The sequence below is a fragment of the Giraffa tippelskirchi genome, chromosome 10 (assembly GCF_054371585.1).
Source record: "Giraffa tippelskirchi isolate mGirTip1 chromosome 10, T2T-mGirTip1v1.2.pri, whole genome shotgun sequence".
Taxonomy (NCBI): domain Eukaryota; kingdom Metazoa; phylum Chordata; class Mammalia; order Artiodactyla; family Giraffidae; genus Giraffa; species Giraffa tippelskirchi.
The window spans coordinates 64,415,511-64,703,868 of NC_137284.1; the positions used below are offsets into that span (position 1 = coordinate 64,415,511).

At 36.6% G+C, this 288,358-nt stretch overlaps 1 pseudogene; it reads left to right on the forward strand.

The window, feature by feature from the left end:
• The first annotated feature begins 10,311 nt into the window (after nucleotides 1–10,311).
• Nucleotides 10,312–186,989, forward strand: LOC145522458 (large ribosomal subunit protein uL6 pseudogene; annotated as a pseudogene).
• Nucleotides 186,990–288,358: the final 101,369 nt, after the last annotated feature.

Here is a 288,358-nt window from a genome sequence, read left to right on the forward strand (position 1 = left end):
CTGGAGAAATCAAGAAGGGCCAATGCTGGGTGGGCATGTGTCATGAGAAAGTTAATTGAGATCCTGCAAAGCAGATATTGACGTAGTAATAGAAAAATAACTATAAGCAATTAAATAAGCTAGATATTTATTACATCAAATCTCAAATTTCTTCCCCAAAATGTTTCATCTAAACTAATCTAAACAAATATATATGAGAATTACTTCTTAAACATCAATGCTACATAGTCATTGTTTCAAATACATGCTCAGACTCTAAGCAATGGAAACAGTATGTTTCATGGACATTTCTCTTGTAAATATGTAAAAAAGCAGTTTTTTGCTTCATCTCAACTGAAATGTAGGCTCCAGATCTCCTTTTGTTGTTCAGTCACTAAGTCATGTCCAACTCTTTGCGATCCCGTGGGCAGCAGCATACCAGGCTTCCCTGTCCTTCACCATCTCCCGGAGTTTGTTCAAACTCGTCCATTGAGTCGATGATGCCATCCAACCATCTCATCCTCTGTCGCCCTCTTCTCCTCCTGCCCTCTGTCTTTTCCAGCATCAAAGTCTTTTCCAATGAATCAGCTCTTCGCATCAGGTGACCAAAGTGTTGGAGCTTCAGCTTCAGCATCAGTCTTTCCAATGAATATTCAGGATTGATGTCCTTTAGGATTGACAGGTTTGATCTCCTTGCTGTCCAAGCAACTCTCAAGAGTCTTCTCCAGCACCACAGAGCAAAACCATCAGGTCTCTGAACAACAGTAAATACTATCACATCTCTTAAACAGCAGGCTGTAAATGTGAACATATAGTGCTGGAAGACAACCTAGTCCCATATAGATGATTTAACCTTGAAACTAATACTCTGATTATTTTTAAAATGTCAGTAAAGTTTAAAAAAATGAAGACTATATTACTTAGGGATGATAGCTAACTTGAGCATCCATGCGCAGTCAGAGACTGAAAATATACTCAGTATGTGGACAGCAACTTTAAGTGAAATAGGTTTTTTGAACCAAAGGATGTGACTCTGAGCACATACACAGATAATGTCATTTGAGCCAAAACAAGCTTTAATACCAAGTCTGTATGTGTGAGAGCAAATACAATGGAATAGAGTGTATTCCATTTGTATGTAAACATTTTGTGAGTATTACAAATGGCATGTCTAAGGCTCAGTGGTAAAAACCCACCTGCCAATGCAGGAGACTCAGGTTCCATCCCTGGGTTGGGAAGATCTCCTGCAGAAGGAAATGGCAACCTGCTCCAGTATCTTGCCTGGGAAATCCCATGGAAAGAGGAACCTGGTGGGCTACAATCCATGGGGTCTCAAAGAGTCGGTTATGACTTAGCAATTGAGCAAGAGCGTGAAGGCCTCTGTAGGGGTTCTCCATCAATATTTGACTCATTTTATTTTAGCTGCCAGGGCATGTCTTGTACCAGTCACTATAATGCTACTACTTTCTCATCCTTTAGACTTTTTTTAGGAAATCTGTGCAGGATGGAGAAGAATTTAGAATAATTACTAATTTCTTGATTTTGACTTCCAAGCTCAAGATCTGAAAATCTGCATTTGTAATTGATTTAACTTCTTAATTCCCATTCTATTTTTTCCTGATTTCAAGATGTTCATTCTCATTGCAGAATTGTAGTCTCTGGATTTGTATATGCACTTGTGCCCCACTGAAGTTTTTCGTTATATATACTAAGATATATATATGGAACCTTTAAAGATCTGGCATATACCAATGCATTTGCTGTCTCTATTTACTTGAATAATCATTAACTGCATTCTAGTAGTCCACTACAATATGGACTGCTGACTTTAGTGGTTCACCAATTCTATGATTTATATTTGTAAAATTTGGCACATATTGTGTAGAAAATGTACTCTATTGTACTCTTAAATTTTCTTGGACTTTTAAAGTGATATGATTTTTTAAATCTTTATTAACTTGATGAGAATTAAGTATACTATTTTTATTCTTATGATTATAATATTCCTTTTGAAATAAAATTGTGACAGACATATCTCATTTATATGAGGCAGCAGAGTGAGGAACGCTCCCCCACCCTGCAAAATTGAGTTTATATAAATCACCTGTGCTTGCCGCTCTCAAAAAAAAGACCTTTGAACTGAAGTGGCATCTGAGTGTTGAGTAGCAAGAAACCAATTATTAAAATTATAGTATTTCCATACTATGGAATACAGCCCATATATTGTAAATGTTGGGAAATATTTAATAATTGTGGTTGTCAGATGTTTCCTTTTAAATGAATGCAAAGAGGATACACATACATTAAAATCAAATAGATTAAAACCAGTAATCAAGACAAAATGTTAAAAAGCAAAGGAGAAAAAGATACACCACAAAGGAATAAGTATAAGAGAAATTAAATATTTTTTGATCAGAAACTATGTAAGACCTAAGGCAATCAAATAACAAACATCTTTACAATCTTCAAAGGAAAAAAAATAACTGTCAACTTAGAATTTCATCAAAAATATCTCAAAAATAAAGAATAAATAATGACTTTTAAAAAATCTTTTAAAAAATGAAGACCTTATTTTTTAAAGAAGTTTTAGAGTCACAGCAAGATTAATGGGAGATAGAGGTTTCCCATACATTCTCACCCCTTCTCCCCAGCCTCCCCATTCCCAACATCCCCCACCAGAGTAGTACATTTGTTACAAATGATGAACCTACATTTCCCCTACTATGGCTTACTTTCAATGTTGTATAGTTTATGAGTTTGGACAAACATATAATAACATGTATCTATCATTATGGTATCATACAGAGTATTTTCAACATTCTAAAATTCCACTTTGTTTTTCCTGTTCATCCCTCCCTCCACCTCAGCCTCTGGCAGGAAGTATCTTTTCATGTTTCTGTAGTTTTTTCCCCCCTTTCTAGAATGTTATATAGTTGGTAGCATACTATATATAACCTCTTCAGATTTGTTTCTTTCATTTAGTAATATGCATTTAAGATTCATCCATGTCTTTTCATGGATTGGTCACTCATTTATTTTTAGTGCTGAATAATATTCCATTGTCTGTTAAAGTCTTTGACCTATTTTTTAATCGGGTTGTTTTAATAGTGTTGAGTTTTAAGTGTTCTTTGTATATTTTGGTTAACAGTCCTTTATCACTTAAGCTTTTTGCAAATATTTTCTTTTTAATAATAATTAGCATATTTTATTCTCAACATTATTACCCTTTATATACTTTTATAAATTATTTTGTCTTGATAAATAGAAAAAAGTAAAATAGAAAATAAACATTTTCTATTTGGGGTTTTCAGGGTTGAAATATGCACATTAGATTTTGACCTATTAGGTTTATCAACCTATCAAGCTATTTCCTCTGGCCTTTTATACAGACTGCATTCTTCCCTGGTGACTCAGATGGTAAAGAATCTGCCTGCAGGGCAAGAGACCCGGGTTCAATCCCTGGGTTGGGAAGATCCCCTGGAGGAGGGAATGGCTATCCAGTCCAGTATTCTTACCAGAAAAATTGCATGAAGAGAGGAGTCTGGTGGGCTACAGTCCATGGAGTCGCAAAGAGTTGGACCCAACTGAGAACCTAACACTTTAAAAAGACATCACGATCATTTACAAAAATCAAACTTCATTCCCTTAGCCCTAACCAATCTGTTAAAACATCAACTTTTGTAATGTCTAAATGACAGCATGAGTTTTCAATTGAAATATAAATAAGCCTTGATTTAACAAAATGATAGTGTTTCGCAAAACCTTACATTTATATATCCTAAATCCAGTATCTAGTGTTTGCAGAAAACCATCTATAGAAGAACATATTTTATTTCATTTCACACTGTGTTAATTGTGTAATACACTGTAACCATTACCTTTTACCAACTACAATTACTCTTCTAATGAAAACTGATGAATTTAACAAGAAATTATTAGATCTGTTTGATCTAAGCATGAACAAGTGGTTGATGGGAAATGATTCTTAATGAATATTTCATTCTCTTTACCACTCTCTCCTTCAATTTTGTAATTGAATTACATGCCTCAATTTAGTTAAATAAAGAAATAATCATTTAAGACACTTAGTGTACAGAATACCATAATACATAACATCAGCTATAAGGAATTTTCTGTTTCAGACCAGAAAATGTATTGCCTGCCATTTGCTTTTTTTTACATCTAGTATATGAAACCAAATCTAGTTTTTCTCATAAAATTTTTTCCTAAGTTTTCTGCCTTCTAAATATCTTCAAAATAACATATTCATATGTTCTCTTCTCTCTTTGTTGCTGTCAGCAAAAACCACCATTATTTCTGGCATCCCAATTTGCTGCTTCTCCTTTTCTCTCTCCCATTTTTTTCTTCCAATTTCCTATCAGAAACTTCTTTTACAGATGCTTAAATCTTGACTTAAATCTTTCAGAGGTCTCCCATTGCCTTTAGAATAAGGTGCTAATGCCTGAATAGTATAAGAATTCCTGTGGGGTTTGTCTCCGATCTACTTCTCAGTGTCATCTTGCACATGGCCCGCAGTGTTCTAGTCATATTGGACAGTTTGCTGATCTTCAAACATTTTATGATATGTTTGTAGGCTCACCTCTTAATATTTAATTTTCTCTGCTTGAATTGTTGTCCTCAGGCTTTCTCTGCCCACCCATCTCAACACCGTTTAGTAAATTTCCATTCATCATTCAAGAAGCAAATTTAAACTTTTTCTCTCAGTAGAAGGGCAAGATGTTAAAGTGTGTCATAAGCATAAACTTTATCCTACTGCTGCTGCTGCTGCTAAGTCGCTTCAGTCGTGTCCGACTCTGTGCGACCCCACAGACGGCAGCCCACCAGGCTCCTTCGTTTCTGGGATTCTCCAGGCAAGAATATTGGAGTGGGTTGTCATTTCCTTCTCCAGTGCATGAAAGTGAAAAGTGAAAGTGAAGTCGCTCAGTCGTGTCTGACTCTTCGCGACCCCATGGGCTGCAGCCTACCAGGCTCTTCCGTCCGTAGGGTTTCCCAGGCAAGAGTACTGGAGTGGGGTGCCATTGCCTTCTCCGAACTTTATCCTAAGAATACTGTAAAATAATCTACACTTTGAACCCGTCCTCCATATCAATTTCTCATTTTATTTCTACCATGTTTACAAACAGAGCCTTCAAAATACTTGTAATGAAGAGGACTACAGATCAGTACTCCACCCATATCCTCTCTGCCTGATTTCTTCACTGGATACCAGAAATTCAGAAAATTAATAAAACTCTAGGAGCAGCCCTCTCAACCTGTTATGGAGGAAATTTGATGTGTAAATGTTACAGTTCCTTTCTCCTAGGTTGGGGTCTGGATGAAGTAGTCCTCAAAGGAGTTAAGATCCTATAACTCACAGCAGTAACTTGCCAGATAATTCATCCTTTATGGGTTCTTTCCTTCCCTCTTAAATTTGCCTTAATTAATTTCTTGGGAACATATCCAAAATAAGCTACTTGTACTAAAATCTTTGTTCAACAGTCTACTCCTGGGAGAAAACATATTGAGAAAGACATTGGTAAATACCATTTACTCATTGAATTGTTTTTGCATGTTGTAATGTATTAATGTTAGGCTTACATAATCAGAATGTTTTAGGAGTTTCAAAGTAAAAATTATAGCTTCTATGTGAGTATACCAACTTATGTATAGTTCATATATAATGATACAAATTTAGAGCATGTTTTGCATTGGTCAAATGTTTGTTGTGGTTTTTCCATAAGATCTTAAACAAGAATGAACTCTTCACCCAGCCCAGTAAATTCCATTCAAGCTCAACTGAGGGCAGTTTGAAAACTAAATGATAGAACAAAATAAATCAAGGATGATGATATAAAATCCATCACAATCTATGGGAGTCTGGCATTATCTGATGTATGGGATTTCTTTTTTAGCACTGGAAAAAAATTCCTGAGTCAATTTTAGCACCAAAATATTACTTAGACCTCCATGTATTCTTTCAATCTTACAACACAATGTTAGGCTTTGGCTAAATTTTAGATCTGATTTTCTTATTTCTGTCATTGTATTTGAAGACAAAATTATTATAAATTAATATAGCAAATCAAAATAAAAAAGACAATAAAAATTGTACTGCTCATCATTTTTCCCAAAAAGATATCGCTAGTAAAAGTATGGCATAGCTTTTTATTCAAATTTCCATATGTATAGGATTATATAAATGTAGGCTAACACTGTTCATATCATTTTGTGAACTTCTTTTCTCAGTAAATAGTCTGAATTTTTCAGTGCTATTAAATATTTTTCTACAAAATTATTTTTTCTGGCTATAGGAGATTTAACTTAAGGTGCTTAATTTTTGGTTTGATTGGCTATTTAAGTGACACATTTATAAATCCTTAAAGTCAAATTTTGTAAACTGATACTTGTTACAGGGTCTACCGATAGTAGTCACATCCTGGCTCATAGAATCTTGGGAAATTTTATCATCTGGCATCAGAGAATAAAGTAATTCAATTTTTAAAACTACTTCAAATGTCTCTGCTTAAGTTTGGTTATTAGAGACACCTCTAATATATAAGACTCTTATATTAGAACTAACCCATACCTCTTACTCTTCTTCTTCTTCTTTTCCCATAACACGTATTACTACCTAACTTATTAGATAATTGATCATTTTTAATGTTTGTTGTGTATCTCTTCAATAGATTTTAAGAACTATGAATGTGAGGGTAGTGTCTCACACATGGTGGGTATTTAATAAACTTTTGAGAAATAAGCACAACTTGAAAAAGGCCTTTTCTACATTGCATAATATCTAATTCTAGTAATTGCAAGTCATTATGATAAGAACCAACATCCCCAAATAATCTTTAGATTATATCATTTCTTCACTTTGTCCACAGGTTGCTCAGTTGTTAATTTTCTTGTGGATTCTTGAGCTATTTTGATGTATGTTACCTGTTCATCTGGACTAGAAAAATTTCAGAATTAAACTGGATGCTTTGAACACAAAGGAGGAAAGGACTGACCTCCAAATGTGGGTATAAAATCCAAAATCTACATGAGCTATATCAAAATGCAGCATCAAAGTTAGATTGTATCAATACAAGTAGCTAGTATGACTATTACCACAGTAAATGTAAATTATCACTTGATAGGTATCTAAAAATCTATTATATGTTGAAAGTCTATACTAAAGTCATATTTTCCCATGGGATAACTTTCTAGTAGAAATAAATGCATGAACATTTTAAGGCTGTTGCATGTTTCTTTTCAGTTAGATTTTGGCATGTTAAAGATGTTCATATGACTTAAATTAGGTGAGTAAAATAAATTTTCATTTACTTATATTTTGTCTCCTCTTCTAAAGTTTTATTTTCCCTTGCCTGCTTCTTGAAACAATGCTAGGTGTTTGGGGAGGTGGAATTTTCCCTCCTCCCTGCTGAGCTCATGCAGAAGAGGTACCACAAGGCAGGGAATTCCATAGTGATGCTGCTGCTTATCAGCTCAGGTTGTATCATATGAGATTTGATTATTATCTTAACTCAACAATTGAAACTTTGTTATTTACCAAGAAATTATTCATCTCTCTTTAGAACCAGCTTTGGTAGTTGACTCCACAATCTCTAGAGTTGAGTCAGTGCACCAGGTAGATTTATTATATTCTACAGAAAAAGGAAGAAGTCCCTAGATTATAATTAGTTTGTTATAATGCAACCAAATCCCTTTCTTGCCCCAGAAAATATAATTTTCAAAAGTTATATAATGTTCAGAAATAAAAATAAAACACATATTTAGGTTACAAAAACTGAGAGAAATACTTTGTTACACTGTGAAAATGATTTTTTAGCACCTTTGTGATGCCAGCACAACTCAAACTCTACACACATACTTCTCTACACTGGTACTTGGAGGACTGATGACTCAGATTACCCAACCTCAATAAACACAAAACAACAAACAAAAAACAAAGAAGAACACTGATATTTTGTTTTATTATAAATTGAGTAATTTACATTCAAGCCAAAAAAAAAGCACATATGCAAACTTCAAAGATAAGCTAGAGGGCAGAAATTTGCAATGCATGGGACCCCCAAAACACCAATGCCTAGGATATATAATGCTTCTTACATTCAGCAGAAGACAATCCCCAAGAAAACTGGGCAAAAGATATAAAGACACAATCTGAAGGAAAAGAAATCCAAATGTCCAATGAACATACGGAAAAGCATGTATTTTTAATTGTAAACAGAAAAGTGAAAATAAGACATTAATGAGATACTATTTCAACTCCAATAAAAGTATGAGAGCTGCATAGCTTTCATATATGATGTCAGTACAAATTGGTATAACCTCCTAAAAAGCAGTTTGGCAATATCTAATAAAATTGAGGGTGCAGATACATGCAGTCCAGTAATCTACTCCTAACCATATATTCAGAAAACTAAGATCATGGCATCTGGTCCCATGACTTCATGGCAAATAGATGGGGAAACAATGGAAACATTGACAGACTTTATTTTTGGGGATTCCAAAATCAGTGCAGATGATGACTGCAGCCACGAAATTAAAAGACGCTTTCTTCTTGGAAGAAAAGCTATGATCAACCTAGACAGCATATTAAAAAGCAGAGACATTACTTTACCAACAAAGGTCCATTTAGTCAAAGCTATGGTTTTTCCAGTAGTCATGTATGGATGTGAGAGTTGGACTATAAAGAAAGCTGAGCACTGAAGAACTGATGCTTTGGAACTGTGGTGTTGGAGAAGACTCTTGAGGGTCCCTTGAATAGCGAAAAGATCCAACCAGTCCATCCTAAAGGAAATCAGTCCTGAATGTTCACTGGAAGGACTGATGCTAAAGCTGAAACTCCAATACTTAGGCCACCTGATGCGAAGAACTGACTCATTTGAAAAGACCCTGATGCTGGAAAAGATTGAAGGCAGGAGGAGAAGGGAACAACAGAGGATGAGATGGTTGGATGGCGTCACTGACTCAATGGACATGAGTTTGAATAAACTCCGGGAGTTGGTGATGGACAGGGAGGCCTGGCGTGCTGCAGTCCATGGGGTTGTAAAGAGTTGGACATGACTGAGCAACTGAACTGGACTGAACTGAACCATATATTCTAGAGAAAATCTTTCAAAAACAGCCTGCCAACCACCAACACAAGGGTAGGTCTGACCTATGAGTCCATTTGTATCTGTCTGATATCTGAGTACAGTTATCACACAAATCAACCCAGACCAGAAGAACTGTGAGAATAAATAAGTATGATTTCAAGTCACTAAAGTACGGAGAAATTTGTCTCACAAAAAAAGCTATCATATCTACTCATGTCTATGCTGTATATAAATATAAATACAAATACAGTGAAAACAAAAATGGGATTATATTATCATTTTGAACCAACATAGAATAATATTTTTCCTATATGGAGCAAGATTGTTGTTGCTGATTTCTCCATAGCTCTAGAAAATCAAAAAAATAAGTAGAGAGCAGTATATTTCCCTTATCATTCGAAAATAGTAGCCAGAGTTTCTGTGTGCTGAATGTGGGCTCCCTTGCATCACATGATCTTTGTGGACTTTGGTACTTTGCAATCACAATGAGAATTTGCTTTGTTTTCATGCACTGGGAGGGGCTAGTGCTTTGAGTTGCAGTGGCTGTGTCCCAAATGTAGAGGGAAAAGGAAATTGTGTTCATTTAGTTTGTCCCGGAAGCAGACACTGAGAAAGGAATTTGAGTGCCAGAGGTACAGTTGGGAAGAGCAGAAAATAATAACAAGAGAGAGAAAAGGTGATACAGGGAAGGGAAGGAGAAAAAAGCTACATTATTCAGCTTACTCTCCCACAAAGCCAACTGGAGCTCAGTCCTGTAAGGAAACTATAAACTGATGTCAACACCTGACTCAACTTTACCTCTGCAACAGTGCTCATCTACCACATAAGGATGAGAGAGCTGGGGCATTAACACCTAACCTTCAGTGAGTTCCTTGGTCAGAGGAGCCTGGCAGGCTACCGTGCATGGGATCGTGAAAAGTCAGACACAACTGAGTGACTAACACATCAGCTTCATGAGTTGAGGCCTGATCCAGTGGAAGAGTGGTGTTAACGCCTTTGAATTTCCAGACTGCTGTGTGGAAGGAAGGCTTTTCTTGGCTCAGGGGGAAAAAAATATTCTCAGACACAGGTAAGTTCATCAGAGAACAATGAAAGGTCTAAGACGTAGCAGTAGGGCCTGATGGTGTCTGTTCCAGGGATGTATCCCATAACTGGGCAAAGGAGAAACTTGGTTTGAAAACTTCAGAGACTGGCCTACTTGCTCAGAGATGGGAAAGTAGGGACTTGAATGACTCCAGTTGCCATGGTTACTAGGAATGGAGACCTTGAAGATGAAGTACAGGTTGACTCCGGATTTGCTCTGCTGGTGCCCCAGACCACCAGGCTTCCAAGGGCCCACATGCTTCAGGGAGCAGGCTCTAAGGTAGCCAGGTATTGCAGAAGGAGAGCTGAAATTTCAACCTCAAAGCCCTTGGAGATGTGTGTATTGTAGAGAGTGGGGATGCCCTACCTAAAGTTGTTATGTATCACCGATAAGTGGGGCATTAGCCTGGGTGATTTAGGAAGAAAATCCATCTAAGGTTTCCTGCACTGATAGTGTTATGGAACAAATTATAACCAGTCTTCTCTTGTTAGACATCAATCAATATATTCTGAGTAAAATCAAGATGATTAATGTTTTTTTTATTTTTTAAAAAATTTTACCTATGTGAAGCTGTTTGAGAATTTTCTCAGGAGAAATCCCTAACTGTAGAAATATGAATGAAAAATTTGGGTTTTAAGATATACCGCAAAATTGTCTTTGAAAATGGATATATTGATTTATACATAGTTCTACCAATGTATTTGGAGTTTTGATGGTTAAGTGGCATTTAAAAACATGTCTTATAACTGCATACAGCTATTCCTAGCTTCCATGTCTTAATTTTCTCTTATTTCATAAAACAGCAGAAAGTCATGAGTTATCAACACAAGGATGTCAAAAGGTGCCAAGATGTTCTTAATTAGGCCAGTTGATTTTGTTCCTATTTTTGAGTTATTCCTGAAAACTTTGAAAGAGATTTTTTCAAGTTATCCAAACTTATTTGCTAAGTTTGCTTGCTTTTGAGTGTGAAATTGGAAAGTGAAAGTCGTTCGGTGGTGTCCGACTCTTTGTAACCCCATGGACTGTAGCCTGCCAGGTTCCTCTGTCCTTGGAATTCTTCAGTCAAGAATATTGGAGTGGGTTGCCATTCCCTTCTCCAGGGGATCTTCCTAACTCAGGGATCGAACCCAGGTCTCCTGCATTGCAGGCGAATTCTTTCCCATCTGAGCTGTCAGGGAAGCCCTTACTTGTTTTTGTGTAATATTAAATTCATATTTCATTTAATGTCAGTGAGTTACTAGAATTCTAGTTCTGTGACTCATTTTCTCCTGTTCTGTTCTTCATTACTTTATTATTTAGCATGTATACTAGAGAACTGATAAACAGAATTCCATGTATATCATAAGTATCACTTGGTTGACTTACAATACTTAAAATTCGCAATAAGTAAAAGGAAAATGAAATTTCATCTTTGATAAGGTTAGATGCTTATCAAGAGGTAATACTGAAATTTTCTTTCTGAATATAATCAACCATTTGTCCAATTATCTTTAATTGATCTGCTATAAAAATGAGAGTGCAAATTGTAGATGGAATTGCAATGCTTTACAAATCAAAGAAGAGGATAAAATAAAGCAGTAAAATAGGATGGAGATTTTTTTTCATTTGGGCACTCATGGGCTACTTACTGTTTTTTCAATATTGCTAGTGAGGGGAAAAATTTCAATAGCTTAAAACCAACCTTGTCTTTGAAATAAAAAAGTTTTCATAATTTTGGCTACTTTTCATTCAAAAGGGAGTTCTATGACAGGTTGCTTATTACTGCCTTGTCTGACAGCCTAGAGAAACTACTCAAGCAGGCAGCATGAGTGAAGGGCTAATTATGGCAAGGAGGGAAGAGAGGGGATAGAAATTCCTGAGCTTGAATTTCTCCAGTGCTGTTTCTCCCTTTCTCCAGCTTAAGATTAAGGCCTGTAAAGATGCCCAGTTCTTTTTTGATCAGAAGTGCTCAGAGAAATGGATAAAACCATGGACTTGGGCATTGCAGTGACTGAAACTCATCTGTCTCTTACTAGCTAAATTTAAGTTTTGTTTTTTTTTTTTCTCAGTTGCTTCAGTTGTGTCCAACTCTTTGTGACCCACTGTTGCCCACCAGGATCTTCTGTCCATGGAATTCTCCAGGCAAGAATACTGGAGTGGATTGTCATTTCCTTCTCCAGGGGATCTTTTTGACCCAGGGATCAAACCAGTGTCTTTTATGTCTCCTGCATTGGCAGGCAGGTTCTGTACCACTAGTGCCACCAGGGAAGCCTTTTTTTTTTTTATTGAAGTATAATTTATCTACAGTGTTAGTTTCAGATGTACAGCACAGTGATTCAGTATTTTTATCTGTTTTACTCCATTTATAGTTATTACAATATAATGGCTATAATCCTGTATTGTGTCCTCATTGCTTATCAGTTTCATATATAGTAGTTTGTATCTCTCAATCCCTAGCTTGCCTCTTCTCACCATCCCTCTCTTGTTATCTGCTGTTTCATTTTCTATATCTGTGAGTTTTTCTGTTTTACTATATACATTAGCTTGTTTTATTTTTTAGATTCCACATTAAGTTGATAACAGCATATCATATTTGTCTTTCTCTGAATTATTTCACTAAGCATTTTACTTTCTAGGTCCATCCATATTGCTGTGGATGGAGGAATTTTATTCTTTTATTTCTGAGTAATACTCTAGTATGTGTGCGTGTGTCTGTGTGTATATCACATCTTTATCCACTCATCTCTTGATAGACACTTGGGTTGTTTCCATATCCTGGATATTGTAAGTAGTGCTATTGTGAACATTGGAGTGCATGCATCTTTTCAGATCAGTGTTTTTGGGGTTTTTGGGATATATACTCCAAAAAATGTAGAAAGGGAATCACTAAATCACACGCTAGTTCTATTTTCAGATTTTTAAGGAAACTCATACTGTTTTCCATACAGACTACATCAATTTACATCAATTTTCTACCAGCAGTGTAAAAAGGTTCCCTTTTCTTCACATATTCACCAATATTTTTCATTTGTAGACTTTTGATGATGGCCATTCTAACAGTTATGAAGTGATGTTTCATTATTTTGATTTTTATTTGTCTAATAATTAGTGGGTGAGCATCTTTCCATTAACCTCGTATTGGTCATAGCACTTGTAAAAAAAAAACAAAAAACTCCCATTCCATATGTTGTCTTTTGGCTTTGTTGATGGTTTCCTTTAGTGTGTGAAAGCTTTTAAGTTTGTTAGGTCTCATTTGCTAATTTTTGCTATTTCCTTTTCCTTAGCAGATAGATCCAAACAATGTTGCTATGCTTTATTTCAGAGTGTTCTGCCTACAGTCTCTTATAGGAGTTTTATGGTTTCAGTCCTTACATTTAGTTCTGTAATCCATTTTGAATTTATTTATATTTGATATTGGGCGTCCCCTGTTGCTTAGATGGTAACAAATCTGCCAGTACTGCAGGAGATCTGGGTTTGAACTCTGGAGAAGGGAATGGCAATCCACTCCAGTATTCTTGCCTGTAGAAATTCATGGACAAAGGAGCTTGGTGGGCTACAGTCCATGGGGTCGCAAAGAGTCAGACATGACTGAGCAACTAACACACATATATGATATTAGACAATGTTCTGATTTTTTTCTTTTGCACATAGCTCTTCAGTTTTCCCAACGTGACTTCTTGAAGAGACTATCTTTTCTCCATGATCATCTCAATAGTTGCAGAAAAAACAGTTGACAAAATTCAACATCCAGTCATATAAAAACTCATAACTGTTGGTATAAAGGCAACATATCTCAACATAATAAAAGTCATTTATGACAAATGCACAGATAACATACTCAGTGGTGAAAAGGTGAAAATTAAGAATAAGACAAAGATGTCCACTCTTGCCACTTACATTTAACATAGTAATAGAAGTCCTAGCTACAGCAATCACACAAGAAAAAGAATTAAGAGGCATCCAAATTGGAAGGAAAATAATAAACCTATCACTATTCGCAGATGATGTGATAGGAAACCTTAAAGTCTCCACAAAAACTCTTAATACTAACAAATTCAGTCAAGTTGCAGGATACAAGACTAATATACAGAAATCTGTTCCTTTTGTATACATCAATAATGAACTATCAGAAAGAGAAAAAAAAAAACCTGTTTAAATTACATCAGAAAGAATAAGGTGTAAATTCTTTAATCTCCTTGGGTCTCTGTTTCTTTGTCTATAAAATGGGAAAAATAATAATGGTCTCACTGGATAATTGTGAAGTTGAAGCAAGACAAAATTGTGTGCTTGTCTATGTTTGTATGTGTCATGTATTAAGTCTTGAAGAATAGCAATATTATTTTAATTTGCTGTTTTTGATACTATTCTTACTACTGTTTATTGAATTGCTTTACTTTGATGGGAGATTAAATAGTTCACTGGAAGTGAAGGGAACATTCCATAGGGTTTGTATCTCCTAACAATCTCACTTAAAAGATGAATCCCAAATTATTATTTTTTGATTAGTGTCAGTAGAATGGGCTTTCTCTTAGGTCTGTAGAAGGAAGATTCTTATTAAGAATTTTTGCTAAGTTTCATATAAGTCTATGTCATTGCTCAGACAATTATTTCACAAATGTAAGTATATAATTCATTCTTGAGAAAAGCCATAATATAAAATAGTTCAGTAGCTATTATTAAAACTGGATGATAATCAAAATTACTGAGAGCATTTTAAGATATACAGAATCTGAGGTCTCACCCTGGTCTTTCTCAATTAGACTTCTGAGGTGAGCTAACTCTTATGATAGGGAGCACTTCTGTTGGTCAGACCAATGTGGCAAGTGCTACTGTTGTGTTGTTGTTGTTCAGTCGCTAAGTCATGTCCATCTCTTTTGCGACCCTGGGGACCCACCAGGCTCCTCTGTTCATCGGACTTCCTAGGCAAGAAAACCAGAGTGGGTTGCCATTTGCTTCTCCAGGGGATCTTCCTGACCCAAGGGATCAAACGCGCATCTCCTGCATTGGCAGGTGGATTCTTTACCACCGAGCCACCAGGGAAGCCTCAACTGCCACTGTATTTGAAGATTAAATTTTAGAAAAGTTATGTCTTTAGTAGAATGGGGGTAAATGTCCCCTTTCTTGTTGCAGTTAACATTATGCTTGTGGATTAATTTTCAAAATGATGTAAGAGTAAATGTTTTCTCTGCTTTCCCTTTTACTTTTCTAACAGTGTAGAGTTTTGAACTATTCTAATTCCCTCCATATGCAAAGATTCTGGCAAAACTGACTTACTTGGCAAACAGAGTATATATCTCTCCATGAATACTTCTCATCTAGTTCACTGAAATCTTTCTTCTGAGAGCTAAAAGACACCATTTTGTAACATTCATAAAAATTTGTGGGAGATAACCCTCTGATTTATTTCTCTGTTTACATTTTTAGGATTATCTACTATTTAAAGAATCAACAATATATGTAAAGTGCTGGGGAATAAATGCAGCTGTGGTTTGTGGGAAAGAGATGTGAGAAAATTTCAGTGATTTTTCTAACCATTGGGTTTTCTTTCTTTTTTTTAATTAATTATTTTATTGAAGGATAATTGCTTTATAGAATTTTGTTGTTTTCTGTCAAACCTCAGCATGAATCAGCCATAGGTATACATACAGTCCTTCCCTTTTGAACCTGCCTCCCATCTTTTTCCCCATCACACCCCTCTTGGTTGATACAGAGCCCCTGTTTGAGTTTCCTAAGCCATATAACAAATTCCCATTGGCTATCTATTTTACATATGGTAATGTAATCTTCCATGTTACTCTTTCCATACATCTCACCCTCTTCTCCCCTCTCCCCATGTCCATAAGTCTATTCTCCATGTCTGTTTCTCCATTGCTGCTCTGTAAATAAGTTCTTCAGTACCATTTTTCTAGACTCCATATATATGTGTTAGAATATGATATTTATCTTTCTCTTTCTAACTTACTTCATTCTGTATAATAGGTTCTAGGTTCACCCACCTCATTAGAACTGACTCAAAGGCATTTCTTTTTGTGACTGAGTAATATTCCATACTATATGTCAAGGCTGTATATTGTCACCCTGCTTATTTAACTTATATGCAGAGTACATCATGAGAAACACTGGGCTGGAGGAAGCACAAGCTGGAATCAAGATTGCTGGGAGAAATATCAATAACCTCAGATATGCAGATGACACCACCCTTATGGCAGAAAGTGAAGAAGAATAAAAAGCCTCTTGATGAAAGTGAAAGTGGTGAGTGAAAAAGTTGGCTTAAAGCTTAACATTCAGAAAACTAAGATCATGGCATCTGATCCCATCACTTCATGACAAATAGATGGGGAAATAGTGGAAACATTGACAGACTTCATTTTGGGGGGCTCCAAAATCACTGCACATGGTGACTTCAGCCATGAAATTGAAAGATGCTTACTCCTTGGAAGAAAAGTTACGACCAACTTAGATAGCATATTAAAAAGCAGAGACATTCCTTTGCCAACAAAAGTCCATCTAGTCAAGGCTATGATTTTTCCAGTAGCCATGTATATATTGGACTATAAAGAAATCTGAGTGCCATAAAATTGATACTTTTGAACTGTGGTGTTGGAGAAGACTCTTGAGAGTCCCTTGGACTGCAAGGAGATCCAACCAGTCCATCCTAAAGGAAATCAGTCCTGAATATTCTTTGGAAGGACTGATGCTGAAGCTGAAACTCCAATAGTTAGGCCACCTGATGCAAAGAACTGACTCATTTGAAAAGGCCCTGATGCTAGGAAAGATTGAAGGCAGGAGAAGAAGGGGACAATGGAGAATGAGATGGTTGGATGGCATCACTAACTCAATGGACATGAGTTTGAATAATCTCTGGGAGTTGGTGATGGACAGGGAGGCCTGGTATGCTGCTGTCCATGGGGTCACAAAGCGTCGGACATGACTTAGTGACTGAATTGAACTGAACTGAATATTCCATTGTGTATATCTACCACAACTTTTTCATCCATTCATCTGTTGATGGACTTCTAGGTTGCTTCCATGTTCTAGCTATTGTAAAGAGAGCTGCATTGAACAATGGGATACATGTGTCTTTTACAATTTTGGTTTTCTCAGGGTATATGCCTAGGACTTGGATTGCTGGGTCATATGGTGGTTTTATTTCTAGTTTTTTGATGAATCTCCATATTGTCTTCCATAGTGGCTATATCAATTTTCATTCCCACCAACAGTGCAAGAGCATTCCCTTTTCTCCACACTCTCTCCAGCTCTTATTGTTTGTAGACTTTTTGATGATGGCCGTTCTGACTGGTGTGAGGTGATATCTCACTGTAGTTTTGATTTGCATTTCTCTACTAATGAGCAATATTGAGCATCTTTTCATGTTGTTGTTAGCCATCTGTATGTCTCCTTTGGAAAAAATGTCTGTATAGGTCTTTTTCCCACTTTTCGATTGGGTTGTTTGTTTTTCTGGTATTGAGTTGTATGAGCTGCTTGTATATTTTGAAAATTGATCCTTTGTTGTTTCATTTGCTGTTATTCTCTCCCATTCTGAGGGTTGTCTTGTCACCTTGCTTATAGTTTCCTTTGCTGTGCAAAATCTTTTAAGCTTAGTCAGGTCCCACTTGTTTACTTTCGTTTTTATTTCCATTACTCTAGGAGGTGGGTCATAGAGGATCTTGCTTTGATTTATGTCATTGAGTGTTCTGCCTATGTTTTCCTCTAACAGTTTTATAGTTTCTGGTCTTACATTTAGGTCTTTATCCATTTTGAGTTTATCTTTTTGTATGTTGTTAGGAAGTGTTTTAATTTCATTCTTTTGCATGTAACTGTCCAGTTTTTCCCAGCACCATTTATTGAAGAGGCTGTCTTTGCCCCATTATATATTCTTGTCTCCTTTGTCAAAAGAGAAGCTAACCATAGGTGCATGAATTTATTTCTGAGCTATCTATCTTGTTTCACTGGTCTGTATTTCTGTTTTTGTGCCAGTACCATACTGTCTTGATGACTGTAACTTTGTAGTATAATCTGACATCAGGAAGTTTGATTCCTCCAGCTTCATTCGTCATTCTCAAGACTGCTTTGACTATTCGGGGTCTTTTGTGTTTCCATATGAATTGTGAAATTTTTTGTTCTAGTTCTGTGAAAAATGCCATTGGTAATTTGATAAGATTAGCATTGAATCTGTAGATTATGCTTGGAAGTATAGTCATTTTCACAATATTAATTCTTCCTACCCAGGAACTTGGAATATATCTCCTTCTGTTTATGCCATCTTTGATTTCTTTAATTAGTGTCTTATAATTTTCTGTGTACAGTTTTTTGTCTCCTTAGGTACGTTTATTCCTAGATATTTAATTCTTTTTGTTGCAATGGTGAATGGGATTGATTCCTTAATTTCTCTTTCTGATTTTTTATTTTTAGTGTATAGAAATGCAAATGATTTCTGTGTATTGATTTTGTATCCTATACCTTTGCTAAATTCACTGATTATCTCTAGTAGTTTTCTGATGCTATCTTTAGGGTTTTCTATGTACAGTAGCATGTCATCTGCAAACAGTGAGAGCGTCACTTCTTCTTTTCTGATCTGGATTCCTTTTCTTTCTTTTTCTTCTCTGATTGCTGTAGTTAGGACTTTCAGATCTATGTTGAATAATGGTGGTGAAAGGGAACACTCTTGTCTTGTTCCTAATCTTAGGGGGAATGCTTTCAGTTCTTCACCACTGAGAATAATGTTTGCTGTAGGTTTATCATATATAGCCTTTACTAGGCCAAGGTAGGTTCCTTCTATGCCCATTTTTTGAAATTTTAATCATAAATAGGTGCTGAATTTTGTCAAAGGCTTTTTCTGTATCTATTGAGATTATCATATGGTTTTTACCTTTCAATTTGTTAATATGGTGTATCACATTAATTGATTTGTGTTTATTGAAGAATCCTTGCATCCCTGGAATAAACTCAACTTGATCATGGTGTATGAGCTTTTTGATGTGTTCCTGAATTCTGTTTGCTAACATTTTGTTGAGTATTTTTGCATGTATGTTCATTAGTGATATTGGCCTGTATGTAGTTTTCTTTTTTTGTGTTGTCTTTGTCTCGTTTTGGTATCAGGGTGATGGTGGCCTAGTAGAATGTGTTTGGAAGCGTTCCTTCCTCTGCAACTTTTTGGAAGAGTTTTAGAAAGATAGGCATTAGCTCTTCTCTAAATGTTTGACAGAATTCTCCTGTGAAGCCATCTGTTTCTGGGCTTTTGTCTTTTGGGATATTTTTGATCACAGCATCAATTTCAGTGCTTGTAATTGGGTTCTTCATAATTCCTATTTCTTCCTGGTTCAGTCTTGGAAGATTGAACTTTTCTAAGAATCTGTTCATTTCATCCAGGCTATCCATTTTATTGCCATATAGTTGTTCATAATAGTCTCTTATAATCCTTTGTACTTCTGCATTGTCTGTTGTAACCTCTCCTTTTTCATTTCTAATTTTGTTGATTTGTTTCTTCTCTCTTTTTTTCTTGATGAGTCTGGCTAAAGGTTTGTCAATTTTGTTTATCTTCTCAAAGAATGAGCTTTTCATTATATTAATCTTTACTATTATTTCTTTCATTTCTTTTTCATTTATTTCTGCTCAGATCTTTATGATTTCTTTCCTTCTGCTAATTTTTTTTTCTTCTTTGTCCAATTGTTTTAAGTGTAAAGTTAGGTTGCCTATTCGATGTTTTTCTTGTTTCTTGAGATAGGATTGTATTGCTATAAACTTCCCTCTTAAAATTGCTTTTGCTGCATTCCATAGGTTTTGAGTTGTCATGGTTTCATCGTTATTTCTTTCTAGAAATTTTTTGATTTCCTTTTGATTTCTTCAGTAACCTGTTGGTTATTTAGAAACGTGTTGCTTAATCTCCATGTGTTTGTGTTTCTTACAGTTTTTTTCTTGTAATTGATATCTAGTCTCATAGCATTGTGTTTGGAGAAGATGCTTCATATGATGTCAATTTTCTTAAATTTCCTGAGGTTTGATTTGTGACCCAAGATGTGGTCTATCTTGGAGAATATTCCATGTGCACTTGAGAAGAAGGTGTATTCTTCTGCATTTGGATGGAATGTCCTGACAATATCAATGAGATTCATCTCATCTAATGTATCATTTAAGATTTATATTTCCTTATTAATTTTCTGTTTTGATGATCTGACCATTGGTGTTAGTGGAGTGTTAAAGTCTCCAACTGTTATTGTGTTACTGTCAGTCTCTCCTTTTATGTCTGTTAGTGTTTGTCATATATATTGAGGTGATCCTATGTTGGGTGCATAGATATTTACAGTTGTTATGTCTTCCTCTTGGATTGATCCCTTAATCATTATGTAGTGTCTTTCCTTATCTCTTGTAATCTTTATTTTAAGGTCTGTTTTGTCTGATATGGGGATTTCTACTCCAGCTTTCTTTTGGTTCCCATTTGCATGGAATATATTTTTCCATCTTCTCACTTTCAATCATATGTGTCTTTAGGTCTGAAGTGAGTTTCTTGTAGACAGCATATATATGGGTCTTGTTTTTATATCCATTCAGCCATTCTGTGTCTTTTGGATGGAGCATTTAATCCATTTTCACTGAAAGAAGTTATTGGTATATATGTTCCTATTGCCATTTTCTTGTTTGGTGTTGATTTTGTAGATCTTTCTTCTTCTCTTATATTTCTTGACTATATAAGTCCGTTTACCATTAGTTGTAAAGCTAGTTTGGTGGTACTGAATTCTCTTAGCTGTTTGGTTGTCTGAAAAGCTTTTGATTTCTCCATCAATTTTGAATGAGATCCTTGCCAGGTACAGTAATCTTGGTTCTAGATTTTTCCTTTTCGGTACTTAAATATATCCTGCGATTCCCTTCTGGCCTGCAGAATTTCTGCTGAAAGATCAGCTGTTAAGCATATGGGGTTTCCCTTGTATGTTACTTGTTGCTTTTCCCTTGCTGCTTTTAATATTCTTTCCTTGTGTTTAGTCTTTGTTAGTTTGATTAGTATATGTCTTGGTGTGTTTCTCTGTGGGTTTTTCCTGTATGGGACTCTGTGCCTCTTGGACTTGATTGACTATTTCCTTTTCTTTGTTGGGGAAATTTTCAACTATAATCTCTTCAAAAATTTTCTCATACCCTTTCTTTTTTTCCTTATGGGACCCCTATAATTTGAATGTTGGTGCATTTGATATTGTCCCAGAGGTCTCTGAGACTATCCTCAGTTCTTTTCATTCTTTTTACTTTATTCTGCTCTTCAGAATTATTTCCAACTTTTTATCTTCCTGCTCACTGATTCATTCTTCTTCTTCAGATATTCTGCAATTGATTCCTTTTAGAGTATTTTTAATTTCAGTAATTGTGTTGTTTGTCTCCGTATGATTATTGTTTAATTCTTCTCGATCTATGTTAATTGATTCTTGGATTTTCTCCATTTTGTTTTCAAGGTTTTGGGTCATCTTTACTATCATTATTCTGAATTCTTTTTCAGGTAGTTTGCCTATTTCCTCATTTATTTCAACCTCTGTGTTTCTAGTTTGTTCCTTCATTTGTGTAGTATTCCTTTGCCTTTTCATTATTGTTATTTTTTTAACTTATTGTGTTTGAGGTCTTCTTTTCTCAGGCTTCAAGGTTGAATTCTTTCTTCCTTTTGGTTTCTGCCTTCCTAAGGTTTGTCCAGTGGTTTGTGTAAGCTTCATATAGGGTGACATTTGGGCTGAATTTTTTTGTTTGTTTGTTTTTCCTCTGTTGGACAAGGCTGAGTGGGGTGGTAATCCTGTCTGCTGATGACTGGGTTTGTACTTTTGTTTTGTTTGTTGTTTAGTTGAGATGTCCTGCACAGGGTGTTTCTGGTGATTGGGTGATTCTGGGTCTTGTATTCAAGTGGCTTCCTTTGTGTGAGTTCTCACTCTTTGATATTCTCTAGGGTTAGTTTGCTAGTAGTCTAGGGTGTTGGAGTTAGTGCTCCCACTTCAAAGGCTCAGGGCTTGATCTCTGATAGGGAGTGAAGATTTCACAAGTGGTTTGTTATGGCACTAAGTGAAATTAAAACAAATACCCAAAACCAAGAAACCAAAGAGGAACCTCAGACAAATGGCAGTTACAAAACAGGCAAATAATAAAACTTTGGAATATATACATATACATATATACCCATAAGCAAAGTCAAGACAGTCCAACAAAAATAAAGTACAGTAGATTGACCTGGCAAACAAAGGCAACCAAAAACTAAATTTACCAGTTAAGAACAAAACTAACTAAAGCACAAACTGGAAACCAAAACTAAAGCAAAGTGCCAAGTGGGGAATAAAGCAGTGAAAACAAAACTAATATATATATTGAGAGGAAAGGAAAGAAAGAAAGAATAGATAGGAAAGTTAAATGGAGGTAGATGAAGAAGATTTATATGCATTAAAGATTAACTGCAAGGGGAAAAGAACAGCAGGAATGGCAAACAAAGGAATAAATGTAGAAAAAATATATTGTTAAAAAATTAAAATTATGAAAAAAAGAAAAGAAAAAATAAAGGAAGAAGAAAGAAAAAAAGAAAAAAAAAAGGAAAACTCCATAGAACTGCAAAAGCCCAATGTACAGGCAGAGGTTTATAACAATAAAAAGTGTGACTGAATACAAACATATACATCCATATACAAAATCAAATCAGTCCAACAAAAATAAAGTACAATAGATTGATGCAGCAAACAAAGAAAAACCAAAAATTACATCTACCAGCTAAGAACAAAATTAACTAAAGCACAAACTGGATAACAAAACTAAAGGTGCCAATTGGGGAATAAAGCAATGAAAAGAAAACTAACAAATATGTTGAGAGGAAAGGAAAGAAAGAAAACAAAAAGAAATAATAGATATGCAAAGTTAAGTAGAGGTAGATAAAGATTTATATACATTAAAGATTAACTGCAAGGGGAAAAGAACAGTAGGAAAAGCAAACAAAGGAATAAATGTTAAAAAGTTAAAAATTAAAATTAAAAAAAAGAGGAAAAAAATAAAAGGAAAATTCCACAGAACTGCAAAATCCCAATGTAGAGGCAGAGGTTTATAACAACAATAAAAATATGCGACTGAGGAAAAAAAAAACACCTCAAAAGCTAATTAGATTTCAAAGTGGCAATAAAATCAACAACTACAACAGAGGGGGGAAAAAAAGGACAAAAAAAAATCCAAAAGAATCTACAGAACAAGTCAAAATATAAGAATAACAAATATTTTTCTTGAGTCACTGCTGTCAGAGTTCTTTCCCCAGCTGGGAGTCACAGTCCACCTCACCTCCCTAGGATGCCCTTGAACACTGCTGATCTCTGGACCTGCTGTGGGGGCAGCTCAGATTCTAATCTGGTCCTACTCCTGTGTGTGCTTGCCTCCAATGTCCACAGCTATCAGAACTAGTGAGCTTTCTTTTGTGGGAGCTCTCAGTGTCCTTTTATATATTCCACAGACACAGAATCTGCCTAGTGATTGTGTGGATTTAATCTGTTGCTTGTACAGCTGGTGGGAAGGTTTTGGGTCTTCTTCTTTAGCTACACTGCCCTTGGGTTTCAACTGTGTTTTTATTTCTACCTCTGCATGTGGGTCTTCTCTGGGGTTTGCTCCTGAGGCTGCCCTGGAGGACTTGGGTTTGCCCCTGTGAGGGCCAGGTGTGGAGGTGGTGCAGCTGTTTGTGTCGCAGGGGTTCTGGCAGCACCAGGTACTCAGGAGAGTTGGCGGCTAGGGCAGCAGGAAATATAGTGCTTTAGAAGGGTATGGCAACCAGTATTGGCCAATATGCTCCAGTATTCTTGCCTGGAGAGCCCCCTTCCCTGACAGGGAAGTCTGGCAGGCCACAGTCTACAGGGTCGCATAGAGCTGGACAGCCCAACGAAGTGACCCTGCATTAATGGATGCAAGACTTTTCTTGCCTCTTGCAGCTCTGCCCCCGTGAAAGTTGAGTATGAAGGTGGCTCAGCTGCTTAGCTTGCGGTGACCCTAGTGGTGCCAATTGTGCAGGGACACGACCGTCTCCGCCACAGGAGTTACAGCCTTATCAGAGTCTTTTTTCAAGCCTCTTGTAGCTGGCGATCAGAAGGCCTCTTTGGCCAGTCTTCTCCACAGCTTGCCCATTCGGGCACTTAGAGGCTCCCTCACCTGGAGTCCTTCTCTGTTGTTCAGTGCATCAGGCACATAGAGGGGTCCCCCTGGCTGGGGTCCTACTCTGTAGATGGACGCGTCAGGGCTTAAAGGCAGCCTCTCTATTGTTCAGCTGCGCGATGCTGGTGGTGGGGAAAGAGAGGGTATGGCGATGGCTCCACCCCCTATGAATGACTCAGCAGTATCCCTTTGCTTTCATGCCTGCCCGGCTTTCCTCCACGGGCATTTTCCCACCACAATCTCCTAGCTCACATCCCTCAATCTGTCTCTCCACAGTCAACAGCAGCCCTCAACCTGGGATTGCTCCACAATCCCTAAACTCCAGCTCTCAGCTGCTGCACCTTCCAGGGAACCTGTATCCCTGTCTGGGGTTTGTATGGCTGCAGCAAGGACTCTCTGATTCTCACTCCATTTAGGCTGCCACAGATCAGCTCTTTCCCTCTCAGCCTTAAATGTTTCTCCTCTGATTCAGACAATTGCCCAGATGTGAGATCAGACCCCTGCTTCAGTTCCCCCACCCACAGAGGGCAGGTCCAGTTCTACTAACACCCCTGTGTTTCCCCCTGGTTCCTTCATCCTACAGAGTTTTGCGTGGTTCTATATATTCTTTTCTGCTGGTCAGGTACTCCTCTCTGCTCTCAGCTGGTGTTCTGCATACACTTCTACGTCTGGAGGTGTACTCCTGTTGTATCTGTGGAGAGAGATGTACTCCATGCCCACCTACTCCTCCGCCATCTTGTTCTCTCCCAATAGGAGAGATTGGATTTTGTTAATCCAAACCTTCATAGCTTTTCTTCAAGTCAGGATTGCAAAATTAAATGCCTGCTAGCATATTTGAGCAAAGTACCTAGGTACCCTTGCAAAATGGTATCCATAACTGACTGAGAAGTTTTTTTCTGTCTCATTTTATTTGCAGGTTATATATGTAGTGCTAGTCTTTACTCCTGAGAAGCGTATATGTATTTTTCCAGTATTCTTGAATGCCGTGGTCCTCTTCGCAATATTATATTTTATTTTAAAATTTTGATAGAAAGATGAGTCTGACAAATATTTAATTTTTAACTCTGTTTTAAGAAAACTGTGCAGATGTGATAAGTGGAAGCTTGTAATTGCAGTGTAGAGGTACAAAGACTCAGTGTTCCAGGTCTAATAGATTTTTTCCCAAGAGGGCTCCATATTCTTAAGAGGTGGAAATACATTTATAAGAGAAACTAAAAACATTTTTAAGAGGTGGAAATTACTTTTACAAATTGAAACTATACTGTTTGTCTACACAGTTTGGGCCAATCAAAACACATCTATGGGATAAAATGTGGCTCATCTTGTACCTTCCGGTATTCTCCATTCAAGACTTTTACTTCAAACATACTAAATAATCATGGATACTGGCATTAACTCATAGCGATGATGTGCTCCTTTCATTACTCTTAATTTTTCTCTTGGAATTTCTGAAGAATGACCTTGTCTTGAGTCTTGTTTTGGTATCTTTACTTTGCCTTTCCCAGCACGTTTATAATAACTAGCATATTCTAGATTATTTTCCAATAGAATTTGATCTTCTAATTCAACCATATTTGGGAAATAGCTGATGATAATGCAGCTACTTAATTTCTGTTCAGAATCTGCTATTTCTTGGTGCTGAAAGATGCAGCCCAAATCCCATTTCCAGCGTTTATTACTTCTCAGAATCTGTGAGCAAGCATCTCTCCTGGTCTTTTACTTGTCTGTCTTGTCTATTGGCTATTCATTTTCCATTGTTGTCCCAGCTTGGCTGCCAGTGGTACATTTCTCAGCCACTTAATAACTTCACTTAGACAGATTTATAAGAATCCAAGTGCTGTCAAGTCCCTGAGATGTATAGATTGAAGCTTTCTTCCTCTCTTCCACCCCTTCCAACTTTACAGTATAAGTCTGTCTCCTTAATAAGACTTTGGTCTTAATAGAGTGTGTCTCTCAGGGTCCAGCATCAGCTCTATTGTTGCAGCATGGCTTATGCTCATCTTTTCTGTGGTGGACTGCAGTTAAATAGGAGCAATTTATTTCTGCTGTTGTCAATATCACATTTCATGAACCTGAACCTCATTACTTTTTTTTTTTCTTTCAAATTTCCTTTCTCCACTTTGTAAGGGCATTTTGTATTTGCCACAGATCATTCCTTTAGATTTGGAAAGAAGTGAAACTTTATTACACTTCTGATTGGTGTAATAGGGTGTCATTTAGGTTAAGGTTGGTCAGGAGAAGAAAAGCACACCTTTTAACAATAGAAACTGCACTTGCTATACTAAATCACGAAGACAGTGGTTTTGGAGCTTTAGCTCACTATGCAAAGGAAGGAAAAGAAAAAGTTCTCACATAATGATATATTACTATAAACTTAAAGACTGGAAATACTTTTTCTAAAGAAATTTAATAATCCTATCTGAGGGGCAGTTATGACAATGTTAAGGACAATGTCTCAGTGGACCTTGCAATACAAGACTCAGTTAAAATAGTTGCTTTTTCTTCTATGCACATTTTGTATTGCAATTAGATCCTCTGCCAATCTCTGTTCTAAAGCACAGTGCTAGGTAACCAGGCATATTTTTTCTTTTCTTCTCCATACTGCTACTTGGAGGAAACACTGATACAAGAGCTGCAAAGTCAGGGTTGGGCTGGCTCTCTGCCCAGATGGAGTTGTGTAAATGAAATGATGTAAGAATGCAACAAATTTCCTCTGCTCACCAATATCTCAATCAGTTTCTGGTCAAGATTCAACTCTTCTGTTGACTGGAGTCATTCCTTGAGTTCAAGGATCCCAAGGTGATGTGGAGGGTCATTATTCATAGAAGACTATAGAAAAAGTTGTACTAAGGAAAAAGTCCTAATTTGAGGCTCAAGAAGCCTGGGATCTAGTTAGCATCTACCAATGAAAGACTTCAGCTACGTGCACTTGAGTGAGGTGTTTGAGCTTTTTGCAGTTTTCTCATCTGCATGGATGATGAACATCTGTTTTAACTTGTTAGTCCCCATTCTTGTATTTTCCAATAATGAGAGGGAGGTCTAGTGCATTATTTGGACACTCCCCATTACTGTGATTGGATTTCCTACTGAAATGAATTGTTATTATGGGAAAAGTAGTTCTTTTATCCCTTAGTGCACATTAATCACTATCCTATCCCCAACACCTAGCACAAAGGGGCTGCTTAATCATCAGTTTTGAATTAATGGATAACTGAATGCATGAGTGAAATAATCTAATCATAACATACTTAGTCTATCTTTTTAAAAATGGATTCTATCTTTGCGATTTGTCTTCTTACTTATTTATGACTTCATCTTAACACTTACAAACTGGGAATGAGCACACCCTTTTGCCAGCCTTCTTACAACCATGGCAGAGTCTCAGACAGCTTTATATAGGCTTTTCTTACCAGAACAAACAAATCAGTCAATTCATCTGGTACACTAGACCCTTGGCAGACTAAATTTAGACCCGGACAGGCTGATTTCCATGAGTGGAAGCTAAAAACCTTAGGGGACTGAAAAGTAGCCATAGAATGCTAATTTTGGGGATTAACCCAACAATTAGACAACTGTCAATAATGAACTTTTATATGTCTCAAAATTTCCTGGAACCAGTGTTTCATGAGATGTCAAAATAGTGATGAGTGTATGTTGGTTTTGTAGGTTTTTGTGTTTGGAAGCCCCTGTAGCTGTAGCTTTTTGTACTTTCAAAGAGCTCCTTATTTTTAAACAGTAGATAACCATACCTAAGGGAGCAAAATACATAGTCTTTGTCATTAAGAAGTCCATAATTTTGTTTTAAAACTTAAGAAATTGGAAGTACTTAGAAATGGACTTTGCAAACTTTCCCATGTTTGCCTTGGGAAAGGAGCTAGTGTAAAGGAGTCTTTTTTTATTAAAGTTGTTTTTTTTTTTTTGTCACTTCTGTGGAGTATTATCTTTAAACATCAGTTTTCTATGATCTAGAGGGATAGAAAAAGTTATTAATATATGTTGATCTAAGGAGAAGGAAATGGCAACCCACTCCAGTATCCTTGCTTGGAGAATCCCAGGGACGGAGGAGCCTGGTGGGCTGCTGTCTATGGGGTCGCACGGAGTCGGACACGACTGAAGCGACTTAGCAGCAGCAGCAGCAGCAGCAAGAATCACTGAATCATGAGAATTTACTAAAGATGCTTCCTGGCCAAGCAAATGTAACATCTCATAAATACAGTGAAGTAAACACAAATATTTGCAAGGATACGCCTATTTACCCTCACTATCCTATGATTTGGCTTCCCCAATGGCTTACTGGGTAAAGAATTCACCTGCAATGGAGGAGACACAGGAGATGTGGGTTTGATCCCTGGGTTGGGCAGATCCCCTGGAGAAGGAAATGACAACCCACTCCAGTATTCTTGCCTGGAGAGTCCCATGGACAGAGGAGCCTGGCAGGCTACAGTCCACGGAGTCACAGAATTGGACACGACTGTGCACATGACACGACTACCAAACACTACCACCCTACGGTTTAAAAGGCAATGCTTATGAGAAGATGGCAGTTATTACAAGAGTAGAATGGGAAAAAATACAAAACAAAAACAAAATTTAAAAAACTTGTAATTATTGTCTTTTAAGCTGAATATCAACATGATCTATATGTGTATCATACTACAAAATGTCAAAAATTATTATCAATTACTGATCAGAATAAATAGCCAATTATTATTTTCTTATCATTGTGTACCTACAGTGTAAAATTCAATCACTGTAAAGCTGAAGGACAACTTTGGGTTTCCCTGTGACTAGCAATCCAGTTTCTAGGATGCATTTGGAAGGGTTGAAGTGAGGATAAAAAGGGAAAAAGAGTATCTCATCCAGGTGGCTATTTCTTTATCTACTCTGGTTTTTTATACCCAAATTGAAATAGGTCAATATGTACCTTCCTATCTTGTAAAAGCCAAGATAGGAAGACCTAGTTGCTTTTCTAAGTCAACCTTTGTTAGGTATCATTTTAAAGACTTCTATTGGAGAAATTTCTTAGCTTTCTCCATAACATTTCTGTGTCAGCAGTCTTTAAGTAACTTTTTCTCTTTCTGCATTTAAGGGTTCTTGTTCCTTACCTAATTCAAGTTTATAGCAAATGTGGAATGAAATAGTATGATGTCATCTTTGGACTTGATATTGTGTTGATATTAACATAATTATGTTTCTTTTTTTTTATAATTTTTTTTATAATTATGTTTCTTATGGGCACATTGATACCATAGTGAGTGGTATATGAAAGACCTTGCCAAAGAACAGCAGATTACAAAAATGGCTACTATTTATTGAGAACTTCAATATACCAGCAATAGTTCTAATGATTTATAAAGTATGATATTTATTTTCAAACGAATCCTGTGGAATAGTTACTCATAATGTCTTACATTTGCAGCTGCCAAGACTGAGCACTTAGGCAACTTACCAAAAGTAACAGAATTTGAACCCAGGTAGTCTGATATCAATGCCTATGTACCACCTACTTAGTTTCTTTTTAGATTATATTTCTGAGCTTACTGTATTTGTCACAAAAGTGATATTGCTTATTAAATTCAACTTCCATAGTCACATTTTCCAAACTCTGCCCCCTGGAATAAAATTTCCATGTGGTACTAATTCATGGGGTAGTGGTGGAAGCACTGGGGGGCAGGGGAGGGAGGTCCTTGCCTGAATATGTTTGGAAAGTTGTGAGTTAATGAATCAAATGGGTTTCTTTTCCTAGGCCCTCTCATGTTAATATACCTTGTAGTGCCCCTAAAACTAGGAGAGCATGCAGTCTTTTCTGTTCTTGGTCACACTTTGGGAAAGAATTATTTTGCTACTGATTAGAGTCGGTAGACCCGCATTGTGTAATATGATAGCCACTAGCCAAATGTGGCTATTAAAATGAAAGTTAGTTCAGTTAAAAATTCAATTAGTTGCATTACTCACATGTTAAGCGTTTAATAATCACATGTGGCTAATGGCTACTACCTTACACAGTGCAGACTGGAAACATTTCCACCTTCACAGACATTTCTGTTGGCATTGCTATTGACTCCCACGCCCGCATTTGGACCTAGAGAGAAATGATGCTTTGTAGCTGACGGAACTATATGGATAGACAACTGTGACACTGAAGGTGACTCTTGAGATAGAAACAGTGCCTTTTCACTGATTCCATTTAGTTTTTCCTGCTAAAATGAATCTTTTGATTAAAATATAATTGTATTTATCAATCACTAATTCCTTATATCTATGGCAAAACTGTAAAGATTTATAGGACTTGGAGTTCAGTATTTAAATAGATGTAAACCATAAAATAGAGGAAAGCAAGCATGAAGAAAGGATAGCTTAGTAATTGATCTTGAGAGCAAGAAGCCAGATGCAGGGATTCCCCTTTCTGTGTGCTGGATATATAAATAAAATATAAGTGTACGATGCAACTGGCATAGTCATGCTCTCTACTCCAGAGAAACAACAGTTGCGATACCTAGCTTGAAAAAGCTATTGATTTAAAAACAGACTCTCCCTTCAAATGGCATTAATGGGGGAAACGTATTGAAAGACTAGACCTAAGGCTACTTTTTGATACTTAGCTAGGAATTCTAAGAGCAATGACCTTTAGGAATCAGGCAGGTTGAGGTTAATACATAAATAAAGAGGGCAGTGGTGGTTGAGTAGGGCAGGGACTGACAGGGAGAGTATGACACAAGTAGGGACTTTTCCCCAAATTAAAACTTCTGATGCTGTTTGCCAATATGGGACATCTGAATCCTAATTGTTTTAGAATAAATGGAAATCGAAGTCCCACATTCATTAAAGTAAATAGGGAAATGATTTTAAATCAGGGAACAAAGAATATATTAATATTGGCATGCCTTGGAGAACTAAAAAGCAAGACATCCCCACCATCGGGAGGTGTCTGCTCTGAATTGCAGGTACACCATCTCAGAGGTAGACTCAGTTTGGGAACTTCCTTAATTGAATATCTGGAATCATCTCTCATGTTTCATGTTAAACATTATTCACACTAATGAGACTCTAAATTGTTGTGAAGACTGAGATTGCAGAGGTGTTTATAAAATTGTAGTCAACTTGAAAGTAGAGACAATGCCTTATTTTAAAATTATCATTTGTATTAAAGTAATACATGTATATTTTATATCTATAAATACACACATATAGATACATATGCCTATTTTCCTTTACAGGACAATATATTATTTGATCCAGTCATCAATATTTCTAAGACCCCCTTCCCAAATTTGCAACTTCCTGTGGCTAAGTAATATGCTTCTACTGATACTATTTATGCATCAGTTTTATTTGCAAAATTGACTTCCTGTTAGAGAAGGTAAGATAACCCTCTTGCATCCAGTTATTTAAATCAGTATTCAGCATTCACATCATATAGCTGTATAAGTATGATTCCTGCCCAAATATTAATACATATCAAGTGCATTTCTGGTTTTTTGTTCTTTTCCTGTAATGCTTGCTGTTTCTCTTTGCTCAGGTTTGTATACCATCATCACTTATTTTTACCACATTTTCAATCCACATTGTAAATATTTTATGTAAATCCACATGTATTAAAATCCTGCCCCCTCCCTTCCCCCGTACCCACTTCCTTGGAGACATCTCCGTGGAATCCCCCATTTATCTACTCCAACCTGGACTGGATGTTCTCTCGTTGTCATTCTGAGATTTCTTTATTCTGCTTCCCCGGTCGGAGCGTGTGTGTTCTGTGTCTGGTATTCAGTTTTCTTCCTTGCTGCTATATGCCCTCATTCTGCACAAGCTGCTCATCTTTCTATAGTTTTTAGAGAAAGAGGAGATGGAATTTTGTGTGTGCATGTATATGTGCTCAGTTGCTTCAGTCGTGTCTGACTCTCTGTGGCCCCAGGGACCATAGCCCTCCAGGCTCTATCCATGGGATTTCCCAGGCAGGAATACTGGAGTGTGTTGGCACGCTCTCCTTCAGGGGATCTTTCTGACTAGGGATCGAACCTGAGTCCTGCATCTCCTGCATTGCAGGCAGATTCTTTACTACTGAGCCACAGGGAAAGCCCTTAAAAATCTATATTACCCCATTTATTGAGAATTTTAGTTTTTCATTAATGTTTCACAATTTTACTCAAATCTTGCACATTCTTTATCACATATATTGCTTTGTTTTTAACGATATATTTTAAGTGGTATGTTAATTGAATTTTATTTTTCTAAATATTGCTTGACAGTACTTAGAAATACTGTTGACTTTTTAAAAACTGAATCTGAATTCAGTGGCTTTTTAAAATTTATTATTAATACTAATAATTCAACTAGAGCTTTTGAGGGGATTTAAAATGTAGTTTATATTGCCTGCAGATAACAGTAATTTTACTTCTTCCTTTCCAATTCTGTAAACGTTTTCTTTTCACTTGCTATACTATATATTTCAGTTACAAATCAATCCTCTCATTTTTAATTCTACACCTCACCCATCTACTGATCTTTTAGTGTTTCCAACATAAATTAACTGCCTTTTACAGTGGGGGTATGGAAAAATAGATAATATTGAATAAAACTGATGATAGTGGAATGAAATGGGATGTATAAAACAGATAAATTAATGTATTTAATAAAACAAATTTCACTGGAATTCAACTGTGTCTTTGTTATTTTTGTGTTTTCACTACCTAACCCAGTGCTTGTTATCAATCAGATAATTATTTTGTTGAATAAATAGTTCTTAAAAATAACTCCTTGAACTAGTTATTTAAAAATTTTTTGAATATTTTAAATATGAATAAAATTAATTAAACTTACGTATTTGAATAAGTGCTTGTAATTATCCTACATTACAGATATTGTAAGGTTAACTTTAGGGACTATTTAAGTTATAACTATTTCACTGGGTACATTATATTTTCACTACCATGAACAGAATTTCATTGAGAAAGAATTCTGGACTCTGAAAAAATGAATGCAGGCAAATCCTGGAAAGTATTGATGTAGGCAGATATTTGGCATTTTAATGAAGCAAAAATACATTCTACCGACAGTCATGTGAGCCCTACATAGTAGAGTTGCAGAGGGACTACATAAAGAGAAAGTAGAGCCAGAAATATAAAAAAGTTAGAATTCTTAACAGCGAACAGGATAACCTCAATATAACCTCACAGTCCAAGAACAAAGCTCATCAAGATTTCATGTTTTAGTTTATTTGCTATAAAATTTGTAACTGAGGCTATTTACATCACTCTTTTAATGTAATTGTTTCCTTAGATGTCATTGAAATAAGGATATTAAAATACCCTCAGTCCTGGAATAGGGTAACATTCTGTCTACTTCGTGATCCCCATGGACTATACGGTCCATGCAATTCTCCAAGCCAGAATAATGGAGTGGGTAGCCTTTCCCTTCTCCAGGGTACCTTTCCAACCCAGGGATTGAACCCAGGTCTTCCGCGTTGCAGGCAGATTCTTTACATGCTGAGCCATTGGGGAATTCCATAGTAAAAGATAGCAGCCATGATTTTAACTGGCTGCCTGCTTTTCACTTGAGCTTTCTTTCTTACCTTTAGTTTACCTCTAACATACTCTTCTGCCATACAGAGTTCTAAAATTCCATCAATATTCCAGGTATTTTTTCAACTATGGGTAGCTTTTGCCTTCCTGTGCATTTAACCATAACTGGCTTTTTCCTGATATTTCTCTCTTTTCTGTTTTTTTGATGGAGAGACAATATATTATGTTCTTGGATTGGAAGAATCAATATTGTAATTCTTCCTTTTTTTCACTTTTTATAGTTCACCAATTGGAAGTTTGTAAACAGAATAAAGTCAGCTCTTGCTTCCTCAACATAATTAGAAAATCTCTGCTTTTTAATTGGAGGATTTAGAACATTAAATATAATGTAATTGTTCATGTGATTTGGCTTAAATCTATTATATATTTGCATTTAAAAATTGTTTTTCCATTTAATTTTTATTTTAGTTTTATTTTCTTTAACTTTTTATTTTGTCCTGGGATATAGTTGATTAACAAAAAATGTTGTGTGATAATTTCAGGTCAACAGTGAAAGGATTCAACTATAGATACACATATATACATTCATTGGATAAATCCTATTATTTCTTGATATCTCCATTTAGATACTACTTTTTCTGAGAGTTTTCCCTAAACCTCCAGGTTTGATTTGGTGTTTCTTCTCTGTAAGTTCTCACAGAACTAAATTGATGTTTGTTTATCATACTACATTAAAACATTACTGTCCTTCTTGCTACCCTGTAAAAGGGTGGAGATTACATTTCTTTTAGTAAGTCCTCACTGCCTATTACTAAGAGGAGACTTAAACTTATCGAGTAGATGACTGTTCACTGATTGTTCATCCATAAACTTGATACTGTTGTAGCCACGCGTTCTGGGAAACAAACTCACTCAGAAGGATAATGCAGATAGTGGAGTGCAGTTGATTACACCGGCGGGCCCCAGGCAGTCTCCTGTTAGCCAAGGTCTGCCTGCAACGCGGAAGACCTGGGTTCAATCCCTGGGTTGGAAAGGTACCCTGGAGAAGGGAAAGACTACCCACTCCATTATTCTGGCCTGGAGAATTGCATGGACCGTATAGTCCATGGGGATCACAAAGTAGACAGAATGCTACCCTATTCCAGAACTGAGGGTGTTTTAATACCCGACCAGTTTTTGTGAAAACCTTATATACCCTAAGTGTACTTGCTCAAATCCACCTCCTCAAATTCCTTGAATCTAGTCTGGACAAAGTAAAAGAGAGATACAATCAAAATTAACCCATGATTCATGTGTCATAAGCCTAGATAGTTAAACAGTGGACATTTGTCAATAGGCCTGTGGTCATATCCTGATAAACATAATGTAATTTATGACTTTGTTCTGTTACAGAGATAATTAGCATATTCTTTTAGGCAAGGGAGAGTCCAAGTCCAAGTCCTGAGGCTCTTTTATCTGGGGGGGGTGGTGGTGAGGGGGCCTGGGGTCTGGTTTTCCATTGGTATGCCATTTCTATAGACACCGGGCACAAAGTTCAGAGTCCATTGGGAGGGTGACCATGAGTATAGCCTAATGTTCACAGCCTGGCCTAAGATGGAGTCCAGCTCTGCCTGTTTCCTCCTTCAATACAATTTAGGAGTTCAAGTTCAATTTTGGTTTCCTGGATGTAGTATTTCAGAGTTGGAAAGCTACATTATACAAGAAATTACATAAGGGATCATTGAATTATAATTTTTATTGGTGCTACAAGGGAAAATGACAGGAGTAGACACTTAAAACAGGGAATCTTGGCCAAATTATGATTGGTAAATTGTCCATCTGTGATGGCTAATCCTACCTGTTCACTTGGCTGGGCCATAGTACCCAGTTATTTGATCAAACACTAATCTATATGTTGCTTTGAAGGTATTGTTTGGATAAGATTAACATTTATTTCAGTAGATTTGAGTAAAGCAGATTACCTTTCACATAAGAGTGGGGCCCATCTAGTCAGTTGAAAGTGTCAACTAAAAAAAGATGTACAACTTGAGAATTGTGAGTTAAATTTTATTTGGGGCAAAATGAGGACTGCAGCCTGGGAGGCAGCATCTCAGATAGCTCTGAGAGACTTCTCCAAAGCAACAGTGGGGGAAAGTCAATATATAAGGTTTTGGTGAAGGGGGAGTTCAACATCATGAAGCACTCATTTTACAAAAGGGTTTTTGTTAGTCATGAGGTTCTGATGTCACCATGAAGGGATTTAGTACTTCTCTAGATATGAGGAGATGCAAGGATTGAAATAATAAAATCTGTTCCTAAAAACATTGAACTATCTAAAGACCTGTCCCACCAGATTCCCTGGAGCACAGAGTGCCTCATTCCACTGTGAACTGCCTCAGGGGTTGTTGAAGGTGAACAGCTATATGGGGTTCAATGTCCATGAGGCAGATGGCAAATGCCTTTGTTGTTCAGTCATTGGCAATGGTCTTGATAAGTACCAATTTGTTGTTGACAAAAGCTTTCAAAGGAAAATCCTGGGGACCCCAAGTGAAAGTCGCTCAGTTGTGTCCGATTCTTTGCAACCCCATGGACTATACAGCCCATGGAATTTTCCAGGACAGAATACTGGAGTGGGTATCTGCTCCTTTCTCCAGGGGATCTTCCTAACCCAGGGATTGAACCCAGGTCTCCTGCATTGCAGGCAGATTCCTTACCATCCAAGCCACTAGGGAAGCCCTGGGGACCCCAAGGAAGAGAGAATTCGGCTTCCAGGTTGCCTTTGAACCCAACATCACAACATCGCCACTTCTTCGGGTCTCTAGCCTGCTGGCTTGTCTTGCAAATTTTGGCATAGGCATCCCCCACTATTGTTCGATCCAATTCCTTAAAATAAATCTTTCTTTATTGACATTGGTTCTGCTTCTCTGCACAACCTGATATACAGCTGGAGAAATAACACTGATATACAACATTGAGAAAGTGATGTTTTGGTTGGAGTTTTGAAAGAGGAGAAGGGATTAATATGTGAAAGGAGAGAGAGTAGAAAACATTCTGGCAGAAGTAAAGACATGCCCCAGGGCCTTCGGGTGGGAAGACACACAGTATCTTTAAAGAATGCAGAGGGAAGTGAGGGGAGTGCCTTGAAGTGGGTTGGGTAAGGCAAGTAAGATCAGATCATGCAGAACCTGGTCATTTCACTGGAAGAAAATTCATGGAAAACCATCTTTATTTATGTTTGACTATAATTATTGAACTACTTTATAAAATTAGATCTACACAGCACTGGGATTAGCCATAATTTAAATCATCTGTGCCCTTCTCTTCTCTCCTTTAATGAGATGATCAAGAGGGAATACCTGCTTTTTTTACTACCCGAACACAAGCATATTCTGGAAAAAGTAATGAACACAAGTCCCATGTGGCTGAAATAGATGTTTGAAACTGTAAGAAAAGATCAAATATCAGCTACATTGAATCAAAACATCAGTAAAACATTAGTAGAGCTTGAGTGAACCTGACAAAAGTTCACAAAACAATTCACTTCAGATAATGAGAAAGAAGTTCAAGTGTGAGGGAAGCAGAACGCGATTCAGATTATTTAATATTCCTTAGTTATTGTATTTAAAAAATACAATTTGGCCTTCTCCTAAAATGTCAGTGCACATCTATTCATTACATAGCTTCTCTAAACCTTTTAATGCTATTGTGCCTGTTCTCAGGATTTTCAGATATTTCTGAAGCTGCAAATGTAGTGGTGTTAAAGAATTAGGAAAAAGCAAAAGTGTAAAAAAGAAAATGAAATAGTTTTATTATAGTTACTTTGGGCTTCCCTGGTGGCTCAGTCAGTCAAGAATCTGCTTGCAATGCAGGAGAACTGGGTTTGATCCCTGGGTTGGGAAGATCCCCTGAAAAAGGAAATGGCAACCCACTCTAGTATTCGTGCTTGGGAAATCTCATGCACAGAGGAGCCCGGCAGACTATAGTCCATGGGGTCACATGAATTGGACATGACTTAGCGACTAAACCACCACCATAGATATTTTTACAATAATCAAAGATTTAAAAATGATAATATGTTTTAAAGGAAGGAATATAACAAATGAACACATGAGGTGTTTCCTACTCTTAAGTCAGTGTTTCATAAGAAGCTGGATGTGATGGTGGGAGAATGAATTTTTATGATATAAGGAGAACATAAGCTACTTGTAAAGTAAGAACTTAGTGAATAACCTCACAGGGAGTGCATTAACTTATGTGCATTGTAGAGAGGCCTGAACAAGCTGGGGTGACAGCAGTGAAGACAAGATGATAATGGCAAGGACCCACCTTTGATCAAGTAGCCAATGCCTAGGGAACAGGTTATTGTTGTTCTTGTTCAGTCACTAAGTCAGGTCCTACTCTTTGTGGTCCCATAGACTGTAGCCTGCAAGGCTCCTCAGTCCATGAGATTTCCCAGAAAAGAATACTGGAGTAGGTTGCCATTTCCTTCTCCAGGGAATCTTCTTAGTCCAGGGACTAAACCCGAGTCTCCTGTTTTGGCATATGAATTCATTACCAATGAGCCAAATGTAGCTGACCAAATCTGAGTGACAAATGAATTGAATCCGTTACAAATGGAATATCAATTTTCACTCAGTTGTATATTAAGCCATGGAGTTAATTTAATTATAATATAATATCCATTTTTTTTCTCCAGATTTATCGAGGTGCAATTGACAGACAATATTCTGTAAGTTTAAAATGTAAAACTCAAAGACTATATATAAATGATTACCACAGTAAAGTTAGTTACCACATCCATCACCCCATAGTTACTTTATTTTTGCTATAAGGATACTTAAATTCTATTCTCTTAGCAAATTTCAAGTATACAATAAAGTATACATAATTATAATCACCATACTGTACATTACATATCCAGACTTTATTAAACTTGTAATTGAAAGTTTGTAAGTTTTGACTCACATCTCCCCATTTTCCTTACCCTACAGCCCCTGAAAATGACCAGTCTATTCTTTGCTCTTATGAGTTCAACTTTTAAAATTTACACGAGTGAAATTATACAATATTTGTATCTTATGTCTGATTTATTTTGGTTACAATAATGTTCTCACATTCATCCATGTTATTGCAAATGGCAAGATTTCCTTACTTATCATGGCTAAAAAATATTCTATTGTATATATCTTTATCTATGTCTGTGTCTATATATCATATTATTTTTATATGTTCATCTCTCCATGGATATTTAGATAGTTTCTATGTCTTGGCTATTGTGAATAGTCCTGCAATGAATGTAGGGGTGCAGATATCTCTTTAAGATGGTTATTTTGTCTCCTTTGAATATATACCCAGAAGTGGAATTGCTGAATCATATGGTAATTCTAGTACTTTTAATTTTCTGAGGAACTTCTATATTATTTGCTATAGTGGCTATACCAATTTATATTTCCACCAATAGTACACAAGGCTTCTCTTTTTTTCTATAGAACCAACATTTTAAAAGAGGTAAGGTGATATCTATTGTGATTTTGATCTGAATTTTCCTGATGCTTAGAGATATTGAGCACCTTTTCATGTACTTGTTAGCCATTTCTGTGTCTTTTGAAAAATGTCTATTCATGTTATTAGTCTGTTTTTCTTTTTTTTTTTTTCTGTTTATGTTGCTTTTTTTTTTTTCTTTTTGCTATTGAGTTGTATGAGTTCCTTATATATTTTGGATTTGACTTCCACATCAGATATATGGTTTTCAAGCATTCTCTCTCATTCCATAGGTTACTATTTTATTTTGTTGCCTATTTCTTTTGCTGAGCAGAAGCTTTTTAGTTTGATGTAGCCTTTCTTGATTTTGCTTTTATAATTTGTGCTTTTGGTGTTGTATATAAATCAACATTGTGAAGACTGATGTTAGAGATTTTCCCCTATATTTTCTTTTAAGAGTTTTACAGTTTTAGGTCTTACATTCCATTTCAAGTTTATCCCATTTTGAGGTTTTTTTCTGAGTGGTGTAAGATAGGGTTTGATTTCATTCTTTTGCAAACTGTGACTATCCAATTCTCCCAGCATGATTTTTTGAAGAGACCATCATTTCCCCATTGTGTATTCTTGGCTGCATTGTTAAGAAAAGGGGCTGAACACATATGCATGGGCTTATTTCTAGGCTCCTTATTCTCTTCCATTTGTCTGTGTCTGTTTTTATGCCAGCACTATACTGTCTTGATTATTATAGCTTTGTAGTTTAGTTTGAAAGCAGGGAGTGTTATGCCTCCAAATTTGTTTTTTTTTTTTTATGATTGCTTTGAGAATTCAAAGATTTTATAGATCCATATGTATTTCATGATAGTTTGTTAGTGAAAAATGTCATTGAAAATTTAATAAGAGATTCAATTGTATCTATAGATTGCTTTAGGTACAATGAACATTTTAATGATATTCAGATCCTGAACATGGAATTTCTTTCCATTTATTTGTGTTTTCTTCAATTTCTTACATAAATGCCTTATAGTTTTCAGTGTGCTGATCTTTAATGTCTTTGGTTAAATTTATTTTTAAATATTGTATTGTATTGCTGTTGTAAGTGAAATTAGTTTTTCTTTTTCAGATGGTTTCTTGTCAGTGTTCAGAAATGCAACTGATTTCTGTGTGTTGATTTTGCATCCTGCAACTTTACCAAATTTGTTTATCAGTTCCAACAGTTTATTGGTGATCTATATTATACACAGAAAACACTAAAGACCACCAGTAAACTGTGATTTTTTATCCTCCTTTCTATTAGCATGTATCACATTTTGATTTGCATACATTGAACTATTTTTATATCCCAGGCATAAATCCCACTTGGTCATAATATATGATGTTTTTAATGTGCTATTGAATTCAGTTTGCTAGTATCAAGAATTTTTTGCATCTATGTTCATCACAGAAATTTGCCTTAGTCCTCTTAAGCTGTTTTTTATCTGTCTTTGTTATCAGGGTGATGCTGGCCTTGCAAAATAAATTTGAGAACATTTTTTCCTTCTTTCTGAAAGAGTTTGAGAAAGATTGGTATTAATTCTTCTTTAAATATTTGGTAGAATTTACCAATGAAGTCATATTGTCTTGAGTTTTTCTTAGTTGAAATATTTTTGATTACTTATTCAATCTCCTTATTCATTAATGATCTGTTCAGATTTTCTCTTTCCTCATGATTCAATATTCATAGGTTTCTTTTACACTGTACACTTTATTAGCATATCATTGCTTATAGTAAACTTTTATGATCCTTTGTACTTTTGTGGCATCAGCAATATCTTCTGTTTAATTTATAATTTTATTTATTTGAATGTTTTTTCCTTCGTTAGTCTAGCTAAAAGGTTGTTGGTTTTGTTTATCTTTTCAATAAACCAACTCTTAGTTTTATTGATTCTTCTTTTCTGGTCTATATTTCATTTATTTCTGCTTTAATATTTATTTCTTCCCTTCTGCTAACTTTGTACTTAGTTTGTTCTTTTCTAGTTCTTTGAGGTGTTAAAGTTAGGTTGTTTATATAAGAAATTCCTCTTTACTATGCATTCTGGAGCTAAACCATCTGAAAGATTTCAGAAAAAGTTGCATAAGAACGCAGTGGTTAGTGTTGGAGACTTACTTAATAAAATTGAGAGTAGGCTTACCCTTGTTACTGTGCTACTGTAGTGCTCCCCATCTTTTAGGGTGGGAAATCATAGTTTTTCTCATGATAACTACTGTTTTATTAAAAACTAAGATTCTAGGGAATATTAAAATTAAAAAGAAATTAAAAGATGCTTGCTCCTTGGAATAAAAGTTATGACCAAACTAGACAGCATATTAAAAAGCAGAGACATTACTTCACCAACAAAGATCTGTTTAATCAAAGCTATGGTTTTTCCAGTAGTTATGTATGGATGTGAGAGTTGGACGGTGAAGAAAGCTGAGCATCAAAGAAATGATGCTTTTGAACTGTGGTGTTGCAGAAGACTCTTGAGCGTCCCTTGGACAACAAGGAGATCCAACCAGTCCATCCTAAAGGAAATCAGTCCTGAATATTCATTAGAAGGACTGATGAGGCAACTGAAACTCCAACACTTTGGCCACCTGATGCAAAGAACTGACTCATTTGAAAAGACCCTGATGCTGGGAAAGGTTGAGGGCAGGAGGAGAAGGGGATGACAGAGGATGGGATGGTTGGATGGCGTCACTGACTCAATGTACATGAGTTTGAGTAAACGCCAGGAGTTGGCAATGGACAGGGAGGTCTGGCATGCTGCAGTCCATGGGGTCACAAAGAGTTGGACATGACTGAGCAGCTGAAATGAACTGAACTGAACTGCGGGAATATCCGCATGCAAATACAAATACTGCTATTCTTGGCACTATAACTTTGATATTCATTTTAAATTGTGGAAGCAGAATGTAGATTATCAAGCAAGTGCTCAATACTTAATACAAGTTATCTCGTTTAATCCTTACAAACAACTTTGTGAAGTGTACAATAAATACATCCTTTAATAAAGCTAAATAAAACAGGAGGGAAAATTTGTTTGAGAGGATGGACACAAAGGAGAAGGACATGAATTCAAACTCAGTCTGTTCACCCCTCAAAGTTGCTTACTTTCCAGTACAGTCACTTGAGGTAAAATAACAGGAGGATAATACCTAGCCCAAAAGTATCCCATTGCTAGTGTTCTACTCCAGAAGAAATCCAAATTAATATATAAATGTTACATATTCTGACAAACTGAAAATAATGCTTATTCTTCTGACACCAAATTTCCTTTGGAAATTCAGCTTTACCTTGATGATCTTTGTCATGTTCTTCTCTGGGTCACTGACTAGTTTAGTCTTGCATGCGTGTGTGCTCAGTTGCTTCAGTCGTGTTCGACCCTTTGTGACCCCATGGACTGTAGCCCATCAGGTTCTTCTGTCCATGGGATTCTCCAGGCAAAAATACTGGAATGGGTTGCCATGCTCTCCTCCAGGGGATCTTCCCAACCTGCGGATTGAACTGGCGTTTGCCTGCATCTCCTGCATTGCAGGCAGATTCTTAACCCATTAAGCCACTGCTAAATTCCCACATTTTCATGTTCTCAAATGACTATGTGTCTTTTAAAGTCAGTTAATATTGTGATAATCAATTGTCTTTTTATCTTCTTCTTTTTTTTTTTAAGTTAGTTTGTTGTTGCTCTAGATGATTAAGAAGAGGATAGATAAGATGAATTAGGAGATGCTGAATGTCCACACTACTGTAGTTAATTGTCACATCTTTAAATTCCTATTTGCAGCCACTGCAACATGGTTCACTGGAATGAACAAGGTCCTCTGAAGCCTTGGCTTTCAACATCTGGCTTCTTTCTGCCAGGAGAATATAAGAACAACTCAATGGCTTCTTGTTCTCATAGTATTGCTGTGACGTTAATCAGACATTAACTTTAAGCTCAGTTATCAGATGATTTATAAGTTACAGTGTACAAGTTTTATCAGAAGCACTGACAATGACCAAAATATCACTTACAGAAATGAAAGTAATGTAATTTCTGGGCTGGTGATTAGCAATATTTTTCAAAGTCAAGGAATTGGATTACTTCAGTAAGCAATGGTTGTTCTGGAGTCCCTTATATTTAATATTGTTCACTGATCCTTTATTTCCATATCTACTTCCAGGTTGCATTGCAGAAGTTCATTTATTAGAATGCCTACTCACAGGTATTAAGGAAATGTGAAATTAGATCACCAATGATATGACTAAATTAAATGTTAGGACAAGTTCCCAGAGTTAAAGACTTATATCCTTAGGAAATAAGTCTTTGTTTCTTCAACCCTGAAACCACTTCTGGGTTTTGGTATATTTTAGTCAAACACTGTATACCCCCTCATCACCAATTGTGTGTTAACTGTATAGTAACCACATATATAATTTCAAGTAAAGCCAAGATTCTTAGCTTTCAACCTGGTTTTCTTGTTATTTTTAAGTACTGTTTCTCCTCAGGAGGCGAAAGCAAAGGTATAAGGAACAATTTGAGTAAAACTCACCAAGATAAACCATCATCATTTTTCATCCTCTTGTGCTGTATACCCAAGGGCTTGGGAAGTGAGCAACATGAGCTTTAGGGGTGGATTTTCTTGCCAGAGGTATTTGCCATGCAACTATCAATAGATATAAATACTGAACTCTTGTTTTCTTACTAAATTTTCCTTTCTTCATTGAGAAATGGATAAGCCTCATCTATTGATTAAATGTACTATAAACCAAACAGTTACTGAGATGCAATTTGATTTTTAAAATTAAGCTATAAGGTGAGAGTGGGGCTTTGATTAAACCTCATGAAGCAATGAATGAGCTACAATGTTGAAAGGGAACAGGGATAATTTTTGCTTTTCTTGGACCACCAGCTTTTGCTATTGAATATAAGATATCATACCCACAGGAGATTAGTGAATGGCAATTTTAAAATTATAGTAGTGCTTTGCTGCATGATCAGCTTTTAAAAATGTGTTTTGTTCAAATAGCCTTGCTTCCTGAAAATGACAAAAATGAAAAAAAGTAGCTCTCCTTTAATTTCAAGCAGTGTTATCTCAAGCAACAATAGTTCAATGATTTTGTTCTTCTTTCTAATGACCTAAGCCCAGAGTAAATGATTGATAATGTTTGCTTCACAGTTTCACCAGTAAAGTCTTATTGTGAAATGATCTCTTCATTTTTCATGATAGATTACTTTGAATAAAATCATATTTAGGCAATAGCCAATATTTACTAGCATTTTCCAGATATATCTAAATCACAACAAAGAGGAGGCATCTCTAGCTGCAAATTGGTATATTTCCATGACAGAAATTTGTTTTCCTTCTTTCTTGTAGCCCTTATTCAAGTTAGGAATAGTGAAGTTAGTGTAAAATTATGTGGATTAGTTGTGCAAGTGTGTGTGCTAAGTCTCTTCAGTTGTATCTGACTTTTTGCAACCCCATGGACTGTAGCCTGTCAGTCTCTGTCCATGGGATTCTTCAGGCAAGAATACTGGAATGGATTGCCAAGCACCCTTCAGGGGATCTTCCCTACCCAGGGGTCGAACCCATGTCTCCTATGTCTCCTGCAATGGCAAGCAGTTTCTGTATCACTAGTGAAACTTGGGAAGCCTAGATTTTGCATAAATGTAACCAGTCTTTAGGGACTTCCCTGGTGGCTCAGAGGGTAAAGAATCTGCCTGCAATGCAGGAGACCTGGGTTTGATCCGTGTTGGGAAGATTTCCCTAAAGAAGGGAACATCTACCCAATCCAATATCCTTGCCTGGAAAATTCCATGAACAGAAACTATAGTCTATAGGGTTGCAAAGAGACATGACTGAGCAACTAACACACTTTCAAACAATCTTTGGAAAGCAGATATGAAATAGACTTTTGCTATAAGAATTCATAATGACTTTATTATATTGAGCCAGTTATATACATTTACATGTGCATGTTTATTGTACAGAAGTGTATACAGTTGAAAGTGATTTTGAAGCCCTAAAACAAACCAAACTGATCACTTGGATCATAGCCTGGTCTAACTCAATGAAACTATGAGCCATGTCATGAAGGGCCATCCAAGATGGATTGGTCATAGTGGAGATTTCTGATAAAATGTGGTCCACTGGAGAAGGGAATGGAAAACCACTTCAGCATTCCTGCCTTGAGAACCCCATGAACAGTATGAGAAGGCAAAAAGACATGACACTGAAAGATGAACTCACCAGGTTGGCAGGTGCCCAATAAGCTACTGGAGAAGAATGGAGAAATAATTCCAGGAAGAATGAAGAGGCTGAGCCAAAGCTAAAACAATGCGCAGGTGTAGGTGTGACTGGTGACAGAAGTAAAATCTGATGCTGTAAAGAACAATATTGCATAGGAACCTGGAACGTTAGGTCCATGAATCAAGATAAATTGGAAGTGGCCAAACAGGGTATGGCAAGGATGAATATTGACATTTTAGGAATCAGTGAACTAAAATGGACTGGAATGAGTGAATTTAATTTAGACATCCATGATATCTACTACTGTGGGCAAGAACCCCTTAGAAGAAATGGAGTAGCCCTCTTGGTCAATAAAAGAATTCAAAATGCAGTACTTGGGTGCAATCTCAAAAACAACAGAATGATCTTGTTTGTTTCCAAGGAAAACTATTCAATATTACAGTAATCCAAGCCGATGCTCCAACCACTAATGCTGAAGAAGTTTAAGTTGAACAGTTCTGTGAAGACCTACAAGACCTTATAGAACTAACACCAAAAAAGGATATCCTTTTCATCATAGTGTACTGGAATGCAAAAGTAGGAAGTCAAGAGATACCTGGAGTAACAGGCAAGTTTGGCCTTGGCATACAAAATGAAGCAGGGCAAAGGCTAAGCGAGTTTTGGCAAGAGAACTCACTGGTCATAGCAATGACACCAGAAACGACTTTACACATGGACATCACTGGATGGTCAATACTGAAATCAGATTGATTATATTCTTTGCAGCCAAAGATGGAGAAGCTCTATACAGTCAGCAAAAACAAGACCAGGAGCTGACTGTGGCTCAGATCATGAATTCCTTATTGCTAAGTTCAGACTGAAATTGAAGAAAGTAGGGAAAACCAAGAGGCCATTCAGGTGTGAGCTAAATCAAATCACTTACGAATATACACTGGAAGTGGCAAACAGATTCAAGAGATTAGATCTGATAGACAGAGAACCTGAAGAACTATGGGCAGAGTTTTGTAACATTTTACAGGAAGTGGTGATCAAAACCATTTCCAAGAAGAAGAAATGCAAAAAGGCAAAATGGTTGTCTGAGGAGGTCTTACAAATAGCTGAGAAAAGAAGAGACATGAAAGGCAAAAGAGCAAAGGAGAGCTAAATCTATCTGATTACAGAGTTCCAAATAATAGCAAGGACAGATAGGAAAGCCTTCCTAAGTGACCAAGGCAAAGAAATAGAGTAAAACAATAGGATGGGAAAGACTAGAGATCTTCTCAAGAAACTTAGAGATACCAAGGGAACATTTCATGCAAAGATGGGCACAATAGAGGACAGAAATGATATAGACCTAACAGAAGCAGAAGATTTTAAGAAGAGGTGACAGGAGTACATAGAAGAACTATACAAAAAAGATCTTAATGACCCAGATAATCACGATGGTGTGATCACTCTCCTAGAATCAGACATCCTGGAATATGAAGTGAAGTGGGCCTTAGGAAGCTTCACTATGAACTAAATAAGCTAGTGGAGGTGATGGAATTCCAGCTGAGCTATTACAAATCCTAAATGATGATGCTGTGAAAGTGCTGTTCTCAATTTAAAAAAAAAACTTTTCACAGCAAATGTGCAAAACTCAAAAGTGACCACAGGACAGGAAAAATCAGTCTTCATTTCAATCCCAAAGAAAGGCTATGCCAAAGAATGTTCAAACTACCGCATAATTGCACTCATCTCACACGCTAGCAAATTACTGCTCAAAATTCTCCAAGTTACATTTCAACAGTATATGAACTCAGAATTTCCAGATGTACAAGCTGGATTGAGAAAAGGCAGAGGAAGCAGAGATCAAATTGCCAACGTCTGATGGATCATAGAAAAAGCAAGAGAATTCCAGAAAAATATCTACTTCTGCTTCACTGACTACACTAAAGCCTTTGACTGTGTGGATCACAACAAAATGTGGAAAATTATTAAAGACAGAGGACTAGCAGACCACCTTACCGGCCTCCTGAGAAATTTGTAGGTAGGTCAAGAAACAGCAGTTAGAACCGGACATATAATAGTGGACTGATTCCAAATTGAGAAAGGAGTACATCAAGGCTGTATATTGTCACCTTGCTTATGTAATTTATATACAGAGTACATCATGTGAAATACTGGACTGGATGAAGCACAAGCTGGAATTAAGATTGCAGGGAGAATTATCAATAACCTCAGATATGCAGATCACACCACCCTTATGGCAGAAAGCAATGAGAAACTAAAGAGCCTTTTGATGAAAGTGAAAGAGGAGAGTGAAAAAGCTGGCTTCAAACTCAACATTCAAAAAACTAAGATCATGGCATCCAGTCTCATTACTTCAATGCAAATAGATGGGGAAACAATGAGTGACTATTTTCTTGGGCTCCAAAATCACTGCAGATGGTGACTGCAGCCATGAAATTAAAAGACACTTGTACCTTGGAAGAAAAGCTATGACAAAGCTAGACAGCATATTAAAAAGAAGAGACATTACTTTGCAGACAAAGGTCTGTGTTGTCAAAGCTATGGTTTTTCCCGTAGTCAATTATAGATGCGAGAGTTGGACCATAAAGGAAGCTGAGTGCCAAAGAATTGATGCTTTTGAACTGTGGTGTTGGAGAGACTCTTGAGACTCCCTTGGACTGCAAGGAGATCAAATAGTTAATCCTAAAGGAAACCAGTCCTGAATATTCATTGGAAAGACTGATGCTGAAGCTGAAGCTCCAATACTTTGGCCACCTGATGCAAAGAACTGAGTCATTAGAAAAGACCCTGATGCTGGGAAAGATTGAAGGCAGAAGGAGAAAAGGATGACAGAGGATGAAATTGTTGGGTGGCAACACCTACGCGATGGACATGAGTTTGAGCAAGCTCTGGGTGTTGGTGATGGACAGGGAGGCCTGGCGTGCTGCACTCCATGGGGTTGCAAAGAGATGGACATGACTGAGCAACTGAATGGAACTGATTTATTTTATAGGCCTTGAGTGCTGTAGTTTCGTTCTATATTTAAACTTTAAATATAACTTTATTAATTAAAACAAAATAACATTTTATTTGGAGGCTTCCTATCTGAAATATGAAATTCATTTATTCTATTGTATAGCTTGAAAACTTTGAACTCTAATATGTTAACATAAATTAATACCAACTTAACTTTAAATAAGTTTTCTGTTCTATTATTTGTAAATCACTGTCAAAGATTTACAATGTATAAAATAAGATTTTTGAAGATTAAGCATCTGTTAAATTTCCTTAAAGTGATTTTTGAGAAACTTTGTTAAAGTTGCAATTCATTTATTATAAAATAATGGGTTCATTGTTTTAAGGGATTTTATTTTTGGTATTCATATTCTATAAATAAGTTTCATGGAAACAGGACTTTGTTTCATTTTGGAAGACGTATCACTTTGGGCGCTTTACCAAAGCTAGCAGCATTGACTCATTGATTGCTTGGTATAATACATTTAGCCAAAGAACCGATTTATATCAGATACAGATTTTTAATTACATATAACATCACTTTGAAATACTTTTTAAGTGGGAAATAAAATTGTTTTCTATTAAAAAAGATAGTAGAAAACTAAAGAGAGCCTAATAAATAAGTTCTGAGAAGACATTAAAAACAATTGAGATCATAAGGTCAAGATCCTCAGTCAGTCTTGGTTCCACTTAGACTGATATGTGATAGGAGAGCATTATTATTACTCTGCAATTATACTTTGCACCTGAGAACCTCTAAACCCCTCAAAATTGTGAGGTGTTTTGCATGATGTACATACTAGCCAATGATATGGGATGAGGAGGGCAGGGTCATCTACACATAAATGTCAGGGCATTTATTTTGACACAAACATGCCTATTTTTCATTTCTTTGAGCTAATTTCTTTTTAGAGAGGTGTCATCAAGCATGGAATGAAAAGAAGGGGAAGTGAAAAAAATGTAGCTAGAGCAAATATGAATAAACAAATTGAATTAATTAGCAAAAATCCAAACTTTATCCCTTGCTCTAGGGTTTAATATGACTTTGAGAGTACATAACCTCTGTAAGAACAATTTGGAAAATAAAAGAATGGTATTCTAGTCTGAATGTATGAAAAAGATTTTAAGTGTTCTAAAAATAATAATAAACTCAGAAAAATAATGAAATTCACTCTAATGTTAATATGCAAGCACCAGGGGGGCTCTAGGAAAAGTATAACAATAAAATCAAGTTTCACATTAATTATGCCATTTGACAAACTGAACATTGAGTCACTTATGTCCAACAGCCCTTATATAGGTGCGATCACAGACATAGTCTGAGATGTTAAAATGCTGGAAATCCGTCTTCCCAGGAGGATTTTTGCCAATTAGTTTGAGACTAAAGAATTCTGCCAGGCTTGAGGCTGCCCAGCAAGGTAGAGGATCAGAAACAGGAAAAAAGAAACATTTTATAAGAGACAGCTCAAAAATCAGTGACTCAGCTGGCAGCACAAAACTATGCTTGAAAGCAACTTTAGGATTTGGAAACTTTCACAGTGAATTGCATTATAATTTTAGAGGTCCGTCTGGGGAGATTTGTTATATTTTTGGCATTAGAAAATTGTGTAAATATTGTATGATGTGCCTACTCATTGTGGTAGCCTACACTTAGTGCAGAATTTTATCTTATGCATTTATTTCAGATCAACTGATGGGACTCTGATGGACAAGTTTCATAACTTTAAAATCTGAAAAATATTCCTGGGTATTTAGACATCTGTAATAACTGATTAGCTGAATCTTTATTTTCTGTCTTTACTTGGAGGTGAAGCATCAAGATAGGTGGGAGAAAAAAATCTCTGCCCAGTAAAGTCAAAGCCTAAAAAGTAAACTTTAAATAACTGAGCAGCTCTCACACATGAACTGGGGTACACACTTTATTCATAAGATCTGAGTTAGCTGTACAACTCCTAAGGGAAAAAAATAATAAAAATAAGGGGAATACATTTTCTTCTCACTTTTTTCATCTTATTTCTAAACTCTTTAGACACAGTTTTCTTCCCTGAGATATCAGAAGCCCATGGTTGTTGGGTAGAGATGACAGTCTAGCAACTCTTCAAAAACCTGCAAGGGTTTACTTACCTTCATTGGATCTTCTGTCAATTTCCAACTTGTATATCATACAATTAAAATTATTGATGGCAGGAGGGGTAATTGAATGACAAAGCTAGGAGAATTTAGGAATCATGAATTCACTCTGTAATCATAAATGAACTGAATTTCCACTGATACTTTCCCCTCTTTTCTTACTAAAATGTTTTAATCCCTTGGCTTAAGTGATACTACATTCTTCTAGTTTTTCTATTTCCTTTTGGATAAAAAACAGATAAGATCTTCAGTGTATTCCACAAACATCCAGGATACTGCTGAAGATCCTGTAAAGACACAAGTAACATCTTTTGGGTGATTAGCATACTGTAGAGAAAAAAAAAAAGTGAAAGTTGCTCAGTCTTGTCTGACTCTTTGTGACGCCATGGACTATATAGTCCATGGAATTCTCAAGGCCAGAATATTGGATTGGGTAGCTGTTCCCCTCTCCAGGGGATCTTATCAACCCAGGGATCAAATCTAGGTCTCTGCATGGCAAGCGGATTCTTTAGCAGCCACCAAGCCCAAGAATACTGGAGTGGGATACTGGATAGCCCAAGAAGCTTGTCCCTTCTCCAGAGGATATTCCCATCCCAGGAATTGAATTGGGGTCTCCTGCATTGCAGGTGGATTCTTTACCAGCTGATCTACCAGTGAAGCTCCCCATACTGTAGAGAGATGGCCAGTAACTGGGACTCGAAAATGTTGACCAAGCAAGGAACCACCTTTTTCTCCTTTAAAAAAAAAAATTGGAGGATAATTGCTTTACAAAGTTGTGCTGGTTTCTGCCATACATATATATGAATCGGCCACAGGTATACGTATGTCCCCTCCCTCTTAAACCTCCCTCCCACCTAGGCTGGGACAGAGCCCAACCCCTCTGTTTGTCACGGAGCACTGGGTTGAGCTCCCTGTGTCACATAACAAGTTCTTACTGGCTATCTATTTTACATATGGTCGAATTTTTTCCTAGTACAAAAATTAGCTTTATGAAACAAAAGCCCAGATCATTTAAATGTTTGGGTATGTGTTAGTTGGAGTCCAAGCAGAGAAACAGAATCACTAGATGATACATATTAATTTATTTCAAAGATCTGCCTTACAGAATTGTGAGTACTAACTATGCCAGCCCAAAATTCATGGGGTGGGTTGTTAGGAAGGGCAAGCTGGAGCACTAAAGCATGGGCTAAACCTCCTGTCCACAGTTAGAATTCCTACTTCTTCAGGAAAACCTCAGCTCTGCTTTTATTGTATTTCACCGTTTTGAATCAGGCTGACAAAAATGATCTGGATAATCTCCCTTACTTAAAGTCAACTAGTTATAGGTCTGAATAGTATCTGTAAAATATGTTCAAAACAACACCTAGGTTAGAGATTGGTTGAACAACTGGGGACTGTAACCTGGGTATACTGACATGTGAAATGGACCAACAGGTAACTCTCAGGAGGACTTTCTGGCATAGAAAAAGAGGAAACCATTGGATTTGGTAAGATTTGGGCATTAACTCAAACTTTATTTATTATCCATGGGATCCCGAGTAAATTACAAAACCTTTCTGTGCTACTTTATTTCTAAGATTTGACATGTCCTTGTTAAAGAATTTTGTCATTACCAAAATAGAGATAGTATTGGTTTAATACCCTTCCTGGCACATGTACTCAATGGGTGTTAACCTCCAACCCTTAGAAATCACATCTTGTGGTGAGTACATTGTTGTTTCTAAATACCAGTGCTTTGTACAATTTTACACAAGAATTCAAAAAAAGAGTGGCACAAGCAATGACAGAGTTGGTAAAATATATTAAATTTGCTGTAAAATATATTCTCAAGGTTGTTAGTGAGAGATAAAATTGAATGTTATCTTAGTGAACAGTTTTGACACCTTGCCATATTGTTTAATTATTTTTAGCCTCAGCTTATTCACCTACAAAATGGGAAAATAAATGCTTGCTCTACTTACTTTATTTGAATATACATTTTTTATTGAAGTATAGTTGACTTACAATGTTTCAGTTGCACAGCAAGGTGATTCAGTTATACAAATACACATGTATTATTTTTGAAATTGTTTTCTGTCATATGCTTAGTCATTCAGTTGTGTTCAACTCTTGCAACCCCATGGAGTATAAACCACCAGACATCTCTGTCCATGGAGATTCTCCAGACAAGAATACCGGAGTGGGTTGCCATTTCCTTCTCCAATTTTCCATCATAGGTTATTACAAGATATTGACTGCAGTTTCCTGTGCTATACAGTAAACCTTTGTTTCTTGTTGCATATTTATTTTTTATTGGGAATATAGCATTCTATTCATACTAAGTCAAACAAGTGGAATCAAAATATCTTAATTTTTTTAGTTAAGCAAAAATTCATAAATTTTCAAATATATATATTATACATATATTATATATATATATATGTAAACATGAAAGCTTTCTACTACTCTTGATAAAGACTTGAGAAACACTCTCAAAAAAAAAGAGATGAAGAAACTGGAGAAAATAAACTAAATGGAAAGGGAGCACTAAATATGAAATAGAAAAAGTGAAACAAACGAGATAAAAATAAAAGATCATCATAAATAATATAGTTGTTTCTAAACCTGACTGCTCAGTAGAAACACATCTGGAGCTCTGGAGAAAAAAGCAACACCTGAGCATTTGTATTTTTCAAAAAATTTCAAGATAATTCTGATATACATCTGTATTTTAAAGAGTGATTGCAAGTTTTTCTATTTGATCCTAGTTTTGGTGATATAGAGTTCTATTATTTTTGTGTTGACCAATCATGATATGATGGTATCAAGTAACATAATCACAATAGTAAAAGATGTTTATCAGTTTTCAAAGTCAATAGCCAGACAAAAAAGAAAAGATCATTACAATTGCAAGCCAAAATAATTACATACAATTTGAGGGAGTCAACCAGAGTGTTGTGGCAAGTGGAAGTGCACATATGCACATGTTTTAATCCACCTAGCCAGTCTATATCTTTTGGTTGGTGCATTTAATCCATTTACATTTAAGGTAATTATCAATATGTATGATCCTATTAGTGTTTTCTTAATTGTTTGGGTTTATTTTCTGTAGGTCTTTTTTTTCTCTTGTGTTTCCTGCCTAGATAAGTTCCTTTAGCATTTGTTGTAAAGCTGGTTTCAGGCGTGCTAAATTCTCTTAACTTTTGCTTGTCTGAAAGGTTTTTGATTCCTCCATTGAATCTGAAGGAGAGTCTTGCTGGGTAGAACATTCTTGGTTGTAGTATCTTCTCTTTCATCACTTTAAATATATCATGCCATTCCCTTCAGGCTTGTAGAGTTTCTGTTGAGAAATCACCTGATAGCCTTGTATGTTATTTGTAATTTTTCCCTTGTTGCTTTTAATATTTTATCTCTGTCTTTACTTTTTGTCAGTTTGATTACTATGAGTCTCGGTGTGTACCTCCTTGGGTTTATCCTGCCTGGGATTCTCAGTGTTCCCTGGACTTGGTTGACTATTTCCTTTCCCATATTAGGGAAGTTTTCAGCTAGTGTCTCTTCAAATATTTTTTCAGGTCCTTTCTCTCTCTCTTCTCTTTCTGGGACCTCTACAACACGAATGTTGATGCATTTAATGTTGTCCCAGAGGTCTCTTAGGCTGTCTTCATTTCTTTACTTTCTAATTTGTAATTTCTTTCTTTACTCTGTTCTGCACCAGTGATTTCCACCATTTTGTCTTCCAGGTCATTTATCCATGCTTCTGCCTCAGTTATTCTGCTATTGATTCCTTCTAGTGTATTATTCATCTCTGTTTGTTTGTTCTTTAGTTCTTCTAGATCTTTAGTAAATATTTCTTTTCAATCTTGGCACCCATTCCTTTTCCGAGATCCTGAATCATCTTCATTTCTTCCTTATCACTATTCTGAATTGTTTTTCTGGGTGGTTGCCTGTCTCCACTTCATTTAGTTGTTTTTCTGGGGGTTTTATCTTGTCCCTTCATCTGGGACACGACTTTCTGCTTTTTCATCCTGATTAACTTTCTGTACTATGGTTTTTGTTTTAGCCCCTGTGAGACTGCTTCTTCCTGCTTCTTCTGTCTGCCCTCTCATGGATGGGGCTAATAGACTTGTGTTAACTTCTTGATAGGAAAGACTGGCAATGGAAAAAATTGGGGCTTTCTCTGGTGGGCAAGGCATTGTTCAGTTTGCTCAGTAAAGCTTTAATCGAATTATCTGCTGATGAGTGGGGTTGCACTCTCCCTGTTAGTTGTTTGGCCTGACGTGACCCAGCCCTGGGATCTACAAGCTCTATGGTAGGGTTAATGGTGAACTCCAAGAGGGTTTATGCCAAGGGGGACCTTCCAATGGGCCCATCCCTATGGTAAGTCCCTGCTGACCCATGCCTCCACAACAGATCTTCCAATACTTCGCAGGTTGTTTTGGTTCAGTCTCCTGTGGGGTCACAGTTCCTCTCCTCTGGGTCTTGGTGTGTGCAAAATTTTGTTTGTGCCCTCCAAGACAGGAGTCTCTGTTTCCCCCAGTCCTCTGGAAGTCCTATAATCAAATCCCATTGGACTTCAAGGCCAGATTCCCTGGGGATTCCCTGTCTCTTTTTCTGGTCCCCAGGCTAGGAAGTGGGGTTCTGAACCTTCACAACAGTGTGAGAACATCCTTGGTATTATTGTTCTCCAGGTTGTTGGTCACCCACCTGGCGGGTATGGAATTTGATTTTATCATGATTGTGCCCCTCCTAATGTCTTGTTGCAGCTTCTTCTTTGTCTTTGGACATGGGGTATCTTTTTTTGGTGGGTTCCAGCATTCTCTTTTCAATGGTTGTTCAAGACCTAGTTGCAATTTTGGTGCTCTCACAGGAGAAGATGAGCACACGTCTTTCTACTCCACCATCTTGACTTGAAAGCCACTTTATTGAAATTATGAAGAACAAATAAAAATGTATATGGATGGACTTTGTAAACTACAAAAATAATTATATTGGTCAACAATTCTTATCCTTCCTCTGTTGAGTGGATACAAGGAAACATTTTCATGCTTCTTTAAAAGATTTGGAAGATCATAGAATTTTTAAAAAATGAATAAAGTGAGGAAGAAAAGCACCTAAAACTTCTCAGCTATTATAAAAACTAATTTCTTAAGGTTGAGAAAAAAAATAAGAAGTAATTAAGATATTATGGTGTTTTGCCAGGCTTTACGAAAATTATTTTAAAACAATTTATCTTAGCAAATGGTGCTGCTAAGTAAGTTTAAAATTCTATTATGACACAAAACTCAGTTTGAACAAGTTATGAAAATTTGAAGTTATAGACAATTTACTTCTGTGTTAGTATAATTAAAGAGAAATCTCCTTGTACTTTCTAAATAGGAATTAAAAAAAAATACAAAGTTTGTGCATGTATACGTTCCAGTTAACAAACTATATTGATGGTGGCATCAGAAAAACAGTTTTTTTTATATTCATGGATTCTGTGGGACAGAAATTCAGAAAAGGTATAGTAATGATATCATGATGATGTATCAGGTCTATTTTCCATATTTGAAGCCTCAGCTGGGGAAAACAGAATGGGGTGCCTTGAACAACTGGGGACTGCAAACACATAGAGGCTTGGCACAAAGCCTGAGATGTTTCAAAGGCTGGGCTCATCTGAGAGTATAACACATTGCTTCTCCATGTAGCTTTGCCTTCCTTATAGCATCATGTCCACAAAGTAGCTGAGGTTCTTACATAATGGGTTAGTGCTCCAATTAGTGAGCAAGGCAGATGCTGCAGCACTTTTTATGACCTGTTCTCAGAATTCATGAATCACCATTTCAGTCACACCTATAGGTCAAAAAAGTCACAAGCCTACTCAGGTTGAGGGAGAAGAGACTTAGAACACAAATCTTTTCTGTTCCTTTCTTTTAATTTGGTTTCATTGGGTCTGAGTTGCAGCATGTGGGATCTAGTTCCTGAACCAGGCTCCTTTGCTTCGGGAGCACGGAGTCTTATCCACTGGACCACCGGGGAAATCTTAGAACACAAATCTTAATGGGTCTAAGAATCAGTTTTCATTTTTAAATTTAGTTCTGTGATATATTCCAAATCAGGTTTTGTATATGGGCTAAGATATTGGTTGAGGTTAATTTTTCTTTTTCAGATTGTTGGTGTTCAGTCTATAAGTTGTGTCTGATTCCTTGTGATACCATGGACTGCAGCACACCAGGCTTCCCTGTCCTTCACCATCTCCCAGAGTTTACTCAAACTCATGTCCATCGAGTCAGTGATGCCATCCAACTATTTCATCTTCTGTCGTCCCCTTCTCCTGCCTTCAATCTTTCCCAGCATCAGGGTCTTTTTCAGTGAGTCAGCTCTTCGTATCCTGTGGCCAAAGTATTGGAGCTTCAGCTTCAGCATCAGTCCTTCCAATGAATATTCAGGGTTGATTTCCTTTAGGATTGACTGGTTTGATTTCCTTGCTGTCCAAGGGACTCTCAAGAGTCTTCTCCAGCAGTGCAGTTTGAAAGCATCAATTTTTCAGTGCTCAGCCTTGTTTATGGTCCAGCTCTCACATCCACTCATGATTACTGGAAAAACCATGTGCCTGAGCCACTGCTCAGTCATGTCTGACTCTTTGTGACCACGTGGACTGTAGCCCACCAGGCTCCTCTGTCCATGGGGATTCTCTATGCAGGCATACTAGTTTGACTATATGGACCTTTGTTAGCAATGTGATGTCTCTTCTTTTTAATACGCTGTTTAGGTTTGTCATAGCTTTTCTTCTAAGGAGCAAGTGGCTTTTAATTTCAGGGCTTTTTTTGGGGGGCATACAAATTTTGCAACTCTATTTTTTGAGTAGATTATCATTTCCCACAATACTAAATATATATATAGTTTAAAAATACTTCCTGAGTATATATTATACATACACATATACACACATACAGTTTTTTGTATGAATTAGAAAAGAAAAAATGGGAATATTTAAGATGTTTTCTACCTCATACTATATATCAGAGGAGATAAAGGAAGTATAGTGTAGGGTCAGGATGTTTTTAATATGGACGTATATAGTCCTTGGTCTAAAAGACTGAGCACATGTGCAAAGCTATGCCCGCACTTAGGAGAGACTGAGATAGACTTAACCATCTACTTGTTCCAGACCGAAAGTGAAACTTTGCCTACCAGAACGCCAAAGTCAGAGTAAACTTGTAACTGATTGAAGTTGGAAAGTATTTCCCACTGTGTGTACAGATTCACTAGCAAAGAGTTAAAACTTCACTGTCTCAAAAAGTTTAGGTATATCCTCTTACCAGTTATTGGCTAACAACTAAGCTATGTTGAGCCATGTGTAACTCCTAAGAAACCAAGCTTGAAAAGAAAAATACAACACCACAGAAGAGGCAGACATTATTGAATTAGTCCTGACAAGTAAATGAACAAATAAAACCAAAAAACTGAAATAGCAACAACAGAGAAGTCAGAATCCAAAATTGCCTCAATTTATCTCTAGTATGTCCAGTTTTCAGTGTGATTATGCTACATGAAAAGAAATTGGAAGCTAAACCATACAATGAAATAGGCAGGAATAATAATGATAAAAGTAAAACAATATCGGTCAGTTCAGTTCAGTCGCTCAGTTGTGCCCGACTCTTTGCAAGCCCATGAACTGCAGGATGCCAGGCCTCCCTGTCCATCACCAACTCCAGGTGTTTACTCAAACTCATGTGCATTGAGTTGGTGATACCGTCCAACCATTCCATCCTCTGTCATCCCCTTCTCCTCCTGCCCTCAATCTTTCCCAGCATCAGTGTCTTTTCAAATGAGTCAATTATTTGCACCAGGCGGTCAAAGTATTGGAGTTTCAGCTGCAGCATCAGTCCTTCCAATGAATATTCAGGACTGATCTCCTTTAGGATGGACTGGTTGGATCTCCTTGCAGTCCAAGGGACCCTCAAGAGTCTTCTCCAACACCATAGTTCAAAAGGTTCAGTTCTTTGGCACTCAGCTTTCTTTATATTCCAACTCTCACAACCTTACATGACTACCGGAAAAACCATAGCTTTGACTAGATGGACCATTGTTGGCAAAGCGATGTCTCTGCTTTTTAATACATTGTCTAGATTGGTCATAAATTTTCTTCCAAAAGCAGGCATCTTTTAATCTCATGGCTGAAGTCTCCACTAGCAATGATTTTGGAGCCCCCCAAAATAACGTTTGTCACTGTTTCCACTGTTTCTCCACCTATTTGCCATGAAAATTTGGGAACAGATTCCTTGATCTTAGTTTTCTGAATCTTGAGCTTTAAGCCAACTTTTTCACTCTTCTCTTTCACTTTCATCAAGAGGCTCTTTAGTTCTTCACTTTCTGCCATAAGGGTGGTGTCATCTGCATATCTGAGGTTATTGATATTTCTTGTGGAAATCTTGATTCTAGCTTATGCTTCATCCAGCCCAGCATTTCTCATGATGTACTCTGCATATAAGTTAAATAAGCAGAGTGACAATGTATAGTCTTGACGTAGTCCTTTCCCTATTTGGAACCAGTCTGTTGTTCCATGTCCAGTTCTAACTGTTACTTCCTGACTGCATACAAATTTCTCAAGAGGTAGGTCAGGTGGTCTGGTATTCCCAACTCTTTCAGAATTTTCCACAGTTTATTGTGATCTACACAGTCAAAAGCTTTGGCATAATCAATAAAACAAAATAGATATTTTTCTGGAACTCTCTCGCTTTTTTGATAATCCAGCAGATGTTGGCAATTTGATCTCTGGTTCCTCTGTCTTTTCTAAATCCAGCTTGAACATCTGGAAGTTCACGGTTCATGTATTGTTGAAGTCTGGCTTGGAGAATTTTGAGCATTACTTCACTAGTGTGTAAGGTGAGTGCAATTGTGCAGTAGCTTGAACATTCTTTGTCATTGCCTTTCTTTGGGATTGGAATGAAAACTGACCTTTTCCAGTCCTGTGGCCACTGCTGAGTTTTCCAAATTTGCTGGCATATTGAGTGCAGCACTTTCACAGCATCATCTTTGAGGATTTGAAATAGCTCAACTGGAATTCCATCACCTCCACTAGCTTTGTTATAATTGGGGTACCTTTATCAAATCTCAGAAATTAACATTGGTAAAACAGCTTCGATTAGATTTCAGTTTAGCAGTTTATTTTAGCCATATCCTATTCATTTAAAGGATCCAATTCTGAACCCTCAATACATTTAAGCATCATGGCTCCCTAGTCCCTTCTACTCTGGTACATGGTTTCAGTCTTTTGTTGGCAATTTCAAACTGTACTGGTTAGGTGGTTTTAGAATGCGCCCCAAATTTGGGTTTGTTAGATGTTTTCTAGTAATTAGATTTGGGCTATGAGTTTTGGTAAATGATATCTTAGAGCTGATTTATCTTTCTCATTATATCAGGAGATTCATGATACTGACATGCCTCATTACTGATGATACTAAACTTGATCTTTTGGTTAAGGTCATATTTTTCAGACTTTCCTACCATAAAATTATTAATTTTCACCTTTTGGGGACTCTTAAATATTACCAAGTGAATATTTTTAATAGTTGCAGATATTTTCTATTTTTCATAAATTAGTTTTGCCATGTTGTACTTTACAAAGGATATGTCCATTTTTATGTTGTCAAATTTATTGCCACAAATTTGTTTTAAGTAATCCTTTGTTTTCCTTTTATTGTCTGTAGGATCTGTAACAATATACATATCTCTTTCCTCATGTTAATAGTTTTTTCCTCTAGTTTTTGAGTGCTTTATTGATTTTTTTTAAAAGACTTTTGGCTTTGTAATTTTCTCCATTATGTGTTCCTATTTTATTCATTTTTAGTTGCCTTATTAAATATTTTTATTTTGATTTCTGGTCTCTTAAATGTTTTTCTATTTTCTCTGATTTAGTTTGATCTGGTTCTTCTAGTGTCTTAAGATGAAAATGTAGATAATTTCATAAAATTCTCTCAATGCACTGCACTAGTTCCATCCCACAAATTTCTGTATATTGTGTTTTTACAATATTATCATTTGGTTTGAAAAATTTCTCTTGAGATTTTTTTGTTTGACCCATGGGTAATTTAGAATTATTTTTACAAGTATCTAAACTTCCAGAGATTTTATATGTATCTAATATTTATTGATTTCCACTTTAATTTATTTGCACCAGGAAATATTTTTAAGGAATGTATTTTGTAAGGTATCAACAGTTTGACATTTTTTGAGACTTATTTTGTGGGTCACCATGTGGTTTATCTTCACAAGTGGTATATGTGTGCTGAAAAAAAAAAGTTTATGGCAGTTTTTTTTTCCTTTATTTTTAGTTGAAGGATAATTGCTTTACCATAGTGGTTTCATTTCTGCCATAAATCAACATGAATTAGCCATAGGTGTACATATGTCCCTTCCTTCCTGAACTCTCTCCAATCTCCCACCCTTTCCCTCCTCCCTAGGTTGTTACAGAGGCTCGGTTTGAGTTCTCTGAGTCATATAGCCAATTTCCATTGGCTATCCATTTTACATATGGTAGTGTATAAGCTTCCATGCTACTCTCTCCATTTCTCTCACCCTCTCCTTCCTCATCCCTTGCCCATGTTCATAAGTCTGTTCTCTATGTCTGCAAATAGGTTCATCAGTACCATCTTTCTAGGTATCATATATATGCATTAATATATGATATTTGTTTTTCTCTTTCTGACTTACTTCTCTCTGTATTATAGGCTCTAGGTTTATCTACCTCTTTAGAACTGACTCAAATGTGCTCCTTTTTATGGCTGAGTAGTATTGCTTTTTATATATGTATCACAGCTTCTTTACCCATTTATCTGTTGATGGACATCTAGGTTGCTTCCATGTCCTAGCTATTGTAAATAGTGCTGTAATGAACATTGGGGTACATGTGTCCTTTTCAATTTTGGTTTCCTCAGGATTATTTGCCTAGAAGTGGTATTGCTGGGTTATATGGTAGTTCTATTCCTAGTTTTTAAGTAATTTCCATACTGTCTTCCATAGTGGCTGTATCAGTTTACATTACCACCAGTAGTACAAGAGGGTTCCCTTTTCTCCGTACCTTCTCCAGCACTTGCTCTCCATGGATTTTTTGGCAATAGCTATTCTAACTATTGTGAGATGATATCTCATTGTAGTTTTGATTTGCATTTCTCTAATAATGAGTGATGCTGAGCATCTTTTCATGGCTTATTAGCCATCTGTATGTCTTCTTTGGAAAAATGACAGTTTAGGTATTTTGCCCACTCTTTGATTGAGTTGTTTATTTTTTTAGTATTGAGTTGTATGAGCTGCTTGTACATTTTTGAGATTAATCCTTTGTCAGTTGTTTCATTTACAATAATTTTCTCCCATTCTGAGGGCTGTTTTTTCACCTTGTTTATAGTTTCCTTTGCTGTGCAAAAGCTTTTAAGTTTAATTAGGTCCTACATGTTTATTTTTGTTTTTATATATTGTCCCTCTTACTCTCTAGTAAAATTCTTTGCCTTGAAATTTACTTTGGCTGACATTAACTTAGACATGTCAACTTTTTTTGTAGTTAATATTTGCATATTATAACTTTTCCATCATTTACTTTTAACCTGTCTTTGTCTATAAAATGCATTTCTTGTAGAAAGCAGTTTAAGATAAAGGACTTTTTGCAGATCTTTGAAAAGTGGATATGTGTTCAGGGATTGTTCCAAGGTTTCTTTTTATTCTTGAAATGAATCAGAAATGGGAAAATTGTTTCAACAATATATTCAATAGGAGATTGAGGCTAAGAAGTCAAGGGTCAGAATAACTCTTAAGTTTACTGGAAGTAGTGGTAAGAGCTCATGGGTCAGAGATAGGGAATATTGGGATAGTTGTCATAATTCTCCTAACTCCCTAGAATTATTTACAGTAGTTTGGAGGATTAGAAGTAGGTCAATAGGCTTAATTAATTAATTAGAATATATTTTACTTAAGTAGGTATAATATATAGTACTATTTATGCTATGATTTCCTGCACAAGCATTTATTTTTAGTTTGATTCATTTAAATATCAATAACGTTTTCATGTAAAATCATGATAAAGCACAGCTGTCATATTCATAAACTTTCATCTTAGGAACTGGAGGTTATTCTAAAGTGAATTGTTTTATTTACTATTTTCTTCAAGTGATCTTGGTAAACTAAAAATCTTTCTAATAATCCTAGTTTATAAATATCAAAAGTGATATAGTGTCCAATTTATGCTCATTTTATTTGTCATTAATTTTCTTATCATGTAAGAAAAAAAAACAGTTAGGAGGGGGAATCAATAGAAGATATAGGTCTTAAAGATCATTCTATTTAGCCCTAAATCAATTTGAGGTAGCATATAAAAACTTGCTCATTTGACCAAATTTAATACTAATTAAATAAACTCAAAAGTTTTAGTTCCTCTACAGATAGCTTTTTTTGAACTGTAAATACCATTTGTGCCTTATTAATCACAGTGTTTCAGATCTAAAACATTACTTGTTACATATTAACTTGTCATTTATTTGCAGTCTCAGACCACTTATATTCAGCTGCACCTGTGAGGATGTCTAGCACATGGTAGATGTATGTGTTTTCATTGATCAACATACACAAATAAGCATGTGTACATTTATAACCAGGTCCCCTTGTTGCCATTACTTGATAGGCAAATAACACCTTGGAGTAAAGTAATGACAGTTGATGTGACAGAAAGCACTTTGGATGATAGGAGAAAATTTAAAGGTATTTACCTCTGGTGGATTGAAGATTAGTAAATTGGACTACTTAATTTCTCAAAGACATTAAAAAACAAAGAAAATCCTTGATCTAGTGTAGAGTAGGAGAAATTCAAAGATGTTTTAAAGAGTGATTCAGCTATTTATTTGCTTTTCTTGTGTTATTATTTTAATAGATTCACAGACACATTTGAATCACAGATTTCACTGAGTTACCCTAAATGTCTGATGCTGCTGAACAACCATTTACAAGAAAATGTTGGATCCCACCAAAAAAAGATACGCCATGTCCAAGGGCAAAGAGGAAGACCCAGCAAGATGGTAAGAGGAGTTAAATCACGTTTAGAATCAAACCCCATACCCTCCAGAGACATTCTGAGGGCTCAAATAAAAACTTACTGAGCCAGACCTGCCTTTGACTATTTGAGTGTCTCTTGGTATGGACCTGACAGAAGCAGAAGATATTAAGAAGAGGTGCCAAGAATACACAGAAGAACTATACAAAAAAGATCTTCAGGACCCAGATAACCACGACTGTGTGATCACTCAACTAGAGCCAGACATCCTGGAATGTGAAGTGAAGTGGGCTTTAGGAAGCATCACTACGAATAAAGCTAGTGGAGGTGATGGAATTCCATTGAGCAATTTGAAATCCTGAAAGATGATGCTGTGAAAGTGCTGCACTCAATATGCCAGCAAATTTGGGAAGTTATCAGTGGCCAGGACTATAAAAGGTCAGTTTTCATTTCAATCCCAAAGAAAGGCAGTGCCAGAGAATGTTCAAACTACATCACACTTGCACTCATCTCACACGCTAGCAAAGTAATGATCAAAATTCTCCAAGTCAGGCTTCAAGAGTACATGAACTATGAAATTCCAGATGTTCAAGTTAGATTTAGAAAAGGCAGAGGAACCAGAGATCAAATTGCCAACATCCATTGGATCATCAAAAAAGCATGAGAGTTCCAGAAAAACATCTATTTCTGCTTTATTGACTATGCCAAAGCCTTTGACTGTGTGGATCACAACAAACTGTGGAAAATTCTTAAAGAGATTGGACCAGCAGATCGCCTTACCTGCCTCTGAGAAATCTGTATGCAGGTCAGGAAGCAACAGTTAGAACCAGACATGGAACAACAGATTGGTTCCAAATTGGGAAAGGAGTACATTAAGACTGCATCTGTCACCTTGCTTATTTAACTTATATGCAGAGAGCATCATGAGAAATGCTGGGCTGGATGAAGCACAAGCTGGAATCAAGATTTCTGCAAGAAATATCAATAATCTCAGATATGCGGATGACAGCACCCTTATGGCAGAAGACGAAGAACTAAAGAGCCACTTGATGAAAGTGAAAGGGGAGAGTGAAAAAGTTGACTTAAAACTCAACATTCAGAAAACTAAGATCATGGCATCAGTTCCATCACTTCATGGCAAATAAATGGGGAAATAATGGAAACAGTGAGAGATCTTATTTTGGGGGAGCTCCAAAATCGCAGCAGATGGTGACTGCAGACATGAAATTAAAAGACGCTTACTCCTTGGAAGAAAACTTATGACCAACCTAGACAACATATTAAAAAGCAGAGACATTGCTTTGCCAACAAAGGTCTATCTAGTCAAGGCTATGGTTTTTCCAGTGGTCATGTATGGATGTGAGAGTTGGGCTATAAAGAAAGCAGAGCGCCGAAGAATTGATGCTTTTGAACTGTGGTGTTGGAGAAGACTCTTGAGAGTCCCTTGGACTGCAAGGAGATCCAACCAGTCCATCCTAAAGGAGATTAGTCCTGAATATGCATTGGAAGGACTAATGCTGAAGCTGAAACTCCAATATTTTGGCCACATGATGTGAAGAACTGACTCATTTGAAAAGACCCTGATGTTGGGAAAGATTGGAGGCAGGAGAAGGGGACGACAGAAGATGCGATCATTACATGGCATCACCGATTCAATGGACAGCAGTTTAAGCAAGCTCTGGGAGTTGATGATGGACAGGGAAGCCTGGAATGCTGCAACCCATGTAGTCACAAAGATTCAGACACGACTGAGTGACTTAACTGACCTGAACTGACCCTAAACTTTTGTGGATATTATTCTTGTATAGATACTTAAAATGTGAATTTTAGAAAATTTTTTATCAAGGAGAATCTTTTGATTTTTTTAATCACTCAGCTAATTAACTAGTGAATTGGCTACACTCTTACCAATGCTGGACCAATCATTCTGGAGTAATAATCTCTTATTATAATGTACAAATTCTTATATATGCAACCAAGAGAGCAAAAAATGTTATTTGTAGAATCTAGGTAGGAGATATATAGACGTACAATGTACAATCCTCCAACTTCTCTGAACATTCAAAAAGTTTCATAAATATATTAAACATAGAATCACTGGTCCTCATTTGTTACAAATTTCATAAGTATCATACAATAGAATTAACTTGTCACAAAACTCCACTATTCTGCATTCTAATACCTATTGAAATGTTACATAAAATGTAGGGCTATTTAATTCTGAAGTCTAATTTTTGTCATTCTGTTCAATGAGTGTAAGTTGCTAAAAATATTTTGCCTGTCCAAAATGGAACATCCTTTCTTACACTAAACCAACACAGATATGCAATTATTGAGTGGTTTTAAAAGAGGCATAGGAGAAGGCAATGGCACCCCACTCCAGTACTCTTTTGCCTGGAGAATCCCATGGACGGAGGAGCCTGGCAGGCTTCAGTCCATGGGGTCGCTAGGGGTCGGACACGACTGAGCGACTTCACTTTCACTTTTCACTTTCATGCATTGGAGGAGGAAATGGCAACCCACTCCAGTGTTCTTGCCTGGAGAATCCCAGGGACGGCGGAGCCTGGTGGGCTGCCGTCTATGGGGTCGCACAGAGTCGGACACGACTGAAGCGACTTAGCAGCAGCAGCAAAAGAGGCATATATTTTATATCACCAATTATTATGGCTAATTTTCAAGCAGGGTATATTTTTCATGAATTAGTGATATAAGATGGGTCTACCCCTCCCTTTCTTTTAGTTGCATGCTGGATGACTTTTCAGTAGGGTCTTATATTTATGTTTCTCTTTATTTTAATTTTTTTGTTACCATATAATATTTTAAGTTTAATCAAAAGTCAACTTAGAAAGGCCATTCTGCCTAAGGGATATTTTTCCATTAAGTATTATGACATATTGGTGGCCTTGAGGGATTATTAGTTTTTGAAGAAATATTAACAGCTGGAAATTTGCATTTTAATACAGTTCTCCTCGGCTACTCAAGCAATTTTATTTTTAAGACCTGTGACAGGTTTCAAAGCTTTAGTTCTAAAGCAATCTAGTCAAGAAGAGCTAGCATGATTTTATTACAAATAACTAAGTTTCTAATAGTTTTTTTTCCACCTGAAAATTTTAGTTTGAAATGTTCGGGAAATCAACACCCAAATTTTACATCAGCACTAAAAGACAGACTTGCTAATTGAAACAAGTGAGGAAGAGTTCTTTTTAAGCCTCTAGTTTAAAAAATTGAGGAATAAGAATATAGCACATCTAATTAGGTTTTTCTGATTAGTAGTTAAAAATGAATTTGATACAAAGCAACCGTTCACAACAATTGTTTCAGTCTAACTAGGTGATGTCTCTGGGGAAAATGATTCCTAGGATAGCAGAAGATGCTGTGAAATGAGAACAGAATCCATCCCCTTTGATTTGGTATTAAATACATATTCAATTGCTATTGAAATTAATTGAGGATTTTCAGTCAGGATCAAGTGATTTATCATCATTAAAAATGGAGGCAGTGACAGGATTGAATGGTAGCCTCAACAATTACAAGTGAATTTTTCTTCTAAAAATGAGTATATGTGACTAAATACCTTAGGATGGTGTAACAGGAACACTGATTCCTCTTTTCATTTTCAATGAATTGAAAATTTGATTTGTTACTCAAATCTAGACATCTAAAATTACAGGACCAGAGCTTGGACAATTGCTCATTTGCTGATGACTAAAATCACCAAGGGCTTCCCAGGTGGCTCAGTGGTAAAGAACCCGCCTGCCAATGCAGGAGATGGGGGTCGATCCCTGGGTTGGAAAGATCCCCTGGAGAAGGAAATGGCAACCCACTCCAGTATCCTTGTCTGGAGAATCCCACGGACAGAAGGGCCTGGCAGGCTACAGTATATGGGGTCGCAAAGAGTCAGACACGACTGAACGTGCACACACTCTACAATCTCTAAAATCTTATTGGATAGTAAATAGAACATTTGCAAAGCATGCTTGGGGTATTTGGACTAAAAGTCATTAGAGCAAAATGTGCCATCATGAGCCTATTCTTTTGTGTTTTTGTTCTTCTTAATTGTTTTTCAATAACCTCAACCAATTTGTTTTATTATTGAGAAAAATGAAGTTGCTGTCAATGAGAAGATCAAAGGGAAATCTCATATATGTTCTTGTTTTTTCCCTAAATTTTTAGGTTAAAAATTAAATGAAATGAAGTTGGCATCAAAGTCGTAGTCCTTTTGCAAATTGATATTCAAGTATTAGACTTGATTGAAGAAGAAATGTCATTTTAAGTGTCAAATCCTTTCTATAAAAGGAGCCAATAGAATTTGGCACAGCAAGATGCAACACTAATTCATCATTTATTTAACAGCAGTGTTTGAGTTAGCAGATTAATGGCAAGGAATGGATTAGAACTTGAGACATAGGACAACCCATATAGGAAAAATAAAAGAAAAAAATTCTGAAGTTCATAATATAGTCCTTAAATTGTATTCTGTGAGCCAAGAACTCAGAAGTGTCAGCCAGACAGTTTCACACTGGTTCTAGGTACCACTTAGTAAAAGTAACATCTGTTTAAGTTTCATTTTGTTGTTGTTGTTGTTCAGTTGCTCAGTTATGTCTGACTCTTTGCAACCCCATGGACTGCAGCACACCAGGCTTCCCTGTCCTTCACCTTATCCCAGAGCTTGGTCAAACTCATGTCCATTGAGTCAGTGATGCCATCCAACCATTTCTTCCTTTGTCATCCCCTTCTCTTCCTGCCTTCAATCTTTCACAACATCAGGATCTTTTCCAATGAGTCAGGTGGTCAAAGTATTGAAGCTTCAGGTTCAGCATCAGTCTTTTCAATGTATATTGAGGGTTTCATTTTATATCTTACTATAAGATCAATGTGCATTTGCAGCTTGAACTTATATGTAAATGATATAAAACCATTTCACACATTTTACTTTCCTTTAATTTCTAATAATTTTGTAGAGTAAGATTTGGACTCACTTTCTTGATGAGGACAGTGACCTTTAGAAAGAGTTAAGTAGTTCCTTGTCATATAGTGCTATAGGCATGTGTCATACATACATATGGGTAGGGAATGGCTGTCATTGTTATAGTGATGAGTGTAGACAATGTCCATATTCTTGTGGAGCTTATATTTGTATGTGCTTCTATGATGGATGGAGAAAGAAAACTAGAAATGAATAAAAAAGGTAATATCATACATTGATAAATACAATAAGGGATGGGGGGTCTATGCCTAAATAATTTGTGAGGGAAGTTCCCCTCTGAGGAAGTGATGTTTAAACTGGGAGGAGTCATCCAAGACCTGGGAGGTAATATTCCAGACACTGCAGTATTACTTTTGTAACAAGTAGATCATGATGTACAGAAAAAGTCCTGTTTGAGGTCTCCGTAGCACATATCTGCTTTTGAAAGTTGGACGTGGGTGCTGCCTTTTAAAGCTGTGTTTCAGTTCAGTTCAGTTGCTCAGTCATGTCCAACTCTGCAACCCCATGGACTACAGCATGCCAGTCCTCCCTGTTCATCACCAAATCCCCGAGTTTACTCAAACTCATGTCTATTGAGTCGGTGATGCCATCCAACCATCTCACGCTCTGTCGCCTCCTTCTCCTCCCACCTTCAATCTTTCCCAGCATTAGGGTCTTTTCAAGTGAGTCAGCTGTTCACATCAGATGGCTAATATATTGGAACTTCAGCTTCAGCATCAGTCCTTCCAATGAATATTGAGGTCCTAAAGGATGGACTGGATGGATCTCCCTGCAGTCCAAGGGACTCTCAAGAGTCTTCTCCAAAACCACAATTCAAAAGCATCAATTCTTCGGAATTCAGCTTTCTTTATAGTCCAATTCTAATATTCCACATGACCACTGGAAAAACCATAGCCTTGACTAGATGGACACTTGTTGGCACAGTAATGTCTCTGTTTTTTAACACACTGTCTAGAGTGGTCATAATTTTTCTCCAAGGAGTAAGACTCTTTTAATTTCATGGCTGCAGTCACCATCTGCAGTGATTTTGGAGGCCCCCAAAATAAAATCTCTCACTGTTTCCATTATTTCCCCATCTATTTGCCATGAAGTGATGGGACCAGATGCCATGATCTTAGTTTTCTGAATGTTGAGTTTTAAGCCAACTTTTTCATTCTCCCCTTTCACTTTCATCAAGTGGCTCTTTAGTTCTTCTTCACTTTCTGCCAGAAGGGTGGTGTCATCTGCATATCTGAAGTTATTGATATTTCTTGAGGAAATATTTATTTCAGCCTGTGCTTCATCCAGCCTAGCATTTCTCATGGTGTACTCTGAATATAAGTTAAATAAGGAGGGTGAAAATTACAGCCTTGATGTACTCCTTTCCCAATTCGGAACCAGTTTGTTGTTCCATGTCTGGTTCTAACTGTTGCTTCCTGACCTGCATACAGATTTTTCTCAAGAGGCAAGTCAGGTGGTCTAGTATTCCCATCTCTTTAAGAATTTTCCACAGTTTGTTGTGATCCACACAGTCAAAGGCTTTGGCATAGTCAATAAAGCAGAAATAGATGTTTTTCTGGAACTCTCATGCTTTTTTGATGATCCAATGGATGTTGGCAATTTGATCTCTGGTTCCTCTGCCTTTTCTAAACCCAGCTTGAACATCTGGAAGTTCACAGTTCATGTATTGTTGAAGCCTGGCTGGAGAATTTTTAGCATTAGTTTGTAGTGTGTGTGATGAATCCAACTGTGTGGTAGTTGGAGCATTCTTTGGCATTGCCTTTCTTTGGGATTGGAAGGAAAACTGACTTTTTCCAGTCCTGTGGTCACTGCTGAGGTTTCCAAATTTGCTGGCATATTGAGTGCAGCACTTTCACAGCATTATCTTTCAGGATTTGAAATAACTCAACTGGAATTCCATCACCTTCACTAGCTTTGTTCGTAGTGTGCTTCCTAAGACCCACTTGACTTAACATTCCAGGATGTCTGGCTCTAGGTGAGTGATCACACCATCATGATTATCTGGGTCATGAAGATCTTTTTTGTACAGTTCTTCTGTGTATTCTTGCCATCTCTTCTTAATATCTTCTGCTTCTGTTAGGTCCATACTATTTCTGTCCTTTATTGAGCCCACCTTGTTTGAAATATTCCCTTGGTATCTTTAATTTTTTTTGAAGAGATCTCTAGTCACCCATTCTATTGTTTTCCTCTATTTCTTTGCACTGATCACTGAGGAAGGCTTTCTTATCTCTCCTTGCTATTCTTTGGAACTCTGCATTCAAATGGGTATATCTTTCCTTTTCCCCTTTGCTTTTCACTTCTCTTCTTTTCACAGCTATTTGTAAGGACTCCTCAGACAGCCATTTTGCTTTTTTGCATTTCTTTTCCATGGGGATTGTCTTCATTCCTGTCTCCTGTACAGTGTCACGAACCACTGTCCATAGTTCATCAGGCACTCTATCAGATCTAGTCCCTTGAATCTAATTCTGACTTCCACTGTATAATCGTAAGGGATTTGATTTAGATAATAACTGAATGGTCTCGAGGTTTTCCCCACTTTCTTCAATTTAAGTCTGAATTTAGCAATAAGGAGTTCATGATCTGAGCCACAGTTAGCTTCTGGTCTTGTTTTTGCTGACTGTATAGAGCTTCTCCATTTTGGCTGCAAAGAATATAATCAATCTGATTTTGGTACTGACCATCTGGTGACGTCCATATGTAGAGTCTTCTCTTGTGTTGTTGGAAGAGGGTGTTTGCTATGACCACTGTGTTCTCTTGGCAAAACTGTATTAGCCTTTAATCTGTTTCATTCTTTACTCCAAGGCCAAATTTGCCTCTTACTCCAGGTGTTTCTTGATTTCCTACTTTTGCTTCCAATCCCCTATAATGAAAAGGACATTTGGGGGGGGGGTGTTAGTTCTAGAAGGTCTTGTAGGTCTTCATAGAACCATTCAACTTCAACTTCTTCAGCGTTACTGGTTAGGACATAGACTTGGATTGCCGTGATATTGGAAGGTTTGCTTGGAAACAAATGGAGATCATTCTGTCATTTTTGAGATTGCATCCAAGAACTGCATTTCGAACTCTTTTGTTGACTATGATGGCTATTCCATTTCTTCTATGGGATTCTTGCCCACAGTAGTAGATATATAATGGTCATCTGAGTTAAATTTACCCATTCCAGTCCATTTTAGTTCGCTGATTCCTAAAATGTCATTTAAAACCTGTGTTTAAAGAGCTATTTCTTATATACATGCTCTTCAGTATTCAAGAATGTCTTCACAACTCTGAAAATAATTCTATAGGTAAGTTTGGGTCCAGTCTGAGCTTTCTTTCTTTAAAAAAAAATCCTTATATTCTCTGGCAGCTGTTTTACACCATGAATATTAAATTAAAATCAATTGCACACTTACTTATCCTACTCTAGGGATAAAAAGCATAAGCTAACTTAGAATTAACTTCCACTTTAAAAACATGACTTCATTTTGAATGCTTAGCATACTATCCAAGAAAGTTTGATATCCTCATGTCTCTTCATTAGAAGTCTTATGCAGCTGGTTTGAGTAGAAATAGTGAAGAAGAACAGTATTAAAATGTACATCAAGCAGACAGGAGATCATCTCAAGCTTTTTTTCCTGGATATTTTAGTACCTTCAGAGTGCCTAACAGATAGGATTCAGAGAACATGTGGGTTCTCTTGCTTCTGCCTGAGCAATCATATTCTAAACTAGGAAAAATCTTAATACTCGCTGAGTTAATAATGTTTCAAGGACTGCCTGTTACAAATAGGGTGCATTTAAGAAGTTCCAGAAGAGTCACGTGTTTGAGCAAGTAAGATCCTAAGATTCTGTTTAATGCTCAGGCCCAAGAATTTGGACTGACCATGGAGAGGTCAGATTTGAGCAGAGAAATGGATCTTAAGTTATTTATGGCTGTGACAAAGAGTTACCTAGAACGATACATCTATGCTTGTGTGAAAGGCTGGAGGAAAAGGGGAATTCTAATCCATGCTTTAGAGAAGGGCCAACTGACCCTGATGCTGGGAAAGATTGAAGGCAAAAGGAGAAGGGGGCAGTGGAGGATGAAATGGTTAGATGGCATTACTGACTCAGTGGATGTGAATTTGAACAAACTCCTGGAGATGGTGAAGGACATGGAAGTCTGGTGTGCTGTAGGCTATAGGGTCACCAAGAATTGGACATGACTTAGTGACTGAAAAAAAACAACAACTGAAAAATGAGGACATTCTATCATGACCAGGGGACATGCGGTAGAGATAATTCACAGAGTGGTTACCTATATGATTTTGTAGGTCAGAATGGATATTTATGAATAAGTTAGAAGTTAACCTGCCTCCAATGTGGGAGACCCAGTTTCAAACGCTGGGTCGAGAAGATCCCCCGGAAAAGGGAATGGCAACCCACTCCAGTACTATTGCCTGGAGAATCCCGTGGCCAGAGGAGCCTGGAAGGTTATAGCCTGCGGGGTTGCAAAGGGTTGCACATGATTGAGCGACTAGCACTTTGACTTTGAAGGGGTCATTAGCAAAGATGTGGTATTGAAGGCAATAGGATGATAGGTATTATTTAGGGAGAAGGTATGAAGATGAGGAGTTGCAGAGCTATGTACTAATTCCAACATTTAATGATACAGTAAAAGAGATGGATTCAGGTATAAAATGTAAGAAAACTCAGGTATGTAAAAGAACATTAGGACATTTTGTGTAATGGCAGCCAAGGAGAAGTGTGTTTCAAGGAGTAAAAGGTCAATTATGTTTCACCAATGCTGAGAGATAGGAAGGATGGGGAAAGACAACTCTCTATTAGATTTAGCATCCATTTGATTTAGCATGCATTTAATTTAGCAAAAACGAGGTTATGGGTGATCTTCCCTAAAACAATTTTGGTACATGGGTGGGAGGAAGAAGCCATAGTAGGGTAGGTTTAGGAGTGAATGGTGATGATGAAATGGTACCAGGCTCTGTGCTCAAGCAGCTTTTTCAGGAAGCTGGAATGTGAATCTGACACAGAAATTTGTTTTACAGTCATTGGTGTGGGACCCAAGAAATTGATTAATGTATTTTTTTGGAATATGAAAAATGGTATAGATTTCAGAATATTTCTTGATCTTGGGCCAAATCCACTAAAGAAAGCAAAAATATAAGGGGAAAGAGGGAGTCAAAGTAGAAGAACTAGCTTTAATTTGAGGAGAACCACTTATTCATAGCTAAATTGGAAGAGACTATGGAGATAGAAGCAAGAAGGGAAATGGCTAGGAGTTGGTAAGTTTCTCTTCTCTGAAATATAGTTGGTAGGGGAGGGGTGGAAAGCTATTAAGTACATGAAGCTATTTTAGATGCATCATTCATAACCATCAGAATTCTACTCCAGTGGCTTTCTCCTTATGGCCTTGGTCTAAGTCTAAAGTCACATTCCATTTGCTGACTATAGGTAGTTGTTGTTGTTCAGTCGCTAAGTCATGTCTGACTCTTTGTGACCCCATAGACTGCAGCATGCCATGCTTCCCTGCCTTTCACCATCTCCTGGAGCTTGCTCAGTCCATTGAGTCAGTGATGCTATCCAACCATCTCATCCTCTGCTGCTCTCTTCTCCTCCTTCCCTCGATCTTTGCCAACATTAGGGTCTTTTCCAATGAGTCAGCTCTTTGCATCAGGTGGCCAAAATATTGGAGCTTCAGCTTTAGCATCAGTCCTTCCAATAAATATTTAAGATTGATTTCCTTTAGGATTGACTAGTTTGATATCCTTGCTGTCCAGGGGACGCTCAAGAGTTTTCTCCAGCACCACAATTTGAAAGCACCAATTATAGAAAATGTAGCAATTCCACAAAGGCCAGATCTACTCTAAAGCAGATACTCTCTCCTCTTGCTACCCATCCCTAGGGAATGTGAAGGTTTTACAAGGCATTACAAATTGGGGTAGTTGTAAAAGTGTGAGGAAAAATCCCTAAAATATATTGAATACCATCTACGGGTCAACTTTTTCACTTTAGTACTCTAATTTTCTTTGATGAAAAAATTCTACTTTAATTTAGGGAAATAAAGGAGACTTAAGAGAATTAAGAAAATAACTAAAGGTCATAGAGTCAGGAAGCAGCAGAGTAAGATTATCCCCTCATTCTCTTCAGGAGAAGGATGATGATGTAAATTAACCAAAGTGGCTTCTTCTTCCAAGTTATAGATAATTGCATAACATTTCATAGCTCTGGAAACCTGAAGTTGTTCTGTTAGATTTATTTAAAATATTATTTTGTCTGACAAATGACTTAACAGTGCCTCTATGCAGAGGACTGTGCTCATATTTAGAACTTACTGTTGTAATACATGTCCCCTCTCTACAAAATATTCAGTTAAATGTTTAAACATCTAAGCACTAACAAGCATTCATGAATAAGAGATGAATGATATATGAATCATGTCATTGCTATGTTAGTATTGATAGAATTATATTTTAGAAACAATCTTATCCAAAATTATTAAGAAACACTAAGCAAAACACTGTTGTTGCTGTTGTTGTTGTTTAGTTGTTCAGTTGTGTCTGACTCTTTGCAACCCCACGAACTATATAGCCCACCAGGCTCCTCTGTCCATGGTATTCTCCTGGCAAAAATATTGGAGTGGGTTGCCATTCCCTTCTCCAGGGAATCTTCCCACCCAGGGATCAAACCTGAGTCTCCTATATTGACAGGTGGATTCTTTACCACGGAGTCATCTGGGAAGCCCAACCAAACCTCTGCTTTTCCCCAAAGTATTCATAACTACTTTCAACATGTACTCTAAATGACTGAACAGTCTAAAGGATAAATTGTCAAACGATTATATATATAGAACCTAATTATTTAGAAAAGGCAGAGGAACCAGAGATCAAATTGCCAATATCCGCTGGATCATCGAAAAAGCAAGAGAATTCCAGAAAAACATCTATTTCTGCTTTATTGACTATGCCAAACCTTTGACTGTGTGGATCACAATAAACTGTGGAAAATTCTGAAAGAGATGGGAATATCAGACCATTTGACCTGTCTCTTGAGAAACCTGTATGCAGGTCAGGAAGCAACAGTTAGAACTGGACATGGAACAACAGACTGGTTCCAAATAGGAAAAGGAGTACGCCAAGGCTGTATATTGTCACCCTGCTTGTTTAACTTATATGCAGAGTACATCATGAGAAACGCTGGGTTGGAAGAAACACAAGCTGGAATCAAGATTGCCAGGAGAAATATCAATAACCTCAGATATGCGGATGACACCACCCTTATGGCAGAGAGTGAAGAAGAACTAAAGAGCCTCTTGATGAAGGTGAAGGAGGAGAGTGAAAAAGTTGGCTTAAAGCTCAACGTTCAGAAAACTAAGATCATGGCATCTGGTCCCATCACTCCATGGGAAACAGATGGGGAAACAGTGGAAACAGTGTCAGACTTTATTTTTTGGGGCTCCAGAATCACTGCTGATGGTGACTGCAGCCATGAAATTAAAAGACATTTACTCCTTGGAAGGAAGGTTATGGCCAACCTAGATAGCATATTTAAAAGCAGAGACATTACTTTGCCAACAAAAGCCCATCTAGTCAAGGCTATAGTTTTTCCAGTGGTCATGTATGGATGTGAGAGTTGGACGGTGAAGAAAGCTGAGCGCCGCAGAATTGATGCTTTTGAACTGTGGTGTTGGAGAAGACTCTTGAGAGTCCCTTGGACTGCAAGGAGATCCAATCAATCCATCCTAAAGGAGATCAATCCTGGGTGTTCATTGGAAGGTCTGATGTTGAAGCTGAAACTCCAATACTTTGGTCACCTCATGCGAAGAGTTGACTCATTGGAAAAGACCCTAATGCTGGGTAAGACTGGGGGCGGGAGGAGAAGGGGACGACCGAGGATGAGATGGTTGGATGGCATCACCGACTCCATGAACATGGGTTTGGGTGGACTCCGGGAGTTGGTGATGGACAGGGAGGCCTGGCGTGCTGCAATCCATGGGGTCGCAAAGAGTCGGACACGACTGAGCGACTGAACTGAACTGAATTATTGCTGGCATTTAGTAAACAAGTGGTTAATATTGGTTGCTTGAATAAATGAAAAATGGAAATAAGGTGGAGTGCTTCAGGAACTATTGTTACTCACTAATACCCCTGGCATCTCTGGAAATGATACTCTCACTCAGTGGGAAGTGTACTCTAAAGATTAGTTTTATTCATGATGTTTCATCATTTGATCATGACTCTATCATTTATTCAATTTCTGTAGCATTTAAGGACAGAATAAAATCACTGTGGTTACAACTTAAATAGATAAAATTCTTCTAAACTAGGCAAAGGAAAGTCTGTAAATGAGTCTACTATTTTCCACCTTTTACTTCAAGTCAAGTATGAATGATTCATAGCACTTCTATATCTGTGACATTTTCATTATTAAAAGTTTATTTAATTATCAGTTTTATGCCCCTTTATATTAATAAAATCATATTTTACATTGACCATTCCTTGTGAATGGAGTTATCAATGTCATTCAATCCACTTGGAAACTGAACATCAGTTCCATTAAGCTGATGGGGTTTGCTATTGACAGCTTAAATAGAATACATTTTCCCAGGGCTCTGGCAACTTTTCCACGTATTCAATTGAATTCTTTTGTGCAAGTAATTGAATATATATAAAGTGGATTTCTTGTTGTTTCCCATTTATTTCTTTTAGGTTCTGGAGTGCTGATAAATCAACTACGGTGCCCACTCTACTTTTTTCAGATTAATTTATTTTGCTGCTATTTCATTATAAATCCATGCATGACAAGAAGTACAACAATAACTGCTTGTAAATTAACAACTGGACGTACAGACTAACCACATTTGTTATCTTCTGTTAATGTTGGTTGTTTCAAGTTTGTCAAAGTACATTAAAAACATATTTTGATATTATGTGAACAGTAAAATTAACGTATTTTAATACATGCACCTATTTTTGTCTTCCATTGCAGATTGAAATCTATTATCAAGACTGATGTTTTAATCCTCTTGTACTTGAAATTGAATTCTTCATCAGAGTAGATAGTAACTATTTAATATGAGAAAATTAGAATTCCTCCAAACAGAAGAGGAATCCCCCTCCTTGTTAAATTGGTTGTCATGCTCAAATAGCATATTTTGCTTTGTTGTTAGTCCAATCGTTTTTGCCTTGAAAAGCACTGTGGTGTCATTATATTATAGGTATCATTAAAAAATAAAATCTTAAGATTTCTTCTCTTTGGTAAATGGCTTGCCAGGATTTATTTACCACGTTTGCATCTTTGCTACTTTCTCTGGTAACCGGTAACCTGGCACAGAATGCTATTACTAGGGAGTCATTTTCTTAATATGCCTCAGAGCTCATATCATATTTCTATTTAGGAATTACCAGGATAATAGGTATTCTAATTAGATCCAATCAGTCACAGTAAAAAGATTTGTATTTCTAGGTATTTTCAGGGGATATGCTGCTGTGTCCTTCTGTGAAAAGGTTTGACAGAATGAAAATCAGACAGCATCCCTAGACAAAAAAATTAGTTTTTCCCTAAAACACTTAAAAAAAAAATCTATATTGTGCCAAGAGGCTTTTTTTTTTTTAAAGGCACGTCTAGTTTTTATAACAGAAGAATGGCATTTCCTTCTTTGTCATTTAGAATTTTTATTATAGATAATTTCTCTCATACACACAGGTAAAAAGAATAGGACATTGAAGCTCTTAGTACATTATCTTTAGAAACTCAATTTTCTGATATTATTTGACTAACCTAAGTGAATTAATGACTAGGTTCACAATTAATTACAAAGTTACCTGATAACCCTTATGCTTAAAAAACTCAAAGGTGTTTTTCCAGCCATTTTCCCCTCGACCTGATAATAAATTCTGTAATTTTAATAGACTTAAGCAATATCACAGGTACATTAACACAAACATATCTTTATTGAACAGCACATTTTCTATGAAAATGTTACAGAATATAGATTAGACATTGTTTCTAGCCTCAGGAATTGTACTTATTTATTGGAGAACAGGATGTAAAGGTATTGCATATGCATTAGTCCAAGCTAGACCTAAGTTGATATTCTATTAGCATATTAATTAATTAGGATCATATTTGCATTTCTATTGTCATGAAAAAATATGTGTTCTAATTTAGATTTCCCAGTTATTAATGTATTACTCTCATTATTACTTTTCAGTATTTTACAAATATGTGAATAATGCTGGCTTATGTTTGGCAGAAGAGAATCATCCTGGTCAATATTTCACAACATGACACCTTTCCAACATAATAAGCTTGAACTCAGATTATCAGAGGGTCGTGCTTTACAAAGCAGCTATTAAAGAAACAGCAGTGGTGAGCTTTGCTTATAGGTCTTTCATGTATTTGGACATTAACCTGTGCTTGTTCTTTTGCCATCCAATAAAGTGACATGTAGACACACCCATGTCTAGACTCTAAGTGTGAACTTACATTGAGAAAGCCAAGATAGTCTTAAAATTAAGCATATGGATCAGTGCCTGGCTTGTGTGGACAGAAGAATATCTCATAACTAAGTGAATTTTGCAATGAGAAATAAGGAGTAAAATGAACATATCTTGTGGTTTGAAAGATGGTGTAAGACTACTATAATCAAGGGACAACAGAAAAAATTGTTCAGAAGTGGAAAGTAATGGACATCAAAGGAGGTTGCAAAGGGCCTGATATCAAAGTAACCTGAGATATTTTGAGTAGCTATATCCAGAGAGTACTAAAGATTTAGAATTAGACTTTCATATTTTAACCATGTAACTTTTGGAAGCCTTGACATACTAGTATAAAGTCCTTAAACATTAGTTAAAAAAATGAATAGTGGATTATAGTACAATGGCTAATTTCTCTGATACTCTATATAGTTGAATATGCTGATTTGTGTTGAACTTGTTGGCTATGAAACAATAATATAGATGGGCCATATTTTTATCCAATTAATATGTATTTAATAATTATGGTCTCATAATTTTCTAATTCAAAAGTGTCCCTGCCACAAACTAATCAACTGTTAAAATTTTTGCCATTTGATCATTTAGGAAATATGACTGGTTTGCAATCAGCATTACAAGTGAGAATTTCATTGGTCTGATGATTTTACCACCTAAGGAAAAGAGAAAAACTTGAGGTCAGCATATCATTTAGCACATTCTTTTGTGTTTACTCATTGAATTGGAATATTCAGCAGAAAAGCAAGGCTGATTTGATGGTAAAAATCTCAGCTACCAGAAGGGATTAGAGTCCATCATTGTGAGAAAGATCCTCTTTATTATAGCAAATGTAAAGATAGGCTTGCTTATTCAGCAGAGTATACACAGTGTTAACCAACTGTTTTGCTTCAGTACTTATTAAAGCTCCAATTATTGTGAAGAGCTGTTTTTTGATTAATGTTGCTATTTCTATTTGATGGTTTTGCCTTAAGGTTATAACTGTTTCGTGGAACATAATGCTGCTTAAGCTTGTTAGACTGATCAATTCCCCTATCAGATAGTCATAAACCTTTACAAACATCTTTTAATCTAAAAGTTACATAATAATATATTTCAGAGGCTCTTTAGTGTATCTCATGCTAGCCAGCTGTTCATGTATCTGAAACTTTATTTTACAAAATATCTGGATATTTTTATATGATACAATAGCATGTAGGTTTGAAAGATTACTTGGTGGATGGATTAGTACATAATTAAATTCTGTGTAAGGCCTTTAATGATTTTTAAGAAGACAAATTTAATGCATAGTAAACATCCTCAAAATACTATTATTTTGTGGTACAATATGTTTGTTAGTCTCTCAATCACATCTGACTCTTTGAAATCTCATGGACTTAGCCCACTAGGGTCCTCGTCCATGGACTTCTTCAGGCTAGAATACTGGAGTGGGTTGCCATTTCCTTTTCCAGGGGATCTTCCCAACCCAGGGATTGAACCTGGGTCTCCCGCATTGCAGGCAGATTCTTTCCCATCTGAGCCACCAGGGAAGCCTATAAACATGACTTTAGGGTTCAGAGATAAATAACAGCACGGTCAAGTGCAGACAACTAAAGGTAATTTGCACTCTATACATATTTATGCAATTAGTGAGTGCTTCTTTGAACCTGAAGAGTGACTAATATTTAGGATACATTCTGGTGTCCACACAGCTCAGCTTTTCAGATGGATGATTTAATTTGTCTCATGGCTGAGGAAGATGTCAGAAATCCAAAGGAAAGCTTTGAGCACTATTGATACTGGTTTATATAAATCAGTATAAATACTTTGTAATTAATGCAAAAATTGATAAAAATAAAAACATAGCCAAATACAAATGATCAGCTACTCTTGCCTAGAAACTTTGTCAGCAAATGCAGTACTTATTGCAGCATATTAATCAAATGAGTCAGATTGCCAATAAATAAAGCATTACCATATTTCACAAAGGATATAAAAATGGATCTAGGATTTTACATCATCTCGAAAGAAAAAGCAAGACAAAAGTTTAATATGCCCTCTGGGTGCAGAACACTCTTGACTTAAGGAAATCAGTGTTATTATTATTTTCTGTCAGTGTCCTATGGTTTAATTGGTAGTGTATGTTAGACAGAAAAAGAGGCTCTTTTGGAAGATCCACATGACTTGAAAGAACAATATTCATGTTGATTCTAAGAACTACTGGCTATTTCCTCACACAGTGGTAATTTTGAAACTATCAGTACAGAGCAACATAGAAGAATTCAGGAGGGGTTCAAAAGTGATTGTGGCTTAGAACAATCAAAACTCCATGATTCTTTGTCCCTAATACACAAAATAATAGTCTTTAGAGAAGAAGAAGTGGATACACTATGTAGCTAGGCTAGGGGGAGGAGAAACATGGAACCCCTTATTTGATAATTACGCCTTTGTGTGAAATGAAAGAAGTGCTATAGTCAGAAAAGAATTAACTATTTATTCTCATAATGTCCACTAGTAGGAAATATAACAAAGCAGTAGACATATTAAAGTAGCTTTCTTAATTCTTAAACCACTTGAACTAACTAGGACTCTTTCCTTGAGATAATTCATGTGTAAGTATATTATGATTAACAGTAAAGAGACACAGGCCACATTAAATGTAGGTGCTATTTTATTGCTTATTACTCATGTATATATACCTGGTTATACACATCTAAATTAGTCTTACTTATTTTCACTTTTATGGTCACATAAAATATACATAGTTCAGTTCAGTTCATTTCAGTCGCTCAGTCATGTCCGACTCTTTGCGAGCCCATGAATTGCAGCACGCCAGGCCTCCCTGTCCATCACAAACTCCCGGAGTCTACCCAAACCCATGTCCATTGAGTCAGTGATGCCATCCAACCACCTCATCTTCGGTCGTCTCCTTCCCCTCCTGCCCCTAATCCTACCCAGCATCAGGGTCTTTTCCAATGAGTCAACTCTTCACAGGAGGTGGCCAAAGTATTGGAGTTTCAGCTTCAACATCAGACCTTCCAATGAACACCCAGGATTGATCTCCTTTAGGATGGATTGATTGGATCTCCTTGCAGTCCAAGGGACTCTCAAGAGTCTTCTCCAACACCACAGTTCAAAAGCATCAATTCTGCGGAGCTCAGCTTTCTTCACCGTCCAACTCTCACATCCATACATGACCACTGGAAAAACCATAGCCTTGACTAGACGGGCTTTTGTTGGCAAAGTAATGTCTCTGCTTTTAAATATGCTATCTAGGTTGGCCATAACTTTCCTTCCAAGGAGTAAGAGTCTTTTAATTTCATGGCTGCAATCACCATCAGCAGTGATTTTGGAGCCCCCCAAAATAAAGTCTGACACTGTTTCCACCGTTTCCCCATCTATTTGCCATGAAGTGATGGGACCAGATGCCATGATCTTAGTTTTCTGAACGTTGAGCTTTAAGCCAACTTTTTCACTCTCCTCCTTCACCTTCATCAAGAGGCTCTTTAGTTCTTCTTCACTCTCTGCCATAAGGGTGGTGTCATCCGCATATCTGAGGTTATTGATATTTCTCCTGGCAATCTTGATTCCAGCTTGTGTTTCTTCCAACCCAGCGTTTCTCATGATGTACTCTGCATATAAGTTAAACAAGCAGGGTGACAATATACAGCCTTGGCGTACTCCTTTTCCTATTTGGAACCAGTCTGTTGTTCCATGTCCAGTTCTAACTGTTGCTTCCTGACCTGCATACAGGTTTCTCAAGAGACAGGTCAAATGGTCTGATATTCCCATCTCTTTCAGAATTTTCCAAAGTTTATTGTGATCCACACAGTCAAAGGCTTTGGCATAGTCAATAAAGCAGAAATAGATATTTTTCTGGAACTCTCTTGCTTTTTCATTGATAGTGTTAAAGTGAATGATCCTCAAATGTGCACAACGTCCAAAGCAATGATAAAAAATTTTTATGAATCTTTTTTGAAATAATTTTCTGCTTATAATTGCTTCCAAAATGAAGTTCTAAGTTGAAAGTTATATCATAATTTATATATAAACATTGTATATAAATATTATGTTTATGCATATATTTGAATTTGTATCACTTTTACATCAGAATTCTGATTCACCAAAGGGTTTCCTGTAGCAGGCAGGACTTTGACCTGAATCTTGAGTTCTAATCCTAAATGTGCCATTAACTTGTTGGATGATCATTACAAATGATTTCAAAACTTAACTAAGTTATTTTGGAAAACAAGAGTGCTTGCCTCTCTCTCCATACATCATTAATTTTTTTCTCTCAAAATGATTACTAACATTAGTAGTGAAATATGATGTTATTTTTCCTATCATAAATAGTAACAATTGCAATGATCTTCTTTAGATTGTGCTTTTTCATTCATTTGACATTCCATTACAATATTTCCCATAGTTGAAAACAGCTTTCCTGGTGGCCCTAGTGGTGAAGAACCTGCCTGCCAGTGCAGGAGACATAAGAAACATGAGTTCTATCCCTGGGTGGGGAAGATCCCCTGGAGGCGGGCATGCAACCCACTCCAGTAGATTGCAGTATATTGCAGAGTCAGGCATGACTGAGTGACTAATACTTTCACTTTCTAACAAATTATATCTATATTGGGGTTTCCCCAGTGGGTCAGATGATAAAGAACCTGCCCACCAATGCAGGAGACACAAATTCCATCCTAGGTGGGGAAGATCCCCTGGAGGTGACTACTTACTCCAGTATTCTTGCCTGGAGAATTCCATGGACAGAGGAGCCTGGCAGGCTACAGTCCATGGAGTCACAAAGAGTTGGACACGACTGAGTGACTAACACTTCACTTGCAATCTTCAGTTCCTTTCTTCTTACTCACTTTTAAATCTGTACATACCTGCCTTTCTCTTCAAGCAATCATGAAAATTACTACTGTCCAGGATCACAGAGACTCACATGGTGAAACAGAATGCTTAATTCTCAGTTTGTTTCTTGCTTGAACTTTCAGTGGCATTTGACAGAACTGATCATTCTTTGCCCTTGAAACAATTTCTACACTTGGATTTCCTTCTTCTTTTGGTATTTTGTTTTGTTGTCACCTTTTTATCAGATCCCAGTACTGAGACTTCCTTATCTGTTCAACTCTTAGATGTTGGAGAGTAGAAGGTTTTTTTTTTGTTTTTTTTTTTTTACAGCACACCTCTATTTCTTTTAGGTTCATGGCTTTAAATGCCATTGTTTTAGCAAAATCAAATAAGAACACAGAAACCCATAGTAATTTGAACAGAGGAAATTTACTAGGAATCAGTATTGTACATAACAATATAATATGCCTATTAAGGGGAAAAGAGAACTAAAGAATATAAGAAGGCAAATATAAGGAGTAGCCACTGTTTCTAAGGCTAAGACACAACTCCCAAGATAGAAAAAAAAAATATGGAAAAGGACCTCTTTCTCCCAGAAATGAGGTCTAGATTTTATTGGAGTGTGTGTGGCCATGGCTAAATAGATATAGAGAGATGCTGCATGCTAACTTCTCACTGTAGAAACCTGGTCAAAACAAAAACAAAAACAAAAACACTCCTTTGCTAGCTACAGTTAAGAACCTTTCACTTAGGGAGTGTTTCCTGGTACCAATTAGCAAGGGATGAATATACTAGTGTCACATACAGATACTTACAGCTACCTGTGTATTTTTCACTATTCTGTATTTACATCTCTCTCTCTTTCTCATATATATATATATATATATATATATATATATATATATATATATGTTTGTGTGTGTGTGTATACATTACATATTTTATATATATAAAATCTATTCTCTCCCTATGCACCAGGCTAGTTTATCCGAATGCCTAACTGAAGACTTCATTTGAATGTCTAATTGATGTCTCAAAGGTAATATGTTTGAAACTGACCTTTGGACCTTTCCTTTAAACTTGTTTTATCCAAAGTCTTCCCTGTCTCATTAAATCACAACTCCATCACTCCAGTTACTGAGTTTAAGAACTTCAAAATCACCCTTACATCCTCCATTTCTCACTTTTAAAATCCAGTCTTTAATATATTCGTATTATTGTAGTGGGTAACACTTCTTTTTTCAGAATAAAATTATTTTATGCTTCTGGTCAAGCTCAATGTTAAACAAAACCTAGTTATGAACAAATAAATGTTCTAAAGTAAGGAAACTACCTGTTGCATGTAACTTTAATTATTAACAAGTAGGACTGTTATAGGTATAAACATATCATGTTCATTGTATTGATTATAGGAGGTGATTAAATACACTTCTTATAAAATATGCCTGAAGAACACAGACTATTAATTATTGTTTCATATACTATATATAATGAATATTAAATTGTAAATTTATCATAATTCTGCTCACTTTTATTTTAGAATAACTTTTTAGAGGATAATTTAGATGCCATAGACTTTTTAAAATGCCTCCAAATTAAGAACTGTTTCTATTTTCCCTCTTGAGATGTTTTTTTCAGAGAAAGCTAAGGAATTCAAAGCATTCACTGGCCAGACTTTGAAATTAATTATAGCACCAGACTTTGAAATTAATCATAGCACAACACACAAACCGTAGTCAGTGATGATGTTATTTTTTCTTCTGTGAGTAATTTTAAAAATCAAGACTAAAAAGTAGGAGCTCTATCATCTTCTACCTCCTCAGATGACATCATACTATTTATTGGCAATACTTCGAAGAATCCATAGTTCTGTTCAATTACTCGCTTCAGCTTTTTCTGAGTATGTACAGCAGGAGCATGTCACACATCATTGGAAAACCAAGGAAACTATTTCTGGATTATTATCATAAACTCGAGGGGTTGCTCACAGGATTGCTTGCTTAGCATTAATGTTATCTTCTTTGAGACAGCTTCACTGATCAGCTTAATATCAACCTTACCAAAGTATACTTATTCAGCCACCCTTCTGGTTTAACACAGCACTATATGTAATCCTCTATTGACACTTGTCATATTTTATAATTATAGCATAATTTCTGTCTTATAGATTCACAAAAATCATAATTAAATATATATGAAAATTTGTTTCTAAATTTTTCTATATTGTCAAATATCTACTTATAACACTTTAATGTTCACATTTATGTAATTCTCAATATTATGCAAGAAAATTAAGTAGCCATTTTGCTTTCTTTTTAGATTCTATCATTTGTGTCACACTCAACACACATAACATTACTTTCTCAACAAAGGTCCATCTAGTCAAGGCTATGGTTTTTCCAGCAGTCATGTACGGATGTGAGAGTTGGACTATAAAGAAAGCTGAGCGCAGAAGAATTGATGTTTTTGATCTGTGGTGTTGGAGAAGACTTGAGAGTCCCTTGGACTGCAAGGAGATCCAACCAGTCCATCCTAAAGGAAATCAGTCCTGAATATTCATTGGAAGGACTGATGCTGAAGCTGAAACTCCAATACTTTGGCCACCTGATGTGAAGAGCTGACTCATTTGAAAAGACCCCGAGGCTGGGAAAGATTGAGGGCAGGAGGAGAAGGGGACAACAGAGGATGAGATGGTTGGATGGCATCACCGACTCAATGGACATGGTTTTGGGTGGACTCAGGGAGATGGTGATGGACAAGGAGGCCTGGCATGCTGTAGTTCATGGGGTCACAAAGAGTTGGACACGACTGAGTGACTGAACTGAACTGAACTGAACAACACAGATATCTATGTTGTGTAAATGTGAGAGTAAAATTAATCTAAACAGTGACTATATATCTTGTGCATCCTTGGTATATAAGTTTTATAAAAGCATATGCTTGCAGTTAGAGAATATTAATACATTTTCAACTACTGAAATAAGATAGTTGTTAAAAATTATATATAAAAATGAGATATCTATCATTAATATTTGTATATATATTGATTATAAATTTGCTTCTTATAAAGCCTCATGTGTATTTTCTTCACCAAATAAGTTATGTTATGTGATTCACCTTTACAGCTTTATGAACTGCATGATAATGGTTACAGAAAAGACAATTAAATGTTAATTTAATGCCTTTAAAGACAGTTTATTTTGAGTTTTGATTCTAGAAGTGGAAAACTGGCTTTTTATCATACTGTCCTTCATAGAGATACCAGTTATAATCTCTACTAAAATATTAAAATGCATATTTTAAGACATTGAAAAGTAACTCAAGCAAGCAGAAATTGGTAGCATCTCACCTTTAAAGTGGACCAGGCTCCCCCGTCCCTGGGGTTCTCCAGGCAAGAACACTGGAGTGGGTTGCCATTTCCTTCTCCAATGCATAAAAATGAAAAGTCAAAGTGAAGTCGCTCAGTCGTGTCTGACTCCTAACGACCCCATGGACTGCAGCCTACCAGGCTCCTCCGTCCATGAGATTCTCCAGGCAAGAGTACTGGAAATGGCAACCCACTCCAGTGTTCTTGCCTGGAGAACCCCAGGGACGGGGGAGCCTGGTGGGCTGCCGTCTACGGGGTCGCACAGAGTCGGACACGACTGAAGCAACTTAGCGGCAGCAGCAGCACCTTTAAAGTAAGAAAACACCACTGAATGAAATATGTATTTATATGCCTTTTACCCAGAGAATATTCCCAATATTCTGTGTAAAGGATAGCTAGAGCCAAGAAAAAAGCTTCAGGTTTTAGAGTATGGAGTTCAGGGCTGTAAAAACAGTTGTCAATTAAGAGAGAGAATATAAATGGCTAGTATTCACAGAAGAACCAAAACAACTGTGATATCTTCTCCTTAAATCTTACAAACATGTAGAGGGGAATGCCAAAGTCCAATAAAAAACAGGAGCTGAATTCTAATAGCTGAGCAGAATTTGACCATCTTCCCACTGCAGTTTGGATTCTCCCATATCTGAGGTATTTGGTAGTAAATACTGTGGGTTTTATATTAAAACTGAAAAATGACCACATTTTAGGGCTAGTAACTACATTTCAGGATTATTCTTTAAGTTTTTCTTCAGAATAAGACCCAAACCAAAACAGACTTTCTGAAAATGTGTAAGGGAAGATGAGTGATCAACTAAACTTGTTGCCAGAAGGAAAATCCATATACTTTAGAAGATTCAAAGATCCTATAATGGTTCAGCTACTATGTCAGATATACCAAAAATAACTTGAAACAAACCAGTGTCCCATTTAAAGACATGGGAGTGATTCAAGGTCAAGGGAAAAAGGAATCAATAGAATTGGACCACAAGATGCCTCAAATATTAACTAACATGTAAGAATTTCGAAGCAGATGTACTGAATTAGTTTATCTATATGAAGTTCAAATACAGGGCAAATTAATCAATGCTTAATAAAATCAGAACTGCGGCTAACTGTTTTGGGGGATTGATTGGAAGGGAACATGAGAGCTTTCTGTGGTAATGGGAATATTATGTATTTTACTTGGAGGTAGTTGCAGCAGTATATGCACATGTCAAAACTTAGTATTCTATGATCAAGATCTATTCATTTGAGCAAAAGAGAACTTTTCTAGTCAAAAAAAAATAGAAAAACACAGGGACAGTAAAAGCAATGGGAAAATACTTTATCCCTAAAATTCTAAATGTATGTTACTTTTGACCATGCAGTGTGTTTTGTTTTGTTCTAATAAAATGTTAATTTTGAATACTGGTCTAAAAAAAGGTGAAGATTTGTCCTTTAGCAACTGACCTAAATTACTGTTTTAACTTTTTTAGAAAGTATCTTGCTGTCAATAGTTTTATTTACAGACTTCCTAATGTATACATTGAATTAGTTGGGATAGCATATTATTACACATCTATTGGTCTATTGCACTGGATCCAGCTTGATTTTGTTTTGTTTTTTAATATATACAAACTGTGAATATTTCAGAAGTCTTTCAGGATATGTATTGATTTCCTTACCAAGTTTGTATGTGATCTTTGTCTCTGAATTTTACAATATCCTTGGAAAATATTTCTAAAATTTTGAACATTAAGTGAGTAAATTGTAGGATGCTATGAGATTTATAGAATTTAATAGAATCTATAATAAGTTACTAATAAGACATAACAAAATTATAACAATGATAAACACTGAAAAAATAATTACTATTATAATAGAAGGTTGGGAAATTATGTGAATGAAATCATTAAAGGAAGTTAAAGGAAAAAAAAAGCCTCAATGGATCTGTGAGTGAAAGAAAGCAAAAGATATATCATACATTTGGATGTCTGGATTTAAGGTAATTTCTCTGAATTAAGGACTTTCAAAAACCTCAGACTGGCCAAACTGCAGAGTGAAATAGACAACAGTGCCAAAAAAGAGGAATTTGTGAAGCTCTTGGCTTATCTTTTTAAAACTCATAGAAAATTCATTATTTATATTCAGTTTGAACTACACCTCAGTTCTCTTTCTACCAAAGCTAGTGACTTTGAGTAACTGTGGACTATGTGCAAGAGTGGGTATGAGCATTTATTTGCCTACTTCAATGTAACTTTGTACTGTTCATCACATCTAGTTCTAGTTCTATGATAAACACATCAGGAAAGAAGTAGGGCTGGCAGGTGGCAGAATGTGGACCTGGCATATTCCCTGCATAACTGGCTCAGTGTATACATTTGCCATTCTCCTTTACGATTACATGCAGCTCTACACTATAAAAAGAAAAGCAGCCTACTGTTTAAAATGCATTTAGGGGGCTATGAAGGTCACAATTGAAGTGTGAATTTATTTTAGTTGGTTTGAGTTTCAATTCTAAATGCTTTTACTTTACTGTGTAAAATCTCTCTCTCGTGCTGTTTTGAAAATTGCACCTGTACAGAGAAAGGTCTCATTTAATTCAATATTACTTTACTTTTATAGATAGTCTTTCTTTTAAATCATGTTCCAAAAGGTTGAGTTAAATAATACTGCTTCAAAGTGAAAATTAAAAACTAAAGCCAAGGAGAGAAAATGCAAGTGTCCAGCAAAATGTTGAAACATTAAGATGGATAATTTTAATGTGCTTATGCACAAAGCCATGCCTTTGGAGGTATCTTCCTTATTTTACAGCCAGCACAGGAAGAATCATAGCTAAATAAGCATGTGTAGTATTGGTACAGATTGTTTCCTCTGTCTCTTTCCCCAAACTTTTAGGCCCCTGCTCTGTAGTTGCCATATTCAATAAATAAAAATACATAATACCAAGTTAAGTTGGAATTTCAGGTACACGATAGATGCTTTGTTTTGTATAAGTATGTGCCATGCAATATTTGAAACACACTTATCCTTTAAATATATCTATTTGATTTAACCTGATGTCCTGTATTTCATTGGCATCCTATTTTTCTTATACTCAGATACCCAGGAGGAAACACAATAGTGGTAGTTTCTGATGATCAATGACTAGAAGATAGACTAATGTAAAATTTTGCTTAAGACTATAGTCTTTAAATATAACTCATGGTATAGTTGTTATTGTTGTTATAAATTGTTGCTGTTGTTGTCCCTAAGTTGTGTCCGACTCTTTATGACCCATGGACTGCAGCATGCCAGATTCCTCTGTCCTCCATTATTTCCCGGAGTTTGCCCAAGTTCATGTCCGTTGAATCAGTGATGCTATCCAGCCATCTCATACTCTGCTGCCCTTTTCTCCTTTGGCCTTCAATCTTTCTCAGCATCAGGGCCTTTTCCAATGAATCAGCTGTTCACATCAAGTGGCCAAAGTATTGGAGCTTCAGCTTCAGCATCAGTTCTTCCAGTGAGTATTCCAGGTTGATTTCCTTTAGGATTGACTGGTTTGGTTTCCTTGTTGTCCAAGGGACTCTCAAGAGTGTTTTCCAGCACCAGAGTTCGAAAGCATCAATTCTTTGACACTCAGTCTTCTTTTTTTTTTAATTTTATTATTTATTTATTTATTTATTTTACTTTACAATATTGTATTGGTTTTGCCATACATTGACATGAATCTGCCATGGGTGTACATGTGTTCCCCATCCATAATCTCCCTCCCACCTCCCTTCCCATCAGTCTTCTTTATGTAGAACTCTCACATCCATACATGATTACTGGAAAAACCATAGCTTTGACTCTATGGACCTTTGTTTGCAGTCATGTCTCTGCTTTTTATGGTATCATTGTGATTTGGCAAAGGGACAATGAATATATATTAGAGGGCAATGATGGCTTTACATTATAAAACACATGGCAAAATTTCTAGAGGAAGGCTGCAATGACACCCATGTATGTTATATTTCTTTTAACTGTTTCTCAAGATTCTAAGTACTTCCAAGATCCATGGCTCCTTGGCACTGGCTTGACTCTTATTATAAAGACATTTGCTTCCATTCTGCAGCTTCCAAACTCCTCATCTAACCACTAGCTACAGTCTTCAGGACCTTGAATCACCATAAAGCTCCATCTATTTATGCTTTCATGAGACACAGTTACATCATCACCAATAGTGATAGTGGGTTTTTTCTATAAACCTTCTTTTTCAGATTTTTTAAATAAAAGGAATCTCATTGCCAATGCATTTCAATTTTTTTTAAAAAATCTATTCTCTTTAACTACTCATTAGACTAAAATTGATGATAAGGTATCATAGTTTTTCAGGCTGATGATACTTTCCACTTTCATATGGGGTGATTAATTCAATAGAGAATGTACTTCTCTTAACAAGTAGGCTTATCATCCATGACAGATTTATCCATCCTATTAGGGGATTAATGGTACTGTGAATATATCAGGTACTCAAAATGCATACTTTTCGCTAGGATGTTTTATCCACCTTGATAAACCCTATTTAATAATTCTACCACATGCGACATACTTTATCTTACAACAGGATTTAATCTCAAAATATATGACAACATTTTATCTTGTGAATTTATTTACCATTAAGAAGAATCAAAACAATATGTATGATAATAGCATTTAGAAACTGACATTTCCCAGAACCTAGTGTCAGCTCACAGATAGCTGTGGAGAAGAAAATCGCTGAATCCCACTGAATGCAATTAATACAATCAGAAGCTTTATAATTAAGAATAAAAGAATGAATACATGTGTAATCATCCTTAATATTGGTATCTGGCAAGCAAGCTTTTCAGGATTCATTAAGGGTTTCACTGATACTCTGTAATAGGATGTGAGTAATAGGATTAATATAGCTATGGGCAGTGTTGGGTCAGCAGGCAATGGATCAATCCAAAAAGCAGAGCATATTAAAAGGATTATAGATTAGCAATTAGATGGCTTCACAAACAAGGAACAGTTCCTTGAGCATCTCTAAAGGTTAACAGAGATAGAATGCCAATTTTTTTCAGCTTATAATCCAGTAGTGTCTGAAGAGGAAAGGAGAGATGGGATTTAGGCTATGATTATGATTGATGTAATCAAACCAAACCATTCTTGAGTATCAGCATCTGGATTTCAAAAGAAACAGATCTTAGAACAAGGTGAAGGGAACATTTGTGATATAATAATGAAATAGCTTAAAGGACAAAGGTTTAGGTGTTAGAATTCTGGAAGACAGGTCATAGTCAGTTGTTCAGATCTTATATTCAGTATTAAGCTTCCAAGCATTTGTGAGTACCCTGGTATGTGTAAGTGAATTTTCAGTTTCTGTGGATGAAAATCAATGTTGTGCATTATGACTACCAGATTCTGTTGGAATTTCAGCTTGACACATACTTTAAATTTATCAGTAATATATAACTATCTGAGTTCCTTCTGTTTGATTGTTTTCTACTGGGATATTTCCAAGTGATACTATTATATTGCTTTTGATTATACCATATATACAAAAAGTCTTCTGTAAGAACCTGCTCATATTTACGATTTGATTTTTTATGATTTACAAATTCATGTCTAAGGAATTTTCCCCAGGGAGTCAATGTAACTCCAGGAATCAGTTTTTTGAATGTCCTTATAAAATGATATAAAATGACTGCAGTTCAGGAGTGTAGAGTATATGAGACTCTTTACTTGGTTTAACAATCAATGTGAAAGCCTGGGAAATATGCCTGCTGTATCATGTGGAACAAGAGGGTATAGAATGAACCTCAGGCCTCTACTGCGTTAACTCCCTTAGTCTGCCCTTCATCCCCTCTTCAGTCTTTGATCTCCTTGTTTAGGCAATTTGGCACTGTAAAAAAGTTTAGTGTGTAAGAGGCAAGTTTATATTATGGTGCTTTAGTCATGTGTAAACTTCTCCATGGCCTTCTGAGAGCTGCTTATTGATTTGAACTCACTCACATATTCAGATGCATGGTACTCATGTCTGATTTACTATATATAATTGGTAAGGGAATGTAGCCTGTGGTTAAGTTAGGGCAACATAACAGTTTATAGCTTTAGAGTTCTATTTCAAGTTTATTCACCAGTTAATAAAGATATTTGAGGGAGCCTTTCTCCAAATTGGCAAATGTTGTCTTGATGTTTGGTGATGCTATCACCAACTTTATATTAGGCAGGTACCCGAGAATCTGAAATTATTTGAGAATTATCTGCTCATTTTAAAAGAATAGAGTTTCAGACTTCTGTGCAATTTTGGCATGAGAATTCTTACTAGGAAGATACTTCACTCAGTCAGTTCGGTCACACAGTCATATTCAACTCTTTGTGACCCCATGAACTATAGCACGCCAGGCTTCCCTGTCCATCACCAACTCCCTGAGCTTGCTCAAATTCATGTCCATTGAGTCGGTGATGCCATCCAACATCTCATCCTCTGTCATCCCCTTCTCCTCCTGCCTTCAATCTTTCCCAGACAGGATCTTTTCCAATGAGTCAATACTTCTCATCAGGTGGCCAAAGTTTTGGAGTTTCAGCTTCACCATCAGTCCTTCCAGTGAATATTCAGGACTTATTTCCTTGAAAATTGGCTGGTTTGATCTCCTTGCAGTCCAAGGGACTCTCAAGAGTCTTCTCCAACACTACAGTTCAAAAGCATCAATTCTTTGGTGCTCAGCTTTCTTTATGGTCCAACTCTCACATCCACACATGACTACAGGAAAAACCATAGCTTTGATTAGACGGACCTTTGTTAGCAAAGTAATGTCTCTACTTTTTAAAGTAATGTCTCTGTCTAGGATGGTCATAGCTTTTCTTCCAAGGAGCAAGCGTCTTTTAAATTCAAGGCTTTTATACCATCTGCAGTGATTTTGAAGCCCAGGAAAATAAAGTCTGTCACTGTTTTCCATTGTTTCCCCACCTATTTGCCATGAAGTGATGCAGCCGGATGCCATGATCTTACTTTTTGAATCCTGAGTGTTAAGCCAATTTTTACTCTACTCTTTTATCAAGAGACTCTTTAGTTCCTCTTCGCTTTCTGCCATAAAGGTGATGTCATCTGAATATCTGAGGTTATTGATATATCTCCTAGAAATCTTGATTCCAGCTGTGCTTCATCTAGCCCAGCATTTTGCATGATGTAGAAGGGGACAACAGAGGACGAGATGGTTGGATGGCATCACCAGCTCTATGGACATGAGTTTGAGTAAGCTCCAGGAGTTGGTGATGGACAGGGAAGCCTGGCATGCTGCTGTCCATGGGGTCACAAAGAGTTGGATACAACTGAGTGACTGAAATGAAGTGAACTCTGCATATAAGTTAAATAAGCTGAGTGACAATATTCAGCCTTGATGTACTCCTTTCCCAATTTGGAACCAGTGTGTTGTTCCATTTCCAGCTCTAACTGTTGCCTCTTGACATGCATACAGCTTTCTCATGAGGCAGATAAAATGATCTGGTATTCCATCTCTTTAAGAATTTTCCACAGTTTGTTGTGATCTTCACAGTCAAAGGCTTTGGTGTAGTCAATAACACAGGAGTATATGTTTTTCCGGAATTCTCTTGCTTTTTGTATGATCCAGCAGATGTTGGCAATTTGATCTCTGGTTCCTCTGCCTTTTCTAAATCCAGTCAAAACATCCTGAAACTCTTGGTTCATGTACTATTGAAGCCTAGCTTTGATAATTTTGAGCATTACGTTGCTAGCGTGTCAGATGAGTGCAATTGCCCGGTAGTTTGAACATTCTTTGGAATTGCCTTTCTTTGGGGCTGGAATGAAAATTGATCTTTTCCAGTCCTGGGGCCACAGCTGAGTTTTCCAAATTTTCTGGCATATTGAGTGTGGCATTTTAACAGCATCATCTTTTAAGATTTGAAATAGCTCAGCTGGAATTCCATCACCTCCACCAGCTTTGTTCATAGTCATGCTTCCTAAGGCCCACTTGACTTCACACTCCAGAATGTCTGGCTCTAGGTGAGTGATCACACCTTTGTGGTTATCTGGGTCATTAGGATCTTTTTTGTAGAGTTCTTCTGTGTATTCTTGCTATCTCTTAATATCTTCTGCTTCTGTTAGCTGCATACTGTTTCTGTTCTATATCTTCTGCATCTGTTAGGTCCATACCATTTTTGTCCTTTATAGTACCCATCTTTGCATGAAATGTTCCCTTGATACAAAATTTTCCCTTTGCGTGAAATGTTCCCTTGGCTTTTGAGAAGCCAAGGAAAATACCTGGCTTCTCAAAAAAAGTAGTGACATTGGGCTTCTTTGACCTAAAATGTTCAGAACTTATTTCGCTACATATCCTGTTAGATATCTGCCATCCAGGGACTTTTCTGACCCTTTAGTTTTTTTTTTACAAACATCACAATGAGGTTTTATAATTCTATAATGCCTGGAAATAATAAGTAAGTGAATGAATGAATGAGTGAATGAACATACAGAGTAAACATCAATATAAATTTATAACTATCTATTATAATATCACTAATTGGCTGGGCATTTTAAAGTTTAGAAACTATTATGGAGATGGTGTAGCTTATGCAATAGTTATATTTGCAGATGTAGAATTCATATTTTGGAGCCCAGAAGACACCTGAAGACTCAGGCAGTCCTACTTCTGGACAGCTGAGAATGAGAGAGGAGGCTGCCTCTGTGACTGTTGGCAGGGAGAGCAAGGCTACATGTTGACAGTTACCCCAAATTGAAAGTCAGATATTTAAATGTTTGCTATTAAGTTGCTTTTTTTTTGGAAACATTTATTCTGTTTTTTATTTTTTTAAAAAAGGTAGTCTGTATACATTATAGCATAGGGCTTTTCATTAATAACCTTACTTTTTTCATAAAGTTTATGAAATATGAAAATCTGTTTCTTTTTTGATTTCTGGATATATTCTCAATCATCTTGTAAATTCTTGATCTTCTTAGATATGCTTTGCATTGGTTGATTTTCTGTTAACATTTTAAATACAATGACATTGATTTCATAGAGATATTAAGGTTTAAGTAGAATACAGTTATGCTTAATATACCCTGATGATTTTTATAACAATTTACATTTATTGTTATTTTCCTTTAACAATTTCTAAATTTACAAATTATGTGTTTTATGTGACTTCCTTTAATCTTGTCTTTTTAAAGTGTTTGTATATTAATATTATGATTTATCTGTTAAAATGAGTGCACTTAATAGTAAGATTATTTTGCTCAGTACTACTTAAAGCATAGATTCAAAGTTTCAGTTATTACATTTCTAAGTGATTTCATATTTTATTCTGGGTTTTATTTTTTAATTTTTATTTAGGGTACCCTTTTTAAAAATATCAGTTGGGTCTTTGTTCATATTTTAAAATTAATGTCTGGGTTTATTGTATTATTTTGGGAGAATATAGACTACATAACTATATTAATTTTATTATTAAGAGTTTCCTTAACATGGTGAAAACTTGTTAACAATAAGAGGTTAATTACTTTTGCCTCTCCATTTAACATATCAGTTTTCTTATCAGCTTAGTAATGATGTAAAGGTAAAATTTTACCCTAAATCAATGAGAAGATTAAAAAAAGGAAATCCAGAAAAAATTATTAGTTCAGTTCAGTTCAGTTGCTCAGAGGTGTTTGACTCTTTGCAACCCCATGGACTGCAGCATGCCAGACCTCTCTGTCCATCACCAACTCCTGGAGTTTACTCAAACTCATGTCCATTGATTTGGTGATGCCATGCAACCATCTCAATCTCTGTCGTCCCCTTCTCCTCCCACCTTCAATCTTCCCAGCATCAAGGTCTTTTCCAATGAGTCAGTTCTTCGAATCAAGTGACCAAAGTATTGGAGTTTCAGCTTCAGTATCAGTCTTTCTAATGAACATTCAGGACTGATTTCCTTTTGGATAGACTGGTTGGATCTCCTTGCTGTCTAAGGGACTCTCAAGAGTCTTCTACAACACCATAGTTCAAAAGCATCGATTCTTCGGCACTCAGCTTTCTTTATAGTCCAACTCTCACATCCATACATGACTACTGGGAAAACCATAACCTTGACTAGATGGACCTTTGTTGACAAAGTAATGTCTCTGCTTTTTAATAAGCTGTCTAGGTTGGTCATAACTTTTCTTCCAAGGAGTAAGCATCTTTTAATTTCATGGCTGCAAGTGATTTAAAATGCATCTAAACTTCCACTTCTCTAGTATGACTGGGACATCATAAACTGTTTCTCAGAGAGTAAACCTCCTAATTAACTTGCACAGGATGAATTGATTGAGTTAGTACCAGAAGCAGAGAAAGTGTAAGCTTGGCAGTGAGGGGGCATGCAAAAGGGCACTAGGACAGAGAGCACCTAGGAGAATATGGGTCTGTGTGATCCTCTATTTTGGGACTGGGTGATTAAGTGAATGATTATGGTTTTTATCAAGGGACAAGTCTAAGCAGATTGGGAGAAAGGGAGATATCAAGTCCAGTATTAGCTGAATAACCATGTGATCATACCATTACTTGCACTTTTCAAAGTAATTTCAATGTATTTGAAGGGTACCAGTTTATCCTCACAATAAAATAGTGCAAGCAATAAGGCAGTTAATATTTCTATTTTACAGGTGGGAAGATTGATTAAAGTGATTTGTTGAAGGTCACAGAGCAAATCAAGGATGGACTCAGGAATCAAATTCTGGTTTCTAAGTTACAAATCCAAGGATTTTTCTGCTGCACTACTAGATATACCCATTGTAACCATCTAACATTCTCTTTTGCACATGGGTTATATATGACTTTGAAGTAATGCTAATGCTCATTCATGCCCATTGATACATATCTGTATCTGTCTATCTATCTAATCATCTGTCTGAGAGGAAAGAGTTGACTTCCTGACATATTAATTAGGTAACTTCTTTTTATAGAGTTCTGATATTTAAAAAAATCCTCATTTTCTACTCCAAGGGAGACAGCAAATGATAGCCCCCCAAAAGTTTTTACTCCATGACACTAGTTCTGGAGAAAAGTTATTTCTAAAGGCAAGGATTTAGCTTAACTGGTAAAATGAAAACCAACCCTTTCATTACAAATAGCTTAAATCTGTAGTTTCATAACTCCCCCCAGCCATGAACTTCAAAGCCCTCCCAGAGCAGTCCTGGAACAGGTTTCTTATTTTCCATTTGAACTTCTTAATCAATCTTTTCCACTACCTAGCATTCATGCTTTGGAAGCAGAAGGAACTAGGAATCTGAGTTTTAGCTGAATCAGACATAAACAAAAGCTAGGAGCTTGAGTGAAATGTGCCATTCTGTCTAGCTCTGTTTTAACTAACTCTGTAAAAAAAATCTCTGAACTCTTACCTTTAGAATACACCAGATTGAATTGGTCACTCGGATTTGCTAAGAATCTTGTACTTTAAAAATTAATTTATTTGTGTAACTATAGTAGCATTTTAATATGAATAGAAGAAAACAGGTAGTGGGAAGATACACTGAATGCATTAATTTCATTTTATCTAGTCTATTCTTGTGATAGAGGTCAATTTATTGCAGTGGTCTTTTTTTTTTTTTTTTTAACCATCTGAGGCACTATGGGAGTTCCATGAAGAGCATTACATAAGAGCTGGGATTGTAAAGAGGGTAGGGAGCGGTACAAGGTAAAATCAGTTATTGGCAGAGTGCATTTTTTAAAAAACTTTTTATTTGATAGTGGGTTATAGCCGATTAACAGTTGACACTAAGTTGTGACCGTTTCAGGTGGACAGTAAAAGCACTCAACCATACATAACATAGATATATCTATTCTCCCTCGAACCCTCTTCCCATCCAGGCTGCCACATAGCATTAAGCAGAGTTCCCTGTGCTATACAAGTAGATCCTTGTTGGTTATCCATTTTAAATATAGCAGTTTATTTTTAAAAATTGGCTACAGTAATATATCTGGTCCTCCCTGTTCCAGAATCTCCTCAAACTACAAAAGCAGCGGAGTTGATTTTGCCTCCCTTTGAACCTAGTGGGGCTTTGTTACCACCTTGATGAATAAAACATATTGCAAGTGACACTATGTGATTTTTAAGATTATGTCATAAAAAAGGGATTGACCTTTCACCTTGTGCTCTCTCTCAGGAGGGTGTGTCTAGGCAACTGTAAGGTTGTAAGAAATTGGGATTCCTAAAGCTGAGAGACTACAATTAGAGGCTGCAAAAAGATAGCCACCTGAAGACCTGGAGCAGTTCAAGCCCCCAGGCTTGAAGAAGCTGAGGGAAGCTATCTGAGTCTTCCCACATCAGCTGCCAGACATATGAGTGAGCAGGTTTTAGATGATTCCATCTCTGTTTTCACGATGTCCTGCTGCTGCTGCTGCTAAGTCGCTTCAGTCGTGTCCGACTCTGTGCGACCCTATAAACGGTAGCCCACCAGGCTCCCCCGTCCCTGGGATTCTCCAGGCAAGAACACTGGAGTGGGTTGCCATTTCCTTCTCCAATGCATGAAAGTGAAAAGTGAAAGTGAAGTCACTCAGTGGTGTCCAACTCTTCGCGACCCCATGGACTGCAGCCTACCAGGCTCCTCCGTCCATGGGATTTTCCATGCAAGAGTACTGGAGTGGGCTGCCATTGCCTTCTCCTAGCTGACACTAAGTAGAATAGAGACAAGCTGCTTCCTCTACGCCCTACTCAAACAGCAGATTTGTGAGGAGACTAAATATTGTTATTGTTTTAAGCCAGTAAGTTTTGGAGTGATTTGTTACATAGCATTTGATAACAAGGAAAAGTTGTTATACAAACTCTAAATTGCATGATATTGATTAATTAAGTCCTTGCTTATCTAGGAAGTAGTATTAGTTTATGATTTATCTATGCACTTTTATTCTTCTTCATATCTCTTCTGCCCATGCCATGGGTTTAATTTTCCTATTAATGCTTAGAATGCAAAAACATTCTAAACTGAGAATGTGGAAAATAAAAGTAACATCAGGTAATTTAGTTGCCAGAGTCTTTTAAAAGCAATAGTTAGGGAGACAGGAAGGGGAAAAATATTTGCAATAATAGGATAAAATAAGTGATAGGCAGCATTCTATGTGATTTTCCATTGGGGTCACGCTACTTCAGGAAACAAAACATCTGTTGCATTGCATTTCAAAATCACTAAGTGATTTCCACTACAGGTAATCTTCAGAATTTCCACCCCAAACAATAGAAGGAAATTTTTAAAAGTCAAATAAGCAGGGTGACAAAGTTATGACCAACCTAAACAGCTTATTAAAAAGCAGAGACATTACCAACACAGGTTCATCTAGTCAAAGCTATGGTTTTTCCAGTAGTCATGTATGGATGTGAGAGTTGGACTGTAAAGAAAGCTGAGCACCGAAGAATTGATGCTTTTGAACTATGGTGTTGGAGAAGTCTCTTGAGAGTCCCTTGGACTGCAAGGAGATAAAACCATTCTATCCTAAAGGAAATCAGTCCTGAATATTCATTGGAAGTACTGATGCTAAAGCTGAAACTGCAATACTTTGGCCATCTGATGCGAAGAACTGACTCATTTGAAAAGACCCTGACCTGGGAAAGATTGAGGGCGGGAAGAGAAGGGGATGACAGAGGATGAGATGGTTGGATGGCATCACCGACTCAATGAACACGAATTTGAGTAAACTCTGGGAGTTGGTGATGGACAGGGAGGCCTCGCATGCTGCAGTCCATGGGTCACAAAGAGTCAGACACGACTAAGCGACTGAATTGAACTGAACTTTAAAAGTCAATGTCTCCCCACTTGGACTACAATCTGTCCTTTTTTTTCCATTAGATTATAAAGCTAATTAGACTGATCAATTCTCCATGTTCCACAAAAGTCTTAAATACAAGTTCATGCAATGATAAGATGGGATTATTGTTTGACAATATGTAACAAAGAGTGGATTGGGCTTGACCCACCCCATAGATGCGGCTAAAGACGTCTGAGCCACAGAAATGTTTTTACATCTGATTCCAAAGGGACAGGCAAGTGAAGGAAAGGGAAGGCTGCAGTGCTGCAGTCCTTGGGGTCCCAAAGAATCAGACATGACTTGGAGACTGTATAACCAATAGGATATAAGCCCTGCCTCTCAACAGTACTTACTGCTGTCCACTTCCAAAGAACAGCAGTTTCTCTGAGGTAGTCTACTGCCTTCAGAACCCTTGGCTAACTCTTTCCATACCTTGGCTAATTAACAAGGAGTGGGCTCCAGAACACAGGTTCATTCTTTAAAATGAAGCCTCCATTTACTTCCTGCTAGGGCAATTATTCTCTAATTATCAGGCATCTCTGCTAGCTTCTAATCATACATGTTCTTGTCCATATTGTCCCTGTGGCTGGTCACCATTACTCTGGTGTGCACGCACACACACACACAACTATTTTCTGACACCTTGGAGGAGGCACAGGTAACACTGATAAAAATGCAAAATGATATCAAGAGTATAAGGAAAAGGGTGGATTGAGAAAGAAGATCAAGTTCAGTGTTCTCAAGTGAGTCTATAGCTTGAAAAAGATCCATGATACTGTATAATTAAGAACATTTTTTATTCCATAGAGCCACTAAATCACTAGGAAAAGCATTGCTTAGAGAAAACAACGTTGCTATTTTATTTCTAAGACCCACTTTATTCCAAGTTGCTAATTCTCTAAAAAAATACAAATGGGATATTAAATATTTGATAAAGTACTCAATCATACTTGAAAGAGAGAAATAGAAAAAGTGTCACAAGTTATGTTTTTTTGCTTAGCAAGCTGGCAGAAGTAAAAAACTGGAAGCAAGTGGAGAAAGGGGTACACTCAGGCATGTTGCTGGCAAACATAAATTGGTGTTATATTCATGGAGAGTATATTAGTTTTCTACTACTGATGTAATGCAAATTTGAGAATCTTTGAACAGAAATTAATGTCTCACAATTCTGGAGGCCCTGAATCCAAAATCAAAGCATTGGTATGGGCTTGCTCTCTCTCAAACCTCTAGGGGAGTATTGACTGCAGGTTTTTCTCCTAACTTGCAGTAGTTACCTGGCACCCTCAGACACCTGTGTTATCACATTCCCAATCTTCGCATGGCATTCCTGTGTCTGTTCGTCTGTTTTTAAACTTTCCCTTTTTTAATGACATCAGTCATAGTGGGTTAGGAACAAACCCTACTCATCTCATCTCAGCAAATATGACCTCATCTCAACAAATATGTCTGCATTGACCTTGTTACCAAATAAGGTCATATTCTAAGTTACTATGGGTACTGTATTTGGAGGAGATGACACATTTAAAGGGGCTTCTCAGGTGGCTCAGTTAGTAAAGAATCTTCTGTAGTGCAGAGACATAGAAGATGCTGGTTTGATCTCTGGGTTGGGAAGATTCCCTGGAGGAGGGCATGGCAACCCACTCTAGTATTCTTGGCTGGAGAATCTCATGGACAGAGGAACCTGGTGGGCTACAGTTCATGGGATCGCAAAGAGTCAGACAAGACTGAAGCAACTGAGCTTGCATGCATGACACATTTAAAATCAACAGAAAGCTATTTACAAATACCTGTCAAAATTTAAAATGCACATACCCATTGAACCAACACTAGATATTCCATAGATAGGCTCATACACATGGAGATGTAATAAGCATAGGAATTAATTGCAGCATTGAGTATAATAGTAAAAGGCTGGAAACATTAATGGATGACCAGTAGTAGATAACTGATACATGAAGTGTATCTATATACACTCATAGAAAAATTACTAAGCTATACTTTTAAGAAAGCAAGCAAGGTATACAACAGTTTTATGATATTTTCCTATTTGTATGAATGTGTGTATATCATACACACACGCACGCTTTGAAAACGTGTTTAGAGTATTTTTCAGCTTTCCCCATAAAAAGGTGGCATCTATTCCCCCTCACTTCAGTCTGGGCTGACTTTGTGACTAGTTTTGACCAAAAGCATGCAGATGAATTTCAAGCCTAGGCTTCAAGAGTCTTTGAATCTATCTTCTGCTCTTGCTTTCTTGACAACCTGAAAGTAACAACCAACATATGAAGAAGCCAGGCTTGGCTCTTCTGGGATGAGAGACTGTGTAGAAACAAAGGTCCAGCTGGACCACCAACACCGATTGTCAGAGGTGGAAGTGAGGCCGTGTCTGTCTTTTCAGGTCTGTATAAGCTGCTGATGATTATGGTCATTTAAGTGACCCCAAAGGACATTTCCAGAAAAACTACCCAGTTGATGCCAGGCCAGCTCAAATTAGTAAAGGACAGAATCACAAGTAAAGAAAATGGCTGTTATTTTAAGCCATTGATTTTGGGGTGTTGTATGCTGTAGCAGTAGTTAACTGATACACAGAAATATATGAAATGTATTTGTATGCATGCATTTATGCACAAACATGCACACACATGCATATGTTTGTAAACAAATAGAATATTTCTGAATGGAGATGAAGAGAATGTATAAAAGTGGCTGCCTCCTGAAAAGGGAAATGATGTTTAGGGGGCAGGGTAAGGAAGGGCACCAAGCATATCACTTTTTAAAATGTGTGTACTCTAAACCTTTCGAATTTTGTGCCATGTGCATTTAGTATCCATTCAGAAATTAAATAAATTAAAAAAATTCAGTATTGGATTGAGGTACCAAGCAATACGATACTTTCACAGGTTATTCGTACTGGTACATGCCACATCTGAGAGAAAGGATCTGGCAGAGGAAATGCTGTAGAATGGCATTGCTGTGGAAACGGCAAGCCTAGTTTCTGAAGTTTTTTAATCTTAAAAATTCACAAAACTTCATCAGAAAATGAGTCAGCAGTGAGGCTTGTTAATGAGGACCCAAGCAGTTTCTGCACAATACTCAGTGATATTCTGCGGAAGGACTGAAAAAGTAGATGAGAAATGTTTAAAACATCTACTACGGTCTTTTAACAGTCTGTCAAAAAATAAATAAATAAAACTATGAGAAACTAAAAAAAGAAAAACAATAAAAAACAAACCTTTACTTTGTTATTTAATGTTTTTATATTTTTCTTGGGTTTCCCCTGTGGCTCAGCTGGTAAAGAATCTGCTTGCAATGCGGGAGACGTGGGTTCCATCCTTGGGTTGGGAAGATCCCCCGGAGGACGAAATGGCAACCCACTCAGTGTTCTTGTCCAGAGAATCCCATGGACAGAGGAGCCTGCAGGCTACAGCCCATTGGGTCACAAAGAGTTAGGCACGACTAAGTGATTTTCACTTTCACTATTGTTAGAATAATACACATGTACTTCTTAGTAGAGAATAAATAATTCCACATAAAAAACACAAAGAATACATATGTGTGTGCACCTGCTAGACTGTTCTGGTTATCAAATTATTAATTAGTAAGAATGTCTGTATCAAAAGATTTTCATTGTGAAATATTGCCTAATGTGAGATGGAAAAAAAAAATCACCAGCATTGCTGCTCAAATTGGAAAGAGTTCAAATTATTAATGATTAGGGGGATGGGTGTAGAAAATAATTCCAAGTGCAGGCTGATAGTAACATATATCTGTATAATTCAGCTAATTAGGGAAGTTCTATTCAAAATGTGAATATCAAAATTTTTTCTCCAAAATCTTCATTACAGGAGAAAAATAAGTGGGGTTATGTTCTCTGTCTTAGACACAGATACATACACCCCCCTGGTTTTGCTATGAAAATAACAAACTGTTCCCTGGGAACAAAATGTTCCTAGGAAGGCATGTTTTATTATTTCCAGTTTTATGCTTTTAACAGTCATAGATCTATAAACTGTGCTGCTCATTGAAAAACATAATTTTAAGGAATGTCAAGAATTACATTGTTGCAGTAGTTCTTTGTGTTAAAAACATAACAAAAACTGAAATCATATTACAAAAGAAAACATAGTGAATTAGGAAGTAATGAGAATATGATTTACTGTTTTAAATACTTACTGTGTGCCAGGTATTTTACATTCATTATCTTTAATCTTTAAAACTACCATTACTCCAATTGCTTTGATTCTTGCCTTCCCTGACTCCAGTAACTAGTGATATATTTGCCTGAAGAATGCTTCACAAATTTATCCCCTTCTTTCCATTTCTACTATTTTCATCCCCTTCTTGGCCACCAAATCTACCATAGCCTCTAATTCTTTTTTTTCTCTTGTATCTTGCCTTACATGTTCTCTACGTCATTGTAAGCTGTTTTCCAATCAAAGCCAACGAAAACTCTTTAATAACTAACCATGACCCTTAGAATAAAATACAAGCTACCTACCAGGGGACACATATTTCTGCACCATACGGCACTTCCTAACTCTCTTACCTCATTTCAGTACACTCTCAGTGGCTAAGCTTCAGAGATCCTGTGTTCTCACATTGCCTAAAACACCTACTCCAAACTCAGAGCCTTTGTAAGTGTTCATTACTCGGTTGGTTAGGATACTTATGCTACTCTTTGTATTTTTAGCTCCTGAACTCTGCTTAAATCACCCCATAATTGACGGGTCTTTCCTTAGTATACTATTTAAAATAAATAGTGCCTTGTCCCTTCATTATTTTCCAACTCAGTCAGCAATAGGTAATCTCCACAGCACTTCTTACAATGGATGCTTATTTTCTTTCTATTTATTTTTCAAATCTTTCTATATTCAAATTATCATTCAAGTTTAAGCATGAGATGAAAACATTTTCAAACACTAAAAGTGTTCATCCTCAGAAAAGGCTAAAGAATATACTTAAAAAGAGATATTAAAACCAGAATACAGGAGTGGAATAAAAGCAAAATCAAGGTACTGTATATCTATAGTAATGATAAATTATATTTATGGTATTTAAAAAAATTGAAAAGGGTACAAACTTTTATCTATAAGATAATGTCTGAATATTTAATGTAAAGCGTGGCAAGTATAGTAGATAACATTGCGTTCTATAATTTTTATGAGAGTATAGTTGTACAATATTATATGTTACAGGTATACAATACAGTGATTCATAATTTTAATGGTTATACTCCATTTATGGTTATTATAAAATACTGGCTATATTCTTATGTTATAAAATATATCCTTATAGCTTATTTTATACATAATAGTTTGAACTTAATTCTCCATCCCTATGTTGCCCCTCCCCTCTTCTCTCTCCTCACTGGTAGCCACTACTTTGTCATCTCTATCTGTGGGTCTGCTCCTTTTTTTGGTATGTTCGCTAGTTTGTTATAATTTTTAGATACCACATATACATTAAGTCATACAATATTTGTCATTCTCTGTTTTATTTCACTTACTATAATACTCTTCAAGTCCATTCATGTTGCTGCAGATGGCAAAATTTCACCCTTTTTTATGACTGAATAGTATTCCTGCATGTGTATATGCAAATGTGGAAGGTGTGATAAACACACCTTCTTTATCCATTCATTTATTGATGGGCACTCAGATTGCTTCCCTATATTGGCAAAAATTGTAAATAATGGCAATTATTGTAAATAATGCTGCAGTAAACACTAGGGTGCAGGTCTCTTTTTGAATTAGTACTTTTTTCATATATATACCCAGGAGTTGAATTGCTGGGCAATATGGCAGTCCTCTATTTAGTTTCTTGACAAATCTCCATTCTGTTTCCTACAGTGGCTACACCAAGTTACATTGCCACCATCAGTGTACAAGAGGTTTTTTTTTTTTTCCACATTCTTGTCAAGATTTGTTGTGTTGTTTATGATGGTAGCCATGCTGATAGATGTGAAGTGATATTTCATTGTGGTTTTGATTTGCACTCCCCTGATGATTTAGGGATCTATGAGCATCTTTCATGCACTGTTGGGCATCTGCTTTTCCTCTTTGGAACAATATCTATTCAGCTCTTCTGCCCGTTTTTTAATCAGGCCGTTTTTGTTTTTGTTTTTGTTTTATGTTAAGCTGTATGAGCTATTTATATATGTTAGATATTAACCCCTTATTGGCCATATCATTTGCAAATATCTTCTCCCATTTAGTAGGTTATATTGTCATTTTGCTGTTGGTTTCCTGTGCTGTGCAAAATCTTTTAACTTTTATTACATCCTACTTGTTTAGTTTTGCTTTTATTTCTTTTGCCTTAGGAGACAAATCCAAAAAATATTGCTGTGATTTATATCAAAGGATGTTCTGCCTATGTTTTCTTCTAGGAGGCTTATGGCTTTCTGCTCTTACATTTAAGTAGTTAATCCATTTTGAGTTTATTTTTGTGTATGGTGTTAGAGAATGTTCTAATTTCATTTTTGTTCATGTAGTTGTCCAGTTTTCCCAGCACTATTTATTGTAAAGACTCTTTCACCATGGCATAGTCTTGCCTCCTTTGTCATAGATTAATGGACTGTGAGTGGGTTTTATTTCTGGGCCCTGTATTCTGTTTTACTGATCTATGTGCCTGTTTTTTGTGCCAGTACCATACCATTTTTTTGGTTACTGTAGTTCTGTAATATAGTCTGAAGTCAAGGAGCATGATTCTTCCAACTCTGTTCTTTCTCAAGAATGTTTTGTTTATTTGGGGGTCTTTCTATCGCCATACTGGCTTCCCTTGTGGCTCAGCTGGTAAAGAATCCATCTGCAATGCGGGAGACCTGGGTTCAATTCCTGGGTTGGGAAGATCCCCTGGAGAAGGGAAAGGTTACCCACACCACGATTCTGGCCTAGAGCTACCTCCATACAAATTTTAAAAATATTTGTTCTAGTTCTGTGAAAAATACCCATTGTGTTTTGATAGGGACTGTGTTAAATCTGTACATTGCCTTACATAGTATGGTCATTTTTACAATATTAATTCTCCCAATCCAAGAATATGGTATATCTTTCCATCCGTTTGTGTGGTCTTCAATTTCTTTCATAAGTGTCTTATAGCTTTCAGAATGCAGGTATTTTACTCCTTAGGTAGGCTTATTCTGAGGTATTCTTTTTGATGCATATTATATTCTACTTAAAATTTGCTGAGAGAGTAGACTTGAATGTTTTGACAAAAAAAAAAAGACAAATATGTGAGGTGATGAATGTGTTAATGAACTAGATGGGAAAAGCCTTTCACACTGTACACATAAATCAAAGCACCATGATATACCCTCAAAATGTTATATTTTACTTTTAAATTATACCTCAAACCTGAAAGTAAAAAAAAGCAAAACAAAACAAAAAACCATAAAAAAATGGCTTCTGTATCTCTAAGTCAGTTTTTTTGAAAACTCAGATGGAACTGACAATTTCCCAGGGAACTATGACTCAATAAGTGATATAAATATAAATAGAAAATTTATAGCTATAAAAATTAACTTAACATATATATTAGATTGAAATCAGAAATTCTTATTTTTGAACATCAAAAGAACACACTGTTGTTATTGTTCTGTTGCTAAGTAATCTCCGACTCTTTGTGACCCCATGAACTGCAGAATGTCAGGTTTCCTTGTCTTTCACCACCTACCAGAGTTTGCTCAAACTCACGTCCGTTGAGTCGGTGATAACATACAACCAGCTCATCCTTTGTTGCCTCCTTCTCCTCTTGCCATCAATTTTTCCCAGCATCAAGGTCTTTTCCCATGAGTCAGCTCTTTGCATCAGGAACATCAGCTTCAGCATCAGTCCTTCCAATGAATATTCACAGTTGATTTCCTTTAGGATTGAAAGATCGATGCAAGTCATATATAAATGTTAGTTGCTCAGTCATGTCTGACTCTTTGCGGACCGATGGACTGTAACCCACCAGGCTTCTCCATCCATGGTATTTTCCAGGCAAGAACACTGGAGTGAGCTGCCATTTCCTTCTCCAGGGATCATATATAAACTCTTTCAGATGGAAATATCTTCCCCAGCTTTTTACTGGGTGGTTATTACCTTGACAGGAAAATATTGCAAGAACTTGATAGACTCTAAAATTACAGCTTAGCTTCATAAAGAAACATAGAGGCAAAATTCCTAAATAAATTTCTAGCACATTGAAATAGTATACAAAAATAAAATATCTTGACCAAATAGAGCATTTTCCACAAATGAACAGGTGAGCCAGTGTCAGAAAAATTTATTGATGGAAACCACCATGTTAATGGATTAAAGGATAAAACTCAGTAATAATTTTAAAAGGCAAAAGAAATTAAATGAAATTTAGCACTCATTTGTAAAAAAAAAATTAAATCAACTCAGAATGGAAGAGCAGATTTTAATTGATAAAGTGTATTTACATGTATCAAGTTAATCATGATTTTGAAAACATTTCAGCAAAATTAGAAATAGGACATGGATGGCTGTTCAGTCAGTTCAGTTCAGTTCAGTCGCTCAGTCATGTCCGACTCTTTGCAACCCCATGAATTGCAGCATGCCAGGCCTCCCTGTCCACCACCAACTCCCGGAGTCCACCCAAACCCATGCCCATCGAGTCGGTGATGCCATCCAGCCATATCATCCTCTGTTGTCCCCTTCTCCTCCTGCCCTCAATCCTTCCCAGCATTAGGGTCTTTTCCAATGAGTCAACTCTTCGCATGAGGTGGCCAAAGTATTGGAGTTTCAGCTTCAACATCAGTCCTTCCAATGAACACCCAGGACTGAGCTCCTTTAGGATGGACTGGTTGGATCTCCTTGCAGTCCAAGGGACTCTCAAGAGTCTTCTCCAACACCACAGTTCAGAAGCATCAATTCTTCGGCACTCAGCTTTCTTCACCATCCAACTCTCACATCCATACATGACCCCTGGAAAAACCATAGCCTTGACTAGATGGACCTTTGTTGGCAGAGTAATGTTTCTGCTTTTCAATATGCTATCTAGGATGGTCATAACCTTCCTTCCAAGGAGTAAGCGTCTTTTAATTTCATGGCTGCAATCACCATCAGCAGTGATTTTGGAGCCCAAAAAAATAAAGTCTGACATTGTTTCCACTGTTTCCCCTGTTGCCACTCTTCATATTTAATATGTATCAAAGATACTGGTCAAAGTTATTGAAGAAAAAATGTGAGAGGGAGATGGATATGGAGGGGAGAAGAAATAAAATTGTTGATTCTTATGGACATTATGATGTTTACACAGAGAATCAAAAGAATCTAGACATACAGTTTGAATAAAATAATTAAGAAATTGTGATGTATAATAGGATTAACATATAAAAATATTTCATCACCAGCATTTTTCAATGAGAATATAAATTCATATATCTAGAGTGACTGATTTGAATAGAACTATTGTTAAAGCATCAGACACTACTAGCAATTTCTTGTTTTCTTTGAAGAGAAACTAATTTCTAACAATGTATGATTTAGTCAAAGGGGAGAAAACTAGGATCAAGCCAAAAAAGGAAAATGAATTAAAATGCGCACAATAGGCTTTAATTAATTGAAAGAAAATCTCAGATTGTTCAGGAAAAGTATATTACAATGCTAAGTGTTCGTGAAAATGAGGGGGGAAATTCTCTTAGACATCTGCTAGTATTGAAGATTACTTACTGTCTTCTAGAGACATGGTGTTATACATGGTGTACCTAGCTAGCGGTTGTTTTTCTAGTTACATGCTGCCCTTGCAACTTGGAGTGAGGTCTTTAGACCTGTAGCAGCAGCATCACATGGGATTTGTCAGAAATGTAGTGTCTAAGTCTCCACCCTAATCTTAAATCAAAACCTAGAGTTTACTAAGCTCCTCTGGTCATTTCTGTGAACATTAAAATTCAAAAAGCCTTGTCCTAGAAAAATTTGCACACAGCTTTCAAGGAAATATGTTTAAAAATGTTCATGCATTCTTAAAGAGACAAATAGAAAAATAAATATCAATTTGTAAAAACAAAAAATGAGTGAATGGATATACTCATACAATGAAATATTTAGCAGTTAAAGTACATGAGCTAGAGCTATAGTATCAATACTGATCATTTTAAAATACATAATATTGAAAGAAAGCACTAAGTTATTAGACAATAAGTATGATTTGACAACATTATAAAACAAAGAGCTTCCCTGGTGGCTCAGTGGTAAAGAATCTACCTGCAGTGCAGAGATATAGGAGACATGAGTTCAACCCTTGGATGGGGAAGCTCCCCTGGAGGATGGCATGGCAACCTACTCCAGTATTCTTGTCTGGAGAATCCCAAGGACAGAGGAGCCTGGCAGGAAATAGTCCTTGGGGTCACAAAGAGTTGGACACTACTGAAGCAACTTAACACATACACACATATAAAACAAAATCACTATGGGTATGTAAGTATAAACATGTAGATAGAAAATATATACTCAAATATGTGTTAGAGAATTTATGTCTGAAAAGGAGAAAAGAGGAAGGTTGGAAACTTGGAAAATGAAAAGAACTTCAACCTCATCAGGGCTGTTTTCATTTCTTAAAAATAAGGCAATATTGACAGATGTTACCAGTAATTTTTTTGTTTACTGGAAGCAGAATTAATGTGTTTGTCATGGTATCTTTTTACTTTTACAGATGCAATTATAATTAAAACATTAAAATATAGAAAAATTGGAAAAAGAATATAAAACAATTCACAGAAGAAGAAATGTGAAAGTAGCTCAGTCTTTCCAGATACGTAGATTTAAAATAATGAAACACTTTTAAAAAAATCATTAACTAGATTATCAAAGAAAGAGAATACTTTTGATAGTTTTCAGTAAATTAAAAAAAGTAAAACTCTCATATGCTATTGTAGCAATGTAAATTTGCTCAATTTTAAGTTTGGTTTACGTCTATTATGATTTCTTAATTTTCAAGCCTTATTGACAGCAACTCCAATTCCAGGGATTCAGTGTTTTGATAATAACACTATGTGTAAAGATTTGTGTTCAGTAATGTTGATTACCACATTGCTGAAAATAAGTAATAACTAAAACAATGCAAAAATATAAGTTAAAAAATGGCATACAATGATGGGGGTTAGTTAAAATAGGGTAGATACATCTTTTCTGTACAGCGTAGGAATGGTCAGAGATCATGGGAGAATTTAAATTTTACTTTATGAATTTCTGTTTTATTCAATAAGAATAGCTTATTTTTTTGAATTAAAAATCCATCATTTTTCAAAATAGGTATAATCCTTTTCATTTATTCCTGTATAATAAGACATTTTATAATACACTTTCTTTAAGTGAGTGCTCATTCTCTCATTTCTCTTAATGTGAGTGAACACAGAATATCTCATTGTTGCCTATCACAGAATACCAGGAAAAAAAAGGGGGATGTTTGATATTAGAGCCTGAGAATGTGATTAAATAGAAATTCTACTGTGCCTTTGTAGTTCTTCTCTACTCAAAATAAAACACTTAAAATCATTGTCAATACTGCTAGTTCTCTATTGTTGACAGTAAGGGAAATGAGTACATGGCCAAGGCACAGAGTTTTATGTACATAATGAATTTTGGCACTGTTTTATGACAAAGTATAGTCATTGTATTAAGGAATTCAATACATTTTCACTCATTAATATTTAAAGTTTATGATATATTTAACTTTTGAATCCTCATTAATAGTTAAGCATTATGATTTATTCAAATTGATAATATTTCATCAGAGTTTAAAATTGAACATTAATCAAATTAATCTAAATCATTAAAATCACTGTTATTGAAGAAAAATCATGTGGTATCAGGAGATGAAGAATGAATACATTCCAAAAATTACATATATATAGTTTTTTTTTTTACAGAAATAACACTGAATGCAGTCACTAATTGTTTCATATACATCTGCTTGAAAGCTTCAATTTCTAGAATGTGAAGGATGGCTTTGCTTGCTAATCTGCAACTATCCAAAACATTATAGCCAAGTACTACTGTAATTTACTTTGATGACTAGTAAATTTAGGTATACTATATAGATCTACATGCAAACATAGATATGGTTATAAAATTACCTTTTAAAAATTATGTCATGATATAATCCTCATATTTATATAATCCTGTGTTGTGTGTGGTCACTGCATTATTTTTCTTCCTTAAGTAGTACTGCATAATTGCAGCTTGCTTATAGCCAGAATTCTCTTCTTTCACAGGGTAGAGAATGAAATAAAATACTATAACTTCCTTCCCATCTTATTCTCGTTTCCTGACAAGTAAATATAAACTGTTATCAACTTTAGTTTCAGGTTCTTAGTTATGATGATTTCCCTTCATGTAATAAACTCACAAAATGATATTTTATCTCTTTTATTCTGTAGTCACTGACATGGCCCCCAAAACACACTTTAATAGAGCACTTTCTGGGACACTACTTTCAGAAATGTCATTACAGCGCTAGAGAATTGGCATTTTCTGTGCCAAGATGTCACTTCTAATAATAGCGTGTCTGAAGAAGTAAAGCTGAGAGAAAGAACCAGCAGGGTGGGGAAGAGCAAGTTTGACTCATCTGTAAATTACAGGGATTTGTGGGATGATGATCTCACCAACAGGGCCTTTCCTTTCCTTCATCAGGATATTCCCCTGCGAAGGGTGGGGCTGTCAGGACCACTGTGGGACCTGGGAGTGGTGGGAGAAAGCTCCCTGTGTGTTTCACATTTTAAAGCCATTCACAGATGTTTTGCAGCTCTCTCCCTTACAGAAGGTAGAGATCAGGTGATGATGGAACTCTTCTTGCCTTGCTGCTAAGTACAGTTTTTATCCATGACAGAGTTCTTACTCAGTATGCTTGCTTGCTTAGTGTCCGTCGTGTCCAACTCTTTGCGATCCCATGGACTGTAGCCCACCAGGCTCCTCTGTCCATGGATTCTCCAGGCAAGAATACTGGAGTGGGGTGCCATGCCCACCTCCAGGGGATCTTCCCCATCGAGGGATTGAATCGTGGTCTCCCGCGCTGCAGGCAGATGTCGGGAGCCGCAATAGGCATTACTGACAAAATGGAGGCACGGCCCCGACCCCCTCTTCTCATCCCGCAGGCACGGTCCTGGAATAAGGAATTAGGTCTTGTGATTCTGACTTGTCCTTTCCTTCCTCCGGTTGAGTTGGCTGGAAAGAATGTTATAATCCATAAAGTTAACTATTGACATTTGTTCAAGGATCTTTACAAAGAATGTTCCAGGATGAGCACATAGGCTGCAGCTTGAGGCCATGGGAAACATTGTGGGCCTGTAAGGGGAATGTTTATGGCAAAACAAGTTCCCTGAGTAGGGGTTAGAAATAATTAGGAATAGTTAGAAGCTAAAAGTTTAAGGCATGTTGTAGTATTTTACTATAGCTTATAGAGACTAGGAATTTTAGAGATTCTAATAGCTAGAAGTCTTTTTAGGAGTTAATGAGCTCAAGCAGGATTTAGAAAGATAAGAAATAAACTGAGGAATGTGGTATACAGCCCAGAGACAAACCTGAGTTACAATGTTATCACAAGGACACTTAAGAGGGAACTCTGAAGGACAACAATGATTTATGGAGACAGTAAATATGGGTAAGGGGAAACTGAAGACGTCATACCTCTGACCTAATGCTTTTGTAAAAGTATAAAAGAAAACCTGATGCTTAAAATAAACATGCAGTCCAAATGAGTGAGAGGCTGCATCATTTGCCGACCCGTTCATCCCTTCAGGGCGTTTCCCTGACTGCCAGAGCTGGACTCCGGCAGGCAGATGCTTTACCCACTGAGCCACCAAGGAAGCCATCTTACTCAGTAACTCAACCTAGAACTATTTAAGCAGTCATGGTTAAGTAATGGGCTTTCCTGGTGACGCAGCGGTAAAGAAGTCATCCGCAATGTAGGAGCCGAAGGAGATGAGGGTTCGATCCCTGCGTGGGGAAGATCCCCTGGAGGAGGGCATTGCATTATATATAATCAGAGAATAGAATTTAAAAGAGAGATTCTCTATAGACCACAGGGCAGGGACCTGTTTCAATAAAAGCAGTTCTTATTAGGGACAAAAATATAAAATTTTAGGGGAGTCAGGGATGGATAGGAAAATAGAACTAATATAGTTATTTCTGTAGTTCTGATTAGAATGTCAGTTACATACAAGCTGTTTGCCAAGGTAAATGGGACCCCTCAAAAGGTAATTTTCTGTGTTTCTGTCTCCATTGCAGCTATTTTTTTTTTTTTAGAAAAATGGCACTCTATGAAAGTGAAAGTGAAAGTCACTCAGTCGTGTCCAACTCTTTTCGACCCCATGGACTATACAGTCTATGGAATTCTCCAGGCCAGAAGACTGGAGTGGGTAGCCTTTCCCTTCTCCAGGAGATCTTCCCAACCCAGGGATTGAACCCAGGTCTCCCACATTGCAGGCGGATTCTTTACTGGCTGAGCCACAAGGGAAGCCCCTTTATCTTTTGTTTAAAACCAATGACAATCTTTTGAAATTATTGTTTTTAGATGAAGAAATTAGGAAGATTGAATAATTTGCTCTTAAATGGAAGATTCAAGATTTGAAATCAGTTCTATTTGGTGTCAACCCATGTTTTTTGTTAACACTGCTATGTGGCTCCTATATTCTTTTTTAGCTGTAAGTACCTTAAAATCCACGGAGAAGGCAATGGCGCCCCACTCCAGTACTCTTGCCTGGAAAATCTCATGGATGGAGGAGCCGGGTAGGCTACAGTCCATGGGGTCGCTGGGAGTCGGACACGACTGAGCGACTTCACTTTCACTTTTCCCTTTCATGCACTGGAGAAGGAAATGGCAACCCACTCCGGTATTCTTGCCCGGAGAAACCCAGGGATGGCTGAGCCTGGTGGGCTGTCGTCTATGGGATCGCACAGAGTCGGACACGACTGAAGCGACTTAGCAGCAGCAGCAGCAACCTTAAAATCCAAATTTAACTTAACAAGGGTTGTTTCCTAGTTAAAAAACTGAAAACACCAGAAACATTGTATTAGACATTCATACTAGACCAGTGTCCAATTCCTCCTGGGCTTGCTGGGTGGCACTAGTGATAAAGAATCTGCCTGCCAATGCAGGAAACATAAGAGACCTGGGTTCGATCCCCGGGTTGGGAAGATCCCCTGGAGGAAGGCATGGCAACCCACTCCAGTATTCTTGCCTGGACAATCCCATGGATGGAGGAGCCTGGTGGGCTACAGTTCACGGGGTTGCAAAGAGTTGGATAGGACTGGAATGACTTAGCACACATCACATGAGTCTTCAAAAAGGTTATCGTCTAGTGATTGCCAAAAGGTGAAAACCAGGATTGGGGAAAAAAAAAAAAAACTTGCAACAACGCTAAAGCCATTTCAGAACAAAGTGGCACAAGACACAATAAAGAGAAAATTTAGGATGGATATGTTTACTGTCTTCAAGTATTATGTAAGCTGTCACATAAGAGAGGGATTAACTTATCTTGAATAGCCCTAAGGATTAGAATTAGAAGCATTTGGCACATATTTTCAGCTAAATATATAAAGTTATTTCTACCTGTCAGAGCTGTCTAAAAATAATTTCAAAAATGCTTTTGTGAGAGAACAAGATTTTCTGTATCTGGAAATTTTCCCACATCATGTTTGTTGACATATGCTGGCAAAAGTTTTGTTGGCAGGATTCAAATATCAGGAATTAATATACACATGTTTTAAGGTGATTTCTTAGTGGCTCAGATGGCAAAGAATCTGCCTGAGGAGACAGATCAAATGCAGGTTTGATCCCTGGGTTGGGAAGATCTCCTGGAGAAGGAAATGACAACCGACTCCAGTATTCTTGCCTGGACAATCCCAAGGACAGAGGAGCCTGGTGAACTATAGTCCATGGAATCGCAAAGAGTTGGACACAACTGAGCAACTAATACTTTCACTTTCACATGTTTTAAGGGCCTAAACATTACATGACTTCTCAGCGATTTCCTTGTCACAGCTAGGACAAGAGGTACTGTAATACTCTGAGTGTATCAGGGATGGGAAGCAAAAAAGAAGTGAAGTAGGAAAATTAAAAATAAAAAGGGAAATGAGGGTAAGTGGATGATGTCTAGGAAATGAGAGGAAAAAAAAATCAGTTCGTCTAAATCTGTGCCCCATGGGGCTCCTCTGGACAGAGTAGCCAAGATCGAGTTGAGCCCCCAGACAGCCTTTCCCTGACCTTTCAAATGTTCACACATTTAATGGTGGTTTAGAGTTGGCTTAACTTGTTGTTATTTTTCCTCTGAGAAGGCTTTTTCCTCTTTAGTTAGAAAAGCAGAGCTCTAACTGTGTTGTGAAGAAAAAGCTATTAAAAGGAGATTGTGGTATATAAAATGGAGACACTTTTTTGATCATATTTCAAAGGATTTGAAGAGAAAGACAAGAAAATCAATAAATGCATGGATTCCTTTACACTTTAAAAAGACAATTCTTTCCTTTCTAAAGTCTGTTTCTGGATGTTCCTGCTGTGAAATCAGTCCATAGCACCCAGATTTAATGGAAATTTACTTGGCAAAAGGATAAAATAGTGAACAGAGCAGTAGAGTTCAACTGTTTCTCTTCCTTTTTACCTTTGACAAGTGATGATACTTGCAATGGAAACCATGTAATTTTCTGATTATTTTACTTATTTATTTCATTAGAGGAAGGTTGGCATTCAGTTTCATTTCTGAAGTACAGAATCAAGTCCTTTTAATTTATCATCATACTCCAAAATATTTTGCAGACTTTTGTCTATGACATAGGAACTTCTGTTTTATTGATATTTTGGCTAACAAAACCCATAAAGCAATGTTGTTATATGAAATACTTCAGCAAAGAGAACATCAAGCTAACAATAAAATCCCTGGTAGTTTGTAAGGACAGATGACCATTTTGGATGCTTAATGGGTTATTCTAAAAAGCAATTCATCTTGAGAATAAAGAATAAAGACTATTCTTTGCTTGAGGGGATTTTCTCCAAAGGAAATCCCTTCTAAAATCTACTCTCTTAATAAGTATGAAAAGGAGGCAGAGTCTTCTTCACTGCAATAGAAATTTTATCCTGATTCATCTATGTCTTTTAGTTTTTGCTGGGAATACTAGACCCTGTTATTTTCTCTCCCTCCCTTTTTCTCTCTTTGAAGTTCATATCCAGTTTTAATTAAACTTTTAAAAAATGTTGACATATTGTGTCATATATACTTGTAAGGCAATACAGAAATCTTATGTATCCTTTACTCTGTTTATTCTAATAGCATTTTTCTAAGCTGTAATACAATAACCAGGATATTAACTTTGATAGGGTGCAGATGCAAAATGCAAAATATTTTCCCTAGCGTAACTCTCCCTAATTTTGTTATTTTCTAGCCACAGTTTTTCCTCCTGCCCCTACCCATTCCTTAACCCCTGGCAATCACTAATCAGTTCTCTAATTCACAAATTTTTTCTTTTCAAAAATGTCATTTAAATAGAATCATATAGTGTCTTAGTCTGCTTATGCTGCCATAACAAAATATAATTGATTCAATGGCTTAAACAACAAGAATTTATTTTCTCACAGTTCTGGAGATTGGAAAGTCCAAGATGAAGGTGTTGGACAATTAACTCTTGATGAGAGCTCTCTTCTTTGAGAAGAGTACCTTCTAATTGTGTTCTCACATTATGGAGAGAGAATATAAGCAAGTACTCTGGCATCTGTTTTTACTTATTCACATCATGAAATCTTTACCCTCATGACCCCATCTAACCATGTAAATACCATCACTTTGGGGGGTAGGGCTTTGACTTAGGAATTTTGGAGGGAAACAAAATATTCAGTCTATTCTTCTATGATATAGAATATTGAACCTCTGGGAACTGACTGCTTTCACTCCTCATAATTGTCTGATTCATCCAAGTTTTTGCGTGCATCAGTACTTTTTTTTTTTTAATTGCTGAGTACTATTCTCTGCTAAGAAAGTGCCGTGGTTTGTTTAATCATTCACCTGTTGAAGGACCCCTGGGCTGTTTTCAGTCATCAGCTGTTACAAATAAACTGCTATAAACGTTTGTGTACCTGTTTTTTTTTAATGAGCCTGAATATAACTATTCTTTCCTCTGGGATAAATGCCCAGAAGTACAATTGCAGGGTCATATGTTAATTGCATGCTTAGCTTTTAAAGAGACTGGCAAAGTCTTTTCCAGAGGGGTCTACCTTTTCACAGTCATACCAGCGATTTTCCTATTTTCTAATTGTTTTTTTTAATTGTTAAGTTTGGGGAGTTGTATATTCTGTTGTTTCATTCTTTGTTGGATATGTGGTTTGCAAACATTTATTTTGTCCTGTCTGGAACTTGTGTTTTATTATTTAATCCTTTAATAATAGGGTATCGAGAAAAACAAGATGATAATGTTATTGATGTTCAATTTATCAAAATTTCATTCTGCTTTTGGTGTTAGGTTGAAGAACTCTTTGTCTAGCTCTAAATCCAAAGATTTTTCTGGTTTTTTTTTTTTCTTAAAGTTTTAGTTTTACATTTAGGTTTGTGATTTATCCTGAGCCATGCTTGTATAAAATATGATTCTTAGGTTAAGGTTAAGTTTAATTTATTTTACCTTTGGATATCCCGTTGCTTCATCACTCTTTGTGGAAAAGTTTCCCTGATTGAATTGCATAGCATTTTTGTTTTTTAAATGACAGAGAATCTCAAATGAAGCAAAGAGTTTAGCTCCCAGTTCTAAACTAAGGTGTTTTTTGTTTTTTTGGGGGGTGGGCAGTTTGGTCAGATTCCTCCCATACTCTACATGCCATCATATGATTTTGTACACTGACAAAAACAACACAAAATTGGTGACCATTCTCTTAATTTTTCAATCAATTACCTAAATTCTCATTTAGTTTTTTTTTTTTTTTTTTTACTGATTTATTTGTTTTTGATTGTGCTGGGTCTTCATGCTGTGAGCAGAGGCTGCTCTCTAGCTGTGGTGTTCAGGCTTCCTTATTCTGAGGCTTCTCTTGCTGTGGAGCACGGGCTGTAGGCACGCAGACTTCAGTAGCTATGGCTTGCTGGCCTGGGAGTGGTGACTCTGTAGTTGTGGCATACAGACTTAATATTATTTCATCTTACTGCCAAACCAATTTGTGTTTGGAGATTGGCCTGACAGATAAAACCTGTGCCTGTGGTAATGGGTAATGAGTCTTTGCACATTCAGATCCTTGTGGAATCTGTAGTGGTTTTTTAACCAAGGAATTGGTAAATTTTTTTAAATTCTGAAAACACAAAATTCTTTGGAACTTCTTTCCTAGGTAATTGGGCTACTAACTCTCAATCCGTTCTTCCAAGAAAGCCTTTTCACAGATACCAAGATGATTTGTTCTTCTTCAATGAAGTACAGTCCATGGCTTTCCTCAAATTAAACAAAAACAAAAACAAAAACCCTGTGTTCAAATGAAAGATGCTTTAATCTCTGAGAAGGGAATGGAGAAGATATGGTTCCCGTTGCTAATTTGACCTTAAAATCAGTATCTCTTGGAGATAATATGTTTTTAATATCTGTAAAATGTTTGTTTTCTAAAGTTTAAAGAAGGGAGAAAAAAAAACAACAACAACAACGTGCTTTTGAAAGCGAAGAAATGTAGAAATCGGAAGGTCAAATGACCTTCTCAGAACTTCTGGTCCACATCTATTTAAGATTTATCTTTGTGTGTCATGTGCACCTGAAAAATGTTAGCTACATTCCAGAAATTTTTATTCCAAGCGAAGGTTTTAAGAAGATTCATAAATGTATTTTCTCTTAGATTTCATGTTGAAAACTTTCTATTTGCAGAATAGTGAAAGAAAAAAGTAAATTGTGTACTTGTATTTCCCAAATATGCAATATATACAATCTCAGGTCCCTGGAGTTTATCTTTATTTGCAAGGTCACTTGCTTCCTTTGTGAGTTATCTATACTTTCTCTTCTCAATCACTGAAATGAATCTCTGTAGAAACCCAATAATCTTGAGACTGAAAGGAGTAACATACTGTTCTAAGGATAGGAAAGTTAAACGGAATAAATGCTATGTTTTTTGAGACAGGCAACTGAGGTGGCACTTAGTGGGAAAAAATGCCTTTTGCTCCTTAGAATGGCAAGTTAATGTCATAATAGTATCACCAACTTTGAGAGTTGCTCCTTTTTCAAAGTCATGTCTTCAAAAAAATCTCAAGAAAGGGTAAAGCAAAACTATTTTGGGGGCAAAAATATATTAATTTTCTAGTTTGAATTTCTGACTGTTATCTGTATAATTAGTGGTTTGACTTCACATCAGTATACTCGAACTTCTTTAAAATAGTTTTTTTTTTTAATGTTAAATTGTGACAGCTGCTTTGATTTTGACAGACATCCAGTGAAGTGTTTCCGATGCAATATGACAGTGCCAGCCATGACGTTAATTGCATCTTTTGTTCGAAAATGCCACATATAACATTTCAAACAGAATCCAAACACCAGAATAACTATTCATTTATTTCATTTTGCAATAAAACTCTGAAATATTGGCCTTCATTTTGTCTTCCTTAGTTTCAGAATTGACTATTTTAACTATATGCACTGATCACATTAGCCAGCATTATCAGTTAAATAGATTGGCATCAAGTATGTCTGTTATCAACAGCATATTATACCCAATTCATTTAAGGAGAATATGTTAGAGCTTTAAGTTGTATTTTAAGGATAAAATTAATTTGAGAAACAAGCCAGAAAGTCAAAAAATGTGAAACATAACTTCGACTTAGAGACTTTGATATGAATGTGTACAAAAAATGGAATTAGAATTTCTTGGGTTCTCTGTTGCTTCCTTTCTCTCTCTTTTTTTTTTTTTGGTTTGACCATCTTTCTTAGCATGAATTTAGTGTTATGGCTAAATTACTGCATTGTACGCATGCATTCATTCATTCTTGTGTGTGTGCATGCTAATTAGTTTCATGTCCTACTTTTTGTAAACCCATGTACCGTAGCCTGCCAGGCTCTTCCGTCCATGGGATTCTCCAGACGAGAATACTGGAATGAGTAGCCATGCCCTCCTGCAGTGGATCTCCCCAACCCAGAGATTGAGCCCATGTCTCTTACGTCTCCTGAGTTGGCAGGCAGATTCTTTACCACTATGCCACCTGCGTTCATTTGCATATTGATTTAATAAATATTTTTAAACTTTATTTCATTTCAGGAACAGTGGTGAGCAAAATAATAACTGGTTGCTGCCTCCATAAGGGTCACATTATATCAAATATTGCTTTAAAATGATGCATAATTAGTATTGTCATGTGACCTAAGTTTTCTTACACCTATAGTCAGCTTCAGCCTTTGGGGCATAAAAACTTTACCTAGAATCAGAAGGTCCAAATTTTACCCTAGAAGCACTGAAATAATTTTATCATAATTCCATTTTTTATGGCTTCCAGTTGTACTCCTCACCGACATGTTGCTTGAGAGCTTTTTCAAAAAAATATTCATTTACAAGACCCCAGTGCCAGCCTCAGGAAATGAAAACATTCCTGTTTATTTTCTGATTTGTTATTGTCATGGCAGTGCAAAGAAAATAAATAATGCACATGGCAATAATTAAGTCTGACCATGGTAAACACTTTCCCTGAACCAACCATTGTCTTTTGGGTTCAGTAGTGACAATCAGTCCTATTCCATAATAGCTATCTCCACATTGATAATGTCAGTGTTTGTAACAGATTTGTGTTCATGCTGTTGCAATGTAAAAAAAAAAAAAAATGCTACCAGCAACTGGTACCCTCTGATGTCCTTGGAAACGTTAGCCAAAATATAAAGTTCAATATCCATTATTGATGAGGACACAGGAGAGACATGTAGAAGTAGTTAAGAATATATTGATGATCAGATTTACTAAGATACTGAAGAGACTAAATGTCCTCATTTTGCTATTGAGAATTGTGGGATATTAATAAGCACTAAATAACATGATGCATTATTCACTTGATTACAGAAGATGTTATCACAGGCTGTTTAGAGACACCAGGAACTTGTTTTCAGCTTTGACTCATTACTTAAATATAAGTGATCTTCAAGGTTCTATCACCATCTCTCTTTTTATCTTTATACTTACCTTGAGTGAATTTGTGTATTCTTATGACTTTAACTCCTTGAGAAGGAAATGGCAGCCCACTACTGTATTCTTGCTGGGAAGATTCCATGGACAGAGGAGCCTGGTGGGCTATAGTCCATTGGGTGGCAGAGAGTCAGACATGAATGAGTGACTGAGCACACACACATGACTTTTAACTGTATTAATGGCTGTCAAACCTAGACTTCATTACTAAAGATGATTTTCAACAGTTTGTTCTATATGTTCATGTTCTTTATTTTTTATTGTAATACCTTCAAAATTTGAGTTGCTGCCCCCAGTTTTCTTCAACATCTTATGTTTCTTTAATTGTGTCCCTTTCAGATTGCTTGCCTAAAACACTGGTAATGACTTTGTCTTCTCATCCTAACATCCATCTCTAGGTTGCCAAAATGAGCAAATTTTTCTATCTTCTTTCATGTAGGTGTTCTATTTTTCACTCTTACTGCCATTTCTCTACATGAAGTCATATTGTTTCCATGCATATTTGCCTATTTACAACAGCTTTCCAACACATACTGTCTCAGAATTTTCTGAAGAAAATGTATAGAAATTGGTCCTGTTCCTGTGCTGCTAGCAATGATCTTAACACCCAGATGCATCAGCCTGACATGCAAGGCTTCTGCTCATGCCCACTTTGAAACCATTCTCCACATACACCAGAGGGACATATTCAAAATAAATCAGAGCGTATCCCAGATCTGCTTATGAAAATGATGTTAGAAGCTTCCTATTGCTTCTAAAGTAAAATCTAACCTCCGTTCCCCAGCTGAGGGGCTGTGCATGACCTGACCCTGACTACCTGTCTACCTGCTCATGCCTATTTGTGACACTCTATTCTTTGCTTGCTACGTTCTGGAAACACTGACTTTGATAATCAAAGCTACATAGTTCATAAGGTATTCTTTTAAGTACTAACTGGGAGAGCAGAGAAAATAATGTCTTGCCAACTTAAAAAGAAAGGAGAGAATTATATAGAGAATAATTGCTATAATTCAGTTTCCATTACCACTAATAAAGAAAACTTAGGCTGTCATAATCACTAGGAATTTTCATTAGTATGCTTCTATTTTATCATAAAAGTCTGAAAATGGTTGAGTTGTGATTTTTGACATAATCCCTGAGCTTGTATGAGTGTGTAAATATGAATGTATAGCTTCGCTCATAGGAAACACAGTCAAGATGTGAATATAATAATTACACATAGGTTATCCCTCTACTTAAAATGAGTTATATTTCTGGAAAAAAATACAGATGTTTCACAATTTTAGTAGATTTTAAAGTAGTCACTTTAGCTTTTCCACAATCTTAGTTGGCTTTAAAATAGTTTCCTACTCAGGTCATTTTGAGCACTATTTTTTTGTAATACTTTTGCTCTGGTTCACCATCATCAGGATACTTCCCTTTATATTATATTCATAGACACAATTCCTTGTTTTGTAATTCAGTATTTAAATTTTGTAGTTTATTATATTTAATATTTAAATACCTTTTTCAGGTGTAAATAACTGCATTGTGTACAAGGTAGGGAGATAAACAAGACTGAATTGCTGCAGCCTGGTCAGGAGACCCCATGATCAACAATAACTTACCTTGTATATTCCTATTGATCCTTTAACTTAATTTCTTTATTTCCTTCTCTTCCCAAGATGAGAAGACAATTGTGAAGTCTCCTAATGAGCTAACATAGACTCAAAAGATCATAGGCTCTGGAGGTATAGTAAGTAGGGGATTTGAAGAGCATCTTTGGGCAGGAAGTAGTTTGACCCTTAAGAAGTTTTTGTTGCATCATTTCTTTGTGTGCTGCTTTTATTAGCTGTCAGCTGTAATAAAAACTCTGTGTCTTAAATAGATTTATTGAGAGCTTATCATTTTTATGTGGGACAAAAACTGAAACTAAAGGCCTGGATGTTTATGTCCTGCTGTATTAATGAAAATCCATTTGCACACAGATCTGTGAGTTGTCATATCATAGTATAATACTATTAAAATATTTAAAAATTTGCTGACTCTCTTTTACATCAATAATAAATGTTTACTAGATTTTGTAACCTGTTTCAGATGATAACTTGTGTTACTTGTGGAAAAACTGGCAGTTTTGTATCAAAAATAAACTAGAAATTTGCCAATGGGGAATTGTATTTGATTTGAAATGTTTTAAATCTAAATTCCTATTTTTGAAGAGTTTTCTTCAGGAGAATATATGATTATTCCCTTAATTTTTCTAAGATCACATTCTCTCACTTCAAAATTCTCTGCTTCACCTGTTCATTTATTTTCATAATTAGAACATTGAAAATTCTATTGAAAGATGTCTGTTTTTACAGTCATTCTGCGCTGTGTTTGTGAATGGTTTAGGAACAGAGAATTAAATCTGCATGAAATCATCACATTTCCCTAGATGTCACCGTGAAATTAGTACTTTCTCCTGAAAATTTCCATGAAATTACAAAAATTATTGCATGTTTGTCTCTGGATAACTTGCTTGAAAAAATAAAGGAGACTGAGTCAATCTGTCTTGTATCTCAATTCCTGGTATAGCTAATTATTCAGGAAGCTAACACCATAAATTAAACGGTAGGAGAAAAGGTGTATAGTTTATATAAGAAAATTTTAGAAGGTGAGTCTTTAAACATCTAAATCCATTGACCAGAGAGCCCTAACTTCTGCTTGTTTCCAATGAATGACAGGCTATGGTATATACACACATTTTCATTTTTGTCAGTTTCATATTCAATGGTAGCAACTGTTAGGTAAATAATGGAATACTATGTATTATCATTAAAACTGGCTAAATTGATAAATTAACTACAATAAAAGCTACTTTAAAAAATTTTATGGGAATGTCTTTTCAAGTATGATTTAAAGTAAATACTTAGATTAGATGCACACCCCAGCCTAATGTTAGTATGGGACATCGTTTTAAAAAATACATTTGTTTTTAATTGAAAGATAACTCATTTATACTATGTATTGGTTTCTGCCATACATCAACATGAATCAGCCATAGGTATACATATGTCCCCTGCCACTTGAACCTCCCTTCCGACTCCCCACCCATCCTATCCCTCTAGGTTGTTGCAGAGCACTGCTTTCAGCTCCATGAGTGATATAGCAAATGCCCACTGGCTATTTAACATTTTACATATGGTAGTGTATATGTTTCCATGCTACTCTCTCCATTCATCCCACCCTATCCTTTCTACTCTGTGTCCACAAGTCAGTTCTCTATGTCTGTATCTCCATTGCTGCCCTGCAAATGGGTTCATTGGTACCATCTTTCTAGATTTCATATATGTGTGTTAATACAAAATATTTGTTTTTCTCTTTCTGACTTCATTCTGTATAATAGGCTCTAGGTTCATCTACCTTATTAGAATTGACTCAAATATATTCCTTTTTATGGCTGAGTAATATTGCATTGTGCATATAAACCACAGCTTCTTTATCCATCCATCTGTTGATGAACATCTAGGTTGCTTCCATGTCCTAGCTATTATACATGGTGCTTCGGTGAACACTGGGGCACGTGTGTCTTTTTCGGTTATGGTTTCCTCAGGATATATGCCCTGTTGTGGAATTGCTGGGTCATATGATAGATTTATTCCTACTTTTAAAAGGAATCTCCATACAAACTTCCACAGTGGCTGTACCAGTTTGCATTCCCACCAGCAGTGCAAGAGGGTTCCCTTAACTCCACACCCTCTCTAGCATTTATTGTTTGTAGATTTTTTGATAATGGGCATTATGGCCAGTGTGAGGTGATACCTCATTGCAATTTTTATTTGTTTTTCTCTAGTAATGAGTGATGTTGAGCATCTTTTCATGTTTTTATTAGCTATCTGTATGTTTTCTTTGGAGAAATGGCTGTTTAGGTCTTCTGCCCACTGTTTGATTGGGTTGTTTGTTTTTCTGGTATTGAGTTGCTTGAGCTCTTTGTATGTTTTTGAAAGTAATCCTTTGCCAGTTGTTTCATTTGTGCTTATTTTCTCCCATTCTTAGGGTGGCCTTTTCACCTTGTTTATAATTTCCTTTGCTGTGTAAAGGCTTTTAAGTTTAATTAAATCCCACTTGTTAATTTTTGTTTTTATTTGCATTAGGATAGGAGGTTTTTCATACAGGATCTCACTGTGATTTAGGTCATAGAGTGTTTTGCCTATGTTTTCCTCTAAGAATTTTATAGTATCTAGTCTTACATTTAGGACTTTAATCCATTTTGAGTTTATCTTTGTGTATGGTGTTGGGAAGTGTTCTAATTTCATTCTTTTGCATGTAGCTGTGCAGTTTTCCCAGCACCACTTATTGAGGAGACCATCTTTTCTACAATGTATATTCTTGCCTACTTTGCCAAATATAAGGTGTCCATAGGTGTGTGGGTTTATCTTTGGGCTTTTTCTTTTGTTCCGTTGATCTATATTTCTGTTTTTGTGCCAGTACTGTACTGTCTCGACTGTAGCTTTGTAGTATAATCTGAAGTCAGGAAGGTTGATTCCTTCAGCTCCATTTTTCTTTCTCAAGATTGCTTTGGCTAGTAAGGGTCTTTGTGTTTCCATACGAATTGATTTTTGTTGTTGTTGTTGTTCTAGCTCTGTAAACAATGCCATTGATAAGTTGATAGGGATTGCATTGAATCTGTAGATTGCCTTTGGTAGAACAGTCATTTTCACAATATTGATTCTTTCAATCCAGGAACATGGAATATCTCTCCATCTGTTTATGTCTATCTCTTTCATCAGTGGCTTATAGTTTTCTTTATACAGGTCTTTTGTCTCCTTAGGTAGGTTTATTCTTAGGTATTTTATTCTTTTTGTTATAATGGTAAATAGGATTGATTCATCAATTTCTCTTTCTGCTTTTTCATTGTTAGTATATTTCTGCAAGTGACTTCTGTGTATTGATTTTATATCCTGAGACTTTACTTAATTCACTGATCAGCTCTAGTAATTTTCTGATACTAATTTAAAAATTTTCTATGTAAAGTATCATGTTGTCTACAAACAGTGAGAGTTTTGCTTCTTTTACAGTCTGGATTCCTTTTATTTCTTTTTCTTCTCTGATTGCTGTGGCTAGGACATCTTTAATATAAAATTTTCCTCCATGTGTTGAGGTTATACATCGTCACACTTTTATTTTTATTTATCTTTTTAAAAATTTATTCATTTATTTATGGCTGTGCTGGGTCTTTGTTACAGTGCATGAGCTTCTCATTGTGGTGGCTTCTCTTGTTGCAGAGCACAGGCTTTAGGTTCATGAGCTTCAGTAGTTGCAGTGTACAGGCTTAACTGCTCTGTGGCATGTGGTATCCTCCCAGACCAGGGATCAAACCCATGTACCCTGCATTGGCAGGTGGATTCTTAACCAGTGAATCACCAGGGGAGTCCCATTCCCACACTTTTAATATCACATTTGGACTTGTGACCTGCATTGTCCCTCTTCACAATTATGGCCTCCTGTTTCACTGACACCGCACTTGATATGTGATTTGCCTGGGCCAATGAAATGAAATGTGAGTAAAGGGGCTTTGTGCCAACCTTTGAGTGTCCCTTAGAGACATTGTATGGCTCTGCCATAGTGTTCTTTTCTTCTGTCATAAGACCAAATTCTCTAGCTAGGGGCTGCTTCTTCATTCCAGACTGCATGAGTCCCACAATTTGGAGGAATGAAGCTACACTGCTGTCAATCCACAATGATTTTGTGATATGGAGTGAGAATCCGTTAATCTTTTTAGGTAAACACATTGAGAATGTGAATTTTTTGCTTCAGTAAAACTTACCTGAAATTGATTAATACAGTGAGCAGGTCAAATGTAAAATTATTTCAACTTGCTGAATTAGAAGGTTATTCATTGACATTTATTTTCTTATTTTTAGAATAAAAGTAAAAGAAATGTTACCATGCTATTCACCCCCACTCCTGAGAAGGAATGATGTGTGTGAAAAGAGGAGAACCAGGGAGGTGTGATACCTGGAAACCAAGAGAAAAAAACCTTTCAAAAAGAACAAAGTATAACAGTGTCATATTATGATGAGTATTGAGTAACAAGTATTGAATAACATTTGGGTTTGACAACATGAGAATCTTTGGAGTTGCAAAGGGTGGTTTCAGTGTATTTGTGCATGTAAAATCCTGATACAGAGAGACTTAAGAAAGACATTAAGGAAGGAATTTTGTTGTTGTTTAGTCGCTAAGTTGTGCCCAGCTCTTTGTGACCCCATGGGACTATAGTGACCAGCTTCTCTGTCCATGGGACTTCCCAGGCAAGAATAACAAGGTAAGTTGCCATTCCTTCTTCCAGGGGATCTTTCCTACCAAGAGATTGAGCCTGTCTATATCTCCTCCATTGGGAGGTGGATTCTTGACTGCTGAGCCCCCAGAGAAGCCTTGGAAATTCTTTTTCTGCAGTTTGAAGTACTCAGTACCCTGAATAAACATATTCCTGAAACAGCAATTTAGTAACATAAACAACAAATAGTAAACATAAACAACAAATAGTAACAAACAAATAAATAAATTTGGAAGAAAGTTCTTAGTGAAGGAAATGAAGAATCCTCAAAAGGCAAAGACAACATGAATGTTGGAATCCAGAAAGATAAGAGTACGCTCAAGCCACTTTTAAACTTGTAGATTCCTCCTTAACTCTGGTGACAAAGGAAGCTAATTTTGATAGCCACAAGTTAGGCAGGGGTCAGGGAACTAATCCTAGAGACTGCCCAAGTAGAAAACCTAACTGAAGACTCAGGAATAAAGCTGAAATCCCAGATTGATACAAACTCAGTATAAGAGAAAACTAAAAATAAACTTACTCCCCAAAATGGAAAATAAAACTTGACTATTTAAACTTGGTGCTACATGGGGAAGGTGTGGGAGGGATTTTGCTTTGAATATTTGAAAGCAATTTATGTATCTCACTCGAGATTTATACCTAACCGATGAAAACAAAAATAAAACAACAGCAACAAAAAAACCTGTAATCTAAACTATTTTTTAAAGCAGCCCTGAATATGTTGTGCTTTCAGAAGCCTGGCAAGCTAAAGCATATCATCCCTGGAGGAATGTGTTTTCAATACATAACTTAAAATACTAACATAAAGTACAAGAAAATGAAACCAGAGATAAGAATCACAAAATATGAGAGGAACCTAGACTCTAGGACTAGAGCTGACAAAAACCATTGATAACTGAAGTAAATCTATAAAGCATTCAAGTATTGCAATATCATTATAAATTCAATATTTCAAAGAGAAAATCCTAAGTCAGAAATGGAAGATATAAAAATTTAAAATGGTATGTATGGATTAAACACCAAAATGACACAGGTAAGGAAAGAATTAGTGAGCTTATGAAATTCAGAGGGAAGAATTCCAAATTGCACAGAAAGATAACTGATGAAAAATATGAAGGAGAGGTTAGAAGACACTGAAGTTAGAATGAGCATGTCTAATATATATCTAATCAACAAAGAATAGGTAAATCATATGAGGGGCAAATTCAAAGTGAGCATTGATCACCAAGACAACAAAACCAGATTCAGGAGACCCACTAGATTTAAATATTCCACACAAGATAAATAAAGGGATAGTCAGTCAGATCCAAACATATCATAGACCTAGAACACCAAGCATAATATTAAGTTCTTAGAAGTCAGAGATGAATTAAATAAAAAGAAAAAAAAAGACATCTTTTTTGTTTTTTTTTAAATAAGCAAACTGGCAACCCAACTACTCAGAGCAGCAGACTGTTAAATCATATTTTCTGTGTGCTGATAAAAAAATAGCTCAACCTCAAATTATATAGCAAGCAAAGTTATATTTTGAGAATTAAGGTTTAAAATCAAGACAATTTCAGATAAACAGAAGAAGAAGGCATTTAACACTAGCAAAACTTATGTCAAAAATTCTTCCTGTAGAAATATATTTCAAGGAGAAAGATTTTCATTTAATTTGGAAGGGCTGAGAAGTAAGAATAAACGATGTACACAGGAAATGGTTAATGTATGTGTTATACATAAACCTTGCATGAAAAACAAAGTTTACAATGTTATATGGGAAGAAAAGTATAACTAAAATGCTGAATAAACATTACCTTGTAAGTTAGGAAGGTGGTGAAAGAGTGATTTCTCTTCTTGTATTGCTTGAGAGGATCACGGTACTGAAAAATACAACTTCTGTTAAACATAATGCCAAAATCACTAAATAAATAAAAAAAAAATGGAATGTATCTGAAGTGAAGAAGAAGAAAAAATAAAAGGAAAATTATTAAATGCATCAAAATGAATAGAGAAGGGGGGACTTCCCAGGTGGTGCTAGTGGGAAAGAAAGTGCCCGCCAATGCAGGAGACACAAGATGTAGGTTTGATCCCTGGATCAGAAAGGTCCACTAGAATAGAAAGTGCAACTCACTTCAGTATTCTTGCCTGGAAAATTCCATGGGCAGAGGAGACTGGTGGGCCACAGTACATGGGATTGCAAAGAGTCAGACGTAACTGAGCACATTCTATCAAAGAAATACTAGAAACTTTTTAAACAGAGAAGGAAGAAAAGAAGAAGGAACCAGAAAAAGAGTACAGAAAATGATAGGAAGAAATCTTATAATCACACAAAATTGCAATTAGATGACAAGGATTGCAGATAGGATTTAAAAATTCAGTTATAGTCCATCTTAAAGAGACTAACAAAAATATAAGAAGAGATTTCCAGTTTTTAGTTCAGCACATTTTCTGCTTCGTAGGCGTATTCTTTACCACTGAGCCACCTGGGAAGCCCCCCTTCTTACTAAAGCCTTGCTTACCTTAGCTCCCTTTACCCAGCACATTATGTCTGACTATCAAGAAAAAATTACAAGGCATACATACCACAGGTCAAAACCACAGTTTGAGGGGACAAAGCATTAGAAGCAGACTCAGATAAAACAGGGAGGTTAGAATTACCAGAATGTGAATTTAAACAACTATAGTTATTATGCTAAGGTCTCTAATAGATAAAGGAGAAAACATGCAAGAACCGAAGGGAACTGTAAGCAGAGAGTTGGAAATGCTAAGAAACAATGAATAATTCCAGAGTTTTTAACACATTAAGAGAAACGAAGGATGTCTTCGATGGACTCCTTAGTAGAGTAGACACAGTTGAGGGAAAAAAAATTGTGAACTTGAGGATATGTCAATAGAAACTTCTAACTCCGAAAGGCAAAAAGAAAAAAAAAATACTAAAAACATATAAATAACTTATACAAGAACTGTGGGACAGCTGCAAAAGGTGTAACAGAGGTATAATAGGAATACCAGAAGGGGAAGAAAGAAAAGAAAAGTAAATATATTTGAAACATTAATGACTGAGAATTTCCCTAAATTGATGTCAGACACCAAACCGTAGATCCAAACCGTAGATATCCGTAGTGGTAAGATAAATGCAGGATTAAAAAAAAAAAGATCTATACCTAGGCATGTCAAATTCAAACTACAAAAAATCAAAGGTGAATAAAAAATCTTTAAAGAAGCCAGAGGAGAGAAAAGTTATCTATAGAGGAGCAAAGATGAGACTTACATGTGAATTCTTTTCAAAAACTACACAAGCAAGGAAAGTATAGTGGAATGTTTAAGGTGTTGAGAAATTAAAGAATTAAAATATTCTCTACCCTGTGAAATTGTTCTTCAATAGTGAATAATATAGTGTACATCAATTATATCTCACTAAAAAAATGTGAAAGGGAAGTAAAGACTTTCACAGACAAACAGAATTTGAGGGAATTTGTGGCTAGTAACAGAGGACAAAATATAGGAATTAAGAACAAGGACAACAAATGAAGGCAATAATAAATATGGTAGATATTAATCCAACTAGGATCAACGATCACTTTAAGTGTCAGTGGTCTACTACAGTGACTAAAATACAGTTCAAAACCCCTATGCTTCTATGGCAGGGGACATAGATTTGATCCTTGGTTGGGGAACTAAGATACCCATGCTGCACAGCCCAGTCAAAAAATAGAAAAACAATTAATTATATAATTGTATAATAAGCAATATAATGTAATTAACATATTATATGTTATCCATAAGAAAGCTAATTTAAGCATAGCTATCAGTTCAGTTCAGTTCCTCAGTTGTGTCCAACTCTTTGCAACCCCATGGACTGCAGCATGCCAGGCTTCCCTGTCCGTCACCAACTCCTGGAGCTTGCTCAAACTCATGTCGATCAAGTCAGTGACACCATCCAATCATCTCATCCTCTGTTGTCTCCTTCTCCTCCTGCCTTCGATCTTCCCCCAGCATCAGGGTATTTACCAACAAGTCAGTTCTTTGCATCATGTGGATGAAGTTTTGCAGTTTCAGCTTCAGCATCAGTCCTTCCAATGACTGGTTTGATCTCCTTGCTGTCCGAGAATCTTCTCCAACACCACAGTTGCAAAGCATCAATTCTTCAGCACTCAGTTTTCTTTATGGTCCAACTCACACCCATACATAGCTACTGGAAAGACCATGTCTTTGACTATATGAACCTTTGTCAGCAAAGTAATGTCTCTGTTTTTTAGTATGCTGTCCAGGTTTGTCATAGCTTGTCATTAAGATCTTTTCTGTATAGTTCTTCTGTGTATTCCTACCACCTCTTCTTAATACCTTCTGCTTCTGTTAGGTCCATACCATTTGTGTCCTTTATTGAGCCCATCTTTTCATGAAATGTTCCCTTGATATCTCTAATTTTCTTGAAGAGATCTCTAGTCTTTTCCATTCTACTGTTTTCCTCTATTTCTTTGCATTGATCACTTAGAAAGGCTTTCATATCTCTCCTTGCTATTCTTTGAAACTCTGTATTCAGATGGATGTATCTTTCTTTTTCTCCTTTACCTGTCACCTCTCTTCTTTTCTCAGCAATTTGTAAGGTCGCCTCAGATAATCATTTTGCCTTTTTTCATGTCTTCTTCTTGGGGATGGTTTTGATCACTGCCTTCTGTACAATGTTAAGAACTTCCATCTATAGTTCTTCAGGCACTCTATCTATCTGATCTAATCCCAAACATAACTATACATATAGGTTATAATTAGAGGGATATAAAAATATATACTGCATTAATACTAACCGAAAGAAAATGTGAGTAGTTATATTAATTTCAGGAAAAGAAGATTCAGAGCAAGGAAATTTATCAGGGTGGAATGGGGCTTTACCTAATAATGAAAAGTTTCAATTCTTCAAGAAGATATGTGTGCGTTTAGTTGCTCAGTCATGTCCCGACTCTTTGTGACCCTACAGAGTGTAGCCCACCAGGCTTCTCTATCCATGGGATTTTCCAGGCAAGAATACAGGAGTGGGTTGCCATCTCCTTCTACAGGGGATCTTCCTGACCCAGGGATTGAACACACATCTCTTATAGCTTCTGCATTGGCAGGCATGTTCTTTAACACTAGCTCCATCTGGGCAGTCATAATAATCTTTAATATGCATGCTCCTAACAGTAGAGGGTCAAAACATGTAAGGGAACAACACTGTAAATCAATTATACTTTTAGAAAGTGTTTTATAAACGTAGCCACAAGGAAAAACAACATCAAATTAAAAAAAAAGCAAGAGGCAAAATCTGAAAGAACTATAAGGAGAAATAGATGAAACACTACTACAGTTGGGGGTTCTAACACTTCTCGATCAGAAATGGGCAGATTTAGCAGGCAGAACATTAGTAAGGGCATAGTTGATCTCAGTAGCACCATCAGTCAACTAGATTGATTGATATCTATTTAGTACTTCAATAGCAGAAGAATACACATTCTTTTGAAACTCACATGACACATTCATCATAATACATAACATTCTGGGCATGTTTACAAATTACAAATTTACATGTTTACAAATTATCTTTTTGTAAAATAATATCTTTATAAGGCAACTGAATTTACTGATTTTAATTTTAAAAAGGCATAAGTCATAAAACATGCCTTAACATGTTTAAAAGAACAAAATTATACTATGGCTCCTTTCGGAACACAGTAGAATTAAACTGAAAACTAGTAACAGAAAGATATCTTGAAAAATCCCCAAATATGTGGAGATTAAACAACATAACTCTTAATAATACATAAGTCAAAGAAGTCTTGAAAAGTTTTAAAATATTGATACTGAAAAAAATAAAAACACAGCTTATTAAATTTGTGGGTTGCAATAAAAGAAGTGCTAAGAGGGAAATATGCAGCATTGAATGCATATATTAGAGAAGAAAAATCTAAAATCAAGAATTCAAATTTCCACCTTAGCAAACTAGGATACAACTCTATGACCACAGTTTGATAATCTAGATGAAATGGACCAACTCCTAGGAAGACAGAATCTGCCAAAATTCACACAGGAGAAACAATTTGAATAGATTTATATCTGTTTATATAAGTATATAGATATTTCAGTTTAAAATCACTAAGTTATAAATACTTCTTTACCATACTATATTGAAAGTTTATTTCAGCAAGCTGTGCATTAACCTCTAAATCCATTTGGTTTAAGGTAAAGGCAGAATCATGAAACTGAAGTTCTAATAGGAAGAAATGACAAGTAGATAGAAACAGCTCTGGAGATCAGCTATCAGCTATCCCAAGCATTAATTCATCCCCAGATGAAAGTGTTCAAGTGAATGCTTTCATCTTAGAAGTATACATGTTTCCATAAAAACAAAATCAAGGCAAGCTGACGATTTTGCTGGCTGCCACAATTGTGCAGTTTTGGTAACCTTTGTCATCTATAAAGGAGAAAACAAAAATCTCCACAACTGTGGTTGTATGCCTGGACTTTGGTCCCTGGTATTGTGCTATATTCAAAGAGAGCTGAAAGAGGCTGAGCATCTAGGCCAATTGTCTATTAATAGGAAAGAAATGAGAGACAGACTGCCCTAAATCCCAAATCTATGGGACTTGCCTGTTCTCATGTGTTCGTCACATTTTGCTTGTGTCTTCACCATAGTATGTTAAAAACAGCTTTTCACTTGTCTGCTATCCAATAGAATGAAAATTCACTGAGGTCAATACATACGATGTTAGTATTGAATCTCTGAAATATATAGGGCATTTTCTCATCTAGACCTATGATGGTAACATATCATGTGATTATATCTATTTATACATCACATATATATATATTAATAGTATATCCTTATATATCATTTCTTACAAGAGGAAATTAAGACTTAGGAAAGTGAATCAACTTGCCCAATGTTAATACACACTTTGTCAGCAGTGGATTCAGGATTTGAATGTGGTATTTTAATTGCAGAGCCTGTACTCTTAATCATTATATAAAACTATCAGAGTAAACTCTTCGTAAGTATTATTGAAAGTGGATTAATCTAATTGTGAGAATAAACAAGTAATGCACAATTATAATTCAATATGTTAAATAATATAAAATCAGTAAATATGTATGCTGTATATTTTAATACTATTTATATACTGTGTACACTTAAAGTAGTTAAAGAAACTTCACAGAACAAAAATATTTTGAACTAAAATACATATTATTTATAAGAAACACTTTTAGTTCAAATGAATTGTAAGAAATTTTATCTTCTTCAGAGTCATCTCTTTGCTTCTTATTCTGTCTTACCAATTAATTTAGCTAAGTATTCATAAAATACAGTGTACAGCATTCTTAATAAACATTTAATACTAGTTCTGTCTATTTTCATTTCTCTATATATCTTCAGGGGCTTCCCACGTGGTTCAGTAGTAAAGAATCTGCTTGCCAATGCAGGAGACACAGGTTTGATCCCTGGGTTGGGAAGATCCCCTGGAGAAGGAAATGGCAACCCACTATGCCTGGGAAATCACATGGACAGAGGGGCTTGGCAGGCTACAGTTTACGGGGTTGCAAAAGAGTCAGTCATGACTTAGCAATTAGACAACAATAACAAATACATCTTCAGCTGTACTTTTGTTGTAAAAAAAAAAAAAGAATGAAACCCAGAAAACTTGTTTGATTCCTGAATGAACTATCCTGGTCCTTTATATCACTTGATAAATTTCCCATTCTTGAATGAACATTTAATTGAGATGAAACTAAAGAATTTGATGCCACTGATACATACTTTATATTTTCAAGATTAAAAAATAATCTGATAGAATAATGGAATTTTGTATGTTTATCTAAGAGACAATTACTTTTAAAGAAATATTTTCCAAATTATCTTTTTGTAAAATAATATCTTTATAAGGCAACTGAATTTACTGATTTTAATTTTAAAAAGGCATTATCAAGGTTCTTTAATTCAGTTTTTAATTTCTCTGATAGTCTCTAATGTTCGTCTTGCCTTATCCACTACCCCCTACTTCTTCTACTAACTTAGAATTAAAATATGAAATAACATTTAAGCATCTAACTTAAGAAAACAGTCGAGTGGTAAAATGAAACAATACCTCAAAAACATTGTTTTCGGCCAGATATAGTTTTTCAGTGTTTAAGTGCTCTTCTACAAGGAGAAATATTTATACAGGTTTTGTGTGTTGTCATATCATTGAAATACATGATTTAAATTTTTCCTAAGGTTTCACACTGCTCCCCCTGCCCAATTTATTTTAAGATGATATCATAAGAGGCATACAAAATAATAATTTGTTTTTGAAATAGAGATTTTCAATTAAAGCATCATTTCTAATAATCCTAGTACTTAGATCTTGGTTTCTGGTACTAGTCTCCAAAAACGGTACTAGATGTCCTTGGGTATAAATTTGATTCTAGGAATGATGTAGGAAATATACAAAGTGATCCTGGAACATCTTTGTAGTATTAGAATGTAAGGAAGTGTGCCCCACTCCCTGCAAAAACCACAAGATCTGCAGTGACAGAAGTATGTCAAAATGACACAGAGACATTCAAAGCACTTCCACTAGCCAAAGCTGAAAAAATTTGAGCAAAAATATAGTTAATTTATAACTGAAATTATAAAATAAATATATATGAATCTGTATTGACATAAATAAATGATTGAATATATGGGGAAAACAGACAAACCTGCAAGGCAGAAAATTTCCAGATAATTATTATAGATACTTAGCCCTCTAGGAGGTGAAGCATAACTCCCCACCCACTTATTGTGGAATGTACATTGGGACTTCCTTCCAAAAAATACATTGTAGAAGGGATAGGGTGGCGGAAATGACTTCATAGTGGAGAAAACTAACAACCACTATCTTAAGCCAAATGATTAAGATTAATATCAAGAGCAAAAGTCCTAATGAGTAAGAGACGTGTTTAAGAAAGGGGCTAGTTTCATTTCACAGTGTGTTGACCTTTTCCACTCAATATTGATTAATGTAAAATAAGTATTAATTTCTTTAAGATACACATTGTTTTAGAGACTGTGTGCAAGTGTGTGTGCATATATATGAAGTTTATGAACAGATACACACTTAACATTTAGAAGGGCATTTAGAAAATAATTGAAGAGAAGTTTCTTATCCAACAACCCATTATTAACTGATGCAGAAAAAGTACTGCTGAACAAGTAAGAGTGCATAGCTTTCAGGGTTTGCAAGTTACAGATCTAGATGGTTCACAAGGATGTTGACATTTGCATCAACACATAAAATGACAAACAGTTGTTTTGTTTGATCTGTTATAGTGAACTGAATGTAGCAGCGTAGTTGCCTGTGTGATTGTAGACCTTTTACCAAAAGAATGGAGACTTTAACACCATGTTCTCTTTCTTGTTTAAGCTCTGATTCATAATTTGGTCATGTTTATTATGGAAGTGGAAATGGAAGTTAGTCGCTCAGTCATGTTTGACTGTTTGAGATCCCATGAACTGTAGCCCACCATACTCCCCTGTCCATGGAATTCTCCAGGCAGGAATACTGAAGTGGGTAGCCATTTCCTTCTCCAGGAGATCTTCCCGACCCAGTGATCGAACCTACATCTTCAGCACTGCAGGCAGATTCTTTACCATCTGAGCCACTGACCACAAAAAAGAAAAGTTTTCCCTCTTTGCTTGAATTTTCATAGGGCTTATTACTCTGAGGTTAAGAGATTATTTCAAAACTGATCTCTTACTGCTTCCAATCAGACTAGTTTTTGAACTATCTTCTTGTATCAGAATTCCTTTTCCACTAAGTTGGAGACAGTGATAGAGGTCAGCACTTTAGCAATTCAGGTGGGAAAAGGAAACTTAAGAGGCTCCACCGTAGTTAGAACAGGGATGCCATGAAGCACAGCCCTTTCTCTACTGTGTCAGACATTGCTGTGATTGTGCTTAATCTGAAAGTGAAACTATTTGAATTATGATAAGAAAAAGTTATGGTTCATGGGAGATGGTGGATAATGATAAGGCTTGTAGCCTATCTGTGCTGCCTGCCTGATTTGTCCTGATGCTCTTGCTCGTCTATGCCTGGAGGGTTAGCATTAGTATTTGACAGCAACCCCATTAGCCCTCACTTTTGCAAAGAGCCGGGGCCAGGAAACCAGCCCCATTTGTTGTGTTTATGGGATTGTGTGACAGTAAGGAACTCCTTCCTTCTCAGGGAGTTCCAGGGACCCCACTTAGAGTTTGTGTTCCTGAAGACAATCAAACGAGAAGACACAAACCTCTTCACTTGAAAATAAGAATTTTGGGGGGAAAAAAAAGTACTGGTATTAAACTCAGCATGGGAGACAATATGAACCAGGATCTTCATCAATCAGATTAACTACTTTCCACAATGAAAACAGACAAGGCACAGTGTGAGGCTGAGCAGATATTTATCAAAAGCTATATTAATAACCACTTCCAGCTTTTTCCTGACAGTTTCATCAGAGGTTCCATGTTTAACATTTGAGAATCATATGTTTTTGTCAGGATGAGGCTGCTAAGAGCATCAATTAATTAATTCCTTTGAAGTACAGTTCAGAAAGGTAATAAAAGTAACAGTCCCTAAGGCTACAACCAGTAATGGTAAGCAACATGCTGGAGCTAGACAATTTTTTTTTACTTCTGAGAGAAATTAAGAGAAATGTCTTCTTGAGACCACCTAAGAATAAATTCAGGTATGTTTTTGCAAAGTGGCAATGAGATACATATGCATTTGTAAATATATAGACATAAATACACATTCAGTATGAATAATTGCTACCAAGCTGAGATATTCCTTATTTACATGCTAGTATACAGTTTTGCACACACATGCAAAAAGAATGGTCTCTTTAATTTGCTTTATCTAAATGGGCTGTAAATAGGGCAAAATTAAACTTGGAAAAATAATGAGGAGAGTTTTATATTATTAAGATTATCAACTGCACTTTACTGCTTGAGAAAATTAATTTGCTGGGTTAAAAAAAAATCTCAGTGCATGAAAATTAACACTTCAAGTAATGCAACTCAGAGTGCCAAAGAAATTTGTATCTTGTCACAGCCAGATGTAGGCTACATATATTTAGGAATATATTCTGCCATCTCCACTCTATGCAGGGCACATCAAAGGCATGGCTAATGTAGTTCTCATTTCAATGATGTAATATCAGCCATTGGCAATCAACCAAACCACTCTAATCTCGGAGAGACTTTGTGTATGTGAAGTGCCAAGCCAAAGTGAAAAATAAAAATAGGGCGGGTGCGTGTGGTATGGGTTCATCTCACGTGGGATATTTCTGCAGCCTGGAGGTGTATTTCCTATGAATAATTTAGAATGAGCTCTCTCTCTCTCTGTTACTTGAAGCTTCACATTACCCCGTCTGCTTACTGTGGTCCAATCTTAGGACAAAAATCTGTCTCATAAATTCCTGTGTGAGGTGGTCCCTTTGTAAAACACTCAGACTAACAAACATAGGGGCTAATGGGAAGTGGCATTCCTTAGGGGAAGGAAAGCTAGTCTGGGAGTTAGGAGACTGGCTTAAGCAATATGATTAAGGGATCTTCTTCCTCCCATCTCCTACGAGTGATAACACTCAGTCATTGTGCTCCTGTCTTAGCGGTTTGGGTGGAAACTCCTTCTTGCTGTTGTGGTATGGGTCCATATATTTTACTTTTCTTCCCTTTCCTTGCCTTCCCTATTCTTACTCCAGGGAAAGCTATTCTTTCTTCTAATTGATTGGACCCAGAGCATAGGAAACATCTAAGCTTATTTGATTTATGCTCAATCTCCCTGTATAGGAGTGTTAGCAGTTTTGTGGCCTCGTTATCCTTTCTTTTGTCAGCTGGGATTTGAGAGGTCCCTGAAATGCTACTCTCTCAATAGAAGGCTGGCATACTAGTTCTCCAGGCAGGTGTAAGTAGGGTGCTGATAATGCATTGCTGTGAGACAAATGATGAGGTTAAGCATTAGTGAGAGTCACAGGCATTTGAGTCCTTAAACAGAACCTTTTCAAACCTCAGTGGGCAGATGTTTTTGAATCATATAACTTCAATTTATAATGTTATTTATTATCAATTATATTATAATATTATTTGTTATATTGTTATATTATATTATAATAATGTTGTAATGTTATTTATTGTTATTATGTTATTTATTATGTTATTATGTTATGTTAGTTATTTATAATATTAAAATATTCTATTGCACTGTAACTTTAAAGTGCATTCACATATGGCATCTAATTTCCTTCTCACAATGAACCAAGGCAGGAAAAAATTTGAACATATGAAGAAAGAGGCTGTGTTAGTGGAAGGTGAGCCTGGGGAGAAACTGGGCTGTCTACCATCTGCAAGTGACACAGTTGACCCTATTTTAATTATAGAGCCACAACACCTGTGATGACAATATGAGCTGAAAGAAGAACGAGTCAAGGGAAAGGGTGAGTGAGAGAGGGGAAAGAAATTGAGATTCCCCACCTTCCCTAGGAGTGGGACTCTTCAAAACACGGAATGTTGCCAAACTCATTCAAGTTATACGAGTGATTGACTTCAACTGATTCTTCCTTTCCTACCACCCATCTTCTTTGTGGAATGTTCTACTCCATTACTGTTTTGAGTATCTGTTATAAATATTTAGCGTATGGTAACTTGGAATTATTATAAGTCATTCTACCATTGTGATTTGTGATCATTTTTTAGAGTTTCTTTTAAATTCTGTCTCCTCATTTGCTTTGTGCATTTATTTCCTTTAGAATTACTTCTCTTTTAATCTTATTTATTTGTATGGTTTATTTATTTTTTAACTTCTAAAACATTAATTCAGGTTAAATTTATTACCTAATATTATTGAAGTAAGAACTATTTATTTCATACTTATTTATTAAATACTTATCATATGCTACACATTATCCATTAATAATGTATGAACTAGATTCAATTTAGAACCAACTCTAAGCAACTTACACTGGCCTGTTTGTTATTCTGAGTGTGAGGCTGTATATTGTTTCTGAGGATTTTCACCACTTGCACTGCTTTTCTAGAATTTCTGTTCACGTCTGATGCCAAGTTTTCGTCAAGGTGTGTTTTTTTTTCATATTTTTAAAGAGAATCCTGTACAATTACCTACACCACATATATAGAATCTTTGCCTTCTTAATACTTGTGGCTTAGTCACCAAGCCATGTCTGACTCTTGTGACCCCATGGACTGTAGCCTGCAGGCTCCTCTGTCCATGGGGATTCTCCAGGCAAGAATACTAGAGTGGGTTGCCATTTCTTTCTCCAGGGGATCTTCCTGACCCAGGAATCAAACCCAGGTCTCCTGTATTGTAGGCAGATTCTTTACCAACTGAGCTATGAGGGAAGCCCCTCGTATTTAATATTTGTTGGTTCATACTAAGTGTGAGTCATGTGAACTTACAAATAAAATTTCTATATAATTTTCTCAATAATCCTATTAAATAGTATTGTAATCTCCACTTTAGACTTGAATAGAGAATGAGAGGAACACAATTAGCTAGTAGTGATGAAGTGGTATTAAGGGTGAGTGTGTGTGTATATTCCATTTCAAACTTGTGTGCTTAGCTCCATTTTATGCAACTTCTCTGTCTATGCTGTAATTATTGCCAGCAGAATTTTACTTTTAACTTTGTTAACAATTTCTTTCTCTTAAAAATTGTTTAATATTTACGTAGTCAAATACATCTATGTTTTGATTTAGTGCATGCGCTTTTGCAGTTAGACTTGGGAGTCTTTACCTACTTCAATATTATGTAAATGTCATTTACATGTTTAATGTTCTAAACTTTAAAGAAAATTTTAATTACAGCTACTTTAATAAACCTTATGAAAGATAAAGCCTCTCACTCAGAAATATGCACAAATGTCAAACACAGAAAATTCGGCCTGACACTTCAGGAAGTTCATAAAATCTCTGAAACCAATGCATTGAGGACAAAAGGATACTGTTTTAGTTATTTAAACAAATAAAATTCCTTAACTCTTTTGAAATACATTTTATATAGGCTTCCCTTGTGGCTCAGGTGGTAAAGAATCCGCCTGCAATGTGGGAGAACTGGGTTCAATCCCTGGGTGGGGAAGATCCCCTGGAGAAGGGAACAGCTACCCAGTTCAGTATTCTGGCCTGGAGAATTCCATGGAGTGTACAGTCCACGGGGTCACAGAGTCGGACACGACTGAGTGACTTTCACTTTCACTTTATATAAGTGTTATGGGCTGAATTCTGTTCCCCCCAAACATGTATGTTGAAGTTCTAGCCCTCACTACCACAGAAGGTGACTCAGTTCAGTTCAGTTCAGTTCATTTCAGTCACTCAGTCGTGTCCGACTCTTTGTGACTCCATGGACCGCAGCATGCCAGGCCTTCTTGTTCATCACTAATTTCCGGAGTTTACCCAAACTCATGTCCATTGAGTCGGTGATGCCATCCAACCATCTCATCCTTTGTCGTCCCCTTCTCTTCCTGCCTTCAATCTTTCCCGGCATCAGGGTCTTTTCCAATGAGTCACTTCTTCGCATCAGGTGGCCAACGTATTGGAGTTTCAGCTTCAGCATCAGTCCTTCCAATGAATATTCAGGACTGATTTCCTTTAGGATGGACTACCTTTGGAGATAAGGCCTTTTCAAAGAGGTATTTAAGATAAAATGAGATCATAAGGGTGAACTCTAATCCAAGGGATCTTGTGCCCTTGTAAGAAGACAAGGTTAGGGCACTGACACACACAAAGGGAAAACTATGAAGAAACAGAAAGGAGGCAGGCATCTACAAGCCAAGAAAAGAGACTTCAAAAGAAACCAATGTGGTTGATACTGATCTCTTACCTCTAGAATTGTGGGGAAGATGATTTATGTTGTTTAAGCTACCGGTACTTTGCTATGAAAGTCCCAGCAAAATAATATAGTAAGATATGGGTCTAATTTTTTTGTTTACTTTTTCTTTTACAAATGAATTTTTCATCTCAATACCACTTATTTAATAACACATTATGAACTTATTGGAGAAGTCATTTGAATCATATTCTAAGTCTAAACTGTATGTGTGTTTAAAGTGTGTATGTTATTCCCTAGCGTGTGTAGATATATGTACACATACACACTCTATTTTCTTATTCCATTTTCATCCATATGCTAAAATTCTATGCCTTAAATTATCCTTCTTTTTGAAGAAAATAAGTTCAAGATAAAACCCTCCCATATTTCTTCTTTTGATATTTTTATATCCTTTTCATGCCAAGTTGTAGAATTGCTTTTCACACTTCAATAAAATTCAGTATTTAGTTAATAGTGGGTTAGATTAATTTTATTTTATTTGGAGAGAAATAACATTTTTGCAGTACTTAAATCTTTAAATTTAGCGTCATGGATGTGACTCTCAGTTTGCTGTGCTTATTTTCTATCCCTTAGCATTGCTTTCTAGTATTCTTCCATGCTCTTACGTATTATGTATTTTGTTTATTCCTAGATGTTTTATGTTTTTGGCATGATAATAACTAGAATTTTTTCATATTTTCATATTTCATGAAGTTTTTGACAGTATCAATAAAACATTGATGCTGATGATTACAGTCCAAATTTTGTCATTCTCTCTCCATATTTCCTTTTTCTTAAAATCATTCTTCTCCTTTTTCCTTGTATCTTTCTTATGATATTTATTTTGAGGTTCAAATATATCACAAAGTCATTAACAGCCATTAAGATAGGTGGTCCCCAGTGGTTTGACTCTTTTAGGGTTTTAGCAAAACACCAATTTTGGAGTTTTTAATGATCTTTTCTCAAGACTCCTATCTTTATAGGGCAAATCATCTTGTCTGTGTTAAGAGCAAGAGTTTTATACTTTCACAGATGGCCTTTAGGTACGCCCCTTCAACTTCCTGGTGGTTCAGATGGTAAAGAATTTTCCTGCAATGCGGGAAACCCAGGTTTGATCCCTGGTTGGAAAGATCCCCTCGAGAAGGGAATGGCAACCCACTCGAACCCTCTTGCCTGGAGAATTCCCTGGACAGAGGAGCCTGGCAGTCTACAGTCCATGGGGTCACAAAGAGTCGAAGAGCACAACTGTGTGACTAACATTCCAAATCCTGGTACTCCGTCTTTTCTTCATTTAAGCCAAATAGGGAAAGGGGAATAGGCAAATAACAATATCAGTTATTGTTAACTGGGAATTTAGTGCATTGTTTTTGTCCATTTTTTAATGTTTTCTTCTTTGCTCTTATATCTTTCCTCTCTCTTCTACTCCTTCTCCCTACATAAGCACTTGTGAACTTTTTTACACTTTTAAAGCTAAAGCTGGCAATCAGAAACTTAACTCATCCACAAGTTTTTCTTCCCCTACTTAATGAAAAACACTTGCTTTCCATCTAATGAACTTTTTTACATGAGATTAATGAGGCGTCTTTGGGAAGATGGGAGGCAGTGGTATTGGTTCCAAGGCAAGACTGGGGAAAAAAAACAAGTTGTCTATTGATGTGGGTGGGAATATAGAAAAAGATGTTTAAAGATAAATTAATTTGGGAATGCTGAGACAGAATTGTCTTAGAGTCGTCAAAGAGTGGGTAGTTGGAGCTATAAATTTAGAGTATAGGAAAAAGATTTTCTATAGGGCAGTATTGCGGAGTCATTCTCATTCTTGTGTTTGGCTTCATTCTCTTAAAAGTCACATATAGTCAACATATAATCACATATACAAACTTTACCTTTGTAATGTCTTCAGGGTTTCCCCTAATTTCTTTTTAAATTTACGCCCTATTTCCATTGCCTTGCAATCATTTTTTAAAAACTATTACAATTGTTTCAAAAACTTGTTCCTTTCTTTCTTCTGTCAGACCCTCACCAGACTTGTGTCAGTATATTCACTTGTCAAAAAAACTTGGTTATAAATAGTCTGCAGAATTGTATGTTTCTCAACAAGAGTAGAAGTTTGCTTAATTCTTTCCTTTCTGTACATGTTAACTGGGTTCCTAGGATGTAACAGGCTATTCTGGGTTTGCAACTATGAGTAAGACAGTCTCTCCCTTCAAGTCAGTCACAGTATAATGGAAATGTCAGAAAGGTTAATAAAGCTACCTTTACAGTCTAATAAGCTGTGGCACCTTCCTTTGAACTCTATGCAGCAGACACACTCTATCTGCAGCTGTTGTTCTTTCTAGAACAGATACGTTCTTATCTTTGCAAATGGTCTTTTTGACTGTAAGTCTTGCTTTCTTCAACTATAAAGTATCACATTATGTTGACAAATGTTTATCAAATAAGCATTATTGAAACTTATCATGGGCTCTCAACTGGTTTCTGTTAGGGTTATCAGTTTCTTTTAAACCAGAAATCCTGTTTGTAAGTTACACAGGGATTTCTCTTCAGATAGTCCCAGAAGTTCTTACTGTTCCACACTTGCATCCAAAGCAAAATCCTGCCACTTTTATTGTAATCTAAAGTGAGCTGTTATTTCTAAAATTATCTTTTGTGGTGTTTCTAGCCATGTTCCAATTTTCACACAAATTTTGTTTGTAAATAAGAAAATAGGCTTCATTCGACCAGCAAAGACCATACAAACACAAATCAGTTTGCAAGAATACATCAAACACATACTTAGATTGGTTTTTGTTGTTCAGTCGTTCAGTCATATCCGACTCTTTGTGACCCCATGGACTGTAGCATGTCAGGCCTCCCTGTCCTTCACCATCTCCAGGAACTTGTTCAAACACATGTCCATTGAGTCAGTGATGCCATCCAATCATCTCATCCTTTGCCGTCCCTTTAGATTGTTCAGGTCAGTTCAGTTCAGTTGCTCAGTCATGTCTATCTCTTTGTGAGCCAATGGAATGCAGCACATCAGGCTTCCTTGTCCATCACCAATGCCTGGAACTTGCTCAAACTCATGTCCATCGCGTTGGTGATGCCATCCATCTCATCCTCTTTCATCTCCTTCTCCTCCTGCCTTCAATCTTTCGCAGCATCAGGGTCTTTTTCAATGTCAGTTCTTCACATCAAGTGGGCAAAGTATTGGAGTTTCAGCTTCAGCATCAGTCCTTCCAATGACTATTCAGGATTGATTTCCTTTAGGATTGACTGGTTTGGTCACCTTGCTGTCCAAAGGACTCTCAAGAGTCTTCTCCAACATTAAAGTTCAAAAGCATCAATTCTTCTGTGCTCAGTCTTCTTTACAGTCCTACTCTCACGTCCATACATGACGAATGGAAAAAGTATAGCTTTGATAGTTGTACCTTTGTCAGCAAGTAATGTCTCTGCTATTTAATATGCTATCTAGGTTGTTCATAGCTTTTCTTCCAAGGACCAAATGTCTTTTAATTTCATGGCTGCAGTCACCATCTGCACTGATTTTGAAGCCCAAGTAAATAAAGTCATCACTGTTTCCATTGTTTCTCCATCTATTTGCCATGAAGTGATGGGACCAGATGCCATGATCTTTGTTTTCTGAATGTTGAGTTTTAAGCCAACTTTTTCACTCTCCTCTTTCACTTTTATCAAGAAGCTCTTTAGTTCTTCGCTTTCTGCCATAAGGGTGGAATCATCTGCATATCTGTGATCATTGATTTTCTCCTGGCAATCTTGATTCCAGCTTGTGCTTCATCCAGTCCAGCATTTCTCATGATGTACTCTGCATATAAGTTAAATAAGCAGGGTGACAATATACAGCCTTGATGTACTCCTGTCCCTATTTGGAACCAGTCTATTGTTCCATGTCCAGTTCTAACTGTTGCTTTCTCACCTGCATACAGATTTCTCAAGAGGCAGGTTAGGTGGTCTGGTATTCCCATCTCTTTCAGAATTTTCCACAGTTGGTGGTGATCCACACAGTCAAAGGCTTTGGCATAGTCAGTAAAGCAGAAGTAGAATTTTTTCTGGAATTCTCTTGCTTTTTCGATGATCCAATGGATGTTGGCAATTTGATCTCTGGTTAATCTGCTTTCTCTAAATCCAGCTTGAACATCTGGAAGTTCACAGTTGATGTACTGTTGAAGCCTGGCTTGGAGAATTTTGAGCATTACTTTGCTAGCATGTGAGATGAGTGTAATTGTGCAGAAGTTTGAACATTCTTTGGCATTGCGCTTCTTTGGGATTGGAATGAAAACTGACCTTTTCAAGTCCTGTGGCCACTGCTGAGTTTTCCAAATTTGCTGCTATATTGAGTGCTGCATTTTCACAGCATCATCTTTTAGGGTTTGAAATAGCTCAAGTGGAATTCTGTCACCTCCACCAGCTTTGTTCGTAGTGATGCTTCCTAAGGCCCACTTGACTTCACATTCCAAGATATCTAGCTCTAGGTGAGTGATCACACCATCATGGTTATCTGGGTCATGAAGGTCTTTTTTGTACAGTTCTTCTGTGTATTCTTGCCATCTCTTCTTAATATCTTCTGCTTCTGTTAGGTCTATACCATTTCTGTTCTTTATTGTGCCTTCTTTGCATGAAAAGATTATACATAAAATTGTACATTACTTCAGAAAAAGACTGATTAAGTTAACTCTGACTCTGATAAATTAAAACAGAGCAGATTTGTATTAATGTAATTTGCATTTACTTTTTTCTTGTATTATTAAAAAATTTCTGAATATCCTGCTAACATCATTGTTGACTGATATCTGAATGTGCCTTATCATACTCTATTACTTTATTTCTCCATTGTATAGTTCCAGTGATAAAATAACCCAAACAAATGAAATCTGATGATTTTTAAATAAATTGAGCATATCATGGTAGAAAGTTGTGGCTCTATAAGATGTAGATTTGAAAGAGCATGCACACAATAAAGTGTAACTTAAGCAAATATATAACATCAAATAATATCTCTTACTTTTAACTAATAGGATAATTTAATTATTATCCTTCTCTAAGTATGCATGAGTTCAACCTCTGATGGAGTATTAAAAACCTACTTTGGCTTCACTAACCTCAAAATGAAATGATATTTTATTTCCAATATTTACTAAAATGCCTTTTTCCTTTAAACATTCTACTTGTCAACATACTTATATCAAGAAAAATGCTTAAAGTTATGGATGTAGAATGTATAAAAATTGATATTGGAACAAAGTTACATTGTCCAGTTCCCATGCTGGCCTAGTCTTAACTGGGAGAAATAAAGGTCAATATCCAGTTTCTTGTTTGTGGGTGATCATTCGGGCGTTCAAAGGAGACATCTCTGCTCTCTTTTTGTCAAGAAACTACAATAATAGAGCATGAAAAGAGGCAATGAAAGTAATGACAAGAAACAGTGTTTAATGAAATACTTACTATGGAAGGATTATAAAAAGGATACAAATACATACAACCAACACTCCATCAAAATGGTTAACAGTTCTGGCTTTGGGTTGGTATCATGTGCTGGCTAAAAGACATGTAAGTTTCTTCATCTTTTGTATTTTAGTTTTTTATACGTAAGATGGACATTGGTGGTAACAGCACATAGAATTGTTAAAGGAATGAGATAACGCATGTCTGGTATTTAACTCATGGTATTTTAAAAAGTCAGCTCTTTTGCTCTTTTGTTCATAATGGAAATTCTAGTAAGATGTACCTTCCTAAACTTGGCTTTAGCTCCATCATCTTCATTATAATAATGCCATTCTGAGTTGGCAGTTAACATTAGTGCTAGTGAGAAATGGTATGGCACAGTGTGACATAAGGAACACTAGGTTTAGAAGCAACACATCAGTTTGAATCTGGGTTCTGTCACTTAAAAAAACATGTAACCTCAGAGATACTTCTCAACTCTTGTGAGTGTAAGTTTTTCAAGAGTCAAATGGTGATAAAAAATTGCTTCACAGGCTTTGAATGAGAAATAAATTGCAAAGTAAATTGCTCAGCATAATGACAAACATATAATACATCTCAAAAATTAGTGCTTCCTTTTTCTTTAAATCATAAAAACTCATTTAGATCAATCACCTAGGTTTGATTCTTTGTCTACATTGATGTGAATTTGCTAAACTGATACTATTCAGTTTGGATACTTGAAACCATTTATGAAGCAGCCAATTAAACAACTGCTCAGCTGTTGAAGAGCAGTTAGAAGGGCTATGATCCCAATCAATCACCCATGTAGTGACCTGACCAGCCAGATATACCATTCTGATATCTTGGTATATATATATAACAGATACTTTACAATAGGGCTTCTCATGTAAACCCTGCAAAATTTCTATGGGGATCAACAGAGCAAACAAATGAAGAAAAAAGTATTGAATTACACAAATACTGTCTTAAACTATATTAGAATGTCCATAGCCCTGGCTTAGAGAGCTCATTCTTTGAATGTTAAATGTAGTTGGATCAAGGAAAAGTGGAAAATTTTAGAGCAAGTTCACTGTTTTCAGCCCCAGTTTTCACTGTCATCTCTGTGGCCTCTCTTTAGGAACCTCTCCCTATTCCTGGACTCATCTGTATGCCATAAAATTCTAGACCTGCATTTCCCTTGGCAAGTTAAGTAAAAGCCATTCCTCCTTGGCCTTTGACTCAAGTATGTTAAGAAGACATGCCTTTGTGTCAAGGCACCGTGTCTTCAACGGTAAGGCAGGACTTCTTCAGTTTACAGGTCTTATAGAAGCCACTATAGAGCTTTGTAAGTGTGATAGATACCAACGCTGATGTTTCTTAAAGGAAAAAACTGTACACAGCTCATTCTTAATTGAAAACTAGTAGACCAGATGGGCGCTTGGTAGTCACAGTATCTATCATAGAGACTAAGACTTCTTTTGTCTCTTTATTATTTCCAATGTTTGCTTTTTTATTAATAGGGGCAACAGCAGTAGTAATAATAGCAGTACTATTTAAGTATTTTTCATATTATTTTCTTGGGACTCATAGATTTAAAAAATCATAACAAATTTGTTAGCAGAATAAATCTAAATCATTCTTGAAGGAAATTCTCTACGTTTTATGAACGTGGGAATAGCATCAGTCACATAGGTTTAGATTTGCTTTTGTAAGAAGGGTGCCTAAGAATAAAGGGGATGAGCAATTTTGGCAGAGTGAGCAGAGCTGTGAGATAATATACCATTCTTATCTGTCTCTTCAGGGTGGAGGATATAACCCCAGAGACTTGTGGCCTGAGGCAGGATCATTGGAAGCTTCACTGGCTTTGATGCAATCTACATAAGAACATATTTTTGCATTTTTCTAAACATGCAACATAATTAGATAATTTTATGTTTCTGTTTATTATAATTGTGTTACATTCCATTAGGCCTCAAGGCATAGTAACATTTTTAAATCCCAACAATTAAGTGTTTAAAATTTTAAAAATCAGCATAAACCAAAGTCAAACTCTTTCTACTAAAGAAACTCTACTCTTTCTACTCTATCCACAATTTTAATTCGGACTATTATTCTGAAGGACTGAATGAGGCTGGTAAAGTTTACAAGGTATAATTTTGAAAATGTGGGAAAATACTGTGCTCCCAATAGCCTGATATACTAATTAGGCAAGCATAAGCTAAAATAGGTTAACCAGCTCATAGAGCCATGACTCATGTCCAGGTCTATGGAAATTCAGTATTTTTCATTTGACTCAATTCTTTCTCCCAAAAGTAGAGAGCTTGAATTCAGATCTTTAGCTCATCTGGAATTCTTTCTGACAGTAAGAGCAAGGAAAATCAGAGCAGAAAGTCTGTCCCACGGCATCTTCAAAAACTTAGGTGTACCTTTGTATTTTATACAATATTTCAACATTTTATATTCCTTCAAATGTTTTTTTAATATATATTTTGAGATTTTCCATTTCAATAAATACATTATCATGTAACATTTTTGTTATCTATATAATATTTCATTTCAAAGAGATACCATAGTATTATTTATTACCTAATGCTGGTAATTTAGATTATAAATGTTTACTATTGTAAAGAATTCTGAAACAAGCATCTTTTTCACTAAATATATGAATTTTTGATGAGTTCCTTAGGAATACTGAAGTAAAAATATCACATATTTTTATATCACTGAATTACAAAATAAAAGTTCTTACTTGTCTTAATATTTACTGGATAGAACAACATAAAATTGAGACTTCATTGAATGTTACTTTTTAGACTTAAATAGCTAATGTAAGAAATGAAAGTGGGGACTTTACTACCAACTTTTCAAAGGTGAAAAGGATTATAAGGGAATTTTATGAACACTGTATGTCAACAAATTAGGGAACATAAATGAATTCAACAAACTATTAAAAACAAATTATACTGACAAATTAAATCTAAACTGACGTAAGAAGAAAAATAAATCTCAACAGAGCAGCAACAAAGAGATTGGTTTAGTAATCAAAAGCCTCTAAACAAAGAAAAGTCCAGGACCAGATGGTTTCACTGGTGAATTCTACAAAATGTTTGATAGAAAAGAAGGTAACATTTCCTAATTCATTCTGTGTGGCCAGCATTACTGTGATATCAAGCCAGTTAAAGACATAAAAGAAAATTACAGACTAATTTTTCTTATAAATATAAGTACAATATATTCTTATTCAGTTTGTTGGCAAACTGAATCCAACAGTACATTAAAAAGATTACATAATATGACCAAGTGGGATTTATCCCAGAATTAAAGTGATTCAACATAAGAAAATCACAGCAATGTAATATATCACATTACTGGTATGAAGAAAAGAAAAAAAAATTAACTCAATTGGTGAAAAAGAAAAAGGGCACTTAAGATAATCCAATACCCTCTCATGTAAAAATATTCAGTAAACTAGGAATAGAAGAAAATTTCCTCAACATGATAAAGCACATTATATGGAAAAATCTGCAGCTGACATTGGGACTTCCCATGTAGCGCTAGTGGTAAAGAACCTGCCTGCTGGTGCAGGAAACTTAAGACATGCTGGTTTGATTCCTGGGTCGGAAAGATCCCCTGGAGGAGGGCATGGCAACCCACTCTAATATTCTTGTCTGGAGAATCCTACGGACAGAGGAGCCTGGAGGGCTACAGTCTATGGGGTCACATAGAATTGGACACAACTATGGATGTGAGAGTTGGACGGTGAAGAAAGCTGAGCGCCAAAGAATTGATGCTTTTGAACTGTGGTGTTGGAGAAGATTCTTGAGAGTCCCTTGGACTGCAAGGAGATCCAATCAGTCCATTCTAAAGGAGATCAGTCCTGGGTGTTCATTGGAAGGACTGATGTTGAAGCTGAAACTCCAATACTTTGGCCACCTGATGTGAAGAGCTGACTCATTGGAAAAGACCCTGATGCTGGGGAGGATTGGGGACAGGAGGAGAAGGGGAAAAGAGAGGATGAGATGGCTGGATGGCATCACCGACTTGATGGACATGGGTTTGGGTAGACTGCGGGAGTTGGTGATGGACAGGGAGGCCTGGCGTGCTGCGATTCATGGGGTCGCAAAGAGTCGGACACGACTGAGCGACTGAACTGAACTGAACTGAACTGAAGCAACTTAGCACAGCACAGCATAGCTGACATTACAATTATGAAAGACTGAAAATTTTTATAATCTTAGGAATATTTTTTTTTGTTTAACTGGAAAACCTGGTTCTCAAATTCATATGGACCTATGAGTCCAAATAATCAAAATAATATTTATAAGTGACATATCTGGAGGACTCACACTTCCCAGTTTTAAAATTTGTTACAAAGCTACAGTAACCAAAACAATGTGGTTGGGCATATGTCTATATATTGGTCTTTATAAGCAAACAGAACAATGGAAGAGAATTGAGAGTCCAGAAATAAACGTCTTTGGCAGCTGTGTTTGAATAAGTGTGCCAAATCCATTGAATAAGCAAATAAACTCTGCTTGTAACTTTAAATAAGCAAATGTGTTATAAAAATTGTAAAATTCTAACGGTCCTTGATAATGCTGAAATATTTGGATGGTAATAAGCTTTTTCTCTATAGTTTCATTTGAGCATTTGGTAGATAACATAAAGAATAATGAGATGAAAGGAGTTTTATTATTAAAATTCATTTGAGTGAAAAAAGATTCAATCAGCACTTATGATTCTATATTGAAATTTTTAAAAAGTATGCAAACAAATTGCATGGGAATCTTTCTGCAGTGTCTATGTTGAATACATTTACCAGTCATCTGCTCTCCTTCCTTAACTCCCAGAATAAATATAAGTTCAGGCAAAATTTATCTGAAATAAATGGTGAACATGATATCACATGAAGCACAGTACTTATTTATGTTTCTAAAAATCACAATTTAATCAAATCCATTAAGGACATAATTGAAGAAAACTTGGTATTTGAAAACCAAACAATAAAATTATTAATATAAATGGAGTTTAGGCAAGCATTAAGGAATAAATATAATCTTATGCATCTATTTTCAAAGATCAAAGTATCTAAACATTTATGAAAACTATACCAGAAATTTCACCTTTTTTAAGCTAACATTTCAAAACATGTTATAGAAGCATAAATAATATTTCTTTTTAAAATGGGACTTCTCTCTGAACAGTGAACTTTTAGAATAGTTTTAAAAGCTCATTTGTGGCTGTTGATCTTGAGATTGTTCTTACTAAAAGTGAGACTCAAACAAGCTGACTTGGTCAGAAATTCTAATCAAGACTTGACATTCTGTTTTGGGTGCTGGTCTCTATATAGCATACTGAGCTAATTTATAACAACAACAACAAAAGTAAGAGACAACTTACCGTCAACATTACTTGAAGTGTTTAGTACAACAGAATTTGAAATACAGTTCTGCAAGCATTTTAATGTTTATTGGAAGTTGATTCAATATTTGATTCATTTTGACTATCTCCTGGGACTGGGGAGAGAAGTAAAACAGCATCGATGTGATCCCTGCTGTCATTGAGTTTATAACCTAGTAGGAGTAACAAATGCAGAATTAATCATTGTAAATAATTTTTTCAATAAATAATTAATGAAACATTTCATTACAATTGTAAGAAATGCAATGAAAAGTAGTGTGCTGTACTAGGCAGGATAAAGATGGTGGACTAAAAGAATGTGAGCTCACCTCCCACCATGAATATATCAAAAATGCATCTACATGTGAAATAATTCTCATTGAAAACAGAAAACCAGCAGAAGGACTCGTATACAACTAAGGCCGTATGAAAGATACACACATAATCAGATAGAAAGGGAAGAAAAGTGATTGGACCAGGACCTCCCAGTGCCTGGCACTGGGGGGAAAATGATGATTACATGGGTAGAGATTCACCCCGGGGAATGAGCACTTCAAGCTACAGGTTGGACCCCTCAGACTTGGGGTCCTACACAGAGAAGAAATGCTGCTTTGGCCAGATGGAGGACTGCTGGGACACATGGAAGGGCTGTGGGAAGCCTGGACTCTGCCTGAGAGGAACACAAGTTTGTGGATGTTCAGGCTAGTCCCAGAGGCAATGAGGAGGAGACGTGTGCTTTGGTGCCGGCTGGTTGTCCCGAGACCACCTGGTGTACACCCCAGCCTGAGCCAAACAAACATTCTGGCCCCACACACTCCACATCACAGGGTGGTGCTGGATCTGCTGCAGTCATGCCCAAGAAAAAGACTCAGCCGTGGGATGCCGAGGCAACCAGGTCCTGAGGCGGAGCCTGGAGAAGGTGGCAGCAGTCATTGTTGGTACATAATCAAGGAGCCCCTCTCGGACACTGCCCGGATCCCTGATTGCAGTCATGCCTCTGCAGGGCATCATACATACATGCTGAGACTCCGTGCACCTACGGTCAGTTAATCCATGACGAAGGAAGCAAGAATATATAATGGAGAAAAGACAGTCCCATGCATAAGTGGTGCTGGGAAAACTGGACAGCTACATGAAAAACAGTGAGATTAGAACATTTCCTCACACCATATACCAAAACAAACAAAAAAACAACTTCTCAAGATGGTTTAAAGGCCGAAATGTAAAACCTGAAACCATAAAACTCCTAGAAGACAAAATGAGCAGAATACTTTTTGACATAGTTTGTAGCAACTTTTTTTTGTCTGTATATCTCCCAAGGCAAAATAAAAGAGCAAAAATAAGCAAATGTGACCTAATTAAACTTAAAAACTTTTGCACAACAAAGGAAGCTATCAATACAACTAAAATATAATCTAAAAAATGGGAGAAAATATCTGTAAATGATATGACTGACAGGGGTTGAAAGAAAAAATGAAAGTGTTAGCTAAGCCATGTCTGATTCTTGTGACCCCATGGAATGTAGCCTGCCAGTCTCCTTTGTCCATGGAATTCTCCAGGCAAGAATACTGGGGTGGGTTGCCATTTCCTCCTAAAAGAATGTGAGCTCACCTCATGTGAGCTCATCTACATGTGAAATAATTCTCAAGGCATCTTCCCAATCCGGGGACTGAACCGAGGTGTCCCGCATTGCAGGCGGATTCTTTACCATCTGAGCCACCAGGGAAGCCCAACAGGGGGTTAATATACAAATATATAAGCAGTTCATACAACTGAATCTCAAAAAATCCTAAACAACCCAATTAAAAAAATGGGCAATTTTAAGCTTATAGTCTACTTGCTTAATAACACAGAAAGAGTACTTGCTGCTTATTTAAACACTGCGGCAAAAGCCTAGGAACTGACATTTGTTGCCACATTCTGTCCGTCTGTGAATTGATCACAGTCAATTGGTTCTCGGTTTCCCTGTTAGGGAAACTCATACAACTGAGCCAGCTAGGATCATCTCATCTCAGACTCCGTTCAGTTCAGTTGCTCAGTTGTGTCTGACTCTTTGCAGACCCATGGACTGCAGCACGCCAGGCTTCCCTGTCCATTTCCCACTTCCAGAGCTTGCTCAAACTCATGTCCATCTAGTCAGTGATGCCATCCAACCATCTCGTCCTTTGTTGTCCCCTTCTCCTCCTGCCTTCAATCTTTCCTAGCATCAGGGTCTTTTCCAATGAGTCAGTTCTTCGCATCAGGTGGCCAAAGTATTAGAGTTTCAGTTTTAGCCTCAGTCCTTCCAATGAATATTCAGGATTGATTTCCTTTAGGATGGACTGGTTTGATCTCCTTGCAGTCCGAGGGACCTTCAAAAGTCTCTCCAACACCATAGTCCATCTCAGACTACAAAAGAAATTAGTTGATTTTCCAGAGAGAAACTGAAATGTTATCTAAAAATATAAACAAAACCGAATAAATACTGAAAAAGCAAAAAGGAGATAGATTGGCATAGCAGGTAGTTATCTCACTCAACTGCTCACCTTTTATGTAAATACATGGCACAGTGGTAAAGAATCTGCCTGCCAATGCAGGAGACATAAGAGATGCAGATTTGACCCTTGGGTCGGGAAGATCCCTAGAGGAAGGCATGGAAACTAACTCCAGTATTCTTGCCTGGGAATCCCATGTACAGAGGAGCTTGGCTGGCTACAGTCCACGGGGTCACAAAGAATCAGACATGACTAAGCACGCGCACACACATATGCAACTAACTACATATAAATGCAAATCTTGGGTCCAGTTTACAATTTAGGAGTAAATTAAATGGATGATATTGACTTTAGATTTTCTAAGGTAGAATATTTCCATGAAAGGCTGCAATCACATATTTTCTCTGTGTTTCCTAACACTGCTTAGCACAAAATTTTTTGCATTTAAGGTAACTTGATTTTATTTGCAAAGGCAGATATAATTTCCACTGCCTGAATATTGTTGAATATTAAATTTGACCTTTAAATATTATGCCTATTGAGATAAAATGACACCATTTCGTCTTTATATTCTGAAAGGATGATTTGAATATTTTTGAAGACATATAATACATTGCACAGTACAAAACATAAATGATTCAACAATAAAGTATATCTCCCTTTCACCTCTCTTCTAGCCATAGATTTCAATTCATTGATGGAACGTATATTGTCATATATTTTCATTGGTATATGTACATGTACTTTTTAAAACATAAATAATACTGTGTTACAGGACATCGACATATGGACTGGTAAATTTAGAATGGCTAGTATAAGTGGGCAGTTTCCATCAAGATTGGAATGTAAGTTAGTATCAGGGGACATAGAAAATTGTATAGCAGTCAATAGTGTAGAGGATTTGTTTTCAGAGAAGTTAAATATTTTTGAACATAGAATTAAGCTATCTACAGCTAATATGTCAATCATGTGTAAACTGAAATGGAGAGGGGTAGATTTGGAGTTGGTGGGAATAACGAGGAGGAAGGTACCATAGAAATGCAAGTAGGTGAGGTAGAATGACCAAGATAATGACCCAGATATCTTAATGACCCACATAACCACGATGGTGTGATCACTCACCTAGAGCCAGACATTCTGGAATGCAAAGTCAAGTGGGCCTTAGGAAGCATCATTACGAAGAAAGCTAGTGGAAGTGATGGAATTCCAGCTGAGTGATTTCAAAACCTAAAAGATGATGCTGTTAAAGCGCTGCACTCAATATGCCAGCAAATTTGGAAAACTCAGCAGTGGCCACAGGACTGGAAAAGGTCAGTTTAATTCCAATCCCAAAGAAAAGCAATGCCAAAGAGTGTTTAAACTACCACACAATTGGAACATCTCACACACTAGCAAAGAAATGCTCAAATTCTCCAAGCCAGCTTCAACCATATGTGAACCGAGACCTTTCAGAAGTTCAAGCCAGATTTAGAAAAGGCAGAGGAACCAGAGATCAAATTGCCAACATCCACTGGATCATAGAAAATGCAAGAAAATTCAGAAAAACATCTATTTCTTCTTTATTGACTACCCCAAAGCCTTTGACTATGTGGATCACAACAAACTGTGGAAAATTCTTAAAGAGATGGAAATACCAGACCACCTGACCTGCCTCCTGAGAAATGTGTGCAGGTCCAGGAGCAACAGTTAGAACTAGACATGGAAAAATGGACTGGTTCCCAATTGGGAAAGGAGTATGTCAAGTCTGTATATTGTCTCCCTGCCTATTTAATTTATATGCAGAATATATCATGCAAAATGCCAGACTGGATGAAGCACTAGCTGGAATCAAGATTGCAGGGAGAAATATCAATAACCTCAGGTATGCAGATGACACCATCCTTATGGCAGAAAACAAAGAAGAACTAAAGAGCCTCTTGATGAAAATGAAAGAAGAGAGTGAAAAAGTTGGTTTAAACTTCAAAAGTCAGAAAATGAAGATCATGGCATTTGGTTTCATCACTTCATGGAAAATAGATGGGGAAGCAATGGAAACAGTGACAGACTTTATTTTCCTGGGCTCCAAAATCACAGCAGATGGTGACTGTAACCATGAAATTAAAAGATGCTTGCTCCTTGGAAGAAAAGCTATGACAAACAATAGACAGCATATTAAAAAGCAGAGTTATTACTTTGCTGACAAAGGTCCGTACAGTCAAAGCTATGGTTTTTACAGTAGTCATGTATGGATTTGAGAGTTGGACCATTAATAAAGCTGAGCACCAAAGAATTGATGCTTTTGTACTGTGGTGTTGGAGAAGACTCTTGAGAGTCCCTTGGACTGCAAGGAAATCAAACCAGTCAGTTTTAAAGGAAATCAGTCCTGAATATTCATTGGAAAGACTGATGCTACAGCTGAAACTCTAATATTTTGGCCACCTGATGCAAAGAACTGACTCATTGGAAAAGACCCTGATGCTGGGAAAGATTGAAGGCAGGAGGAGAAGGTGACGACAGAGGATGAGATGGTTGGATGGCATCACTGACTCGATGGACATGAGTTTGAGCAAGCTTCGAGAGTTGTTGATGGACAGGGAAGCCTGGCGTGCTGCAGTCCATGGGGTTGTAGAGTCAGGCACGGCTTAGCGACTGAATTTAACTGAGGTAGAATGAGATTGTAGAAATGAAGAGTATGAGAGAAAGAGATATTTTAGATATAAATAGTCAGTAGAACTTGTCAACCAATTTGACAGGAGAAAAGGGACTCAAAACAAGTCTAAGGTTTTGACTATAGTACCTGGGGAGAATGTTATGATCAATGAAAACAGGAAACTTGGCCAAAGATTTGGCTTAGAGTAAATCCTCCAAGAAAGCTCAATATTGGGAATAATCAGATCAGAGAAGTATGAGAGACTAAGAGAAACTATTAATAGCTACAGAGAACACTAAGATAGAAAACCAAGAAATAATTGTTGATTTTGAAGAGAGAGTATGATCAAGGGCCTTTGAGAAACTCCTTTTGGTATCGCAGTGAGAAGATATGAGGTGTTTTGTTCTAGTGTTTGGTGTGGATGTTCATTCAATCTTGCCAGCCTTAATCCTTTGCTCACTAAATGTCTCTCAAATCTGCCCACCCCTCCCTCCTTTCCCGTAACATTTTGTCCATGTCACGTCCACCAGTGTCCCTCTACCTAACTGTTGCAAAAGCATCACTGAATTCATTGTCTGCATAGCAGCTAAAGTGATCTTTCAAAGCATGCTTATTTGATCTTGGCACTATATAATTAAATATTCTTTAATATCATCCTATCTTTGTCAAGATAAAGATAAATATATTAAGATCAATATCTTCAATATTGTTCCCTTAGCCATGAATGGCTGGGTGTGATATGTCCCCAGGCTCATTTAGCATTGCTCATTGCATCTGACTCTTGGCAATGCTATGGGCTGTAGCCCACCAGGCTCCTATGTCCATGGGATTTCCCAGGCAAGAATATCGGAGTAGGTTCTCCAAACACTACAATCCAGCTATCAGTTACACTGTTTCCTTTGAAGTTTTCAAAAATAGTAGTCAGTTATCTATTGGATTGAAATATCTATGGGCAGAAAGATTTATCAATTTCACTATTTTATTTTTGCCTCCCTCAACAGATGGAGCATAGTCAGGTAGTAGGTTTTCAATAAATGCTTGTGGAGAAAATACAGTTGACATGGTACGTCGTGTCTTATGCTGATGATAGTGCCCAATATCATAGGATAATAGTTTTAGAAGACATTTAAGGTCAGAAAGACCTACTTTCAAAGTGTTTTTATGAGCAGGAAGTCTTTCTGGGTAATGTAAATGAACAGGAAAACTGCTGATTTTAGTTATTTAAATCATAGAGCTGCTTGTTCAGGGACATGATTTAAATCATTATCTAAAGATATTTACTCTCTCATGGAGATTAACTAGTGAAACCACTAAGTATCTCATATTACCTATTGACCTGCAGTGTTTATATTTAAATTTCCACATTAGTTCTGTTTATAATTTCTAGGGCAAACACTAGTCTCAGCAACCTGCATGGAATTTGGTATTGTTGTGTACATAAATGTACATTGTCATTGGAATAATTTTAAATGCTTGTTAATATTTATATTTCTAAAAACTTTAATAGCTACAGATTTTAAATTAACACAAAAATATTGATTTTCTAGTAATTCAATTTATGTTAATTGCTTAATATTTTATATAGTTTCAATAGCAAAACATTTCCCTTTTGTAGGTTGTTAGCTGTCCTTCACCTTTTCTGGCTGTACATGCTCCCCTCTGCTATGCCTGTGGGTTTGGGGCTTCCCTGGTGGCTTCTCCTGCAATGCAGGAGACCTGGGTTCGAACACTGGGTCAAGAGCATCTGAAGAACATGGCTACCCACTCCAGTATTCTTGCCTGGAAAATCCCATGAACAGAGGAGCCTGGTGGGCTACAGTCCATGGGGTCACAAAAAGTCAGATGCCACTGACTAACACTTTCACTTTTCTGGTCCACTGCAGCACCAATGGGAACGTAGGTTTTTTACATTTCTGCCAAGAAGAGTTGATTCTATCTCTTGAACATTGCATGTTTCAGTGACTAGCACCTTCATTCTCTTGGATAGGTGAATCAGAATCCTCCTTTTTCTTAATTCCCACACGCAGTCCAATGGCTCCAACAGCCTCAAGAGCATGGCACTTGTGGGCACTGAGTGACATGATTTTCCCTATTACTTCTTCTGACCTAGGGGTAATAACTAGTTTCCTGAGTTATTAATGTTAATATCTGAACAATTTCATTCTACACAATTTATTTCCCAGCCTTTTCAACACTTTGATGCTATATTAAATCCCCTGGTTGAATGGGCATAACAGAATGGACTGTACTGGTTATTCTGCACCTTATCCTCCTTGGTATACTGCAGGAGAGGCTTACTTTACTGGTGGTAAAGAATCTGCCTGCAGTGCGGGAGACCCAGGTTCGATCCCTGGGTCTGGAAGATCCCCCCTGGAGAAGGGAATGGCTACTCACTCCAGTATTCTTGCCTAGAAATCCCATGGACAGAGGAGACTGGTGGGCTACAGTCCATGAGGTCGCAAAGAGTCGGACATGACTAAATGACTTTCCCCATCACTTTTCATGCTGCAGGGAGCTAGAAGTAAGATTAAACAGATCTCCTTGACAATAGGTTTCTGTTTCAATTCTTCTACTGGGAAGACCAAAGAGCTTGAAGAAAGGGAGAATCACTTTTTATTTGTTCCTGGTAGAGTCTCAGGGAACAATAATTGAGATAGGCAAGCACAGACACCTAGCTATCTGTTGGGGCAGCACTAGTACGAGAAATCACGGCATCAGTCACCCCAACAGCTTCAGCAGCTCAACACAGACAGTCACTGAGCACTTAGCAACCATGAGCATGCTCTCAGTCCATGACAAGGTGGTAGAGGCTCTGGCTCTGTCCAGAATAGCAATATAAATGGACTTCTGCAGTTCCAGAGGTTGTTTAGCATTTTGGCTTCCCTTGTAGCATTCTTGGTGGTGGTTCCTTAGGCAAGCTCAGTAACACAGCTGTCTTGGACTACAAGTTAAATTAATTTTTTTAAAAAACTTTCTAGTCTAAAGTTTTCTGAGTATCCTAGTTTCCTTTTATTGTTTTCTAAGCCTTTTCATTGCTTTTGTATTTAACTCCCTGTATTAAATGCACTTTGTTTGAAATAACTAGGATTGCTTGTTTTCTGTTTTTAAAGGGATGCTAACCAAACACTATTTCCAATATTTAAAATCATATCATATATACATGATTATAAAATTCATCTGGTTGATGAATGTGTCTTTAGTTATTTTATATTATGTTATAATAACATTATATTGTATTATATGAATTATGATGTATTATATTGTATGGATAAGCTCCAATTTATTTACCCATGATAACGTTTAGATTGTTTTCAGTTTCTAAATATTATAAAAATTCTGCTATATGTATGTCTTTCAGCATACATATGAATAATATATATTACATATGTATATATATATATTTCCTTTGGACATACAGCTTGAATCAAAATACTGGGTCATGGATATTTGTATATTACTCTGTAGCATATATTACTAATAGTTTTCATAGTGAAGTTGCTCAGTCGTGTCCGACTCTTTTTGATCCCATGGTCTGTAGCCTACCAGGCTTCTCCATCCATGGGATTTTCCAGGCAAGAGTACTGAAGTGGGTTGCCATTTCCTTCTCCAGGGGATCTTCCCAACCCGGGGGTCAAACCCAGGTCTCCTGCATTGCAGGCAGACACTTTACCCTCTGCACCACCAAGGAATCTCATAGTGGATGTACCAATTTATATTTTCACTAAAAGCTTATGAAAGTTCCAGCTCTCCTCTTCTTTGCAACACTTGGTATTCTATTATCTACAAAAACAACATTAGTTTTCCTTAGAAATTAGCAATTTAGGTTAAGACTAGGTGGGGCAAATTGTCTTTGCTCCATTCAAAATTACCTGGGCCAACTTGAGTGCTGATGACTGAAATCATCTGATATTTCACTAATATATATATATATATATATATTTGGAGACTGAGGTTGGATCTTATTGGCTGAAATTTCAAGTGGAAATATGACAGAAACACTTATATAGGGACATTGTATGTGGCTTCCCCATGGCATGATGTCTGGATTTCTGGGGAAAGCACCTAGAGAAATTTAGATTGAGATGAGAAAGAGAAACCAGTAAAAAGTGTATCAGCTATTATGACCTAGACTCAGATCTCCAACAGTTTCGATTTCACTGTTTATTATTTATTAGAAGTGAATTACTAAAAGTAGAGATTATAGCATTCATAGTTATATGAGTATATTTTAAACACTTTTATCTCTCCTCTGATAGTTATAAATATCTCTAACAATTTCTTTTCATTCATACCTTTCTGCTTTGGTTTTGTGGTTTTCGTGCATTTTGTTCTCACATATATTTGCTGCTGCTGCTGCTGCTTAGTTGCTCGGTCGTGTCCGACTCTCTGCGGCCCCATGGACTGTAACCCGCCAGGCTCCTCTGTCCATGGGGATTCTCCAGGCCAGAATACTGGAGTGGGTTTCCTTCTTGAGGAGATCTCCCTGACCCTCATATATGTTTGAAATAGTGACAAATCATTATCATTGTTTTAAACAGTCAAAATTTATTTAGATTTATATGAAAATGTATCTTTTTGGTAGCCTTTATTTATTTGTACACTATAATACCTTTTTCTAAAATTGCATTAGACCCTATAAAACTGTTTGGTTTTTTTTTTCTCTCATATGAGTTTCAACTAAATAAACTTTCTCAATGTTTTTTAATGGCAAAAAATTTTATTTTAAAACTGATGAATCATTTCAAAAGGATATTTTTATTGAATAAAAATCTTAGGTTGGCATATATTTCCTTTCTGTCCTTGAAAGCTCTCATTCCATAGTCTTTTGGCATTCAGTGTTTTCTTTAAAGATCCAGCTGTTCATCTCACTGTTAGCCCTTTGACAATGATCCCTTCCTTCTTCATTTGCCTCTCTCATTTTTCTCTTTGTCCCTGGGTTATAACAGTTTTACCATGATGTATGTACCTGAGTATGATTTTTTTATACTGATCATGTTTGGAATTCAAAGAATGTTTGTTATGTGTAACAAGTTATGATTCATCATTTTGGTCAATACTTAGAATTTTGACCAATACCTACTTTAATATTCTGCCTCATATTCTCTCTTACCACATTTTATACCCCAATTAATACTAATACATTTATATTTTTCTTTTTAAAATTTTCATCTTATTTTTAATTTTCAAAATAATTTTTGTTGTATCCAATGTATCTCTTTCACTTCTATATTTTCCATTTCTTTATTCATGTATTTGCTTCAGTCTAGATACTTTTCTACTCACCACCTTTTCAATTACCTCATTCTTCTGCTGTGTCTAGTCTGCTCTTGAATACATCTATTAATTATTATGTATTTATTTTTCAAATTTTCAGTTTCTATTTAATTACTTTCTACGAATTCCAGCTTGTTATTCACATTTTATTTTTTTTAAGTTATAGGGACAAATTAATATAGTTATTTTAAGTGTTATCTTCTAAACTGTTAGGCAAAGTGCCATTAACACAATGAAGTCTATAGGTACTCATAGGGGATGGTGAGTGTTATACAGGTTTCACAGTGTTTATTATCATGATCATGATAAAGTCAATATTCATAGCAAAATTATGTTCTCTGATAACAGCAATATTTGTATTATCTAAAAGTCTCATGTTAGTATATGTTTATATTTTATTTTTTTTGACTTTTCTTGATTATTTTCCTGTCTCAACTTATAATTTTGAATAAATGCTTAATGTTTTATACAAAAAATTTCAGGGCATATGAATCATGGTACTGTCACTTCTCACTATTTCTGATAGCTGTGTTCAGTGGAGTCACTAAATTAGTGAACGCTAAACCAATGTTCTTAGGGGAAATATTAGGCTCCCGCGGGCCTCTGTCACAATACTCTCAAGATACTAAGGGTATATGGATGTGTGTATGCTAAGTCACTTCAGTCTTGTCCAACTCTTGGAGAACCTATGGACTGTAGCCCTCCAGGCTCCTCTGTCCATGGAATTTTCCTGGCAAGAATACTGGAGTGGGTTGCAATTTTCTACTCCAGGGGATCTTCCCAATCCATGGATTGAACCTTCGTTTCTTATGTCTCTTGCATTGTCAGGCAGATTCTTTACCGCTGCGCCACCTGGGAATAACACTGTAACTCATGCCTACATGTAGTTTATCTAACATGCAGTTCCTCCATCAGGCATATATAGCCTGTTTACACTTACAAGCACTAGACAGCACTCAGCTATGTGCTTTGGGGGTCATTTTAAATAAGAAATCACAGAAAACAAAAAAAAAATCACAAAAACATTTTCACAAAAAGGAAACTTGTTTGTAGTTTGAGAGCTGAAGCAAGAAATCAGAGTATTACCTTGTTTGACTTTAGTTGAGAACATAGGTGTTGGGCAATGTAAAATTTTTACCACTCTATGCATGTCCACAAATGATTGTGTAAACACTATAAGCATAAACACTGGTTTTTTGGAGGGATACAAATAAATTTTAATGAATAAGCAAATTCACAAGTAGGAAATCCTTGGGTAATGAGGATTAACTATGCCTGTCTAGGATAGCATTTAATTTTCCTCTTGTAATAAAATTGTCTTTGCCCAACAAGCGATTGAGATAATTCTAAGATCTCAGAAGCATTTAGAAATGTTCTCCTTCTTTGCTGGACTTCAAACTCAATTTTTGTCTCATTAACACCATAATATTTTCCAAATCTCATTTTATCCTCAAAGCAGCTGCCTTTTAAATACTTAGCTTCGTGCATGTACAGTTGAGGAATCCCAAACGCCTTGAGGGAGACTGTGTAAAATAATGGACTCTCATCTTTATTGTTTCCATATCTCAGGAGCATCTTAGCTCCTACCTTCTAGCTTCATTGGAGCCTCAAACTCCATTTTGACTTCCTACTCAGTAAGACTGCTGCACCCTCCAAGCCCCACAACTTTCTGTTTGAATGCTATGCCCTGTAAAGTAAGTTAGGAAAAAAAACAACAACAGTGTCCTGAGGAAAAAAGCAGTGGTGAATAGAGAACTCTTTTCAATACATTTTTTTTTTTTTTCTGTCTAGGGCCTTTGTCTCTCAAATCCTGAGCACCATAGTTGCTTTTATATGCTTTGAAAAGAGGTGTTTTTTTTTGTATTTTCCAAAGTTTACCTTTGCTCTTTTAATTTATGTTTGGCTGTGCTGTGTCTTCGTTGCGGCATGTGGGATTTCTCTAGTTGTGTCGAGCAGGGACTACTCTTCTTTCTGTTGCATGGTCTTCTCATTGCAGTGGCTTCTCTTGTTGAGGAGCACAGGCTCTAGATGTGCAGATTCAGTAGCTATGGTGCACAGGCTCAGTTGCTCTGTGGCACGTGGACTCTTCCTGGACCAGGGCTCGACCCTCTGTCCCCTGCATTGGCAGGCAGACTTTCAACCACTAGGCCACCTAGGAAGTCCCTACCTTTGCTCTTGAGAGAAAGTTAGTCTAATACAAGTTATCCCATTTTGGCTGACAGAGCAAGTCTGATGTATTATTTATTATATGAATAGTGAACAGACATTCAGTTTACTTACCAACTGGTTTAGTGATTATTATTGAAACATCTATTTTAACACCTCCTACAAGCCAAGCATTTCAGATGTAGCACTGAATAAAGTGCATAGAATGATTTTTCTCAGGGAACTTAGTATCTAATGAAGAATATAGAAAAGTTTAAAAGAGTAATGTGTTACAGGGTGATAAGAACTGTGCTGTAGGAAGATTCATTGTGCTGTAGGAATAGATATGAGGCACACTACACTTACTGGGACTTCTGAATTCATAGAAAAATTAATAAAAGAAATGGCATTTAAGTATAATCCTGAAGACTGAATAGAATTTAGGTAGGAAATAGAGGGCTTTGGAAGAAAAGGGAAAGAGAAATTTTAGCAATGAAGAAAATTATTAAATATCATAGAAGAAAGGGCTGACCTTTAAAAGAACTAAAGTGAAAAATATGATAAAAGAAAGACAATAGATGAAGTTAAAGAGGAAAAAGATAATAATATTTCATAAAAAGACTATAAGTTCTTTTGAGCTGACCTTTATCCTAAGATCAAAACAATTCATTTAGAAGTATAGCATGAACAGTAGTATCAAATTTGCATTAAAAATAATCTTGCTGGTTATACTATTAACAGTATATTGAAAGAGATAAGATTAAAGGTAGAAGATAGGATAGGAGCTTATAAGAATGACACAGATGAGTGGAAACATTGGATTAAAATATTTGTTTTACACAAAAATACAAAATAGTGTATTTTATTGCAAAGTAAAATAGTGTATTTTTGCTGCAAACATATGAACAAGCCAGGCATGCGTGTATATACAGTTTATGAGTCTTCCTGCTCTCAACTGTACTCCCCGAAATTTACTATAACTATTATCAACAGCTTGGTGAATACCATGCAATATTTTTTTAAAACACGTGTATGTTCATATACAAAAGACAATATTACAATTTTATTTTTCCCATTTATGGAAGATAACCATTTATAAAATATGACTTCTTTATATCCATTGTTCCTGTACATGAGATAATGAAAAATTCCTTAAAAAATAATGGTTCAGAGACTAATAGGAGGGGATGAAAAAGGAGCCTTGGGAGGAAAGAATATGTGTATAAGAGAGAGAGAGGGAGAGATAAGGAGAGAAAGAAAATGAAGGAAAGAGAATGAGGTAAAGAGAGAGAGAGAGATTGGAGATGAAGATGAGGGAGAGAAGACAGAAATGTCCCATGAGGGTTATTAAATTATTTTTCTATGCTGCATACATTGTTTTCCCTTCTTTTTCTCTACAATACTGTAAGTAAAAAGTTATCTGAAGCTTTAGGAAATAAATATCATTTGGAGGGGAAAGTTAAAAGTTTCAGATCTTGTCTCAACCTTGACTGAGACAAACACTGAATATGCAAAACACAACCCCACATTTCAATAATATCTACCTATGTATTCTGTTCTGAACGTATATATCTGTATACACAATATATATAATTTATGCACACAAATATATGCAATCATATGTATGCAAGTATATATGTGCAGTTATATGAATACATAACTTAGTCACATTACACACATAGCTGTGCAATTTGCATTTTTCACCATTCATGATAGTCATCTATGTCCCTACATATATCAGTTTAATGGAGTTTTTCAAAAGAGTTCTTACGATTACATAGCATTACCCTAATCAATTTAGCCAACTGTCTTTTGCTGACTATTTAGGTTCTTTATTAAAATAACCTCTAATCACTGTCGTCAAAAATTACTGTTAGAGAAAAATCTTTTTTGTATATTCATGTTATTTTGTAAAGTTTGCATGTGTGGCAGATGTCATAAAATATTGTCACATTTGCCTGCAAAGTTTTTATGTGCTATGAATTTGATATTTAGGAAATCTTTACCTATGTGTGTTCCCAGAAGAGGCATTTGAGAGTGCCAAACTTCTTCTAGTGTGAACATTTTGCTTTTGGTAAAAAAAAAAAAAAATGCCATAACCATGAAAACATTTCCTTCTGGAGGCAGTAAAAGTTGCTTCAGAGGCAATTTGTACTGCCTGCTTTCTTTTCTGGTTGCTATATCTTTTTCTCAGCTGGAACATTTTGTTAAGACTTCTCTTTAGCAATCTTATTGCTGGGTTAGTTTTTACAGTTCTTACCTAGCTGGTATGACAAGACATTCTACTGTAGGCTTTGCATATTCCTGATCCTCTATTCACTTAACATTTTAGTTTTTCTTGGCTTACCCAATTTCAACAGCTTCTTGGCTAACCAAGAAGACTATTACTTTTGAATAATGACCTGGATTTCACATCTTGACTAAAACTAGTTTATCATTCTGGTAAAATTCCTCTCAAGGGTGAACTTACCTTATTGGAATAACATTTCAGAATTAGCCTATGAATTTTATATTTTCAATCATACTCAGTAAAACTCACTCAGTATCAAAAGATAAAGAAGTGAATTGTAATTACAAAAGTAACATCATTTCTCTAAACTGTTAGTCATAAAGTATTTATGTGAATCATGTATTGTATCAAGTTGGCAAATTACTGTTATTAAATATTTAAGACTTAACCACCTAAACATAATTTTCTTACTGTATGTGTGAGGGTTAAGTATTCAACTTTTTATCTAAAGAATTACCTATTTTTAAGATAATTTAAAATTTGACCCTTAAGGACTATATTAGATAGTGCTGCTGCTGCTGCTGCTAAGTTGTTTCAGTCGTGTCTGACCCTTAGCGACCCCGTGAACTGCAGCCTACCAGGCTCCTCTGTCCATGGGATTTTCCAGGCAAGAGTACTGGAGCGAGTTGCCATTTCCTTCTCCACTCTTGATGTTACAAGTCATTTTTCTTTAGCATACCCTCATGCTCTTCTGGAGAAGGAAATGTCAACCCACTCCAGCGTTCTTGCCTGGAGAATCCCAGAAATGGGGGAGCCTGGTGAGCTGCTGTCTATGGGGTCGCACAGAGTCGGACATGACTGAAGCGACTTAGCAGCAGCAGCAGCAGCAGCAGCATGGTCTTCTGAAGGAAATGATATGGGACATACGAGGATGTAAGTCAAAAGCTCATTTGAGTCAGTGTTAAATATTAAAAGCTTATTGATTCTTATAAGCTATAATCAAAAAATTATGACTGGAAATTATATCAGAATTAATTTATACAATTAATTACAATTAAAGGATGCAAATGAGCTTAATAACAATGTCATTTAACATTTGAATTATTTCACAATCAACATTAAAATATATTGACTGTATTGATCAGGTCAAGAAATTTTATATTACAAGATTTACCATAGATAATTTTCCCTAATGATGGGAAACCTTGAATGTCTACATGCAATCTCTCTTGTTCACTACTGTGTCTAGAGTACCTTGCACACTATGTAGTCACAGCAGGTATTTAATTATAAATGAGTACAATGAGGTGGTACAAAACAGTGAATCACTCCCACAGTCATGCTTTAATAGTTATTGTTATTTCTATTTTTCAAGAGAAAAAATATAAGTAGCATTTGCAAATTATAATTTATCAGATTCTCACTTAAGTAAAAATAACAGCTCTCCCAGCATAAATATGATTAGCTGAAAGAGTTGTTGTTGTTTACCCACTAAGTCATGTCACTGTTTTGTGACCCCATGGACCGTAAACTGCCAGGCTCCACTGTCCATGGAGTTTCCCATGAATTTCCCAGAATACTGGAGTGGGTTGCCATTTTCTTCTTCAGGGGATCTTCCCAATACAGGGATCAAACGCATGTCTCTTGCACTGCAGGTGGATTCTTCATCGTTGAGCCACTGGGGAAGCCCTAGCTGAAGGAGTAGCTAATGCATATTGCTTGCCTACTACATTCAAGGGACTATTCTGGTTTTGCAAAAATCCTCATGTCAACTGTAAGACAGATATTATGATTGCCTCCAATTTATAATTTATGAGTTAGTGTTTTAAATACTCTATCTAAATATGTTATACAGAGTACACTTTTTGGAAAGAATGATGACTTTTCTGTTAAGATGATATGCAGCTATTAAAAAAAAAGGTAGTCCAAAACATGCAATGGAAAAAGATTTTTAAAAGTATTTGAAATAAAATCATTTGTTAACAACTGGGTAACATTGTTCCAGATATCTCTGTGAAAGTATAAAAGCTTATAAATACAACTAATTTGAAAACCTGGGATTGCCTTACACCTGATTTTAGTGTAAGCCACTAAATAAATGTACTTAAAAAATGAAAATAAGATCAAATTAGAGCTGCTTAATTTCTGATAAATATTTCTCTGTAATATATAAGTATCTAAAGAATTGTATCAACTTGTAAAAGAATATTATGAAGACACTTAAAATTATAAATTCATTATTGTGTTTCTCTTAATATTTAAGTTGTAGTTTGTACTGAATTCTTGATAAAACTTAAAAGAATATTATCTCACTTAAATTTCTTTCTCTTCTTTCTTCTATCTTCTATTTCTTTCTTCTCTTTTAATTCTTCTATCTCTATATTATATTATTTAATTATACTATTATTTTTATATTGTCAAGGTACATACTGCTTACTTACAGTTATGAAACCTTAATTCTCTCCTTTATTATTAGCTTTATACTTCTAAAATCTGTTCATCACAACATATCTATTCTATGATTCTTTAATTTGACTAATATTTTAGTTTATCATCAAATATAATTTTCATATATATTATATTCCTAGTGTCCCAACCTGCTAAATAATGCCTATTTGTTATTGTATTTTTGAAAGAAAAATTGCCTATATATAAAGGATGTGCCACCATCCCTTCTGTCAAAATTATTTTTAGATGTTACTCTACTATATTCCCAAGTTGAATATTATTATGAAAGAGGCTAAAAATATTAACAATATATTTTTATATAACTTGCTAAATTGTTTAAGAATTCAATTTCAACTTTAGTTTGAGATGTTTTTCAGCTTTCCCTACATTATTTTTGACCATTTAGTCTACCTTCTTATGTTTTTTACCCAGAGTCATCCTTTATATATTTTTTCTTGTAATTAAAATATATCTTTGTAATAGTTTTTCATAAATCTATTTTTTACATGATATCAGTTCAGTCACTCAGCCATGTCCGACTCTGCGACCCCATGGACTGCAGCATACCAGGCCTCCCTGTCCATCACCAACACCCTGGGTTCTCTCAAACTCTTGTCCACTGAGTCGGTGATGCCATCCAACCATCTCATCCTCTATCATCTCCTTCTCCTCCTGCCTTCAATCTTGCCTAGCATCAGGGTCTTTTCAAATGAGTTAGTTCTTCACATCAGGGGACCAAATTATTAGAGTTTCAGCTTCAGCATCAGTCCTTCCAATGAATATTCAGGACTGACTTCCTTTAGGATGGACTGATTGGATCACCTTGCTGCCCAAGGGACTCTCAAGAGTCTTTTCCAACACCACAGTTCAAAAGCATCAATTCCTCGGCACTCAACTTTCTTTATAGTCCAGCTCTCACATTCATACATGATGAATGGAAAAAACATAGCTTTGACTAGATGGACCTTTGTTGGCAAAGTAATGTCTCTGCTTTTTAGTATGCTGTCTAGGTTGGTCATAACTTTTCTTCCAAGGAGCAATGGTCTTTTAATTTCATGGCTGCAGTCATCATCTGCAGTGATTTTGGAGTCCCCCCAAATAAAGTCTCTCATTGTTTCCACAGTTTCCCCATCCATTTGCCATGAAGTGATGGGACCGGATGCCATGATCATTGTTTTCTGAATATTGAGCTTTAAACCAACTTTTTCACTCTCCTCTTTCACTTTCATCAAGAGGCTCTTTAGTTCTTCGCTTTCTGCCGTAAGGGTGAAGTCATCTGCATATCTGAGGTTATTGATAATTCTCCTGGCCATCTTGATTCCAGCTTGTGCTTCCTCCAGCCCAGCATTTCTCATGATGTACTCTGCATATAAGTTAAATAAGCATGGTGACAATATACAGCCTTGGCGTACTCTTTTCTCTATTTGGAACCAGTCTTTTGTTCCATGTCCAGTTCTAACTGTTGCTTCCTGACCTGCATACAGGTTTCTCAAGAGACAGGTCAGGTAGTCTGGTATTCCCAATTCTTTCAGAATTTTCCAGAGTTTGTAGTGATCCACACAGTCAAAGGCTTTGGCATAGTCAATAAAGCAGAAGTAGATATTTTTCTGGAACTCTCTTGCTTTGTCAATGATCCAGTGGATGTTGACAATTTGATCTCTGGTTCCTCTGCCTTTTCTAAATCCAGCTTGAACATCTGGAAGTTCATGGTTCACATACTGTTTAAGCTGGCTTGGATAATTTTGAGCATTACTTTGCTAGCGTGTGAGATGAGTGCAATTGTGCAGTTGTTTGAACATTATTTGGCATTGCCTTTCTTTGGGATTGGAATGAAAACTGACATTTTCCAGTCCTGTGGCCACTGCTGCGTTTTTCAAAGTTTCCTGGTATATTGAGTGTAGCACTTTCAAAGCATCATCTTTTAGGATTTGAAATAGCTCAACTGGAATTCCATCACCTCCACTAGCTTTGTTCATAGTGATGCTTCTTAAGGCCCAGTTGACTTCACATTCCAGGATTTTTATGATATAGAATTAGATAATACTATATATCAACCCTGGGATCCAACCCATGTCTCCCACATTGCAGGTGGATTCTTTACCACCTGAGCTGCCAGAGAAGCCCAAAAATACGGAAGTAGGTAGCCTGTCCATTCTCCAGGGGAACTTCCCATCCTGGTATCAAACTTGGGTCTCATGCATTGCAGGCAGATCCTTTACCAGCTGAGCTACCTCAGAAACTGCCACATAAAATTAAATATAATAAATAGATGAAAGTTTTTAGATGGACTTGAATAATTTTATAATAATGTCAGTATTCCTACATGAATAGATTATTGTTGGTTGGGTAAATACCTTTTGCTTTGTTAGGAGTGATATATAGGATCTTAATGGCATAACAAGCTGAGAGCTATGTTGTATCTTGTATTTTGTCTTGTTTTCTTGCATGTTTTCTCTTTTTATAAAAGCATATCTTTTAAAAATGCTGATAAAGCTCTGGGTTGGTCCATTTTAGCCATTAACTTTTCCAAAGCTTCTTTCTATTGGGCATGATTTGAAAGTTAGAAGAAAATCTTAGAACTTTGGGCCATCTTGATGATCCAGGCCTATTTTTGCACTATTTCTATAGGATCAAGTCTTCCACGTTTTACTTCCAATGATCTAAACAATGGATTATTTTATAGCATTTTAGTTAAGTGATGCTTGTTTTCTCTTTCTTTTGCCATAAATCTTTGTAATATATTTATTATCCGGTTATCTCTAGCAAATTCCAATTTTAGTAGTATTTCCAGGCTCTGTATATCTCAATTGATATGAGATTAAGCTCTCTAGAGCTGCCTTGATTTCTGTTCTTTATTATAACTGAATGCTAAACTTCAATTCTATGAACTGTTAAGTATCCTAAAAGGTTTTCTTTTCTTTTACTTTTTTTAGGGGGTTATTTTTATTGCTTGCAACTAAATAGCCACTTATAAGTAAGATAATAAATAATTCTCTCTATCTGATCCCTGCTGCCCCCCCCAAATATACCTGGATGTTTACAAAGTTATGCTCAGCATGAATTATCTGTGATCGTTTTATAAATCTTCTAAACTTGAGCTTTACTGGTATTCAATGTGTTCTCAGAATGAAACTTTTTCTCATATTATTTTTTTAATAATAAGTACTGTTAATAGGAAAAGAATGAAATAGAAGTTTAAAAATGAAATATGTGATAAGACATAGCAGTATTAAAGTGAAAGTTTTTCAGCATGTTTTAGGAAAGGCAAAAAAAACTCCTTTCTTGTCTTTTAGAAGATAGAACCCTGATTTGTATGAAGGGAAACCCAGGAAGATGGATGGTGTCTTGTACATTCCTCATGTGCCATAGGAGGAAGTCAATAGACCTAGTGTCAGGATGAAACTAGTGCATCAGACAGAAGATTAGAGGAATACCATCAGTTCTTATGAAACTACACTTACAGCTCTGCTCAGACAAGATAATGCAAATATTTTGAATAGTTTGTTATATCTTACATTTAAATTACTTTTTCTCCAGAGGAAGCAAAGTTTGGAAATGCTTCTTAAACTTATTCTTTATTTCATAGCAAAGAAAATTAGAGAAATTCACCATTCAGGGTTCTAAAATTATGGAAGATTTAATGAATTTACTATTCTCTAAGTTAGTTTCATATTTCACAATATGACTTATAATTTATTAGAAGTTAAATCTATACAGAAATACCAACTAAATTTCATTTTGAGAATCCTCCAAAGTCAATGTTTATATAACAGTAACAATTAGATTTCTCTAACAACACTACTACTTCTATCCTTTGATTTGGAGAAAATAGGAAGTTACTATACTGTGCTGTTTGAACCTATCAGCTTGTTCTAATGAGTATCTTAAAGGAAGTTTGGATGCCAGATGTGCTATTCAGTTTTATGCTCAGTTATTAACTCCATTCCAAGTAAAAGATTTTACAAAAATATTAGTCATAAAAAAAGATCAGACATCTGTGTCCCATTAATAACTAACCTACAGACCTGCAAGAGTGACAATAGAAGGATAAATAGAATGATGTTATTAACTAAAGTAGAGATTTTGTTAAAATCTCCAAAATTTTATGCTAGTGTCCATCATTTTATCATACCTTATTCAAGATTCTAAAAGTGATTAAGTTAAAATGAGACAACTAGAGCCCTAATCCAATATGATCAATGTTCTTATAAGAAGAGAAAGAGATCCAGGTGAACACATATAGAGAAAAGGCTGTGTGTGAGGACATACCAAGAGGACTGACATCTGTAAGTTAAGAAAAGAAGTCTTAGGAGAAACCAAATCTGCTGACACTCTGATATTGGACATTAGACTCCAAAACCATGAGAAATGAATTTCTGTTGTTTAAGCCCCCCATTCTGTGATATTTTGTTATGACAGCCCTAGAAAACTAATATAATTCCCATCTTTCCAAGATTTTTTCTTTCAGGATGATGTTTTTTTTACCCTCTTAGTATGAATTAGATAATGTTCACGGTACCATCATTATTCATGATGTAGGTAATTTTTCAAGCGTCTGAGTATTCTGATGCAGTACAGGTATCACACATTCTACATTCATGCAGCGGCTTAAGCATTGCTGTGTTCCTCAAGAATCCAGTCCTTGACTCTACCAAGTATACTTTGATTTTTACGGTATGCAAAAATTCAAACCAAGTGGGCCTTAGGAAGCATCACTATGAACAAAGTGGAGGTGATGGAATTCTAGTTGAGCTATTTCAAATCCAAAAAGATGATGCTTTGAAAGAGCTGCACTCAACATGCCAGCAAATTTGGAAAAAGCAGCAGTGGCCACAGGACTGGAAAAGGTCAGTTTTCATACCAATCCCAAAGAAAGTCAATGCCAAAGAATACTCAAACTACCTCACAACTGCACTCATCTCACATGCTAGCAAAGTCATGCTCAAAATTCTCCAAGCCAGGCTTCAACAGTATATGAACCGTGAACTTCTAGATGTTAAAGCTGGATTTAGAAAAGGCAGAGGAACCAGAGATCAAATTTCCAACATCCATTGGATCATCAAAAAAGCAAGAGAGTTCCAGAAAAACATCCATTTCTGCTTTATTGACTATGCCAAAGCCTTTGACTGTGTGGATCACCACAAACTGAGCAAAACTCTGAAAGAATTGGGAATACCAGATCATCTGACCTGCCTCTTGAGAAATATGTATGCAGGTCAGGAAGCAACAGTTAGAACTGGACATGGAACAACAGACTGGTTCCAAATAGGAAAAGGAGTACGCCAAGGCTGTATATTGTCACCCTGCTTATTTAACTTATATGCAGAGTACATCATGAGAAATGCTGGGCTGGAGGAAGCACAAGCTGGAATCAAGATTGCTGGGAGAAATATGAATAACCTCAGATATGCAGATGACATCACCCTTATGGCAGAAAGTGAAGAAGAACTAAAGAGCCTCTTGATGAAAGTGAAAGAGGAGAGTGAAAAAGTTGGTTTAAAGCTCAACCTTCAGAAAACTAAGATAATTGCATCCAGTCCCATCACTTCATGGCAATAGATGGGGAAACAGTGGAAACAGTGAGAGACTTTATTTTGGGGGTCTCCAAAATCACTGCAGATGGTGACTGCAGCCATGAAATTAAAAGACCCTTTCTCCTTGGAAGAAAAGTTATGACCAACCTAGACAGCATATTTAAAAGCAGAGACATTACTTTGCCAACAAAGTAATGTCAAAAGCTATGGTTTTTCCAGTAGTCATGTATGGATATGAGAGTTGGACTATAAAGAAAGCTGAGCACTGAAGAATTGATGCTTTTGAACTGTGGTGTTGGAAAAGACTCTTGAGAGTCCCTTGGGCAGCAAGGTGATCAAACCAGTCCATCCTAAAGGAAATCAGTCCTGAATAGTCATTGGAAAGACTGATGCTGAAGCTGAAGTACCAATACTTTGGTCCCCTGATGTGAAGAACTGACTCATTTGAAAAGACCCTGATGCTGGGAAAGATTGAAGGCGGGAAGAGAAGGGGACGGCAGAGGATGAGATGGTTGGATGGCTTCACCGACTCAATGGAGATGAATTTGAGTAAACTCCAGGAGTTGGTGATGGACAGGGAGGCCTGGTGTGCTGTAGTCCATGGGGTGGCAAAGAGTCGGACATGACTGAGCGGCTGAACTAAACTGAACTGAACTGTGTCAGTGTTTTGGTTGAATTCCAAATATATTTGCATACATAGAGCTAGACATAATCATTGCGTACTATCCTCCTTATTGCTGACTATCCTTTGTAGCAGTTTTGTCAGTTATAGGGCTGGTCTACTCTTAGATGTGTAAGTTGCCTTGGATTGAACAGAAGTTGCCAATATTTGTAGTTCTTCCTGTTTTTAGGAACATAGACAAAAAGTCACCAGATCAGCATGTGTAAAGGGAAAAAGAAATCAGTACTAATGAGTATTTAGCTTAGGTCAGACACTTGATGTAAATCTTTCCTACAGCATTATATTAATCCCTCCCAGAAACCTTCTAAAGCAGATATTTGTGTCTTCAATTTAGAGAAGAAACTGAGGCTTATATTAGACTAAAAATAATTATCAAATAGCCATCTAATCCTATTTCAAGGTTAATACCACTGAAACCATTTTAGACCGAGTCATCTGTCTCACAAATAGAAACCCAGTGTGCCTCTGTGACATTTGAAGTCACTATGAGCAGTGTCAGCAGCAAGTGGCCATATCAAAGAAGACATTCTTATATAATGAAGCATTTGGCCAGAAAAACAATCTCAGATGGACCATGAGTCAGCACAGTTTTTTTTTCTTTCCCCCTAGCATACAATCTGAATTCACTCAGTTGTGTTCCTCTGTTAAAACTGTTTGTGTCCTGACAGACATTATTTCACAATTTCTAAGTACAAACAGTTACATTTTGAGTTATGTAATGGTCTCTCTTCTGAAAGAGTTAACTGGACTTGAAACATCTGCTTAGATACCTGCAGGAAATGCTTATGTTATGGTTTGGGGCTTATAAAAACAATATTTATTTAGAACCCCTGTGCTGGGCACTATGCTAAGTGATTTCACACATGTTGGGGTAGAGAGGCAGAATAATTTAGGTTGTTTATTTGAGAAACAAATCCTGTATGAGTAGATCATCATTAATATGTAAATCCCCTGTATTATTGCTTTACTGGCACATTCCTTTCTTACTTGTCCCTTTCACAACTCAAAAGAGAATCATTCAAGACTGAGTTACTTGTCATTCCTTTTTTGACTAGACAAAAAGCAAAGAAAGAAATGGAGGAAGGCATTTGCTTGCTCAGAAAGCCTTCTTTAGGAAGTTGAAAGGGGCTGTAATTAGTTCTAAAATACCATCTTATATCCACTGTGCATATATTTTTCACTCAAGAAAATTGAACATTGGAGACCAAAGGGCTAGGAATGTAAAATGATGCAGCTAAATTCCATTTAGAAATAGTTGTAATGCAATTCCCATTTGCTGAAATGATTTGATCTTCCTATCTGGAGAAGAAATTGAACCCTGTAATATCACCAATATTTTCTAACTCCTCTCTTATTATTGTTATAAATTGACAGTGATTGATTTTGAGTAATTATTCTGAAAAATGAATTAGATTAAAAAATAATCTTCCTGATTATAGAGAAGCCTAGTGCATTTTTTTTAATTAGTCCTTTTTTAGAATGACTGATGATGTAGCATTTGACTAGCGCAGTGGATCTCTTACATGCTATTAGACTTCACTTTCAAAAACACTGTATAAGTTAAAGCCCAAATTTTTAGTAAAATCCCAATCATGGGTAAAATTCTTCTGAAAGGAAGTGGCATATAATTAAAGCAGCCAGGAAATCATAATCAGGGGGGCTGATGTGTATTCTTGGCTTAACCATCATTTATCTCCATGAGCCCAGGTGACCTCTCTGGATCTGATCTTTCTGCTTCTGTAAAATGAAGGAGTTCAAGGAGGTGCTCTCTGAGGTCCTTTCCTCTTTGAACATTCTGTTTTTATGTATTACATAATCCCATTTTATGTAAATTAACGGTCTAGTTTCCATATAGGACTCTAAAGTAACATTGGAAAGTGATTAAGGGAAAGTGTAAAGACTAGCTATTAGGAGATACAATAGTTTCTTTATGTGTCATTTTTTATGGAAAGATGCTCTCAAGAGTCATACTTTTTAAATTTTAATTTGCATTCAAATCACCCAGGAATCTTGTTAAAATGCAGACTCTGATTGGTAGAAGAGGCCTGAGAATATGCATTATCATCAGCACGTTTCAGAGTTCTCTCCTTGTTGCTGGTTTCAGAGTACATTTTGAATAGCAAGGCTCTGACTGTAAATCTAAAGTATGTATAAGAATCTGACAGATAATTAAAAATTCAGATTCCAGGATTAGCTCTCCAAAAACTTGAAGACTAGACTGGGGGTCACCAACCCTGAATTCTTAACAAGCATCCTGTGTGAAACTGATGTTAGGGGTTTAAGAACTCAAACTAAATACATTTAAGAATTACTGTTATAGAGTCATGGAAGGGATTTATCTACCAGCCCTTCTTTACTTTGTACAGGTTTTTTTTTTAGTCACTGACTAATTTTCTGATGAATTTGTTTTCAAAATAACTTTGTGAAACCAGTTCTATGGTTTGCTTGTATTCTCATTTCATGAATTATCTCTTGTCTAATTAGAAGGGCAGTTCTGTGTGTAGCGCTTTTGTAGGTTTTTTTTTTTTTTTTGTCTTTGTTTTTTCAACTTGTGGTCCAAAGGACTGTCTACACTTAACGAGGATTTGTGAAGTCACCATAAAGGGAGTAGGCTGTAGTAGAGAGAATACCATACTGGAAATTAGAGAGCCCAAGCCCTGATTCCAGGACTACTAACCATTCATTCATCCATTTGTTCATTCATTCATTCATTCTATGCTTTTCTCATACCTGAAATTGGGAGATCTTGGGTATCACAAGTTAAATTAGTTACTAAATTACTAGTTAAATTAGTAAGACATAAACTAAACAGCATGCTGATCTAGTGGGAGTTGCCAAGAATGAAAATAATGATTAAGTTCAGAGGTATAATTGCTATAATACACAGAAAGCTTTAAAATGGTCACTGAAGTTCTTTGCTCCCAAGAAAATATTTGACCTATCTGTTTCATTTGTGAGCATAATAAGAGAAAATATGAGATTAGTATGTACACTGAAAATAGTATGCACATGAGCATGTACATGTGGCTGTATTGGGTAAATTCAAAAGCTTGTTAAATAAAGTCATTTTCATTGTAGAGACTATATTGGGTCAAGGTTCTCCAGAGAAACAGAGCCAATAATAAATATATTAGATATAGATGTAGTTAGAGGTAAAAGGAGATTTGCTATAGGAATTGGATCACATAGTTAAGGAGGCCAAAATGGCTTAGAATGTGCTGTCTGCAAACAGGAGACCCAGGAAAGCCAGAGGTAGAATTCAGTCTGAGTCTGAGAGCCTGAGAACTGGGAGACCAAAGGTGTAAGTACTGGTCTGAGTTAGAAATTGTGTAAACCAGAAGGGCAAGAGAAGATGGGTATCTCAGATCAACAGCAAATCCACCCTTGCTCCACATTTTTTCCCTGTGTGTGCTTCCAATGGAATTGGCTGATGCCTTTCCGCGTAGGGGAGGGACATCTGCTTTATTCGGTTGAATTCAAATGCTAATCTCTTCTAGAAATTCCCTCATTGAAACATCTAGAAATAAGGTTTTACCAGCTCTCATTGCATCCCTTAGTTCAATCAAGTTGACACAAAAAAATTAAGCATCATAGAGACAGAGAAGGAAAAAGGATATCAAAACATTATGTTAAAAAATTTAGAGATAAACCTTGGTGTATTACATTTTAAGTTTTAAATAACTTCTATCATGTGATACAGTAATTTCTCTGTTGCATCTAAGCCAAGAACTTTCTCTTGCCCTCCCTGAGTTCATTTAGGGAGTGCTTCTTTCAACAACTATTTAATTTTTAGTTCTAAACTCTGGAGACAAAATAGAAAACCATTAAAACAAACATATCCTCATGTATATACCAGTATTTTAATGGGAGATATTCTGACTGGGGGGACAAATGAAAATTAAACTTCTTAGCATACCAACTGATGAGGGTAGAAAAAAAAATATAGCAGGGAAAGAGAATGGGGCATGTTGGGAGGAGGGTGATGGTGATTTCTTAGGGAGGAAAGGCTTCATTGAAAATAAAAGATTTGATCAGGGACCTGAGGAGGGTGGAGAGTGAGTTTTATAGTTCATGGGTTCTCAGACAGGAAATAGAAAGGATAGGTGCCCTCGTGCATGTGGCAAGTTCAAAGGCCACCAGAAAGATCAGTGTACCTAGATCACATGAGCAAAATTGAGGAAACATATTGTTTAGAAACTTTGTACGCCATACGAAAATTTTTGGCTTTTACTATGAGTGAAATGGGAGCATGATCTGTTGACAACAGACATTAGGAAAGAAAGATGAGTCAAGGAGACAAACTAGAATTGGTGTTGGCAAGCTACAGCACATCAATCACATTTGGCCACCTTCCTGTTTTAATAAATAATGTTTTACAGAAACACAGCACATTCATTAATTGTATACTGTTGATGGAATGCTTTCAAATTTTGGCAGAGGTAAGTACCTGCAACAGGACCTTATGGCCTGCAATAGCTAAAACAATCACTATCTCATCCTTGCAGGAAAAAGTACACACACTTGAACTAGAAGGTTATTATGATAATCTAAGTAGCTTGTATTAGGATAGGAGTAAAGGAAATGATGAAAAGTGTTCAGATATCAGGCGTATTTTGAAGGTGAAAGGTAAGAATGTGTTGACAGAGGAAAAGTATAAGAGAAAACAAAAAAAAATTACAGATGACTTTTTTTTAGGCCTGAGCAGTGGGAAAGACAGAGTATTGATTTATTGATTGGTTTTAGGAAGATTGAGTTTGTTGATTTTTAGTAAGATTGTGGGAAGAGCAGATTTGGAGGTACAGATCACAAGCTTAACTTTGAGATATTTACATCTCAGCAGATATGTCTACTAGAAAGTTGTATGGCTAAGTCTAGAGTTAGAGAGGTCTGAGCTTGTGATATAAATTTGGAAGTTTTCAGGATAAAAAATTCATACGTGAGATCATAGGGAAGTTATGGTATGAAATCAAGAGGTTTTAATGTTAGAACTGAGATTTGAGCCTTTCTAGTGTTTGGAGGTCATGAGATACTGTAAACCCAGCAAAACTGAATGAGAAGGAGAAGCTAGAAAAATTGGAAGAGAAAGACCATATGAAAACCTGGTTGCTGAGAAAAGAAAGTATATTTAGGAGACTATCCTGAGCCTTATTAGTACTGCTGGCCTTATAGATAAGATGAGGATGGAGAATTTGTTATTGGCTTAAAATATTGAGGTAGTGACAACCTTGAGGAAAGGTCTGGTGGCATATGGGGTGAAATGCTAATTGGACAGGATTCAAGAGACTGGAAAGAAAGGAACTGAAGACAGCTTATAAAGAAAACTTAGACGTTTGCCTCTAAAGGAGAACAAATAAGGTAGAAAAAGCATGTGGTATTGAGATTTTTTTTTCTTATTTTTTTCAAGATGGGAGAAATAGCAGAATGCTTGTTTGCTTTTGGGATAATTTAGTCAAGAGGGAAAGTTAAAATGTCCAAGACAAAGAAAAATTCCTGGAGCAGTGTGTTTGAGCAGGTGCACAAGTGGAAGAAATGTCCTTCAACAAAAACACAGGCTGTTCATTCAAAGCAACAGAAGGGAAAACAGAATGTATAGGCACAGATACAAATAGGTGATTTGACTGTAGCAATTTGGAACATTTTCTTCTCTTTGCTTTTTCTCTTTTTTTCCTTTTTCTTTTTTTTCTAAAAAGCAAGGTCAACTGCTGAGGGGAAAAGCAGAAGAGATCTTGGAGGTATGGGAGTGAAGGAGCAGAGGGCATTTAAATATCCTCAAAGAGAAGGTCAAGTAGATAGATGGTGTCTGGGGTGTATATAGTAGAGCTTCTGCAGAATACCAAGGGCTAAGGTTCAAAACTAATAAAAATTTATGATAATAATGTAAAATAAAAAGATTCTAAATATCCAACAAGATGATAAAAAATGACAGTTCAGAACTTTCAGTAAATGGACTATTGTGCAACTATTATAACAATTTTCCAGTATGCTTAGTAACATGGAAAAATCCCCTCAAACAATTTTTAAGAGAAGCTCCTTATATTCTAGACTGTTATTAAGACAATTTGACAAGTGGAATAGATATTAAGATTCCAAAGACCCATTGCTGGAAAGTGATGGCATGGACTTACATTTCAGGTCTATCTGCTTTTCACTGATAACCACACAGCTTAAATTTATGTTTTAAGTACCTATATCACATCATTAAGTGAAGTTTAGCCTTTATTTTTTGAACCTCAAAATTAAAAAAAAATCAACTATTACATAGAGATGTAGCTCCCATCTCCTACTTCAATAATTGTTTCAACTGATACATTTAACTTTCTTTTATCAAACTTTATATTTTGTATTTGATTATAGCTGACTAGCAACTAACAAAGGGACTGAGCCATACATACATATGTATCCATTCTCCCCAAACTCCCCTCCCCTGTCCACATAACAGTGAGCAGAGTTCTCTGTACTATACAGAAGGTCCTTTTTGGTGTTCCATTTTAAATATAGCTGTGTGTACATGTCTATCCCAAACTCCCTAACTATGCCTTCCCCTCATCCTTACTTTCCCCCACTGGGCAAAAAGAAGTTTGCTCTCCAAGCCTGTGAGTCTGTGAAACATGTAACTTTCATTATAAACTAATATCATTTATTTCTAACATTCCAAATCATCACTCTGAACTGCATTTTTGTAAAAGCTGATTCTATCATTCAACACCTAAGACTTACCTTTGTCAACACTTTCATTAGCCAGCTCTTTGTCATTTGTAGAATTAATTATTTCAAGGAAGTCTCTCATGTAAATCACCAACATATTTAACATGCTAATTCATTCTTTGAAAATAGTATTTAAAATGATAGAATCACAGGAGTTTCTTCGAACAATGCAAGAAGCCTTGTACAACTAAATAGAATAAATTTTAGACATAGGTGAATCAAGAAACAAAACCCCAATTAAGTGTGGGTCGCTCCTCTCTGATGATTTCTTTAGCAAAAATGGTTTTTAATTTCAGATTTTATCCTCAAAAGACTTTTAGGATTTCTACACATGTGTGATTTACCCCTGGTATTTAACAGCTGGCATTTAGATGATCTCACCTAATCCTACTGATCGAGTGGCTTCAACTTGCAATCACTTGGAGTGGGTCATGGGTTACCAGCCAGAGACTGGGGCTGGGTTGTGGCAGTGAAAGCACTAGATCCTAGCCACTAGACCAGTTCAGTGACAAGGGCCCTGGCCCTTTGGCTTTGCACAAAGGAATTTCCACAAAGGTGGAAAGTAGTGAAGCAACTCAATTATTTATTAAGGGGATGAAGAATACAGAACATGTGGTTAGACACACAGTTTGACTCAGAGGAAGAGTGCCCGAGTCGCACCCTCATGGCAGTTTGAATTACTTTAATGAGTCATTTCTTCTGTTTTTTCTTTGGCCAATCATTTTGTTTTGTCTGGTTCACTGTCCATCTTTGGTATATCTCAGGATCTTTCCATGTGTGTACACACACTTCTTAGCCAAGATGGATTCTACCAAAGAGGCCTGTGGGTAGCCTGACATTAGTTAACATCACTCCCCTTTGATCTCTAAGGAGGCTTTCTGTGCATGTGTGGTCAGGGAGGTTTCCTGACTTCAAGAATGAGAAATATGTGGTCTGGGTAGGGCCCAGCCTCCTCCCTTAATTGTCCTGCTATTTTCCTCTTGAGTTTCGGTCAATAGGGAATGAATCTCCAGTTGTTTTACCCTGAGAGGAGGGGGGTACATCTACCTCCTGCCTCATTATGACCATAAATAATATTTACCTCCCATGCTGATGACTTCCAAATTTGTATCTTTTATCCAGATCTCTTCTTTAAGCTTCAATCACACATGTTCAGCTATCTTCCTGATATCTCCCTTAGGGTAATTCAAACATAATTCATTCAAAAGAGATTATTTACACTTTTTGCTACCTCTACTGTGAGAAGGAAGATGATTCTCATCAGATTGTTAATATTTCAGAAAATCTTGACATCACTCTGAAAGGAAGCACAGTTATTTTCAAGGACTTCATAAGAACTCTGTGGAGAAACTTCAGTTACATCACTATAGAATTCAGTTTCCTTGAAATGAAGAGACTCTACCCTGACAAATGGTAGGGAAATAGAAAGGAAGTGGTTACTGCTTGCACTATCTGTGGTCAAGCATAGAATATGATCAAGACTGTCACACTAGGCTCCTCTTACAAGATGAGATTTGTGCCACTTGCCCGTCAACATCATTATTTAGGATGAGTCTCTTGTTGAAATTAGAAATTTCTTAGTTGAAAGTTACATCTGCAGTGTTTGAATGAGACAAGGCATTCCTTGTTCTCTATCTCAAGTTCAGAATGATGAGGTAATTCTTGAAGAAAATGGCATTGAACATGTATCAAATCTAGCTATTTTGATTCAGCAAGCCAGAACAGTTATAAGTGAGAATATCAGAAAATTTGGGGATGATATCTATGTTTCTGAAAAAGGAAAAGTTCAGCTGGCTGGTGAATAAAATCTAAGAGTTGTCTACCTATGGAAACAATAAGATGCTTGATGGCTATTAAGATCTCCTTGTGATATTTTGAAGATGAAATAAAGGCTCTGTTGAAGAAAGCAACCAAAAATGCAGATCATCTGTTTATCCTCTCTATCTGCAAGCTGTTTTCTGTTTTTATAATGGAACCATCACTTGCTCAAGCCAAGAATCATCCTTATTTCAACATTCTCTCTAAACTGTGTTTCTTCAATGATGTGTTTGTTAGTTTTACCTCTGAATTTGCTGGAGAAGACTCACGAGAGTCCTTTGGACAACAAGATCAAACCAGTCAGTCCTAAAGGAAATCAATCCTGAATATTCATTGGAAGGACTGACACTGAAGCTGAAGCTCCAATACCTTGTCCACCTGATGGGAAGAGTTGACTCACTGGAAAAGAACCTGATGTTGGGAAAGATTGAGGGCAAGAGGAGAAAGGGGTGACAGAGGATGAGATGGTTGAATGATATCACTGACTCAATGGACATGAGTTTGAGCAAACTTTGGGAGGTAGTGAAGGACAGGGAAGCCTGATGTGCTGCAGTCTATGGGGTCAAAAAGAGTTGAACAGGACTGAGTTACTGAACTAAAATGAATAACCTCCGAAATACATGTCTATTCAATCCACTTTTCTTTACCTCCTCTGCTCCTCCCTAGTCTAAGTGTCAATCATCTCCAGCCTCTATTAATATAGTAGTCTTCTAATTAGTCTGAGGACTTTCCCATTTCATCCTTCTAATTTTTCCACAAAACAAATAGTTTTGAAAGATCATTCAGATCGTGTCACGTCCCTACTTAAAACCTCTTAATGGCTTTCTCTTGTTCTAGAATAAAAGTTAAGCTCTGTATCCTGATCTGTAAGATACTGCATACTTTAACTCTTGTCCGGGTTTTTAACCCATTGTGCTCTCCTTAGTTTTTTTCTTCAGTTGCATTATTCTTTGTCTTCTTTGAAGAAATGGAGCTTTTGTAGCCTTAGATCCTTGTATCCACTCTCACCTCTATCTGGACCACTTTCCCATGGCTCTTATTCTTTAGAGCTCTGAAAATGTCACACACTGAGGGAGGTATTTCCTGACCATTCTATGTAGAATAGATTCCCAACTTTGAATTTCTCTTTTTTCTATGAAAACATCTGCTTATTTCTCCTATAGAACTTACCGTGACTTTTGAGTATCTTGTTTATCCATGTATTTCATTTGTTATTTTATGTCTCACCAATTTATAGTTTGTCACTGAAATCCCATGGTCTCTGTCACATATTAGAATCTTAATAAATAATTTTTGAATGAATGGGTGAATATGCTATTTTCACTCCTTGCATAGTTTATGAATCCATTAGGTACCATGTGTAGTCAATTGATATTTAGATTACAGGTGATAACTGCCTTCTTAACACTTCCTATTTCCCACTTTTAGCATGAAAAGATCTGTTTTAAGCAATTTCTAGAGCCCTTTGGTATATCAGACTTCTAAATCTTTGTCTTCTTTCACCCTGAACAATTCCAACAGATATTTATAAGGAAACCATTTAGCTGGATACCCCCAACTGTTTCTCATTTTCGCTCAGGTTCTAACCTGAGCGAAAATGAGAACTATTTTAATCACCTCTGAAACATTTTAACATCACACAAATCAAAATGCAAATTTACAAAGCAAAAGAGATTTCTTTATCCTTCTTCCACCATTTACCCAGGTTGTCTACATAAATTTGTTGAAGGTAGTAAATATGAGACAAAAATAAGTTAAAATCAGGAAGAAAGGGTTTAATCCAAAAAACTCATCTCAAGTGACTGAAATCACAGCATGAATCAGTGCATTTATTAAGGTGTTGCCTGGCCAGCTGAAATAGATCATATTTTTATATCATCAACCATGCCTTTGGCAAACAAACATGAACATAGCTATTCAATTTTAATTTTAGAGATACTATTATTAAACTTTCAGTGATCTTTAACACAGATTCCAGAATCCCACAGAAAAGCAATAGTCAGAAATCATATCATGTCATATCTCAAACTCCTACAATAGAAGTCATTAAAATTGTCTTTGGAGATTTAGTGGATTTATGCATAAAACCTCTACTGGATTATCCTTTTGTGTCATAGAGAGCATTATCAATGTTTCCTTTCAGATTCTCCCCTAATGTCTGGTGGGTCAAGTGGACAGAGTCCACTGACCCTGGTCAATATATGGGCCTGTATTACCCATTGGAACACTTTCCCAGAGTTAGAAACATGCTTAATTCTCCCTCTCATTTAACCTTCTTTTATCCAACAGGCACTAAAGGACCTATGGGTCTTGCATTATTCCCAAAGCTATATCTGTATCAGCTATATCTATATCTTCACCACAGAAAAGGGAAGAATAAATTCTAAGTTAAGGAATGTAAAAATGAAAGTAGCTATTCCTATTGCCAGGGGGGAGCTGACTGTGTGAAGACAGAAAGTGAAGGATAAAACAATCTTCTTACCCCTCCTCTCTTCCCTTTTTCAGTCTACAACATCGTAGTTCCAGCAATAGAAACAACCAGATACTTTTTTCAGGAGTTCTGAACAAGGGGGTTTGTTTCTCACTTTCCCAGCTACAGATTAGAAAAATTTCAAGTTCCCTTAGAGGGAAAGCCAGTGCAACATGTGGCCACCCAGGTGATATGTAAGGCAGTAACATGACCAGCTGTAAAAAGGCCAAGCCATATTCCCAATTTTTTTCAGAACTTCCTAGTTTTTCTTTAACCCTAGAGAAGGAGGCAGGAGATACCTGGGATGTGACCTGGCTTAGTACCCCACAACAAAGTCTATCAAGTTGGGTAAAACAATCCCAGAAAATGAGGAGAAAAGGAGCGGTTATGCCTCTACAGTATCCACAATGCAATGAAACTAAAGAGAGGGTGCCCAGGTGGGTTCCTGAAGACCACTGAATGTATAACATGGCAAAGTAGAAGTCCCCAGAGTTGGACTAAGTAAGAGCATGATTAGCCTGACAAATTAGTACACAAGTGATAGGCTTCATTGCTCTAGACATCAGCAGCTGATGGCAACTGGGCATTTGGGCAAGAGATACTGCACTGGAGCTCAGGATATTTCAAAGAATCTACATACAAGGAAACTGAAGTCAGAGTAGTGGGTATTATCACCTCTGCAGAGTATGTAGTATGAGAAAAGTGGAGCAAAGGACAGATCTCTGAATTTTGAATCAAGAGTATGAAAAGAAAGAGTAATCTGAATAAGGGGTTTTCCAACGTGAGGGACTGAACACCCTCTCTTCAGTCTCAAGGCATTGTGGATACTGTGGAAGCCTAATTGCTTCCTGTTTCCTCATTTTCTGGGATTGTTTTACTCAAATGAATAGACTTTTGTTGTGTCTTGTCAAATTTCAAGTTCAATGGAGACTTTCACTCAACTAATGACTGAAAATCTCCACCGAACTTGAAATTTGAAAGTCATTAGCGACCATGGTAGAAACAGATTTTGTGAAAAGGAGAAGACTCAAAGAGTGGAGGAGCCTGTAAGTGAGAAAGTAAAGGATGGATGAGGAAATAGAGGCAGCAACTCTAGTCTTTTCAAAAAATTTGACAATGAATAGGAGAGAAATCAAGAAAGTGGAGTAAAACAATAGTTTTTCATTTGTTTGTTAAATCATTTGTTTTAAAGAAAACTGAGCACATTTCATTGTCTGGGGAAGGGAGCAGAACATAGGGAGAGTAGATAATACTGCTCATAGACTGAAAGGTGAGCAGAAAATGCATCAGAGCTTCTAGTTTGTAAATAAGCAAAAATGAGATTTTAGGTTAATCTGCTTGTTGAAGGTCACAGAGGTTGAATGATCCATTTGGGTAAGAAAGGGAAAGGGAAGTAAGTCCCTCAGTCGTGTCCGACTCTTCCTGACCCCATGGACTGCAGCCCACCAGGCTAAGCACATCCTTTGTATTCATAGTCTTTTACTCTTCTGTCATTATATTGAATGTCTTCATTTGCATCAGAACAATGGTGATGCTGTGATGGCTTAAATCATCTGTTATGCCCCTTCCTCTTGCACTGAATTAAGAATTGGTTGTTGTTGTTTAGTCCCTAAGTCAAGTCATACCTGACTTTTGTGACCTCATGGACTGCAGCACGCCAGGCTCTCCTGTCCTTCCCTATCTCCCAGAGTCTGCTTGAATTCATGTCCATTGAGTAGGAAATGCTATCAAACCATCTCATCCTCTGCTGCCCCTTCTCCTTTTGCCTTCAATCTTTCCCAGCATCAGAGGTTTTTTTGCAATGGGCTGGCTCTTCCCATCATGTGGTCAAAGTATTGGAGCTTCAGCATCTGTCCTTCCAATGAATATTTAGGCTTGATTTCCTTTAGGATTGACTGGTTTGATCTCCTTGCTGTCCAAGGGACTCTCAAGAGTCTTCCCCAGCATCACATTAAGACTTGTGTATGATTGTGTGCTTAGTCGCTCAGTTGTGTCCGATTTTTTGTGACACCATGGAGTGTGGCCTGTCAGGCTCCTCTGTCCCGGGGGATTCTTTAGGCAGGAATACTGGAGTGGGCTGCCATGCCCTCCTCCAGGGGATCTTCCCGACCCAGGGATCAAACCCAGGTCTCCTGCATTTCAGTCAGATTCTTTACCATCTGACCCACCAGGGAATTTAAGGATTCCAAACTTCTTGATAACAACTTGAGGCTTTTGTAAGTTTTGCATAGGAAGGAGTCACAGTTATAATTTCGTTGCTGTTTGTGAATTTCTCATTGCCTTTTACTCTGAGCACAGAAGATTACTACCTTTTTTTTTTTTATTTTTGCCAGTCCCAAGGAAGAGGAAAAGTAGACACTCAAAAGGGGGAAGAAGATGAAAGCACTTCTAGACTTGGGCAATGGGTAAAGGGAGATGAATGACTTCCAGTTCTTGGTGCTGGATCAACTATATTCTTTACCCTTTTCATGAATTTTGAGGAAACTACAGTGCAATCTTTTATAAATGTAAAGGAAAATAAGGCTGACAATATTGGTGTTAGGGTCCACAAGGAACTCATAGTTTAAAAATGGCCCATTGTGGTGACCTAACAAACAAGGGATAAAGTCACCCACAGTGGCCACATTGCCCTGGTGGCAGCCTGTTTCTTCCTTAAGGTGATACCTGTTTTTCTCTGCTGGTGTGAAGTTTCTCAAAACTACTTGCCCACCCAACCATGAGACCCCTCTGACTACATGATCACAAGACCCCGGCTGCATGCTAAAGATAAATTAAGGCCCCCTCCCTTTGGGGCACAATTTCCCATTGATAAGGTATAAGAAATGTTGGCTGTAAAGGGGAGTACTGTTTTATCTCTAAAATCAGTCTCTTTCTTTCTTTCTATAATAAATCTGTCTCTGCTTGAATGCCTGGCTCATTCTCTTTTTCTCCAAACTTGCCTTACAATTGGCACCTATTTTTTTTAAATAAAAATAGCAAAGAGTTGCTGATATTTATTAAGTCCTGGCCATGTGTCGGGCAGATTTTGCGGATGGCACTTAAACATCTCATCGAGTCCTTACAACGTTCTGAAGTAGGATATGTTTCCCCAATGTTGGGACTGGAGACTGACTGATTCAATATCCCACTTGTAAGCTATGTGACTTTTGGTCAGTTACTTAACCACCTGAGCCTCAGTATCTTTATTCACAAAATGTGATTGAGAAAGATGATCCATGGATGATAAACTCTTCTTCATAGTTGTTTTTTTTTGAGTTAGTATTTATAAAGTGTTTAGAATCTCATGGTAAGCAATATATGTTTTTGTAAAATGAAATCAAACTCTGATTTTGAGGCATATATTCTTTCCACTTCACCAGCCCAAGTACACATCAGTTTGTTGACTCTACTCTTAGAAGTGATATATTTTCCCAGAGCAAAATAAGCAATTATAATTCTTGTAATACTATAATTCAAGAAAATAGAATTCTGTGGACTATCCAAGAAAGTAATGACCACACATAATAGAACCTTGAATATATGTTCTTATAGAAGCAAAAATAAGTATCAGATATTTTGTGTGATGTGGGTTGAAGATTACTTGTTGATTAAATACAGGAAGTGGATGAAAGTTAACACCTTCCAGTGAGTTATCAGTGAAATGTGTTCTCCATTCTTATTCACCTGGTTCAATTTAATTGCTTAATAACTGGAAATATACCTACAAACCACAGCAGAAGAGCATGTGGACATTCAAGTGAAAGAGCAGGGAGTAATATTCCATTGTGTATATGTACCACAGCTTCCTTATCCATTTGTCTGCTGATGGACATCTAGGTTGCTTCCATGTCCTGGCTATTGTAAACAGTGCTGCGAAGGAATATTACTCAGCCATTAAAAAAAATACATTTGAATCGGTTCTACTGAGATGGATGAAACTGGAGCCCATTATACAGAGTGAAGTAAGCCAGAAAGAAAAACAACAATACAGTATACTAATGCATATATATGGAATTTGAAAGATGGTAACGATAACCCTATATGCGAGTCAGAATAAGAGACACAGATGCATGGAACAATTTTATGGACTCTGAGGGAGAAGGTGAGGGTGGGACGTTCTGGGAGAATAGCATTGAAACATGTATATTATCGTATGTGAAACAGAACACCATTCCATGTTCAATGCATGAGACAAGGGCTCAGGGCCGGGGCAATGGGATGACCCAGAGGGATGGGATGGGGAGGGAGGTGGGTGGGGGGTCCAGGAAGGGGAACAAATGTAAACCCATGGCTGATTCATGTCAGTGTATGGCAAAAACTATTACAATATTGTAAAGTAATTAGCCCCCAACTAAAATAAATAAATTTATTTAAAAAATAAATAAATAAATAAATAAAAAAGAAAGAGCAGGGAAAATTGCCCTTCTGCCATGAAACAATACACTCTAATCTTCACTGAATTATACAGACAAGAAGTGATTTCTGAAGAAACAAACTCATTTGAACTTAAGTTAAACTCTTGTTTTTGATTGTGTAGATGGCTGACAGCAACTAATTTTTCATAAAACCCAAAAATTTTTCATAAAACCCTCCTCAGCCAAGTGTGTATTTTTTTTTATTATTTATGTTTTCCTTACCAGTTGAGTTCTTAAACGCTAAAATGCTTTGAAAATTAAAAAACATTATAAAACATAATATTTATTTTTTGTGAACTATTACTTTCTATGTTTAAGAACTCTACTGGTCCAAGAGGTACTAATTTTACTCTGAATTAACCTGAAAGAAGAAAGCACCTTGTGAAATTACCTAATTTTGGAAAATGAGATGGTTTTCAACATCTGAAATATCTGTTTAAACTGCTTGTGCTATGAGGGTCAAGACAGAAAAAAAGAGAAACTGGTTAAGAGAATAAGTAGAACTTTGAGTGAATTCAGTGTGTTTTTATATTCTGGAAAATCTCTTAAATATCTGACACATGTTCAATACCTCCTAATAATTTCTCAATGTCAGATTTGATCATATAGAGATGAGCAAATGTACATTATTTTTCACTGATTTACTGAATGGAATAATTTCATTAAAAATCTATAATATTTAAACTTTATACATCATTGCCCAAGAATGAGAACACATTAACAATGTTAATAAATTGGTTGTATGCATGAATTATTACCAGAAATATATATATTTCAGATTTCTGCATGTTATTTGTTTTATCTAAGGTATAGTAAGTTCTTAATAGTCAGTGTGTGAACATTCTTGGAGTGAGTTAGGACAACTTCTGTTGTTGCTTAAGTGCTTACTCTCCTCATTGTTCTATTCTTAAAGGTCTAACCTGTGGGAGCCTCATCAAAGCATTTCTTGCCATCTGGTTTCTCCTTGGGTTTGGTCAAGGGAGAGAGCAGAGTGACATAGGGTTAATAATTTCCCTGGATGTTTCTCTGCCAGCATGTGACCAGTATCCCTTTTGGCTATTACTCCCACTTAGAAGACTTCTCTGTACAGCTCTCCTCTTTGTAGTTGTTGTTCGGTCACTAAGTCATGTCCAACTCTTTGCTACCCCATGGACTACAGCATGCCAGGCTTCCCTGTCCTCAACCATCTCCCTGAGTTTGCTCAAACTCATTACCACTGAGTCAGTGATGCCATCCAACCATTTCATCCTCTGTCACCCCCTTCTCCTCTTTCTCTCAGTCTTTCTCAGCATCAGGGTCTTTTCCAATGAGTTGGCTCTTCCCTTCGGGTGGCTAAAGTATTGGAGCTTCAACATCAGTTCTCCCAGTGAATATTTAGGTTTGATCACCTTGCTGTCCAAGGGATCCTCAAGAGTCTTCTCCAGCACCACAGTTTTAAAGGATCAATTCTTCAGTGCTCAGCCTTCTTTATGGTCCAACTCTCACATCCATACATGACTACTGGAAAAACCATAGCTTTGACTACATTAACCTTTGTCTGCAAAGTGATGTGTCTGCTATTTGTTGTTATTCAGCTGCTCAGTCCTGTCCACCTCTTTGAGATCCCATGGATTGCAGCACACCAGACTTTCCTGTCCTTCCCCATCTCCTGGAGTTTCTTCAAACTCATGTCCATTGAGTTGGTGATACCATCCAATCATCTCATCCTCTGTCATCCGTTTCTCCTCCTGCCCTCATTTTTTCCCTGGCATCAAGGTCTTTTCCAATGAGTCAGCTCTTCACATCAGGTGGCCAAAGTATTGGAGCTTCAGCCTCAACATCACTCCTTCCAAAGAATATTCAGGGTTTATTTCTTTTAGAATTGATTGGTTTGATCTCCTTGCAATCCAAGGGACTCTAAAGAGTCTTCTCCAACATCACAGTTTGAAAGCATCAATTCTTCAGTGCTCAGCCTTCTTTACGGTCCAACTCTCACATCGATACATGATGATTGTAAAAATACATAGCTTTGAATATATGGACCTTTGTCACAAAGTAATGTCTCTGCTTTTAAATATAATGTCTATGTTTGTCATAATTTTCTTCCAAGAAAAGAGTATCTTTTAATTTTATGGCTGCAGTCACCATCTGCAGTGATACTGTAGCCCAAGAATAAATAAAGTCTGTCACTGATTCCATTGTTTCTCCATCTATTTGCCATGAAGTGATGGGTCTGCTTTCAATGATCTTGTTTTTCTAAATGATAAGTTTTAAGCCAACTTTTTCACTCTCCTCTTTCACTTTCATCAAGAGGCTCTTTAGTTCTTCTTTGCTTTCTGCCATAAGGGTAGGGTCATCTTCATATCTGAGGTTATTGATATTTCTCCCAGCAATCTCGATTCTAGCTTGTGTTTCATCCAGCCCTGCATTTTGTATGATGTACTCTGCATATAAGTTAAATAAGCAGGGTGATGATATACAGCCTTGATGTACTCCTTTTCCTATTTGGAACCAGTCTGTTGTTCCATGTCCAGTTCTAACTGTTGCTTCCTGATCTACATACTGGTTTCTAAAGGGGCAGGTAAGGTGGTCTGGTATTCCTATCTCTTTAAGAAATTTCCAGTTTGTTTTATTCCACACAGTCTTTATCATAGTTAATGAAGCAGAAGTAGAATTTTTTTCTGGAATTCTCTTGCTTTTTCTATGATCCAGTGTATGTTGACAATTTAATCTCTAGTTCCTCTGCCTTTTCTAAGTCCACCTTGTACATCTAGAAGTTCTTGATTAGCATACTGTTGAAGCGTAGCTTGAAGGATTTTCAGCATTACCTTGCTAGCATGTAAAATGAGTGCAATTGTGTGGTAGTTCGAACATTCTTTGGCATTTCCCCTCTTTGGGATTGGAATGAAAGCTGACCTTTTCCAGTCCTGTGGCCGCTGCTGAGTTCTCCAAATTTGCTGGCATGTTGATTGCAGCACTTTAACAGCATCATCCTTCAGGATTTGAAATAGCTCAGCTGGAATTCCATCATCTGCACTAGCTTTGCTTGTAGTGATTCTTCCTAAGGCCCACTTGACTTTGCACTTCAGGATGTCTGGCTCTAGGTGATTGCTCACACCATCATGATTCTCCAGGTCATTAAGATCTTTTTTGTACAGTTCTTCTGTGTATTCTTGCTACCTCTTCTTAGTATCTTCTGCTTCTGTTAGGTCCATACTCTGCTATTTAGGTTCCAGTGGTAGTTTGCTCCCATTGTATCCACTCATTAGGCCTAGATGGTAGTATTTTTTCCCTGTTATAACTAACCTCATTGTATTACTCTATTTGTTGATAACATCTTTAACCCTTGATCCACCCATGGAAATATCCCTTTATTAAAATCTTCTCAAATTATCCCATTTGAATGATCCACCTTTTTCCTGACTGATCTATTACAGTGTGGGAAATAGATTTCCCAGAGAATTTAGTTATGGTGTAATAATCTTCAGTGTCAACATCATCTCTTATCTACTTTTTAAAAAAATTTAAACTAATTTATTTGTTTTCATTGGAGTATAATTCTTGTCTGCTTGTCTGTTCTCCCTTCTTCTACTTTTGTTCCACTAAAGTCTGTCTTCTACACAGCAACCAGAGTGATCTTATTAAAATGTAAGATCAGGTCATTTCTCTGCTCAGACCCCTTGAGGGCTTTAAATCTAAAAGTCCAATACATCTCCATGGCCTCAGGCCCCTAACAGTCTTCGATAACCCATGGCTTGCTTACTTCCTTGCTCTTATCTTCTCTATAAATAACTCACTCCCATATCCCATATCCACTGCTCTAGATCTTTCATTGTTTCTTGAGCACATGAGGCATACTTACTATTAAGGATCATCACACTTGGTATTCCAGCTGCCAATAATGCTCTTCCTCATGGATTCTGCACTAACAAATCAAATTTTTGCTTCTAAACTGAGGCTTTTCTGTATACCCTATTCAAATGAAACTCTATCCTGCCTTAGGTGTGCTTACTTACAAAGTGCTTTTGTTTCCTTCCAAAGTGCTTATCATCAATTAACATATTTATTTTGTGCCATTTCTTCCTAAAAAAATTAATCTCATGAAAACTGGCTTATTTCTGTTGGCCCCTATGCTGTGAATGCCTTGAGCACTGCCTAGCACTTAGTAGAAACATACTTTACAATGATTTAATGAATGAGTGGGTAGGTATTACTCACTGAAGTTTAGTTACATTTTATTCTGCTCACAGTGATGCTAGTTGCAATGTTAGTACTGATTTAATTAAATCAATCATCAAAAAATTATTAAAAGTTACAATTCTATACTGAAAGTGTCATGGCTCTCTAAGACTTATATCTGCTTAATAAACACAAATAAATACAAGTCTTAATTTACTCTTAAGTCCATAGAATAATGTAGCTAAAGTGAATCAGTAGACCTAAATTTTTGAACTAGCTCTACTAACAACTTATATTGTATAACCTGAGGGAAAGTCTCTTCAATTTCTCTGTGCTCCAATTTCCTTAGCTGTAAAACTAGGTAAAAGATTGAATGATTCTTAGTATCCATTATTCGTCTGAAATTCTAAGAGGTGGTTGTTATATACCTTTTGAGAATATGTTTATGTATTTTAAAATGTCATCTGAAATTATAGTGTAATCAATGCTAAGGATCATTGATAAGTGATACCTATAGGGAGCACATGTAACTTATTATCATTTGTCTTTCATCTTCTTTATAAACAATATATTGTTGTATCTTTTTCTAGAGAACAACAATGGATAAACTAACCAGGAGACTTGTGATCACAGATGACCCTGTGATTGGGACCAGATATTTTTTTTTTAATTGAAGTATAGTTGATTTATAATGTGTTAGTTTCACATGTACAAGAATGATTCAGTTATTCATAGCAGCAGCGTTAGTCACTCAGGAGACTGTAGCCCACCAGGCTCCTCTGTCCATGGAATTCTCCAGGCAACGATACTGGAGTGGGTGGCCATTTGTGTGTGTGTATATATACAGATTTACATACATGTATATTTCTTTTCAGATTCATTTCCCTTATAGATTATTACAAGGAATTGTGTATAGTACTGTATGCTATACAGTAGGTTTTTATTGGTTATCTATTTTACATATATTATTACATATATTTTCATCACAAACTCCTTATTTATCTCTCCCCTTCTTTCCACTTTGGTAAACATAAATTTGTTTTCAATGTCAGTTAGTCTATTTATATTTTATAAATAAGTTTGTTTGCATCTTTTTTTAGATTCCACATATAAGGAATATTATGGTATTTGTCTTTCTCTATCTGCCTTACTTAGTAATCTCTAGGTCCATCCATATTGCTGAAAATGGCATTCTTTCATTCTTTTTATGCTGAGTAATATCCCATTGTGTATCTATACTTCATCTTTTTATCTGCTCACATGTCAGGGGACATTTAGTTCACCTCCATGTTTTGTTTATTGTAAATAGTGCAGCAGTGAACATTGGGGTGCATGTACATTTTCAAATTATGATTTTCTCTGGATATATGGCCAGGGATGGTATTTCTGGATCCTATGGAAATTCCAGTATTTTAAAGAGCCTCCATACTGTTTTCCATAGTGGCTGCATCAATTTGGGACCAAAGTATAATTTTGAATTTACTGTTTTCAACAATATATTGAGAATATATTAAAATATAGATGAAATATGTTATGACAGATGATATGTGTCAGAATTTCAGATTATACTGCAGTAAGTATTCTCATCTTTGATATTCTTGGAAACTTATTCATGTCATACATTTTCAAATCTAAGAAAATATTTTAAATGATCTCAAATGAATATTTCAAATTGAAATGAACCTTTTATATATGGCATATTTTTAACCTTTAGGATTCAAACTGGACTCCTGAAAAATTTATGTAAAAGTTGTAGAAGTATCCAGATGGTTCTCTTTATCTCTTTAAATATCTTAAAATACAAAGTCACAAATTTTTAAATTTCCTATGTCTGCATTGTGCCAACCCAGCAAAAATAAGATGCCATTTATCACTTTTGAATTTTCACCACCAGAAAAGTCATTAATTTTAATGATAAAATCCTGTTATAACTTGCATTGAGTTGACCTTTTAAGCTCTCAGACAAAATGTACCATATAACCATAAGATGATATTATTGTTATTTGGAAGTGAAATAGTATTTCTTATCCTTTTATAACAGTATGACAGACAAAAAACTTGAATACCATAAGTTTTTCCTCTGTGCAAATTTTACATACAATATTCATTTTGAAAATGAGTATTTTCTATATATTTATGTTTACGTTTTAACAAACAGATATACATAATTATTTATAGACTCCTGTTGGGTAGATAGAAATGCTTTTCTTACATCTATTGTTTTATTTGTCTTAATTGTTTTCAGTAAAATCTGAACTAAACCATTGGTTATTAATATACTTGACCCCATACATGTGTTTTGTCCCTCTACTAAATAATTTTCTTACCTTGCATCAATTCATCTTGACTATGAAACTGAAATAAATTCAGTGACTGCTTGTCAGACAACTGGACAGTGGAAAATTCTTTTGTTCAGAAAACAAAGAACTCACAATTTCTAGCCTTTTAGTGCTCGATGATATTTGCTTCCGTCATGCCATTTGCTTATTGTACAATACATAGGAGAATGCTTTCTACTGGCTTCAAACGTAGCCTTATAAAAGGCATGGTTCAAAGAAAAGGCTCTCTACATGTATCACAATTTCTTCCTTGCTGCTGCTGTTTCGTAAACACTTAGGTGATACATCCATCCTCATTAGGAATCACTCTTCCTTACAGACCGACTATTCCCAACAATCAGCAAAACCAGCTCTTCTCTTGGATTTAAAATATCCTTGCAACATTCATTCTTACCATTTTTCTTTCTGTGGTCCCCAATTAACACCATTTTTTAGCATAATATCTTCTATCTTGATTTATGTCAATATAATGTAACAGATTTTATGGGTAGGAGGAAGCAAGCAATACAAAAGACAACATTAAAAGGGCCTTGCCAAGTACTGGGTTTAAAAATAGGTAGAATTTCAAAAAAGCAGCTTTTGGAAATTATGTTTAATCATTGCTAGCAGCTTAGAGCAAAAGTATTTCATACTCCTAGTCACCTACCATTTAATATTTATAAAAATGATTTCTATGTTCCATGAATATTAAATATTCATGATTATCATTTCTCTAATTTCTAAAAGCCCCTCAGAGAAAGTATACTGCAAGTTAGAACATTACCTGATATGGGAAAGGGAATAATGACACATATATCTGACAGATTGTGTGATACAGAGGGGTGAAAGCAATTTACTAGGAGATGGGCAATATGGTTGCCCTTTGGTACCTGGGACTTGCTACTTTTGTGAATGAGCAAATTCTATGGTTCCTGTGTTCTCTAGTTTTCATCCCTGACAATGAAAGAGATCGTTGTCTTGCTCCACCTTTTAGGTTCTTTGAAAGTTTATTGATAACGTGTGTGAAAGTACTTTCAAAATGTGAAATATTTTAAAGTGTTAGATTGGTAAAAAAGTAATTGTACTTTCAGACAATGAATTTTAAATCACTATAACAAAGCTCAAACACATCTTTATTAATCAAAATAGGAACCATTACAATCAACATATTTTTGCCAATGAGAAATGTTTGTTTATTTATGTAGCATAAAAATCCATACTTTGGGATTCCACCAACTCTTGGAAAGCATTTTTTTTTGCCTCCTGCTGGTTGTGGGAGCATTTTCCCTGCCAAAAATTACCTAGATGCATGAAGAAGTGGCAGTTGGTTGGCAAGAAGTCAGGTGAATATGGCAGATGAGACTAAAGACCAGTTCATAGCCCAAGTCACTGAACTTTTTGAAGCATTGGTTGTGCAATGTGTGGTTGAACATTGTCATGGAGGAGAATTGGCCCTCTACTGACCAATGCCAGCTGCAGGAGTTGAAGTTGTCATTGCATCTCATCAATTTGCTGAGCATACTTCTCAGATGTAATGGTTTCACCAGGATTCAGAAAGCTATAGTGGATTAAATTGATAGCAGATCACCAAACAGTGACGATGACCTTTCTCTGGTACAAGTCTGGCTTTGGGGAGTGCTTTGGAGCTTCCTCTCAGTCCAACCACTGAGCTGGTCATCACTGATTATAATACAATATCCACTTTTCATCACACATCACAATCCATTTGAGAAATGGTTCATAGTTGTTATATAGAATAAGAGAAGATGACACTTTGAAAATGGTGAATTTTTGATTTCCAGTCAGCTTATGAGGCACCGACTCATTGAGCTTTTCATCGTTCCAATTTGCTTCAAATGCCAAACAACTGTAGAGTGGTCAATGTTGAGTTCTTCAGCAACTTTTCCTGTAGTTGTAAGAGGATCAGCTTCGATGATGCTCTCAATTGGTCATTGTGAACTTCCGATGGCCAGTCACTATGCTCTTCATCTTTAAGGTTCTCATTTCCTTTGCAAAATTTCTTGAACCACCACTGCACTGTATGTTCATTAGCAGTCCCTGGGCCAAATTCATTGTTGATGTTGAGAGTTGCCTCCATTGCTTTACAACCCATTTTGAACTCTAATAAAAAAAATTGCTGGAATTTGTTTTTTGTCTAACATCATTTCTACAGGTTAAAATAAAATAAAATAAACAGCAAGTAACAAGTCATTAGCAAAAAAACTTAAAGCAAGTAATGTACATTAAAATGATGTATAACATAACCACATTTAAGAATGTATTCTGATATCAAACAGCATAGTTCAACAATGCAAAACCGCAATTCCTTTTGCACCAACCTAATTTCTTTATGATCCTTTAAAATTTTGTACTCCTATCTATATATCACTACAGAATCAGGTTTCTTTTCCTCTCCATCAAAAAAAAAAAATCACTCCCCATTCTGAAAAAATTATAAGCAATTGAAAACTCCTCTTCCCGGTCTCCACAAATCCAGACTCTCTCTACTTTTATCTGTTGATTTTTAGAGGGTTAGATTTTGTACCAAATATCTCATGCCACTCTAAGAAATCTCAAATGATAGTGTCACCAATAAAAATACTAACAAATCTACACATGGTTTACTGTTGATATCAAGATATTTATACCCAACTCCACTGTGTCTTAGACGTAGACCTTTTTAAAGCTTGTAATCCATTAGGCGTAGACCTTTTTAAAGCTTGTAATCCATTAGGCTCAAGCCTAATTTTCATTCTCTATGCAAGAAATATCTTTTTTAAAAAAGAAAACTCTCTGTTTTTTCACTGAAACCATGCATTAGGTAGGCCCACCCCTTTCTTGCAATAGCTCCTGTTTTTATAATCAGAAACTTTTTGCATCATATTTTGTTTACTAGACTACAACAACACTACTACTGTTAGTATTACTACCTTTTACTACTCAACACTTTGTTTTCTCATTTATAAAAATAGGGATGTTAAAACTAGTAGCTAGAATTTTTATTTGGGTTAAGTTAACAAATAAAAAATTATATATTAATACCTATAAGTTCTTCAAAGGAAGGAGCATATGATAATTCAGGTATACTGCTGCATTCCCCATAGTATTTAACACTAAAGCAATTTTCTACCCATGTACATAATATTTATCCTTTAAATACACTGAATATCAGAGAGTTAATATATATGTCTGTGCTCATGAGTATTATATATACATGTATATATATGTTTATATACCTGTAGTATTAATGCTATATGTGTTTCTATACATGTAGTATTCTTTTTTTTCATTTCTTTATGGTAAGTAGTACTGAGTACTAATTGCTATCCCAGAGAACTCAGAGGGGTAGATGTTACCATCCTCATTTCATAGAAGAGAAAACAGTGACTTCAAGGAGTTATAGCTTTCTCAGAATTACTCAGCTTAATAATACAGAACAAGATTCCAAACACAGGTTCTTTTCTTATAAGTAAATGCTGCTTACACCGCTTCATCTAATTGTCAGGCACTATTCTAGCTGACGATGATAGAATTGTAATTTAGAACAATTTCCTGCATTCTCATCTCCTTTTCATGCCCAAGACTGAGAAGAGTTTCTTTATCAGCTCTTTGGGTCGTTGGATGAGACTTGGGAACCTGGAGTAGAGTATGTCCAATTCCCTTCTCCACTCTGAAAACATATGTGACTTTTACATTAAATCTAGTAATCAAATGTCTTTGAAACACCCTTCAACCCACTCAAGAATTATCAGCTTACAATATGTTTATTCTTTTGTGATTTGTATTAAGAAGATATTTCTTGAGATTGTAAGCATCCCTTCAAATCACATTTAAAATGTTCTAACAAAACTGGTCAAATGCAATTGTATTATCGTATTGCTTTACAACATAAAGTTGGTAGTGCCAAATGATCACAAATTATTAATAATTAGAAAAGTTAATGAGCCAATTTGTTCCTCTGGCTCATGATACTCTAGTTATTTTAGAATTGTGTTTTTCTCAATTATCCATGAATTATTACATCATTGTACTAAACAAAATTACAGTTTCAGAAATATGCTTTATAATGTATATTAGGTAAAAAGTTCTTGCTTCGTGGCTTCCCATTTCCTGAAACTTATTAGTTATTCACCTTAATCCTATAAATTTGATGTTCTCTAAGGTAAATTTACTTCAAATGAAGAGCATTTTTCTGTAAACATCCATGTGCATCACTTTCATTCTCTCATCAGTCTGGCTTTATTGCTCTAAGCAAATATTCCTTGATTTCATTTGTAAAATATTTCTGAAGAAACAAAGGTGGTTTTGAACTTATTTTCATTTTTCCCCTTTTACTGAGATTATGATGACTTTGAACAGTCCTCAGATGAATTTCACCTTTCCTTTTTGTCTATTTCAAAGGAAGGGAAGCTTTGAGGAACATGTTTTTTTCTTTTTTAATATATCTAAAGCTTCTCTTACATAGAAATGAAATTTCCACTTAATACTTTGAGCTTTCACTGTGAATAGACTATACTCAGTGGAAACAGAGGAAAACAAACTTACTTACAACTATTCCTGTTGTCTATGGGGACCCATGTCTGGTCACTTGTAACTTCTCTACCCTGCTCACAATAGGGAAACTGTAGAGCCTCAATTCAAGCATAGTTTGCCAAGGAAATGAGGACCCTGAGTGTACACAGAAATTTTCCCTTTAACTTGGTGAGTCATAGTTTCCTAAGGGAGAAAAATATGGGATCATGAGAAGCCAAATTCTCCTTCGCCTCTTCTCTACCCTTCCAAACATTCCTGATCAGGGTTACAGAGGGTATGCTTTCAGTCTCTTGCTGTGGTGGTTATGAAAAACTTAAGTCTGCTACTTCAGTCTTAATTTTTACAAAAATCAGTTCTTACTGAAAATGTAAGAACTGTTTTTATGGGGATGAAGTCCATCATGTTATAGCTACCATGCAGTTTCTGGAAATAACTTCTTGTTTTTCCTCTTTGAATAAACTGTTGTTGTTCAGTTGTTAAGTCATGTCAGGCTCTTTGCAACCCCATGAACTCAGCATGCCAGGGTTTCCTGTCCTTCACTATCTCCCCGAGTTTGCTCAAACCCATGTCCATTGAGTCAGTAATGCCATCCAACCATCTTATCTTATATCACTCCCTTCTCTTCTTGCCATCAATCTTTCCCAGCATCAAGGTCTTTTCCAATGAGTTGGCTCTTCACATCAGGTGGCCGAAATATTGGAGCTTCAGCTTCAGCACTAATCTTTTCAATGAATATTCAGGATTGATTTCCTTTAGGATTGAAGAATTTGATTCTCCTTGCTGTCCAAGGGACTCGCAAGAGTCTTCTCCAGCACCACAGTTTGAAAGCATTGATTCATTGGTGCTCAGCCTTCTTTATGATTCAACTCTTACATTCATACATGACTGCAGGAAAAACCATAACTTTAACTATATGAACCTCTGTTGGCAAAGTGATATCTCTCCTTTTTAATACACTGTTTAGGTTTGTCATAGCTTTTTTCCCCAAGGAGCAAGCATCTTGTAATTCCATGGCTGCAGTCACCATCCACAGTGATTTTGGAGCCCAAGAAAATGAAATCTGACACTGTTTCCACTTTTCCTCATCTACTTGTCATGAAGTAATGGGACTGGATGCCACATATCAGATTATGTCTTAAGAGTGTGCATTTTTGTTCAGTGGGAATTCTGGCTTATGTGCCAGCAAATATATGCAGCATGATTTGATTTTATAAATTAAAATATGATGGGCTATTTAAAAAATTATTGGAGTATAGTTGATTTACAATGTTGAATTAGTTCCAGGTGTACAGCAAAGTGAATCAGTTATACATACACACATATCCAGTCTTTTTTACATTCTTTTCCCATATTGGCCATTATAGGGTACAGAGTAGAGTTCCCTGTGCTATACAGTAGGTCCTTATTTGTTATCTATTTTTTATATATGTATATAGTAATGTGTACATATCAATCCCAATCTTCCAATTTATCTCTCTCCTCCTTACACCTTGGTAACTATAAGTTTGTTTTCCACATTTGTGACTGTATTTCTGTTTTGAAGGTAAGTTCATTTGTACAGTTGTTTTAGATTCCACATATAAGTGATATCTTATGATTTTTGTCTTTCTTTGATTTATTCAATATGAAAGTCTCTAGGCCCATCCGTGTTGCTGCAAATGGCATTATTTCATTCTTTTTAATGGTTGAGTAATAGTCCATTGCATATAAGTATCACAACTTATTTATCCATTTGTCTGTTGATGGACATTTAAGTTGCTTTGACTTTATCTTGAAAAGAAATGAAATTACAACTTTCATGATAGATAGATCTTATAAATAGGACATCTGGTGTTAAATTTCAGAAGACCTACTAATTAATTTTAAAATTCGAATGAATAATGACTGTACTTAACACAAATACAAGGAAAAAATAAGAATTTTTAATTGGCCAAAACAATCTTGAGGAAAAAAGAATAAAGCTGGAGACATAATACTCTCTGAGTATTTCAGGCTATGTCGCATGGTACAATAATCAAAACCATATGGCACTGGTACAAGAACAGACATATATATCAATGGAGCAGAATAGAAAGCCCAGAAATAAACCTACATACTTATGGTCAGTTAATCTATAACAAAGGAGGCAAGAATATACAATGGAGAAAAAACAGTCTTTTCAATAAATGATGCTGGGAAAACTGGACAACTATTTGTAAGAAGGAACCTACCTCAAGATGGTAAAGCGCATATGTGATAAGCCCACAGTAAACATTATTCTCAATGGTGAAAAACTGAGAGCATTCCCCCTAAGATCAGGAACAAGACAAGGGTGCCCTCTCCCACCACTATTATTCAATATAGTTTTGGAAGTCCTAGCTACAGAAACCAGAGAAGAAAAAGAATTAAAACGAATCGAGATTGGAACAGAAGAAGTAAAGCTTTCACTGTTTGCAGATGACATGATACCCCCTAAAGATACTATCAGAAAATTACTAGAACTAATCAATGAATTTAGCAAAGTCACAGGATAAAAAATCAATACAGAGAAATCACTTGCGTTCCTATATACTAATAATGAAAAATCAGAAAGAGAAATAAAGGAATGAATCCCATTCACCATTGCAACAAAAAGAGTAAAATATCTAGGAATAATCCTATCTAAAGAGACAAAAGTACTGCACACAGAAAACTATAAGACACTGATGAAAGAAATCAGATGACATAGCAGATGGAGAGATATTCCAAGTTCCTGAGTAGGAAGAATAAATATTGTGAAAATGACTATACTATCCAATGCAATCTACAGATTTAACGAAATTCCTTTCAAATTACCAATGGCATTTTTCACAGAACTAGAGCAAAATATCTCACAATTCATATGCAAACATAAAAAGCCCCAATTAGCCAAAGCAGTCTTGACAAAGAATGGAGCTAGAGGAATCAAGCTTCCTGTCTTCAGATTATACTACAAACATAGAGTAATCAAAACAGTACGGTACTGACACGAAAACAGAAATATAGACCAATGGAACAAGATAGAGACCACAGAAAAAAATCACACACCTATGGGTGGCTATTTCAAATCCCAAAAGATGATGCTGTGAAAGTGCTGCACTCAAAATGCCAGAAAATTTGGAAAAATCAGCAGTGGCCACAGGACTGGAAAATGTCAGTTTTCATTCCAATCCTAAAGAAAGACAATGCCAAAGAATGCTTAAAGTACCTTACAATTGCACTCATCTCACACGCTGGTAAAGGAATGCACAAAATTCTTCAAGCTAGGCTTCAGCAATATACGAACCATGAACTTCCAGATGTTCAAGTTGGCTTTAGAAAAGGCAGAGGAACCAGAGATCAAATTGCCAACATCCATTGGATCATCAAAAAAGCAAGAGAGTTCCAGAAAAACATCTACTTCTGCTTTATTGACTATGCCAAAGTCTTTGACTGTGTGGATCACAATAAACTGCGGAAAATTCTGAAAGAATTGGGAATACCAGACCACCTGACCGGCCTCTTGAGAAATCTGTATGCAGATCAGGAAGCAACAGTTAGAACTAGACATGGAACAGCAGACTGGTTCCAAATTGGGAAAGGAGTACGTCAAGGCATATATTGTCACCCTGCTTAGTTAACTTATATGCAGAGTACATCATGAGACACACTAAGTTGGATGAAGCAAAGCTGAAATCAAGTTTGCCAGAATTATCAATAACCTCAGATATGCAGATGACACTACTCTTATGGCAGAAAGTGAAGAACTAAAGAGCCTCTTGATGAAAGTGAAAGAGGAGAGAGAAAAAATTGGCTTAAAGCTCAACATTCAGAAAACTAAGATTGTGGCATCTGGTCCCATCATTTTATGGCAAATAGATGGGGAAACAGTGGAAACAGTGTCAGACTTTATTTTTTGGGGCTCCAAAATCACTGCAGATGGTGACTGCAACCATGAAATTAAAAGACGCTTGCTCCTTGGAAGATAAATTATGACTAACCTAGATAGCATATTAAAAACTGGAGATGTTACTTTGCCAACAAAGGTCTGTCTAGTCAAGGCGATAGTTTTTCCAGTCATCATGTATGGATGTGAGAGTTGGACTATAAAGAAAGCTAGCACTGAAGAATTGATACTTCTGAACTGTGGTTTTGAAGAAGACTCTTGAGAGTCCCTTGTACAGCAAGGAGATCCAACCAGTCCATCTTAAATGAGATCAGTCCTGAATATTCACTGGAAGGACTGATGTTGAAGCTGAAACTCCAATACTTTGGCCACCTGATGTGAAGAGCTGATTCATTTGAAAAGACCCTGATGCTGGGAAAGATTGAAGGCAGGAGGAGAAGGGGACAACAGAGGATGAGATGGTTGGATGGCATCACTGACTCAATGGAGATGAATTTGAGTAAACTCCGGAAGTTGGTGATGGACAGGGATGCCTGGTATGCTGCAGTCTGTGGGGTCACAAAAAGTCAGACACGACTGAGCAACTGAACTGAACTGATGTGTGCCTTATTTTTCACAAAGGAGGCAGGAATATACAATGTGGCAAAGATAGCCTCTTCAATAAGTGGTGCTGGTGAAAGTAGATACATACATGTAAAAGGATGAAATGAGAACACTTCCTAACACCGTACACAAAGATAAAATGGATTAAAGACCTAAAAGTAAGACCAGAGACTATAAAACTCTTAGAGGAAAACGGGCAGAACACTTGATTACATAAATCAAAGCAAGATCTTCTATGACAAACCTCGTAGAATAATGGAAATAAAAGCAAAAGTAAACAAGTGGGACCTAGTTAAACTTAAAAGCTTTTGCACAACAAAGGCAGCTATAAACAATGTGAAAACACAAATGTCAGAATGACAAATGGAACAACTGACAAAGGGTTAATTTCCAAAATATACAAGCAGCTCATACAACTCAATACCAGAAAAACAAACAACCCAATCAAAAAATGGGGAAAAGACCTATACAGACATTTCTCCAAAGAAGACATACAGATGGCTCACAAAGACATGAAAAGATGCTCAACATCACTCATTATTAGAGAAATGCAAATCAAACTACAATGAGATATCACCTCACACCAGTTAGAGTGCCCATCGTCAAAAAGTCTACAAACAATAAATGCTGGAGAGGGTGTGGAGAAAAGGGAACCCTCTTGCATTGTTGGTGGGAATGTAAATTGATACAGCCACTATGGAAGACAGTATGAAGATTCCTTAAAAGACTAGGAATAAAACCACCATATGACCCAGGAATCCCACTCTTAGGCAAATACTCTGAGGAAACCAAAATTGAAAAAGACATTTGTACCCCAATGTTCATTGCAGCACTATTTACAATAGCTAGAACATGGAAGCAACCTAGATGTCCATCAACAGATAAATGGATAAGGAAGTGGGGTACATATACACAATGGAATATTACTCAGTCATAAAAAGGAAACCGTTTGAGTCCGTTCTAATGAAGTGGATGAACCTAGAGCCTACTACACAGAATGAAGTAGGTCAGAAAGAGAAAAATAAATATCATATACTAACGCACATATATGGAATCTAGAAAAATGTTACTAATGAATTTATTTACAGGGAAGCAGTGGGGAAACAGACATAGAAAACAGACTTAAGGACACTGGGAGAAGGCAGGAGAGGGTCAGATGTATGGAGAGAGTAACATGGAAACTTACATTACCAAGTGTAAAATAGATAGCCAATGAAAATTTGCCGAATGTCTCAGGGAACTCAAACAGGAGCTCTGTATCAACCTAGAGGGGTGGGATGGGGTGGAAGATGGGAGGGAGGTTCAAGAGGGAGGGCACATATGTACACCTATGGCTGATTCATGTTGATGTTTGACAGAAAACAACAAAATTCTGTAAAGCAATTAACCCTCAGTTTAAAAATAAATAAATTTTTGAAAAAAGAAAAAAAAAGGAATTTAGAACATTTTTCACAATGCATAAAAAATAACCACAAAATTGATTAAAGATCTAAAAGTAAGACTGAAAACCATAGAACTCCTAGAAGAGGACATAGACTTAGTACTCTGAGGTAAATCATCACAGTATTTGTTTGGATCCCTTTCCTAAGGCAAAGGAAGCAAAAACAAAAATAATCAAATGGTACCTACTTAAAAGCTTTTGCACAGCAAGAGAAACCATCAGTAAAATGAAAAGACAACCTACTCAAAGGAAGAAAATATTTGAAAAATAATATAACCGATAAGGGGTTAATATGTGAAATGTATAAACAGTTCATATAACTCAAATTCAAAAAACCTGATTAAAAAATGAGAAGAAGAGCTGAACAGATACTTTTTCCCTCCAAAGAATACATACTGATGGCCAATAGGCACATGAAAAATGCTCAGCATCATTGATCATCATAGATATGCATTTATTAAAATCCATTTAGGGATTTAACTTTTTTGAAAAACAGCTAGATTAATTTTACTGGGTTTCCTTTCTCCATTCTTAGTCTGCATCTCCATTCACACTTCATACAACCTTTACCTATTTTTTCAGTCATTTTTTACCACCTCACTTCATTTCTTACTAACAAATCTTCAGTGGACTCCTGTACTTACAAGGCAGTACCCAATTACCTCAACTTACCTTTTTAATTTTATAATTACCTTTATGCAACTCTCCTTTCCAACCTCTTGTGCTTCTAGCCTAGTTGGTCTCTCCATCTTCACAAAATGTTTATTTTTTCAAGGCATATATTTCCTTTGAACAAGTAATAAGACAAGAATATTTATCATACCATTGTTATTTAACATTGTTCTAAGTTACCAGTTGAAATAATTAGTAAAGAGAAAGGAACAGGAGACATAGGAATTAGAGAGTTGAATGTAAAATAATTATCTGCAAATAATATGACAGTTTTCTGAAACATCTAATATAATCAACTGAATTTTTGTGAAAAACAAAGAATTCAATAAGGGGGCACAGAGTGATATCAATTGCTTTTATATAAATTGCTTTCATATGTTGAAGCTAAAAGTCATATCTTGTATCTTTTCATGTTTTTATAATAGCAACCAAAGGATGAACTACCTCGGACTAAAAAAAGAAATGACAAAGACCTAAATGAAGAACACTTTAAAATATCATAGAGCTTCATGAAAAGATATTTCAACAAATGGAAATCATGTTTTTGAAGAGAAAGACTGGAAATTATAAAGATGTCTATTCACTCTAAATTAATCTATGCATTTAATGTGATCCCAACAAAAATGCCAGTAGGATAAATTTATGAAGCTAAAAAGACTGATTTAAAAATGTATGTAGAAAAAGGAGATGGTTTTCCCCCTCTAACTACTCTTTCCTTTTATTACTGCTAATTTTCTACTTAATTCTGAAGGGTATTAAGCATTGTAGTCCCATGATCTAGACATAAAAGACAAAAGAAAGCAAATATTAGTGAGTGGTGATTTCAGAGCTTGGGCGTTATGAAATTAGCAGACTCAAATTTGTGTTTTGGCTTTGCCACTAGCTGACTATGTGAATGTGGACAATTGACTTAACCTCTTCAAGTCTCATTTTCCCATCTAATAAAGGGAAGAATCCACCTTACGTGAAAGTCAAAGGAAATGAATACACATTTCCATTTGTGAAAATCCTGGACACTTGGCCTAACCCAGAGTGTATTTAAGACATATTACTTTAAAAATGTAACCTTGGCTTTTCCAAAGTTCAGAAATACTCTAGGTCTCTTACAAAACTAATTCCTGATGGATGCCTTACTTTTATTTTTCGTGTAACTCATCAACTATCTCCTATTGTTTCTCTGAACATTAAATGTAACAGTAGTGATGGATTTATTTAGGGGTAAAGAGAAATGTTAATATCTTCCATTCTTTAGTTAGATTTTCACCAGAGTTGAAATTTGTAGGTTGTTACAACTTCTGAATTAAGCTCAGCAGAATTTTATTCTCAATGTTCTCTTTTAACAATGAAATAATGACAAACAGTTATTCGGGGGATACTTAAAACAAAACAAATACAATCCTGAAAAAGCCCCCCCTTTCAAAATATTGTATGAATCTTAGGGGGTGCATACTATTCTCTAAGCTCCTTGGTTACAGTCCAGGCAATCTTATGGGTGTAGCATTTGGGGAAAATTGCAGGTGTTTTCCGGAGAAGGCAATGGCACCCCACTCCAGTACTCTTGCCTGGAAAATCCCATGGACGGAGGAGCCTGGTAGGCTACAGTCCACGGGGTGGCTAAGAGTCGGACGACTGAGCGACTTCACTTACACTTTTCCCTTTCATGCACTGGAGAAGGAAACGGCAACCCACTCCAGTATTCTTGCCTGGAGAATCCCAGGGATGGTGGAGCCTGGTGGGCTGCCGTCTATGGGGTCGCACAGAGTCGGACACGACTGAAGCGACTTAGCAGCAGCAGCAGCAGCAGCAGCAGGTGTTTTCTGCAAACCCCTGTTCTTCATCTATAGAAAGAAAATAATTAATACCTGGCTGCCAAAGTGTGGTGGGGATTAATTGGATGTATGTAAAATCTTTAAAGATACAAAATTCATAAAAGCTCAGAGTTTCTGCCTATTAAATTAGTCATAAAATGTGGAAAATTTAAACTATTGGGATATGATTGTTCAATTTCAGGAGATAACAAAAATATGCAGCATATTTTATATTTTTTGATCCTACCTCTTTTATTTAGATGATTGAGGAAAGGTTAAAATCAAGTTACCATTGATTCTTAACAGTCACAGAGCAGAGGTGTTTCTATATGAAAGTTATTGCAAATGAGAAATGAAGAATCCATGAATTCATTAGCATTAGCATCTCATTTATCTTATCAAAAGAGCTTTAACTGTCTGGCTATCCCTTTTCTCATTTCAAAACCATAATTCCCTATTTATAACACTGCTCTCCTTTGGGTACTTTATCAATATTTACTCATCAAAAAATTCTTTGGAAGTGAATTATTTGTTTTCACAGTATGTGCGGTAGCTCTTGGAACCAGCACAATGGGAACAGGAGAAATGTTATTTGATAGTATAAGAGAGGGTGAGTCTTCCCAGTGGTAAAGAATCCACCTGCCAATGCAGGAGATGTGCATTTGATCCTTGGATCAAGAAGGATCCCATTTGATCCCCTGGGGAAGGAATTGGCAACCACGCCAGTATTCTTGCCTGGAAAATCCCATGGACAGAGGAGTGTGGCGGGGTATAGTCCATAGGGTCACAAAGAGTCCGACACAACTTAGTGACTGAACAACAACAACAAAGGCATGAACATTACAGATTTTTGTACACTAGGTGATGGTCATACCACTATGTTCTATGGCCTATCTAAGGAAGCAGTGACATTAGTGAAATTCATTATTGCCATATTCTTCAAAAATAATGGAGGAGAAGACATGTGAAAGCTGTAGAACTTAAAGGGTTTGGTTTCAAACACTGGAAGATTTGAATATGGAATACTTTTTGTTTTATAAATCTACATGCCATGAGACTCTGTTGCACAGAAAATATGCTGCAAAAGAACTCTGTAGTTCATTATGTTAGTAATGAAATAACAAAGTACTTTTTTAGAATATTCCTATTATAAACCTAACCTAACCATAGAGAGTGCCCCTGAGTGGTTCCTCTCCAGTTCTGTGGAGCCAGTGAGTCCCAAACAGCCAAGCAGAAAGAAATCAGACAGAGTGAGAGCAAGAGATTGTGTGTGTGTGTGTGTGTGTGTGTGTGTGTGTGTGTGTGTGTGTGTGTGTGTTGCCCATTTTCATATGAAAAGGGAAGTGTTCTGAGGTAGTGATGGAGGGTGCTTTTGGTCCATGGAAAGGCAGTACTGCAGGTGGCTATAAGACCTTTGAGTTTGAACTCAGGTTGACTTGACTTTTAATGTCAGATCCATCACTCACATAGAGAACTGAAACAATTCCTTTCATGGAATGGAGGCTATGATAGGAATACATATTACATGGATTAGTTATTAGAAAGTTTAGTGTTTATGTTAAAATGATTAACAGAGTGTCTGGTGAGCACAAGTAAAAACTGAATACATTTTAGCACTTGCTTTATCATCTCTTTTTAAATATAATGGTTCTATTAATAGCTTTGAAAACAATGATCAGTTTATATTTGGGTGGCATACAACAAAATTCATTCTCTATCTACCTTCCCCACCTTCCCTACACTAAAAGAGCAAACCTGTTAGTAATTGGACTCACCAGCCAATACAAGGTAGAGAACCTCTCAGGCCACGTGTGGGTAGGAGAAGGTAAGGTGAGTTACTGAGACCAATGTAGTGTGCATAAACCTCTTAGGATTTATGATACTCATTTATTCCTCTTTGAAACTTTCTAAGCACAATATTGTTGTAGAAGGTTGTTCAAATGGTGTGATTGCCAGTTGACCTGCAAGCTGAACTTGGGGAACTGGAGGCTCTAGTTTATGAGACTGCAACGAGTCAGACATGACTTAGTGACTAAATAGCAACAACTCTCTTAACCCTATCCTAGGAATGTACATTCCATCTACCATTCCCACTCTAGGAGCCATTTTAAGGACACAGCCTTGAAAGAGCAAAGTGTTGAGATCATCCTAACTGAATATGTGATTGGATCCAATTAAGTCCTCTGTATAAACTTTGAAGATACTTGTGGGTGGATATGGAACTTTACTCATGTGCGGTTGCCCAAGTCAAGTCTCATATGTAAGTTCCCTTTCTTGTTACAGTGCTTCCCTGGTGGTTCAGACATAAAGAATCTGCCTGCAATGCAGAAGACCTGGGTTCAATCCCTGAGTTGGCAAGGTTTCCTGGTGAAGGGAATGGCAACCTACTCCAGTATTCTTGGCTAGAGAATTCCAAGGACATACCAGTCTGGTGGACTACAGTCCATGCGGTCACATAGAATCAGATGTGACTGAGTGACTAGCACTTTCACTTTCTTGTTTAAACTGTTACCAGTCTAGAGTGGTCCACTACTTTCTTTAATCTCTCCGTGTCCTCCATGTATGGGGCCAGTTTGTGAGCTAACAAATAAGAACATAGGACTTTGGGAGAGTAAGAAATAATCTCAAGACAAATCCAAGGCCAAATATTTTGAATATCCTTTAAAAACTTTTCAGATATTTTTCAATTCTGGCATCTCCCTGTCACTGTTTTATATTTTTACTGAATATGCAAAAAAGAACCATTCTAATGCCTTTTGACTGAACACAGTTCTATATTCAATACCCATTTCGAGTAACAATTCCATAGGCCTTATAATTGCAGAGTCATATGTAGATTGTCTGTTGAGACCTGCCAAACCTATGTTTAAAGGGTTGGCCCTGGAAGCAGAAACCCTCTTCAAAATCAGATCTTGTCATATACTAAACTGGGTCCTTGAGAAAGTTACTTAATCTTTTTGTGCCTCAGTTTACTCACTGTACAACAAAGATAAGAGTAATTCATTGTTACTCTATATGATTATATAAAGATCAAAAGAGATGAAAATACAATGAGATTAGAATGGTTTTAGGCTCATAATAACCGTTTAGAAATGTAAGTTGTTATTATTGTATTATGGTTATTATGCTGCCCTGTGGTAAAAGTATATTCACGCACTATGTTAACAACCAGTTAATGGAATAAAAGCACTATAATACATTTGAGTATGATCCTCAACTTCCTTATATCGAGTGTTATTAAAGATAGAGGAGAAACCAGAATGAAAACATTAGTTGTGCTGTTATGCTTAGTGGAGAGATCAGTAACTTCAGTGTAATAGTAACACCTGACATTTCCTTAGGGTTTTATAAATCACAAATTTCTATGTATAATTGCTTGGCAGTTTGCAAAGAGCTTCAGAATTCTGCTTTCTAGACTTAGCAACAATCAGGCAACTCAGGTTATTGTTTTTATTTAAAAAAAATAATAAAAGGCCAAAAGAAGTTAAGTCATTCAATTTTAGTCAAACAGTCGTGCTAGTTAATATGTTTAATAAAACAAAGAGTTATGTCACGTGGTATGCTGCTTATCTCCACATTCTCTTCCCTCTTCCTCCTCCTTTCTCTCCCTTCCTATCCCCCTGCCTCCCTCACTTCCTTCCTTTCTCCCTTCCTTCCCTTTCTCTTCTCTTCCTTCTTCCCTCCCTTCCTTCCTTTTCTCACCTTTCTTTTCTTACTCCATTCAGAAATATTGATTACACCTGACCATGCGCCGTGCACTATGCAAGACGCTGGTATGAAGTCATGAAATGCAAACACGATCCCTCTCCCTTTGGAGAAAACATTCCAGTGTTAGAGACATAAACAAGTAAACAAATCTGTAAACCCAATGACTACAAATTTTGACACTATAAAGAAGTGGACGAGGCAGTGTGATTCAAAGAAATGAATTGGGAGTGGGGGTTAATTTAGGCAGATTGGTCAAGATAAACGTCTCTGAGGAATGGGCAGATCAGAGAGCTGAAGCAAGAGGGGAGTCTGTCAAGTGAGGGGCTTGGTGAGGCATGCAAGGGTGTTACAGACACTGAAGCAAGTTGGGCCTAAGTTGTTTTGGCCCCTGAGGTCTTTCAGGTTGAAGTACTTGAATTGAGTCTGGATTACAAACCTTTCAGGTAGCTAAGAGATTTTCGGGATTGTGTCTTATCCTGAATGTATGCTAGTACTTTGTTACATGATTCTAGAAGATTAGCATAGAATGTCTATTCTGGAGGCACCATCAACTATGATAAGTGGGGCTTAATTTGCCCCATTCCCCGAAGTGTCTTAAAATGCTCTTTCTTGTAATTGCTATATTCAAGGAACATTTTGCATTTTTCTCAATGTTTGTCCCAAGGAGGTTTTTTTTTTTTTTTTGCTGCCTTGATCTCTAGAGCTCTTTGTTGACTCACCAATGAGATTCTAATTCAGCATTTTTTTTACACTAAAATCTACAATTTTCATTGTGGTCTGGTATAGGAGATACACATCTTTTGAAAAATAATACTGATCCAGACAGTATTAAAAAGAAATCTTACCACCCAAAGGATGTAATGTAAATAGAGCAGCACATGGCCAGCTGTTAAAGGAAATCTCTTTGGCTTTATTCTTCCCCCAAGAGTGCAGTGAGCTGGTCCTTTTAGAATGTACCTGCCAGGATGCTAATAGGAGGCCAAATGAAAACGCCTTTAAAATATCTGTATCTGTCAAATACTCAGGCCTAGAAATCCAATGGATACGACATGCTGTTATTATGCGACTTACACTGAGTATTTATTTTGCATTGCCTAAACCAAGGTCCTTAGCATCGGGTACAGAATGCTGAAAGATGCTAATATATTACATTTACGGTTTCCTGCAGCATCTTTGGCATTTCCCATGAGACATCATCATGTACGTAGCTTTGAATGCAGAGTGATGTAATAAAGCAGGATAAAATATGGCTGCAGAATTCTGTGATGGCACCATGGCAGGCATCTTAAGCTTTTTTCATATTGAAAATTCAGCAGGACTATTAAAGTGTAATGGCACAGAACATCTTGTTAAAAAAAAAGCCACAACCCTGTATGATATTCTTGTTTATGGATGATATTTATTGCTTTTGTATTCTTATTGTGTGCTTTTGAAGTCAATTGAAATGCAAGGGCTAATGAAACCTCCACCATAACACATTTATTCTTCCCCTACCCCAAATGAGTCTACAAGATGTAAATGACTTACATATATCAACAGCTCAGGTTTTATTGTTTTGGATTAATTTATTTACTGTAATATTTTTAATGAAAGTAATGACTCATACACTAGTTTGTATATTCTCATGCTACAGTTTTATTAAACCATGCTGGGAAAGTTCACAATGAAGACCTTAAAATAAAGTTCCATGTTTAGTCAAATATATAAATATAATCCACTTATTGAAAATTAACACTATATGTTTTTTCTTTTCATTGTCCTTAATTTTAGTTCATCAAAATTTTAAGTTTAGGAATGTCCAGGATTTAACATATTAGCAACATATTCCTATTACATAATTTTTAAAAATAATGCATGTCTGAATTATTATCTTTTCTTTTATACCCAGAATTCACTGCACATTTTATTGATTATGAAGAACTTAATCACTTCAAACTTTTGTCCTCAATGTTTACACTTCTGTGATCATTTGTACTTGAGGCAAAAGTGAATATTTTTAATAGAATTACTGAAATTCTAGACTGGAGGTGAAAACAGAAGTTTTCAATGTCTAATTAATTCCAAACTGTGTGTTAGAAAAATTACAACAGTCAATAAATGGAATTATTGTGTGACATAGTTTGATAAAGTAACCTAAAATATTTTTGTTTATGTCCATTCCTTTTCGTATAACTGATGCCTGGTAATAGTATGGAATCTCTCCCAAAATTTTGCTAAATGAATGACCTTCTAATTCATAATCTCTTATTGCCATCAATCCCAATCCGTCAAAAACTAGGCCTCTTATTCCTACTTTCTTCTTTAATTATTTATTAGAAATTACTTCTCTTGCATGAAATTAATCTTAAAGTTTTGGAATCATCTTCAAATCAATCTCCCAATGGGACCATGATATGTCAATTATACCCTCAAAAAGCATTTCAAAATATGTCCCCTCCTCTCCATTCCCACTGCATGCTTCAGTAGTATCTTTTCAGTGGCAAACGATCTTCAAATTGACCTTGGCAATATCTTCTACCTGTAGTCTTTCCTTATACAACAGTTTGTTTGTTTTCTTGAGCTATACATTCGATCATGTAACTTCGCTGCTCTAAAATTGTAAAGGTTTCTTAAAATTCAGATTTCTTAGTTTAACTTGTAAATCTAGGATTTAATGCTAAATTTACATTTTTAGATCTTTCCCATAATTTCACTTCATTTTCCTTATATTACAACCCATCTTGACATCTCAGTAGCCTTAGAATCCATCACCTATAATCATTCACCCAATTTAGAATGTCTTTTGGCAACGTGAGGTCCACTGCTATAGAAGTTTTATTAGAGAATGGTTCATTCACCTTTCTCTGATAAAACCATTGAGAAATATTTGTTTCTTACATCACCTACTTCTCCCCTAGCAATGATCTATCTGAATTGTTTTTAGATCTCTTGAGGCATTAACAACTAATTGCAAATCATTTTTTACACTTGAAAATATTTGCCTTCTACATTAAAGCTTCTTGAAGGTCAATTTCTTGTTTGTTTCTTCTTCATATTCTTTTATGATGCCTAGCACAAAGCCATGCACTTATTTGGTGTTCAGCAAATATTTATTGAATTAAATGGAATCAACCATAAAATGTCTTACACTTTTAAAAAGGTTCTTTCTCTATCTAATGCCTGCCAAATAACCCCTAGCTCCTTTTTAATCTCTATTCAAAGCCGCATTTTCTAACTTGCAAGTTGCTTTAATTGCTCTTTCTTAAAGCAGGAAAATAAAGGAAGTGGGGAGATGAAGGAGAGAAATGCAAGATGTAGATGCTGCAGAGGCATCCAGTAAAGTTAAACGTTGCATGTGATCTGACAAAAAATACCTGAAGCTGCAAATCTCAGAGGACTTGTGCAGGCTTCTTCAAGTAGAGAGTGGTTTTATCCATTGTATGAAAAGCATTTATGACATGGTCAGCCTTTCCATTTTAAAGAAAATATGTTTTCTGAGTTTACAAAAGGCACTTTTTTCCTGGTACTGATTTTCCATCCATGTGGCAGCAATTTTAAGTTCCTCTTTGAGTGACAGCTAATGCTGCATCAGTGTGAACTAGTGAATGATAGCTTCCAAGGAAACAGCCAAGAAACCCTTCAAGGTATCAAAAAGTTTCTGGTGAATAATCTGTTTTTGATTTAGAATCCTGTAAGAAAAGGGCTTTTTAAAGATGTCATGAGTTTCACTGTCCTTTTCTTCTCTATCCCCCAATTCAGCCTGGGGTATTTATAGCTCAGTAATGGTTACAGTCTTTTGTGCTCAGGGCAGATTTTCATTTTTTTTCTAAAATTAAACATTCATATGGTAGAAAGCATTTTTTAAAGTCAGCCTTAGCTGACTTTGATCTTCAGCTTAGTTTGACAGTGACACTTTGTTTTTGTTTTTATTTTCTAGTTGAGAGCACTAAGAATTAATGGAAACTTTTTTTGTTCTTTTGGCAAACTCAATGCATCTAAGAGAATCTGGGATGATTGCCAGTTACAGAAATGAAGGTGTGGGAGGTAATCTTTAAGTATGAAGTTATACCTCTCATTTTAGTGTCCTGAAATGTTTCATTAACTACATGATCAGAAAATTGTTCCTTGTATACAATGAGATCTTTCTTAGAGTAACAGCACAAGCCTATTTTTATCTGATACCTTGTGAAGTATCAGATAAAAGTCATATTTTTCCTGATAATAGTGACCATTTATTTAATGATTATGTAGCCTGTCCTAAGTAGTTTACACAGTCTCCTGATAAAGATATCTTAGGATTTTGATTTTACAGATGAAAACATTTAGGTTAAGTAGGTTGCCCGAAGTAACAAGGGCAGAACTGGGATTTGTGTCAAGGTCTATTTGACTTCAAAACCATGGTTTTTAGCACTCCATTCTGCTGAGCCTCAGAAATAAATTTTCAAATAGGTAAGCCATGATGATGTAAATTTTGTTTTCTTATTTTTTAAAGTTCTGCCCATGGAGACATTGGCTGTTATTTGTTTATGGTGTGCCAACTGAAAAAGAACACACAATCTAAAATTGGCTTGTTGTTGTTTGTATTAGTCTCTAAGTCATGTCCAGCTCTTTTGCAACCCCATGGACTATAGCCCACCAGGCTTCTCTGTCTATGGGATTTCCCAGGCAAGAGTAGTAAAGTGGGTAGCCATTCCTTTCTCCAGGGGATTTCCTGACCCAGGGATGGAACCCACATCTCCTGAATTGGCAGATGGATTCTTTACTACTGAACCACTTGTGAAAATTTTAGGACTTCAAGCCAGTGAGACAGCATCTCAAGTAACCCTGAGAGAACTGCTTGGAGGAGGCAGAGGAGAAGCCAGGTTATATAGAAGTTTTAAAACAAAGGGCAGGAAGTCTGAACATGAAAAGATTATTGTTAATTAAAGAAAGCCAGATAACCCAAGTTAAGGAATTTAGAGCTTTTCTATAAATGGAAAGATGCAAGATTCTGGGCTCACTGATTCCTTTGATACGCACCTCTGCTATCTGGGGCCAGTTTCCTGGGTTTTCACATCCTGAGCTTCCTTTTCTCAGGGCTCATAGGAGGGAGTGGCTACAGTCTAGATGACAGGTATTCTCCTTTCTGAGTTCCCTCAGGGTTCACAGCTTACATTGGAGGGCTGTAATCTCTGATGCCTGTGACATCTTTGTTTACTGATACGGCAGGAAATAGTCCATTTCTCAGGCGTATGGCAATACTTTTCTTCAAGTAGTAATATCAACTGCTAACTATCCTTTGGGTTCTTACTTGATAAGGTTGTTCAGTTGCACAGTCATATCTGACTCTTTGTGACCCCATGGACTATAGCCCGCCAGGCCTCCCTGTCCTTCTCCATCTCCCGAAGTTTGTCCGTTTTCATGTCCATTGCATTGATGATGCCATGAACTCATTTCATCCTCTGACACCCTCTTCTCCTTCTGCCCTCAATCTTTCCTAGCATCAGGGACTTTTCCAATGAGTTGGCTATTGGCATCAGATAACCAAAATACTGAAGTTTCAGCTTTAGCATGTGAAATGAAAATATTAATAAATATTAATAAACAAGAAATGTCACAGCCATCAGTGATTTTTGGCCTCCAAATGTAAATGAGAGCTCCAAAAACTGAGATCCAGTGGATACTGCCAGCCCCAACAATGGTGATTTCTGAGGAGGTGGGGGAATGAAAGAAGGTGAACAAGGAAACAGGATTGGCCCCAGAGAGCTGAACTGCATATGAAAGAAATGCATTCAGTGAGCCCAGAGGCTTGCATCTTCCCATACATAGAATGCTAAATTCCTTGACTTGATGTCTGCTCTTTGATGTTCAGACTGCCTGCTCCCTTTGTTGCAAACTTAGGTATAGCCTGACTTCCCCTCCTGCCTCCTTGGAGCAGTTTTCTCATACCTACTGAGATGCTGTCTCCCAGGCTTGGAGTCCTAAACATTCCCACAAAATAAAATAACTCTCAGGTTGTGACTATATCTTTTAGTCAACAGCATCAGTTCTTCCAATGAGTATTCAGGGTTGATTTCCCTTAAGGGTAACAGGTTTGATCACCTTGCTGTCCAAGGGACCCTGGGGAGTCTTCTCCAGCACTACAGTTCAAAAGCATCAATTCTTCAGTACTCCACCTTCTTTATGGTCCAGCTGTCACAGCCTCATGTGACCAATGGGAAGACCATAGCCTTGACTATACGGACTTTGTCAGCTGAAGGATAATTGGACCTACAACATACACTATAGCCATTCAGGTTTTACCACCATCAGGCATTAGTCTGTATTTTTTGTCCCCCAAGACTCCTTTCCAAATTTAAATACAAGCTTGTAGGACTGATTTTAACTTTCAAGACTTTATTTTTCTGGGATTTCCATGTTGGGAATAGGCTGAAGTTGATTCATTTTTAATGAAGTGGTCTGTGTTGTGAAATCTGAGAGCTAGTTGGAGATTTTATACGATGGCAAGTCTTTTTTTTCAAAATGCTTGAATTTGGCATTATCCCTGTTAGGTAGTTAGAATAGGAAAAAGGAGTCCAGAATGGTGGTGGCTAAAAGACAAAGAAAGGGAAAAGTCCGCAAAAATGGAAGAAAGGAAGGTCCGCGGACTGGAGTGAGAACCTCAGGTGAAGCAAACAGCCTTCCTGGCTAGCCCAGTTTACAAAGGACAGGCTCAGGGGGAGGAGAAAAAAAAGCATATAGAAAGAGGGGTCAAAATTGAGTCTCTTTTCTTTGCTTCTTTTGGGTCTGCCCACCCTTACGCCTCGAGGATGTATTTTCCTTTGCTTGCCAAATAAAACTGAGCTGTAACCGAGCTGTAACACTGAGCTGTCGGAGAAGGCAATGGCACCCCACTCCAGTATTCTTGCCTGGAAAATCCCATGGGTGGAGGAGCCTGGCGGGCTGCAGTTCATGGGGTCACTAAGAGTCAGACACGACTGAAGCGACTTAGCAATAGCAGCCGCAGCAGCAGCAACACTGAGCTGTAACACTGGTGCTGCTAAGTCACTTCAGTCGTGTCCGACTCTGTGTGACCCCATAGACGGCAGCCCACCAGGCTCCGCCATCCCTGGGATTCTCCAGGCAAGAATACCGGAGTGGGTTGCCATTTCCTTTCCCAGTGCATGAAAGGGAAAAGTGAAAGTGAAGTCACTCAGTCGTGTCCAACTCTTAGCGACCCCATGGGCTGTAGCCTACCAGGCTCCTCTGTCCATGGGATTTTCCAGGCAAGAGTACTGGAGTGGGGTGCCATTAGTACATCACTTCAAATTTTTGCTGTAGTGAGATAGAACCGAGGAAGTTATGCATTCCCCTGACATCTCCCTGGTGCCATTTCTTGGGTTTGACCTGGCTGAAACAACCTCAGCTCAGGCCCCGAGAAGCAGAGGCCAAGTACAGCAGAAGCCTGACTCAGCAGAAAGCTGAGTCTCAGTCTCAGATTCCATGCTGCTGCTGCTGCTAAGTCGCTTCAGTCGTGTCCGACTCTGTGCGACCCCATAGACAGCAGCCCACCAGGCTCTGCCGTCCCTGGGATTCTCCAGGCAAGAACACTGGAGTGGGTTGCCATTTCCTTCTCCAACAGATTCCAGGAGACCTCCATTTAAGGTAGGAGTTCCTCACTCCTATGGTTGAAAGGACATATGGCTAACAGAATCTTAATTCCTTTACAATCTCTTGTTTCTTGTTTCCTCGAACCCCCTGCAAACAGGCGATCAGCATTAGGTGCAATTGAGGGGCTCTGGCAGGGGCTACTTAGTAGCTGTTGCCCATGCGGATGGGGATTCTTCTGTCCTTAATCTTTTTTGTGCCAAGGATCAGGCCAATGAAAACTGTGAGCACAGGTCAGATATTTAGCAGATTTTTCTGGCAGGTTATGAAGGGGATTCCTCTTCATGTTTTTCCCACTGCTTTTTCCTCCTGTTCCTCAGCTCTTCTCTCTATCTGTGCCACTGCTTATAAAGTATTGGGCAGGTCATCATTTTTCCATTTCCGAAAGTTGGGCTTGAAGCTGATTACCTAAGATTGAGACTCAAACCCACGTGGCAGGGACTCTGTGCTGTGCTTAGTCACTCAGTTGTATCCGACTGGGACTTGAGCTTGGCCAAAACCCACAGTGCCTGGTTTTAGGACCTAATAAAGATCAGGCTCTTAATGTCTCATTGCAAAAAAATTCAGTGAGAGACACAGCGATAGGTAAGAGGTGGATTTGTTTGGATTTAGAGAGAAGCACACTCCACAGGAAAATTCTTAAAGAGATTGGAATACCAGACCGCCTGACATGCCTAATGACAAATCTGTATGCAGGTCAAGAAGCAAAAGTTAGAACTGGACGTGGAACAACAGACTGGTTCTAAATCGGGAAAGGAGTATGTCAAGGCTGTATATTGTCACCCCGCTTATTTAACTTATATGAACAGTACATCATGCAAAATACCAGGCTGGATGAAGCACAAGCTGGAATCCAGATTGCTGGGAGAAATGTTAATAACCTCAGATATGCAGATGATACCACCCTTATGGCTGAAAGCAAAGAACTAAAGAGCCTCTTGATGAAAGTGAAAGAGGAGAGTGAAAAAGTTGGCTTAAAACTCAACATTCAGAAAACTAAGATCATGGCATCCAGTCCCATCACTTCATAGTGAATAGATGGGGTAACAATGGAAACAGTGAGAGACTTTATTTTTTGGGCTCCAACATCACTGTAGATGGTGACTGCAGCCATGAAATTAAAAGACACTCTCTCCTTGGAAGAAAAGCTATGACCAATCTAGATAGCATATTAAAAAGCAGAGACCTTACTTTGCCAACCAATTTCCATCTAGTTAAAGCTATGGTTTTTCCAGTAGTCACGTATGCATGTGAGATTTGGACTATAAAGAACACTGAAAGTTGAAGAATTGATTCTTTTGAACTGTGGTGTTGGAGAAGACTCTTGCGAGTCCCTTGGACTGCAAGGAGATCCAACCAGTCCATCCTAAAGGAAATCAGTCCTGAATATGCATTGGAAGGACTGATGCTGAAGCTGAAACTCCAATACTTTGGCCACCTGCTGTGAAGAACTGACTCATAGGAAAAGACCCTAATGCTGGGCAAGATTGAAGGGAGGAGGAGAAGGGGATGACAGAGGATGAGATGGTGTCACCGACTCGATGGACATGAGTTTGAGTAAGCTCCGGGAGCTGGTGATGGACATGGAGGCCTGGCATTCTGCAGGCCATGGGGTCAAAAATAGTTGAACAGGACTGAGCAACTGAACTGAACTGATCTGACACTCCGTGAGCCATTGCAGAGGGTGAGTGTGGCAGCCATGGAATGTGGTGTGGTTAGATTTTGCAAGCTGGGTGATTTCATATGCTAATGAGTGGGAGGATCATTCCAACAATTGGGGAACCACCCACTCATTCTTTTGACAGTACTTTGGAACTGTCCTGGAACCCTCTGGGTGTGTCATTTAGCTTGCAGATTGAAGATCAAGGTTTAGTTGAATTTGACTTGTCAAATTCAAAACTTGATTTTAATTGGTTTATGTTATGCCCTTGGGCTATGTCATTCTTTCAAAAGTTGTGCCCTGCTCCTTTCCCTCCTATTTCATGCTCTTTTCATGGGCCCCTCAGGGGAACACAATTTTGCAGAACACAATCTTCTGGAGGGACAATCAGAAAATAGTTGGCCCTTGGGAAGGAAATACTGCATAATATCCAATCCCTCTAGATATTCAGACCTTCATCTTCCATGTTTCCTACAACATACACAACAAGAGCATCTCTGAGTGAGCCCATTAGGGTGGGTGACAGGCACAAAATGCCTACTAGATGTCCATCTGTTGGTAGCATCCCTTCAAGGGGAATTGGGTTTCCAGGGATAGTGTCTGCCACTTTGGAAATTTGCCCTGCAGGCCGTTTGGGCCAAAACCCTTACCACCCTTCTCCTAAAGTTACAAACATACCACTGGATCAAATCTCCACTATACTTTTATGGAACATCTCCTCTGTTGCCTCTTATCAATTTGTTCTTAAGCCACTTACGAACTCCTACAACCAGGACCCTGCCCCCTTGTAAGCAACATCACTTCACACTGTTTATTATTAAAATACTCTTATGGGAAAGATTGAAGGCAGGAGGAAAAGGGGCCAACTGAAGGTGAGATGGTTGGACGGCATCACCGATTCAATGGACATGAGTTTGAGTAGGCTCTGGGAGTTGGTGATGGACAGGGAAGCCTGGCGTGCTGCAGTCCATGGGATCGCAGAGAGTCAGACATGACTGAGTGACTGAACTGAACTGAACTAATGCCCCTAACAGGACCAGATAGCCCACTTTTTTGTCATTACTTCTGTTATTACATAAAGTGGATCTATGACAATGAAATGTTTATCATTGAAAACATCCTAAACTTCTCTTATGGAGGAGTAGGGAAGGAAATCGGTGACTTACATTCCCTCAGAGTGATAAGAGGATAAGTCTTATGGCTGTTTCATCAGGTTCCCAGTCTCAGGGCACAGGCTTGGATTACTTTACATCATGATATCTGTCCATCCACGGTGGACAAATCATCAATGAGTTAAGATTACAACCCCTTAATCCTACCCAGCACTGGCCATTTTGGAGACCGTGGAGATCCTCAACTCCAGTCTGGGGGTCCCAGGAGGTCTTTATGCTTGATCTCCCCAGGGACCCAATTCTTGGGAGGCTGACCTGCCTCGACCTGCCCTAAGATTAGATCTCCAGGAGACTGCTATACCTCAGCCTGGAGATCTGCACCCTGACCTAGAGATGCCTGGCTCTCAAGTTGCAGCAGTACTGGGTAGGATAAGCCTCAGAACGACTCACACCTAAGGAAATCCACCCATGGAAATTGAAGGAGGCCTATTAGTTTTTTTCTTTTTTCTTTTCCCTTTTCCTCCTTGTCATCACTGTCTTTCATATGGGAAATAACTAATCCACTTCCTGACAGACTCCCTTGAGATGCACCCTTGATAACTAGAAGCTGTTTGATCCTCTAACTCTAAGGAGAAGTGGCTTAAAATTATTTTGTGCCACTGCATGGCCATGGTATCCTCTGGGTGATAAGGTACACTGGCCTGAGGATGGGAGTTTAAATTACAATACCATTCTGCAGCTAGACTTATTCTGCAAAAGACAAGGGAAATGGACAGAGATCCCCCATGTCCAAATTTCTTCCAACTAAGAGATATGAAGGAACTCTGTCTTAAGTATGGGATTGTTGTATGCCTTAGAAGTGAGACTACTAGGAAAATGGTGTTAGGCACAGACAACCAAGAGAAGGAGGCCCCCGGTGAAGGCTCACTTCCCATGGCTCCTGAGTTGCCTGGTGCTCCTTTCTTGTATACGAACGTGTCCTCCTATCCGGGAGCACACCCTCCACAAAAGCCAACTCGAGTATGTCCCTTAGTGGAAACTGAAGAAATCAGACCAAACCAGGTCCATAAGCCCTCCTCCTGCTTAGAACTAAGACAGATCAAACAAGACCTGGGAAGCTATACAGATGATCCAGGCAAATATATCAATACAGTCCAACACATTACCTTGGCCTTTGACTTGACATGGAAGGACATATTTACTCAAACTTTATCTGACCCTGAGTATGCTAGCGTCTTAAAGGAAGCCCAAAGGTATGCTACAGGGCTTCACTTGCCAAGCGATATATATCCAGGAAACTGCAGTCCCCTCCTCAGATCCTAATTGGAATTATAATGATCCTGAGCACATTTGGGAAAGGGATCATTTTCTGATCTATGTAAAGGCAGGACGAAAATCAGCCCAGCAAAAAGTAATCAGCTGTGCCCAGGTCTCAGCAATAACTCAGGACCCCAATGAGAACCCCATTGCCTTTCTGGAAAGGCTAAAAGAGGCCTCCAAAAGTTTACCAATCTGGACTTAGACTCTTATGAGGGACAGGTGACTTTAAAGGACAAATTCCTGTCTCAATGTGCATCAGACATCAGGATAAAGTTACCAACAGCTACAGCAGCAGGACCCTGCTCCCTCTTTAGATGAGATGGTCCAGGCAACCACCAATCCCTTTTATAACAGAGAACAGGAGAGGTAGGCCAAGTTCCAGGAAAGGGAGAAAAGGAAAGAGACAAGGCATGGCCAGATGCTGGCCGCCCTCCAGGGAAGCCCTATGGCAAACCCGGACTCCTTGAAGGACAAGGCGTGAGGCAAATGCCTAATCTGTAGACAGGTGATATATTGGGCCAAAGAGTGTCCAAACCATGATAAGTCTCCTAAAACGGCCTGCTACAGATGCCGTAATTTGGGACATTGGGTGGCACCTTGCTCTCAGGACCCAAGAGCTTAAAAGTCAAGTGCCAAGCCTTACCTCATGATGGTTCAACAGGACTGAAGCAGCCGGCTCCAGCTAGCCTGCCTGTCACAGATAACCATCACGAGGCTGGAGCCAAGGGTGCGAATGGATGTGGCAGGTAGGTCCGAGAATTTCTTGGTTGACACAGGGGCTACCCAATCTGTCCTGACCTCTTACTCCAGAGCCTTCTGCTCCCAAACCTGTAGCATTTTGGATGCTACAGGAAAAACAATTACTAAAAGATTCACCCAAGCACTTCTTTGTTGCTGAGATGGACACATATTTTCCCACCAGTTTCTGGTGGTCCTGAGCATACTACTCCCTTATTGGGAAAGAGCTATATTCACTAAACTGGGGACCACTCTTGTGATGGGAAGCTTTTCAGCTACAAGAGCCCTACAGCTTCTGGTTACTACTGAGGGACCCATTACACCCTCTCCAATAGGGAAGGGCAAAAATCTATGGGAGGACAAAATTAACCCCCAGGTGTGGGACCAGGGGACTGTTGGTCGAGTCCACCAAGTTGAACCGGTCATCATTGCCCTCTCGGTCTCCAAACTGGAACCAATAACCCCCTCAGAAGAGAAGCTTGGGAAGGATTACAGCCTCTAATAAATAAATTCCTTGCCTATGGGCTATTGGTCTCCACCAGTTCACCATATAACACCTTGATCCTCTCTATAAAGAAAAAGGGTGGGATCTCCTGAATGGTTCAAGATCTCCAGATCATAAATGAAGCTATAGTCCCCCTCCACCCCACAGAACCCAATGCTTATGTAATCTTGGGAGAAATTGTGCCCAGTGCCAAGTGGTTTACAGTCTTAGATCTCAAAAATGCATTGTTTTGCATACCACTGACTAAAGAATCCCAATATCACTTTGCCTTCGAGTAGGAGGCTCCAGGAGAAAAACACCACAATTAACTTGGACGGTATTACCTCAGGGGTTCAGAGATAGCCCCCATGTGTTTGGGCAAGTTCTTAGCCAGGATCTTCTAGATCTGGACTTGGGACCAAATGGGAAAATATTCCAATATGTAGATGACCTACTCATCTGCTCTCCAGATGAGAAAAATGCCCAACAGCATGCAATTCAGGTTCTAAACTTTTTGGTAGAGAGGGGATATAAAGTCTCCCATGCTAAGGCACAGATGGTCGAGACAAAGGTCACTTACCTGGGAGTTCAGATTACACACGGGTCCAGGAAGCTATCTGATGGAGTACAAGGATTCCTCCAGTTGCCCTCCCACTCAACTTGAAAAGAATTGTGAGCTTTCCTGGGGCTAACTAGGTACTGTAGAATATGGATACCCAGCTATAGTCTAATTGCCAAGCCCTTATATGAAAGCTTAAAGGGACAGGATGATTCAGTCCTTCTGATGTGAGGAACTCCTCAAAAGAAGGCAGAGGCTACACTAAAACAAGTCTTAACTCAAGCACCTGCCTTGTGGTGGCCAGACCGAAAAAAAGCATTCCAAACTTATGTCCACAAAAAGGAAGGAATAGCCTTGAAACTGCTAACTCAAAGGTTGGGACTTTTAACTCAAAAGTTGAGCCCCAGCCTGTAGCTTACTTATCCAAAACTTCTACCTAACTGCCCGAGGCTGGCCTCTCCACCTCTGAAATCTTGCAGCTATTGCAGTCCTGATAGAAGATGCTTTAAAACTCTCTTTTGGGGGCTATCTAGCTATTTTTACCAGCCACCAAGTGAAACAACTTCTGAATGGGAGAGGCCATGTATGGATGTCTGATCCAAGGATCCTCAGATATCAAGTGGCGCTGATGGAAAATCTAGGCCTTACTATATCCTCTTGTGAGGTTCTTAATCCAGATACCCTGCTGTCTACCCCCGAGGGCTCTCTCCACTTTTAGTCTTGCCTAGAGACCTTGGACCACTGGACAAAACACTGAAAGGGATCGTTGGAAGATCCTCTGACCAATCCTGAGGAAATCTGGCACACTGATGGAAGCAGCTTTGTCTTGGGTGAAAAACAAGAGCCAGATATGCAGTAATCTTCAATTTTGAGGCCATAGAGGCTAAACCTTTGGCACCAGGTGCTTCAGCCCAACTGGCTGAGCTCATAGCTTTGACTCAAGCTTTAGAGCTGGGAAAAGAAAAAGGAGTATCCATTTATGCTGACTCCAAGTATGCCTTTCTGGTTCTACATGCACATGCTGCTATTTGGAAAGAAAGAGGCCACCTAAAAGACGGTCCCCAATCAAATATGGTGATCTAATCCTTAGGCTCTTGGAGGCAGTCCATCTGCCCAATGAGATTTCAGTCTCCCATCGTAAATGACACCAAAAATGGATCACAGAAGTGGCACGAGGGCACCAAGCAGCCATTCAGGCAGATAAGAGAGCATCATTGCAGAACAATGACCTCAAAGGTGTTGCCACCTTAGTTCCACAGACTAAGTTGCAGAAACTCCTTCATATACTGAAGGTGAGGCTCTTAAAGCTAAGAGTGAGGGCTTTCAAGAAGATCATGTGGTGTGCTTTCAAAAGGAGGGACTCCTTTTTCAGAATGGGAACCTCCAATGGAAGTTGGTTAACTCCTTACATGCCACCGCTTATTCAGGAGAGAAGGCCCTCCAAAGGTCCTTCAGAGGAACAAGTCTCTAAATGATATAAAGCAAGTGGTCTCCTTTTTCCACTTGCCAATTAAACAACCCCCAAGGAGCACAAGGACCCCAGCTGGCCCAGTGCATCCAATGACATGGGACCTACCCAGGAGAGGACTGGCAGATGGACTTCACCCAGATGACAGTTTCTTAAGGGTAAAAATACCTATTAGTCATGACAGATACATTCACAGGATGGATTGAAGGCTTTCCCACCCGGACTGAGAAGGCTGAAGAAGTGGTAAAAAAACTGCTCCATGAAATCATTCTGAGATTTGGTCTGCCCAGATCATTACAAAGTGACAATGGAACATCATTTACTTCTAAGGTCACTCAAGGGATCTCTAGAGCATTGGGCATTACTTATTATCTCCATTGTGCCTGGGACCCTGAGTCTTCAGGAAAAGTAGAAAGAGCCAAACAATTCTTAAAATCAGTTATAAAAAAGTTAACCCGAGAGACCTACCTGGGGGTGGAAGGAGGCTTTACCAACAGCTCTCCTCCACACCCATATTGTCCCTAAGGAACAGGTTGGTCTTAGTCCTTAGGAGATGCTATAGAAGACGTTTTGTTCATGTCAATGACCTCTCCCTAGATCCAGAGGCTCAGACCCTCCAGTCTTATACCATGGCCATTGGGCAATTACAACAAGATACATGCTGTGGGGTGTCAACTGGGACCCAAAAGATTCTAAAGAGCCACCACTATATGCTCCAGGGACACAAGTCCTAATTAAAATCTGGAAAGATGGGTCCCCAAAGGCTCAACACCAGCCCACATGAAAAGGCCCCTACTCTGTAATACTTTCTACCCCCACAGCAGTCAAGGTACCAGGACTCCTGGATTCACTACTCACAAGTCAAGCCATGGAGGAAAACAGAAGAGGACACTCAATACACCTGTGAGCCCCTGGAGATCTCAGATACCTATTCAGGACTACAAATGAGTTCCATTCTAATGAACACCCCCAAAATTAAGTTTATGGGGGTAAGATTTCTCAATATAGCTCTAAAGAGCCAACACATCTTGGCAGGGGTTGTACTCCAAAATAGACAGGAGATAGAGCTCCTGATCCCTGAACAAGGAGGGACTTGAGCTATCTTGAATGAGTCATGTTGTGTCTGGGTAAATACCTCCAGCTAAGTTAAAGAAAGTCTCACAGGCCTCAGAAAAAACATTCAGATCCTATAGGATCTCAAAGAATGAGCTGGAGAGTTCTCCTGGTGGCTACAATCTCCTTTTGGGGATCCTTCTCCTGGCAAGGGGGAATTTGGAGTTGGCAAATGCCCCTATTAATCCCTGTTATCACCATATTGATGCTGCTTATGATTACCCCTTGTATTATCAATTGTCTATCCCATTTTGTATCTGCCCAGGTCAACAAACTACAGCATGCAGTGTCAGTTCAACAAGGATATATAAAACTACAGCAGACCACTGAATATATCACTCATCCTTAGATGGACACCTCTATAAGGACTCTGAAGCTTGAGACTAGCAAGAGGGGGAGGCCCAATGCCCCTTGTTGTCCCAGTTAAGCAGGAAGTAGTCAGAGAGACCACAACACCCCTATTCCCAAAGAATCTTACCTTCTATCTCTTTGGGGGGGAATGTTAGGTAGTTAGAATAGGAAAAAGGAGTCCAGACTGGCAGTGGCTAAAAGACCAGGAAAGGAAAAAGGCCGTGAAAATAGAACAAAGGAAGGTCTGAGGATCGAAGTGAGAACCTCAGGTGAAGCAAACAGCTCTCCCGTCTAGCTCAGTTTACAGAGGGCAGGCTCAGGGGGAGGAGAAAAAACATCTAAAAAGAGGAGCCAAAATTGAGTCTCTTCCCTTCTCTTCACTTCTTTTGGGTCAGCCTGCCTTCATGCCTCGAGGATGTATTTTCCTTTGCTTACCAAATAAAGCTGAGCTGTAACCGAGCTGTAACAGCAAGCTGTAACACTGGTCTGTCCATCACTTCAAATTTTTGCTTTGGCAAGATAGAACCAAGGAAATTACACACTCCCCCAGCATCACTTTTTTCTTGGTTAATTAGCCTTGTTTTCTTGTTCACACTATTATCCAGTGATTTGAAAGAGGGTTTTTCTTTTTCAACTTCCCACTCTGATATTTTTAGGGAACTATTTCTGTAACTTTGAAGGCACAATTTTAAATCATTTTAAGGGATGCATAAACCCATTTCATTCTTTTTAAAATAAGAATTTGTGTTAAGGACTGTAGGCCAGCAGTGTCTACTAAGACATGGCCTTAGACTGCAGTCAAGAATAGTAGATAGAAATTTACATGATTATTATGTGAATTGAATTTAAAGAGGGCCATAAAAGAGTCTACGATTGGGTTGTGGAATTTCAGAGGAAAAAGAAATTAATTCTGCCCAAGAGATTGCTGGAAAATTTCTCGGTATAGGTAGCAAGCTGTTTATTTTCTGTTCTGATTTTCCCACGAGAATATGTTAATTTAAAAATTAACCTAAATTCTACATTTTAGAATAGATCTGGTAGAATTTTTACAAATGGATGGCAAGTAACAAAGTGAAGTGAACATATTCTATACTTTTTAAATACAAAACATACGTTTTACCTTGAAAAATAAAGTGCTTGAGCTTTGTTTCTAATACCTTGGCATTACTTTGCCAACAAAGGTCCGTCTAGTCAAAGCTATGGTTTTTCCAATAGTCATGTATGGATGTGAGAGTTAGACTGGAAAGACAGCTGAGTGCCAAAAAATTGATACTTTTGAACTGTGGTGTTGGAGAAGACCCTTGAGAGTCCCTTGGACTGCAAGGAGATCAAACCAGTCAATCCTAAACGAAATCAGCCCTCAGTATTCTTTGGAATGACTGATGCTGAAGCTGAAGCTCCAGTACTTTGGCCGCCTGATGTGAAGAACTGACTCATTGGAAAAGACCCTGATGCTGGGAAAGATTGGAGGCAGAAGGAGAAAGGAATGACAGCGGGTGAGATAGTTGGATGGCATCATTGACTCGATGGACATGAGTTTGAGCAAGCTCCAGGAGTTGGTGATGGAGAGTGAAGCCTGGTGTGCTTCAGTCAATGCGGTCACAAAAAGTCAGACAGGACTGAGCAACTGAACTGACTGACTTTCTAATATCATGATAATCAAAGAAGGAAGAGAATTGGGAAGGTAAGCAGGGAAGGAGGGAAGAATGAGCAAAGGGCAGCAGGGAGGAAGGAAACAAAGCCAAGTATTTTGGCTAACTTTTAAAACCCAACTAAAAGCTTTATTGGGCAACTGAAATATAGAAATAACTAAATTTTCATGCAACTTTAGTGTTTCCTCCTGTACTTTTAGTTGACGTCTACATATAAAATTTGAATTTATATTTACTGGCTTTTCTTGGTTGATAATTCTTCCAAATTGTGCACCTGATCCTCCCCTTCAAGAAGGCAGAAAGTTGAGTCAGAGAATTGTCTTTCAAAGTAGTTCTTGGTCATTTAACTCTCAATATATTCCATTCCAGAGAATAATCCAATCCCTATCCCAGACAATATTAACTTGCTCTCTGGTGTCTAACAATTTTATAAAAACCAATTTTATCATGTCATAGTGCTGTTGTGCAAATGATAGTTAGCTTATAAATGGCAAGTAGTAAGGTTATAGTGATTTCAATGCTATTCAGATTGTGAACTGCCAGAAACATCATAGAGCTCGTCTGCTATTGAGATAGTAAAATAAATATTTTTATTGAAATGCATTAAGTGGTTGGGGAGTCATACATTGAAATAAAATAGAGTAAGAGCACTTACTGAGAGATAAATTTGACAGGGGAATCTCAGAGCTACTTCCTACATAATCATATACGAGGAATGAGAGATCCTATGATGAAATTTACAGCAATGGTTTAACACTGAATGACTATAATAAAGAAAGTATAGAGTCAGAATGTTTTATCAATTATTGAGAGGTGCTTGATGTGGCTTGGCTGTCTGGATATAATTCAGCCTCTTCAATTACAAATGTGACTCAACCAAACCCCAGAGACCCGAAACAATGAAGAAGAATTTTGTGTTTTTTTTTTTTTTTCCAGTACACATCATGTTTGAGGTATGATTGTAGCTGTCACTATTTGTAATTGTAGCCGCATTGAGGAAACAGGAAATAAAGAGGAAAGGGTCAAAGTATAAATTGAATTCTAGACATACTTATGGATTTCCTTTTAATGGAGGATGATGAAACAAGATGCTGGAGTCAAATTTATAGCAGCCCTTTTGAATAGGAAACAATGAATGATATGTGTTTATCATTCAAACAATGCATAATTACTAATACTATAATAATGTAATGTTATTGCTGGCATTTGGAGTATTTCTCTCATGGTTCAGGTTTAGTAAAAATGCAAGTTTGTTGACTATTTCTTTTATCGATAAGTGAATGATATCCAGTTCAATGCTAGTATAGTCTTGGCAAGTATCACGATAATTTCCAATTTGCTAAAAACAAACCTATAGTACTTTGCAACTTTTATTGAAACTTTCAAATATAATGCAAAACTTCAATCTTAATTCTATTAGTAACACACTGGCATTATTGCCTCATGGAAACATTGGCTCATGAAATACTAATAAATAGGATCTTTAATTTTTTGAGAATAGCAAGGCTCCAAAGGCCTTTATAACTCCCAATAAAATATTTTATTTAAATTTTATTCAATCAGAATTTAACGGGTTAAACAATTATTTTAAAATGTCAAAACTTCAAAACAATTAAGCATGTATACTTAATGGACTTAAAACCTTGCTTAAGCGATTATTGCAAAACCAATAGTCTTTAACAAACCAGTGTTAGCACACACATCAACTTGATGTGACATCATAGAATGTTCAATCTTCACATCATTAAGTCTAGTGATTTTGAGTTCCATGAAAAATAAAGGAGTGACACTTAGAGTTTATTAAGTTGGTTTTTCAAAATAATATGCTTTTGTTCCTTTACATGCTAGTCCTAAATAAACTATTTTCAACTTCATTGCCTACCAGAAAAACTTCCATGTAATTTATGCTCCAGCTACACTGATTATTAACCATTCCTTCAAAACATAAACACTTTCAGCTTCAAGCTGTTCCTTTACTTTTGGTGTGGTCCTATTTATGAAACTCTCAACCTTGGTGCGATTTCCCTTGTGGCTCAGCCAGTAAGGAGTCTGCCTGCAATGCAGGAGACCCGGGTTCAATCCCTGGGTTGGGAAGATCCCCTGGAGAAGGAAATGGCAACCCACTCCAGTATTCTTGCCTGGAAAATCCCATGGACAGAGGAGCCTGACAGGCTACAGTTCATGGGATCGCAAAGAGTCGGACACGACTGAGCGACTTCACTTCACTTCAACCTTGGTGCTAGGTGTGGACTCTAATTGGAATACTACTGATTATGTCACAGTTTCTATAGCAACTGTTTTAGAGATAAGCACATGATAAGATGACGTACTCAGAAAGAAGTCTGTTCTTTTGGTCAGAAAGTTGAGAAAGAGATAAACTTTTTCCCTGTGTTAGATGCTAGTAAGGACTAATAAATGTGGATTACTGTAGCTAGCTCACCTTGGTAATGAAGACATTTCTAAAGTCAGTTTGAGGCTGCTTTTTAGTTACTTGCAACTGAAGAATTTGAATTGGTGTAAGTGTTATCTTCTCTTTAAAGCTTTTCATGACTACTCTACAAATAATGACTGCTTTGGAACACACTCCTGTTAATTCAATAAATGTTTTAAAAGTTCAGAAGAGAAGTCTGGGTTAGAGATATAAAACTGGGAATGACTAGCATGTATAAATAAATGAAAGCTTGGGATAGGAAGACGTCACCAGGATAGTGAGTGCAAATATAAAAGATGACCAAAGACATCCCTGTGCTACACCATCACAAAAATATGAGGTAGTTGAGGAGGATTCTGCCAAGAATTCTGAGAAAAAGTAGTAGTAAAGTGCTGATAGAAGGAAAGCTAAGAAAGTGTGCTGTCCTAAAAGAAAGTAAACATGATTACATAAGTGAATAACTCTTTCCCATGCAGCAGATAGATGAAATAGAATGAAAACTGAGAAATCAACATTGTATTTAGTAAGGTGGAGGTCACTTGTGACATTGACAAGAACAGATCAGATGGAATTTTGGGGGCAAAAACTGATTAGAGTAGGTTTTGAACAAAGGAGATGGACAGGTCTTAGAAACATCAAATACATGCCTGATGATGTTGAGCACCATTTCATTGTTTTTTTCCAATTATATAAGCACAACAGCCATCTAGTATTGGGGTCAAGCCAAAACCACCCAAGGAATTTCTCTAAATTTCAAAGTTCAAATTACAAATAAATGGCATGATACATACATATATGTATATATATATATATACTTCCTTTAGCATCACTATTCAGAAAGGATATCATATTGAATTGACTAGCTTAATATAAAATATCTTGTATTCTTTAGTTATTTCATTTTTAAACTTCAGGCAAGATTTCATCATAATTCAAAGGTAGTTTGTATTTATTTTCCATAGGAATATTTTACAGACTCTTCAAATAAATGTGTTAATTGCACGTCTAAGCACCATCACTGTAGAAAATATTTTTTAATATTTTCCATGTATTTTATTTGAATAATTAGTGAATTAGCCAAACATCAAGTTTTACAGGTTTATTTTTTTAGTTTTTGTCATTGGCCTAAATCCACACTTTTCATCACCCAAGTCTATTGTTCTGACCTGGAGGCCAACTTATGAAAGCTTACCATCACAAAACTGTACTGGTCAAGTCAAAATACATAGTTTGTTCCTTGGTACTTAGACAAGCAAACAGAAAAATTATGTTCACACAAAACCCTTCACACGGATTTTTATAACAGCTTTACTCATAATTGCCAAACTTGGAGCAATGAGAAAAACTTTCAGTAGATGAATTAATAGATAAACTGTGATATATCTAAACAATGGAATATTATTCAGTGCTTAAAAATAAATAATCAAGCCATAAAAAGACATGGAGGAAACTTATGCATATTACTAAGTGAAAGAAGCCAATCCGAAAAGGCTACACACTGTGTAATTCCAAATATGACATTCCAGAAAAGGCAAGACTATGGAGACAGCAAAAAGATCAGAGGTTACCAGGTGTTAGAGGGAAAGAGGGATGAACAGGTGGAACAAAAAGGATATTTTGGGCAGTGAAACTAATCTGCATAATAATACAATCACATATAAATATTATTGTACATTTACCAAAACCCAAAGAATGTACATCATACATGTACAACCCTAATGTAAATTTGGGGGGCTTCCCTTGTAGCTCAGCTGGTAAAGAATTTACCTGCAGTGTGGGAGACCTGGTTTGATCCCTGGGTTGGGAAGATCCCCTGGAGAAGGGAAAGGCTACCCACTCCAATATTCTGGCCTGGAGAATGCCATGAACTGTATAGTATGTGTGTACTGAAATACAGTATGTATGGACTGTAATGTAAATTTTAGACATTGGATACTAAAGATGTGTCAAGGTAAGTTCTTTGATTGTAACAAATGTACCACTATGGTGTGGGGTGTTAATAGTCTTTGGGAGGTTGTACATGTGTGAGTACAGGAAGTACATGGGAGCTTGCTGTACTTCCTGCTAAATTCGGCAGTGAACCTAAAATTGCTCTAAGAGATAGCTCATTAACTAAAACAACAACAACCAACATATACATTGTTTTCAGTGCTTAACCATAACTAGTTCCATTTCTAATGAATTGTATTGAATTTCATTTGGAAGATTAAGAAAATCACTCACTCTTCTCAAAACAGTTTCAAGTGGTTAATTTTTAAAACATGTAATTGCATAAAGCTGAACAAAAAAGGTTTCATTTTGCAGCAGACTGTATTTCTTAGCTATTTTAGGGACACGAAATTCTCAATATATATATTTGTGTGCCACAAACTCTCACCCAAATTCTTTATAATGCTTCATTAAGAAAGGCCTTCCATTTTGGGTGAGTGAATGAAAGTAAAAGTAAGTAGAACTAACTGATAGGTGTTTAAAGGGAAGTGCAGTTGTGGGTTATGCTCATAAACATTGTGATGCTCTGGGTATAGACAGTTTGATTCAATATCTTCATAAGGGGAATATAACATTCCCTTTTCCTGAGTGACATAGAACAGGAATTGCACTCTTTGGTATTTAGGGAAATACATCCTCAGGGATGTCAAATAATAGGGAGAAAGTTAGGGATGAGTGTATCTAATACTGCCAAAAAAACTCCTGAATAAACATTTTATTATTATTTTCAGATAATAAACACTGCAGAATAAATACTTTATTATTACCTTCACATTGGCTGAATATGGACTTAGCAACTGGAAAAGCTTGCCAAGTTGTAGACTTTTGCCTGTGTTATTTGCTTCCTGTGCTTTCAGGAAGCTCAAAATAATTATAATTTTAAAAATCCATACAGCAAGGATCCCTGAGAATCAACCTTCTTTTCACTGCTGCTCCCTGGCTTCTCACAGCACTAAAAAGTATTTGAGGACTTTGCTACCCAGTTTACAATTATCAGTCATGACATCTTAGCACAATAGTAGTAAATGCTGGTTATGTAGCCTTTCTAGGATTAACAAGATCAAGATTAAAAAAAAAATCTCCCAGGACCCTGGTGCTTTCCTGATTAAATAGGAAAAAGGCTTTAAAATGAGGCAAATGAAAGCATTGAAAGTTGAAAATAATTACTAACGTTGTATTTTTGCTTTCTCTTATCATTTTATTTTCAGTTAATAAAGAGCATAATCTGTTTGTACCTGCTTTTGAGTTAGAGGGAGATAATGAAAATATTTTACTATCTATTTTCATATTATAAGCTGTTGTTTCCAAAGAAAGTCAAAACTGATGTATATTATCGCATTATTGTTCTCAGAGGACTGCAGTCACCATAGTGATTGTAATTACATGGCTTCATTAACTTTATACATTCTACCTGTTATGGGGGGCTCACATTAAGGAAATTTGCATATGCAGGAAATGAATATCATTTGCAGGGAGCTAATGTCATTAAACATTTAGGCAGTCCCTATCAGGCAGAGGGGCTTCCACTGAGATATGCTTTTCAGTGTGCCCTTTATACTTATTGTGGGCACAGGGATGTATTTCCAAACCTTAAAAGTAAAACCTCTTTCAGAGGAAAATATTAGAAAAGCAACAGCTATTTTAACAAATTAGACATATGACTGGAATCAAATTGCTGACACTAAAGGTTATTAGAACACACAATCAAGGAAAGTATGATCGTGAAAGATGCAAACACTTTGAATAATTTGGGGCCCTTGCACAGCATGAATATGCGTGTGTGTGTGTGTGTGTGTGTGTGTAAGTATGCATGTACATATGTGCCGGAGTCCCACTCCAGCTGGTCCAGAGGTCCCCAAGGGATGAATGGCATTGGCGAAAGGAAAGGAAAGGAGACAGAGAGTTTTTGATGGTCCAAGGACCACTGGTCCGAGGACCACAATCTTTATTGCTTTAGTCTCTATTTATACAGCACATGTTCTTCTACGTAATGATTCTTACAATATTTTTCCACTCAGATCAACATCCCCTGATTCTAAGATGTGTTAAAAGTTTTTTCCTAGTTCTTTGTCATATTTTGGTTACATGTTTACCCCGAAACCTATTTTTATTTTATTAAAACATAGTCTATGAATCATATCATTCCATCTACTTATTCTGTACAGCCTGCTACTACAGCGAATACAGCATCTTGCTTCAGTGAATAAGTGCTATAGCAGTGTCTAAGGGCAAAAGTTTTTCATAGTAGAGCCATTGTCAGCAGTGGTTTGTTTACCATCTACCCACATACCACAAGACTATTTCTGGCAGAGGCAAGTCTTTTGCAGTTTACCTAGAAACCATTTACAATACAATTCACATATTTCTTTCCATTTACGCTTAGATTCTAAGGGGCACTAACATCTCTAGCATCCCAGTCTTTATGAGAAAAGGCAATAGCCTTAGTTTCTGTAATTTTCCCTGATACGTGACCCAAGTTTTCCAGTCATCAATAACAATCTCCTCATGAGGCCAGGTCACAATAGGCTTAGGGCTTGTTTTCCAAATGATCATGGCCTTATTCCTCGGCTGAGTGTTAGGGACCCACCAGTGAGGGGCCTCAGTAGGTGTAATCATTTTTGGAATGTTTCTCTGGGGCAAGGGATCATTTTTCTTTTTCCTGGACTCTCTTGACCTCATCATGGAAGCCCCTACAACTCCAGACATCAAAGAATGAAACAGAGTTAGCCACAACAAAAGTATAGAAACAGGAAGGAGTGAAGGTTCCGATCCAGGAGGGAAACTGCTTTGCAGTTTCTTCTTGAGTGGTGCCGCGACTTTGTCATCCGGCAGTAGTTCCAGAACGGCTCCCAACATGTATGTATATACATGCATATGTAACTTGATAGTGACATATTTTTAAATGCATTTTAATAGATGTTGGTACATCTCTGTCTTTACTGACCAATTTAATCTATTAGCCATAACATTTTTTTAGAAATTCAAATATAATTTCAGGTGAAGAAATCATGGTAACTGAACAGTAGATAAAAAAGGAAAGGGACAAAAAAAAACCCAGGGAGTAAAATTTAAGATAATAAATTTAGACTTTTTACTCTGACAATAAATATATTTCAGACATTTTGAAGGGCAATTTAATAAAAATACCTTCATGTACCTTTTTGTTTGAAGTAGCTGTTTTTGTTTTTGGGAGCACCAGAATTCTGAGTAGTCCAGAGAGAAAATCTATAATTTCCTCTTGATGCAATGGGACAATGGGCTTTCATACCCTCACACTCTGGCTGGGGTACTCTTCAAGAAATGCTCGGAAGTTCTTCTTGTCTTTATATTCTGTTTGCCACACTAGGACCTATTTCAATTACTGAGAAAAATACTGTTAACAATAGAAAAACATTTATTGTGTACCTAGGGAAATGGGATGATATTTGGCAAATGGCAGAGTTTTGGTAAGTCCTAGAGAGTCCTCTTCCAAATAAGATTAAAAACAAATCATTACTTCCTTTTAGCTATTAAAATTATCACAATAATAGAGAAATTATCTGTTTTCTGGTGCAAAATTACATCCTAGGGAATTACATTACACATGTAAATTATGGTGGGTTCTTTTCCGTCTGTACCTTTTTGGGTTAATTAATTCTTCAAGAGAGATAATGTATGTCAGTATTGAGTGAAAAAGAAATCACTTAATTCAGGCAATTCACATAGATCTCTACAATTAGAGTTGAAAGCAACAGAGTTAACAATGGCAGAGTTCATAGGTAGCTGAAAAAAAATCAATTTTTGCCCATCAAATTATTCCCATGTCTTCTGAAATTGTCTCTACCTGATTAAGAAGTTTACAAAATTCATGTTAAATATTTTATAAAAATGAATACATCAAGTAAATGAAACAAAATACAATTTTTCCTCTCTTCCATCCAAAGAATTTTGATCTTTTTTTTAGGGTAAGCTTTCCTAGGGTAAAGTTAATCACCTTTTGAATCAAAATAACAACCTTATTTGCTGGCACAACGTCATGTAAGCTAATTTATGCTTGCTTCTAAATGAAAAGGACCCAAAATCAACTGGTCTCCTATTAAATGGTTGTGTATCTGCTATTAATTGTGGATACTGCAATCAGTACCTGTTTAGATTTGTTGGAAAGAAATCCACAAAGGCTTTTCTAGATTTTTGTTTTTTCAAAATAGAACTGAGGTCTGTGATCTCTTGCCAAGTCCATCAACAGTTATTTATTTGGTATTGTAGAAGAAAGGCAGCTCTTTAAATCTTAACAATGTGATTGGGTATTTTTCATTTCTTCTTCTTTTTTTTTCACCATGAGTACTGAAATAAATGGTATGTTTTATTCAACAAATGTTTTTGAATGTCTACTGTTATACTCTAGCATTTGGCAGCCCAGAATGTATCTGATTCATCTAGGAAACCAGATGTGGTGATTATTGTAGTGGTTATCCCACTATATATATAGTGAATAATTGAGTGAATTAGCATATCCATCACCTCACACTGTTAGCATTTCCTTTATTTATCTTTTTTTGTGTGTGTGTGGTGAGAATATTTAAGATCCACCCTCTTAGCAAGTATGAAATATAATATTTTTAACTGTAGTCACATTGCAAGTATAAAATGTATTTTAAACTACAGTCACATTATGTTAGATCTCCAGAACTTATACATCTTGTGTAACTTAATCTTTGTTCCCTTTAATCAATCTTCCCATTTCTCCCATCCCTAGCACCTGGCTACCACCACTCTAATCTCTGCTTCTATAAGTCTGACTAATTTATATATCTCATATAAGTGGAATAAGGCAGTATTTGTCTTTCTGTGTATAGCTTATTTCACTCAGCATAATGTCCTCCAGGTTCATCCATGTTGTCACAAATGGCAAGATTTTCTTCTTTTTTTTAAAGCAAAATAATACTTCTTTATTTTCATAATCCATTCATCTGTCAGTTGACATTGAAGAGGAAACTTTAAAAGAAAGGAGATTCCTTAAAAAACTGGGAATAGAACTGCCATATGACCCAGCAATCCCACTGCTGGGCATATACACCGAGGAAACCAGAATTGAAAGAGACGCGTGTACCCCAATGTTCATCGCAGCACTGTTTACAATAGCCAGGACATGGAAGCAACCTAGATGTCCATCAGCAGACGAATGGATAAGGAAGCTGTGGTACATATACACAATGGAATATTACTCAGCCATTAAAAAAATACATTTGAATCGGTTCTACTGAGATGGATGAAACTGGAGCCCATTATACAGAGTGAAGTAAGCCAGAAAGAAAAACAACAATACAGTATACTAATGCATATATATGGAATTTGAAAGATGGTAACGATAACCCTATATGCGAGACAGAATAAGAGACACAGATGCATGGAACAATTTTATGGACTCTGAGGGAGAAGGTGAGGGTGGGACGTTCTGGGAGAATGGCATTGAGACATGTGTATTGTCATATGTGAAACAGAGCACCATTCCATGTTCGATGCATGTGACAAGGGCTCAGGGCCGGGGCAATGGGATGATCCAGAAGGATGGGATGGGGAGGGAGGTGGGTGGGGGGTCCAGGAAGGGGAACACATGTAAACCCATGGCTGATTCATGTCAATGTATGGCAAAAACTATTACAATATTGTAAAGTAATTAGCCCCCAACTAAAATAAATAAATTTATAAAATAAAAAAAAAAAAAGAGAGAAAAATAGAGATTCTTGAGTGCCAGTTCATATATATATTAATATCACATCAGAGTTTTGGGGGTGGTATCAGGCTCTGAATATTTTTTAGCACTTCACAGAATTTTTAATGTTCAGTAACAGTTCAGAACCATTATTACAGGTGTTGTAGAGAATATAGAAAGCATAAATGTGGATAACAAACCATCTCTGATATTTTGGACCTTCGAGAAAAGTAGTTATAGGTAGAATGTTAACTATACTCAAAGCCTCTTTGTAAAAAAAAAAAAATCACTCAATAATTGGGTGAGTAATAAAGTACATATCTGGGTAACATATCGATATTTTAATATTGATATATTCAAATATTTGTCATACTCCTCCTTGGTTTCTGTAAAAGTTTATTGCTGATCTTTTTGGAATCTTACATTGTGGATCAGATGGTAAAGAATCTGTCTGCAATGCAGGAGACCTGGGTTTGATCTGTGGATGGGGAAGATTCCATGGAGAAGGAAATGGCAACCCACTCCAGTATTCTTGCCTGGAGAATTACATGGACAGAGAAGCTTGGAGGGCTACAGTTCATAGGGTCACAAAGAATTGGGCAGGACTGAGTGACTGACACTAACATTGTGTCAGCACAGAGGAAGTGTAAACTGTCTTCTGGGTTATGGTGCTAACAACCATGAAGACAGGAACCATCTTCTCTTGCCATATTCCCAATCAGTTGAAGATGGGAGAATGGAACTCAGAGAGGCTTTGCTTAGAGAGAAAATCTAGAGTTTTATAACTAGAGTTATAAGGTTAAATTTGATGCTCTACAACTACAATTATAAATTTGGAATATAAACTGGGAAAATATAGATGCTGCTTAAAAACCACAAGATGTTATTACCTGAGGAGTATGTGTAAATGGTGAAAAGAAGAGCACCTGAGATGTTGAATAAATAAACATTTTGAAGATAAGCAGAGGGAAAATAGCCAGTAAGGAGACTGAGAAAGAGTAGTCAGGGAAGTAGAAGGAAAATACTATCTCCCAGAAGATTAGAGAGAGACTTTTATTTTTATTTATTTATTTTTTTTAAAGAGAATGACCAACTGTGCCCATTACTAAGGATCTTAAGTTAGGTGCACATAGAAGAGTTTCATTAAATCTTGCAACACAAAAGTTAGTGATGGGTCTTGGGAAAAGGTCAAATGAATGGCGTAAAACCCAGAGTGGAGTGGGTTATGATAAATGGGAAGTGAAAAAATGGATACAGTGTCATAAACCTTTTTGAGAGTTTTGATTGTTAAGAATACCAAAGATTTAAATAGTGGTCATTAGGCTCACGGAGAAGGCAATGGCACACCACTCCAGTACTCTTGCCTGGAAAATCCCATGGACGGAGGAGCCTGGTAGGCTACAGTCCATGGGGTCGCTAAGAGTCGGACACGACTGAGCGACTTCACTTTCACTTTTCCCTTTCATGCACTGGAGAAAGAAATGGCAACCCACTCCAGTATTCTTGCCTGGAGAATCCTAGGGACGGCGGAGCCTGGTGAGCTGCCGTCTATGGGGTCGCACAGAGTCGGACACGACTGAAGTGACTTAGCATAGCATATCATAGCATAGCATTAGGCTCAATGTGCAGCTTGCTTTTATGCCCCTTTGGACAAATAAGGAAAAAAAATATTTTTAGGTAAATTAGAAAAAAATGTCCTTCCTGGTCAGATGTATTTACAAGCCAGGGTGTATATATAGGAGAGGAGAATACACACTAGATTTGGCTCCCATGTCTTACTTCAGTCAGGTATATTTGGGATGAACAATCCTGCTTTGATTAGAAAAAAAAATTAAGATGGTAATTTTAAGTAAGTATTTGGTAAGTATTATGCTGTATTTAGTTTTAGTATCATTTTTATATCACTAAATATCACACACACTGGTTGGTTAAAATGATCTTTCAAGCTCCAGTTCAGGGAATTAGTCCTGGAAATACTCAAGAGGGCTGTCAACAATTGCCTTCCTGAAAGTTGAATCGTGTGTGGTTATTTACCAGTGAAGGTGGCAATTTGCTACTAGTAGGGAGAGCAAAAGTGGTTGCTGATATCAAGAGGGTATAGAAAGTGAGTTAATTTCAGCTTTGAGGTGAATTCATTAGATGGCAACTTTTGCAGAATCAGAAGCAGTGTTTTTATCTTTGTATTTCCCACACTTAGCACAGTGCCTGTGAGTGGTAGGTGTCCAGTCAGTGTTTGTTGAATTGCACTGAAATTCTAAAAGGTAGTTTAATGACCAAAAAATAAGTAAGCTTATAATGTTAAACCAAATGATGATGATAAACCAAATGATGAGACAGATGTCAGGAATGGTGGCTATCAGACAGAGATTGGTGTTGAAGTGGATAAGCCAAAGGGAAATCTAGTTTCTTGGAGATAAAAATAGAATAATGTTAAATGAGGGGGTCTCACTGAAACTTCCTTTATTCCAAGTGATTCTTCCTCTTGTCCTGTCTTAGAGGGCAAACACTGAGGGATAATATATTAGAGGAAATATACTATAGATTAACTGTAATTTGATAGTAAGTTGATAGTATAATGGCCAGGAGAAACATGCCTTGTGGGGAGCTGGTCATACTCTTTACAGAGTTTTATTTGTAGTAAGTCAGATAAATTTGACACAAACAGGAAATGGCATTTACAAGCAATGATAGACATTCACATTGATAGGAGGTCAGAGTTCAGCATGGCGAGAAAACAGACAGGAATCTTGAAAAGTGATGCTGAAGCAGACAAGTGTTTGTCATTAATAGGGCTGTACAAGTGATAGAAACATGTATGCCTTAAGGACAGGATTAAAGGCAAGACTGATGAAAGTATGGTAGGAAAGAATTTTCAGAACTCAAGTAAATGGCAGTTCATCAAGGCAGGAACTCAGATACAAAAGAAAATATTAAGGAATCCATCAGAGTGTGACTATAGCGAAAGTGGACTTGATTCTTACTTGTTTAAGTTTTGAATGGATCTAGGACTTGTTGCATGAGCTAGAAGGATTGCAGAAGAGGAACATAGCCTGGCATGCTATTCTACCCACCTTTCCCCTGCTGTAATATTATGCTAGTTTATCATCTACATTGCTTAAAATTTAGCACATACACATAGCCTACATTTTATTTGTTTTTTTTTAAATCTTTTTCAAGGAAAAATAATTCCCACAAATTGGCCATCATGTGGTATTTTTGTGTCTATTTGCATTATTATGTATTTCTACTTTTTAGGACAATAGTACCAACTTATCTTATCCTCAATGAGTACTTGTTGAACTGAAATGTTAACTTGTTCATGTCAAGTAAATTTCACTATTCTAAATTATGAATTTGAAGCAAAAGATGTGTTATGTCATCTCTAGAGGAAATATGTGGAATCCTGAATATGACTCACTTTTGAATATAAAACATGAGTTTAACAGAGATGCTATCACCACTTTGTGTCTTCCCTGAAACACTTGGCTGCTGCCATCTTGATTGGTTTAAGATGTTTTGTGAAGGCTGTATCTTTACATTTTATGAAAGGGGAATAAAGCTCCTCTCAATTGACTTGATGCATTGAAGAGAATTGCATGGGCAATCTCCCTTTATTACATTCAATGATCCAAGGTGCAGAGTAGCTTTAAAATGTTCTTTTAGAAATGATACTCTTCAGAAAGGTTCACTAATATGGCATTACTAGATATCTTTTTTACTGTCTTTTTGCTGAAAAATGCAACTTCTAAGGGGAAACCAAGTACTTCCATTGTGTGAACTTGGTCAACAATCAAATGACCATATGTAATTCATTCTCCATCCTTTCTTATAATACGTGGTACCCACAGTACCTTAAAATGAAAGTGGTGGCACCCTAGGAACCTACACTAGAGTCAGCATCTATTATGATTAATTAAGCTCCTATACAATGCCTTCTTATTAACATTAATTATGTGGCAAGGAAAATTGAATGGTTCATAAAAGCAGAAAGCATTTGGCTTGACCACATTATACAGCAGTGCAAATAAGAATTCTTAATGCTGTTTAACAAATGACTCTTTCACTCTTCATTAAAGCCCCTTGTTGCCATCCAATCTTGATTTTAGAAATTAAAGCTAACAACCAGATTGAGAGAATAAGGAAAGGGACAGCATGGGGCAAAGTCTCAAAGCCACAACTAACAGCGTGAGGCAAAGTGAACCTCAAGCTATTGCTGTTCTCAGAGAAGGCTAGGGAGGGGAGGAATGCATTTACAGGGAAACTCAATTATAGCAACCCTCAGCTATAGGAAAGTACTTGTGAATGTTGACACAAAAGCTTTTTCCCTTAATGTTTTAATTAAATACCTAGAAGCCAGCGCTTCTTCTCAGTCAGTGTCAGAGCACTGCTTCTTGGTGGATAAATGTTTACAGCAGAGGCTCAGCTGAGGGTTTCTACAAACATGACTCTAAGAACTGAGAAGGGTTTTGTTAAGGCACTTGAGATCCAGAAAGCCGTAGTGACTATAAACTAGCCTAGAGTACAATAGCAGGATGGTTTAATCCACCAAATGTCAGTCATTGGTTTGCAAGTTGGCAAACCCACCTTCATCTTCAGACAAAAGGGCACTGGTTAGTCATCTGTTTAATTCTCTAGCTTCAGTGTGTCATTTGGATGTTGAAGGAAAATCCCTTGATTCGGTCTGCCATTTCTGACAGCCTCCCTCTAGACCCCATTAATAAGCCTTTTAGAGAATAGAATGCAAAGTAGGCAGCAGGCAGCCCGCAATCAAAATGGAGATGGAATACACAGTAGAAATGTCTCCTCTTTGTGAGAATGGGGTTTAGGTGACCTTTGTTGAAGAGAATTTTTTTTAATCTAAAAACCGTGTCTTTCAAGATACAAAGCAGCATTTGTGGTGCAGTAGATTTGGGAGGTCATCTGGAAATTGAGAGTTTGTGATAGGATACAGAAAAACTCAAGTGATATTTACAAAATATGCAAACAATGGCACAGACAGGAAGCCAGCCTGGCTTTGGGCATGCCTGGGGAATATCCTTCAGAAAACAAATATGCCACTCTTTAATGTTGGTTTGAGTCTCATTATAAAATCGCAAGTGAAATGAGACACTCTTTGCTTCTGAAACAGTGATTCCAGAAGCAAAGCAACTGTTCTCTAATAAAGCAGTCCTGTTAAGATTTGTAGGATTTTAATGTGCTTTGAAAGCACATCATTTGTTAGATAATGGACCCTTTCTATTGAACCTGTTTTCCATTTTCATGCATTAATAATTTCTGGTTGATATGCATGTGTGTGTGTGTGTGTGTGTGTGTGTGTGTGTGTGTGTGTGTACATTCTGACTAGCACTGCTTAATAGGTCACATGTGCATTGATGTATCTGATCTCTAGGGAAGTCTCATTCCAAATACCTTTGTGCAGGCATTGCCTGATCGAAGGAAGCATTCCAAAATGCACAATTTCCAGAGACACAAGTTTGACCAGGAGTGGAGAAATTTAGAAGGAATGAAACAAGTACAATTTCTCTTATGCAAATTCTCCATTAAATAGGGAAGTGCTTTTAGAGACAGAGATCAGGCCAAAATCTATGTTGTACTGATCACAACGCAATACCAAGTGTCTTGTTGTAATCAAAGGCTGAGAACAAGACCGCAAAAGAAGTAGAAAAATCGTTTATTACTAAGGAGATCACTTTTATTTATGGAGTAGCACCAGGGAAGTCACTTATTTTTATGCATCTAGTCCTTTAATAAAACACTGATAAAGCTTTTATGTACTTTTATGACTCAGTAAAGTATCCAGGCATGCCTTTTAAAATATACAATGGCAAAAATAGCTGTTTTCTGCTAGGAATTTGTTTATAAGCTGTCCTTTTACTAGAATGTACATTAACCTGAATTCACTTAAATAGAACAGCAAAAAATATGTTTATTAAGACTACATAAAAATATACACACAATGGGTACTTAAAAATGATATGGCATATCTATAATGCTTAGTAAGTACTGCTGCTGCTGCTGCTAAGTCACTTCAGTCGTGTCCGACTCTGTGCGACCCCATAGACGGCAGCCCACCAGGCTCCCCCATCCCTGGGATTCTCCAGGCAAAAGTACTGGAGTGGGCTGCCAGTGCCTTCTCCGTAGTAAGTGCTAGAGATTAGATTATTTTTATGAAAGAGTGTGCTGCAATGCTATAGTCCATGGGGTCGCAGAGTCAGACGTGACTGGATGGCTGAACAACAACAAGAAAAGAGATGAATTACATATATTCTGACAAGTCAGTTTATTTTCAAAAGATACAAATTACCATCTTTCAAATTCCATATATATGCATTAGTATACTGTATTGTTGTTTTTCTTTCTGGCTTACTTCACTCTGTATAATGGGCTCCAGTTTCATCCATCTCAGTAGAACTGATTCAAATGTATTTTTTTTTAATGGCTGAGTAATATTCCATTGTGTATATGTACCACAGCTTCCTTATCCATTCGTCTGCTGATGGACATCTAGGTTGCTTCCATGTCCTGGCTATTGTAAACAGTGCTGCGATGAACATTGGGGTACACGCGTCTCTTTCAATTCTGGTTTCCTCGGTGTATATGCCCAGCAGTGGGATTGCTGGGTCATATGGCAGTTCTATTCCCAGTTTTTTAAGGAATCTCCACACTGTTCTCCATAGTGGCTGTACTAGTTTGCATTCCCACCAACAGTGTAAGAGGGTTCCCTTTTCTCCACACCCTCTCCAGCATTTATTGCTTGTAGACTTTTGGATAGCAGCCATTCTGACTGGTGTGAAATGATACCTCATTGTGGTTTTGATTTGCATTTCTCTAATAATTGAAAGATGGTAATAATTTGAAAGATGGTAACGATAACCCTATATGCGAGACAGAATAAGAGACACAGATGCATAGAACAATTTTATGGACTCTGAGGGAGAAGGTGAGGGTGGGACGTTCTGGGAGAATAGCATTGAAACATGTATATTATCATATGTGAAACAGAACACCATTCCATGTTCGATGCATGAGACAAGGGCTCAGGGCCGGGGCAATGGGATGACCCAGGGGGATGGGATGGGGAGGGAGGAGGGTGGGGGGTCCAGGAAGGGGAACACATGTAAACCCATGGCTGATTCATGTCAATGTATGGCAAAAACTACTACAATATTGTAAAGTAATTAGTCCCCAACTAAAATAAATAAATTTATAAAAAAAAAAAAAGATACAAATTAGAACATTGATGGCCTTGGGCTCAGGCAGGTTTCTGTGGAGTGCTTGGTTTCACTACCTGTTCGACTGTTCTGGAACCAGCAGTGGTAATTGTCATGTTTGCTTTGAATACTCCCTGCAAACTGCATTTTGTAGAAGCATCTATTTATTGTAAGATCATGTTTAAGCTAATGAGACTGGGAAGTCAGCTAGTCATGTTCTATCACATTTTAATGGTAGATTTTATCAAAGCATATTATTAGTAATTCCAATGACAATGTTTTTTTCTTATATTTTTCATTTATATCTAGATCTTTAGGGCTTTAGAAAAACTGTTTATTTCATTACAAGAGGTCCTTAGTGAATGTTCAGAGAAGAGTTGGCTCCTCTATCAATTCTAATAGAACTCAAGAAAAATATCCTGCATTCTTATTGCATGCTATGCTACTCATATAAAAGCTAACTTATTTTTATTAGTATTTAAACAACATATGATAACTTATGTTACATTCAGTGAAAACATTACTATGCTTTCAGTGATGTGCCTTGTAGAAAAATACATTTTAAAGATTGCAAATTTAACTTGACATTTGAATGTTTACATCCATATAAGAGATGGGAAATCACATCCTTTTGACATCCCGTGGTTTCCTCAGGGTGGTCTCATTCCTTCTTGGAAGTTTTAAGTAGGGGAAAAAATGTTAAGCAATTAGTAACCTGAAGCTCACTGTAAACCACAGGCCCTGCTGGCAGAGTGAAGTTGGCTATCTCCCCATATTAGGGCTTATTCTTGCAGAAGGTTGATAGAAGAGGAGATTGAACAATGAGAATCTCCTACTACTGACATATTTATACAGAGCAGCAACTGGATGAGAGAAAGAAACAGGTGTACAGCATCACAGAATTGCCTCAATCCTTAAGCTCAGGTTTACATACATATCTATTCAAACCACCACCACAAACAAAGAATGCTTCTTGTGTTAAACTATACTGTTATGAATGAAGCATTTAGGATCTGAGACCAGTGGTTTTCAAGTTAGCGTGTTTTGTAAATATGGAGGTAATAAACCACTTTTGGTGTGTGTGTATGTGTGCGGGGTGGGGGTGGGGGTGTAGATACCTGGGCAAAAATAGAATTAGAGGCTATTATCTTCCATATGTACCTTTTCCCAAACTCATCTGACCTTGCAAAGAATCTGTGTGGCTGTTCCACTCCCACTTCTCTATTCAGAACCCTTCTGCTACAAGAGGAACAGAGCAGTTTTCACCAACAGATTCCACACCCTATTGTAGCACAGTCCCAGGGTTTAAAAAATCTCTGAAGCACATAGAGAGGGAAAAAAAAATCAAAAAAGCAAAAATTTTTTCTAACTGGTCATGCATCTGTCTGCCTCTCTGTCTAGCAAGTATCTGTTCATCAGCCTGCCTCTATTTATACAGCTATCTATGGCATGTGAAGTCATTTCAGTCATGTTAGACTCCTTGCGACCCTATGGACTCTAGCCTGCAAAGTTCCTCTGTCCATGTGATTCTCTAGGGAAGAATACTGGAGTGGGTTCCATGTCCTCCTCCAGGGGATCTTCCTGACCCAGGGATTGAACACACGTCTCTTATATCTCCTGCATTGGCAGACTAGTTCTTTACCACTAGCACCACCTGGGAAGCACACATCTATCTATAGATTCATCTGTCTACCAATCACTTAGAATTAAAAATCAGAACAGAGATGGGTTTAATAGTGATGCTTCTTAACATGACATCTGAAATGAAAGCAATGTCATCTGTTTTATGTTTTTTTTTTTCTGACATGAAGTGAGTCTGAATTTGAGAAATATAGGACTAACTTTGTCATTTGGGTTACTAGACATATGTTTTCCATAAACTGAATAATGCTGGATCTCCAAAGTTTTAATAAAAACAGTCTTAAAGGACACGCACAGTAGAATTTTAGATGTAATTATTTTTAATTTTTAATTCTATACTATAAATAAATTATAGTTTATAATTATAATTACTTATCCTTTGCAAAGATACAAGTTAAGATGAAAACTTTAGATAATATCCTAAAATATACAGATGGTAACAATTTTTCAAAATTCTTGTAACGATACCCGAAGATTTGGACACCACTCCCATAGGCTTGCACTCTTATCCTTGTCAGGGATCAGCCTAGAGTCTGAATCTGACCAACTATCTTTTCTATCATGACCTTCATCTTCCTCCTCCTCTCTCCATGTCCCCTCCTTATTCTCTTCTTTCTGCCCCCCTTCTCTTTGCCTCCTTCCCCTCCCCTTCCCCACCCTCCTTCTTTTTATTTTTATTCTCCTCTATCTTTGCCAGGAGTGAAAAAAAAATTTTTTTTTAACATTTTTAAATAGGGACATTTTAATTGTCTTTGAAGTACTTAGATCTCAGGCTTCCCTGGTGGCTCAATGGTGAAGAATCTGCCTGCCAATGCCAGAGACACATGTCCAATTCTTGGGTCGGAAAGCTCCCATGGAGAAGGAAATGGGAACCCACTCCAGTATTCTTGCCTGGAGAATCCCATGGACAGAAGAGCCTGGTGGAGGCTATAGTCCATGGGGTTGCAAAGATTCAGATATGAGTTAGCGACTAAACAGCAAGTACCTATATAACATTCTCAATTTTGCCACTTGGCAGAAGGAAACAAAAATATTTACTATCTAGCTGTTTATTTAAAAAGTTGACCAACCACTGATATAAGTGATTGCTTATTTAATGATTATTAGTTTTCTTCCAAAATGTACAAGTTAAATCATGCTTCTGCGATAATTTGTGGACATTTATTTTCTATCACATCTTACAGACAAAAATTAATGTTAAGTTTTATTTCATTCTTCTTGTACGTCTGCTTTTATTTCTTGGTGTTTGCCACTGTGTGTTAGTTCCTGTCCTTTGAGAATCAGACACAGAAGTGAGCTGAGCTATGTAACAGGGGAACACAAGTGTGTGGAAAAACTGAGCCCAGAGCCAGAGGAGGCTGGGAGATCTGTCAAACCATGTGGCAGGCCTAATCTAGAGGAGCTAAGAGGGAGAGAAAGAAGGTTGAGTAGGAAATGGATTAGACTGTGGAGCAATTCCGAAAAAGTTTTGGCAAAAGTATCAGGGAATCCTCAAGCCAAACAAGTTCTTGTTGGAGTCTACTGTCTGCAGGAAAGCACTGGCTCTTGTATCTGGCCACATTTGGTCACTAGCCTGAGAATCTGGCAGGAAGTACAGCCATTCATGAGCTGGGTGATGGCTTTCACCCTGCAGCATCTGGGGTTGCTGGCCAATTACCAAGCTTCCTGCCATTTGTGATTTGAGACGTATTTTAGCAGCAGCCATACTTTGTAAAAATGGATTGCTAAGCCTTCTTTCAAAAAACAATTTCTGAACTTGAATACTAATATGCTTCTCTCTCATCATTTCAGTCTCCATTTTACATCTTGCTTGAGAAATCCCTCTCAATCCTGAATGAATAAGATACTTCACTATATTTGTTTTTAATAATATTTAATAGTATTTAAGATTTGGTTTCCACAATTAAGCATGGAGAGGTAGGTAAGCAGAGAAGAGAAAGGAAAGCAGAGAGATAAAGATAGTATTTTACTTTATTTTCTTATGAAAAGGCAATTGTTCCACACTTCACTGAATAGAGTGTCCTATCACTTCTGACATTGCGGTTTACCTAAAGGGTTTACCTATCACCCGTGACTTTAGGGTGACTCTTTTCTAATGAGTCAGTTCTTCATATCAGGTGGCCAAAGTTTTGGAGCTTCAGCATCAGTCCTTCCAATGAATATTCAGGGTTGATTTCCTTTAGGAATGAATGGTTTGATCTCCTTGCAGTTTAAGGAACTCTCAAGAGTCTTCCCCAACACCACAGTTCAAAAACATCAGTTCTTCAGCAATCGGTCTTCTTTATGGTCCAACTCTCACATCCATACACAACTACTGGAAAAGAAACATAGCTTTGATGAGATGGACATTTGTTGGCAAAGTAATGTTTCTGCTTTTATTAAAAAGCTGTCTTGGTTGGTCATACTTTTCTTCCAAGGAGTAAGCATCTTTTAATTTCATGGCTGCAGTCACCATCTGCAGTGATTTTGGAGCCCAAGAAAGTAAAGTTTATCACTGTTTCCCCATCTATTTGCCATGAAGTGATGGGACCGGATGCCATGATCTTTTTTTTTTTTTGAATTTTGAGTTTTAAGCCAGCTTTTTCACTCTCCTCTTTCACTTTTGTCAAGAGGCTCTTCAGTTTCTCATCACTTTCTGCCATAATGGTGGTGTCATCTGCGTATCTGAGGTTATTGATATTTCTCCTAGTAATCTTGATTTCAGCCTGTGCTTCATCCAGCCCAGTATTTCACATGATGTACTCTGCGTATAAGTTAAATAAGCAGAATGACAATACAGCGCCTTGATGTACTCCTTTCTCGATTTGAAACCAGTCTGTTGTTCCATGTCTGGTTCTAACTGTTGCTTCTTGACCTGTATACAGATTTCTCAGGAGGCAGGTAAGGTGGTCTGGTATTCCCATCTCTTGAAGAATTTTCCACAGTTTGTTGTGATCCACACAGTCAAAGGCTTTGTCATAGTCAATAAACAAAAGTAGATATTTTTCTGTAATTCTCTTGCTTTTTCAATGATCCAGCAGATGTTGGCAATTTGATCTCTGGTTTCTCTGCCTTTTCTAAACCCAGCTTGAACATCTGGAAGTTCTCAGTTCACGTACTGTTGAAGTGTAGCTTGGAAAAATCAAGCATTACTTCCCAAGCATGTGAAATAAGTGCAATTGTGTGGTAGCTTGAACATTCTTTGGCATTGCCTTTCTTTGGGATTGGAATGAAAACTGACCTTTTCCAGTCCTGTGGCCACTGCTGACTTTTCCAAATTGCTGGCACAATTGAGTGCAGCACTTTCACAGCATCGTCCTTTATGATTTTAAATAGCTCAGCTGGAATTCCATCATCTCACTAGCTTTGTTCATAGTGATGCTACCTAACACCCATTTGACTTCGTACTCCAGGATGTCTGACTCTAGGTGAGTGATTACACCATCGTGGTTATCTGGTTCATTATGATCTTTTTGTATAGTTCTTCCGGGTATTCCTGCCACCTCTTTTTAATATTTTCTTCTTCTGTTAAGTTCATACTCTTTCTGCCCTTTACTGTGCCCATCTTTGCATGAAATATTCCCTTGGTATCTCTAAATATCTAGTCTTTCCCATTCTATTGTTTTCCTTTATTTCTTTGCATTTTCACTTAGGAAGTCTTTCTTATTTCTCGTTGCTATTCTTTCGAACACTATATTCTGATGGATGTATCTTTCCTTTTCTCCTTGCCTTTTGCTTCTATTCTTTTCTCAGCTATTTGTGAGGCCTCCTCAGACACCCATTTTGTCTTTTTGCATTTCTTTTCCTTGTCAATGGTCTTGACCACCGCTTCCTGTACAATGTGATGAACCTCCATCCATAGTTCTTCAGGCACTCTCTCTATCAGAACTAATACCTGGATTCTATTTATCACTTCTACTTTATAGCCATAAGAGATTTGATTTAGGTCATACTTGAATGGCCTAGTGGTTTTCCCTACTTTCTTCAGTTTAAGTCTGAATTTGGCAATGAGGAGTTCATGATCTGAGTCACAGTCAGATCCTGGTCTTGTTTTTGCTTCACCATTTGGCTGCAAAGAATATAATCAATCTGATTTTGGTATTAATCATCTGGTGATGTCCATGTGTGGAGTCGTCTCTTGTGTTGTTGGAATAGGGCGTTTGCCATGACCAGTGTGTTCTCTTGACAACAATCTGTTAGCCTTTGCCCTGCTTCATTTTGTACTCCAAGGCCAAAGTTGCCTATGACTCTGGGTTCTCTTGACTTCCTGCTTTTGCATTCCAGTCCCTTCTGATGAAGAAAGACATCTTTTTTTTGGTGTTAATTCTAGAACACCTTGTAGGTCTTCATAGAACCATTCAACTTCAACTTCTTTGGCCTTAGTTTTTGGGGTGTAGACTTGGATTACTGTGATATTGAATGGCTTGCCTTGGAAATGGGCAAAGTTCATTCTGTTGTTTTTGAGGTTGCACACAAGTACTGTTTTGGATAATCTAATAGGATTTATTTAGGAAAATTTGGGGGCATATTAAGCATTGGCTAATGGAAGTAATTTTCTTTTCATGTGTATTGACCCTCTGATTAATCATTTTATAACACCATAGAAAACAAGATTTTAATGTAAGCTTAGTTATCAGAGGTTTTACACAAGAGGACTTGAGTAAATTTACTTTATTGAAACATCAGTGAAGATAGTATATATATGAGAGAAAAGTAACAATTAAAAAACATGACAACAATATCTCTGGGAGCTGAAGTCATTCCCTAATGCTAACCTATTCAAGACTTGTACTTGCTTTAAAAGTCTGCATTATATTTTATTATGTCCTTATGTTTCCCTTTTGCTGACACTTTAAGAGATGGCATCTTTCTAAATAAAATACTGCAGGAAAACAGAATTGTTAGAGTGATTGTGAAACATGAATATCATCTACTGTGTAAGAATTGGCAGTTCTTGCCTAATGAAATGTTCCACATGACTAGTTTGTACTGGATAATTTACTGTATCCTTTTAAAATAAATACAGATTTTAAAATAAGATATGTTATCTTTAGTAGAACACAGGAAGGTCAACACTAGGAAAAGAAAATGAATTACTTTGATAATCTGCATAAGTCAATTTTGGCTATTTTTTAATAATAAGACAGGAATCCTGTCTTTATTATATATTGTTATAACCCCAGAACCTAAAACTTGCATGACACATAGTAGGTCCCCAATACATTTTTATAAAATTGTTTAATGAAAGTCAACAAAGCATCTTGGAGTTGCTAAGGTAATTTAAATCCTCTGATAAAGTTAATATTCTGGATTTGCTTTCACTAATATGTTACCCTTTACTAACACCAGATAGCTCTCCAGGTAACAGCTATATGATTATGAAAGCACCAATTAATTTGCTAAGTTAAATCAAATTTGCTGAAATAATATCTATAATACCCAAAGATTCAGATAGTTAAAGGTTTTTTTTAAAACAAAATACAAAAGTCATGTAATGAAAAGCAGCAGTAATGAGCCTTTGGCTTCCCCAGTATCTACTTCATTTTATGTTTTATAAGTTGTTCTTATTTCAGCATATACACTTCTAGATGATTTTCATATCATTAAATATTATGCTTATATCAGGCTTTCTTGATCACTATAAATTATATTGAAATCTAATTGTGATGCATGAGAATATTTTATATTCTTGCACTGTCACCACTGTTTTCAAATATAGTTACCTCTTCAATTTTATTATTTTATTCTCATATTTCATAAGACTTAAATCCTCATTCTCCACCATTACAATATCACAGTTCTAATGTCCTTAATGTTTATCTTTATATTTGTATAAGTTCTTATGACATGCATATTTTGTTTGAATATGTTCTTAGTACAGGTAAATAGTATGATACTATATCTTAATCTTTTCCTACATTTCATCAGTCAATAATATATTTTAAAAAGCCATCCTTGTTGCTATATTTAGAGGTTCTAAATTGTTGGCACTAAGTATTCATTCATTTTACCAAGAATCAGGAATATCAACAAATGATGGATAAAGGACAGTCAATTGATACCAACAATAAGGTGACAGAAATATTAATACTGTCACTACACCTCATCTCTACCATTCTGACAAGTCTCCCTCTTTATATCTTTTGTAATGGTTCCTTCTTTATATCTTTAGTTGTGGCAAAATATTTTCTGCTAGTCTTCACATCATTCTTATTGATAGTTGTTCTGTAAATGGTTGTAGTTTTGGTGTGCCCATTGAAGGAGTTAAGCTCAACTTCTTCCTATTTTGCTATCTTTGCATGACAAATATTTTCTATCATCCTATATCTGCTTTTTCACTTGTTGATTGTTTCATCTGCTGTACAGAACCCATTCAGTTTGATGAAATCATATTTGTCTATTTTTTGCTTTGTTGCTATGTTGCTGTGCTTTTGGCATCCTATCCAAAAAATGATTGTCGAGGCTAATGTCAACAACAATTCTTTGCCTGTTTTCTTCTGTGAGTTTTACAGTTTTATTTCAGTTTTTAATCAATTTTGAGTGGATTTTTGTATATGGTTTATGATGAGTTCAGTTTAATTCTTTTTCATATAAATATCTAGTTTCACTAACACCATTTATTGGAGAAATTATCTTTTCTCCATTGTCTGTTCTTGACATGCTTTTAGAAGATCAATGGACAATTTGTGGATTTATCTCTGGCTTCTATATTCTGTTCTGTTGGTCTATTGTTTTATACTAGCACCACACGTTTTTCATTACTGTAGCTTTGCAATATATTTTGAAATAGGAAATGTGATATCTCTGTATGTGAGGAGCTCCTTCAATAGAAAAATAATAATAAATAACAATAATTTCAATATATTTTTTCTAAAGAAACACACAAATGGTCCCCAGGTTATGAAAAGATGCACATCATCATTAATCTTCAGGAAAATGCAAATCAAAACACCAACGAGATATCATTTAACACCTGTTAGGATGACTTTATTGAAAAGGAAAAAACAGTGGAAGCACTGGTAAATGTGTGAAGAAAAGGGAACTCTTATACTATGTTGGTAGGAATGTATAGCAATTATGAAATACATTATGGGGGCTTTTTCTCTCTCAGATCAAGAATAAGGAGGGATTCTGTTCTCCCCATTCTTACTTAGCACAGTGTGGAAAATTCTAGTCAATGAAATAAGGCAAGGAAAGGAGAGAAGAGGCATATATTGGTAAAGTAGAAATAATGCATTTCTTGTTTACAGATGAAAGCGTTGTCTGTGTAGAGACTCTCAAAGAATCTATAAAAAATCCTAGAATGAATAAGAGTTCAGAAAGACCACAGGATAAAAAAAATCAACATAGAAAAATCAATTGTATGTCTATATACTAGCAATGTATAGATAGACACAGAATCATACAATTACAGTTACAACATAACATTTACAATTGCTCAGAAAATGAAAACTAACTATAATTTTTCAAAAACACATATAGAACTAGTATATTGAAAACTGTAAAATGTTGATGAAATAAATAAAGGTCTAAATAAATATAAAGCCACTTATTCATGGTGGTAAAACTCAAAATAGTAATGAGTTTAATTCTCCTTAGGTTGATATGTGGGGGTTTTTTTTAACAAAATTCCTCTAAAAATCCCAGCAAAATATTTTGTAGGCATAGACACAGCTATTCTAAAATTTATATAGAAAGACAAAAAAGATAACTAAAACTATTTTTTTAAATTAATAATTAAATGGGAGAACTCAGCTGACCTGATTTTAGGGCTTATAAAAGTATACTGTCAAGATGGGGTATTGTGTTAGACCTATAGATCAATGAAACAGAATGGAGTACTTAGAAATGGACCAATACAAACATGACTAACTGATTTTTAACAACGTTTTAAATGCAATTCCATGGAGGAATGATAGCCTCTTATAAGCAGACAAAATAAGAAACTTCGTCAAAAAAGTAACATCTTACATAAAAATTAACACTAAATTGATTGTGGACTGAATTTAAAACAGAAAACTCTCAGAAAAAAAAAAAAACATAGAATTTTTTGGGATCTAGGTCTAAGCAGAAACTTCTTAAACTCAACACCAAAAGCAATATCCAAATAAAGAAGGAGTTAACTGGACTTTGTATAAATTAACTTTTTCTCTCTAGAAACACTGTTAGGTTGGAAATACAAGCTGCAGACTGAGAAAATATTTGCAAACCACATATTTCTGACAAAAGATCATGTACATAATAAATAGAGAACTCCATCTCAAGAGTTTTTTTAAAAAAATTCATTCAGCAAAAGCATGAATAGGCATTTCATGGAAGATACAGGAGGCATATAAGCACATGAAAATCTGTCCAACATCATTAGCCACCAGGGAAATGCAGATTAAAACCACAGTGAATATTACTGCACACCTATCAGAATGACTGAAATAAAAAACTGTGACAACACCAAATGCTGGCTAGGGACTGAGAAACCTGAATCACTCATATATTGCTCATCACATTGTGGGAATGTAAAATGGTCCAGCCACTCTGGAAAAGAGTTTAGCAGTTTCTTTAAAAATACATGCAGCTATCACATGGCTCAGCAATTAAAACAATGTTCACACAAAAACATCTACCTGTATCTTTTATGGCCCAAGCTGTAAACAACCTATATTTCCTTTAACAAGGATATGGTTAAACAATATACTCACCATAGAACACTACTCAGTAATAAAAATGAACAAAGAATTGATAAATACAGAAATTGGATGAATCTCCAGAAAATTATACTGAGTGGAAAAAAAGCCAATCACGGATGATTCCATACTGTGTAATTTCATTAATATAACATTCTTGAAATTGAAAAAATCATAGTCATGGAGAACAGATTAATGACTATCACCAGTTAAGGAAGAAGTGGGACAGGACAGAAATGGGTATAGCTAATTGAAGAGCAACATGAGTGATACTTATGGTGATAGAAAAATTCTGTTTCGACTGTATTGATGCCACTATCTTATCTCTGTTGTCACACTATAATTTAAGACTTTGCCTTTGAGGGCAACTGAGTTAAAGGCACACAAGCTCTTTCTGTGTTATTTTTTACAACTGCATGTGAGTCAACAATTTTCTTAAATTTTAAAATGTTTAATGTGTAGCTTAAATACTATATGAGCAAAAATACAGTTTCTCTTGAAAGTCAATGTTTTAAAAAATCTATTTTTACCCCGTTTAGTCACATGCAGGGGAGGATGAGCTGTATAAATTTTTACCAAAAAAATCATCTAAATTTTCAAAGGATAAAATAATTCTTGTTATGCTTCATCCCAAGGAACAAACATTTCTTTGTTTTTGTGAAAAAAATAAAGTCAAAATCTGAAAATCTTCAGCTCCCTGCAACATGATTACTATGATTTTAAAGCTTTTGAAACAATTGATTCATGTAACAGAATTTAATTACTACTGCTAAGATATCTTTAGCATAATTTTTTGATATGCATTTTAATTTTATCTTTTTTCAAACCTCAAAATTTTTTGTGGAATATTTGTCCCATTTAAATTAATGTTCTATGTTGATTAGTTTGACCTACCTGCATATAGAGCTCAGATTCAGGATATTATAGATATTTCCCTGAGAACATCCCTTGACTATTTTCTCAGCACTGTAGGAATGTATAGCTTCATTCCATTGTGCTTAGCTCTTGGCTGATTCATACCACTGGCTGTTATTCAAAGCCAAGATGAATTACAGGTCCTTTGGCAACTACAACAGAGAACACACTTGTTTTAAGAAATGTTTACAATTGTATTATAGGGATTTGTATTTAGACTTCTAAAGAAACATTTTTAACATTATTTATAGCATACTCTTCTTTGCCCTAGACATTATACAACTGTTTCTTTCTACACAAACCTTTCCATTCCTCCTGGATGCCTTTGGAACATTGCAAACTATGGTAATAATCATTGTCATGGGAATGCTTTTGTGTGCAAAACATAAATCTCTGTTTTCAAAAAGTAAACTATGTTCCACAAAAATATGTGAATAAGAAAGCAGAGAGTGATTAAGCAAGTTATAGTTACTAATAATGTCTTTAAAAAATGTTAGGCATTACTTTTTTTCCAAATTCTTCAAGGAGAGAATAAAATACACTGAACCTAAATTGCTATAGAAAAAGTTTAGCTAGGAATGAAGAAAACCATATTGACTTATAGGTTTGTAAAAACCTAAATCTCAACTACTGGAAATAAATTTCTTTAAAATTGTAGCATCCAGTTGCAGAAAATTCTAAAGTCATCTTCCCTTAGATCAGGGTTTCTTAATTTTGACATTATTGACAGATAATTCCTGGTTAGAGTGAGAGAGCATAAAGTGAGTTGTAGGATATTATGCATCATCCCTTGCGTCTATTCACTAAGTGCTAAGTCTCTTCAGTCTGTCCAACTCTTTGCAACCATGTGGACTGTAGCCCACCAGGTTCCTCTGTCCATGGGATTCTCCAGGCAAGAATACTGGAGTGGTTTGCCATGCCCTCCTCCAGTGGATCTTCCTGACCCAGGGGTTGAACCTATATCTCTTAAGTCTCCTGCATTAGCAGGCAGGTTCTTTACCACTGGTGGCATCTGGGAAGCCTTAGATGTGGTAAAACTCTCCCAGATGAGACAACAGCAATGTCTCCAGGTGTTGCTAAATGTCCTGTGTGGAAAGAGGAGGGAAATCACCCCAGCTGAAAACTACTCCATTATCATTCTGTATTATACTTCCTTGCTCTTATTACAATATTTATTTTAAATTCTGTTTTGTCTGATATAAATATTACTACTCCAACTTGCTTTTTTATTTCCGTTTGTCTGGAATACCTTTATACATCCTCTCATGGGGATGCGGGTCTCGACTATCCCACGTCTCCACTCCTCCTATCCATCTCATTGTGGTTCTTTCTTTATATATTTCATTGTGGTCAATCTTTCCTGCTAGTTTTCAGGTTGTTGTCATTGATAGTTTCTCTCTTAATAGTTGTACTTTTGGTGTGCCCATGAGAGGAGGTAAGCTCCGAATTTTCTTATTCCGCCATTTTGGCCACTCCCTGTGCGCTGTCAATGACATGGTACACATTGCCAGCAGGGTTTCTATATACTTTAATTTAAAGAACTGAGTTTAATTTGACTGGCATTATTTACCTCATAGTCCAGAAATAATTTATACTTTTAGTTCAGTTGTATCACTGGGATGAAGATCCAAGGAAGTTATATGCTTTGTGAGGGTGGGCCAAGAGGCGATTGCAAGCACATCCGAGTCACTGCCTAACCTGTAATCAGTCTTCCAGAATGGGAGGAAAGGGTGCTCATGTATTTCTTTGGATCAGTTTTTAGAACAGGGCTTATTCTCTCTTTGCCACCTTCCCAGCTGCTTTTCTTTCCCATACCTCCATTTAAACTACTGCTGTTTAACCCTGCCTGCTGGGGTCGCGAAGAGTCGGACACGACTGAGAGACTTGACATTCACTTTTCACTTTCATGCATTGGAGAAGGAAATGGCAACCCACTCCAGTGTTCTTGCCTGGAAAATCCCGGGGATGGCAGAGCCTGATGGGCTGCCATCCATGGGGTCGCACAGAGTCGGACACGACTGAAGCGACTTAGCAGCAGCAGCATATTGAAATCATTTGGAAAAGTTTTTTAAAAACTTACTATTGGGTTTATTCAGTGGCTCAGATGGTAAAGGACCTACCTGCAATGCAGAAGACCCGGGTTCGATCCCAGGATTAGGAAGATCTCTTGGAGAAAGGAATGACAACCCATTCCATTATTCTTGCCTGGAGAATCCTATGGAGAGAGAAGCCTGGCAGGCTACATTCCATGGAGTCACACAGAGACATGACTCAGTGACTAACACTATGGATGTCTGAGATTTATTTCTATGGATGTCTGAGATTTATTTCTACACATTCTAATTTAATTATTCCAATAGAGACATGAGCATCTCTGTCTTGAAACGTTTTGTAGATGATTTTCATGTAAGGCCAATGTAAAAATGAAACATTTAGTGAAGTATTCTTATATGGTTGGGAATATTCTTTCGTTTTCAAACAAAGGAGTATCTTATATCTCATTTCAGCTTTTTCCTTTCAGTAATCATAGCAAATGGATTCAATTATAGATGTTTGTATGGATGAGAAACACTATCTTTTTAGAAAAGATTTTTAGACACAGATACAGCTCTCTTCTACATTGGGTCTTTTCTTTCTTGGTAACAAGTTAGAGAGAAGTGAAATCTGGTTTGAGGGTCACAATTACTTTTTAGGGCTTAATTTTATTTTGACCCTCCAAATGTGAAGAAAATATCTTAGATTCTGGTAGTGTTAGTTGCTCAGTCATATCCGACTCTTTGTGACCCCATGAACTTTAGCCCACCAGCCTCCTCTGTCCATGGGATTCTCCAGGCAAGAATACTGGAGTGGGTAGCCATTACCTTCTCCAGGGGATCTTCCTGACCCAGGGATTGAACCCACATCTCCTGTGTCTCCTGCATTGCAGGCAGAGTCTTTACTGCTGAACCACTGAGGAAGCCCATATATATAGTATATATTATTCTAAGAATTATTTAAACTGGTATATAGTATTGGCTTTCAAAAGAAAAGAAGAAATGAGACGTTGTAGGAATACATAAATGGAAACACCATTGCAGGCTGCACTAGTCTCTGGGTCTTTAATGGATAAGGTTTACATAAAAAAATGGGATGATTATGACCCATTGCCATGTTTTAAATGTTCTTATTTGGTAGAGAAAGGCAAAGGAAAAGACATAGCAACTGAAAGTGAAGCAGTGTGAAAAATAAGTACAAAAGCTAGACAGTACTGGGTTCACTTGATGAAAAATGGATGGCTCATTTTCAAAAAGAGAGAGATTTTAAAATGTTTGTGATTTTTTGAAGCATATATTGGAAGCGGTTTATAAAAGGCTTTGACATCAGGCAAAGAGGCTGAAATTATCTTTTATTAAAGTGAAATGTGAGTTTTTTTAAAAAAATTTAAATACATAAGGGGAAAAAAATAATCTCCTCTAGACTGAGTCCGGAGAAGGCAATGGCACCCCACTCCAGTACTCTTGCCTGGAAAATCCCATGGACGGAGGAGCCTGGTGGGCTGCAGTCCATGGGGTCGCTAAGAGTCGGAAACGACTGAGCGATTTCACTTTCACTTTTCACTTTCATGCGTTGGAGAAGGAAATGGCAACCCACTCCAGTGTTCTTGCCTGGAGAATCCCAGGGGTGGGGGAGCCCGGTGGGCTACCGCCTATGGGGTCGCACAGAGTCGGACACGACTGAAACGACTTAGCAACAGCAGCAGACTGAGTCCATTGGTTATAGTCATTCACATTTCTTTGCACTGTTGCAAAGCATATTGTGGGTCCAGGAAACATAAGCCCTCTGAAAATTGTATCAAAGCTGAATGTCTGGTTTATTGTCAATCTAAAGGAAATGTTATTACGTTGTATATTTAAAGGTCATAAAATGCTGTCAATGGAGCTTGTGATTTTTTTTTCTTCAGATGAATGTGGTTATGGAAGAAATGTGAAGGCAGATGTTTAATATAAAATATCCTTCACATTTTAGAATAAACAACATATGGAACAAGTAGCCATTTTATTCGATGTGCTGAAGTTGAAAATAGTTCAGAACAGATCTGCTTTGATTTAGTTTATCTCCATCACATACTAACCAAGATGTCTCAGCAGATTAAAGTTAATATGAGGGCAGATTGTTAATTTTTTAACTTTAAAGCTATTTTAAAAGTATCCTACATGACATGACAATAACAGATAGGATTGCAACTAGTGAAATAAAATAAAACATTTCTTATTAAAGTGATACGTGGGACGTTTACATTACAGACGAAAAGAGAAAGCCATTCTAACCTGGGAAATGTTGGATTCAGAAAATAGTAAAAAAAAAAAAAAAAATTAGATTGATCTTTCTAATTGCTCAGATTTTGTCCAGAGAAGTAAATTGAGCTCAACTAATTCATTCTGTTCCTTTTTTTAGCATATTTATGGAAAATCAGGCAATTAAATGATGAAAGAGGGAAAAAAAAACCTGATGAATACATTTTATAGTCACATGTTTTATTTTTAGATAGAACTTCATGTCATTTTATTGCAATAAAAAGTATTTCATAACAACCAAAGGAAATTTAACATTTAGTTCCATGTTAAAAATAAAATAAATTGTTTTCTCCAAATTCAGACCTACTATATTTAGACAACAAGAATGCTAACTATATAAAATGAATATTTTGGGAATTGATGAGTATCATGTATTGGAATGTATTTGCATTCAAATGTTATTGTTCTTACCCACCCTGCCTTCTTGCTCTAAATAAGAAAGTTCACAAAAGTATAACTTTAAAAGTAGAATTACTTAATTTCAGAGATGGAAGGACTCAGAAGTTCAGCCAGTATGTCTTTTCTAAAGCACCTCTGACAGATGGACACCCAGCCTCTGCTTTTATGAACATTTATCACAGTGTTGAGAGGGACAGGCTACTGGCTACTTCTCTGTGCCACCTGTATTATTATTATTTTTCTTTTACTTTAAAAAAAATTATTTTTAATTGAAGGATGATGCTTTACAATATTGTGTTGGTTTCTGCCATATGTCAGCATGAATCAGCCATAGGTATACATATGTCCCCTCCTTCTCAAGCCTCCCTCCCACCTGCCACCCCAGTCCCATCCCTCTGTGTTGTCACGGAGCACTGGTTTGAGCTCCCTGAGTCATATTATTAAACAGACCCTAATTTAGTCATTCCACAAATGTTCCAAAGAGAAAAATACAGGTTCTTTGGTTTGTTTTACCTGTCAAATGGAAAATCGAATTGTTAAATCAAAGGGGTTTCATTTATCTTCCATCTTGTTCATTACTGTTCCATTTCCCCTGAATATAAACACATCAACAGGTATTCTTGGCCATATCTTATGGACCTGTAAATGCTTCCCTAAGTTACCCAGATAGAAAAGATCTCTCAAGAGGTAGCCCCAGTTAGGTAAGTTGTCTGCAGTGAGTACAGACTCTCCAGGTGGTACTAGTGGTAAAGAACCTGCCTCCCAATGCAGGATATGTAAGAGACGTGGGTTCTGTCCCTGTGTTGGAAGATCTCTTGGAGGAGGGCCCAGAAACCTACTTGAATATTGTTGCCTGGAGAATTCTATGGACAGAGGAGCTTGGTGGGCTACAGTCCATAGAGTCATAGAGAGTCGGACACCACTGAAACGACAGCATGCATACATGAAATGGGCAAACTCTGGGAATCTGTGGTATTAAACTCTTTCTAGGAAGAGATGAGCCAGTCAGTATCAAAGTCTAGCTCTTTATATCTGCAAAAAGTTTTGTCTGTCTTCTCTGTTACATCCAAACATGAAAATGTACTTTCTTACTTGGGAAGAAGCCTTCTAAGAGAGAAAGTAGAGACTCCCTAACCAGATAGATGGAAATCCAAATCTGACTCCCTTAGTTATTGATTTTTTTGGTAGTGGACAAGTTATATAACCTTTTTCAAACTCAGTCGTCTTGCGGACAAAAGCAAACATGTTCAAAAGAGTGATTGTCCAGTCTGTGGTGACAATTACTATATTTCTATGCCTGTGTAGAATAAGGTACTGCTTTACCTCCATCACAGTCTAGGATTCTGGACTGAGAAGTAAAGAACTATTACTCTCATATGAGAAAAAGGCTATGATCTGGGCTATGAATTTTGGCTTAACTAAAACTTGTTCACATGCATGTATTATTTATAAAAGTGGAAAGTCAAAGTGTTAGTTACTCAGTTATGTCCAACTCTTTGATTTATAAGTACTTCATGTTAACTTTACAAAATTCAAATAAATACCCATGAAAACCTAAAAGTCAATGAAAGACATATTATTTTAAGGGAATAACATATACCATTACCATCTTTGTAACATATTTGTGTATGTAGATATATACACATATACACATATCCATTTCTTTGGTCCTGTGTAAAAAATTTTTTTCTTTTTGTTTGAATCACAAGCTGTACAAATTTCACAGGAATACACAGATACAAAACAAAACTAAAATTTAATGACTTTTTAAATGTTCTACTGAGGCAAGAGGATTAAGATGACAGTTCAGTAACTTCTTGTTGACTAAAAATCAACTGCAGTATTTAAACAATGCTTTTGAAACTAGGTAATTCATTTACATTTGAATAATTTATTGTACTACTCTAGAAAGAGTTAAACCAAGTTCTATGATTATTCAATTGATTTGTAGAAATCAGAAAAGAAATTTTATATGATCATGAAGATGTAAAAATTAGTTGATTGCTAATGTTCATATAAATTTATAATGTTCTTATAATTCTGAAATATTCTCTCTCTTTCTTAATTGGCATAGACTTTAAAATCATTTTTTCCTAGCCTGCATTTAGGATTTTTTAATATGATTTTCACAAAAAAGCTTGAGTAACAAAAAGGATATGTATTTCAAAAATAGTAAAAAATGTTCTTGATAGTATACTATCAAATGTATAGCATAAATGTCTCTAATTCGGAGAATCATTTTTGTAGGTGTTTGATGTTTTAATTTTATGCTTATAAGTTTCATAAAAAAGACCGTCAGGAAGGATGAAATTCCTTTCCAAGAAGATGTGACATTTGAGTGTTATGAAAGGTTATATATCATGCAGTTTCTGATGTATAGAGTCTATTCAATATCTATATAAGGAGTTTTAAGACAGAAATACACTAAATTATCAAAATAACTTTTACAGATAAAATGCTAGAATCAAAGACAATACACCAAGGGTTATTTTTAGTCAGTCTTTATTACTGACCATAATTACAATTCTATTATAAGTAAAATTTAAAAAACAATATTAATATACATGGATTATAAAAATATTAGGGCTGGAAGTGTTAGTCACTCAGTCGTGTCTGAATTTTTGCGGCTGCATGAACTGTAGCCTGCCAGGCTCCACTATCCATGGAATTCTGCAGTCAAGAAAAATGGAGTAGGTAGCCATTCTCCTTCTTCAGGGGATCCTCGAGGCCCTAGGACTGGTAACAGCCTCAGAAATAGGCTTTTTTTTCTCTTTTTTAGACAAAGTACCAGAATAATTGGAGGCAGACCCCTAGAGTATAAAAGCTGTGTTCAGTGTATGGTGATATTCCAATCACAATGGTCTCCATACTATAGTGGATGCTAAATCTATTTTGACTGAATTTTCAGTGATAAGTGACTGCTCTGACTAAGATTGTGTAGGTAACTACAGCAATGCAACATTCAGGGCCATTCTGAGCCTGTGAAGGCTGGAATAGATCTGTCTATGATAACATATTGACTATACTTGGTGGACATTCTCAAAAGTTAGAGTTTGGAACATGATTGAGGCAAAGCTACAAATTTGGGGAATGGCTTATAATTCTCACACTTTTTTAATATCAGCTAGACATTGAAATGTTCATACTGTTAATTCAGTTATACAAATTCACCTGTCAACATATGTCCTCTGTTCTATGTGTCTAGGCAAAAAATGGTAATAATAAAGAACTTTAGATCTACATTAAGGGTCTTTGTTGTCTTGACTCAGATATTAACCATGTGATTAAGTTTGAATTAAATCAAATTCCTAGAGTTCTGCATCTATTAATATGTTATGATGGGATAACTAAAGTGTATTACATAGAAAACAGGAGTTTTTCTCCATAGTGTCCTATTTATTAAAAGATGTGTGATAATTACTCCTCTAAAATTTTTCTTCACTTGTAAAATTAAAATAGCAATTGCAGCAAATTTCTACTCATCCTTCACAAATCAATTCCACTGTCACTGCTCTCTGCATTATTCTACACACCACCAAGGCAAATGTAAACATCCATGCCTGCTTTCATAATAGCATTTATACATTGTCTTACAATAATTTATTTTCTTTTTCCCCTCCACTATATAGTGAGCTTCTAGAATTGAAAGGTTATTTTGTTTTTCTCTGTATCCCAGTAATACTACAATGTACAGTATATGGTAAGAACTCCATATTTATTGGCCAAAGAATGAATTAATGCATTCCCTTCCATTTATTCCACATTTAGAAAATATTTGCTTCATGCCTATGATATTCTAGATTTTAGTGTCACAATGCTAATTAACTAAGTCAATGGGATAATTTTTACCAAGACTTAAGCCATAATGTCTATAAATTGGTTTACTAGAGCATCTTTAATATGAATTATTTTATTAGAACAAAGAATAAGAGACAGAATAGGTATGTTTTCTATGAATACATATGAACAAGTTTTTCACTTGTCATTATATGCCCCTATGTTCTACAACTAATGTATTTATTGTGATTAAGAAGTAAATTGTTCCTGTAATTGAAGTTCTCATTTTCATGGGTCAGTGTACTCACATACATCTCATAATAATACATACATTTTTTAACTTAATGTATGACCGTACTATTTAAGTCAAGAGATGGGTGGCATAAAGTTCTATAATATATAAGTTCTAAAGTATAAACCTATTTTTGTACATAATTGAAGCACTTAGTGCAATCAGCAAGTTGATCAGAGCATCAAACAATAGCAGACAGAATTTAAAGAAAATGAACAAGAAAATTTGTTGATCCATATCCTTGGAAAAAATTTTTTCCACTTTGTGAAGCTTGCTTCTCCTGTACTCCCTGTAAATTGTTTATATATGTGAATGGAAAAAAAAACTCAAAACGCATGCTTTGAAATATTAAAAGCAGCTGTCTCTGGTGTGGATTTGGATGATTTTTACACTTTTTTTTTCCCTCAAATGCTTTTTTTACTCCATGGTTTACTTTTACTAAAAAAACAAGTATTACTTATCTAATAAGATAAAAAGACAGTTATTCTCTTTTAGAAAAATAGTTAAGACCTTATGAGAATGATGCAAAAATGAAAACTAAAGATTAGTGAATCAGAATTAGGAATTCAGAAAGACTTCACTTATAAAGTTTCCATAATTAAAAAAAAAGTACAATTATGTAAAATGAAGCTTGAAACAAAGTAAAATCAGTTATTAAAGTCATCCTTAAAATGATCTTATATTATTCATAACCTTGAAGTCCCTGTGCCAGTGAAATTTACCACCTTTCAGGACAGATCAAGGTCTGGGCAGGATTTCCTGGTTTCACCAGATTACTTTGTTTTAGCAGAGTTTGGTTCTTTGTAATTTCTTCTGTTTACAATACGTACTCCCTCCACCATCTGCAAGCCTTCATCCAGCTGATCTTAAACGCACTAAAAGACTTCCTTCCTCTTAATTGCTGCCCAGTGTTCTTTCCTTTGAAATTGTAGATCAGGCCCACTTCCTTGATTTAATACCACTAATTTTCTAAACCTATCATTTAATTCTTGATTCATCACATTTAGCACACTTGGATTTCTGTAAACATATTTATTTGGATTTTATATTTATCAGCCTTAGTCTCATTGAAGAGTCTAACCTTTGAGTCAGACCAAATCCTACTTTCCCTTTTTATTCAAAGAGGGATCACAAATATGGTGCATGATTATATAAACCTCAAAGTCTTTCTTAAAAAAAAATGTTAATAGAGTTTGTTTCAGAGTACATAAGTGCCATGCCTAAGCTATGTAAGATAGCAGGTTGTCACCATAGGGTATTGTTATTATTGTTGTTATTTTAAGATCCTAGTATGATTTCTTGTTTAAGGTCAGCCTGATTCTTAAATACCTGCTGGATATTACTACTTATTGTTTGTTTAAAACCAAAATGGTTTTTGTTCTAAACATTCTTGATCCTATTCTTTTGTCATGAGCCTGAAAAAATAGCGATATCCAGAGTATTTTACCCTTTTTCAAACAGTCAGCTGAAAATGACTTTGGTTCTTGTTCCAAAATATGTCTGGCAAAGGAAATATGTGACCTTTTGACCTCCTGTTCTGCTGTGATGGCTTGTTGTTTCAGACCCTTGACTTCAAAGATGTTTCATTTTAAATTACATTTTCATGGTATTTTCCATCTCAAAAACCTCCAGACTTTGTCCTTAGCTTACATTTGAACTCTAAGCCCAAATTATCTCATGTTCCCTTGGCAAACTGAACATCTGCTTTATCTTCATTATAGCCTCGGTCCTCTTTGCCAACTCTGAGACCCCTCCACCCTCATCATTGCCTTGCCTGTCATCCCCGCTGCCTCAAACCATTTCCCCACAAGTGTGTTTGTCCCAAGTCCACCACGTCTCAAGAGAAACTATTATCTTTTCCATGAAGACTTATCAGGGTGCACTTGGCCTTAAGAGATCTTTCCTTCATCTGAATTCCTCAAGCCCTAATTGCCAGCACACGTTCAGGACGTCACTTTACCACATGCAGAATCCTGGTCTATGTCTTTCTTCTGTACCTATTCTCTGCCTACCAAGGCAGGCCCCTCAATGTACTTTATATATCGATATCTTACCCACTGCCTCTGTCTCAATAACTGGTCAGGATGGATGGTCAATTGATCTTCAGACATTCCAGTTCATGTAATGTATAAGGTAGGAGAAATTTTAGAGTAGATCCAGCATTTTTTTTTTCATATAATTCAGGATACTCAGTTTTTACTTAGAGTTACATGGAAGCATAAATGCTATTTTAAATTTATATTTGCCAACTGCATTATATTCTTTATGGATGCATGGTGAATATTTGTTGAGTAAATAAGTTGTCAATCAGTAGTTAAGATGCCTTGATTTTAGTATTTTAGGGCAAAAGAAATATATCTCTCAAATTATTAAGTGCATACATCTGTACTTTACCACTTTTTCTGAAATTACGTTTGTGATGTTATAATTTATTTTGGTCCTTTTAGGCTTCCCTGGTGACTCACATGGTAAAGAATCTGCCTGTAGTGTGGAAACCTGGGTTTGATCCCCAGGTCGGGAAGATCCCCTGGAGAAGGAAATGGCAACCCACTCCAGTATTCTTGCCTGGAGAATTCCATGGACAGAAGAACCTGGTAGGCTACAATCCATTGGGTTGTGAAGAGTCAGACACGACTTAGTGACTAACACTTAAACTTATAGTTCTTCCAGCATAGCAGATGCACTGCCACTTTAGGACATCTGTACCTGCTGATACTCTTTACCTCAAAAAACTTCTATAGTTGATATTCAGATATTATTCTCTCATGCAGACTTCAAATGACTCCTCTATTTCAAAGTTCATCTCTTCTCCCCAACACTTAGTATTCTTGTCTTTGGCTTTATTTTCTCCATAAAAGTAATACCATGTGATTAGGCCACAGGTTTTTCAAATTTAGTTGCTTACTGTTTGTTTCTTCTATCTAGACTATAAATTCTGGGAGAACAAAGTTTCTTTTGTTGAATTTGTTTAATATTATATTGTCAGTGAAAAGAATATAGTAGGAGTTAGGCACATGAGTGTAAAATGACACTCTGCCAAGAGAGATCTAGTCCGTATACATCACAAACTTTTAGCTTATAGACATATTTTTGTCTTTTAAATTGAAAAATAAACAAATATTTCTAATTTTAGAAATTGCCTTCTGACTTTTCAGATCTTCTATTGCCATATTTCCTGGCCCACATATTAAATAAAAGACCACCAACTATGACACAGACATCACCAGATGGTCAACACCGAAATCAGAGTGATTATATTCTTTGTAGCCAAAGATGGAGAAGCTCTATACAGTCAGAAAAAAACAAGACTGGGAGCAGACTTTGGCTCAGATCATGAACTCCTTACTGCCAAATTCAGACTTAAATTGAAGAGAGTAGGGAAAACCACTAGAGCATTCAGGTATGACCTAAATCAAATCCCTTATGATTACACAGTGGAAGTGAGAAATAGATTTAAAGGACTAGATCTGATATACAGAGTGCCTGATGACCTATGGATGGAAGTTCGTGACTTTGTACAGGAGATAGGGATCAAGACTAACCCGATGGAAAAGAAATGCAAAAAAGCAAAATGGCTGTCTGAGGAGGCCTTACAAACAGCTGTGAAAAGAAGAAAAGCAAAAAGCAAAGGAGAAAAAGGAAAGATATACCCATTTGAATGCAGAGTTCCAAAGAATAGCAAGGAAAGATAAGAAGGCCTTTCTCAGTGATCAATGCAAAGAAATAGAGGAAAACAACAGAATGAGAAAGACTATAAATTTTTTCAAGAAAATTAGAGATACCAAGGGAACATTTCATGCAAAGATGGGCTCGATAAAGGACAGAAATGGTATGGACCTAGCAGAAGCAGAAGATATTAAGAAGAGGTGGCAAAAATACACAGAAGAACTGTACAAAAAAGATCTTCACGACCTAGATAATCACGATGGTGTGATCACTCACCTAGAGCCAGACATCCTGGAATGTGAAGTCAAGTGGGCCTTAGGAAGCATCAATAAGCAAGTGGAGGTGATGGAATTCCAGATGAGCTATTTCAAATCCTGAAAGATGATGCTGTGAAAGTGCTGCACTCAATATGTCAGCAAATCTGGAAAACTCAGCAGTTGCCACAGGACTGGAAAAGATCAATTTTCATTCCAATCCCAGAGAAAGGCAATGCCAAAGAATGCTCAAATTACCGCACAATTGCACTCATCTCACACGCCAGCAAAGTAAAACTCAAAATTCTCCAAGTCAGGCTTGAGCAATATGCAAACCGTGAACTTCCAGATGTTCAAGCTGGTTTTCAAAAAAGCAAAGGAACCAGAGATGAAATTGCCAACATCCACTGGATCATCGAAAAAGCAAGAGAGTTTCAGAAAAACATCTATTTCTGCTTTATTGACTATGCCAAAGCCTTTGACTGTGTGGATCACAATAAACTGTGGAAAATTCTGAAAGAGATGGGACTACCAGACCACCTGACCTGCCTCTTGAGAAACCTGTAGGCAGATCAGGAAGCAACAGTTAGAACTGGACATGGAACAACAGACTGGTTCCAAGTAGGAAGAGGAGTAAGTCAAGGCTGTATATTGTCACCCTGCTTATTCAACTTATGTGCAGAGTACATCATGAGAAACGCTGGGCTGGAAGAAACACAAGCTGGAATCAAGATTGCCAGGAGAAATATCAATAACCTCAGGTATGCAGATGACACCACCTTTATGGCAGAAAGTGAAGAGGAACTAAAAAGCCTCTTGATGAAAGTGAAGGAGGAGAGTGAAAAAGTTGACTTGAAGCTCAACATTCAGAAAACTAAGATCATGGCATCCAGTCCCATCACTTCATGGGAAATGGATGGGGAAACAGAAAACAGTGTCAGACTTTATTTTTCTGGGCTCCAAAATCACTGCAGATGGTGACTGCAGCCATGAAATTAAAAGACGCTTACTCCTTGGAAGAAAAGTTATGACCAACCTAGATAGCATATTAAAAAGCAGAGACATTACTTTACCAACAAAGATCCATCTAGTCAATGCTATGTTTTTTCCAGCAGTCATGTATGGATGTGAGAGTTGGACTGTGAAGAAAGCTGAGTGCCAAAGAATTGATGCTTTTGAACTGTAGTGTTGGAGAAGACTCTTGAGAGTCCCTTGGACTTCAAGGAGACCCAACCAGTCCATCCTAAAGGGGATCAGTCCTGGGTGTTCACTGGAAGGACTCATGTTGAAGCTGAAACTCCAATACTTTGGCCACCTCATGTGAAGAGTTGACTCATTGGAAAAGACCCTGATGTTGAGAAGGATTGGTGGCAGGAGGAGAAGGGGACGACAGAGGATGAGATGGCTGGATGGCATCCCCGACTCAATGGACACGAGTTTGGGTAAACTCTGGGAGTTGGTGATGGACAGGGAGGCCTGACGTGCTGTGATTCATGGGGTTGCAAAGAGTCGGAGACGACTGAGCAACTGAACTGAATTGAAATATGACAGGGAGAATAAAGTGATAGAGTTGCTGAACCTACTTAATGAAAAAGCGAGTCTTCTGATTTTGTCTGTCAGTGTGTGAAAGTTAGAGTTGGACTTGGTTCATTAAAAAGGCATTTTCTTAATAAACTTCTGGATAGGTTTTCTAACTGAAAACTTGAAGTCAAGTTGGTAGCAGTTTGTCCCAGGACTCACTGCAAAGTGAGTTTTTAAGGAGAACAAAAAAAGTTCTTACAGTGCATTTAAATTCCAAATCCCTATAAGCAAATTAAATTCTAAAAATAATCTTTTAATTTTGAAACAGAACTTTGGAGACAGAAAAATGATCATGTGGTCAATCAACCCCTTAATTATTCGGATAATTACCCTTAGCTCTGGATAACATGCCATATGCTTGAATGTGTTTCACAGACATTTTATAATTCTCCTGGTAGTCACAAAATTTTATATTCAGATCTCTAGAAAAATTTCTCTCAAATTGAGGGGTGGGGAAGCATATGCACTCTATACTCTCTAAATTCTGTGGTGAGACAATCCAAAAATATCACATTTATGGGCAAGTTTGACATTTGTTTGGTATTTATGGAAGAAATTGTCTTCTTGGTTGTAGAAATTGTTGTCTTGAGAGTTGACATTTTCACATTTAAAAAAACATGATGTTTCCTTCATATTTTAACCTACTTTTCAGGTTAAACTGGAACAGTTAGAGAATTTAATAATTTCATTTTGGAATGGCCCTGCTTGTAAATGTATTGTTTAGGAACTTTCTTTTTTTTGACTTTTGAAATTGTGTTCTCCTAGCTGTTTTGATTATTATGTATATGTCAATTTAATGAAACTGATTAATAACTTCTGACCCAGCCTAAGGTAGAGCTCTTCCATTCTACAAAAAGGAGCCCAACTTCACCTAGTACCTTGGTATAAATATTCTAAAATACTTATATATCTTTATTATAGATTTGGACTATACAAATACAGGGGTCTATTTCTAACCAATAGTATTTTATGACTGTTTAGTACTTTGATTTAACATTTCTTAACCTATTAGCATCCTTAGGGATACATTTTGTTGTTGTTGTTCAGTTGCCCAGTCATGTCGGACTCTTTGCAACCCGATGGACTGCAGCATGCCAGGCCTCCCTGTCCCTCACCGTCTGCTGGAGTTTGCTCAAGTTAATGTTCATTGTATCAGTGATGCCGTCCAGCCGTCTCATCCTCTGACGACTTCGTCTCCTTCAGTCCTCGATTTTTCCCAGCATCAGGGACTTTTCCGATGAGTCATCTGTTCACATCAGACTTGAATAGTTCTGTTAGGAATACCTTAGATAGTCCTAAATTTTTTACTCAGAAAATTTAATTACATATTTATGGACAATTGTTTTTGACATACATTTGAACTTATTTAGTATGCTGTGAGTTATCCTTTGATTTCATAAGCTGAGTAGAAATTATTGTTTTATGATAATGTTCTTGAGATATAATTCACAGATCATATAGTTCACCTTTTTAAAGTGTAACTCTTTGAATTTTAGTACATTTGCCAATATGCACAATTATTACTACTGTCTAATTTTAGAACACTAATATCATCCCCAAGCTCATTAGTATCACTTCCAATTCTCCCCTCCTTCAAGCTTTGGAAGTTTCTCAGGCACTTTCTAACTCTAAGGATTTCTCTATTATGGACACTTTTGTAAATAGAATCAATCATATAATATGCCACATTTTGTGAATATTTTTTCAATGACTATAATGTTTTCAAGGTTCATCATGTTTTAGTATCCATTCATGTATCAGTGACTGATTTCTTTCAGTATTGCATGGTAATCTATTGTATGGATAAATTGAATTTTGTTTATCTATTCATCATGTGACAGTTAGTTTCAAATTTTTGCCAATGATGAATAATGCTGCTGTGAACATATTTATGTACTCATTTTTGTAAGAGCATATGTTTTCATTTATCTTGGATATATATCTGGGGATGGGATTTGTGTCATATGGTAATTCTATGTTTAGCATTTTGATGAACTGCCAAATGGGGCTTCCAAAGGGGTTACAGCATTTGCAATCACACTAGCCATGTATGGATGCCAATTTCTGTACATCATCACTAACATTTATTAGTCTGTATTTTGCATTATAGCAATTCTAATAATATATAAAATGTATTTACTTTTTGACTGTAAAGAATGAATGAAGGATGTATACATATCTTAAAACTTATTAAAAAGTATTTTTTAAGTATGTGCAGTTTATTGAATGTTACACTCCAATTAAGTTGTTAACCGAGGAAGAAATTAAATCATTCAGGTCAACTATAAACAAGAGAACTGGTTTTTGGCAGATGCATCCTACAAGAAATACTTAAGGGAGTCCTTCAGGCTGAAATGAAAGGACACTAATCAATAACTCAGATGCACATAATAATATAAAGAACATTAGTAAAGATATTTTCAAACATGAGTCTACCAGACAACATAAATTTATGTGGTTCATAAGTCATTTATTCTCTTACATAGCTATCAGTTCAATTCAGTCACTCAGTCGTGTCTGACTCTTTGTGACCCCATGGACTACAACATGCCAGGCTACTCTGTCCATCACCAAGTCCCCAAGCTTGCTCAAACTTACGTCCATCGAGTCGGTGATGCCATTCAACCATCTCATCCTCTGTCGTCCCCTTCTCTTCCTGACTTCAATCTTTCTGAGCAACAGGTCTTTTCTGATGAGTCAGTTTTTTGCATTAGGTGGCCAAAGCATTGGAGTTTCAGTGTCAGCATCAGTCCTTCCAATAAATATTCAGGACTGATTTCCTTTAGAATTGACTGGTTTGATCTCCTTACAATCCAAGGGACTCTCAAGAGTCTTCTCCAATACCACAGTTCAAAAGCATCAGTTCTTTGCTGCTCAGCTTTATTCATGGTTCAACTCTCACATCCATACATGACTACTGGAAAAACCACAGCTTTGACTAGATGGAACTTTGTTGAAAAAGTAATGCCTCTGCTTTTTAATATGCTGTCTAGGTTTGTCGTAACTTTTCTTCCAAGGAATAAGCGTCTTTTAATTTCATGGCTGCAGTCATTATCTGAAGTGATTTTGGAGCCCAAGAAAATACAGTCTGTCACTGTTTCCATTGTTCCCCCATCTATTTGCCATACATAGCTATAAATACATATAAAACTCATAACAGAGACTCACAATGCATGAAGTTAAACACAGAATTGAACGAAGATGAACACAATTCAATGATAATAGTGCAGGCTAAAATACCTCACTTTTAGTAATGGATGTAACAATGAGATAAAATTACAGGGAAATCGAAGATTTGAACAACATTAGAAGTCAACTAGACCTAATTGACATCTACAGAATAATTCATGCAGTGATTTCAGAATGCACAGTCTTTTAAACTTAAGATGGAGTATTCTCCAGGCTAGATCATATGAAATCTCAAAACATTAAAAATGATTGAATTCACAAAGAGGTGGGTTCTTAAACCATAATGAAATGAAATTAGAAATCAATGGCAGGGAGAAATTTTGGAATTTAAAAAATATTTGGAAGTTAACACACTCTTAAATAGGTAATGAATCAAAGGGGAAATTACAAGAAGATTAAGAAAATATATTGAGGTAATTGAAAATGAAAGCGCAATATTACCAAATTTATGTGACAGATGTAGCAATGTTAGGAGGGAACATTACAGCTGTAAACCCAAAGTGGGATTTATCCCAAGAATGCAAGGCTATTTTCACATAAAATTTCAATTTAATGCAATATAATAGAATAAAATGCAAAAGTACAAATGATTGCATCCACTCAACCAAAAACATCAACAAAATCCAACATTCTTTCATAATAAGACACTTAACAAGTCCAAAATTGAGGGAAACATCTTAAACTGTATAGAGAGTATCTACAGAAAACTTGCTGCTAAATATCTTATTGAAATATTGAGCTTCACCTCTTATATAAAAAATAAGACAATGATGTTCATTCTTATTATGTATTTTCAAATTTATCCTGGGTTTTCTACTCAGAACAATTAGAGAAAACAGATTTAAAAAACCATTTATATTTTAAAGAAAGAAGTAAAGCTATCTATATCATCAATGATATAATATTGTATATCGGAAAACATCAGAAGTGCACACACATACACATAAAGAGGGCTGAAAAATAATTTCAGGAAAATTGTAAGTTGCAAACTTAATACATAAAAATCAATTGTATTTCTACCCACTGTAAATATTTGGGAAATAAAGTTAAGGAAAAATTCCATTTATAGATTTAACACAATTCCTATTAATATCTTTAATACAAACTAAAGTTCTTAGAGAAATGCAAGAGGCTCAGAATATCCAAAACACACTTTAAAAAAATATTAAAATGTGTGTTTGATAAGTCTTTAGCCAGGCTCATCAAGAAAAAAAGAGAACCCGAATAAACAAAACTAGAAATGAAAAAGGAGTAATTACAAATGATATCACAGAGATTCAAAAAAATCATAAGAGAATACTTTGAAGAGTTATTTGCCAAAAAACTGGACAACCCAAAGAAATGGATAAATTTGTAGAAACATACAGTATTCCTGGACTAAATCAGGAGAAAAAATACTCTATTCTGAGCACCAGTAGTGAAATTGAATTTCTTTTAAAACATGTGCATATCTACTATCCCATTAACCTATAAATCTCATTTGTAGAAATCAAGGATATGTACAAAGATATAGGCATGGGCTGGAATGTTACCTCCTGTGTTGTTTGTATTACAATGTTGTAAAAAAGTCATCTAGTAAAGGGCTTCCTAGGTGGCGCAGTGAAAAAATCCACCTGCCTATGCAGGAGATAGAGGAGACACAGGTTCTGGGTAGGGGAAGTCCCCTGGAGAAGGAAATGGCCAAACTCTCCTGTATTTTTGCCGAGAAATCCCAGACAGGGGAGTCTGGTGGGGTTGCAAAGAGTCAGACATGACTGAGCCCCTGAGCATACATGCATCTAATAAACAATAAATTCAAAAGATTAAAAAATAGAAAATGTGTGAAAACTAACACTTCCTAATTGCAAAACTTATTACAAAGCTTCAATAATCAAGGCAGTGGGGTGTTAGCATAAGGATAGGCAGAGATCAATAACATAAAATTAAGAGTCCAGAAATAAACCCAAATATTTGTGGACAGATTATGTCTGAAGAAACCAGAAGAAAAGAAATCATAAAAGAGGAGAAATCAATGTAATTGAAAGCAGGCAACCAATAGAGAATCAACAAAATTAATAAAAGCTAGTTCTTTGGAAATACCAATTAATTCAATAAAACTTTTCAGGCTAATCAAAAAGACAGAATTTGGGGAAGGGAGAGAAAGATATAAATTACTAATGTCAGAAATAAGAGGAGGTAATTAGTCATGATCCCATGGGCATTATTAAAGGATAAAAAAGGAATATAATAAACAGCACTATGGCCTCAAATCTGTAACTTTAATGAAATATATACATTTCTTGAAAGAGTCGAGCAAACAAACTCACAGAAGGAGAAAATATATCATCTAAATAGGCCCATAAAATTTGAAAGAAGTTAAATCACTTCCTTAAAAGAAACTACAAGGCCCAGATGGTTTTACTGGTCAAATATTATTTTATTTTGCTAAGAATACTTCATACAAGACCTACTTTCTAAGCAGATTTTTAAGTTTACAATATGGTACTATTTTCTATAGACATGGTGTTGTACAGCAGATCTCTAGAACTTGCTTATTTTTCATAACTAAAATTGTATACCTGTTGATTAGAAACACTCCATTCCCTCTTCCATTCCTGGGCTAGCATCATTCTATTATTTGCTTCTATGAACTGACTATTTCAGGTACTTAATATACATGGAATCATGCAGTATTTGTGTGTGTGTGTGTGTGTGGACTAGCTTATTTCATTTAGGCTAATGCCTTCAAAATTTCATTTATGTTGTCACATATTGCAAGATTTCTTTCTTTTCAAAGACTAATCTTCTATTGTATGTATTTCTTGCATTTTTCCAATCATTCATTATGGATATTAGGGTTACTTTTTTATAGCTTGGTTATTGTGAAGACTAATGTAATGAACATGATAGTGCCAATACCTCTTTGAGATTCTGATTTCAGTTCTTTTTGAAAAATACTCAAAAGTGAGATGGCTAGATCATATAGTATTTTTAACTTTTTGATAACCTTCTATGCTGTTTTTCCATCTAAGTTTAACAATTTTGCTTTCCCACCAATAGTGTACAAGGGCTCCAATTTTTCCATTTCCTCAGTAACACTTGTTATCTTTTGCTTAGCGGAAAAAGCCTTCCTAACAGGTATGTGGTGATGTCTCCTTACGGTTTTTGATTTATATTTTCCTGATGATTAGTAATATTGAGAATCTTTTCAGTTATTTGTTGACCATTTACACAATTAATTAATATCTCAGTTTAAATAAAAATTTATTTCAAATTAATCCAACTTAATTTCAGTAGTATACAAAAACTTTGCTCCAATTATAGATCAATTTTCTCTTACTCCCTTGTGCTATTAATGTTAAGCAAAATATATCTTTATATATCCCAATGTCATCAACACAATTTTAAAATCAATCTTTTATTCAACTATTTAAATTATACGGAAGAAAAGATATAAAAAGAAAAACATATGATTTGTACTGTGTTTTGTGGTTAACTTTAGCTATACTCTTCATTTCTTCAGATAGATCTGAGATACTATTTACTGCCCTTTCATTTCAACCTGAAGGAAGAATCCCCATTAGTGTTTCTCAAATGGCAAGTCTGCTAGCAGAGAATTCTGTCAGTTTTGCTTATCCAAGAGTGTCACAATTTCTTCTCATTTTTAAAGTATATCTTTGCTATAGAATTCTTGATTGACATTCTTTGAACCCTCTGAATGTGTCATCCAGGTCTTTTGGCCTCCATAAGTTTTGATGAGACATCAGATATTGATCTCATTGGGGAAATACTTATATATGATGAGTTACTTCTCTCTTGCTCCTTTCAAGTTTCTTCATCATATGCTTTTAATAGCATGACTATGATGTAACTAGTTGTTGATCTCATTGAATGTATTCTACTTGGATTTGATCAGCTTCTTGTATGTGCAAATTAGCTTTTCATCAGTGTGTGAAAGTTTCTTTTTTTTTTTTTCTTTTTCTCAGGCTGGATCATCTCCATTGTCCTATATTTTTATATCCAAATTTTCCAGTACCAGTTTAAGCATGTTGTTGAGCCCAGATAGTATATTTTTAGTAAGACTTATTATACTCTCAAACTCAAGAAGTTTTATTTGTATTTTTCTGTAATTTCTATTTTTAATCATGTAATCTATTTGAAGAGAGTTTATTTTCCTGCTTTTTAAAACTTTTTAGACACAATTTTCTCAATTTCTTTGAACGTACTTATAAGCTGACTTCAATTCTTTTTCTTGTTAAATCCAGTCTCTGGACTTCCTCAGGGACAATTTCTTTGGGCTGATTTTTCCCCCTGGGTATGATGCATAGTTTGGTATTTCTTTGTGGTTCTCACTTTTTTTGTTGTTGTCGTTAAATACTGGACTTCCAAAAGAACATAATGTGACAAACCTGGAAATTCTCCACTTCCTTCCCACAATATTTTGTATATGTTGTTGCTATTTGTTTTCTTAGTGATCTTCCTGAAACAATTCTGTAAAGTCTGTGTTCTTTGTAGTATGCGGCCAACTGATATCTCTGCTCACTTAGCTTAGTAGTCATCTAATGATTAGACATATATACTGTTTAATTCTTTGTACTAATAAATTTACTGACCTTTGTCATAAAAGTCTGTATATGTTTTGGGGCAGGCTTTCAACACTGTGATGGTTTACAACACTTCCTTCATTTCTTCCTCGTGAAGAGCCTCACAGTTAACAGAAGATGAGCGATTGGGGTCTTTTGTAGACTTTTTATGAAATGTGCACACCTCTTTACATTTTGGTGGCCTTCTAGTATCCCCAGATACATGTGAGAACTTTTCAGACACCCCTCTCAGACTCTTCATTCTCCAGACCATCCTTCAAATTTTATTAACCTCTTGCTATCACAACTGCTTTCACCATCTCAAATATCAGCACAATTGAACAATTTTCTCTGGTTGTTTTCACTCTGAATATAGTGCTTTTCTTACAGAGTAAGTTCTGAGCCAAGTCACATGAAGACAAACTCTGAGAATAGAGCTTTTCTAGAGAAATGAAATTTTTTTCTGGTTAGGTACTTTTTGGAGAGTTGGAAGCACATTATGTTCCCTCTAGGCAAAGGGAAAAATTAACTGTTAATCTGCTGGAGTTCATAGATAAAATGATTGCATACTGCTGATTTTCAAGGCTACTATGGAGCTAGGGAGAAATAGAAGTTAAAATATCACCAAACTTTGTTATTTCTGAATCTCTGTTGTTTTCTTTGAATAAACTCTCCTTGGGTTATTGTAAGACTTTGGTTAATTTCCAGGGTTTGTAAAAGTGGGTGTAGAAAATTATTGCCAGTATTCTAACTGCTTTTATGGAGAAGCAAAGTTTTGAAAGTGCTTACTTTATCATTTAGAAAGTGCTTCTAAAATATTTTTTATACTTAAAATCCTCCAATGGATACATCCTTTCATTCAGTTTTAGATACAAATGCTGTATTTTCTGAGTGATTCCTGAAATATATGTTGATTCACTTTTAAGGCAATTTATCCCATACCATTATATGCCACAATGACATCTGTTGTAGTAAAGTCAGACAGGAGAATACATAAATCATTGATATTTCCTGGATTCCATGCTGTAACAGAGATATCAACAATGCTTCATTGATTTGGATATTTCAGTTCTCCAAACATAAGGGAAGCTGCTAATATTAAACAACTGTTTACATCTTCTCTTAGGATGACATATTATTTTTTAAGTGCCCTAGAGTGAAAAGCACTTCCTTTTAAAGATGGCATTACAAAAATTAAATGAGAGCTGTATTTCTATGCCACAGATAATAGCATCACAGGAAAATGCATGAGTGTGTTTGTAGAAGAAAGAAACAGAAGAGCACACGTTGAGAGATGAGAACATCCTGCACCCCATTAGCATTCAGTCTTAGTGCCAGAAAAGCCACCTTCATTATTTGTGTCTGCTGTGTACCATACATATCACCTGGACTGTTTCACACTGAATTGTTTCTTGGTCATCTTAGAAGAATTCTGAATATTTAACCAGAGAAACAATATCCATTTTATCAGTTCTGCCTCCTAATTACTTTCACTCTTAATAATGGACAAAAAATGTCCTAAGGCTATGAATCTGCAAGTACTAGATGCAGTAGTAATTCTGCATAATCTAATGTACTGGGCAGTGACTGCATTAAGACATTGGAAACAGATTAGGGCACAAATTGGAGGGTTTTATATCCACATCTATCTGCATAATAATCAAATATCCTACTCATGAACTTCAAGGAACTTCTAGAAATGAAGAAACCAAAGCAATGACTTATATGTTCAGAAATTTTGTTGCTTTGGAATAAGTATAATAAAATGATTAAAGCAGAGGATGAAGAGAGGGCTTGAAAAAAGGGACTCTTCTCCCTAAGGAACTATTTTCAAATCAGCAGTATTTTTCATCTTGTGCTGATATCTATAAGAATAATAGCAGTTTGAGTTTAGAGGAAATTTTGAGTTAATGTAACTGACTTTAATGCAGTAAAAATTGAACCAAAGTACTGCTAAAAATGCAGGAAGAAATGAAGATTACTCAACAAATAATTAGCAAGCACCTAGTGTGTACGTGTTAAGGACTGCAGCATTATGCCAATCTTTGAAGAATTTAGAAATGAATACAACCTAGAAATCATTGCCTCTCTAAAGCGGTCCTTAATTTAAGGATATTTCTTGAAATGATAATATATATGACACATTGGTCGTTATTTTATTCCTTCCATAATCCTCCATCTGAGATTTGCTATCTCTCCATTTGTTAATTGTCTAGTAATTTTTGTAAACTACTTTAAAATGCATGGGTTAGTAAGGATAAATGCCAGGTAATTAAAAATATCAACAAAAGTAAAAAATAAAAAGCAAATTATTAAATTCATGGATTTGAGATATTAGTGATAAATTTGATGAAGCAATTTGATTAAAACCATTAAAGTAAATATTAGATCACAATCAATTAAGAAAAATGTGAATATAAAAACAATATTGTTGTTGTTGTTCAGTCGCTAAGTCATGTCTAAATCTTTGCAACCCCATGGACTGTAGCAAGCCAGGCTTCCCTGTCCTTCACTATCTTCCAGAGTTTGCTCAAACTCATGTCCAATGAGTTGGTGATGCCATCTAAGCATCTCATTCTCCGTCACCTCCTTCTCCTAGTGCTCTCAGTCTTTCCCAACATCAGGGTCTTTTTTAATGAGTCAGTTTTTCATATCAGGTGGCCAAAATATTGAAGCTTCAGCTTCAGCATCAGTCCTTGTAATGAAATTCAGG